General features: G+C 41.9%; 1 protein-coding gene across 4 annotated transcripts; it reads right to left on the bottom strand.

The window, feature by feature from the left end:
• Window positions 1-110,709: 110,709 nt before the first annotated feature.
• On the bottom strand, window positions 110,710-269,434 carry CHCHD3 (coiled-coil-helix-coiled-coil-helix domain containing 3). Of its 4 annotated transcripts, none has more exons than XM_072857182.1 (9): window positions 269,274-269,434; window positions 267,250-267,337; window positions 237,490-237,574; window positions 213,390-213,534; window positions 167,968-168,051; window positions 139,667-139,737; window positions 116,836-116,971; window positions 112,669-112,757; window positions 110,710-111,436 (listed from the first exon to the last, which is right to left on the bottom strand). In XM_072857182.1, coding segments are annotated over exons 1-9 (783 nt in total). In that variant the 5' UTR covers window positions 269,358-269,434; the 3' UTR covers window positions 110,710-111,435. The 4 variants fall into 4 exon arrangements, with proteins under 4 accessions (XP_072713283.1, XP_072713300.1, XP_072713307.1 ...); XM_072857191.1 differs by lacking the exon at window positions 110,710-111,436 and adding an exon at window positions 112,112-112,127; XM_072857199.1 differs by lacking the exon at window positions 112,669-112,757 and having other exon boundaries at window positions 110,710-111,439.
• Between the last annotated feature and the right edge of the window lie 2,196 nt (window positions 269,435-271,630).

The raw sequence follows: 271,630 nt of genomic DNA, 5'->3' as shown, positions 1-271,630 counted from the left end.
GACCACTCATGTAAGGATAATATAGCTGGAAGGAAACTCAAAGATCAGGTGTGAAAGCCAAAAGAGTCGGTGACGCAAGGTCTCCCTTCTGGGTCACCAGTGCAAGTCCAGCCACAGTCGGTGGCAGTTTTTGTTTATTCCTGTGCAAAAGAAGCCCGTGAATCTCAGCCTCTTGACTTTTGGGTCTGGATTTCTGTTTCATAGCATGCAGTATTTAAAAAAACACTGGAAAGCCTTCTAGGCAGCAAAGCCTGGAGTAAGAGCAAGTTACAGAGTCTGAAAATGACCTCTCTCTTTCTAGTGAAATCCCCCCCAAGTAAGGGCAAAGCCACCTACTGGTAGGCAGCATAGTGGAGATGGAGGTTTCAACCCAACCACTGATGCTACTGAGGTCTTCAGGCTCTCCTGCAGCCCTGAGAACTTGTTGTCTTCTACAAACGTTAGCATTTGAGATAGAAACAGCTGGGAACATTATACTTCAGCAAAGACCTGGCTTCCTCCATGGCTCCAGGAGTCACTTTTGAAGAGCGCTTGTCCCCAGCAAGGTTCACATTAGCTGGAGAACTGAGCTGCACGGACTAGAGGCGTCTAAAATGAAATGACCATTGGGTTTCCAAACCAAAGGGTGCCTGTTCAAAGCCTTCAGAGCATCTCTAAGAGCTCACAGAGGGCTTTTTTTTGTAGAGGAAAGGGTTGCAGGACAGATGCCACACTACACTGGCTCCCGTTGCAGGGGATGCAGGGCAGAGACTTGACACCTCTTGCCTGGGTTGCTGCTCAGCATCTTACTGGATGCAGCCAAGCAAGGACAGGACAAACTTAGCAGAGCACGTGCACCAACGAAGAACAAAGAAAACCAGACAGTTCCAGTGGGATGAGTCAAAAAAACCACCCAAAGAAGAATGCCAGTTCCAGAAAATTGCCACGCAGGCTGTCAGTATCACAACACCATCTCATTTTTGCAGTGATTTCTCCATTCCCAAAGGTCATTAAAAGCATTTTGTACCCAGTTTTAAAGATACAGGTATCAAGGTTCATGAGAGAACAGCTGCACCCTGGCCAATGCACTAACCCAAGATGATATTTTCTCATTTTAAAGTACTCATCTGTCATTTTAACTGGAAAAATTTCAGTCTTGAAAGTGTCCTGTTCTGACCAAGCACTGCTCTTAGCTGTCGAAGTACAGGCTCAAGGGCAGGGGACCGCTCACTGCTCTCATCTCCAAGTACCACTTGGGGTTCAGTTTGTATTTCATGGCGGTGAGTGAGGATTCCCACCAATAAATGTGGACTGAGCCTTTTGCCTCTCTGTGCCTCAGTTTCCCAGTCTGCACCAGGGGAATGAGAACACTTTCTCACTCTTTTAAAATACTTCAGAGTCTGAGTGAAAAACATCTGGGGAGCCCTACGTATTTATTTCTGTATTTTTTGTCGCAGGCTCCTTGAGAGCTCAAACCTAAAGGGATATAAAGTGCTTTTCACGCGAAGACAGTCATGCAGGGAAGCACGCTCATCACAGCCTGCAGTAAGTCAGTGGGTTGCCCAGACTCTCTGCACAGACGGGAAGTCTCATTGCCTTGGGCGCCTGGAGCGGTTGGTGTCCATTAACTGAGTCTTGCAAGCAAGAAGGAAGGAGTAAGAAAGAGCCTTCTGAAGCCTTTCATCACACTGGTGGGGACCAGAAAGGGCTTTTTATTCGAGCATCAAGTGGTTTGAGGGCTTTACTATGGGAAGCAGTCATAAACCAAATTGCATCCCTAGCTGGGGAGGGGGATTCATGGGCAGGACATGAGACTTTTGAGTCCCAGCACTGCGGCTGCAAAGGGGTGACTTTGGGTCTCAGTCTCAGCTATGTGGGCCCTCACTTTAAGGGCGTATTGTGAATAATAAATCAAGAAGAGCCAAGTGACTCCTAGGACAGCATGCCATTTTGCTCAAAAAACACCTGTAGGCAATGCCAAGCAGCAAACTTTGGCACCGTTAACTCCAAAACTCAAAAGCCCTACCTCTAACTCCCTCCCCACATAGGATCCCAACGTGGAGCATGAGCCTACCATGCCAGCATCATCCTCAGCTTTTTAGGAAGCTTTTCAGAGTTCCCTTCCGAACAAGAAATTAATTTGTACACAGCGTTAACCCTCAGCACACCTGAGTATCATAAGACCTTGCAAGGCTTTTCAGCCTGGGGCATGTGAGCGCGCAAATCAAACCCCGGCACTCCGGGAAGGAGGTAGGTTTTATTGCAACCGCTCAACATCGAGGAAATTGGGAGACAGAGACAAAGCAATTCAATAAAAGGAAAAAGATGCAACACAAAAGGCGCTCCAGCATCCCTCCTCCCCTCTTCACCCTGCAAAAACAGGGGAGTCAACACAAAACCAGCTCCGGCAACCCACTGCCCCCCAGGATCTGTCTGCCAAAGACTGTTTCTGCCTCCTCGGCGGCAGATCTCAGCTGCTCTCATGCCTGTGCTGAGCCCTTTGCTTTGCCACATCTACAGGCTGTCTAGCACCAGGCTCGCTGCGGGTGCAGAGAAGGGATGCTGGCAGGTGAATGCATGAGGAAAGGCTCAAATGTTTCCTCTCCCCGTGGAGAAGTTCAGCATCTCTCTTAGGATTTGCGATAGCACTCATCCCTCCGCTAACCAGGTGCCGGGTTGCACGCTGAACAGATTTAACACCAGTCTTCAGCGCCTACAAGGCAGTTACGATCATCAAGCAAAAGCTTCCCAACAGCACCGTGATTGATCATCAGCCTGTATTTTAAAACACCCGTCTTGGACATAAACAACACTTAGATCATGCAGCTGTCATTTATTTTGCATCTTACTGATATCGCCGAGCGACGCGCATTTAAGATAGGACAGAAAGGAAAAGCCTTGGACTGGTCTTTTCGGAAAGGAGACACCCCCATGGATGATGGGTCTGGGCAAAGGAGGGAAGAAAATCCCAAGCTTTCATGACGGAGCTGGGGTTGCATGTTTAAACCCAGCTGCACATGAAAAGCGGACACACATCTGTTGCACCGCTTGAAGCCCAGCTCTAGTGAAGGGTCCCACACACAAACAAACAAACACACGCTTCCCGAGGCAATTAAACCACAAACAAAAAGCTGCTCGCATCCCCGAGACCTTAAGACAGTGGTTTAGCCAGGGGGAGGAAGCACCTAATCTCGCACTGGGAGGCACACGCTGTAATTAAAATCACAGAGACGGCGAAGGCAAAGCAACCCCATGCTCCACTGGTCCTACCCGCTCGCAGATTTAACCGGCTTCTATAAACAAGACCCGGGTGAAACAGAGGGCAGATAAGTTAGCACACTTTATGCCTTCCAAAATATTTGTGCAGGGCTGATGCACGCTCAAGATAAGTCCCTAGAAGGCTGCGAGCAGTTGCATCGGCTGTAAAAATCCCCTGACACCGTCATTGTTCCCCCAGAATAAGAGCATCCCCTGGCAGTCCCAGGGGTCCCGGTCCAAACCTCCCCTCTCTGCACCACTCACCCCTGCGACCTGGAAAGCTTCAGATCCCCCTTGCTTTCCCCAAAACCTCGCATCCCAGGCATCGCATCCCAGTGGCGGAGGGAAGCCATGAAAAATCAGGTGCGTTTCCAGCGAGCTCTTTGGCACGGCTGCCCGGCGGCAGGGCTGGAAAGCAAAGCGGAGCAGACGCGGGGTGGAAGTTTTACAGGAGAGGAGCGCGGCCACACGCTTTCCACCTGGTCCCTTCCATGAAGGCGAGTCCTGCAGGTCCTACACCCAAATCCGACACGGCAAATGCTGCATCCCTTCCCAGTACGGGGAGCAGATGGGGCCCCAGGAGGAGGGTTTCCTCTGGGCTGGATATGTAGCAGCCACATGCAGCCACTACAAACCCAAACAGCACTTAGCCCTGCTGGGGCTGAGCAAGTGGGTTTGTTTATCTGGGAGGAACTCATCTGCTGCTGGAGTATTATATTTCCACCAAAACCATGTGCGGCTCGGTGTTTAGATCACTTCTCCCTGTCTACATAATTTAAGGGCATATGTCTGATAAACGAAGAGCATCAATACGCAGGTTTCGGTTGCAGCACACACATGCACGGAGGGAGGGAGGGAGGGTTTATCAGCACTGATTCCGCAGCCGGGATTTGGGCAGTCAAACTCTCCAGCACCTTGTAGGAAGGGGAACGACGGGGGTCCCCCCTTCCCTCCTAGGTGTTCCCCGCCGGGGGTGGCCCCTGTCCCCGTCCACCGGTCACCCGGGAGGCGCTGATCCTCCCCGGGAAAACGGCTCTGCCTCCGGCCCCGTCCAGCTGCAACCTCGTCGGGAGCAGGAAAAGTTTGCAAATGCCTCCAACCCGTCGCCCGGGGAAGGCACCGGGGCACCGAGGGAGGGAAAATACCCCCCGAGGGAAGGAAAATCCGGAGCCGGGGATGGCCGGGGATGATCAGGGACAGGCTGCGACGCTGGAGCCGCTACCTCCGGGGAGAAAAGTTAAGCCTTGTGCATAGGGAAAAAGCCACCGAGGACACGGGGGGTGGGGGGACGGGACACCAGGCACCGCGTCCCCTCCGCGCTGGGGATGGGTGTATGGGGTGGGTGCCGGGGTTCCCCGCTGCAAACCCCCCCCAGCATCCTCCCAAGCCGGCCCGGGAGGGGCGGAGGGGCCGTGCCCGGCCAGCCCCGGCTCAGCCCGCTGCCCGCGGGGGTCCCTGCCAGCCAGCCCCGACCCCCTCCCCACGACCCAGGGGTGGGGAGAAGCGGCGGGGGGGGGCCTCCCAGACCCCCACCCCCCCCAACTCCTGCAGGTGTGGAGGGCAGGTACCGCTGCAGCCCCGCCAGCCCTCCCGGGGCATCCTCCGGGGCATCCTCCCGCCAGCCCCCGCTGCCCGGGCGGGGCGGGGGGCTCCTTACCTGGGAAGGCTCCTCGCTTGCTTTGGGTGGGTTTTGGTATATATATATATATTATTTTTTTTTCTCCTCTCCTTTCCCCCCACTTCAGTCTTCAGAGCAGGCGCCGCATTGACACTGCAGATGGTCTCTGTGTGTGCGTGTGTGTGTGTGTGTGTGTCTCTCTCCAATCCCAAATACTCCACGGAGGCGGAACACGGAGCCCCTCTCTCTGCACTGGGCAAACCGTGTCTGGCTCGCCCAGAGCCCGGGGAGGCGGGGGGGGGGGGGACCCCGCTCCAGTTTTCACTCCCCCCCCAAATCACCCCTTCCCTCCCTCCCCCAGCCCTTCCCCCCCCCGCCTCTAAATCAGCAAGGGGGGGGGGAGACAGGCAGCCGAGCTGGCAGGCGGGGTGCAGGCAGGGGATGCGCTACGGGGCCATGCCCGGCTCCGCGCCCGGCTCCGCGGCCGCCGCGCCGCTGCCTGCCCGCCGGGGAGGGCTCGCACTGCGGCTGTCTCGCCAGCCCTTCCTCCCCAGCCTTCCTCTCCAATGGTGGCTGCGGAGCGGGCTTTGACACCCAGGCTCTTTTGCAAACACAGACACACGCACAGACACACACCCCTCTTCCAAAAAAAGCCGGAGAGGTGTGGAAGTGCGGTGACAACGCGAGCCCAGCACGCCAGGGAGGGATAATAAGAATAATTTTAAAAATAAAAATTATAATAAAAACCCCTTTCTGGTCTTTTTTCTCTGTCTTTCCCTTTTTTTTTTTTTTTCTTTGCAGAGAGAGTGGCCAGTTGCTCCTCCTTTCGCCAGCCCACCCACCTCTGGGAGAGGGGAGAAGGCGGAGGGGAGCAGGTTGTCTCTGGAGAGGGACCCCCCAAGCCGCTTTTCGTCGCCCCAAAGTTTGCAGGGGATGGGGACAGGGACAGGGATGGGGACGGAGCCGCTGCCTCCGAGCGCGCCCGGGGCTGCGAGCGCCGCCGCCGCCGCTCTCCCACGGCTGCAACTCCGGCTGCCTTGATTTCTCCTCCGGGTGCCTTCCCTCGCTCCTACTCACTACTGACACCTAGGATCTCCAGCCTGATTGGGCTAATTGGGAAATGTCGCTGCCCCCCCCCCCCCCAAAAAAAAAAAAAAAGAAAAAAAAAAATACCACCCTCAAGGAATCAAACGCATTTTGCTGGCTCCCTCCATCACCTCCCCAGAAAAACCCGTCGCGGCTCTGGCTGGCATCTGCCTCCCCCTTCCCTCTCCAGCGGGTGCCCCGCCGCTCTCCTCCGGCTAGGACAAAACGAGGAGGGGAGCCGATGAGAGCGGGTGTAGCGAGGCTCAGAGGAAGATCAATCTCTCAGCTTGGGTGAGCAGTAATCCTAGAGAGCGGCTGCAAGCTGCTCTGCTCTCCGGGTCTTCATTTAATTCCTGGCAGCCGCAGGAATAATAGTATTTTTTTTTTAAAAAAAAAAAAAAAGCTATTAGTGCTTACTGCCTGAGTTTTGTGTCCAGCAGGCTGCCGGCCTGGCTGGCCGGGCTGCCCCACGGAGCAGACCCCGCTCTGTAAATTTGTTTCCCCCCCCCATGCAGAGACCTGAACTCCTCTCTGCAGGTAATATCTGGGCTCTCCTCGAGCTGCAAGCAGAGCAGGCAGCAGATGGTGGGAAGGAAAGCGATGCTCTCGGGGTGATAGTGGCACGTAGAAACAGGGCTGCCTGCCCGTAGGGATGGCGGAGCCCTGACGCCACGAGGATGGGCGCCTCGCAGAGGGCTGGGGAAGAGGGGTAGCGAAGGGGCTGCAACTGGGGAGACCTCCTCTGCTTCCAGGGGTGTTGGCCATGCTCACATCAGGGCAGGGAGGGGAAAACCCTTGGGGGTGATCCTGCAGCTCTCCCCTACCCCATGCCAGATGAAGGCATCCAGCAGGGATGCAGGGGGGGGCTGGTAAAGGGGGTCTCACCGCTCGCGGCGAGCAATAGCCATGATCAGAGGCAGGGATTGCCTCTCAGGAGGTACGTTGTACAGCACCAAGCGCAGCAGGACTCCCCCTCCTCCCCACAGCCTCTACCATTCACAGAAAATCAGGCTTAATCCAAGCTTTGTATTTTTAATTATCTTAAATTTATGCCACAAAACACGGGGGCCGGGGGCTGCCTATTTGCATCCTCCAAGATATTTATTTTTAAACAATATAATGTTTTCCTTAAAACAAGTTTTATCTCCCCGGCGCGTGCCTCTGTGCGCGTGTGTGTTTTGCCTGAGCTCTGGTTTACATTTCCTGATGGATGGATGGGGATTCAGAGCCCTTTTTTAAGGTGGTGCATAAAATGTATTTATTATTCTTTATCTCCTGCCTCTTGCAAGGAGTCATTTGTTTTCATTCACAGAAATGAATACTGTGTGAAGCCTGAAGAGTAATAACACAGCAAAATGACAACGGAAGAGCGAGACGGAAATCTGAGAGATACAATGGCAGGTTAGTAACCTCTAAAGATCACTGCTGTTGTGAGCAGTACAGTATTATTTAATGTCCAGTCTGGCTTGCAGCTCCATTTAATAAAACATATGAAAATCTCTGGGAAATTTGGTCTTCCATTTAAAACGGGGCTGTTCTGCTAAAAAGGGATAATCTGGATACGCCGAGATTACTTCCCGCTCTCTGGCGGGCAGGAAGAAATTAATACGAATTCTTTCTGCTTCTTAAGACAATGGCATGAGTCAATATATCCCTGTGCTGTTTGGGTTCATAAAGGAGTGAGTGACAAATGAGACTTTATTTATAGGCCTTTTCATGAACTAGGCAGCGGGGGCGGAAAAGGGTTAGGGCTGGAAAACCCAAATGACCTCCCCTGACTTGTGAATAGCTGCAGTAAAAGGGCCCAAGGACAAGGAGGGCTCAGGCTCACCCTGTTGTCATCAAGCGGATATTTTGCCCCCGGCTGCGGTAACAGCAGAGATCACGGGTCCCTCCGGAGAGGCACTGGGCACCCCCATCACCCTGCTCCCGGGGGAAAACCCACCAGGGCTCGGCACCAAACAGCACCAAAGCCACTCTCAGCATCATCTGGGAAGAGGCAAAATCAAGCTGTCTCCATCCAAATGACCTCCCATGCCTGATTTTCCCCTCGCTGCCCCAAAACACCTGCTTTGGTCCCCATTGCTCAGACAATCCTGATGTTGACAGCACCTCCGCAGCCCTCTGCGGTTCCTTCCCTGCCGGCGAGTGGGACGGTGGTGGAACAGCACACGCATCCTTTCATTTCATGCCTTGTTACCCAAGCTACACACAGAGATCACTTCCAACAGCACCCAAAGAACAGAAAACACCTATTTTTCCAAGGATGTAGGTCTGTACGCTTTAAGACTCCAACAACAAAGCGGGGAAGCCAATTAAAAAAAAAAAAAAAAAAAAAGGGAAGAAAAAAAAGAAATAAGAAGAAAGAAAAAGAAAAAAAAAGAAGAAAAAAAAGAAGGGGGAATCTAAGAAGTTGAGTTGGGTTTTGGGTTTTTTTTTTTATTATTTTTCCCCCGCCATTTTACAAGTTTATTAAACCAACCTGGTATTTAAGTTGCTAAAAGCCGGAGCTGCTTGTTACAGCTCCGGGCTTGTGCCGAGCTCAGGCACCGCTAAAAACCTACATAGCAGCGCCACCTGCAGCGACCGCGCTTGGTGGCAGCTCTGGAAATCCCTAAAACTGGGTGAAATCTTAAAAAGAAAAAAAAAGGAGAAGGCTGCTAGCTTATAAACTTGTTCCTCCAGGTCTCTTTTTTTACCCCTTTCTGCCTTCCAGCCTTTCAGGTGGTGGAGGTTTAAACAACTTGTCCCGCTCTGCTGACACCCAAAAGAAAACTGCCCTCTTCTGGGTACGTCACCATCCCTGCCGCTGACAAAGAATGTCTTTATAACGCTTTTGGAGGGTGGAAAAATTCGTTGCGAGCTGTTTTAAAGCTGGTCCAGGGCTCTGCGTTGTCACTCCTGACACCCCGGGGAGAGATGGGATGAGCTCTGCCCCTAAGGGCAGTTTTCGGTCTGGGTGCTGGCTGCCGGGGTTGTCGAGCTATCAGCTTTTTGACAGTTTTACCAGCTTCAAGAAGGGTCATGTTGATAGAAAATGAGCCAAAAGTGCTACAAAAAAACCTGCAAGAGAAGAAGAAATTTGCAGGGAACAGCAGGATTGTGTCACTTGGTCACCAGCCACTGCCTTCCCCTTTGGTCGGAGCCTCTTTGCAACCAATTTCTAATGATGGGTGGAGAAAAAGCCTTTGAGAGGATCCATCCAAGCCATCCTCCATTTGTGCTTTGTCCAGCACGTCTTTGGGGTCTCGGGGGTTTGCACATTGGTTTATCTGGGAAACCCGGGGTGTCCTGGCATGGAGCGGAGCTGTGCAAGGTGCCCTTTCTCCTCTGCCACTGATTTGCTGCACAACTTCTGGCAACTCCCTTAACTTCCCTGCCAGTCCTTGCAGGTGTACTTTTTTTGGCAAATTTCTTAGTAGGACATTTATTAAATAACATTTGCATGAGTTATCTAACATCACCCCCTTCTCCTAGCCCTTTAGTAGCTACGATGCAGTGTCAACGAGAGGTGAGGCTTGCCTTCACTTTTTTTACCACTTGTTTGGATGTTTTCTGAGGGAAGAAAAATCTCCTTTCACATTGTCCCAGGGAACAAACCCAGCAACTGGCAGGAGCCACAGACCTGCAGCGTCTGACTGTCCCCTCCCTTGGCTTTATCGCCAAGGCTCCTTCCCATCACTATATACTCCAGTCCGTGTTAGCATCTGGATTCAAACACTAGGTCACCAACCCCAGCTGAGTTACAGGAAGCTTTCCAGAGTTATTTAGCCCAAATTTCCCCTCTTTGTTGTAATTTCAATACCTTTGCCTCCCTTCCCATTCCTTCTTCTCCGTGCCCCTGCTCCAATTCATCCCTCCCTGTCTCTACCTCACCAGCAAGGTGCCCGTGCCAGGTAGAGCCTATCCTTCCAAGCAGACCCAGGGATAAGAGAGATGCTCATTCCACATCCCCTTTCCACCTGGAGGGGATTTATGATCTAGTCAGGCCGACAGCATCATCTGCACATCATCCCAACCCATCCGCCCTCTCCCTGTCCAAGCCTCCCCCCACCAAACCAGGAGCCGTCCCTCCACTCACCCCCTCCCCCTTGCAAGTCCCCAATGAACAATTTTTCTCCTTCTCCCTTCAAATATTTGTCGACCATTATCGCTGCCAGTCACACCCAGGCTGTCATTTGTCCAAACAAAACAGAAGGGGGACGGCCGCAGAAGAGGGGCAGATGGACGGAGGCAGGGTGAAACGAGAGCCAGGGGAGCAGTCAGGCCATAATGATAAGGAGAGTATAAAACACAGGCTGGGGCTGTCGAATTAAATGAGGGGACGCCTGAGAGGGGCTACTTCAAACCACAGGAGATGAGCAAAAGGGAATAATATTGGAAGCAGGCAGGTGGAGCGATAAGATACAACCAGAAGAAGTCGGACAAATTCATTGTTTTTTCATTTCGGAGGACAATGCAAGTGGGAAGAGCAATCAATCCCTGCTCGGGAGGGCTGGAGAGCACCGGGGAGAGATAAGGAACAGGGAGGTTTCGGAGGTGGAGGGATGAGATGGAGAAATGGGTAGAGAGGCAGAGGAAAGCCGGCCAGGGACATGCAGGAGGAGCTGGAGACTGGAAGGAGAGAGGAGAAGGCTGGATGCCAACACTGGAGGCACACGGCATTGAAAGGGGCTGCTGGATTCAGCTAAGGAGAAGCAATGCTCAAATCAGAAGAAATCCAAAGGAAAATAGGACAGCCTGAAGAGGGGAAGGGCCTAATCCAGAGATTAGGGCTTTCATTTGGGATTTGAGAGCCTGGGTCAGACTCGCTGCTGTGATGCAGCTCCAGGGTGATGCTCCAGTGGGTACCACAAATGCAGGAGAGAGGATAGGAGCGAGGCTGGACCTTCAGGGATTTTCCCAGGAAGACCCAGAACTGCCCAGCCCTTGCAATTGGTAATAAATCTGGAAAGATGTTTCAGGAAGTTTGCCTCCCTCAGCTAGCGGGAAAAGGAAATGCAAAATATATTTTACAGCCTACCAAACCTCGCAGCTCATTGTGGATGTCAATCGTGGCTACTTCTGAATAGGGGGTATTTATAAAGCCTCTTTCCTACGTAGCTTTGGCATTTTCCTCACTCAGAGAACATCTACCCAGCCACCTACCTCCGGAAAACTTTTAGGTACAAGATCATCTTGCTGCTTGTCAAACGTGGCTGAAATCAGCAGTGGGCACTGGCAGATAGCACTGTGGCAAAAGGTTTGTTTTGTTAGAACGCCAAGCTAAAAGAAAAACTAGAAAAAGAAGCAATCCAAGCCCAACATTTATGATTTTTTTTGTTTCAACTCGTGATTTTTAAACCAATTGCATGGAAATAGGAGGGAGGGAGAAGGGGGAAGGCTAGCCCATATTTTTTAGCATGTGGGGTTGGCAGCACATGTAGAGTTACCCACTTAGTGAACGTGGGAGACAGAGAGGGGGAGAAGCATAAGCTCATCTAGGGATGTTGCGGGAACCCCAGTGAAGAATAGCTATTCTTATATGTCAGCTTCATCACCATGGTATCAGAGAGGAAGAACAGAAGGAGAAATGACAGAAAATGGGAGGGAGTGGAGCAGGGTGACTGAAGAAAGAGAAACAGGAAGGGGAAGCGAAAGCCGTTTCTCCAGTGAACAGTATCACTTGTTAAATAGTCGGTACACGGTCACTCCGGTATCCTGGGTTTACAGACAGAACGATGCTGCTAGGCCCTTTATGCGACACCCCTTAAAATGCTATTCACAAGAGCATGTCCTCTCCATAATGCTGAAGTGGGGCTTATTCAACCAGCTCTTCCTAAAAGCTTCAAAATATATATATATATGCATATATAAAAACAGTACAGCTGCCTTGTCTGCTTTGTTTACTGGTAGGACCTATACAAAATGGCCATTGATTTGCTTTCTTGTTACCCTGCACCAGGTGGATTCATCTGTGATGAAAACGGACTGCACTGGAGGGCAACTTTGAAGAGCTGTGACCCCTTTGCAGTGCTGTAAACTGATGGTGCAGCACCTCAAGAGTGCAAATTATATTTCTTCTTCCTTCTCCTTCCTTCCTTCCTTCCTTCCTTCCTTCCTTCCTTCCTTCCTTCCTTCCTTCCTTTTTCCTTCTAAAACTAAGGTTTTTGACCTCCTTTCACCTCTGAGTGTATAAAAATTTCCAGGAAAATCAGGATAATGATCTGTGAAGACTGAAATTCAGCCTTTGACTATAGCCACTGAGAATGCTTGGAGCCACCACCCACACTCCCATAAGCAAAATCTGGGACAAAAGGTTTCCCCTCTATAGGGGAACACCCTTGTACTTTCCATGTTACACCTAAGGATGTTCCCATCACCAATATTTATTTAGTTTTCAAATCACACTGAGATCTTCATCTCTTTGCTCTCTCTGGCAACGAGCTCTGCAGGCTATAGAGGCTCCATGGAAATCAGCTGGAAGAAAACACCTTTTTAGGTTTGCTCCCTCCCAACGTCCCAGGAAGATTTCCTTCATTCAGGTGCAGCAAAAAGGGGCACGAATGATCTTTCTTCCACCCCTGATTATTTCAGTTATCTTCCACCGCTCTCCCAAACCATCATGTGCTCCTTTCAGGAGTTTGTTCATCCCAGATTCCTTCCATGTTTCTGATCAACACCTAATTCTTTCTTATTTCTGTTTCCACCCAGACAAAGCTCTCTGGATGCAGGAGCTATCTTGCATTGTGAAGTTGCTCAGCGCTTCAGTCAAGGCCTTTGAATAAAATGACCCAACATTATCTCTTTAAACCCGGGTCATTTTGTACAGCTCCTGGCACTGATGTCTCCGTTAGGGCCTTTGAATTAAATAGCTCCACTCCATCTCTTTGAAGCCATTTGACTTCTCACCCAAGCAACTTGGCAGCAGCATCCCTCCCCCCTCCCTCTCCACCTCCTAACACCTTTTGTGCAAATCCCCACCGAAGAAATAAAAGCCGCTGGAGGTGTAAGCCAGCCACGCATGTTGTAACCCTTTATTATCTGGGGAGCCCCACTCAAATGTACAGAGAGATAATGTTAATGGAATGATGCATTTTGCCTGATCTGGAGCTGTCTCTGAAAGATAAATGCTGAGGCAAAGCAGAAACATTTAATCAAAAATAAACCACCTCAACTTGTTGTGTATTTTTTTTTTCCTAAAGAAGCAAACCTTGGTCCTGTCACAGCATATTATTTTGCCAGCATTATCTCTGTTATTTCTAAATAATTCCATTTAGTGCTGGTGATGGGTAGGAGGGCCGAGATACAAAATCAAATTAATTAGAGTGACCCAACAAACTTGTGTTTGCACTGCGAGATTCAACATGGCAGCAAATCTAGCTGAGAACAAATTGCATTCAAATTAATTTAAGGAAAATAATTTGGGGCATATCAGGTTTATTTAGGATCAATTTTAATAAGCTAAAATAAAGTCAAGGCAGTGGGTGATACCATCAGCCAGTCAAAAGCCAACTTTGATAGAGGTTTATACAGCTGAATGACAGTTACTTTCGAAGCCATTATTAGAAAAGCTGTTTTTTGGAGTGGCTCAGACAATTAAAAGAGCACCTCAATTACAGCTGCTGGAAATATTAGTAATGAATAAATTATCCAGTAGGTTTGACCCTCCCTTCCTTCACATCATTCCCAAATAATTAAATTCCTTGCCACATTTTGAGACATTGTATTAAATTCACCTGCAGCAGAGGGTCAGCGAAAGAGGTGAGCCCTGCTTCATCCATTTGACTGGTGCAAAAACCATCACTGCATGCTCTGATAGACCAGGCATGAGGTTTTGGGGGGTTTCCAAAACAGGATTATATTTTGCAAGTGTTTTCCAGGCATGTCCCTGACCCAGTGCTCTCGCACAGGCTAGATGTGCTGCGTGCACATAGCAGGACCAGATCCTGGATGTATAAGTCTTCACGCCCAGAGAGGATGTATGTGTGTTTGGCCATCTCCCACATGCAGCCCAGAACATCAGGAATGGATTCATGGCAGGCTAAATCAGCAGGAGAGGTTCAAGACCATCAGATGGGCCTTAGCTGAAAGAGGCAAAGTCATGAGGAGCCTCAGGTGTGTTCCTCATTGAATACGGACCTACCCTGGATGCTCTGCATCCATGCTCTGCTCCAGCCCAGGTCAGCTGTGCTTGCTGAGACTGGAAGCACTTTGGTACAGGAGCTCACTCCTGCATTAGCGAGGAGCAAAGCGAATTCGATGGGGATGTTCTCTAGGGCAGCAGGTCTGGAGCATGCAGGACTGTTGGCAGCATCACCAGCCCCGCAGCCCTGCCTTCACCCAACACAGGAGTCATAGAAAGGACCAGGATGAAGCCACACAGCTAAAATTACATTTTAATCTGTCTACAGCTTCCCCCATGGACTTGCTGTACCAGGACATCTAAAGAAATACAGTCTCCTCCAGGACACAAGCCCTAATCCTCAGGGGTTGTCCTGCCAGTACATTTTTATTAGCCTGATTTAAGTGTTGCTTCCACTCCCTCCCTATTATGCTTTACCTTGTAGGAGGTCAACGGCTGGTGGCCAATATTGGGAGGTACCTGTCTCTTACCACTTCAGCCAAATGAGCGTGCAATTGCAAATGGTACATGCCAGGCCACAAGACATTATAGAAATTTAAAGGCCTCTCAGTGATTTATGGCTCTTAAATCAAGGGCTTTTAACATTTAATTAAAAAGCTACAGGAGTTGTCTTTATTTCTGAAAAATCTATCTATGGTTGGGGGAATTAGACAACATGAAACTCAATATATTCTGCATGCCCTGGGATCACAGCCCTCTCTAAAGCAGAGGCAGAGAGGGTGGGCAGCAGGAGAAATAAAATACAGTTTTTTCTTATGGCTTTAAGATCCTGCAGTAATTTAAAGTGATAAATTAACATCCATTATTCTCAAGGAGCTTGAGAAACCATGAAAGACTCATCAGAGGATCATGCTAAAGATGCAACAGGCAGCATCTTGCAGAGAAAATGCACTGTGCAGCAGAAAGAAGTGTCCAATCAAGAAGATGGTGACCGAGGCCAAGTCTGCCCTACTCCTCATCCCTCCTGCGGCCCCTTCTGACGCTCCCCTGGCAGGTGGGAGACGGCTCTCCAAATCCCTGCTGCAGCCGGGAAGAGAGAGGGTTTGGGACACCTACAAGATGGTCAACCTTGGCACCCAGCTCAGGCAGCACCCGGCTGCAGATATCCCTTAGTCGACACTCAGGGGCTGTCACGCCTTGGATAAAATGTCTAAATATTCTCCAAAAGGCTAAAAAGGACTTTTTTTTTTTTTTTTTTTTTTTCTGCTGAGCATCCAAGGGGGCTCTGAGGTGAGTATCTTAAATATAAACATCTCTGGTTAAGTGAGATGAATCCTACTCTGTCACTGATGTAGCAGAAGAAAAACGACCCTGTGAGCTTCTTGCTGGGACACCTTGTTCACAGTTCCTGCTCAGTGAACATTTTGTGATTCCTAAAGAGCAGAAAAGCATCGAAGGAGAGATGGAGAGCCATGCCTGCGGCTGGGTGGTCTGTGAACTCAGGTCTCCCATACTCACAGGTTGAAAAAGTACTTCTACCATTGCCAAGACAGCCCAGGAAGAAATTGCATTATTTTTCCTGGCAGTTTTATTATATACCTGAAATAAAACCATCTGCTAGTTTAGTCTCATTCATAAGCCATGTGGTGGAGATGGATCTGGGCATCAGGAGGGCTCAGCTTTGCTCTGGCAAGCTGGTGACCTTGAGATGGGAGCATATCTCTACTTCCACTACTGCTCTTCTTGAGTCTGGTTTTAGTTTGGGAGCTGTTTGCATCAAGGGCTGCCTCTCATTATGTATGTGGGTGCTGCCTGGCATAACAAAGATGTGATCTTGGTTGTGGCCTCTACAGCTCCTCCAGTACAAATAATAATTTCCATTCCATCTATTCTTTTGTTTGCTACTGATCTATATTAAACAGTTGGTGATTACTACATTTATGGGTGATTATTGCACTTATGCTGTGTTAAATCTAAATGTTTGTTTATCTTTATGTGGTCTCTGTGTATATGTTTGCATGGCTTTTAACTTTATGTATTGCAGAGTTCCTTAATTATAAAATCAATAAATTTTTTAAACTTATGACTATTGCATAGATAGAAACCCACACAACGTCCATTTCTGTATGCAACAATGATTCTTATCTTGTGCTTGTGGCAGTACACAAACCTCAGCTACAGGAATCAACAGGCTTTTTTAGTTTGTTTGGTTTGGTTTTTTGTGCTAGTAGCAATTAATTCTTTGTTAGCTTGGCTCATTCTCTATTTCTCATCAAAGCCTTTCTCTTGCAAGCTGTTCTTCTCAGGCGGAATCTTATCCTGCGGGAGGCTTGTTGACTTCGGTGAAAGTCATGATCAGTGAAAGTCACTGTCCAATGGTTCCTGTTGAATCAAGGCTTGGAGAAGTGGGTTCAGTCCCCAGCTCTGCCACAGGTGTCTCTTGAGTCACACCTACACCACAGAGAAGTCCTGAACGGAGTAGCTCTGTTACAGCTGCGCTGGCTCTTCTCCCACAACCTCATGTCTTCTGGCGGCAATGCACTGCCAGTGATAACTTCCAGACCTTGAGCAGCTCCAGGCTCACTACAGTAGGAAACCATTTCCACAGGCATAGGACAAGGTGGTTGGGAATAGTTAGCACAGTTTTACCAAGAGCAAACCATGCCTGACTAATCTGATTGCTTTCTGTAATGGTTTGACTGGTTCTGTGGACAAGGGGAGAGCAAGGCATGTTGTTTTCCTTGCTTTAGTAAAGTCTTTAATGGGCTTCCCTACAGCCTCTCCATAGAGAAACGGGAGATGTGGAACGGCTGGGTGAACTACCTGAAAGTGTCTGAAAAACCGACTGAGCCTTTGGGCTCAATGAGTAAGACTAATTGGTAGCTAGTTACATACAGTGTTCCTCAGGGGTCAATACTGGGTCAATACTTCATTAGTGGCCTGGACAACAGGGCAGAAAGCAGCCTATCAAGTCTGCAGGTGACACCAAATTGGCAGAGCAAATTGAAGGACAAGGTTGTCATTTAGACGGACCTTGACAGGCTGGAGGAATGGGCCTACAGGAACCTCATGAAGTTCAACAAAGACAAATGCAAAATCCTGAACCTGGGACAAACCTTTGTACCATAACATGCTGGGAACTGGCTGGCTAGGGGATCTGCAGAAAAAAGATCTGGCTTCTGATGGACAGCAAGTTGAACTTACATTAGCTGTGTGCCCTTCAGCTGTTGAAGGCTAAGAACATTCTGGGCTGTATTAGCAAAAGCATTGCCAGCTGGTCAAGGAAAGTGGTTATTCCCTCTACTGGGCACTCTCAGAAAACATCTGGAGCGCTGTGCCTGGCTTAGAATCCCCCAGTACAATAGAAATATCAGATAAATGAAGCAAGTCTAGTGGAGGGCTACCAAAATTGCAGAGGGCTGGAGCACATGACATACCAGAAGAGCTGGAGAGCTGCATTTCTTCTGCCATAAGAAGAGAAGGCAAATGACAGATTTAATTGCTGCCTCCCCCTACCCAAAGGGAGGTTGCAGAGAAAACAGAGCCAGTCTCTTTTCATGGATCCAGAGTGAAAGAACAAGAGGCAACGGTCACAAATGCAACAAGGAAATGTCCAGTTGTATGCAAGGAAAAAATTCTTCACAGAGTGACTGAGCATGGGGCAGGTGACCAAAGGTTATTGAACGTTCATCATTGGGATTTTTCAACACTTGACTGGACAAGGTCCTGAGCAACCTGGTCTAAGTTCGGAGTTGTCCCTGCTTTGAACAGGGGTTGGACTAGAAGCCTCCAGAAATCCCTTCCAACCTAAGTTTCTCTGAACCTGCTGGAAGACATGCCAGCTCAGACAGAGCTAGCTGAGGACTTTCTGCACCAGGGCTCACTCTGTGGTGTAGGCACAGCTCCTGTCTCCCCGTGGCATGGTGGACTCCGTCTTCTCCAGCTCATTGACAAAGATGTTAAACAGGATGGATCCCTGGTACTCTGCTGGTCACCAGCCTCCAGGCAGAGTGCAACCTGTTAGCCATTGCCCTTCGAGTCCAGCCATTCAACCAGCCTTTTACCCATCCAGTTATCTAGTAATCCAGCCCGTAATGCCCCTGAGCTTGTCCCTGATCCATCACAAACTTCTCGCATTTCCACTGTTCTTAGTAAGGATTTCCACAGCCTTGCTTTCAAGCAGTGTAACAGCACAGCTGGTTTCTGCTTTGCTGGGGGGAACCAAAGCATCATCCTGCAAGGCCATACCTCAGATTATGCACTCAGAGAAAAGGAGCTTCTCTTTGCTCATGGTCCATGCACGTGAAGAGAGCAAAGATGTTCTGCCTGGGTCACCAAGGATGATTTTTACTCATATGCCATTCTACAATCGTGGTCTTCTGAAGCGACCTGCCAAAAGAGCCTAGACATAGCCTTGTGTCTCACTCTAGTGCAGCAGCAGCAGCAATAGTCAGGGGGAAGCAAGTTTGTGAGCAGATTCTGCAAAAATGTGGCAGGACACAATTCTGAAATGTCCACCAGGTTGTATGACTGCAGGAGGTAAAAAACATTTCTGCATTACCCTGTCCTATGAAGGAATTAGGTTGAGCCAAGCATCAAAACCATCTCTCCATCATTCTGGGGACAAGGCACAATACCCAAAGCACACATTTGCTTGATTTAGGCTCTGCTTTTATTACTGCTTCACCCTGGCTGTGCCTCAGTTTCCCCCATAGGGTCGTAGCACGTTATAATCATCAATATTACTCCCACTACCAAGAGTCTTGAGGCTCCTCCAGACAGTTAAAACCTGTGAATTTATAAATACATCAGGAGATGCCCACTGCCCGGCACTTGTTGCCGCTTGTCGTTGATGAGGAGCCGCAAACCTCCCATGGAGGCAGGAGTTGTAGCCACTCATGTAAACACAAGCTAATCAACAACCAGCATTAAAGAAGTGTAGTCAGGTGATGACCCCAATTTCTTTTATTCCAGGCTATATTTCTCAAGCAGCAGCTCACATCGGCTCTTACGCTTTCTTTCTTTGCCACTTACATCTAATTAGGATCTGTGCTCACAAGGAGCAGAAGCATCTGTAATTAAACTGAACGGCAGCACCAGGAGTGAGCAGTGGGGACGCATTCACATGCATGGCTGAGTGTGGCAATTTTTGGCACGGCTAGAGGCCAGGGGTTCAGTGGGAAATGACCACCAGGTCTCTCACTGTGGACAAAAAGCTGGTGGGAGTCCTAGAAATGCACGTCAGCAGGGACACACACTCCTTTCCAAAATGTTGCCCAAGGGATGGGTCTGGAGGGGAGGTCCCAGAGTTGCTAGCGATGCCATGGCCAGGATTAGCCAAACTGCTAGCCAGTGCCAAGCTCAGCATCTTTAGTTTTGCAATGTTATTCTACCACTATTTTTCAGGGGGAAAGTGAGGAAGGAGGAAAAAGCCATGCTTACACACAAAGTTAGCCCTCCCTAAAAAGACAATATATAGCCCAGCATAAACGTATTCTATATCAGTACAAGTGAATTAACTCCCCAGCAGAAGAGAATCAGTCACTTCAAAATGTTTGGGAATGTGCAAATGTGAAATCAACCTGGACTATTGATTTATTTTTTAAAATCCCATATTTAATCACATGAGTTCCACCCATAGAAAATATCAACACAAACATGTTAAAACTCATGCAGGCTTGCCTGAGATCGGGCAGGTGATTCCCAAAATTGTTTAAAAAAGGGAAAAGAAATCACCTAACTTAGCCAAAATTTATTCGGTATCAGTACACAGCCCTCACTCTACCCAGTGCCAACCTGAAGCTACCATTTTCATGTTAAATCAGGAACAGCAAGGGGTTGTAATTGCTGCACTTGGGTAAGATGAAAACCAGAGAGAAAGAGACCCGGATCCAATTGCAGTTCTAAGGGAAATGTAGGAGCATAATTGATGTCCGAAAGCAGCCTGTGGCTGTAAGTCCCCGCTTGGAGCCGAAGCCAGCAAGTCAGGTGTTGCTGGGTCTCTGTGGCCCCGCGTGGTCAGAAATGTAATATTACAACTCATTGGAAAACCTCAATGGTTGTAATTTTGTTACAGCATTAAAACACACCAGTGGCAGAGGCATCCCAGGGACTGTGTAATTCGAAAAAGACACATTCCAGCAAAGACTTTTTTTTTTTTCTTTGAAAGAAAAAGCTGATCTTAATGGTTTCAATTATTTTTCATCCTGTTGCTGCCCTAGGATGATGTGGAGTTTTAAATATGGGCAGGAAATAATTTCAAAGGGGACATTAAATGCATGTTTATGTGCTAAAATAGATAAATGCAGACCACAAGAAATGGACTGCAAAGCATTGCATGGAGCTAATTCCACCAAGGAAGGGAAGGAGCCCACAAGTTCACTCACACAGTTTATAAGGTCAGTGCAATCCCTCACTGGGAATCATTTGCTTGTAAGTAACTGTTGCCCAACTATTTTTCCGAATCAAATCCACATCTTCCAGGTGGCAACTGATACCAGGCTAAAAGCTTGCCTGCATGTAGCCTGGTTTCCCTCATCCAGAGAGGAAATGTAGCCTCCTGAACATGAATCCAGGACCTCCAATATTCCTGGGTGCTGGAAGAAGTCAGAAGCTACAAGTTTGCTGGGTGATATTGGGAAAGGCTTTTCCATCTCCAGCCTGCCTCCTTCTGCGATAGCTGGAAGGAAATGTTTCACATAACTCAACCCACACTGTTTTAAGAAGTCAATCCAGGAAGATATTTGAGGTTTTGATAGCTTTCCAAAGGCGAGGCAGGGTTTTTTTCTTTTTTTTTTTTTTTTTTTCTAAATCTGGAAGATGTCTCCTGGGACAGGAACATGACTTCCAAGCCGGCTCTTGAACCTGTCACGCTTCATGCACTTTCAGATGACCTCCCTGCAAATTCTGAGGCTGCAGGGCACTTTCCCAAAAGGACCTGTATTACCTGTGACCCACAGGTCTGCCTGAGCGCCTCATACCGCGGAGCAGCAGACTCAGATCCCAGCAATTTAGCCATGCTGAGGAAATTGGGAAATATCTCTACAGACTGCAGGGCTGGTACCACCGCTCGGCCAAGCAGCAAATGCCCCTTATCTCCTGCTGGGGAGCTCCACCGCTCTGATAAGAGGAGACCACCGTCCCAGGAGGGATGCTGCTGACAGACTGTCCAAATTAACAAATTCTTGCTATAAGGTTTCTGCCCTGCGGAGATCTCATGAACAGTAACAGAGCAACTTAGAGGTACAGGGGATCCTGCTCCAGTAAAGTCAAAGCTACACTAGAACTGAAATCCATGGTAATTTCAAACAACAGGCAGCTATTTTGGATACTCATCCCAGTTGTTAATACTCATAATTCCCTTTATAATGCCAGTCAGGATGTTTACTGTACTTAACCAGGAGTGAAAAATGTCGATGGGACATTTAGCAGAGGTTCTCTGTGGTCATCCAGTTGGCTTTAAATACAGCGGTCATTATCCTTATGAGAGCTTCACAGTGATAAATCAGCCACACTGACTGAGTAACCATGCTAGATCCTAGGAGACTGGAAGAGGCACAGAAAAGATAGATGGTTTTGCAGTTAAAACGCTGGTTTATGTCAACTGGAAGAGCAATTCCTGCCACGTCTTCCATTGCAGTCTCTCTGCAGATCAAATTACAGTTTTTGTGCATTTGGATTATGAACTGCTGGAGAGCAGGGAGGGGAGTCGTGTTTGCACACCTCCCAGAAGGATGGATGGCAATTCTGCTTGGCACATGTAAAATTTACTGCAACACGATGAATAATAGCAATGATTTGCTTTCTTCAGCCTTCTGGGGTTAGTAAAACCAAGAAATCTCTGGCAGAACTGGTGTTTTACATACGAAGACTACAGGGGACCGATTTAGCCAGCTTCTGGCTGAGGATGCCGAGTAGACTTGGGAACACATGATAGAGATGAAGCTACAGCCCTTTTAGTCTGTCTGAGAATTGGTGCCTGCAAGAAAACAGGGAACTAAAAAAGCAGAGCCCCTTGGACCTGGAAATGGTCTTTTCCTGTGTTTTAGCCTGTTGTGAACCGAAGTACATGCCTTGTACTACACCAGAATCCCCGTGACAATCAGGTCTTCTGCTCCCTGGGTGAATCTCTCTCAGCTCCCCCTGGGAGGTAAAGATGACCAGGATGGATCACCCTGCTGTCTCGCATCTGATGGAATCTGCACCCAAGGGAAGTCTGTACTTCCCTTTATCTCATGCTCTTTTCCATTCCCTGCATATGCTACTTGCCTGTGCCAAGATAGTGGTGTAGTGAAGCTAATAACTTGCTGATGCATATTCATGTATGCCAGATAATATGTTAATGACACTATGCAAACACATTCAATAAAAAAAAAAAACAAAACATCCCAGATCGCCTTGGTTTGGATTGTGATCTTCCCAGTCTCTGCAAGGAGGAGGTTTTTGTACAGGTTACTGCATGCCATCTCCTATTACATCCACCCACCCCCATAGTTTGTTTCAGACTTTTGGCAGTCATGACCTATTCGTTATTTCAGACAGGCCATGGGTTTCTGCTCTGACTGAACCTTTGTGTCTTGGGGCTGGGTCTCCTAAGGCTGACCACGCTATCCATGATGGCAGTGTACATCTGCAGAGTCCTCCTCGCCAGGAGCAATTCCCACCTGCTTTGAATACTCCCCAAATGGTTTTGCAGATATACTGTCAGGACTGATCCCAGGAAAAAAATGTCTTTTTTAAGCTCCATGGCTGAAGTAAATACAACAGAAAGCAAAGAAATATTGTTTGGGTGGATTTCACCAACACTTATTCTTCTCAGACGCACCAAGAACTGGAAATAACCAAAACCAGCTTGGCGTACGTTGATCACAGCAGACTCTTCCCTTTCATCTCTGAATATCTTTAAGAAAAGGAAAGGCTGACAAAGAAAGGCCATTCTCTCTCCTCACACTCATACATGCCCAGCTAGGTAAGGCTGCTTACCTTGATGTTAGAAAAAGATCCTACGTGGGCATCCATGGACCATGTTAATGGGATTCAAAGCAGAGATTTAAACAAGGCTCTCTTGCCTTTCAGGGCAGGTCTACTGAGAGAGAGAAGATAAGGGAGTGGGGGGTGCAATTCATCCAGCTGAGAGAGATTACGGTGTTGGCCACTGTGAGGAGAGACTGTAATGATCTCGCATTGCTTTGAGTTCGTTGCATTCCCACAAAAGGCTCTGCCCCCATTACACCTCTCAGCGCACTCTATTAGGGGCAGTGGTTCAGAAATGATGTGAGAGAGGAGGGCTATTTTCTGAAGAAGTTATCCAAACAGCGTTTGGCATCTCATACCTACTTACAGAGCAAGCGTGACCTGGCTTAGCCTAAAAAACACAAGCACAGCTGCCATCACCTTGCTACATCCTGGGGAAGAGTCCCCAAGCAGCAATCCCATCATTAGAGTAGGGGGATATCAAAGCCCTCAAAGGGGCTTGGTGCTGCTCACCTGGCCCAGCATCCATCTGCTCCAACCTTGGTCTACTGGCAGCAGTGGGATACGTTCCCATGAGGTGATCGGTTATTGCCTAAGAGTCCACAAAGAGCAGCTCCCAACATTTTGCAGCAGCTCTGATATGGAGACGAACACAGCCATTGCATCCCTCCACCTGCAGCTGCCCCATGACAGGCTGTCAGAGAGCCCTACACAGGTGTTCTCAACCTTTTTTAGTCAAGGACCATGAAAAGATAGTCATAACTCCCTCCTGGAGTTGCTTATGTCATGGTGCTACAAAAGAGTTTGAAAATAAAGGTAACATTCAAGTGTTGCTTTGTTTTTCCCCCTTTTTATTCATTTGTCCTTTTATGGGTTCAGGGTTGTGTGGGTTCATACAAAATGGAAAAGTTTGCAGGCATTTCACGGAGCTTCTTTGGATGACTATAGCAGCATTTAGAGACCATGCTGTACCCATCCATGTCTCCATCCAAAGGGTTTGCCATTTCCCCGCGGTGTTTGCATCTCCATGCCGCTGTTTTCTCCAGGCCTTTCTGCCCAGCAGGAGCAGAAAAAGCCGGAGCAGAATGAAAAAACCCTTGCAGTGTGAAAGGGAGAGAATGATGCCTGGCTGGGTTTCATCCGTCTAACTTTATGTGTCATCAGTTCGGATGCATAAATCTGAGCGAGTTGTCTAGACGCCTTTTATAGTCGATGGAGAGAAAGAAGAACTTCCCGGGTGCAATTCAGCCCAGCTGGGAGAGATGAATTGTGCTCTAGAAGGAACCATCTCTCTTTCCCGACCGTAAAGCAAAGTCATGGCAATAAAGCAGCTCAGACATAACCGCCTACCTCTCTGCAAGCTGCAGTTAGCTGAGAAAAGTCCCACTCAAAATAACCCACAAACAACTGCCAGCTTCCCTAAACAGCTCCCATGGTGTCACAGAATAAAAGCATCCAGGGGAAAACTGTGTCTCGGAAGTGTGCTTCCCACCGACCTCAAACGCCGACCACGGCTGAGTTATCTGCCCTGGGAAAAGACCTGTTCCAAACCCTGGCTTTAATGCAATGTGCCAGAATTTGGGACCAGAATTTGGGGCTGTGGTATGGCAGAGGATCTGCGCTCAGTTGGATTTGGGTTTTGCAGCAGCGGAGAAGCTGGACAGCATAAAAGAAGCTGCAAACCCTCCCAGGGTGGTGTGGGCTGCACCATGCCAGGAGCAGCATCTGATTCCCAGAGATGCAAGGACAGGCCACTGAATTACAAAAGGACTAGAATATTGCTGCAGATCTTCCTGACAAAAGAGGCTCCACCTTTTCCTCCTTCCCAAACATGGGAAAATTTCTGAAAATATTTTCTCTGCCCCATTGGAGGCTCCACCAGCACGTACACACACATACTAGATACACAGTCATTCCCCAGGTTTGCTTTTCAGATATGCCTATTGACATTCCCCCTCCCTCCTTCCCTCCATCTCCTGCTCTTCACTTCCCCCACTCCGTGGAGGCACTGGCGCTACTCGATTCTTTATAACATTCACCATCGCTGGGAGACTCAGGGCTGCTTTGAAAAATAAATAAAAAAAAAAATAAGGGAAAAAAAAAAGAAAAAAAATCAGGGAAAGGGAGCAGAGGAAAAAAGAGAAAGAGAAAGAAAAGAATGCATGTCAGCTCCAACCCTGCCGCCGTGCCGGCATGCACACGGGTTGCCTTTTGCTCGGCGCACATCAATGCCTCTTATCCTCCGAAGTTATTTCCCCTGGAGTGAACCTATCAAAGATTTTCAGCCTCTCTGGAGAGAGCAGTTCCAGATAACACTGGATTCCCTTGTCAATTTTTGCCTACCAGGCTCTGGCAGCATTTTCTACCTGACACTCTGATCTTGACACACACGTACAGAAGAAGCGTGTGCGTGTGTGTGTGTGTGTGTGTTTCTGGAGCTGTTTCCTCCTGCTTTGCAAGCAATGCAGCTGCCTTTAAACTGCAGAGAGGAAGGGAAATCTCGGTAATGCTTGGCATCTGTATAGCACCCTACTCATCTGTGATTCCTGTAGTGTCTTGCCCTCCTTGTAATTACAGTAATTAATATAATTATACTAATAATAATGATTATTATTTAGGGTGTGACAGATCTTTCCTAATACAGCTCCTTCCCTGGAAATCCTGGGCCTATATTTGTAAAAGAAGTCACTGTAGGATTTCCAAATAAATGCTCCCCACCAAAATCCTACTGCTACAACAGCTGGGAATTAAAAAAATATTCATCCCCTCTCCTCTCTTTGCTGTGACAACAGTGCTGGAAGGACCAGCCACTCCAACAGGTTCCTAGCCTGTCTCTGATGGTTCAGATAGGTCTTTCTGGTCACTTGTGTTTTTTTATTTTTGGCTGGAGGGGAGAGATTGGTAAATTCTGATGGTACTGACATCCTACCTGGGTGGTTTGGTCAGCCTTCGTCAGCAAAGGTGCTCAGGCAGTGGCTGGTGAGAGGAGAGACTCCGTGCAACCCCTAAATCAGCATCCCAAGAAGCTGTGTAATTACAAGACTCTACCTAGAGGGCCCAGAGCTCATTAGCCTCAGCAATAAAATAAGCAGTTTATAGGTGCCGTAACTCACACTGGACCGAAGGGTGGGCATGTCACGGCACAGCGAGCTGCAAGGCACAGCTGCTTGCCTGCAGCTTCAGCCCCGACCACGAGTTTTCTAAAGCTCCAGCACAGCTGATGCCTCCTGTGCAAAATTGGGCCCCCAAAACATAGAATCATATGTGCCAGTTGATGACTTCTTTCTATTTTGTGTTCCCCCTCAGGCTCTATGTCCCAGGGTGACACTAGGTGAACTCCAATGTGGATTGTGATCACCAGTTCAGCTCCCACTCTGAGCAGGAGGACAGTGGCAAGAAGTGACTCTGACGTGTCACCCAACTGTCCTCCTCCTCCTGTGGCAATGCTATCCTCAGCACATGCACGGATGGTAGAAATCACTGCTCTGTGGTTAAACATAGCCCTTAATTATTTGCACTGTATGTATGATCTTCCAGCTTTCTGCATATCACCCAGGTCATGCCCTGGAAGTAGCACTGCCCCCAGGGGCAATGTGAGACCCCCTGAAGGTCTTAGTGGTGTGGGAGGAGGATCCCTGAATGAAATTTACAGTTGCTGTTACCAATAATAAGTCATAACATTTCCACATAAGTCCAATAAAGTCCTGTGGAAGAAAGGGAGGCCCAGAGCCACCTCGGCGCCCCTTGGATACTTGAGTGAACCACCCACTCTAGGAACCCACCATCAGCATCATGTCAGGACTCCACCACCTCATGCCCTCAAGCCTTCATACTGGTTTTGCCCCAAGGACATGCCTTCTCCAGCGGTGATTGGAGAAGCAGGAGGAAAGTGAAGGAGAAAGTCAGTGGGGCAGCTGTGCCAGGGAGCAAGAGCATGGATGCTACATCTGTTGAAGCCGCCTGGCCATCCAGACCAGATGCTTGGGCTTGGCTACTTTCAGCCAGTGCTGCTGTTCCAGCTGCAGCGAAAGCATCCCACACACAACCTCACGAATACAAACACTGCCATAACACCTATCACACTCCCGTGGGTGTATGGGTCACGACCAGGCTTGCCTATAGAGGCTGCTGGTGTGCAAACAACAAGGAGACCATGCAGGCAGAAGGGTCACACTGCACGTTGTCCGTATGGGCTCTTCCAGCCATTGAGGGACATATAGACAGCAAGTGATTCCTGAAGACCTGAAGATTCCATGCTGAAACCAAGAGCTCTGTTTGAAACTCAGCAGCACAATATAGCCCCTCAATAGCAAATCCAGCCCCAGAGAGGACAGTTTTAATTGCAAACTTTGCTCAAGGGCTTGCCTGTGTTACTCCAGCCCTGTAAATACAGATTGGAGACCCGGGCTTCTAGGTAGTTCATGCTTTCCCCCTCTGGGAGTTTCAACATTTGTCAGTTCCAGGAAGATCCAATAACATTTTAAAGGCAGGATGTGAAATTGGATTATGTGGGACAGCCTTTGAGCAGAGAAGAGGTAGCTCCCCTTAAAGGCCAACAGCAATCTTTCCTTTTTCCCTGCCTGGGACCTTCACTGAACCTTGAATGGCGAAACACATGGTTATTCCATTTCACCTTGCAGCTGGCTTGCTGTAATTGATTATATTTGTCAGCTTACTTTTTTTTTTTTTAAAATGTCATGAATGGATTCATGCTGCACATACGTGTAAACCAGAGTCACTGCCCTGCAACAATAGTTCCCTGTTATTCTCTGTTTTGTGCTCACAATGGGAGAGATGCATCCAAATAGGACAGAAAAATATTGCTTTATAAACCTGAAGTAGGTGTGCAGCATCTAATCCAGCCATCCATCATCTCTCTACTCTAATCTGCCTGAAGTCAATGGGGACAGAGAGGGAAGAAGCAGGCAACAATAACAGTATCATGGTAACCGTGAGAGCGATGCTGGAGTGGATTGTCTGCTCCGAGAGTGCGGGGAGGGGTGTGCAACCTCACACGCAGCTTCCCCGGGCTGGGTGTCCTGGGTAAGCATTAATCAGACACAAAGGGGCACGTGTTACACAAGAATAACTCTGCTATTGTTATTATTTATTTCAGGTAATGCTCTAGTTCTTTAGTCAGGTCAGAGCCTTGGTCTTTTCCTTCAAAGCCTGAATAGCTGGAGGTGTGCATGGCTGAGTGTATTCTGCAGCCCCATTTTCAGCTCTGGTCAGGGATGGCACTTTGTAGTCAGACAACTCCTGCTGTGTCCTGAGCAGTTTGGGTAGATGGGAGGTCGCCGTGCCACCAGACATGCTGTGGAGCCAAGGGTCCAGCTCAGAGAAGGGAGGTGTGAAGCATCCTTCCCTCCCACCAGCCCCAGGAGACATTCCTCCGGGGCATGACGGCAGCTCTCATCCTGGCAATGCCTAATGCGACAGTGCGAAGGGAAATGTGGACGAGATTAAAAGTAAAAATTATCTCTGACAGTATCAGCTTTGCAAAACCTGCAGTTTCCCCCCAAATATCATTTCAAAGGGAAGCCTGGAATGAACCGGCTCCCTGCTCAGCTCTGAGATGCGTTTCTGGTGTCATCACGAGCTGCAATCACAGCCCACCACTCCTACTGTCTCCTCCTGTCCCGGGATGTGTCCAATGACGGCAGAAGGAACGGTGTTGGGCCAAGGGCTGCAACTCAGACCTCCTGCAAAAGGCATCACCTGATGTGAACTCAAAAAAAAATGAACCATCTGGGGGTTTTCTCCCATGGAAATGGAGGATAAAAGGCACAATTTCATCTCCTCAGAGGGTTGTTGGACTCCTCTAGTTCTCTCTGATGCCCAGGTACCCAGGAAGGAACAAAAGGAGTCTGCAGTAGGAATTAACAGGGAGGAATAGGGTCTTTAGAAATATTTCCAATAAACAAACAAACAAACAAAACAAAACAAAAGAAAACAAACCCAAAAAAACAAACCAGGAGCACTTTGGGGCTGAATCCTTCTCTCTCCTCCCATCTCGGTCACACGATGCAGAGGCTGCAAGAGGCTGCAAAGACAAGAGGAGAGGAAAGATAGCAGAGCAAACACACATGCCCAAGGGCCATGTTGCACTGCTGCTTCTCTCTGTGGCTTTGCAGGAGCTGCAGGGACGTGACAGTAAAATGCAGCAACTGAAGCTCAAGAGCCGCCAGCATTATGATAGGGGCGTGCGAATAGGAGAAGCTGTTAATGCAGGATAGAGGCTTCAGCAGCCTTAATCCATTTGGCAAATCAGTGCCCAACACTGCATAAAACTGTGAATTAAGAAATAAAGACAGTATTTGGCTGAAGTTTGGCAGGGTATGATTTGTGTTTGCTAATGTACAATCTACAATAGCAAAAGAGAGCAATCCTGGGATATTCAAAAGAGACAAATCCTGGGATATCCAAAAGAGACAAATCCTAGTATATTCCTGCCTCTGCATCAATAAGGCATTTTAAGGGGTGCTCAGTCTGCATCTGGATGGCAGAGGTGGCTCCCATACTGCTCTCTCTGCTCTCCTTTCACGACAGCTCTCTCCAGCTAGCACATTTAAGTCTAAGGGTTTGGCTCACCGGCAGATCGTCACACTCAGTGGTTCATGGATGGGACTGAGCCCAAATCCGTTCTCTGTGGTTTGATATCCAGCTCTGCCTCTGCTATTAAACCTAAATAACAAGCAAGTTTAGTGGCTGCAAAAGCTGTCAGGCCATTGCAGCTTTATTTAGTCGCATAGCAGGTGCATTTTAGGAAGTGGTTTTTTGCAGTCTTCCCTCACACATGCATGCCCACAGCCTGCCTGTGAGGTTAACCCATCCCTGCAGGATTAGGATTGTGAAGACTAGTCCTTTCCCCCTCTGCTAGCCAACAGAGCGTCTACTGCGGGGAGTCTTTGTGCTGGAGGCGTGCAGCTCAGAGGTGTCCCCTGGTGCCATTGGAGTCTCTCACAGTGCGTTTGAGAACTGGTCACCAGCCTCAGATGGGATCTGAAGGCACCAGAAGCCCTGGATGGGTGTGTGGGTGGATGGATGGATGGATGGATGGATGGAGATATTACCCAGCGTTCACTGTTGCTGAAACCCCAGAATTACCATGATAATCTCCTATCCAGCAGGGCCCCACTGTTGATGCCTGGGAAAGGGACCTCTATGTTTAGAAGGCATTCAGAATTTTTGTTTTTCTTTCAGGAATTTGTCCTGTATAAATGTCTGCCATGAGAAGGCAGCCGCAGAACAACTCGTCATCTGAAAGATGTCCTTATGTTTGTTTTCAGCTTGCTTTCTGCAAAGTGCTGTCTGCCTGGCAGAGTTGATGCCTCCTTGTTCTTGTATCAGGAGATGGTGAACAAGCTTTCTCTCTTCATTCCTCAGTGGCACTTATGGTTTTATAGACATCTACTGCATCCACTCGCAGCCATCTCTTCTTTAAAGTAGTTATGTCATGTTATCAGGATCTCATTTCTGGCTCTAAGCCACAAACTGGGCAAGATTTGCAAGGAAATAGGAGAAACTATCTTTTCAATGCCCATGCTCCTGGCTTGCTTCAGCCCACCCTTGCCTCTGACAGCAACTTGCTTTGCAGCCCTGTACAAACCACTTGAAGCTGGATTCACCTCTCCTAACTCTGACTGTCTAAATTTGAGGCATTTTGCAAGCCAAACCTACATACCTGCTTTAGGGGAAGATAAATCCTTTTGTAGACTGTCAAGGGACCTCAGCCACCAGCTCTTGCAGAGGCACCTATATCGTAGATGGCTGAATTCCAGCCGTAGGGTTAGGGGTGGTAAACTCAGCCTCGTCCCCACACGCCTCCATTTGCCTGTCTGTACAAACACAGGCAGCTTCCCCACCTCATGGCATTATTTAGAAGCTCAATTAGTTAATGGCTGCAAAGTGCTGGTAAGATGGATAGCACTATAGAAACACTGTTCTCGGGAAGTATTTCCACTATTTTTTTTTAAAAAAAAGAAAGCCACCTGACAAATCTGTGGCTAGAAGGGCCAGGATATCAAAAGAGATGGACAGTGAATAACTGAGAAGGGGATGGGAGTTATAATTCATCTTCCAGTTGGGATTTGTTTCATTTTTAGCTCCACTTCAGCTTGAATGCTCAAGAACAAGGTAGGAGGAAGGAGTTTTGTTACTGACTTACTAATGTCTCTGATGAACAGCAAGAAACCCTCCAGTGCACAACTGAGACCCCCCTCTGTCTTCACATTGCTGCTTCTTCATGTTTTTACTATTTCTAAGTCAAAAAGAAGGCAGGGAAAAAAAACCAGCTGAATAAGACCTTCTCAGAGTATTTTTTAATATCATAAAGAAGTGTAAAGGGGCGTTAACCCTGTTATTCTTCTTTTGTGAGACAAAACAAATCAGGAAGATGTAAACTTCTCTCCAACACATTTTTTGCTGTGCTTTTGGCCCGTGGCCCTTTCCCTTTCTACAAGCCTGGCCGGTGTCACTAACCGGTGCCGAACGTACACTGCACTTAAGGCTTCCGTGAGTTTTTTCTGCAGGCAGCTGTGTGCCGTCATCTCTGCTGTTTGCACAGCTGAATGCCTGTAATACCTGAGTCAGGGCTGAGCGCAGTGCAAATCCCCCCAGCTATCAGGAAATCCAATTTTATGGACACGGCTAGATTTGTGTGATGTGTTGGTGGATTAATTCATGAAGATCATTGCCTTCTCAGTACTGTAATTCAAGCTCTTTTCTTACAGGGGAGAGAGGCAGGCACACGGATATTTTCACATTATGGGGCCAGTCAACAAGTGTCACAGTGGGATGCAGAAGCAGCATGTAAGATTGTGCTTGGCCGAAGGTCAATACGACTATTATAGTGCTGCATGGGATTGGTCAAAGGTTTTAAATGAGCAGTCCAGATAGGTTAATTCTGATTTCACGGATATTGATAGATCAAAAGGCTTCCAGCGACTCCAAAGACTGTATGTATGTATTGTCCATCCTGGGATTTTTTTGCTGGATAGATGTAGACTGGCCTAAATCAATAAATCACACCTGCTTTGTGGGTCAAGATGGAGAGGAAAAGCTTTTATGTGGGAGGCAACAGTCTGCTTACACTGTGATACTGCCCCATGTCCTTCTGCTCTTTGCATTTGAACAGTGCTTTTTCCCTCCGTGCCCTAGGAAGACTGCAGGTTGTTGCTGTGCCTTTCTGGTGTCCCTGGCCAACACCACTCCAAAGCCCTTTATCCCCGAATAGGTAGCACCAGTGCTTCCCCTAGAAGGGCCTTCCCAAAATAGACATAGAATCATAGAATCACAGAACCATTTAGGTTGGAAAAGACCCTTAAGATCATCAAGTCCAACCATTAACCTAACACCGTGAAGTCCACCACCAAACCACGTCCCTAATAGCACTATTCTTGCACTGGTGGAGTCCCTTCCATTAAAACAAAGCCAGAAACCATCACCCTGCTGTGTAGGGCTGTTTAATGGTAGCATCACTCCCAGAGACAGGAAGATAATTGATATTTTCATCCTCCTTTACTTTGATAAGAAAACTGAGGCCCAGCACAGCTGTGATCTGTGGAAAAAGCAGTGTGGGTTTCCCCACACCCAGCATCTCTCCAACCTATGTTTCTCCATCTTCACAAGGGTTGTTCTACTGGTCCTGCAGTAGGAGGACCCACCACAATCAACAATGTCCCCAGCAATGTCATCGTTGCCTTCAGTCTTCATCTGACAGACATGAGACATCTGTTTCGTCCAGCTCCTGAGTATGTGGTGTGTCCTTGTCGTGGTTTAACCCCAGTCGGCAACCAAGCCCCACACAGCTGCTCGCTCACTCCCCCTCGGTGGGATGGAGGAGAGAATCGAAAGGGCAAAAGTGAGAAAACTTGTGGGCTTAGATAAGAATAGTTTAATGACTGAAATAAAATAAACTAGAATAATAACAATAACAATAACAATAACAATAGTAATGAAAATTAAAACACCAAAAGAGAGAGAGGAACAAAACCCAGGAAAAACAAGTGATGCAAACACTCACCACCCACCAACAACGCCCATCCCATCCCCGAGCAGTGGTCGCTGCCCCCCGGCCAACTCCCCCCAGTTTCTATACTGAGCATGATGCCATATGGTATGGAATAGCCCTTTGGCCAGTTTGGGTCAGCTGTCCCAGCTGTGCCCCCTCCCAGCTTCTTGTGCACCTCCTTGCTGGCAGAGCATGGGAAGCTGGAAAGTCCTCGACTTAGTATAAGCACTGCTTAGCAACAACTAAAACATCTCTGTATTATCAACATTGTTTTCAGCTTTCCGAGGCTTGATGGGACCCTGGGAAATGGCAGAAGTGAAAGCCTAAAGAGGGTTTTATCTGATGGAGGCTCATCTTAGAAGATGAAATGAAAAAAAATGTGCATCAGATGATAGGAGGAAGGACCTCATATCACCCTAAAAGACACCTTAAACATCTTACAGACTGAAATACCCACAGGCATGTGGTCTGTTCTTCCTGCTCCCAGTTTATGCCCAGTCTCTCCCCACCCATCTCTTTTTCCTTTTAAAATCTAATTTCTCTAACCTTCTGGAAGCAGTCAGACATGGTTCAAGAGTGACCGTTCACCCCCTCCATTAAAGTCTGTCTCCTCTCCCTTTCTTCATATACCTGTTTATATCGGTTTCAGATGAATGGAGAAGGCCCACTGAAAGTGTTTTCTGGGATACTTTTTCACAAATTGGACCATTAAACCTAATGTATGATATTAGCAAAGTGTGTGGTATTAAACAGAGTAGCACAGTATTTAGCACATAAAATATATTTAGAATATTAGAGATTGGGAACATTTTCTCTTTACAATGCTTAAAATGTGTTGGAAAGTGAGGGAGAAGTGCATTAGCGGAAGGATCAGGTTGTGATTCAACGCTGAAGAGTTAAAGCTCCCTGGACCACTGTAATTTTGACCCCTTCTCCAAATCATTATGATAGGACATAGGGCCTTTCATTACTTGAGAATATAACACTGGGCTTTGGGAGTTTTAACTCGGCATTTTCTGGCTCTTGTCGGTTTAAATCATAATTTAATGTTCCACTAAAATAGTTGTTCTTATTATTTTTTTCCCAATGAATTAACTTGGAGAGGTTTTTGAGAGTGAAAGGGGAAACTATAAATGTGGGGAAACTGGAAAGATTGACTCAATTCTTACAAAAAGAAAACTCAATTCTTACAAAAAGGCTTTTAAGCCTTTTTGGAGGTACTTTAAGGAAAGGTGAACACACCATAAAACTGCTTTGGTCAGGGTGAATGATGTAATGAGATCTTTGTACAAATGAGAATAGGATCTAGCGTGTTCATAAAGACAAGAAAATAAGCTCATTAAAGAAACTTTCTTCATTTTGTTTCATGCAAAAGTACGTTTCAAAATATGTAAAAAACACTGCTTTGTGTTTTTAGTAAAGAGGATTCTTCCACCTTTCTGTCCTTCCTCTGAGCCCACCTCTCCTCAAATCTTTCCTTCCTTTTTCTTTTACTGAGTAATTTCTGTGATGCCCTCTGCTCCCCTCTGGTCCTACATCACGCATTTGCCCCATTTCTCCAGTCCCTAAAGACTAAAGGGGTTCCTCTGAGAAGCCTTAAGGTTTTGATTTAAAGATCTTTGATACAGAAAACCTGTTTCTATGGATTTGTAGAACACTGGACAAATATGCCATTATTATTAGTTTTTATGTCTTGTGTGTAGGGTTGTAGGTAGATACACCATCGAGTTTAAGACACCATTGTGCTAGACATTTCTCATCCATATACTACACATCCACCTTACCAGAGAGAGTGGAGGGGTGCATTGCCCTGCTGTTGGATGGTATTGTGAGCAAGGGATATGCCACAGGTCACTTACCGAGGTTTCTTTGTACACTTGCTTGGACATCGTGACACCTCCTAACTTGTCCAGGAGTAAACTGGTACCAATTTACAAAATCACAGCTATTAAAAGCAGAGACGTAAGATTGCATAGCATCTAATGGATAAAATGGTTATAAAGATGGAAAAAAGGAGTGACAAGCGCTGCTGGTTCAGAGGACACAGGGCCCCCTTCCGTTCTTTGCATCCAGGCCCAGGACAGTGATGCTACACCAAGAAACCTAGTGGAAGGCCAGCTCTTGTATTCCCACGCATGTTGCAATGAAGCTTCTTGCTTGCAATGCAAGTATATCCCAAAATGCACAATGTACTCAGCAGGGAAAACAAATAAGCAGACAGCTGGAGGAGAGAACATGTAGCAGGAGTTGAGAGAAGATTGCATGAATTACCTAGGAGCACATCTGGGTATATGCAATAATCCCACAAGGAGCTGTAATGATAACCTGACACAATGACTGTTATTATCACTATTATAAATATTAATTAAATGTTGAGTATTGACATCAATCCCTTTCCTACCAGCATGACCTCAAAATCTTCTGGAGATCCCAAATCAGAGGCTTATGTTGTTTTCAACAGCCTTTGGACCAGGTCATTTCACCCACAGGAAAAACCTGTTGCGTTTCAGAGCTGTAACAAGAATGCCAGCAAGAAAAAAAGCAGAGAGAGACTTAATAGAGTGATCTGCTGTATGAGGTCTGAAAAAACCAAATACTTCTGCGAAATAAATGGGGACAAATGTTGAGACCGTGGATAGCATTTGCAAAAATGGCAGCCATTGGTCAATGTTCTCTTTCTCATTATTCCTCATTTGTGGAACAAAATCAGACATTATCTCCACGGATGTTTTCAGATGTAAATAGATGACTAGGCATGTTCAGATGATTTTTGCCATCCCTAGTGTTTATGTTTCATATCATTTCATGGGCACACTTCAATCAGACTGCATCAAAACTCGTGGCCAGATCAGGGGTGTTTTGACTGAAATGAAGATTAAACGTTACTCAAGACGATTTACAGCCATCCAAAACTAGATCTAGAAGGAAGCTGAACCATTTGTCTGGCACTTTCAGAGCCTCAGGGGTAGGAAGTTCTGTGCAGATTTATATTTTTTATTTCTATAGTCTTACAACCGCTCACTAATGAGAACAATTTCTCACATCCTCGGTGTATGTAGGACACCAGCGTCGCAGCCCTTCAACCACAGGGCTGGATATGAGCATGTTTACATCTGTGCACATCCAGAGTAACTGATGAAGCAACCAGAGTCTGAATCAGACCCACAGCTTCAGGTCTGCAGAGTCACCTACCATCTGTGTCCTCCTCTTTGTCATCCAGGCTGTTTGCAATAGACTTGTACCACACCAAACACAGCCAAGCTTTGAAAAACTTGAGCTCTCAATTCAAGTTTTCAGGCTATTTGTAGGTTTTTAGAAAATGTTTCTTCTCTATCTGAGTTACAGCAGGTATCAGGACTTTAGGTAAGACATAAAATTTCAACGGGGCTTTGTTACTTGAAGAGGACCGTTAGTTTGGGGTATGATGGGCATCACCACAGCTATGTCCCACTCAGAATTTTCCAAAAATAACCAGTGGCTGGGGGGCTTTGTGCCAGGGGAAGGATTCAGACTGGGTCACCATGTGAGCTGGGTATTTTAGAGACAGCAGAAACACAGTGTGCACTTTCCTTGGTCCATTCATCTTCAGATGAGTTTTGATGTTATTTGCTTCATCAGGTCTAAGCAATTCTTTGGGAAATTCCTTTTTTTCTATGGTGCACAAGCTGATAGCTGGGTGAGGGGGAAAAAACCGTCATGAATTTCCTATGGATTTGGTGTCTCAGGGCAAAAGCGTGAGCTATTTTGGTTGTTGCTGAGTCTGGTGGTGCAGGGAAAAGGCAAGTTGAGGAGTCATGCTGCCAAATGAGAAGCATCTTCTTAATTTTCTGTAACTTTGCAGTCCCTGCACAGTGCCATGGGAAAGCTTTGGGACTTTTACAACCCCTCCACAAGATGGGCTGGAACCATCCTCAGTATATAACTGGGGAAACCACATCCAAAGAGGGTGCCTCGGTGCACTTCACGTCTTCCCGATGACTAACTTTAATTAGATTATTTTTTTAATTTTATTTTATGCTGTTGATTCACATCGCACAGCACTTTGCTGTTCCTGACTCCCTGTCCTCAGCTGATGAGAACCAGGGTTGTGCATCTGTCTTTCGCTGCTGTCGCATAAAGCAAGTCCTCTTTGTTGCATACAGATGAGACTTGGCTCTCGCCTGTGCGGCAGCCAGAAGGAAATCCGCAGGAATCACAGCTCCCCAGGTGTAAAAGTATGAAAAAAAAAAAGAAAAACCAGACTCGCAGTTTGCAGGGAACTGGTGGAAGACACTAGTGCCGCTCTGCCAGCGTTTGTGATTTTATTGCCAGGCCTCACAATGTCTAGTGGTGTCTTGAACCAGTGAAAGGATTGTATGTTAAAAAGCAAACGCTGCACGGTTGTCGCTAAGGAGCAAAGCTAGGACACGTGAGCCCTCAAGGGTGTGAAACCAGAGGGCTGTAGAAGGACCTCAGATGCCACTGCTTTTCAAATCCTGAAGTGTTTTCTTTGTGCACTTAGGATTGGCAACGGTAAGATTAATGGCTGGATTGTACCTATGTTCTCCAAAGTTTCTTGCGATAATGTCTGATCCCTGAAGATTATCCCTACATCTTCTTCAAATTCTTTCTATTTAAACATTTCCTTTACAAAGTCAGCTTTCAACCCTGCATTTGAGAAAAATATTAAGCTGTTTTGTCAGAGAAGAGACACATATCAGAAAGGGGCTCTTTCTGCAGCATGTGCCTCAGACCTCCCCAGCTTCTATTTATGCTTCTTTTGAGCATAAGGATAGTTTGCTTTTATCTTTCCAATGGATTTCTGTTGCTGTGATCATTTCTCCCCTGGGAAAGGTGTCTGTGGCTCTTTCCACCACCACAGAAACACAAAAGACCCCCTTTTCTTTTGTCAAGAAGCCAATGTCGAGAATTTCATGCTCTCTCACTTGGGGGTAGTGACTGACCTGGAAAGAACATCTCAATTGAGTATTAGTTTCCCCAAATGAAATATCACTTACCCTCTTCTTTGCAGTGCCAGTAATACGAATGGTCTCCAACCACTATAATTGCTTCGCGGTAGATTGAAAAAAGAAGGAGCAGCTTTGCTGATTTGTGGTTTAGAAGAATGTACAATATATGTGTCTCCAACTGATATTAAAGATGACAGATTGAAATCTGAACCGCTGAAGATGTGCACTGCAGATGATAAATTGCCCTCCAACTTTGAGAAGAGTTGGATCATGGCTCAAAGTGCAAGGGAAAGGCATACAGTGAAAGCCAGAAGACCAATGCGGAGTGTCCATAATTAGTGTAAGCATCCATCCTACATCTGTAGAGTGCTTTCTATTTCCATATGGATGCAAGTGAATTAGTGTGCTAGGGGCTGAGAGTCCCATTAGATAGCCTGTTTTCCTTTAATGGTTTGATAAAAGGAAGGTGACAAGAAGATAGATAGAGATAATACTCCAGGCTTCTTGCAGTAGAACCATTATCATTAACAGCATTAATTAGCCTATAATACACTGTACAGAAACACCAGATACAACCAGTGTAAAGGGAAGTAACCCGACAATTGTCAGTAACGTGATAGTTTAGCATTAGCATAGACTGATCATTGAATATCTTTATCTTCCTAACCTGGCCTTTCAAAAAGGGAAGAATTCCCAAGGCTGCCTTGCAGGCAGCGTCTCTAGCCAAGTCATTAAAAAGACACATGATTATGGAAGTGGGAGCCACAAGGCTGACAGCAGACTCCAGAACCTTTTGCCATCACGTTAGCCCATGCAGGACTAGTCCAGTTTTACCCTTTGGAGACTATTTGCACTTAAGGGCACATTAAGGTGGACTGAATTGCTTCTAAATCTGACAGCCTTTCCCAGCAGAGACTGGTAGTACCTTTGGAGAGCAACTTGGAGAGTTCTGGTAAAGAGGAGTGCAGAGAATAACCCTGAGTTTGCCCATAGGAGGCAACTTATAGAAAGATATAGATAGAATTGGAGTATAGCCCTAGACTGGGGGCTTTCAGCCTAAAGTCAACCTTACTGTCCTGCAGTCGGGATGTGCAGAGATGACAAACTGCACTAAGGGAGAATGAAGCATTTTACTGTTACCCTTTGCGAGCAGCTAGCCAAAAACCTCAAGGCTCCTACTAAGAAGAGAAATTATCTGTGGAATCAGGGGTTTTTTAAGGTAATCATCTTTCTCTGCAAGGAATGTATCAAGCCACAGAATCACAGAAATACGGTCGAGTCCCTTGGACCAAAGCTGAGTCAGGGACATCTAGATCATGCTCAACAGAAGTTTATCCAAACTATTTGTGAAAACCGCTAATCAAGGAGATTTTACAGCCTCCCTTGTTAAGCTGTTTTAACGTTTTGTTGTGAACAAAACTTCTAGTCTCCCCTAGTATCCAAACTAAATCTTATTTGCTGAAAATTAAGTTCATTTCTTCTTATTTTTCTCCCAGTGGACTAGAAGAATTGCTCTCATCACTTTTTCAAGTATCTTTAGTCTCCTGGAAGACTATTATTCTATCTCCATGTGGCTTCTCTTTTCTTGGCTAAAGAAATACAATTCCTTCAACCTATTTTGCTGATTACAAAAGTAATCAAACTACCGGAGAGTGTTCCCTTGCTCTGAGCACAAACCCTCTCTCAGCGAGGAGCCCTGAGACTTTCTTTCATCAAAGTTTTCTGCATGCTGCTTCTTCAGCCTGTGTGATGCTTTTCCCCACCAGCATAACTGTGCTGAAAGGAATATCGAGTTTTAATCTAACTGCTCTTGGTGTCTCAACAGCCTGAGGCACGTGGGCTGTGGGAACCGTCCTTGGGTTCTGGGTAGGTCCTCAGGGGTCAGGCTGATATCTAAGCTGGTTGATACTGGAGGTTATCACAGGACTCTGAATCAGCCATGGCTTTGAGACAACCTGCACAGCGAGCTCCCAGAAAAAGACTGATTTTAGACTCAGAAACCCCCAGTTTTATTTGAATAAAAACTCTGATTGATTTCTCAGCTAGAGGATGGAAAGAAAGCGGCATGTCCAGGGGATGTTTCATCCCAGGTGCTAACCTTAAACTGGAATGAAACTCTCCTTTTCTGGAGGGAGACCTAAGGTTTGCTCAGCCTGGACACCCAAACTTCAGATGGCCTACATTTGATGAGATGAGTTACATGTCTGTGCTCTATTTTTCTTTTGCTTTCTCACAAACAGTTCCAGTCCAAACAGAAGGGAAAGATTATTTATTTATTTATTTATTTATTTATTTATTTATTTATTTGGTGATAGAGGCAAAGTGATAGAGCCTCCTGATACCTGGGGTTGTAGCACTTCTTTATCTAAAAGTATTTCTTTGGCTCCTTAAGTGGGTGCTTTGACCAAACAAATCCTTCCAAGTCTCTTCTTGAACTTATTCTGCACATGGTTTTGGGCAGACTCCAAGCTCAGCTGCTCTGCCTGTCCATGCAGCCCCCAAACTCCTGGGCACTACACACCCATGACTACAAACAGGTACCTGCTCTTACCTACGACAGTCTGTGTGGGACCATGAGAAACACACTCATGAAGAGCCTCCAAGGAAGATGAGGAACAAGTGAGACCAGGATGTCTTGCAGTTATCAGGTGGACACCCATCAGCTAGGTCTTTGCAGATCTATATTCCAGCTCTTGTGTTTCCATACTGTCCTTCCAAGAGGGAACTGCCTCGGCAATGGCAGGGAAGAGATGTGGTTATCAATACCAGTTTTTCTTGGGAGTACAGTCTCACAGGGACGTGCAGGACTGCGTTCAAGCCTCTTCCTAGAAATGCCTAATTTAAATGCTGTAACTGACCTGGCATCTACACCAGAGCTTTCTGGCCTTGGCTCTACAGACAGCCAGTGTAAAGAGATAGGGCTGATACCTAAGGTAGACACCAGCAGTAAGCAGTTGCTTATGGCCCATAGCTTACCCGGAGGCAGTTTCCTGACAGAAAGATATATTCCCACCTGGCAGTGAAAGCAACCTGGGGTCTATCCCACCTATGCTCAAGGATCAGCCATGGAGGCATTTCTAGCTGACCAAATCCTCCTTGACTACCTTCACAGTCAGGAGACAGGAGTAGGCACTCACAGCATGAAGTTCATCTGCCCAAACACGGATGTCTCCTTTGGGATGAGATGGTTCGTGTCTGAAAGGCTGTCAGTGGTGCATGGAGGGAGCACAGGGGGACGAGCTCAGGGTGGTGGTGAGGTGAGTCTCACTTTGGACCTCACCTCTTGCAATGATGGGGCATTGACACCAGGGGATGGTTTATACCAGCATTTTGCTGGTCATCTAGTAACTGCTTTAGTGAAGTGCAAAAAGAAATGCTGCCCATTCTGCTTGGGCTGGGGCTTGGGAGGAGGGGAGGGGAGGAATGAAATCTTCCTTGGGGGATGAAAAATGTGGAAAATGAAGACAGCAGGGAGACTGACAGCTGGAACCTGCTGGATCTATTGCTGTTGACTGTAAGCTTGGTTAAGGTGTTAGTTATCAGCTATAGTATCATCCCACCCAAAAGTGGAAAGGAAATATCAATACTGAAATGTTCAAGGCACCAAAAAAGCAGAGCAGAGAGAGAATGTGAAATAATGGGACTGCAATGATTGAGACAGACAGACAGACAGTGTTGTTGCTGCAATGACTCTCGGCAGTGTTGGGGATGAAAGTCTACATTTCGTTTTGAGAAAACATAAAAGGAGATGAATTTGCTCATGTCCTGCTTTCAGGTTTTGGTAGGCTGCAAAACAGATTTCCTGGGTTCTCTGAAGGAATTGCTTCGAGGAAATACCCAAGTCAGGAGGGTCATTCTCTTTCGCTTACAAAAGACACCTGGATGTAGTACCTACACCTACAGTTTGGAGCAAAGGGATGGATCCACACCTCTCCATATATATTATAAGGTCTGAAATGGCTTGAGGTCAGTGGTTTCTCAAGAAAAAAAAAAGCATTTGGTTCTTGCTGCTTTGAACTTGCTGTATATTTCCCATTGCTTGAGGTGAAAATCTGCCCTGAAACAGTGTGTACATGCATCAGCGTGTGTATGCATGTGTGAGCAGGGGTCAGATGGGCACGCAGCATTGTTATAAATAAAAGGAAAGCGGCTGTCTTTTTGCATTGTGCTCAGAACCAGGGCTTATTTCCCTAGAGGTCCACATGTCCCATTTTATTTATGATCTCTAATGGCACCATCCCAAATGATGGCTGCTCCACAGATGGGCCTAGCTCCCCGAAGGGGACTGTCCCATGAGTGCAGCTTTTCGGCAGCACCAGCCACCTCTTCCTCACTGTTTGGTGCCCAGCAGATGTGCTACTGTCTGTGGACACCCTAGAGGAGCACCTTGCTTTGGGATGAGGCTCATTTTTTTTTTACTCTCTTGAAGAAATACTGAGCGTGCACAAATCTTGAGGATGCTTTTGAAGCACAAGGCAAAGTTATATTTCATACAAAGCATTTCCTTGCAATGAAAGGTTTCAAGATTACAGCTTTCCAGGGCTTTCCTGTACTCAAGATCAGCATCCTAGATCCATGGATCTCCTCTCCTACCCCTATGGCAGCTCTTTGTTTGTGCATCTTGCTTACAGGGCAATTTCACAAAATCTCTTTTCCTGCTGCAAAGTCAGCTTAGGAAACCTCTGCCTCATTGTCCAGCTCCTTCCTCCCATATCTACAAAGTGGGCCAGGAGAGCTGCTTGTGGGACCACACCGAAAATCATGTCATTGAAACATCTGGGCAAAAGAGAACCTTCTGGAGGTTGTGGGTGATTTTTTGGAGGGGGGGGTTGGGTATGTAAGGGTTATTTTCAACCGAGGTTATTTAGCAGATTTTCAAAATCATCCCTACTCAAAAAATCAAGTTTGTGATGGAGCAATATCTGCCCTTCCCTCCTAAGATGGAGGCAGCTGCTCTCCCTTATTCTTTTACTCCCAGATCAGCCCCTGCAGTCCCAGAGAGGTTATAAAAACTAATGGTGACAGCAAGAAAAAGGGATCTTCCCTGACTACGCAATAGCCCCCTCTAAAACCTGTGAGCAATGCCTGTGGTGTTGCTGATGAGGTCAGGAGGAGCCCTCAGGAGAACATCCCTTCCATCCCCATCCTACTGAGAAAGCACCCACATCCCCCTAAGCACCCAGAGAGAGCCTTGATTTAGGTCTGGCTCATACTACTCTTTTCAGATGAATGGGAGGGAGAAATGGGGAGAAAATCTTGTTTATAGTGGGGGTCAGAAGCAAGGCCAGGAGGAGCACGTATATATGTAAGAGCGTTCATACACATCTGAGGCGTTACCTCGGTTGCCTCCTAAATAACGTCAAGAGGCATCAGGATGACAGAAGGCAGACGCAGCCATGTCCCTCCTTCCTCCTGCAGGCCTAGCTCTGATTTTTTTCTTGCCCAGTTTTCAAGGCTATTTCAGGTCCTAAAGCCAATCCTTCTTGCACCCTCCACCTCTTCTCCCTTCATTTTTCACCGTGCTAGGAGAGAAATATGAAAGCCGGGTTTCCTCCGCAGAGCAGAGGAGACCAGTGATTGCAACTATAGCTCTCAAACTAATGATGTGCAAAGACTCTAGATAATAGTAGTCTCTGTCCATAGGATGGGGATATCCTGTGTTGCCTTAGCTCTGCATAGCTTGTGAAAGAGAGAAAATCTGTTTTAACAGGGGAGTATTTCCTCAGCTGGTATAAACCAGCGTAACTTGATGCCTTTCTAAAGGCCAGGATGGATGACGATAGCCCCAGGATGATTTCCTACAAAGCTTCACAGAATCTGAATGAAATAAGCACAATTCATCGCAAGTCCTTAGCAAAACAAGCACACAGCTTGGTGCTTAAATTTCCCCACCACCACCGCTATTTTTATGTACAGCCAGCCAGTGCCATATTTATTTTCCCAGCATCATCCCCTGCTTGTTTTACAGGAGCAGGACTTGACATACAGGGTGTCGGGCAAATAACTTGCCCAGTGCTTCAAAAAGTCAGCAAGAGAGTCAGGAATCACAGCCTGGCACTGTGCAAATAAACACATCTGTCCTCTGGCTGCATGGAAAACTGCAGGCGTGGGATTTAAGGGGTGGTGGTGAACTGGGGGTAGGGAGAAAGGTGCAAAAAAGGAGCTGAGAACAGTGCCTGTTCAATGAATGTATTTGAGTGGGAGTCAGTTAAAGGCTGGTTTATGGTAACTGCATCACACATTCACATTCATCTTTCTTTAAAACATTTTGAGTTTCCTTTACTCACTACCAAGGCAACTAATTCCTGCAGGAAAACAGGGTGAACTCACACAGAGCAGTTGTAAACAGCAGCGAGCACAGCAACACCACGCCTGTGGATGCACAATGGCCAAGTCCAGAGCAGTTCAGTAGATACGGAGAAAACATCTTGGCATCTAGAAACCTCTCACCACCGATCACCGGGTATGCACAGACCAACCCACTGAATATTCAACGCAGGGTCCACCCGCGCGGTGCACGGTGCGTCAGATACACTGCTCAGATGCTGACGGATGCTCAGACACGCTCAGCTTCAGCGAACAGCGCTGACGATGCTGGCATGCGTTTTCCTTCTCACATCTGACTCCAAACTTCTCCCGCCCTCTCCCCCAGCTCAGCTGCTCTGAACAACTCAGGAAGAAGAGGTGGCCTTGGAGGAGCTGAGAGCAGAGAGAGAACTACGCAAGGCACCTCCGCTCACACCGTTAATGGTTTTGATCTGACTTACGGGCACTGCAGGTGTCAGAGCCTAGACTTGAACCTTAGCATCCCACACTGGGACAGGGGGAAAGGAAAGCCTGTCCTCATATGTCCTGGGAGGAGTCCTGAGCCATGCCTCTGCAGGTAGCCTGCCATGATATGACAAGGAGGGGGGAAGCTTTGGCTGTCACCTCTCCCAGAGGGGCTCACAGACCTCATGGAGAGAAGGGCTGGAGCTCAGCTGGTGGAGCCTTGGCTTAGTTACAGCACCGATGATGACCCTGTGCCCTTTGTGAAAAAGTCTGCTCAGCCCTCAGGCTGGAAAGGTTGGACACCTCTGGCTGATTTATCCAGAGGCACTGACACAGACAAGCAAGGTCCCAGCCTGGGGAAGTTTGTGGAAGATGGATAACACGGCACAGACATTAATGGGCCATAAGGGAAGGCGGCAGAAAATGTGAGGAAGCTACTGGTACCTGACACTTGCCTTTCAAATATAATTGCCCCTTGTCTGGCTGATGGAGGGATTTGAACCTGGTGCTTCCTATGCTGGAAGCACAAACCTCCGGGGTCTGCACAAAAGAGCAAGGACATCACCGCACTGCTGACCCATCCCTTCTGCAAATGGCAAGGTTTGAACCTCGAGTCTCCAGCCAGACATTTACAATTAACAACACGCACACCCGAGAGCATCTCCATATTAACCCATTATTGTTGTCTGCCCTCGGACAAGCCTAAGAGCAACAGAGAGTTTCCCCACACAGCATCTACCTCCTCAATAGCTGAGCAAGTTTAAAGTCACTGGTGGCACAGCCCCTTGTTTGTTGCTGTGCTTCAATCCATAGATGCTAAGGGTGGGTTTCCATCCCACCAGCCACATTCAAATGGGTCACCTGCTGCTCCCTCAAGACAAATAACCACAAGTAAGTGCAACTCATCTTAAAACAGTGATGGTAAACAGATCAGTCAACCTTAACCCTGGAAAAGCTTGTCGTTCTCCATTGACTAGAAAGGGAAAGAAGGCTGATTAGCTCTGATGTAATATCTGTATCATCTCGCCATAAGACCCTAAAAAGTGATGTTGGAATCACGTCTCATGAAAAGGGAGTCCTAAGCCACGACATCTCAGAAAATCCCACTCTAGAAATAATGTAGAATAGAGGTAGCAAGATAATGATATGATGATCAGTAAAGCAGAGAGGTACCAACAGTGCTGAAAGAGAAGCCCACTACCGATTGCAATGTGAAGTCTCCACACAGGTGGAGGAGGAGTGGGAATTCATTACTCTGCTAGGCAGGACAATATAATGCATCCCATCTTATGGCTTTGACCTTTTCTTGACAAAAGAGTTCTTCAGTTATCAAAAGTAACTAGATATTTTTGAGTGCTTCCTTTTCACAGGGCCAATTTCATGTACCTTAAAGGGCATGGAGCTTCAGGAAGCCTAACCCTCTAGATGTCAAATCCCTCTGAAGTGTTTCCTACAGGCCACTTAAATATTAAGTCCTCCAAATTCCCTCAAAATTTTATTTCCAGTCTCTGTACTCTAGTCTACACTTGATTCTTCCATATGTACCATCATCTATAAGGCCTGACCCTTTTCAAGGTTTGTCCACTGTGTTTCAACTGGAGGTTTTGCAACAGGTTAAGGACAAATGTCTCTGATCCCTACACAAAGTGGGCTAGAATTAGCTCCCTAGTTTTCAAAGGGAAAGCAGGAGGAAAGTGCAAAGAATGACTGAGATTGTGTCAAAAGAGTTTGCACAGAGCAAGAATGGTCTTCTGCATCATGGCCTTACAGGTTTAACTGGGCAGCTCTCCTGCCCTTTGTCTGGGCTCCTCCAGCATTTCTCCAAAGTCAACGGTCAGCCATCAGATGATAGAGTTTCCTGGTATGTTGTGACCACTCCTTATTACACTGTGTTCTCTCTACTCCTACCTCTCATGGGGTGCTGAGCATTTTGAGCAAGGCCTACCAGTTGTACACACACCCAGCACCCATCCAGAGTACCAGGGATTTGGTGCCATCCCATATGTGTGCAGGACTGAACCCTTGCTGCTTACCTTGGGAATCTATCCACAAGGAGGATTTGAATGCTCCCATTTTCTGCTGGCACTGTGATTTGTCTTTCCTGAGACACACAATAGTATGTGATTTTGATTTTCAGATGAACAATGACAATGAAGAAGATAAGAAGAAAAAGATTCACTTAATTTTCTCTGTTAATAAGATACATTTTGTACTCCTGCCTCCTTCCTCCTCCTTACTCTGAGCTTTCACTGATTCAAGGATCTGTTACTGGGTACTCATTGGAAACAGCTCATCTCTGTTTACTGTCTCTGCAGGAGATATTATTGCCTCTCACAGCTTATATACATGAAATTTTTTTCTGTTTGTTTGTCTTTTTCCATCTCCAAGCTTCCTTCTTGCCTCCATTTCCTAGATGGGGAGCGCCTGGATATTCAAACTACTTTTGAGACAAACCTTATTGCTTATCCTTAGTGTGCAAGGATATTAAGCATGTGTGCATGACAAGGGGTCATGTTCAGATAGCCTGCTCGAGGTGTCTTGCTTTGGTACCACAATGATGGAGCATCACCAGCCAAGGGCTATTCAGTGACTCACCTCCATTTTAACCCATGGGGTCAAGAGGAGAAAAAGATGCAACCCTGAATTTAACCATCTGCCATTTCAATCACCAGTCTGATTATGAGACCTGACTTGTCTCACAATGACAGTGGTAACTGATTTTAATAAGACCAGGATAGTCTTCTAGCAGAGAGGGAATGGCCAGCTGCCCTGGACACGAGACAGAAGATGTGACAGTGACTTCATACATGACCTTCATTTCCATGGGCACCAATGTGCCTTTGCTGTTTTTCCACATGTGTAAAATGGAAGTATTTCTCGCCCCACTCTGCCAACTATGAAAGAGCAAGATCACAGCAGCCTTTCCTGGGGAAAGGTAGAGCTTTCTAGGTACTGTTGAGACCTCACTGTGTAGAAGTGACTGGTGTGAGAAGGGGGAGGCTCATGCATGTTCATACACCAGCACAAGGGACACAGTGCCAGGAGATCAAATCATTGGCTGCATGGCTTATTTTGAAACAACAGTTAAGCTGTAGCTCTCAGTTATCAGCTTGATCACTGATAATAAAAGAGCATTACACTTTTGTACTCTTTTTTTTTTTTTTTTCCCCCTGTGCTTGCAGCTAGGAAGAGCTCCTCATTTGGCTTTGCAGGTTTCCTAGGGTCAGTTCTAGAGACTGGGTTCATGGCCAAGACCATTAGGATGGGCAGCAGCCTGCTCTCCTCCTCCTCCAGCATTGAGCTGTCACTGTGCCAGAAGCAGCTCACCCTGATTTCCGCAGGGATGATGTGAACGTAGCACCAGATCCAGTCTGAGGGTGGCTGGGTAAGGCTGATGGCGAGCAGCCTCAGCTGCTGGTGTTTGCCACTACCTCAGTGCCCCTACTTTGGGTTAGCCACTGTTATCCCTATCTAAAGAGACTTTCTGTAGTGGTGGATGGAGGGGGTGCAACTGACCCAGCTCATTGCAGGGTGCCAAGGGCAGAGAGCAAAGGGGTCTCATGGCCACGGTAGAGCCAAGGGGACAGAAATGGGAAAGCTCAGCAGAGAAACTGCTTCTAGAAAATGGGCTGTCATTGTCTCTGCTGACCCTTTCCCTCTGCTGAGCCAATATCGCAGTTTTCATTTCCAGGCAGCAAGCTGGAAATGTTTCCTTTCCTGTCTGCGGATGCCAAGGGTGCCTGAGCTGAGACAGAAGCTTTCAGGGCAGCTCATCACGAAATGCACCACAATAAACATTCGCAGGGCCGGAGCAGTGCTTTTCTGAGCACCGTGCATGCTTTCCACCTTCCTCCGCTGCACCGCACAGCAGCCTGTCAGGAGTGGGACAGTCACAGCCTTTGCCTGTCAGACTGTGGAATTTCTCTCTCTCTCTCTCTCCCTGTCTTTGTGCCTTTGGTGCAATGCAGTATTTTCTGCTCTAGCTGCTTTGCTCACTGGAGCCCTGTGAATGCTGGAGAAAACGAGGGGGTTGCTTTGCAAAGCCTCCCTGCATGCAGCTACCATTCCCATCTTCGGTGGGTCCATGCTTAGCCCTGTGATCAAGCAGGAGCATGAAGAAGACCTTTTATGTCCCAGTTCTGCTGCCTGCTCTTAGCAAAGTGAAGGCTGGGAAAGGACCAGCAAAGACGTTCAGTGGGGGAGCCCAGTTTCTAGGGAGTTTGTGCCCAGAGCACCAGCCTGCAACTCAGAAAACATCTCAAGATGTTTCTCCTTGTGTCAGCTGATGTGGAGAGGGATTAGAGAAGACACCGGTAGTGCATAGCTTGTCACAGCTAGGATGGAGAAAAAACAGCTGGGTAAATTCAGATTTTTGCTGGCCAGTGATAAGGAAAGGCCTGTATGCAGTGCCTCATGACTAGCTCCTTTATGGTGGATTGGCCACGTCCACACTGCAGAGCACTGGACCCATGGTTTGTCCATGGCCCTAAGACATAATAATTATGTCTTGGTGGATTTTATTCTCCAAAATGTCTGCAAAGTAAAAGCTATCCCCCAAGAAAATGTTCAGGCTTTGTCTCAAAAGTACAAGGGGATTTGTGCCTTTGGGGATCATGCCAGCTATGAAGCAGTAGGTGAGCTAATAGACATGCACTGTGAAGTGTGGGGACCAGGGTATAGGAGCTACCCAGGGGACTAAGCTGACAGGGTAGATGCACCTCTTTGGCTTTCTAGGCAGAGGCTGCAACCCCAAAATTCTTGGGTAACCTTTGCAAAAAAACCCCATGGATTGCTGTTCCAAACACTTCTGGCAGAAACCCAGCCCTGCTGTGTTTTGTGTATGCATAAGAATTAGGAAAATGCATAAACCGCCTTGTGGTTTCCTGCCTTTATGTAGGAACTTGCCTCCATCCATCTCATTGCAACTGCTCACACTTTCCAGCCAAACCTACAGAGCTTTGTCCCAAAGTAGCAGTACCCTGCTCCTGCTCTGCTCCTCCTCCAAAGGCACAGAAAGCAGCTTTACACCTCATGCAACACTCAGACGTGCTCAGCAATGTGTTTAATGGGTTGTGCAAGGCCCAGAGTAGCAAACAGTGGGTTATCGCCAGCTTTGCATGCTTGGTGGAAGTGTCCTCAATCACCCTTGCTCTGCAGAGCGAAGGAAAGAAGGAAGGAAGGACACAGACAGACAGCACAGAGCTCTCGTTTCGCTCCTCCTTGCTCCTGTCCACTCTAATGAGAAGCAGGCAGAGTTTCTCCTTCCCCAGCAGCCATGGAGCTTGTTTGAAGCAATTTGGAGGCAATTGAATGAAAAAGAATAAATGAGTGGATATTGCAGCTTATGGATGGCTGAGTCAAACCCACAGGCAGTGATTAGAGGCCCACAGTCCCTTTTATGCCTACAGTAAGAAAATGACTTAAATTTGTTCCATTTTAGCTCCAAACAGGAGGCAAAGTTGTAGTGGGCTGGATTGTCAGTTATGTTACCTTTTACTATTCATCTGGAGGAAAAACAAAACAGATCAGATTTTTTATTTTAATTTAAATAAAGTGTCAGTCGATCCAAAGCAAATTTCTCTGGCTTTGATCCTCTCCTTCTAGCTGAGATGCAAAGAAATGAAGGTGGGGAAAACAGAGAATACACAAGTGCAACTTCCCTACTCTCTCCCACCTTCATTTGCCCTACAAATAGTTGTCAACATGGCTGTTTGCCTAGCTGGTTCCTTGTTAGCACTGTCTACGGTGGTTCCTTGTCTTCTTCCTCACCTGTTTGCAACCTCAGCCTGGCTGAACAAATGCAGCGCCAAAGCGTGGATGAGATGAGCATGTCATAAAAAAGCTTATCTGAACTTTAGTCCCATCACTGTTTCTGCTACTGATTTTCTGAGTAACCTTGGGTAAGCCACCAGAAAATTTTCCCCCAAACATATGCCTACTTGCTGCATTGCATTAGCCATGCTAAAATCTGCGGGTAACTGGGCTGGAAAAGGCAGGCCAACACACTTGATGCTTCAGTTGCCTTTCTGCAGCTGGGATAAAAAGACCTCCCAGTCCTGCACCTTTAGGGTTAATACCAAAGTATCTCTCAGGCCTCATCACTGCTGTCTTGTGGTCAACGCAGACAGACCTTCTTCCCACTGAGATCAGGGTGAGGTGCTGGAGAAGGAATGGGGGAAATCTGGACTTTCTTCCAACATGAAGTTGGTTTGCAGCCGAGGTGCACACCAGACAGAAAGATGCATCCCCAGCTTTGAAGAATGTATGGTCTAAATGGCAAAAGGAAGGAAAGGACAGAGATTCACCCAAAATCACCTGAAATATCAATGGTTTGGATGGGCTTGAGATGCCCTCACTTACTACCCAGTAGCTTTGCCTCTACGCTACAAAGAAAAAGCTCATATCTTTGTGTACTTAAACTACCTTCTCTCATCAGTGTTACTCTCAAGATTTTCGTTTGTTTATTTATTAACAAGGAAAAGATAGTCAGATTTAAAATGTACTTGTCAACCTTCATCTCTTACAGTCATGTTTTCCAGTCTCCTGGGACAATGACTACCATGGCATCTGTATCTAAATCCACCACATCAAGTCTCCTCCTTTGTAAACTGATGGAAACTTGACATTCTTCAAGTCTTGCAAAGAAAATACAAACAACAACAACAAAAAAAAACCACCACAAAAAAACAGAAAGCCACACATACTTACTGCATCAGCTGCTGAAGCTATATCAAGCTTTCAATGGACACAAGGAGAAAAAAAAACCCTCCTGGATGATTAATCTCCTTGCAGCTGATGGTAACTCTCATTCTGGTCCTACCTGCTCTATGTGCTGCAGTGTTTGTGCTGTTGTTTTGTCAACTTGACTGTGATGGACTTTTTAGAGCTTGAATTTTGCAAAGGCAAAAATATGATACCAGTTTAGATGAGTAGGACCTTCCATGCTGGCAGTGTCGTCTTTTCCAGAGATAAAGGCAGAGCAGCGTATAAACAGTTCAAGGTGCACTTTGGGGGCTCATTTCACTCACAGCTTCGTTCAGCTCTTATGTATGATCCCAAGCAACCCAATTCTTCTCTGTAACCTCTTCTAGTCTTTACATACTCCAATGCCTTCCAGGTAGGGATATCTCTCACTGGGGTCCCCGGTAGTCCCCATTTCAACTGGCCTTTGATTTCAGCTGGGGCCTCAAATTGTTATTATAATGCAGAGAAGAGCAACAACAATCTCATAGAGCAAAGGCACAAAAGTACTGTATGAGACAGCAGACAGCACCAAGACCAAGAGCAGAACATAAACAGTGGGGGAAAAGTACCTTTTTCCTATTAAAAGACCTGGAAAAGGAAACAACAGTACACCAGACCTCCAAAACTGGTGGATGCTCAAATCACTTGTGCTAAGCCTGGATGGAAGGAGGGGGAAAGGTGATGCCTGGACTATTGGAATAAGCACAGATGGGAGAAAAGGCATTAGGATTTGATGTGGAATGGAGTAAGTCCCTGAAGATATCCAGTTACAGAGACTTTATAATACTTCAGTGGAGTTACTTCATTTCTGCTGTTACACGAGCATGTAGAGCATGACAGAAGCTGAAAAACTATGAGTGGTGAGAGAGTCTTCTGGTTACAACACTCGTCAGCAGCTCAGAAAGTATAGACGTCAATCGTGGCTCCACTCCAGGTTTTTTTGAACCTGATTATTTGCTTACGGCTAGATTTCCCAAAGAACTCAGCTCCTGAGCTAGCTGCAAAACAATTTTATTTGTTTATCTGTTGCTCCTGTAAAACATGTTGAGGTTTTGCTGAAAAAACAGATGCTTGAAAACGGCTTATTTCTCAGTTTTTAAGAAAAACTCATGCTTTCTTTATGTTCCAAATGATTTTTGATTAAAAACGTGCACTTTCAGAGAACCCCCTCCCCTTTTTTCTTTTTTTTTTCTTTTTTTTTCTTTCTTTCTTTTTTGTCTAAATAGCAACAGCAACAGAAATTAAGCAAACAAATCCAAGAACTTCATATGGAAAAAGCTCTAGGGCTCCTGACTAAGCATCCAAGTGAGGAGATCAGATTTCCCAAAGTGCGCAGCCCGCAGGAGCCCCCATTTGTACCAGGAAAACTACAGCCGTCAGAAACTATTCCTGGCTTTATGTAGGGACTCAATCAAAACTCTCTGGAGTCTTTGCGCTTGGTCCTCTCTTTGGGATGTAAGACGCTGTGGTCTGCTTTTGAGTGGCCAGTGTAGGGGTTCCATCACACAGGAATAACTGAATTTCTTTACAAAGCAACCCCAATCCTACACCATGGGCCAGAGAAGATGAATACTGTCACCGTGCTGCTGCAGACACCAGTCCTGCCAACTGCGGAGTGTCGGGAGCCACTTTCCCAACTCCTCCCTCCTCCCAAACAGTTTGGAGCTCAGCCACGGCCCTGGAAGAGGGCCCAGATATTTATGTTCCTGGACCTTGGCTCATGGCAGCCAGTGTTTGGTTTTGAAAACAACTGCTGATTAAACAGAAATCCCCTGCCGAACAAACAAAAAGAATCTTTTCTTCCCCATTTTTGTCCATACAGTTATATGCCTGGGCTGGAACAGGACTGTTTTTCTGGACAAATCTCTCCTCGGCAAATTCCAGCAGTGGATGCACTGGTTTGGCTCACACCTGCATTGATGCTCCCAGGGACTCAGAGCCTGCAGAAGCTGGGAGATAGATAGTCTGAACAGTGAGGGAAAAGGCTTTTCTCAAGTGTTTAAACTAACACTCAGTAAAATTGATGATAGGTAAAAGCCCAAATAATCTTCAGTGTTCTCCCTCAACCCCGCAGAGTCTGATTTCGGTCTGTACACCTTTTCTTGCAACGCAGCCTTCACTGGTGACAACCATTGCAGTCTACAAAAAGCCATCTTACACAGCCCTTCAAAATACTCTCAGTTTCCCCAGGTTGGAGCGGTGATGTGACAACTCTGAAGCACTCCAACAAGTTGCCATCCTGACACTGAAATAGCTGTGATTTGCCCTCCTAGAGACCGCAACCATCCCCAGTGCAATGCTTTGTTATCCTCAACTAGAGCCTGTGCCTTCACACAGGTTTTTCTTTGTATTGCAGGAGACCCTGCTGCTGTCAGCTTTGATGCAGACTTTATAGTGTATGGTGCTGTACATGTCCAAAACATTTATAAAGTAAATAAAGCAGACAATGTTTGGGATCAAAAATAACGTGCCATTTTGAAGATAGGGTATGGCTGGAGGCTGACAGTTCTTGGCCATGAGCTCAATCACTGTCTACTTGTTAGAATGGCCTTCCACATTTGGTGTGTTACATCTCATAACCATGTTCTCACTGTTTCATTCAAAAGCTATCCTCAAGTGGGAACAAACACTAGCAAAAACTCACTTCCCAAATCAACTTTTAGTTGACATTTCCCCCATGTCTCTGGAGTACCCCTTTTGTGCCTGCAGAGCATTGGACTATGTGGACCATGTTCTTCCCACTACGCTCTCTTGTGCTTGACTATGGATTAAATTTGTGCTACCATGTTTCTTAGGTAAACTGTTGACATAAGAGCACATCACACTATCATCTAGGAAGAGACTCACTAGATTTTCCAGAGAGGCTTTGCAAACAAAGCCGAATTTTCAGGACAGTTCAACAGGCTGGGTACTGAGCTGGTCTGAAAATCTGGGAGCGCTCAAGGGTCAGGCACTTCTGAAAATATGAATTCTTTGGAAATCTGGTACCATAACTTAGTCAAAGTGCTACAGGGACCTATGGCATACCCAGCCCTTGTGCTGTCATCTTCTGAGCCCTACCTATGCCTCTGCAGCCTCTTCTTCTGTTACATACCGCATGTTCGTTTTTCAGCAGTGCATTTAGGAATAATTGAAAATTTTTCATCACAAATTATTTCTCAAAGCAATCTTTTTTTTTTTTTCAAACGACACTGTTTTTCCAAGAGTATTTTCAACATCAAAACCAACAGCTCAAACCTGAAATGTTTGGATGGGAGTATTGCTCACTTGCCTTTAGCCCCATTCTCCCACAGTGTGAAATTCGCTGCCTGGAATAAATCTCTAACAATGTACCACCAACTTTTTTTCAGGGAGACCATGATGATAGACTAAGATACAGACTAACAACAAAGTCTAGAAAAAATGGAGAAAATCTCTTTAGGCACCAGAGAGTGGTACACTGGAACCAATGCTTCTTATTTTCCAGCCTTTCTCTCCTCAAACTAATATTTTCACTGAACTCCTCCTGAAAACATCTAAGGAGGTAGAGATAGAAACTTCTTCATCTGGCTATAACTGCAATGGTATTCCATGACCAAAAAAAAAAAAAAAAAGGCTTTCCTACTGTCTTTCACAGTTTCTTTAACGTTAGTTCTCATGAAGGGAACTTGGGATCCAGTCTTTCAATGACAGAAAAGATACTGGATAATTTCAGTGATGCAATTTCTCCTCTTTTTGCTCTTTCATTTCTCTACATCTCTGCTCAAGCAGTTGAAAAGACATCCAATCTGCCTTGCACAAGTGACCATCTGACCTGGACAGCAGTCCCTACCAAGTAACCCATCCAACAGCTGTCGAATGGTAATGTCCTTTAGTTGGCCATTGGTCTAGTTTGGATTGACTTGTGAGCCAGTGACCTGGAGGTGAAAGCCTTTGGTGTTCCCTTACTACTCATTGTCAAGCCAAAGAAACTTGTAGGACATGGTTACAGGAAAAATATTAGTGGATAGCAAAGCACATTCACAGGTATTTTGAGTTCTGAACACCTAGGAGCCACTAAGTCTATTGAGAATAGCTCTGAAGATAATGGGTTTGGATGGAACTAAGTAAAGGAAAATAAGAGCTTTATACTAACGTATTTCTTGGCAGGCACCATGGAGCACTCTCCCCAAAGGCTGGTCACTAGAATTGTTTGAAACTGGGTTGCCCTCAGCAAGTACAGAAAGAATCTTGTACTGGCCATGAGATGATTTAATAGATCTTTCTGTCTCTCATTTCTAGCCCTTAGTCCCTTGGATCATCTGTTTCCTTCAGTGCAATTACCTTACTTTCTGATCTGAGCTGGGCTCACCTCTCTAATCTGCAGAACAACGATGCTCTCATTAGTTTTCATTCGTATCCCTTGATCATGCCTTTCATTATATAGCAGATGCTTACTATGGGTACCAAGAAAGAAGAAAACAAACTAGTAGCTTCATCTGCAGTCTACGGTACATTGATGCTGGTAGACCCATCATAGCTTTCATAGGTCGTGCATGCTGCATTTGGCAGGAGATGGGAAAGCATACCCCTACCCATACCTCTGTGCAGAGCACGTCTGATTCCAGTCTGGTCCCATATAAGACCACAGGGTCAGCTTACGACAACAGAGAGGAAGATGAAAAGCCCCGAACTGGTCTTTCTCATCCACAGCTCCTCATATTATCCCTCATAATAACATAAAATAAACCTGGCTGCAGTAGGTCTGTCCAAAGATCCTCCCTCCAGCCCACTAGCCTGCTTCCAATGATGGACAGCTGCAGATACCTAGAGAGAAAGTATACAGAACTGGGCAATTATAGAATGATCCATTCCCCAACTTATCCATTCAAGACCCATTCTTCTTTCCATCACAGCTGCACCTCTTCAATGGGATGGCAAACATGGTGGGTAGGTAGCTTCGAGGTAGGCATATGTTCAAATATCTTATTCTAACTCCGATTCACATCAGCCTAGAAAATCTGGAGGAGACTGATGGCATTGGCTTAATGAAATTAAATGTCCTTGGAAGAAGTGAAAATTATTCAAATTGAGTGAGTGTCTTGGGAAGTTATTATTATTTAGAAAATAATTTATTTAGAAAATTCAATCATCTATAGACACTGCTTTTGGATTAAGGTAACCCAGAGGAGGTTCAACGGGTGATCTAGAGAAAAGCTGGCCTCAAATGTTTGGGTCCATGCGTCTGATGACTCTGAGTTCATAGGAGAGTCTTTCCTATCCTCACTTACACTTAGATGGAAACAGGAGTGCTTTGCTGCATTTGATTCAAGAACCAGAAAGTTCAAAAGCAGCATTAAAGTCAGATATCAAAGGGGGAAAAAAAGGAAAAAAAAAGCCAAAACCAGTTTGATGGTGAGGTTTAGGGCAAGTCTTGCTATATTCAAAATCCATACACCCAGCCCCAGTGATGTGGCAGTGGAAAAAGCTTGATCTCATGAGTCACCAAGAAATGGGAAATAATTTAGATAGGTCTTGAACCTGTAATTTTCTTTCCCCCAAAACATAGGAAATTTCAGACTTGTTCTCTTGTCTTAAACTGGGATGAAACTAGAAGCCATGCCTATGCACATATCTCAGGGGTGGAGAACAGTCTCCTGCAGTTTTTCCTCTGAAGTTTCTTCCATTTGGGTGAGCCCCAGGGGCCCATGCAGGGTCACCCTCTTCTTGCACTGCCTGCCCAAGTACTTCACCACGTAAATAATCCCAAAAATGGGCACAAGCTACCCCCCACCCACTTTGAGCCTGAGTTTTAGGACAAAGAAAAGCAGCTGCCTCAAAGTACAAGCCCACGATGTCGACCCTAGTCACATGACTACTGAACTGCCACGCCAGCATTTTTTACGGCAGTTTAAAACACTATCAAGGCGGCATCAAACTGCCTTTTACATCCAAACCCAAATGGCTATGGAATGGAGCCCAGAGTGAAATGCTAAATTGGATCCTATCAAATCAGCATCAGATCACACAGGCTAAGCAGTAATGAATGGCTCCTAACGACGGAGTTCATCATTATAAAGTAATGACAAAAGATACATAACCATTGAGGTCTCCAACAGTGCAACCAGCCACCACCCATCACCTACAACCTCTGCTCTGTCTGTTGCCTGCTGATTTTTTCCTGTTAGGGTGAAGCTTTTTTCTGGGGAGTGTTTTTCTCCCTTTAACTGGCAAAGGGTTTCAGGGCTCATTCAGGATAAATTATTCAGTCTAAATGGAGATGCAATAAATCTTAAATGGCAAACAATAGATGATTCTCCCTTTAGACACACGGAGCCTACACAACTAATCTCCTGCTAAGCAATAGTATGTCCCACTACAGCTGCTGATGGCAAAATTTACAAGGGTAACATTTGTTTCCTTATGTGCATCTATATTTAGATTGCCATAGGGCCTCCCCTTCCCACAGCAACACAAGGCAACCCATCATTGCATGTGTGAACTGGTCACCATGGGAGAGAGAGAGACAGAGAAATGGCTCACCAGCTCTCAGTTTGGAAAAGATTCAGTCATGCAAACTTTTAGCTATTTCGCTTGTTAAATAAGGACACTTAAAAGTGGAAGAAAGGATAGAGCAGCTTATGTAAAAGTGAATTAGGATTAGCAGTCCCATGCATTGTTCTGCTGAGATTTAAGCCTCTCACATAGCTGGACTTGCACTTCCTGGCACTTCATGGTCTTGGCATGAAATCCATACTGTTTAAAGTAATTTTACCCACTCTGAACCCAGCAGACCCATCTGGAAGAAAGTGAAGCCTCAGACCCACCTATGGCACTCAAATCTCTGCCCCATCACCCAAGCCAACTCCTCCTTTTTCCTCCACCAGAAGTCAAAGCACAGACTAAGTTTGTAGCATCTGGAGGGTGGTGCTGCTCCTTAAGGAAGAGAACCAGCTCAAAACACAGAAAATCCCCACCACAGATTTAGTGCCAGAAACCAGCTGAAGTAACACTGTGGCTAGCACAAGCTTCGGCCACCAAATGGAAATAGCTGTCAGTGGATCCTCGGCAAGCCACATTTCCCCTGGCTGAGGACTTGGCCTTCTGTGTTTAAATCTTTCATCACATTGCACACCCACTCCTTCCTGCCATCTGCCAGGCGCGCCATGCCCCGGGCCAAGTCTGGTGCCGGCTGCTTCTCCCTGCGCAAGCCTCCCCAGCCCAGATATGCCCAAGTGCTTCTGCACACTCCAACTGCTCTTCTCAACCCAGAAAGGAGCCAAGTTGGGAGCTCTGCTGTCATTTCCCCTACCCCCACATCAGCTGTAGCAGGAGTGAGCAACTGCTTTGGCTTCTCTTTACCTTTCAGGGCCATCTGGACAACCTCAGACCTCGTGCTAAGGGAAATGGAGGAGGGCCAACAGCACCTTCATGATGTCACCCGGGAAACAAGTTATAGCCTGGAAGCAGGAGGTTTATGTACATTCATGAAATACTCAGGGCTTCCTTGCGCTTCTTTATGGGAGTCCTCAGGGAATGGCATGGACTCCTAATGGATGCTGCATTAGCTAATCCAGTGATTCAATTACTTCTAAATACTCTCTGGTGGCCGGGGCTAGTCTTCCTGCTCACTTACTGGAAATAGTTGCTCTTCCGGGGAAGGGGAGAAGAGCTTCCATTATAAGAAGCATCCCCCTCTCTTTTCTTTGCATTGTCTTTCCACGGGTAGTGCTCAGCCTCCAAGGGCACAGATGGAGGCAGACAGACCTGAGATCCAGTACCTCTCTGCCCAGAGGGCCAGACACAAACCCTTTCTGCCTCCACCATCATAAGAGCTGTATGAGGAAGGTAGGTCATACTACCTCAACACAGCGATGCCCCAATGGCCACCAGTGTGTGGGAGCTGGCCCGTATCCATCTAGCACAGGGTGAAGTCAGAGGTGCTCAGTCCTGCTGAAACTCAACTCTGTAGGCTTGTCAGTCTAGGATCAGCATCCGGATGATATCAGGGGTTGCCTCATCCATTAGCTACATGGTCATCCTTCAGGTGGACAGTGCTGTGTTCAGTTTTGGGCCCCTCACTACAAGAGAGACATTGAGGGGCTGGAGCGTGTCCAGAGAAGGGCAACGAAGCTGGGGAAGGGTCTGGAGCACAAGGCTGATGGGGAGCGGCTGAGGGAACTGGGGTTGTTTAGTCTGGAGAAAAGGAGGCTGAGGGGAGACCTCATCGCTCTCTACAACTGCCTGAAAGGAGGGTGTAGAGAGGTGGGGGTCAGTCTCTTCTCCCAAGTAACAAGTGATAGGATGAGAGGAAATGGCCTCAAGTTGTGCCAGGGGAGGTTTAGATTTGATATTGGGAAAAATTTCTTCACTGAAAGGGTTGTCAAGCATCGGAACAGGCTGCCCAGGGAAGTGGTGGAGTCCCCATCCCTGGAGGTATTTAAAAGACATGTAGATGTGGTCTTTAGGGACATGGTTTAGTGGTGGACTTGGCAGTGCTAGGTTAATGGTTGGACTTGATGATCTTAAAGGTCTTTTCCAACCTAAATGATTCTATGATCACTAAAGGGGATGGCAAAACTATGGATACCAGACTGGACAGACTCCTATCCAAGCCATCACTACATATTCTACTGCTGAAATTCATATTGCAGCTTTAATGGGACATTTCTTCATTTCCTACCCTGAGCTCTGCCGCTGTGGATGAATACACTTCAGTGGTGCATTTCAGACAGCCATTGTCTTAGGCATATGCATAGGTGTCACCTGTATGTCATACAGCAAATTCACGCTCTTTTAGCTAGTGCTTTGCTGTATGGACAGAGCTTCATAAGCCTAAGAACAGCATTAGTCTTAGTTCTTGAAAGCACAGGTGAGATGAAAGACAAATTCAGTGTGCTCAGAGGAATGAGAAGCTCGTGCCAGAGAAGAGCAGGTTTGATCCTGTAATGAAGGAGGGCTGTAACCAGCTTCATCTGGTCGATATATACAAAATACTGCTCCCCTCTGGAAAGCAACCAGCCAGACCATGGGAGGGTCTGCTGTTAGTCTCAAGTGGGTTTTACATAATAATACACTTCTTTCTTAGAAACAGACAGAAAAATGAGGAAAGATTTGCACAGAATGGGAGTGCCAGGTACACTTCCTTTTGATTTGTCAGGGATGAGCCATCAAAGAAGATCCGCTTTTGGCTTTACTTTTACATTAGGATTGCTACATTCAGTTTTGACCAGGGAAGTGCTAAAGTATATCCAAAGACATTGTCTGCCCAGCCTTAAAAGGGAAAGATAAAATCTGACAAGCTTCTGTCGAAACCTTCATATGGCCAGAAACCAGAAGACAGACATTCATACAGTGGTTCATAGCCTTAAAGAGCAGAAGAGATCAAATATTTCTATGCATAAAATATATATATACACATATTAAGTATCTTCAAATAAGTAACTCCCTACTGGGGAGAAGAATCAGTGTGTGCAACATGCTGTTGCAGAGCACGGAGTCAAGCGATGTGGAACTGCATTAATTACAATTTCACTTGGTGCTTGTCCCAGGCTTGGGCTCTCAGGGAGGAATTGCTATTTGCAAGTGGTTTAACACCCTGCTGCCACTGCGCCTGAGTTCCCAGCTCAGAGGGGCAGGAGAAGTGCTGTTCACAAGCAGTTCAGCTCACTGCTGCTGTAAAAAAGGGACAGCAGCGAGCATTTGCCCGAGTGACTTTCCCAGGAGCAAAGCATGATCAGGCAATTCAAATCCTGGCTAATCTTCCCATCCAAAGAGCACAGGACTGAAATCTAAGACTCTGCCCTTCAGCACTGGTCCAGTACTTTCAGAAACCTCAAGCTTAGATACTAGACTCAAGTTTCAAGAGAATGAAGGATGTCCTTTGTGTGAGGACAATACCCAGACTCATTTTGGAGGAAAGTTCATGCCAAAGGATGTCTCCGGCAGACTGTTGGGATGGAGCCATCCTGTTTTACAGGACAACACAGTTTAGGTATGTGGATGTGATCTGTGCTGGGCCACTTGGTCTCATGACCAAAGACCTTGGTCTGGTTTACTGAGATATATCCATTGCATGGTCCTGCTAGATCATTTCTTCCTGGACTGGGTGAGATCTCCATGGGCCTTGGGGCCAGTGCTGCCCTGCCAATGTCGCCCACACTGATTTGCTTAAGAGCTGGGTGCAAAAGAGCTGTAAAAGTCCTTGTTTAGTATCAACACAAACATAACTCCTTCACCATTATCTTTAGAGAAGCCCTTAAGCCAAATCCTTCAGTCATAGGTGGGACACAAGTAACCTGGAAAGAGTGGAGGAGAAGGAGGTATAGGGAGAAAGCACTGCATAAATGGCAACACAGGACAGGCAGAAGATATAAATTCAAGGAGAAAGAATCAAACAGATACAGCCTGAAATTCAGATGTAATAATAAATTTTCTTGGCATTGTAGAAGAACTAGTTTAGAGAGAGGAAATTATGAATGAGGAGCGATTGGGATACGGAGTCACCTTGGAAGGTGGAACAAAGTATGAAATAACTTTGTTCCTCTAATCCAGGAGGTGCAGAGGTCCTGCCTTGGTAGGTCTGGAGACAACCACCTGGTTGTGGAGACCACACAGCCACAAGGACAGGCAACCAGGTGACGGACATGCCAGACTGTATTTAAGATGCCTCCCCTGGTGTGCGGGTTTAATTTAGGGCTGTACCATGGTGGTTTAGTTCAAGAGAAGAGTGATTCTGACTTTCTGCTATCCAAGGCTGCCAGACTGTCATCTGCTACTGCCAATGTAGAGAGGTGGGCAGGCTGTCTGAGCAACCCCCTTATTGCATATACTCCAGACACGCAGCCTACCTCCCTCCTTCAACTATGGGGAACCTAGATGTGGTGGTCCCACGCAACACATGATCTGAGCTGCCCAACACTACAGGGAAGCCTGCTGTGTACTGCAGCTGGTACCTAAGTCCTTCTTGGAAAACATAACATGGATATGGCCTTAATTTGAAGAAATTCTAGACAAATAAAATTCACTGTCCCCAATCCACAGCCATAAAGTACTTCTCAACCCTCCAGAACAAACCTCAGGCATTTAGGAAGAGCCATAGCCATAGAGTGTGACAGGAGGACCAAGGGCATTTCCTAGCACTACTTGTGCGCCTCGTTGATGGCAATGATGGAGTTAATATAGCTCCCATCTACATGTTGAGCAGGCAGCTTGCCAGAGGCTTGAAGTCTGGTAAATAAGCAGGCACATCTTGGCTCACTGGGAACAGATTGTTAACTCAGTTCAGCTCAGGGTGAGACGCACCGCCGAGCGGCTGTCATTAGCGGAGAGGATTCAGTGGTCATGACTGCATGTCACTGTCACAGCCGGAGCTGCACGGGACTGGGGACCTGGTAAGAGGAAATGGGTTTGGCTCTCAACCAAGTCTTGCAGTCCTTGCTCCACCAGCACTCCCATTCCCCAGCTCGGTGTAACCTGCTGTTCAGTGGGTGTTTCATGTTCCTCCCCTGGCAACCAGCCTATGAGCACACAAGTCTGCTGCAGCTATAGTTATGTCTCAAGGGCTGAAAGTTCCCCGAATCAGTGCCGAGTCCTTCACTTCATGCCAATCTCAATGCAAGGTCCACCAGGTTTGTTAGTATTGCTGACTTCCTTGAGATCCTGCAGAGCCCTGGTGGCAAATAGGGCAAGGAGACCCCAAGCATCGTCATGCTGGCTGACACACCATGGCAGAGACAACATACTGGATGCTGCAGCTTGAGCTGCAGCAAAACCAGTTTAGCTGAGGTGTTACGGGACACTGGCAGAGAACTGAAATCTCATAAGGGTCTAGGTGGGGGTAAGGTGGGCACATCAACCATCCCCTCTCCAGGCAGCCACCTCACCAAAAAGGCTGTGGCTGCTGGTGGTCATGCAACCGAGCATCTCTGTCCACCCAAGGGGCATCTCCCCAAGACAGGGTCCACAAGGGAACTGGCTTCTCCAGTATCCTTTCTGGGACCAAACCATCAACTGGGCTTCAGCTAGTGGAGCCACATCATCAAATCTCCTTCTAAAATCTCCCAAACCAGAAAATACGGTTATCAGGAAACCTGTGCACCGCAAGGGCAAATTTTGGAACGTGATTCATTTAGGGAGAAAAACAGCAAATCCACAGCTCACCCTGTGCTGTTCCCTTGAGCTGGAGCTCAGACACAGAATTATGGACCTATTATCTGGACTAAAGGAAACATACATCAGAAGTCATCGGTATAGGGCACACAGTGCACATTGGAGCAGTTTCAGCTCAGTCCAGCAGAGGCTGGTGGGGACCCCATCTGCTTCAGCCAGCTTGTCACAACGCCACACTTGCATTTTATTTGTGTGTCCTCAGTGCAATTATGAGGATCTACATGGGAACTTTCTCTCTGTCCCGTTTGCTCTCAGCACGCAGCGAATTCAAAGCTGTGCTTCCAACATCACAGGGCGTTAGAACAGAATTGGTCACAGTGTCACGAAATCAGCTGGAAAGTTTGCAGAGCCACAGCAAGGCAGGCAGGCTCATTTTTCTCAGTTGATAAAAAGCCTGAAGAGCGTTTTTATTAAATCCATTGAGGGAAACCCCAGGATCAGTGGCAGAAGGGGACAAGGGGTTGTTATGGAGAAAAATCCTCTCTTAAACCACATAGAAATCTTAGAGAGAGGCTCAGCGGAGGCACAGTGAATTATGAAAAATTATCAACAACTTCTAAAAATGAAATGACCACAGCATTGTAACAAACCAGCTCTGAAAAATACGCACTAAAACCCCACTAGGAGATGGAATCGGAACTGTGCAATGATACAACTTTATCACAGCCTGTATAGCAATCAGCAAACAAGCCTTCCTGTAGCTCAAACTGCAGAGCTTTTGGGGTAGAAAGGTTGGGAATTTCATCTCTGCCAACCTGTGAGCAGCTGTGGTGCATGGCAGCCAAATAACTGTAGTGAAAGTGTTCTAGGGCAGGATCCGTCTCATATCACACTGGCTACTTGGTTTGGGCTTAAATAATATAACGAGAAACTGCAATGTAGGGACAAGTCCTTTTGCAGGCAGACAGCTGCTGCTTGCCCGCTAAACCCAAACCAGACCCCACCAGATTTATATTCAGCAGCCAGCCACCAAGCAGGTGCTTGTGAAAACCATCTCTGTGATGTAGGGGACAGCTCTGAAGCCCTGTCCTGTACGTTGAATCCTTGCTCTGAACCCACCACAGTCCATATCCCTTGCTTACTGATCCAGCCTTTTTCTGCTCCTTAGTTTCTGTCCCTGACCAGGGATTCACCTGTGCCTGCTGCTTTCCCAGACCCCTTCCCTGATGTGATGCCTGATGCCAACTTCTGCCCCTTCCCTGCTCCTGGATTTTGTTGCATGCTATCTCCAGTTTTGTTACCTTCCATCCAACTCTAACCACACCCCTGCTTGCCCTTTGAGTAGCAACACTCATGATTTGGGGACCTCCGACACTGTCTCCTGTTTGGAGGAGAGCTAGCTTGGCTTCCAATAACCCACATCGTAACAGAGAGAAAAGCTAGGTGTCCTCTTTCCATTGCAGTATTTGCATTTGCAACCTTACATCTACATCAAATGCAGAATTTGATAGCAACCTGGCAAAAGAATGACAGTTTACCATCAAAGAAACTAAATGCGAGTTGGCCAAGGGACTTACCCATAGGGAGTCTCTGTGAAGGAATCCTTCACCACCGTGGAGGATTTCTGTGGCAGATGCTCAGTGGAGTTGATTAGACAGAAATAATCTCTCCCTCTCAGACCATCCCTGGCCCTCCCTCTCAATTCAGGTGGAGAAAGGGTCTGAAGAGAGAAATCTTTCTCCTTTTCAAGTGCTTCCTCCTCCACGCTACAAAGTATTGTTCCCACCCTCATATGGCCTGTGCAAAGTGGGAACACACAGCACATCAACCTTTCCCTGGAAGCAGACTCCCAAGGAACAAGTGATACCATTTTCTGCAAGTGAACTTTAAAGAGGAGGAAGCCTTTGTTTCTTAGATCCTTTTAGGTGCTGATCAATAATGAAGCTTCAAACCTCCACAAATACGCCTTTCCCTGCAGTCAAACCAAGCCCTGAGGCTGCCTTTGCTCTTTCTGATGATGGGCAGCCTTTCTTCTAGCCCTGCTTCACCAGCCCTCCCGGAGGGTCTGCCATCAGAGGAGGACCCAGGGTCTGCACATTCAGTATTCAAGCCAGCAAACAGCTACGACATCTACAGAGCCAATTAGTAAGAAGGGACGGCTGCCACGGGAGCAGTGACCAATCTGACTTCCTGGGGTGGGCGAGCAGAGAGGGTGACATCTTAGTGACACAGGGCAACCCATCTCAATCCCAGCTGCGTGCCCATCTCATTCATAATGCAGCTGGGCCGCTCACTGCTTTTCCCTGTTGCTTTCGATACCGGATGAACAGGAAAATCACTGATCATTAGCAACAACAGACAGAAGGATCCCAAGGGCAAACTTTATATTGTATTCATAAAATCAACTCTCCTCTCAGGCAGTCTGTCTCCCTCTGGCAGGTCTGGTCAACAGAGCATCTTTAAAAATACAGTTTTTATTTCAGAAGTGCCAAAAATCAAGGCCTTCTTATGCTAGACACAACACGATTAAGTAGATCATCTCTGCTCTGTAGAGCTTAAAATTCAAATAGTCAAGACAATGTGTAGTGGGAACAAGAGACATAGGGAGGTGAGCTGACTTTCCAAGATCATATTGGAAATTAGTTTCAGAGCTGAGAATACCACCGTGGCCTCCAGCCAGAGGCAGGATCGCTACAGCACAGTAGGACTGTCCCATTAGTAGTAAGTTTAAATGCTCCAAGTGCTGGAGTGTCTATTATTTTTCTTGGAGACTGTCCTGCACCCTGATCATCAGGAACTGATATCTCTAATATTTAGCCTGAAGTACTATTCTCTCCTAGTCACAATCCGGTTTACTGCACAACACAGTTTTCTCTCCCTCTCTGGTTTTTACACACCTCAAAGATCTTCAGTCTCTTAGGATGTGCTCCTACCTGTCATTGCCTAGCGAAACCACACGTCTGCTCCTTGACCTTCTTGCTGCTCTTTCCTGAATCACTCTGGTTTGTCAAAGTCGTACAGATTAATACCATGCCAGATTACCAATACTGGCACTGCTGTCCTTTGGAAGTAGTTGCACAAGAGAAAATTACTCTTATTTGCAGAGAGTAGTGCTTTCCACCCAGAATAAGTGCTACCACTTTCCCGGTTACTGACCAGCAATGCAGATACCTTGCTCATACATGACAAGACAGCACCAGCACGTCACACATTTAGCTCAAGACTTGGCAAAGTTGGATCGGATTAAAGCAATGCACTGACCTGACAACTTCTTCTCATCAAATACAGTGGGATCGGCAATGTCTCTCTTTGGGAAATGGATGCTCATTCAGTCTGGTTTTATAGGGGTTAAAACAATACCTCTGGCCTCATTTGGGACCCGTAAACAGAAACCATAACACCCGATACCGGTCCAACACCAGGAACAGTTTTGGCCAAAGCTATATGCCATTGCAAGATAAAAGTTCACAGTTGAAATAACCCTCCATGGCTGCAACATCCTGTGATAAGAGGCTTTTGTGCAGCATTGTCCATCTGTATAGACAGAAACTAATGCAGACATGACTGTATTTCTTTTTCCTTTTTATTTTTTTGTATCTGGTCTTGTAGAAAGGTGGTTTGGAATCATGTATGTTCTGCAGAGCTGGAAAATAAAATCTCACAAGGATCTTCATTTGGGCTGGTACCCTGTAATGTTTTTTATTAATGTTCGAGCTTGGGAGATCATTGAATTTGCTGGAGATAATGAAATAAGGGCAGTGATTAAGACTCAGAAGGATGTAACCATTTTGCAGGCTGATCTTAATGGAGAAGGTGAATAGGCACAGGAGTAGCATATGAAATTTAACATGGCTAAGTGTGAAGTGATGCAGGGGGGTAAGAGCAGCCTCTGAGCTAAGTGCATTTTAAATGATGCTGAATTAGTTACACAAAGGAGTAAGATCTAGACTTAACTGACGGAATCAACATTTACTGTCATTGTACAGTGATGTAATATAAAGTCTCAGGGTCAGGCCTCCCCAGGAGGTCAACAGGAGAAGCAGGTGAGGGCAACAGCGGGCTCAGCTAACAACCGTTAAGGTAGTTAGAGGGAGACTCATTTGCTTCAGCTTTTCCTGATGCCAAGCATCATTCTCAGCTGCTACTTAAAGCTGTCAGGCAACTCGGGCTGCTCACACCCTGTTTTCTGATCTTTATTACTTTGCCAAAGTTTAATTGGCCCAGCTGATGCTTCCCAAGCTGGGTGTCTGCTGCAGGCTGGTTAGTTAGTTATTTGTGTTATTATTTGCCAGAGGAGGTGGAAGTAGGGAGGAGGGGAGGAAACGCGGGTTTCAAGAAGAAATGAGTGCAACTCATTCCAAGTCAAAATGCATCGAACAAACCATTAAAAAAGATTCTTACAGCTTTCTAGGGGGAGCAGCGCTGCCTCCTCCCTGCTTTGGAATAGGGATTTGACATGAGAAAAGAGAGACGGAGTCATTCTGATGTCTGGGGAATGGCTTTTCCCACTCCCTGGGGGTCGTGAATTTGTTAAGTTAAAAAACCTCCAGAAACTTCAGCTTTCCAATTACTCAAGAAAGGCTTGTTAGTACATGGTGACTACATCCCCTGAACCATTTGTTTGCACTGACCTTGCTCCTTCCCCTCACCCATCCAGGAAAGCAGCTGTGTAAACCAGGGACACTTGAAGATTTGCTAGCCCACCACAGCGAGAGCAGCTTGGGACTTTCCTTGCAACAGTCCCCTCTTATTTAGGACAAGAACTTGGAGCAAGGAAACTTTTCTCCATGAACTCATTAGGCCCCCTTTTGGCTTCCCAGGCAATGACTGAAGAAAGAGAGAATGGAATAGAACAGAACAGAACAGAATAGACTATTTCAGTTGGAAGGGACCTACAGTGATCATCTAGTCCGACTGCCTGACCACTTCAGGGCTGACCGAAAATTAAAGCATGTTATTAAGGGCATTGTCCAAATGCCTCTTTTAAACACTGCCAGGCATGGGGCATCAACCACCTCTCTAGGAAGCCTGTTCCAGTGTTTGACCACTCTCTCGGTAAAGAAATGCTTCCTAATGCCCAGTCTAAACCCCCCCGGCACAGCTTTGAACCATTCCCACACGTCCTATCACTGGATACCAGAGAGAAATCAGCACCTCCTTCTCTGCTTCCCCTCCTCAGGAAGAGGAGAGCAATGAGGTCGCCCCTCAGCCTCCTTTTCTCCAAACTAGACAACCCCAAAGTCCTTAGCTGCTCCTCATAGGACATTCCTTCCAGCCCTTTCACCAGCAAGAGTAAAGAACAACAAAGGAATGAGATAGAAGACCTTGACACAAGCAGATGTTGAGAGTATCTGGAGTGATGGGACAGACATTTGCTGCAACCTAAACCATGACAAGGCATCGTTTGGGGATTGTACTAGTGGGCTTGGACCAAAAACCTCACCAAGAATCATGCTCACAGCTTGGATGACCACATGTTGGTGCTCCCAGCCCAAGCCCTGGACCCTGTTAGTTTGCCAGAGCAGACGTAGCCTGGTGCTCCCATCTCACGCTTTCTCCACTGTCAGCAGACATAAATGAGACTTTTATACTCCTCGCATGCTCATCAACACAGAGCACACTGTCATCCCATCAGGGTTAGCACAACCAAAGGAGCTCTGCAGGATGAATCTGAGAGGGAGGAATTCATGGAAATGTAGCTCTTCTCCTTAAAAAAAGGAGTAAAGAAAAAAAGAGGAAGTTATTTATAACCCCGAGACAAAAGAACATTGAGTTTTCAAAGCTTTCAAATCAAAGCTAGAAAATGCCAAAATTGCCAGTGTACATACTTTAATTCAACCCCTTTCATATACACTCATTATATTATAATCTTAATTACATGGTTGCATGGGCTTTGTCTCCAGAACTTGGCTCACAGGATATGTGCTTATTGAGTCAGGCACCAGGTTTCTCCCTGTCATTCAGTGGATAACCCCATCCCTTATTTTTCTGCACAGTATATGAGACTTGCTCAAAAGGCAGTATTATAAATTTCAAATTCTTCTCTCTGCTGATCCCCCACACCAGAAGTTTCACTAGTATGAATGAATTTACTTTCAAAACACTCTCCTGAGATGAAGCTGTAGTATGATCCTCACAGTAAATGCTAGGAGCTGAGACACAGAGATAAAAAAAATATATCCATTATGAGTGTTTGATTTGAGCTTGCCGTGACCCATTTTTTCCAAAAGGTTAGCCTTTTTTAGAGCTTTCTTTGTTAGATCTCTAAGGTGCCATTCGTTTTAGTTGCAATTTTAACTATTCAACATTTTTACAAAGTAGACTGCTTGGTTTCAATGAACGGTCAACAAAGAAGATTTTAGTCTAAATTACTTTCAGTGTGTGTGACGAAAGGACTTTTGTGTTAGAGTCAGGGCTGAAATAGGGCTGGCCACAAACCAAAAATTCTCATTTGAATGCGGAGAAATGAATAATCAAGGTTTCATTTTTAAAATATTTTAATGAATCTGAGATCTTCTGCATTGGACAAGGAGGCAAAAAGAAGCAGAGTCATGGTTAGGTTGTATTTCTGGAATAAGCTTAGGCCAAGCTTTAGTACCTGCTCTGAATCAAGCAGAATCAAGCTCTCCTGAAATTGTTCCAAGTTTTAGCAAAAGATAACTAACTGAAATATTCACAAGGTAAGAGGCAGACTAATGGGACAATCACACACCTTTGAACTTCTGGGTTTTCCCATCTTCAAATGAGCGTCCAGATTTAGCTATCTGTCACTTAAAACCCTATCCTAATCATCATAAGCATTCCTGCTCAATCGTGCTTTTCCATCAGGAAAACATTTTGGGACAAAATTTCAAACCAGCTCTACATTTCCCTGCCTAAATCTCGGCATTGGCCTTTCTCCCCTTCAGTATCTCACCCACTTCATGGCTTCCACCTGGTGCCACGGCTGTGCAGTGGACCCCTGCTGCAAACTGCAGCCTTCACATCTCCTCTGCAGCAGAGGAGATGGAACCCATTTAAGAAAATGGGGTCTTTATGACAGTTTTGCTTCCCTTAATAAGTCAAGGAAACTGGAGATTTGGTAAACCCTGAAGTTTTAGGTGAAAATGCAACACAGTCAACAGGAAACAGTACAGAATCACAGAATAACTTGGGCTGGAAGGGACCTCTGGAGGTCTCTGGCCCAGCTCCCCACCTACAGCAAGGCCAACTCAAGTTAGATCTAGCTTTGAATTTAGATGAGGTTGCTGAAGGTCATTTCCTTGAGCTGCGGCTTTAGCAGAGAAGTAATCCAGCGATTTCCCTTGGAAAGGCTCACCAGCCATGGGAAGACACTCATCTCCAGGGGCTCGGCTGCCTCTTCTCAGGAGGTTCCTGACTGTAAGTATGCCTTATTGCAACAGAGCAATAAATTGCCTTGTCCACATCTCGTCTGTAAGGCATGCATGTCTCCATCCATTGCCCTATTTCAAAAATGTCAGAGCTTTATGAACAGTTACCAGACCTGCTTCACTGTGCAGGTGGGATAACTGCAAACTACGTTTCCCGCTGTCTCTCAAAAGAACTTCACAGACCCTGTCTAAAACACAACCGTTTAATTGCATTCACTAGTATGTTCAATACAACGTAATGCCAAAGAAACAAGTACCGAGCGTGTAACCAGCCAGATGTATGAGAAAGGTGATCTGCCAGGCCATGGGAGCATCTCATGAGAGGCAGCCTAAATGATAGCCTCCTGTCCTCTACTGTTGTGCAATTAGAGCCTTTATCCTAATGCATGTACCCACGTGGGCACCGGCAACCAACATCCTGCCCTTTCCCAACTTTCGAGAGCTCGTCTTTGTAGCTTAATGTCCTTTTAATGTAGAATTTTTGATGTAATTATTTATTTACATGACCGTGCAGCCTAGAGGGGCTCGCTTACAAGGGTTGCGTGAGAAGACTGTGATTACTCAGGCTTTGCAGAAGATGATTAAAGCAGCGTGACTAAAGTGTTTAAAGTGATCTGTCCTAAAAAAGGGCAACGCGTAAAGTGCCCTCTTCCTGCACGCTGCAGCTGCTGTCTGTATTCAGAGACAGATTTGTTAACTGCAGTGACAAAAGGAAGTTCTTCTTTCTTATCCTTCTCATCGCCTTGGCATTAATCAAATACAGCATGCACTGGGTTTTACTCCTTCCAGTTGCCCGCTCAAATTGTTGACTCATTTCCAGGCAGCTACACGTTCACCAGCCTCTTGACAGCAGCGAGGTGGGAGATGGGTCCCCAAAGGCATAATCTGAAGACAGTATATTTTACAGAGCTGTCAAGAAGTTCTTCATTTGGGCTGCTGAGCCTTTATTACTAGTGACGTGTTGTAAGACAGAGGACCCAACTTGCGTCTCAGATTTCAGGATGAGTTTGCAAGACTGATAGAACAAAACAAACCAAAACAAAAAGAGCCCTTGTCTTCAGCGTGCAGCTTATCTAAGCTGCTACTTCCCAAGTGAGATAAACATGAACGTGGGCCCTCGCAATCTGATTATCACAGTCATTTCACAGGCTTGATACAATCTTTAATCCATGGGCCACTATGAAATTAAACTGGCTGATCTGTTCAGATAGAGGCAAGGGTTGAATAGCTGGAGGATGAAAAGGAAGAGTGTAAAAGGGGAAGATGAAGGAATTTCTTTTCATCGCTTGGTTTATACAAAGTCAGCCTGAATATTCATTATGGGTGGCAAAGTTTGGAAGAAATGGTGAGAGGAAAAAACCACAGCAACAAGAAATCTTAATTTGGGGAAGAAGAGTCTGATCACAAATATTTTCCCTAAACCTTTCTAATGTTTGTTCACATGCAAACACTGGACAGTACTTGCTTTTAGCATGCAGATGGAATTTGCTATCTGTCTATTCCAAAATGAGAAAGGAAGAAACAGTGGTGGAATTTAAGAGTATTTACTGGGGTTTTAGAGCATTCTCCAGCTGGACAAAGTGGATAAGATGTACCTCTGAATTGCAAAATGACTCCTGAAGAGTAGTAGCTGCCTCCTACTCCCACCTGTAAAGGTCAGGCTCTCCATGAAAACTATGTGGTCCTGCAGGAGAAAAAGCATCAGCACAGCCACTCGCCTTATCCAGGAGAAGGTGCCCAGGAAGGGGAGAAAAGGATGAAGCTGCATCTGAACATGTTCTGTAGGGCTTGAGATTTGCAAATACGACACTCACAGGAGGCATCTCATGAAGGAGCCAGTTTTCCAGAATGCAAGACCCCTCCTTGTAAATAATCCCCTTCCCACCATAGTCCCTAAGGTAAAGCTGCCCCAAACTGTCACATATACCAGATTTACCCCCCAAAATAGTTTTTCCTCAAATGGAGAATGAAATGAAGGAATTCCAATCCATGTAGCCAAAGTTTGTTTTTTCTAGAGATGACGAACTCCACCAGTTTCAGTGGACTTAGTCAGGTTTGCACTGATGTCAGTGAGATGAGAGGTTGGTCTCGGTGACACAGAGCTGGCAGAGTAGTCCTCAGATTGTCCCTAACACCATAGGCATCTGGTTCGCTTCTGGTTCTGTCTAACTTCCCCCTCAGTAGCGCCAGCTCTGCAAAAATAGAAACAGCAGGGGACTGACGGAGAGGTGCGTTGGGCCGGAAAGGCTTTCATGAAGGGAGATTGGTTTTTGTCGTCTTGCTTTTGAAGAGACAGTGCAGCAGTCAGGTATTCAAGCTTGGCTTGTGCCGGCTTTTACAAATGGAGCGATGTGAAGAGTTATAAATGGAGGGAGCTTTTAATCTCTGAGCAAGCTACAAATCGAAGGTGAACCTCATTAACTTGGACACTTTGTGTGTTAAAAATGAGAAGCATTTCACCTAATGAGAAGCTCTTAATAGGTGTTGGTTTTTTGCTAAATTATCATATTAACCAGCAGATAATTAACAAGCATTTTCTTAATGTGGTGCTCTACTGATAAAATCTCATTGTCTATAAATCATCAAGCCACTACAAAAAAAAAAAAGGCTTTTTAATCATGCTGGGCATTATGGGCAAAAAGTACAGGACAATTTTAATTGTTGGGGAACTAGAAGGGAAAGACAAGAATCTCTAATCTGTTGGGGGCATGCATGGGGTGCCTTAAGGTAAATCAAGCACTTAATGGCTGGTTTTTAAAACACTTTAGTGTACTTGCGGGCACTGATATGTCATTATTGAAATGGCTTCCATGGAGGTACAATGTGGCAGAAGTTTAAGAGCAAATGCCAGATCCAAGTGATACTTCAGAGGAGATGGGGGGGTTTCCTCTAAGATAAAAAAAAAAATCCTGGAAAGGGAAGTGAGGCACGATTAAAGCTTAAAGGTACCTCTTGAAAGTAGCATGGGATCTTTAATAACCATGTGCTTTTGGGACCTTTCACCATCAGAAAGATGCCTGTTCCAGCAGCACCATGATGGTGTGTTGGCTTAGTGCAGTCAGAGAGCAGAGAGCTGCTAGTGCAGCCATCACTGGATGGCTTGGACAGCAAAGCTTTGGGAGGTTCCATAGCACCAAGCCCTACCACACAGCCTCTTTCATCTGTGGCCAGCACTGCTCATTATACATCATGCCAGAAGATATTGCAGGCGGCCCTCCAGTAAACCCAGAACCGGCAAGACAGGCTGAAATTAGTGGCATGCTCGTCCCATTTCTACATGAAGGTGCTCCAGCGCTCTGCAGCTCAGTGGTGCATTTCTTTTTGGTTTCTACCAATTTCTACTCCATGTAGCCATCACAATAGTATCTAAGAGTTTTCCATGTTAATTCTAGCCATGTCTCTACACCCCTTGCTCAGAGTGACATAAAACTGTGGCTAAACCAAAAGCTGACCTGCAGTTTCCCAAGTCCCTCCTGTTCCTCCCAGCCCAATCGTCTATTTAGCGGGACAACGTCTACACAAGAGCATGACTCTCACTTCTGGCTACATGAGCCAGAGGTAGCTCTGAGTTCCTGATACCCAACACCCTCCCCTTTGCTGGGACTTTTGATGGGGTACTTGACAAACCCTCCCTCCCAAGCATAACTGACTTGTGACTCATTTCCACCCAAGTGCATCCTCCCAACTCTTCCCTGTCATTTCCACAATTTCCACCATTTCTCACTGGGAAAAATCCTTAGTTCAGTACCTTTCTTACAGACACTCCTGGTGCCAGCCCAGAGCTGATCAATATCTTGCTATTTCTGCAGAACAACCATGGAGTCCCTGGCAGCAATTTCTGAGATGTCCTGGTAGCTTCTCAGTTGTACCCCTTGAAATGCCAAATTAATTTCAGCCTGTTCTCATAGTTTTACTGTTTCACAGCTCTGCCTTTCATATCATCTTTGCCCTCTCTGTCTGCAGGGGAATTTAGGCAAGGGAGGATTTTGCAGGGTGGAGAGGTGGCAGAGGATTTGCTGAGCAGAGTGCAAGGCTCCTCTCGGTGCTCCCTGCCCACATTTCTCCAACGCCTGCAAACTGCACTGGCTCGGAGGGACACGGCAGCAGTTTTCTTCTTGGCGTCCAGCCGCACCAACCGCTTGCTGCTGGGGCTGTGGGCTCTGCACCAGCTGGCCTGGGTCAGAGAAAGTTGTGCATGGATAGGACAGTCAGACCAGCGAGCAAAGAACAAAACTGCGGAAACCAAGCTCAGAAGCAAAGAGAAGAGGAAAAAAGCAAAACAGAGAGAAAATCTTCAAGCCCGAACTGTTCCAGGGGTCTGGGCGTTAGAATATGAATCGTTCATTTCTAGTTGATAATCCATAGCTACCCAGAAGAGCCCAGCTGCCCTCATGAATACTCATGAGGCTGTGGGCATGGAAACAGACCACAGATCTTTTTGCTCTTGTGGAAAGTCACCGACTGCTTGAATGAAAGGAGACTCCCTTCTGATGGTCCACAGTGTCAAAACTATCATGTGTGCATTGCTCAGCAGTCCTCAGCCCATCTGGCAAACATGCATGAACCTGTGCCTCCGAGGACCCCAGAAAATTAGCTTAGATATACCAGCACCGATCATGTGGCCATGTCCTTAAGATATGTAACCCACCCTAACGTGGTCAGAAAGGAGCATGATGAATATCCTGATGTCCCAGCTACCTTCCATCCTTCCACATTTGACACGTGGAGGGGAGAGGCAGAGTGCCAATGCAGCAAAACCCAAAAAACCTCTAATATTTCATTGTGAGCCATATCCTAAGAGGGAACGCTGAAGGACCCCCAGGCAGAGAGGAGCCTGGATGGAGACTGGTGAAGCAGAGCTTGGCTCCTGCAGGCTGGAGATGTGAGAAGCGAGAGTTTGGTTTCACCGCAGGACTTTTGCACAAGGAGGTTGGCAGGGAACGGCTCTTCTCTGGCTTGTCTTGAGCCCCAGCCCTGGTACCACCATGCCCTGGACCAGCTCTGAGTGAGTGCGTGCTACTCTGCCTCGTCCCAGTTCCCATGGAAAAAGGAGGGACAGAGCTGGAGAGACAGCGTGAGGTGAGAATGGATGAGAGTGAAAAATAAGGGGGGAAGAAGGAAAACAGAGTGCTCGGCATGATCACACGTGTTGGGAGGGCATCGGGCCCCAAGCACAGGCCATGCATTTGGAACGTGGAACATGTAACATGCACTTGGCACTTGCTTTTATATCCAGCAACATGAGGACTTATTAGTGGTAACTAAAGACCACCAGGAGCCTTCATCCAGAATTCAAACAGTGGAAACTCTTCCATTAACGCTCCCTCCCTGCCAGCTCCTCTCCTTTTCTTCTTTATTTTACCTCTAGGTTACGGCCAGCATCTCGACTGGAATTACCTCAGGCTGCTGCTGAACCAGCTCTGACCTCCAGTGCAAATGTTTTTGGGGCATGGTGACTGATGGTAGAGTCCTGGCTGATCAGTGTGAGCCATACGCCCTGGCCCGCTTCTCCCTCCAGTCAGCAACGTGATGGGGTGGGGAGGGGGGAGGTTGTTTCGGGCTGTTATAGTAAATTTACTCCATGATTTATGGGAAGGGAAAATCCATTTGGAATTTAAAACCGTTATTAGCTCCTTTCAGTGTGCATGTGTCTGCGTGTATATAAAATATATATATAATATAAACCCTTATAAAAAATAAAACATAATAAAAAGGGGAGGGGGAGGGGTGTTTGCAAGCCTTGCAGGCACAAAGCGCTGGAAATGTGCAGCAAGCTTTATAATTACCATAGCGTTTCCAGTGCATTTGGCCACAAAAGCTCTGCATTGAATTGCTTAGCATCCCTCTCTGTCTCCCTGCGACTCTTCCTTGCATCACAAAGCTCAGAAGCACCATCTGAACTTTCAAAAGGAACATTTTTGTGAATGAGATAATCAGCACCGACTAATCAGCCACGTGCCCCTCTGTGTAATCCATACACCTCCAGCGGAGGGAACAAAGCCATGGCCAGCTAATCCCCTTGGGTCATGCTTTTAAGAGTGTGTCGCATGGGCCCTATGGCAGGAGACGAGGCGGGAAGGATTATGCTGTCAAAAGCAGACGTAGGTCTGTGCTCTTTCATCAACCGGGACCTCGTTATGCATAATTCCAGGTAATGAACTCCAGGAGTGAGGCTGTGCGGCAGAGAGCCACTTGCTACACTGGGGTCCCTGTAGTGATGGTACAGAGGTGACCCTATTGACCAGCAGTGCAGAAACCATGTGGGAAAGCACCCACTGCCCTGAGCCCCAGAGCCCTGTGCTCTGCAGCTGGGACAACGTGGGCGGTACATCTCACCCACGAGACTGCATCTCCTCCGTCACTTGACAAAAGGTCTTCACCACCACTTTGTATGCTGGCTAAGAGGTGAAATCACTTTCCAGCCCAAAAATGGTGCCATGCTGCTACACTGAGACTTGTGGAACCAGGGGGAAAGGAAAGATGGGGCCACTGTGGCTGTAGCCTTGTGCTCAGAGTACGCGAGGGGAGGGAAAAGAGCTGTACAGGGGTCTGGGCTGCTCATGCGTTTCACATACAGAGCCACTGGATCAAACAAACAGCAAAACCCAGGAGCAATCTCGCAGCTCTTGAATCCCCTACTTCCTCATTGCTATGGAAGAAGCGTATACTGTGCGGGGAAAGGTGAGCAGGAGCATGCGTGCGCTTGTGGGTGTGAGTGTGCACGCATGCATGCCTGTGGCTGGCAAAGAGCACGTTTCTGACCCAGTGGCTCACCCCGCATCATCTGCAGGAGTAAATTTGCTGATAAAAACAGGCTCAGAGCTGCCTCGCTGAACCAAACGCTCAGGAACGGTGAACATCCGTCCTTGGGATCCAAACTTGCTCTGCTGTTAACAGACTGCACCTCGATTAAAAAGGCAGAAGGCCTTCTCCCCCTTTCCCCAAAATCCACCCCAGAAAAGAGAAACTGTTCGTGTTACACTGCAGTAAAAGCAACCCAGTCAAATGTCTTTGGAGAACTCTGCTCCCTCCAGAAGGAGGAATCTCTCTCTCGCTGACATGCTCGCATCCATACACGCTTATTCCTGCTCTATGACTCTCCAAAGGGAGCCATCACTCTCTTCAAAATGCTCTCCTGTAGTCAGCGGTGATAGGCAATGTAATAATACCTTTTATTGGGTCAATACATCAGCTGGAAAACAGAAGCTATTCCTTTCTTCAGGTGATGGCCAAAGAGTGACCTATGTGAGTGTGCAGGCCGGTATATTATAGCTGTTAGGCTGGCCTGATAGGCAGTATGGTATATTTACCTCTCTTCGTTTGTCTCTTGGTGCTTTATTGCATTTCCTGTTTTGTGAGCAGCCTTAATAAAACATCTTTCTGAAGGGCTCTCCGCTGCGTAGTAAATATCCTCCCTCATCCGCCAACTTAGATAGGGATCAATCAATCAGAGGAGGCCCCTTGGGATGCCAGGGTGCATCATTCAAGGTTAGGGACCGGACAGGCAAGTGACAGCAGAAGGATTGCAATGTTTCTGCTAGGAATTAACCCCCCCACTGCTTGCCAAAGAAATAAAAAAAAGAGGATGGGAGAGTCCTCCAAAGATGGGAAAGGTTTCATCTCTCATCCTCAGCAGGGTTTCTTTAAACAGCCTGGAGAAAAACAGGCGTTCCTGAAATCAGCCATCTGGATGGCTTGGTATAAAGAGCTGTAACACAGCAGAATGCCTTGGGCTCTCCTGCCGGTAGACATCAAGATCTAACCATGGATTGAGGGGTACCACACATGCAAGGACTTGGGAACCTTCCCGTTGAGAGGTGGGTCAGGACCAGGGTGTAATAATCTCTGTGGGTAAGGCTTGATGGTGGCTTGTTTGCTTTGTGCTGCTCGGGAACCACCTGAAACGTCTTCTAGCTGGCAAGCCAAAGGGTGGCACCAGCTTGGTGGGTGCAGGAGCTGCCTGGTGTGAATCCAGCCTGGCTCTGCTCAGTGCCAGACCAGGTGACAAAGCATCCCCTCCCATGGAAAGAGTTTCGTTAGTGATAAAGCCTTGACAACAAGGTTTTATTGCTGCCTGTGCTTCCCAGCTTTGCAAGCATCTCTCATATTAACTCTTCAATGCCTTCCAGAAAGCAGAGAGGAATCCGAAAGATTAATTTATTGCTCCATTATTAACACATTAAAATGTCAATATTTGCCTTTGGTGGCCCGCAGTGCCAGATGGGAGTGTGGAAGCTCTCATGTAAGGAAGCTGCAACCGTAAGTAATGATGACCTTTTAATTGGTCCCTTATAAGGTCGGAGCTTGGCCACCACATTGGGAGAGTTCACTAAGCAGTTAATCCATTTAGCAGAGTCCGGATCTTTGGAGAGGATGTAAGTGGTGTGGTTGTTGTACAAGCTGCATTTGAGAGTCATTAAAGGGTTGCTTTTTGCAGGAAGAGTCACATTTTAACAGCATTAGCTCCCGGCTGCACCAGGCAAGCCCTTGTGAATTATCCTTCACTGAAGCTGCAGCTATAGATTTCATCTTATAATTTCCTATGTATAATAAACGACAGCTCTCAGACATCCTAGAAGAGGGCTTTTAATGGCAAGCGGCATGCGGGAGCAAACGATACATCCAGACTCGGGCGTGAATTAAACCCGAGCTCTCTGCAGACGGCTCCTCTCCAGCTGGACAGAGGACAAGAGGCTGCGCGCTGGGTAGCGTATTCGCAGGCTGCGTTTCATAATTTGGCTCTTTGCACACTGACCGACAACAGGCACAGTCTGCAAGTGTACATCCAACACATGCTTCCACCCGTAGCTGTTGTGGACGGTGCAGCTGGCTCTTCGGCTCGCTGGTCCATGCTCCTCCATCACTGTGTCTGTGAACAAGCTGAGCTGTTTCTCTGCTGGTGCCAAGCCTGCAAAAGGCTTGTCCTAAGGGGGGACATGTCACCGTTTGGTTACAGAAACCCCTGACCAGACAGTACCTGACAAATTCTGTCCTCTAACATGAAGTTCACAGCCTTGTGCAGGGGGAGATTATGACCGATTCAGAAGGACGTGGGATTAGGTTGGAGAAGGAGATGAGGCTGCAGGAATGAAAGGAAGGCAAGGTCCCTCTTCTCCTGACCTGCATGGTGGGGATGGTTACCAGTGGAGGAATAAGAAGGGTCATTCATTAATACATATATGTTTTAAGGCCTTTCTGTGGTTAAAAGCTAGCTAAGACTATGCAGGCAACAAATGCTACAGGCTGAGGGCATGACTTGGAGCTCCAGGTCATTCTCTGTGTGGTGAGTAAAGGGCTTCAAATGGTGCAGAGGGGCTCAAAAAGCCACACCGCTGCGGGCAGTCCCTCAGCACAGGCCTGTAAATCTGGCATCCAAGGACCCCCACAAAGCCCTTTACAGAGGTAGCACGCCAAGATGGTGAAACACAGTGTGAAGGGCAGCAAGCAGTGCTTCACCAGTGCATGGGTTAACTAAAGAGATGCTAAAGAGAGAGAATCTGAGTTAAACCTCAAAGCCAACGGAGTCGGTTCTGCTTCCTTCCCCTGTCTGCCCTCCCTACCTTTCCCTCTGGTGGATCTGCACCGGGCTGCTGTTCCCTTCATCTTCCAAAAAGTATTATACTAACTATGGGGGACCCTCTAAAACCTTCCCTGGTCAGAAAGACAATGCTACACATCTCCTCAAAGACAAAGACCTCCAGTCACTGAGGAAGGGTGAGGGCAGGTGGTAGTGTTGGAGTTGGTGGCAGCAAGGACAATTAGACCACAGGGTTCCTCCATGAGGCTGCAACATGGCAAAGTCCTGCAAGCCCTCTCCTGAAAATGATGGGAATCATGGTGTAGAGATCTACAGGGATGAAAGCGCAGGTTGTGGAGGTGCATGGCCAGCGAAACGCCCACGTTGCTCAGGCGGTGCAAGGTTACACTGAGAGACGGGGTTGGAAGGGAGAGTTGAGTCGCTCATCACTTCTCCTGGTAAGCATGGCAGTGGGATAAGCTGCCCTATCAATAGAGCTGTAACTCGCCCGATATCCACCCGTTCATCCATCCTATCTCTAAAAGTTTCTTTTCCCCAAAGCAGCTAATCATCGCACTGCCACGACCTCCCGCCCCGGACCTCATCTGTATGGCGAAACCAACTTCTATGCTCAGCGGCAGCCCAGATTAGTGCCTTGTAAATAGAAGCATCTTTGTGCCCAAGCACTGACCTTTGACTCAGCTCCTGATCTCAGCGGATTTAATGTGTCCGGTTATTTGTCTTGCCGCTCGCCATGAGGAAGAATAGGAGAGGGGAGACGGCATGCGACCAGGAGCTGAACGGAGCGGGTCTCTATTCTTGGCTCCATCGCAGACTTCCTCCCCAACCCTCAGCAAAATTACTTACTCTGTCTATTCCCGGGTTGCATGGGGTCATACCCTGCTGTGATGGATATCTACTGGAAGTGCTCATAGCAGTAGAAGGATCAAAGGGTGGAGGATGCAATTTGGCTGGAGCCTGTATTGCTGCGCTTGAGCCTAAAATCCAGTTCTGGACTTTCCAGAATCCCAGATGGCCAGGGACTGGGAGGAAATGAGAGGAACTGTGCAGTTTTACTGCCATACCTTCTTCATCATCACACCACAGCTCTCTGCAGCACAGCCTCCTCCTCCTCCTCCTTGCAGGTTAAATCCAGACCCCACATCTGCACCTTCCTCCTCATCTCTGGGGACATTGGTCTTACTGATGTCCCTCCATCTATTGCTCCTGCACACCTCAGTCCTGCCACCATCTCTGCCCATCTCCTGTCCACCTCCCACCCTCCAGCTAGTCTCCTTTCTTCCTTGCCCTCTTTTCTCTCTTCTCATCTGGGAGTAGGAAGCAAATTTCGTCCATTTCTAAAGAGATACCAAGTCCCACAACCTCTCCAGCTACTGCCCTCTCCAGATCTTGCCTGTTCCAGAGACTTGGATTCCTCCCCTTGTCCCAGCGTCTGCAGGAGCCCTCTCTTACAGAAAGTCAAGGTATTGTTCTACCATTACAGTCAATGTTTCCAGTACTATTAATTGTGTCTCCTGGAACAGGAACAAGTTAAATAATCCATTAAAATGGGGGGAGAAGGGAGGGATTCAATACCTTTAAAAGAAAAAGCTGGCATAATTGTGTGATGGGAAACTCACAGAGTTGACTCACGCTGGAGCAGAGCTGGACGGGAACACTTCTAGTCCCTAGAGCTGTACCAATGCTGAACTCTGCAGTTCATGAATCACAAAATATGATCCCATCCTGGGCTGGATTTGTGACAGTGAGCATCAGGCAATATGCTGGTGTGAAACCTCCACCCAAGAGGTCTGTGTGGACCCTCAAGCAACACACAAATACTATCACCCCAGGTACCAGCTCCAAGCCCACTACCTAAAGAGATTTACTAGTCCTACTCCCTGCAATGTTTCTCACCTTCACAGAGGAGGAGATTGCTTTTTCAGCATATTATTAATGAACAGAGTTCGCAAATTATCTCGTAAATACCTGCAGCCTCATTCAAATGGCAAGAAGGTCAACCTAAACTTCTCCCAGCCAGAGGGGGACACTCCTCTGCCGTCATGGGGGCTTCACAAGTAACTCCTGGGGACTCCACCGCTGTAGCTCTATGCAATGATCAGCTGAGGCCTTTCATGAGAATAGGGACAACAAACCCCCCCCAAATGCATTAGGGTAAGAAAGGGTGAAAACATATATCAGGACAGGATTGCAAAGTACTGTGAGGGAAGGAAAGAAGGATTGAAGAAAAATGTTGGGAATCTCTTCTGGCATCTTTATCAAATTTATACAAAGCAGAGCCACAGTTACTAGGTTTTCTCTCAGCACAACTTAAAGGCCCAAAAGGAACACTGGGAAGCCCACCTCAAACTCAAGCGATACAGATGTCACCATGAACAAGCTAAAACATACTCAGTGCACAGCTGGGAAATAAATTTGAAATTGAGAACTAGGAAGGAAAAAAACCTCTCAAACCAAAAGTAAAAAGAAAACAACCAAAATTTTGGCAGTTCTCAAGCTTCAGACTGCTAAACCCAATCTAGAGGCACAGCCTCCGGGTCCACAGACCACCTTCTCTGATAGTTTGGGTGTTACACTCAAAATCTTATTGTGGGCAAAAATGGATCACACCAAATTCAGGAAAACAATACTGTATTATTAGTGCATGTGTGATGCTCACCATGCCAGCATCCTGCTGGGTCCTACGGTCAAAGGCACCAGTCACCTCCAGCAGAAAGGCAGGGTTGTGACTGTGAGTCGTCACCATCCTAAGGAGGTCCTGCAGGGATGGGAGGGATATTCATCCAAATCTTAATCTTAATTCATCCAAGACTGGAAAGAGGTATTAACTCACATCATGCATGAAAAGAAGGTCACATTTACTACATCCAAGCTTCAGTCAGACAACCACAGGCAACATATGGTTGCCTGTCAGTCTGTCCTAGCACTAGAAAGACACTCTTGGGCATTGCCATTGAGGCAGCAAGACCCTATGGTGCAGTTTACTGTGATTATTGCCTTCCTGCCTTCAAGAGAGCACGGCTTGCCAGTTGCTTCATCATCAGCTCCATATCTACCTTTCTGTTGAGATGATTGCCCACAACCGTATTTCAGACCATTCAGTGGCAGAAAGAACAAGGGAGGACAAAGCTGAGCATACTCCCAGCCTGGGTGCATGCGCTATCCCCCAGGCTGGATGTAGGCAACGGTCTGATTCCACTCTCAAGCCCACAAAGGTCAGTGCCCAAATTATTAGAACTCATTTAAAGGTCCAGATACAAGATTAATTTGACCGACAAAGGACTAATTGGTTTCAGGACTAATTAAGTACATATACTTGGCTTTGCTTAATCAGTGAAATTTCCAATGGCATTAAAATGTCTAAGAATACAAATCCCCAGAGATTTAAAGCAAATAGTTAAAATCAACTTAGATCCAATTATCATATAAATCACTAATGACCTGGGTAAATTGGAAGCTCTTTGGTTCAGCCTCTAGGGAAGAATAAACCTGATAAGAATGAACATGCTACCTGGATGAATGCACAGGCTCAGGGGACTTCATTGCAAATATTCCAATAGGACTTTTTCAGTGACATTGTTACTCATTGCAAAATGCCAATATTTCAAAACAAACAGTTTTCACAGGAAGGTTTTGGTGAAACTTTCAGCAGGAACTTTCATATCTTTGTGTTCAGCATCCAAAGCTATATTCACTCAAGAATAGCCAATTATCCATTGCTGGGCACATTCCTGCTGAATACTTTAAATGGTGGGCAATTAGTTATTTCCGGTCCTGTCTTCCCGCGCTTTGCTTTTCATCTTGCTTATGGTCACAATCTGATATTCCATTTATAAAAAGAAAAAATAAAAATAAATGGAGGCGATTAAAGACTTTGGGTTTGGTCTAATGAAAAAGAACTTGCAAATGTTTCCTATGTGCCCCAAGATACTCAGATCTAGTTTTCTAAATTAATTAATTAAATGAAAATGGTGGTGGGCAAAGAACACCAGGTATCTTCCTTGAGCAACTTCAGTTGTCAGTTGAATTACTGGAGTTTAGATTTCCAAATCTGAGGAAAGAACACAAAGCATTATGGTGACTGAAGCCACTGGATGGATATAAGACATCAGATAGCAAACACAGAGGAAACACCTGTAATAGCAATATTTTTTCACCCATGCTCATTTTTAAGTGCAGGCTACAGGTGGTTCCCAGAAGACCTAATCCCTGCTGTCCACCTAGGCTGTCTTATCCTGACCTGTTTATTTCAGCAGGCCAAACTCCAGCTGCCTTCTCCATTCACGGGAATCCTGGGCCACAACTTGGGGGAAAAAAAAAAAAAAAAAGATTAAATATGATACAGTTTTTATATATCCAGTGATTACAAATCCTAGCATTTACATCTGCCAAATGCAATACACATTAGGGAGTGCTGCCAATAAATGAGCATTCGAAGCCTTCATCTCTTGACTCCAGAGTTTAGCCAGGAAATGCTCACAGTCAGAATCACTCCCATTCCAGATCACTTGCTTTGCTGTGTGATTTCCTAATAACCCACCAAAGAGTTAATCTGAGTGTAATGAGGCATGGATGGGATAAAGAATTAACAGCAAATACCTCACCCACAGTGGAATAAAGCGATTAAAGAAATGCCCTTGGACCTTTGGCCGTGTCTTACAGAACAACAGAAAGAACAACATTAAGGTACATCAGCCACCCCAAAAACCTGCATGAAATTACAGCTGTGGTCCCCCCACCCCAAGTGATGGTTACAAAAGCATCCTCCAGAGACTTGTGTTTGTACATATGTTTTGGCCGTGCCCTTTTATTCCAAGCTCCTGCTCTGGTATTAAAGCATGATCCCAGAGGTCTGCAGTAGGCTGGATTTTGTTGCGTCCATCAAACAGTGGTGAGAGGCACATTAAAGTGGAGGGCCAGCTGGAGTGCTGTGGGTTGCAAGAGGGTTCTGCTGTGTCAGAAAACCCTCCCAAAAGGTATGTCAACTTGACTAGGGGACATGGTTTTTAAAAGAAGGTGCACATTCAAGCCACACAGGGTAATTTCTGGTTGACCAAAGAACCCTTGTGAGACCCAGATGAAAGGCATGAAAGAAATTCATACCCTCCTTCCTGCCTCCCCTCTTCGTCTTTGCCCTTCCTACTACTCCTTTGTGTTATTTTGCTTTGATATGTGCCCAGGAAATCTCTGTGCACTTAAAAAACTTGGGCACTCAGGCAAGTAATAAATATCTTTGTCGTTTCCTGGCGCAGAGCACTTCAGTACTTGAGATGCATACTGGTACCTCTCATTTATTTGTTTGCTTTTAAAGAAAAAAAGGCTTAATAAACAGACAAAGTAGAAAACAAATCCACATTCCTCCTCGCTCATCCTATTCCTCCTCAGGAATCCCAAAAAACTCTAAAATATGGCTAAGCCTCAGCAGCTCATCTTCCTTCCTTTTCTCTCGTATCATTAGGAGGATCATTAGAGGTCAGAGTACAGTCCTTGCGAGGATAAAAGAGCTCACAAAAATTTAAGCCTGTGGCTAAATAAAACTCTGATTGAGCCAATCGCTCAAACCCTCGTTGCTGAAAATGCCCAGCAGCACTGAAGTATTGTAGAAGTAGGGATGCAGCAGATGTCGGGGTGGACTTACAGGTGCATGGGAGAGGAGAAGGACAGGCTGAGCTCCAGGGGAGTGGTGGAAATAAACTCTGGCCTCTGCACTGGTTTTGCTGCTTTTCCCATTCTACCAGGGAAAATTTTAGCATGTCAGGTCCCTGCAAAGCCAAAGGCAGCCTTTTGCGAGGCAAAAGCAAGCCCTGGTCTGAGAAGATCGTGGCCACCATCACGGTGGTGTGAATGCAATTTATAATGCAGTGTATTGACGTGATAATGGGAAATACTGCATCAGTAGTGCTCGCTCACCCATCGCCGAGCAGCACCCACTCGCTCGCAGCCGGCACGGGGGAATAGAGACACCTGCCATCACCTGAAATGTCCTCAGGGCCAGAGGGAGGAACGTTGGCTAAAGTGGGATTGGAAAGATGCAAGCTCAAGGCTTATCATGATCAGATCTCCTTCCAGCTGGCAAGAGGATGAGTTTGCTCCCAGAATAAGAGATTTGCTCTCATCCTGCAGCTATCAGGATCCCGAACAAACTGATGAGGATGGACCCAATCAGGTCCTCACCGAGGGCTCAGTGGACACGCATCAACACCAAGGCAAGTTAGGGAGCTGAGCACCAACCCCTCCATCTCCAGCACGCTCCCAGACAAGGCTGGGGCTGATGGTGCTCCAAAAGGCTAAGAAAAAAATCAACCAGGGCTGCAATGCTTGGCCTGAAAGGACGATTTCCTCCTGGCCCCTGTGATTAGATGAGACCCTGATGCATGAGCACTGATTACCCTGACATTACTCCAGATGAACTACATGCTTTTAACAGTCGTTTTCTACTTTCTTATTCTGTGCCATCACTGTGTTACATTACGAAAGTATTCAATCTCATTTTATATTCAGTTATGGCCATTAGCTCACTGCCCAGTCCTGCATACAGGCACCATGCACTGAGCTTGCCCACCCAGATATTCATCACATTAGGCAGCGTAGGACAATTTAAAGCTGGGCTAAGCCAGTCCGTGTCCACTCAGTTTGGCCCAGAGTCTGAATTTCAAAGACAAATATCTTTATATCTTTGCAACCACCAAGTCAGCTGCATGCAGACCGAAAGGGATATGCAAGTTTTACACTTCAGGGTAGAAAACCACATCCTTCCCCATGTGACATGTCACATTTGGCCTGGAAAATTTGCTTTTCTCTGGGGAATCAAGTATTCATCTGTAGTCGGTTCATGAGATAAAAATAGGTCAGATCTTGTTCCCCCCGCAGGGTTCTGGGATTTTTTTTTCCCTCCTTGTGCTGGAAAAACCCTCCATCTTATCTCAGGAAGCTGAACCTGGGATTTCCCTGCATGTACTGCAGGACGAGCATCCACCTGCACACTTGCCCGTGGCTGATAGCTTCCCCGGGCTTCTTGTCCCCAGAATTGTATCACTTGGGATGGAAAGGCTGGAATTTTTTCTGCTGGCTGCAATCCATCGAGCAAAACCCAAAATATCCAGGGGGATGGCCGCAGCCAGGGCAGCTCAGCACCCACGCACTCGCTGGAGCTTCACCGGAGTCAGTGGGCTGCCGAACCATCCCCGTCTCCTCTGTGGAGCGTAAATGTTGGCAAACAAGGATTTGACTGTTGCTAAGCTACGTGGGGCTGATCAGTGCATCGGCGAACGCAGGGCTGCGCAAGCTAGGGTCCCTAATCCGTGGGGTGAGGCACGGGGGTTGCCTGCGAGCGGGCGAGCCCCAGGACACACTGCCCACAGCACGGTCGAGGTTGCAAACGCTTGCTGCTGCATTGCGGTGCTGGGGCTTAAAAGCCAGCATTAATCTGGGGATGGGCGGCATGAGAAAGCAGGCAAGGATGCTCGAAGATGTGTCTTTTAAGATGAGGAGGGCTTTAAAGAGCTTAGCCCCTTGCTGTAAAAACAAAATCAAATGCTGTTATGTAACTCCCAACCCCTCTAAAGCTTCAAACACATCCCTCGAAATTAAAAAAAAAAAGAAGGAAAGATTTTAATCTGGAAAACCCCTCAACCATCAAAGTATTTCACCTTAAAAAAAAACCCAAAAAACTCAAAAAAAAAAAACCCCTAACAAACAACAAAATTTCAAGCCAAGCAAATAAAACCCACACCCTGAACAGAGAGAATGTGCAATACAGAGAGGTGGGACCCTTCACCTCCCACCCTCACCGGTGTCTACCCAGCGGTCGCGGCTCAGAGCCCACCGACGTCAGGGCAGACCCCCGGGTGCTTTGCCTGCAAGTTTCTTGCAGTGGGGGCTGTTTCTTGAATTTTTCTTTTCCTACCACTGCTACTTAATGAATAACGCTTAATCAATACTCGTAATAAAGCTTCCTAGGTGGTAGGAGGGAAAGAGACAGCTCAAAATTATCATTATTATGGGAGGATTGATTCTCCCTCCAGTAACTTAGCTCCAAGAGCCTTGGACTTCAGCTCACAAATCTGACCTTTTGTTTAGCTTGGGCTGGTTATGGCCTTGCCAGCATGGGCATGTGTCCTCTCAGGTCACATCACCCATCCTGCAGACACCTGCCAGGCTTTAGCAGAGCATGAACCAAGGCAGACAGCCCAAGATGTTGCCAGCTGCAGCCCGAGAAGGTCCCTCCATCACCCCAGTGCCCCATGTAATTTGTTTTCCTGGAAATTGGTGGTGGTAATGTTACATAAAGCCACACCATCTCTTAGTAGGTGCTTTCAAGACCAGGGCTGGGACTGGCTTGTGACCAAGGAAGAGATGTCGTATTAGCCTGACGGGGGAAGGTTTATCTTAGTGCCTCCAAAGAGGGGATTTTTGGGGTATTTCTCACTGGAGATCCTTTTCACGTTACAGGGTTTTACAGAGAGCGTTTTCTGTCTCCAGAACAACACCGCTACATTAGCACAAATCACACAGAGCCTCAGTGCATCACCATGGGGGAAGGAAAACCAGTTTCCCTGGATAACTGGGCTCCTGGCTCTTCTGCCATGGCCACCAACACTGGGAGCAATTAGTGCCTCCGTACAAACCCCTCTCAGCTGAAACCAGGGTGAACAGCACCAGCAAGAGGTCTGCAGGCCTTTGTACACAGATGAGTGATGGTATATAATAGCATTTACTGCGTTTGATGAGGACTGGAGCTGTGTGGTGATGTCCAAGCCATCTCCACACTCCGGCGTGGCTGCAGCAAGCTTTGCTTCTCAATACGGTTTTTCAATACAGCATCACTGGTCTGGGGTGGGGTCAAGTCTCCTGCTCCTGCCAGACTGCACTGGGAGCAGCCGCGGGTGCTACAAGGACTACCCAGGAGAGCTTGTCCTACGGCATTCCCGTACTGGGCACCGCTTCTCATATTACTGATACAGCAAGTTCTGGGGGCTGTTGAGAAATGGGTCAGGGCTGAACATGAAGCCTGTTTTTATGTGCAATGGATGCAGAAGGCAACAATGTCCTCAGCTCACGTAAGGGTAGCACTGGGTATAGATCTCCTAACCTGGGCATGGGGTCTGCAGAGGTTGCGGGACATGTGATGGACACCATGAACCTTCTACCAAAGAAGGGAGAATTGACAACATCTTCAGTTTCTGGAGCAAAAGAGTATTTTTTTAAGTTGAAATACCCACCTAACCCAGAAAGTTTTGGGGACAGAAAATAAACGGCATCCAATGAGCACCAAGTGCTCCAGGTTCTCCCTGTCCAGCTTCCTTGGAAGAGAGAAAAAAAGAAAACCAGTCTCATGGAAGAAAACTGATGCCTTCATCAAAGAGCAGGTATTAAGCAAGGAAGCTGAGGATGGGCTTGTTTGCCCAAACAAATTCCCACCCCAGTAGCTGTTCCTTCCAGGACATTATTAGAGATACCTTTAGCACAAGCACCCATGACTTCCCTGCTTTTGCTCCATGTTTAATGGAGACGGGGACAAACAGGGATCACAAGCTGCAGCAACACAGAGAACTTAAGAGGGAAGAGATAAATCTCTCCATGTTCAGGATGCAAAGGACTCCTCCAAACACAGATGCACTGCGTCATCCACACACCCAAAGGAGCTCACCCACCACCCACCACCCTCCATGGGAGACGAGCACTCCTGGACCCCCAGACAATGAGCTGTGCTCAGCAGTCAGCACAGTAAGCAGAGGTTTTCTTTTAATGTCATGTTTTTGTCCCTGTTTTGTGAGCCCACGGTGAAGTTTTCCCAGCAGCAGCTTTAGACCCACCGCCGTCTGGCAGAAGCCCGGCCACAAGCCCACGAAGGAGCAGCCAAGCCGAAATGAAGACAAAGCACTCGGAGGTTTTGATGGACGACAGGCAGAGCTGCCTTCAGTCTGAGCCTCTCATACAATATACAAACGAAGACACAAATCAATGCAAAGTGTTTGAACTCCAGAAAGAAAGAAAAAATCAACACATCTATCACACTCAGACACGCGTCCATTTGAGTCCAAACGCTGGCAGCACTTTTCATCAATGGCAGCAGCTGGATTAATACAAGCTGGGATGTACACGTAACAGGACACGAGGTCCCTCTCCCTTCCCTAAGAGGCAAGTACTTCCCAGCTGCCTTCAGCTTTGTCACCGGGACACACAAATTCTCCCAACACACCTTAAAAGAAAGAATTTAGCCCCACTTTAAGGAAGGGACACTGAGGGGATAAGTACTACCCCATGGCTGAGCTTTGAGGAGGAAGACTAAGAGTTAGACTATTGAAGCAAACAGCTGAGCATTTGATAGAAAAAAACCATGGAAACGACGCTACCGAAAAGATAAAACAGCCAACGGTTACACCAAAATCTGCCTGACGTGAGCTCTGCTCTCAGCTGCTACGTGGGGTCTTGTCCCAGCACATTCCCTGGGATCCAGTTCTGGCAAAGCTGGTCACACTGCAGAAGGAAATGGGGCGTTTCTGGGACCATGACGAGTCAGGCACCCCCAGCCTCCCAGTACTCCCTTACGGATGGGGATGGAGAGCAGGTACCAAGCCTGCCCACAGACAACCCCATATCCTCGCTTTCTTTCTAGCTCTGATGGGTACGGAAGAGACTCTCAGGGACCTTCTGTCCCTCTCTCTGTGTCACCGCTTTATTAAGGAGGTGGACTGCACTGAAGTGCATGTGTGATTATTAAGGCGACAGTCTTAGGTTTATTAAGCTCTGTTTCACATTGATTCTTTTTTGAGTCATTCTGTTCAGTTATTAGCATCGTTGGGGTTTTTTTGAGCATACAAATTAAGCATTACTTGGATTAGACGGAGGCTGGTTGTTCAGTTTTACGTGATACTGGGCACTTCTGCAGAACTGAGGGAGGTGGTTGTCTTCTCCCCAGCCTAAGTGTCTGAAACATGAGGGTGTTTCATGGCCTGCTAGTTCGTCCAAGCTTAGCCATCCTCTTCTTACTGCAAATTCAGTAATCATCCATCCTAAGAAACAACTGTTGCATCAGTTTATTAAGCTTATAAAGATCATGGCTATCAGACAGCTCTAAGAATTTCAAAGAGCCTAAGTACAAGGAATAAATTTATAAAAAATGGATTTAAGGAGGAGGTACTTAACCCTGCAAAACATCTCCCTGTGCACTGATGCGTGAGTCTTCTAGTGAGACTTTCCCACCTTGCAGAAGACATTTGACCTCTCAAGGATCAGTTGTTTCAGGCTCTCTGCAGACCCTGGTGGGTACTTTTAAATCGCTCATACTTTGTCATTGTTTCAATCTGTCTTTACCTGGAATAATGCAGAAGTACGCATTCAGATTTGGGTGATGCTGGAGAAGAAGGCACCTGGACCAACCTCCAGCTCCCAGTTCAGCTGCTCTGAATCTTGGCCAGATACATTAATGCAGAGAGCCATTGAATTCGGTAAGAAACAGGCTCCCGAACATCCCCAGGGCTCACCAGGGTCACACAAGGAGACCGGGAGGAGCTCGGAGTTAAACTCAGATTTAAAACCACAAATGCATTTCTAATCCTGCATCACTTTCAGGTCATTCCGCAAGCTCATGAAGCACAGAGGGGCTGGAGCAGGAGCCCTCCAAATGCCTGTGAGAACCAGCGAGAGGAAAAAACTTCAAGTTAGCCCCATGGGCACTCCCGTGTTCCCTACAAGGACCAGGAGACACTTTATGGGGAGCACTGGCTCCCTGCTGCCGGCATCTGCAACTTGTACATGTCTGAGCAATTTGAAGGCATTACTCTGTTTGCAGTTGACAGTAGGTATCGCAGCCAGGACCAAGTTATCTCAAGCCCTCCCCATCCTTCTCCTCTACTGCTGAGTGGGGAACCCATCCTTGATTCACCTTCAGCTCCGAGCAACTGCAAGGTCCTGGGCCAGTAGTAATCAAGTGGCATCAAAGACAGTATCAGTCGCTCCTTTTAGCAGGATGGCAGGCGTCAGAGAGAGCATCTGCAAATAGGAGGATGGGCTGTCTCTCACTCACTCGTCTATCTATCCATGCAGGGTGCTCCAAGACCCATCGATTAATACTTAGCATTTCTACAACAGGGTACAGGTTCAAAGTGCTGGGCAAACATTAATCAATTAACCCCCTTGCCAGGTTGTGAGGAAGGGGAGAGTTGTCATCTCCACGGTGCAGGTCGGTAACGGAGGCTAGGGGTGTTCAGGGCACTGGTGGAGAGGAGGAGACAAGCCGGTTTGGGATCAAGGTGACAAGTCGTGAGTCTGTTCCTGATGATGCCTGTTCATGACAAGGGAGCAGTTGCATTCATTTCCCTCCCCCTGCAAGCCGAAGGGATAAATTGCGGCCTTTCCCTAAAAAAGGGGCAAGGACAGAAACAGAGTCTCCATCAGGGGCTGCAGCTCTTCTTCTGGACTTTTTCTCCAAGACTAGAGATCCACGTCCTGATAGGAGGCTGTCCATCTGTGCTAAAACAAGTTCAAGCACTTCCCCTTTATGTCTGATTCATAGCAAGATCTGGGGTGTTATTGAAGGATTTTTTAACTTAGGCTGATGTGAAAACAGGTTTGGAAGATGGACTCGTCAAGGACACTGGCAGGACTGTAAACTCTTGGACACAGGGAGCGTGTTTTGTGCCAGTCCATGTGGTGCTAACCACAAAGGCGTGACCAGAGATGCTTCAATGATCACAAATAATTCCCTTTTAATGGGCAAAATTAAAGTTTGTGCAGTGGCCAAACATCTGTCAGGAAAGGGTGAGGTGGAGTTCATCTGGCCCCAGGTTGGGAAAAGATGTGCCATCCCTTCTGGACCTGTCTGGAAGCACACAGAATCTTCATCCAAAAAGTCCAAAGTCTTTTCTGCGAGAGCTCCTGAAACCTCTCCCTCACCAACCTCCCAGGCCAAGGGGTCTCCATGTCCAGCCTGGACTGACAGCGCTTCTTCCTCCACAGAAAATGCACCCATATCCCAAGCATTACAAATTAATTCCCAACAGCTCTGAATGTAAAGAAAAGACTATTTTGTCAGCTTACCAGACTGTTTGAAATTGCAGGAAGCATTGAAATATGTAAAAAAGTGCTCTGATTCCATGTCATTCTCACACAAACATGCACCCAAAGCAGCGTCTCTCCCCACCATGCTCAGGCTCATCTGCTAATATTCCCTTTCCACCTACACAGAGCCAATTAGGAAGGAGAAGAAAACCAGTGTACACCAACTACCAGGCTCTGCTACCTCAAAAGTCTCCCTGAGGACCCCATGCTGCCCACCCCACCTCAAAAATCGGAGTCCTGATCCCCTGACGCTGTAACCCCAGCCTTCCTTCCCTTGCTCTGCACCTTTATTATAGGAGACCCTCAATATCACGTTATATATATCTTAAAGTCTTAAATCCTTTTCACCCCTCCAGAATACTTAGGAAATTACTAGAATAAATGTTTGCCTTTTTAATAAGAGCACACACGAGGATTCACCGCTGGGGAGAGCCCCACGGCTGTGAACAGATGTGTCCTTAGGTCAATCCAAACCCTATTGTCATTCACCACCACGACCCACCACCACCCTGACAGGAGCAGACATACAAAGCTACATCTATTACAGCAAACTAGACAAGGTCAGGGCACAGGATCAAACTCCAGCACACAATTATGCATACTTTTAAGCTACTGGCGGGCTATCTGTCACAGTCTCAGACCACGACGAGCAGCCTCCCAGACACTGGCCAGACCTTGGAGGTCTACATGGGCCAAAGGACCCTTCCCAGAACACAGACTGGGTTTGGTCACCCTTTTGGAGAACAGGAAAATTTAGGCATGTGGACACAACTATGCCACGCTGTTTCTCAGAACCGGTGAATGACCTCTGTCCCGTGTAACTTATGACAATGACACAGCCAAACAGCCCTGGGCTCTTCTGCAACCTCTCCTTTGAAAATGCCACCTTGCTGTAGAGTTCGCCTTGCACCAGAGCATCACCAAGGGTGGAAGTCATCCAACTGCATTTATAACAAACAGAGAAGGGGGAAGAGAGGGTTGAAGGAGGAATGCTGCCTTCTGCATGGAAAGCAGACACCCAGGCTGTTTACTGTGAGCTCTAGCAGCTGACAAGAGCGTGGCCCCTTGAGTGCCGTCCTACTGCTCTGATCGGAGATCAGCTGGTGGCTGCATAGCTCCTGGCTGAGGGCAAAGCCTTGCTCACCCTCAGGACTGTTTTGGAAGAGCTATAATGAATCTCCCTACCTGTCCCCCTGCACGCCAAACCAACACCTTGCCATCTTCCGTGCCTGATGTGTTTTTACACATCATTTACAGTCTCTTTGCAGCGTTGGGAAGAAAGAGGAGGTGTCTCTTCATGGACTGGAGTAGCAGAGAGCATTGCCGCTGTGATGGCTCGCATGGGATGTGGACGTGCAGGGCCTGGAGAAAGGGAAAAGCACAGTGGGAAGAGCTCAGTGTGACACATGTCTGTGGTTGGCCACCATCCTGCATGTCACCAAACATCCTGCTGGACCGAAGGGGCTGGGTGATACAACACGCAGCCTCGTACCTGCCTCTGACAGTCGCCTCGTTGCATCTTTGTCAACCGCTGAACTCAGAAACACCCTGCGAGCTGCATTTGCCTGTGGGACGTGCACAACACACAAAAGCATGAGAAGGAGCAATGGGGAGAGGAGGGATGGAGAGAAAGCAAGAGGCCCCATGTGCATGCTGCCCACGGCTGTGGGGTGGATGAGACAGTGAACCAAGAGGGTTGTGTCCATAAGAAGGCGTGAGAGCGGTCTGTGGGGGCAAGCTGGCACATGGAAAGGAAAGTAGCAAGCAGGCACGCAGGGGGTTTTCGTGCAATGCTTTCCGGGGAAGCAGGGTACATGGGCCCATGGGACATCTCTGGGGAGGAGAGCTGTCTGGCAGCCCTCACAGTGGGGTGGATGGGGCAGATGTGAGGACAGGGCATGAGTGTGGGGAGGCTGGGGCATGTCCTGGCTCTCGTATCTCCTCCTGGCATCCAAGCTGGCCAGACCGGGGAGAAGAGCCTGCTGAGAGATTTTCAATGTGCTGCCTGTCGCCATGGAAACCCCTTCCCCAGCATCCCAGCTGGCCAGGGGATGTCTCTGCACATTATGGGGTGGCCGTAGGGCCCCAGGAGAGGACCAGCCCCTAGGGAGGGCATGGGGCAGGAGCAGCAGAGAAGGAGTGGCCCTGGCGCTCAGGGCTCTGCAAACAGGACAGGATCAGGCTCTGCACACCTCAGCCATTGGGAGTTACCCATCATGGAGTATCTGCTGACGGAGACAGACAACCAGGAGTCCTGCTGGCTCAGGTCAGCCAGAGCAGGGGCGAAGGCAAGGCAAGCGGTACCGTTAAAATATCCAGACAAAATATCCTGCTTCGCATTGCATCATGCATGTGTGTATCAGCTGTGCTCATGCATCTGCCCATCCTGGTGACCTTCTGAGGACAGCTGGTCTCTTCTGCCCACCCCACGCTTGAGCCAACACTGGCCTGGGCACAGAAAAAAACCAAAACCCAAAGGTTGTTCAGAGGGAGCAGTACAAATCCCCGTCTTCTGTCTCCCAGGAAGGTGGTGAAGGAAGGATGGACCCGCGGTCCAGATCCCATGTTCACAGTCTCCCGTCCGCCACCTCAAGCAGCTGATGGAAGTCCTTGCAGGATCGGGTCTGCAGGGAAAGGAGTCTTGGGGCAACACCATTGGCTCTTGGAGGTGCTGGAGAAATGCTTGGAGGTGGTAAACCCCACCTTAAACACGCATATGGTTTTAGATTGATACTCAGTAGCCCTCAAGGGAAACTGAGCCCACACTCGAGTAGGATTCACATTTTGTAGGTGTTCAGCAGTCTTTTCAACGTTTCAGTTTTTTCGTTTGTTTTGTTCTGCACAGTATTTATTGTGTGTTTGCTGCTGTGTTTTACCAAACTGCAAGAAACATGTAAACAGCAAATGATCAAAGCAATATATCTTTTATATCTAAAAGCAGGCAAGCCAGATGGAGTTAATTAATGAAGATGTTTAGCAAGACCAGAGTTTAGCTCATATGCAAACAGGTTGTTCCCAGAAGCATCAATCTAATCCAATAAACAATTTGTGGGGGTGTAAGAAACGTTGCTTTGTTCCTTCCTTTCCATTACAAAGAGCGGAGCAAAACTTTTGTTGTCGCTATTTAATCCTGGTGAGAGATTTTGAATTAACAGCACCAAAAGGTATTTCTCTGCCTGCACTGGAAACATCCTCATTTGCATGTCTTGATCCCGTTGCTTAAGGCAAAAGAGGAGTCGAGTATCCAAAAGCAAATTCAATGCTCAGCCTCTTTTCTGAGACTGCCAACAAGGGAGCTAATTATGGCCAATAGTAACGACGTGGACATCACTGCATACCAGACTGCATCCCGCCAAGAATCCTGTTCTCTATCAGATGATAATTCAGGATGTTATGTCAGACTTTATTTTTATTTTACAAGATATTACCAGACATAAACCGTTATAATGCCCCAAGTGACAACCCGTTCAATCACTCTGCGCTGTGATCCACCCTATAACTCAGATTTACAGGCCAGCTTTATGCCACAGATTATTGATCAATTATCTGGCTCGGGTTGCAGCAGTCTGTGATGCCAATCCCTGCTCGGCCAGCAAGACAAGAGGAGCCGGCAGCCTCCTCCGTGACAGCATGGATGTATGCAGACCCACACACGGGCATATGCAATTCCTAGGGGCCGCAGCGATGGGGTCCCATCACTGTCAGCATCTACCAGCAGAGAGAAGAGTGAGGTGCCTAAGCTGTCTGGAGAGGAAGGACCAAAGCAGAGCAACGAGATGGCTCCGTTTGCATTTCAATCAGCTGTAGAATGGGACACCGGGAGCAATACAGCAATTCACGTCTTATTAAATGGGTCAAGCTTCTCATTTCTGCATTTGAAACAAAGAGAGGAAGAAAAGGGGTGGTCGCCGTGCCCAGGCATCTCTGCTCTTCTGTGCCTGTCCCAGCAGCTGCGGATTGGAGGTGGTTCTCATGGGGAAGCTGTGGATGTGGTCCCTGGGATGGTTGCAGAGGTGGCTACAGCTCCAATTGCCACACGTGGCAGGAGCAGAAGGGATCAGGACCTCACACCTCCTGTTGGTGAGGAACCCCAGGCCAGCTCTTGTGGCAATACGACCCTTCAGCCTGCATGGCTTTTACCTCCCCTTCTTTCTCTCATTTCTCTCTTTCATGAAATCTTCTTTTTCTCGTTTCTCTTTACCTCCCCTTCTCTCATGTTTCTCTCTCATGAAATCTTCAACATGAAGATTTTTGAAGTCTGCCTGTTGCATGGGGTGGAGAGATGGGATTTGGTTTTAGCCAAGCCTGGCTGAACAAATGCAGGTAGCAGTTTACACAGCAGAGCTTGGAAAGCTCCCTCACGTGAGCATCTCCTCCTGACCTCAGGAGCTACAGAAGGTCCCTTCACCTTGGTGGACAAGCGAGGTAAAGAGCTGGTTACAGTCCCACCCATCCCTTTCTGGCCGCGGTGAGAGGAGCTTCTTTGGAGATGGCAATACAAGGCTGCAAATGCAAAATACACACAAGGCCACCAAATTCTCCCTTTCCTCCACTTTTTCTGCCAAAAAATGAGATGAAGATAAGAGACGCCACTGTGCAGCCACTGACCATTCCCGTTCCATCATCCCCCAGTCGGAAACTCTCCTGCTTTGAGACACATTGAACCTGGCCCTTGTGCAGCTGCTAATGTGGCAGAAGACTCAGAGGACTTCTTTATCCAGGAGAAACCCTCTTATTTGGTGTTTTTCCCTGCAATGGTTATTATAAACCTGTTTGTTTTGAGGGAAGATCGCTCAGTAATGCCAAAGTGCTGTCATCTGTCAGCTGCTGTGGTCACACCAGGCTTTTGAGAGATGGTGGAGACACAGAGACAAATTCAGGAAAAGAAAACATCGGGATAACTTTATTTTATGGTTGTACCACCCCCTCTTATCACCTATAGCTGGGAGCCCTTGAATCAATGCTGCTTCTTCCTCCATCTCCCCCTCCATCCCATCGAACACACACTTTGAAGGAGTTTGAATACTCCTCTTCCAGCCAGCGAGTCATTTATTTCCATGTCTCTCCAGACCCTGAGCTCAGAAAAAACAGGTAAGGATGCACAGAAACAGATTTCAGACTTTCTCTGCATAAAAATAAAGAAATATGCCTTTTCCCTTAGTGAGGACCTGGTTTGTTTTTCCACCACGGGATGGGAAATGGCAAACAAGAAAGAGGTAGAGTTTAAGGAGAGATGGGTACACGTGTGTGCCCGTGCATGTGTGTGCCCTTGCTGAACAGCAGCCGTAACTCCAGGAACAACCCAGCCGTCCTCAACTTTCAGATAACGTGAAGCTTCAGACCCAAAATGGCATGAGATTTGCCCATGCTATCCTCACACTTACTGTGGCTAGGAAAGGTCAAAATTGTTTTAAAACCCACTTATATCCTGTCTGTGCTGCAGAGCAGACATCTCCCCAGCTTCCTCGAGCTGCAGCAAGCTTTCAAACCAAATGGATCAATAATAGCTTTTAAAAATTATCATCAAGAAATGAAAGACTTGGCATTGCACATCCACTTAGATAGCTGTAACTACAGCAAATTAACATGAAACTGAAGTCGGTCGCAAATGAAGGCACGTCTTTGAGACGCTGGAGCCTGAAATGGCCTTTATGATGTAAATTTATATTAAGTACCAGCAATCTTTTGTGTTTCCTTCTTTAGCATTTTACTTTCAGTTGGCTTCTTTCCGGGTCTATTTTAATGGGAGATTTCCTAGACGCGGGGACAAAGCCGCTGTCAGTCACGTTTCTATTTACAATTGCCGAGGATGCTGATGGTCATCTGAAACGACAGACTAGGTCTATTTAACAGAGGTGAGTGGGCTCAGGGTTTGGGTTGGAAATCTCTCTGCTCTGACTTCCTAGGCTGGGGACCATGGTCCCTGTTGGGAGTGTGTGGTATGACCCAGATGGGGTCTGATGGGCTTTTTGGTTCCTAAACAGCCACTTTTTATGGCCTCGACAAAACAACACACCCATCACAAAGACGACATGGGGACAGAGGAAGCACAAGGACTCCAGCCCCAGTTTCCCCAGCCTTGCCCCGTCTCCATTTGCTGTAACCCCCGTGATGAGCTTCGCTTCCCCATACCTCCAGCAGCTCCCTGCAAAGGTCAGGTGGAAGAAACCGCTGGATACAGCCACCGACAAAGGAGAGTTTGAAACAGGCCTAAACACAGTACAGGATTAGCCAGATGTCACATCCAGCCCTTAATTTCTCCTGGATCAAGACGCCCACAGAAGCATGGGGAGCACAGGCACTTTATTTTCCAGCCCACGGCCACCAGCCATGCACCAAAACCCAGTGAAGTTCTCCAGCAGCAAAACACTATCTGCAAGGTCTTTGCCCTTTGCCAAACCTCTTCTCCTCCACCACCCGGCTCTGGCCTGGCTATTATAGCAAACCCCAAATGTACACAAGGGAGAAGACCAGCCCCACTGAGTAATGCAAGAGCTGCAGACCCGTTACCAAATACATACTTTACCTCAGAACAATAAAAGAGCTTTGTTCTAATTTCATTACCAGGAGGAAAAACATCGTGCTGTCCACGCAGAGGGCTATCGACTGGGATGCCTGGATTGTGCTCTTGCTTCTTGTGCTGCTGCTGCGGAAGCACAAATAGCAAGATGCCCATTAATTGCATCAGGAGTTGGTCTGATCCCCATCCACAAAAGTAATGAGGTGTCAAACGCCCATTGAATTCCATGGCACTGAGGTACCCAAAGCATTTCTGAGGGCCTGGCCGTGTGAGGATCTCCGTTCCTGTAAATGGAGATTACCCGTGTTACCTGTGGGCTTTAGAGTCTGGGAGGCTTCTGGGCTGCAGGTGGGAAAAACTCCAGGACGGAAAACGATCTGGAGTTTTATAACCTGCAGCAGGAGCAGCCAAGAGGAAAGAGGTTGATCAAGGACGGTTTAAAGCAGGATGGGCAGATGCTTAATACAAGGGGAAGGGTGGGAGGTGTCCTTTTTCCAGTCACCATCCACCCAAAACTTATCTGAGGCATGATGACACAGGGAATTGCATCCAGACAGCATCCTGCAACTTTCCTTGCTTATCATGGGGTGAATCAGGACTTTTCTGACTGCAAAATACTCAGGGCAAGTGGAAAGCAATTGCAGCCTCCATGGGGACACTGCCAGCCCTGTCCCGTTCCCCAGGGAGTGAACAGCAAAACGCAGCCAGCGCCTCTCTGAAGGACCAGACTGACCTCCACCAGCAGAGCCTCCCCTGGGCTGATAACAGCCTCCAGGCTCCCCGTCCTCCTGCTCTGGGGGCACTCAGCAGGGCTTTCAACATCAAAAACCTCACGGTGACATTTCAGAGTCTTGGACACTCGAGAATGGTGCGGATGGCCACCAATTCCCAGCTACTTTGCCATCAAAGCTGTGGGTATAAACACTTTGTGAAAGGATCTCCAAAGGACTTTTGGTGCGTCTTGATCATTTTCCTCGATGCAAAGCATGGGAAATCCAGCGCTAATGATATCCCAGCTGCTGTGACAGGGGGAGACCATTGACTGCCTTGCTCCCAGAGGACACCAGGATGGGCCAAAGACCCCGGAGTGAGACAGGATCGCACCCACCTCCTTGCTTTCAGTTGCAAGTGAGCCTCTCCTGCCACAGAAAGCATGTCCTTCACCCTCCCACTCTCTCCAGCACATGGCACCCGGCAAAGCAATGAAGGGACAAACACACCATGCTGAAGGGCAGCATGGACAAACACTGCCTAAATATAAGATGAAGGCAGCGTTCGTGTTTTTATTGCAGTGCAAACAGGAGATGCAAACCCTCAAGGAGCAGCAAACTGAGTGCTCAACACATCAGTGTCATCTGCACTGACCTGTTCCCTTCTTGCTAGCATAGTCCATGCAGCAGAGGCCAAGGTGGGAAGCTACGGATCCCTGTGCATCAAGTTTAAATAGATCTTAGAAGATGAAAAGATATAAAATTACCTTCTGTGACAGAGAGTACTGTACTGAGATTGGGTCTATTGTCATCCTCCATCATCTGCAAACAGGACGATGACCCCATTCCTTCAGGAACGATCCAGCACAGGACAACTTACTTTGAAGACTGCCGACGTCCTTTCTGGCCCTCCTAGGATTGTGTTATGGCTTCTTCTGGAATAGCTTTTGCCATAGGGGTGGGATTCACCTAACCTCAGCTCCCTGCCTGAGAGAAGATCGTCCAGGCTCCCTCCAAGGTCAATGGGAAGAGAGAGCACACTCAGAAGCAGTTCATATAAATCCAGTGGGTGGGTGGAAGCACACTCGGGATAAAACACTCTCTTTCATCAACAAGAAAGAGAGAGAGACAAACTCCATTGGACTACAAGTTTGTAGATAGAGGAGTCTTAGATACCCAATATTGCCAAGATGAGCCCCCATCTTGGATAAGGGATCAGACCAGAAGGATTGCAGGTGTCCTCCAGTCTGACCAGCAGAGAAACGAAGGGAGAGGTTTTGCGGGTGGAATCATCTCCCCTTCCCTTCAGTGAAGGGAGAGCTGCCGGGGCTGCCTGCACCAGTGCCAGCTCCTACTTGCATGGGGCTGCAGAGCCCTCGTCCCTGGTCCTGCACACTCATCCTTTCACGTAGCAAAAGCGTGGCGAGTTCTAAGGTGGGAAAACATCATGGTTTATAGTGTGTTTTTTTTAAAGTTATGAAGCAAAACAAAAAAAGTCGAGTTTAGGGACACAGTTCTAGGACGTGACCTCCTCTTCCCGCATCCCTCTTCCCATGCAGGCCCCATTCTCTGCAGCACGTTTGCTGCAGTGGCAAACCCAGCTTTTGCAAATGCCTTTAGGAGCGTCAGAAATGTTTGTACAAACTAAAAGGTCCTGGGGAACCAGGACACAGTGCTGAGAGAGCCCTTGGACAGGGCAGCTGAGACCAGCAGAGCTTGTAATTATGTACGTGGCTAATGAGTCTTGGATCTCCCAAGTGTGTCAGAGTTGTCTCTTAGCAGCAGCCCCAAAGGCAGAGCACAAAAATGGTATTTTCCAGAAGGCTGGGGAACAAGGAACTCTTTCCCCTCAAAAACTGCTCCTCTGATGCTTCCTGCAGTAACATCGAGGCCGGTTTGGTCCTTGTTGCAGAATCACAAACACGCTACAGGGATGGGGGAGATTTTAGCTTGCCGGGGGTCACTGGGGAGCTGGTCCCCACGGCACCACATTCCTACTGCTCTTCCTAGGAGGGGAACATAAAAAAGAATTTTGATTTTGTTCCTTTTCCCTCCACTGAGTCCCTCAGCAAAGAGAAGGGCATGAAATGAAAGCAGGTTAGAGAGAATTTCGCTGGCAATATTTCATGCTGCCCCTAGTCCCTTCATTCCTACTGAGTATTCCCAGCCTGAATATTGAGTAACCCGAGCTTCAAAACACACACGGGGGTGATGGATTGCTGCTGAATGCAGGCTGAAGTTTTAAGCCAACAATTACTTTTCTCTGAAGACTGTTTCCCCACCAGAAACTGGGGAACAAAACACCTTTGAATTGTTTTTATGAACAATGCTGTCGTCTGCACGGTAACTGGAATCTTTAAAGGATGTTGGGTTATGAATAGCTCTCATTACTGGGGGGAAAAAATGCCCAGTGCCACGTTGGTATTTTTTTGTACCTACGCCTACTATATGTGCAGGGGATTAATCACCACTTTTAAGGAGGATCAGAGCTGAAAATATTAACCTCTGAGCACAAACCCAATTTAAAAACGAAGGAGCCCACTTAGAGCCTGTCTTGGAGTTCAGAGCCCTCTCCTTCCCCCTCCTCTCCTGCAGCAAGGAGGAAATGAACCTCCCCAGAGACAGCCGAGATGGACCTCGGCAAAATGAATGTCTCTGTAATCCCGTAAATCAAGTGGTGAGTAACTTCTGTCTGGGGGAAGGGATCACTTAAGAACCGGAGGCAGAGTCAAGGGGCGAAATTCAGAAGAGCACAGAGGGGCTGAGGATACCTCAAGGGGCAGAATATCAGTTTGGCGTTTCTGTCGTTTGTTTTTAAATTGTCGGATGTCAAAGCTTGTCACATTGTACATTGCCCTTCAAAAAAAAAAAAAGGCAAAAAGCTCCCAACCCAACTACATTAAACACATTTAATAAAAGGTTGGCTCTGCTTGATGGACAGGAACTTCCCACAGGCAACTTTTGGGGGACCCCCTTGCCTGCCCTCAGCACCTCATAGTCTTGGGTAGGTGCATCGCATTATTACAGGCTGAGGTCCAAGGAAACAAAGTGAGTAGCACGTGGTCCCACAGGGTATCAGGGACAGCAATGACAACAGATATTTTAATATTTTGATATTTTCAAATCAAGCGGGGGAAAGTGGTTATTTGGGCGCTACTGTTTCATACCCGCCGAGCTCAGGGGCAGAGCTGCTGAGCCATTTCAGCTTTCCAATGAACCACGGGTGTCCCAGGGAGGAGACAGTGACCACACGCCTTGTGCCTCACGGGCAGATCAAACACAATTCCTTAGTTCAGATTGTCCAAAGCAAAACTAAAAAAAAAAAAAAAAGAGAGTAATACACACACACAGAGCCCATTCTTGGTGGATAGATTAAAAATTGCATGCCCACACGTTCTCTCCTCCAATGCCTACAGAGCATTTTCCAGCCTAACATAGCTATTTCCACCAGGCTGCGGAAACAGAGGCATTAAAAAGCTGAATGATACACCCAGCAATACTCAAAATAGAAACCACGTACTCTGATGCCTCAGTGACCCCCATGGAGCACTTGGCATCCTTTGCATGGACCAAAATGGTTCAACTCATGGCCTCCTGGGGAAGCAAGGTGAGCGAGACCACCTTCTGAACCCCTTGCCTTGAGACCCACCATCCCAGCTTGTGCATGGGGTCCCCTCAAACCTGTAGGAACCTCAAACCTAGCGGGACGGCCATAAGGAAGAGGACGTGAAAGACCGCTAGCTCCAAAAGGCTGACCCCAGGTAGCAGGAGGTGCAACATGGCAAAAAGCACTGCCTCTCCGGGGAACCCTGAGTCACCAAGGTTTGATACACACGGGTTTATTATGCTATTTGGTTTCTTGGTAACAGCAGACCAAGCTGCAGCGGCAGCAATCAGCTTCATTCTAAACCCCTAAAAGTGCCACGACGTCAGATTAAAAAGCTTCCATTTAAAGACAAAAAAAAAAAAAAAACAAAACCAAAAGACAAACAACAAGGCGAGACTTGATAGTGATTCATAATGACACTGTTTTACAGGCTCCCTAATGGGTGCACTCTCCATTCAAGGAAAACGCACGGTGCATTGAGTGAATGATTTTGCTAGACTCTGTGCCACAAAGGCAGCGCGCTCGGGTCGATAGGCAGATCCCAGAACGCGCACCGCTTACGGTAACATTAGCAGCAGCCACACATTACCCATTCTTGAGAGCTTGAAGTGGATTCACAACCATCTCTTGTTTTACTGGAGGCTATTTAATATTCTCTTGCTGTTGACACCCTGCCTCTCCCCCGCCTCCTCTTTTCTGCAGCTTTCCCCCAAACCTGCAAGAACAAATAACACAGGCACATGTTTGCTGCAGCACTCCCTCGCCGCTCCTCCGAGACAGCAAATTGGGACCAAACAACAGGAGCTGGGAGATTTCTTTCCTATTTGGTGTTAAAGAAAGAAGGATTTTGCCTACTAAGTCAGTGTGTTACCATATATCTGCTCTGGCCTCAGCTCATACGTCCCATGCTCAGCGTTTCTCCAGCACTTCACATTAGTCCTAATAACAGGACCAGCTTCTAAGGTGTAAAAACACTAAAACATAAGTACTCTGTTCCATTTGCCTTTTCCGTGCTCCTGGAGCTGTATTTGGATCCTGTTCAGAGACTTCTCCCTGCAAAGCTAATTTTTTCAGGTGAAAGCAGAGATTTTCACTTGTTAATTTGATTCCAGGAGCGGGAACCTTGAGCAAAAATAGAGATCACGAGACATTTCCCTACCCATAAGCACTCGCTTGCTCTCAGTCAGACCCCACTTACCTCTGCAAATACCTCCTAAAACATCAGGCTCTGCTATTTAAAGGCAGTTATGGTGGAATATAGATTTCTTGTTTGCTTGTTTTTAAGAAGAGTCAGATTAGAAAACATTTGAGCTGACTTTGACCTTTTCAAAACAGCCCAAGTGTTAATAATATTAAAACTGAGAGGGGAAAAAAGTCCCCACTATCTGACATACGAAACGGGAGAGATCCAGTAAATTCTCATGGGCAGCCTAGCAAAAATGGTTCCTGTCCATTAATGGGTCTTAAGTACCTCATCTCCTTGCCCCTCCTATATTTCTCCCACCAAATCCTTTGCATAACTAAACCCCTACACCACAAACAAACCTCCAAACAACTTTGCAAGGAGAAGATGACCTGGTTTAAGGAACGTGAGAACAATTTCTTGGTATCGGGTTTTATGGAGGAGCGGAGAAGTGGAGTCCAACATTTGCCAAGTCCCTTCTAGCCCTGCTATTTCTATATAAGCAACAGATGAACATGAAGAAGAGCCTGTCCAGCTTGCAGTTTACTTGGGAATTTGATCCGCTTCTTGCAGCTCCAACGCCACCTCCCAAATGAACACTTGCAGTTTGATCCATGCAGTCACCCTCACCTTGGGATAATGGGGACAGCTGCTCTGCCCCCGTCCACCCGCGGGACTTGCAAAGGAAGGAGGGACGGTTTTCCTGTGTAGGGTGGTCAGCAAATAGCTGTGGTTTCATATGACAGCTGATCAGAAAATACTCACCTCCGGTTGCCGACTTGCACCCCAAGAAATGGTAGAAATGCCTCCATTAAACCAGCAAGGCAGCCCACGGGTGAAGGGATGTGGAGGAGTTAATACAAGGAGCGGTGAAACCACCCTCATCTCCCAAGAGCAGCAACGCCACAGGAACACTTTGAAATGGTTACTCAAAAGGTGCCCCCAGCAGTCTTAACAGTACGTAAAATTTTTGTAATAAATACCACATCACTGCTGGGCTATCTGCTGCCTTAGGTCCTCTCCCGCCTATGGCACAAGCACTTCTGGATGTCATTGGAAGGTGGCTCAAAAGTTTTTGGGCACCAGACCACTGACAAGCAGACCTTTTAGGGTTATTTTTCCTCCAAACCATTCCATTCTTAGCAATGTCAGATGCTACTTCCCATACAGGATGGAGAAGGGTTAACCCGGCGGGGGGGCTGCTGCAGCGCTGCAACTCAAGGTGCTCCCTCCAGCACAATGGCTGAGTGTTCTCTTCCCAGCAGTTACTGGCTTGAGAGAGAATCAAACTAATTACCTTCGTAATTACCAAACTAATTACCTCTCTAATTACCGAGCATCTTTGTTCACATGGAGCTGACATTCTTGCAGAGGAGCCCTGGCTCAGCGCCCCATGCTCTCTGGAAACCTGCCTGGCTCTTTCGCAATGACTTGAAGACCCAGGTCCTCTTCACACCACGGTCCGCTTCACATCATATTCAGGCTATCTCCCTCTTCCTCAGGGAGGGGTAGATGCTGATATCAAGCTCCTTGGCTGGTGCAGGCAAGTTTGCATTGCAGTGACTGTTTTGCTGCCAGGCAGACTATGGAAGGGCACAATACCTTTGCTGCACATAGGTTTCTCTGGTGGGAATATCCTTAGCACAGCGCTGTGGGATCACCACCAATATGATGATCAAACTAGAGACGCACTTGCCTCCAGGCCCTACTTGATATTGCTCCCTCCGATAAGAACAGCATCTGAGAGCAAGCAGGAAGGTGACTTGAGATGACAGACGTTCTTCTCTAACATAGAGTTGAAAGCAGCAGGGTGTTCACCCAGCAAAACCCAACATGAACATCACTGTCAACTTATCTCCCCTCCCCAGGCTTACTCCCTCTTTGTTTTCCAGACCTCTACTTGAATCTTGCCTTGGGCTCTCAAGAGCCAGGGTCTGGTAGTCACTTGCTGCTCTCCTGAACTTCAATGTGACAGTGGGTGCTTAGCCCTGAAAACAGCCCCCAGCTCACTAAGGAAGAATCATTGTTCTTACAGCATGAACACAAATGGTTTCATTAATGCTGATCATGACCTGCAGATGATTTGATATGAAGAGATGTTAAGAGCCTGAACACAGAAAGGACTCTCATGGCTGTAAAATGGATGCCCACCTGGTGCATGCCCTCTGTTGCTCTCTTCTTCCAGTCTTGTGTCTTCAGCCAACATCCAAAAGGCAGTATCAGCTCGACACAAACCTTGGCAAATTATGAGCTGACCAGCTTACAAAATTCAATTCAGTAGCTATTTGCCTGCAGGTGAGAAGACACCAAAATCTAAATCCTTATCTGATTTTAAGTGGCAACACTCACCTCTTGATCAAATAGGATTTACTATGGGCAGGTGAGCTGCAATGTGTTAGCAGCTGGCATGGGACAAACGCCTGGTGATTTCTGGGTCCTGCAAATGAGGTTTGGCACACTGGCCAAATGACTTAGCACCCTCCAGTTTTCTCTGTCGCTGCTATTTGGGAAGCAAGGCTGCCTCGCTCTGTCCCGGCAGTACCTACTGTGATGAACGGCTGGTTTTGGTTAGGGATCTCCAGGCGCTCACAGAGTAGAAAGATGCATATAAAGAAAACACTAGAAATAATCGGTTTGCCTTGCCCAAACCCGATCAGCATTCACAGCTGGAGGGAAGATCTTGCAACAGTTTGCAGAGCAGAATATTACCTAGAATTTGTGTTATTCTGGAAAGGAAAACAAACAGCATAGAGAAGGGAAAGGCTCTCCCTCCTATGGCTTCTTCAGCTTGAGAGATGACATGTAACTCCATCAGACAGAGTCCACCTGAAACTCCACTGCCCTCTTTAGATTCTCTCAAAAAGGCCACAGGATCTAAAAGAGAATAAAGCAATGGCCATCTGAGCTGTAAAATTTATCCCAATCCATAGCCATCTCCATTTTAAAGCTAATTCCAAATATCTGCTTAAAACTGTAATGCAGGGATATCCTAACAGGTGAAAAAAAACCCCCAACGCTGCAAGGTTATGTGATCTGTCTCAGACACACACGACTCCTGAGGAAAGGAAGTCTAGATTTTGAAAGAGTCTAACACTGCTAAATTACATGAGAGTAGGATAGCAGTGATTATTTTGACACCATTGAAAGACTTGTGATTTGTTCCACAGACACTGAGCAAAGAACAATGAAAAGCTTTGATTTAGCTGTTACAATACTGCTTCTCCATTTAAAACCCTAGGTAAAATTGCCCTTTGGTTACAGCTGATCAGAGCTTGTGAATGACCAACAAGAACATCTGAAATTATTCTCTACCATGGGCAGAGAGTGTCATGCCTTCATCTACCATCCCTTGAGAATATCATCGCTATCATCCCTTCTGAGATCAGGATCCATTAAGCTAAGTTCAAATTCTCAGTTTGGCAGTGAGCAATCTTAGAGAGATCTGGTTATTTCTGAGAAGGAAGGAGACCTCCCCACAGGTTTTCCATTCTAAAAAAAGAGAAAAATGGGAAACTCCAAAGATCTTGAAATGCAGCTACAAGATAAGTCTTAGCTGGAAGAACATTTTCCAGAACAGACTAGACCCAGCACTTTTTCTCCTTCCCCTCAGTACCATAAACAGTAAGCTGCAGACACACACTCCTCTTGCTTGTGTTTCTTCAGATCCTATGAACCTTGCTTTTTTTATTATTTTTTTTTAAATATCATTAGTCCAGTTTCAAAACGAAAGATGGCAAACGTCTCTATTTTAGGCAGACCTACCGCTTCTTTGAGCAGAAATGTTCAACGTCACCTCTCAACTCTGTTTTCAAAAGAACAGTGTCCTGCTTGATGTCCATACCAGCAAGTGGGGAGAAGGAAGAAGTCGAAGACTGACGAAAGGACTAGGATACAGGTATGCAGAAGGAGTGGTGGTAAAGGGAGAAGAGGTGGCAAACAGAAGCTCACTCCAGAAACATTCAGAACTGCTGCTCTACTTTAAAGGCGCAAGTTGTCCACGACATGGACATTTTAAAGTCTACACCCTGTTTGCCGCAATCAGCATTCCCCAAGCTCAAGCAACACATGCTAGAGATGCCACTACTGATGATACAGAAGATTTTTAAAGAACACAACATCTCAAATGAAGCCCGAAACACAGTTGGAACAAAGCAAGCAAGACTGACTCCCGTTGCTCAAGGCTGTCAGGATGGGAAACCAATAAACATTTGGCAATAACAGAGACCTTCCTTCCCGACATAGCTCTTCTCCTGATTTTACAGAATCATCTGGCCTTAAAAACGTCTGCTTTTCCTCTATGCTGCATTTTGCTGCCAATTCTAAGTCTGGCAAGGATGGATCTGCCAACATCTTGGCTCTCTGTTACAAAAGAGAACATTATAAAGGAGAATTTGTGAGTTAGCTGATTTGTAAACACTACAGCAAGTCACCATGTAAACATGTCGCTATGTCCCTATTATTTCTCTCAAGCAGTTTACCTGGCACCTGACGTTGAACTCCAGGATCTTCCTCTCCTACTGATAGCACAGTTGCTTCACATGTTAAAAAGTCCAGCTTCTTTTTGTAGCATTAAAAAAAAAAATCCTTAATTAAACAGTACTCACAAAGCATCTTGATAATTAGAGTAGGAGAGTCACTGGCAATATTTTGAATATAAATGAGATCCGCAGGTGCACTCGCAGTGGTACAGTAGGATGAAGTTCAAACATAGCCAATTAGAGAAACACAACAGGTAAATAAATAGCAGAAGGCTCTAGACACATTGCCCACACTGTTACTATTACCATTGTGTAAAAACCTTTTCTAAGATTGCTTGATAAGATGAACGCGGCAGTCGTTATCTGAACAAAAACAATTAAACGAAACTGGGTACTTGCATGAAGATGGTTTGCAGTTTTGGGCACCGTATGCCCTTTCATTCACAAGTACTTTCCAAGAAAGGAAACTCTGGTGGTGCATGAATCACAGCACACTATCACGTGGGATCCTTTTAGGTTGCTGTGATGGAAAACAGTTATATGTAAGTACTGTTCCTGAAATCAAGGTTGGTTATGCATAAAAGTCTATGCTTTAAAGCTTCAGCAATAACATCTGCTGGAAAAACATGATTGACACAGCAGAGGGAACACCATCCGCCTCTGAGAAGTGGAGAGAGAGACAGACTGAAACATCAATCTTGTGCATAAAATATATTTATTGTTGGTACAGAGCGAGGCATATTCGTCAGTACTTGATAGGATTGAGGAGCACAACAGAATCCTTTCATGTAAATAAAGGCCATGTTACATCTTAAGTGTTGGATCATTAACATCATTCCAGCAGAAGGCCTGGAGAGAGGCTTCATTAAGTTACATAATTTGTGAAATAAGTTAAAGCACAATTTACGTCATTATACATTGTAAGGGAAACTTTAATACGAGCAACGAATACAGGCTGTACAGTGAGGAGCAGCGGCTGACTGGCTCACAAAGTACCGCCACATCCCAGCACACCAAGTGTTACGTACCCGTGCCTTTGACAGTGAGAAGTTTTTCAGGAGATTCTACAATGAAATAGCAGCATTTGAAGGATATTTCCCCTTTCTAAGGTCAGTGAAAGGTTCTTTTCTTTTCCTTCCTTCAATCACCAATAAGTGGATTTTACTAAGACTGAACAGTATCTTCGGATGTATGATTTCGGATGTAATAAGATACAGGTCTCGGCTTTTCAAATGGTCACACTGATTGAGTCGTGATGGCTGCTGCTCTTGAAATGGCTCTTCCAGTTCTTCTCTTTATTGGTCTGCCCTGTAAATGGGCTGTCATATCATTCTTGGGAAAAAATGCTCTTCTGCTGAAATTAGAGTTGATGGTCTTGTGCTTGATTTGGACAATGCCTTTATCCTCCTCTCCCAAGCATGCTCTGCTAAGAAAGTGGTCAGGGGGGAAGGGAAGGGAGAAGGAGAAACACGTATGTCAATAACTCAAAGTTATTCCAGAAAAGTTTGTCTACAGTACCTTCTTAGGAATTGCAATTTTCTAAATCAAAATATAGAAAGAGAGACGTTGTCAACATAACACATCATCACAGAGACAAGTCACAGAGGCAGAACGAAGCTGTTTGAGGACTCAACAAGCCAGCCATTTGGAGGCGTGAAGAGCTGCAGGAACGATTCCTTTTCATCCATCCTAATGCTATCATGGTTCTAGTCATGCTATGGCTATTAAGGAAATTAAAACGTCTGACCTTACAATAAGATAAATCCCATTCCCAGCAATTACATACTCGAGGAAATATATCCTGAAGTCATACAACACTAAGTATCTCCCCTACCTACCTCCTTCCTGTGTTCTGAGACATCATCAAAATCTCAATAGTCTGAACATGTTGCACTGACCTTGCGCTTCATTAATCACCTCCTGTGCACAGCCAGGCCACCAAGAGCTAAAAGTATAGATCTGTCAAGCAGTCCAAGAGTTATTCCTCCTGCCACACCAGAGAGTTCTGCTATGAAGGTCTTGACTCTTCAGAGAGGTCCTGGCCTCTACCATGAAAACGCAGACTTGCAAGGACAGTATGTAGGGCTCTACTAAGAACTTCCTACTGCCATGATCTAGAAATAGAGGGTTTGCAGAAACGAGCACATGTATGGATACTACTTGTCTAGATCAGTGAGGAGAACAGAAAGTGGGATCTAATAGGACACTGACAGGCAGCAAAAGTATGCTGGAGGCTATCTGTGTTCGCTGGAGGACCACGACGTTGACAAAGGCAATCTATTGTTCTTGCCTACAAAATCCACAAAATGTGGAAGACAGTAGTTATGAGTCTCCTTGTGAGAAATGGTAGGAAGGGATTTGATAATTTTTAGGGCTTATGTCAGGAGCAAGCCCACATGTTAACCTTGAAATCTTACAGGAGACCTACAAACAGCCGATTCAAGTATTTGAGCCAGACAGGGCACATGGTCTTGCAAGTCTGGACTGCACTGTCAGAGTCACAGAAGTTAGGGCTCGGGAAAATTAAAAATAAAGGGAATGAAAAACCTGTTGTCACGTATGTCTTTAACCAAGTTCTCACGGTATTTCTAAAAATAACACAGCGAACCATTCAACTAGATCAAGCAGTGTTTTTGCAAGGATTAAGAGGCGTACCAAGGAGCAAGACTGTGTGCACATGAAAAGATGGTAAAAGTCCTTGTGATCACAAACATTCTCCAGAATCCATGGTAGAGAAGTGCACGCTGTCAAAATAAAAGGAGTTGGTTTTATGCTCCCTAGGTGCTATTACAAACAAAAATAAGGGAAACTTTTATTAGTTAACAAAATCTCCACTCTCAGTTTGACAGCATCCCCATGGAGATTTCTGTAAAACTGATGAAGGCTACTTTACCTGGAAGACTCTTTTTGCAGTGGTATTACAGAAACTTGCTCGAAGCCATCACTGGGCTGAATATTAACTTTACGTAAATTTAACACTGCATAAGTTAACGCAGGAAATTCCCAAAAGATCTGAGAAAAATTGTGTTACTTTTATTTAGTGTCCTAAGGAAAGAAATAGCAGGTATTTGTTCATCACGTGCATATTTCTGCCCACAAAATTTCATCTTCAGACAGTTGGGAGCGTCCCAGGGCTTGCTTTGGTTTTGTCTACATTTTGGGTTTTTTTAATGTTCTTTACTGATTCTTCCTCATTCAACCTCACCCACAAATTTACTTCATTTATTTAATTTTTTTTTCTTCAGTGCTTCTTTATTGTGTTTCAGTTCAGTGTTTCCAGCTACACTAATTTTACATATTTTTCTAGCAGATTGGAAGATGGTATCTAGTAAAAATACTGGAGGATGAGGCTAAAATAATGGTTTTATTCCGACTAGGATGCCTAATTAAGGATCACTCTATCCTACAAATTAAAATAATGGTTACAACAAGGCTGAAGGATAACATTTTGTAGCCAGGCTGTCAGACACCAGCTGCTGTAGGTATCATTCTTTGAAGTACTTTCAAATCTCACCTGCCTGCAGAGACTTGCATCCCTCTGAAATTCAATGGTCTAAGAGGAAACTATTGCACAGACTTCATTAAGCTATAGTCTAGTTGTGTTTCCATATAGGAATTAGGACTCCCTGTAGTCCAAGGGGGAAAAAAAAGGAAACAAAGGGAAAAAAGAAAAAAAAAAAAGAAACAAAAGGATGTTTCAACAGCCACCTTGTCCATATCAGTGGACGGCAGACTAGGATAAGTGATAAAAATGCCACTGGATGGTCTGTATTGTGCAGCGACCAGTCTGGCTGGAGTTATTTCAGTAGTGGGAGCACAAATACATGCCACAGACAAACCTAATATCTTCCCCTTAATGGCTCCATTAAGTAGGTTTTTCTCTCCGTTACTATTATAATCAAATGCAAACATTAATAACAGAGTTTAATTTATCTCACTAGCTTCTCATGACTTTGGAAAAAGATTTGAAGTGAAGATACAACGTGTCAAACTCCTCTGAATTAACAGCTCTCTGGGTCTTTCTAACAAGGGGAGAAAAGGACAGATAGAGACATGAGATTACAGACAGGATGAGAAATAAGGAGCATACAGAAGAGAGGGTGAGATAATTATAAGCAAGATAGGAAAGAAAGAGGAGTCAATAAATTCAATTTATGAAAAGCACAGAGTGCGCTCAGCCTCAGCACAAGTGCCCAGACTCACCGCCAGGAAATCGGATTAGTTAACTTATTTGGTTTTCAATATCTTGGTCTATTCCCTCTAGCAAATTTTCTTCTTTGTTTGTTTCTTGTAGCCAGTGTCAGTTAACTTTTTCATTTCTGAATCTGCTATTTATCCCACTCCTCTGTCTTCCAACCAAGCACACGCAGTAGGTAATTTTGCAGTATTTTATAACAGCGTTTACCAATTATTTCTAAGTAACTGTTTGTCTGGACCTCTGGGCAATCACCGAGTAAAAATAATTACAATTACAGCTGCAACACATGGAGGATGAGCTATAGAGGACTGATGTTCATTATGAAAAACTATTGTTTCTGCTTGCAAATATTTCCATCATAAAAGGCTTCTTTTCCTCTGTTGTCATAAGAGAGAAACCTCTCTGAATTCTCATCCTGAAGCATGTGTGAAAGAGAATAAGAAGCATTTAGGAAACACTTTTAACTACTTGACAGGTTTGGTTGAAGATCTTCAACAAAAAAGGTGTTTAAAAGGGTTCAAAAACCTAATGCTCATATTTATGCAATTTTCTTTCACTGCACTTTCTGAACATGAATTAATTCATCCTCATCATAGTCTTCTGAAGAAATCCCTATCAGATACAAACTTCAGTTATAGCTTAAACATGTATAACTAATTAATCTAAATTTTCCTGTTACTTTTAAAAATAATATAGAATTATAAATACAGTAAATTAGTCTTCCACATGATGCAAGCCATGGTGAAAATCTAGTCCACTACATAACAGCCTAATATTATTCACTGGCCTTTTTTCTAAAATGTCTCATAAACACCCATGGTCCAGTAACTTCAGACCGGATTTTGGAATACAAAAATCAAACTAAGAGAAAACTTAGAAAAAATAAATATACACACCAATTATTGTTTGTCATAGTAGGAATTAATAAAAAAAAAAAAATCACCATTCAATTTAAAGGAAAAAAAATCCAGTTCAAAAGGTCACGGAGAATTGTAAAGCTTAGGGAAGAATGGGATGAGCAGAATTTGCTGGCTGGAGCCATAGCAGCTCCTGGAAGGCACCTGGACAAAGCTGGTTGCACTGCTCACGCCTGGGTGTCTGAGTATGGCTCAACCATCCTTCCGAAATTAATAAAGTGTCAGTAGCTTTATGAAAGAAAGCCTCAGGCTAGGAGATCAGGAACATTTTTCATGAGCAGGGAGATCTGGTAGGTTGTAGAGTTTTTAAGGAGATGAAGGAGCCCAGGAGCTTGGTGCGTTAACAAGTGGGCAGGAGAAACACCAAAGGATATACTGAAGGAGGTGATTTTGAAAAGGCCAGGGTGATCTTATTGACTTTTATACTTTGTCACATGGATCCTCTTTAAAGTTTTCACTGATGATAACAATGTTTAATATCACAAAGTGCTTTTAGAGCTGCCCAGCCAGCCACACAAATTGTCCTCATCCTGCACTGTTCAGAGAACAACCACGCTACAGTTGTCAGCTGAGTTTGTCTTCCAGCACTGCCAATCCAGCCAGGCTGCCTGTGCAAAAAGGAGCGTACTAACTATATAAATGAAGACTTAACAACAGCACCGCACCAATGTATTAAGTGCTGTGGACTGAGGAACAGCTTTAGCATTGCCACACAACTGTTGGCTCCTACCATGTTTTACATAGCACTAGACCACGAGCAGTGTTAACTCCAGCAAGATCTTCAGTAATACCAGAGCAAGGCTGCACCAGTGTAACAGCAAAAAGGTCACGGTGAATGATTATAGTCTAAGTCTTACTACTCTTCCACACAGGCAGAATTAACTCGAGTGAAAATTATTATCATTATCAAACACTAGACGTGCTTGCTGGGTCTCTGCTAACACATTAGAGCACGTGTTTTCACATGTTCAAATATTAACTCATAGATTATAGCAGAAATAAAAATCAACAGACTTATTTAAGCACTTTTAACATATACTACATTTATGGCCTATAAGCACATTTGCAACTGGCTTCTTTAAGAACACAGTCGAGGTCAACATATGCATCTCTATATTTGGAAGATGTAAGCTGTTGAAAAAGAATCATGTTTAGAAATTTTAGCTTCTTTTAACTGAAAGATGTATCGATTACTATCATTTTCCCTTATGCTGCACTAATAAAGCATTAAAGTTTATAATCTACAGTAACAACCCATACCCTAGCAAACTGGATGAGAGGAGGTCAAGACCAGGTAAACGGTAGTTAGTATTAGACTCTCAGAGTACATAACATAAAAGAAATCCAGACTTCCAACTGGTGAGCAATCTAGTTTGAGACATCTATTCATTTCTTATTGAAAGTGGTCATATTTATGACAAATAGTACCACGTAGTTTAATCCCCTTGTTTTACAACTAAAACTGCAGATACCAGGAAACATCTGCCAAACAGCAATAGCTACTACACTAAACAAGAGCTTCCCAAGGGAAGAGATGGAAACCCTAGCATTTAAATAAATTGAAAGTGGACTCCACAGAGCTTGTGAGAACATATATACTGGGAACAGTACTGCTTTAGCATGTAAGAAGGATTAATTGGATAATCTGACAGCCTTCCTCTCTTCTTCATTTCATCATTAATCCAGTGGCAGTATTCCTACACCTACCTGTTTGGTCTGATTGACACAACGCAGGTACTGGCTAGCCAGGGCAGAGCAGCTGAGGGTCTCCTGAGCATGTTGCCGATAACATTGTAAAATTTTATCCTGCAGATCAGTGCAGATTGGATGAGACTCATATCGCCTGGGGAAAGAGAAAAGAATATTTTGGTTTCCTTCTCGAAAAGATTTCAAGAAAGATGCAACTCTTTTTTTCATTTATTTTTTTAAAGAAGTACACTAAATAATAGAAGTGAAGGAAAACACCTTAAAGTTATAAACAAAGGCTGTTTCTAGAGCTATTTGGGCTATAAAGTGGGTAACATCAGAAACAAACATCAAGGTGAGCTGCAGAAGTTTGGCTATTAGGATCACAAGTGTCCTCCTGATCTAGTACTCAGGTTCCAGCTGGCAGAGAAAATTAATACCCAACTTCCTATGAGCACACATCTTTAACTGATGATCCCAGCAATGATGAAGCACATCTGATCTCACCTACATTAGAAAAACAGTCACAGCACCACAGGAAAGCTTCATTGCTGTACAGCCCTATGACCACATCACCGTGCTACTTATTAAATATTGCTCCTGCATAAAAGTGAAATCACCCATTGGGCTGACCTCGAAAATATAAAAACCCTGCTACCATCAGCAAATTACTCAACCTACTTTTGCTGATCTGATGATAGCCTCTATTTTTGGCGCATCCTCCTTCCCATCACCTCAATTCTAATCCTGACACCAGATGTGCAAGTTATTTAGGAATTTTGTCTATTTTCTTTACTGTATGGATTTATTACTCTTGACATCTTTTAGGCTGATGCAATATACTTTTTGCCTTCAATGGAAGCCAAAGGAACAGAAGCTTCTTTAGTCCGTCCTGTAAAATCCAACCCCTTTTGGACAAAAATCTTGTAATTTGCATTAATCTATAAAATGTTATCCACACTGATAATGCCACAGAATTAAAATGGGAATACAATACTTTCCTATTTCAAAAGCAAGAGGGTTGGCGAAGTGTTTCAGAGACAAAATGTCCATTGAAATTTTAAGCTAACTGGACATTTACTTTATAAATACTTTTTAAGGTACTCAATTCTATAAGAGACACAGTAAAATCACAGTTAAACTCCTTTCACACCAAAGATAAAATATTTCAATGGTAGAAAAAAACACATGAAAATTTAGAAAAACATTTAGAGTTCATATGCCTTGAAAACAACCATTTGCTTTACGCGTGCGAACTGTATACTTAATGCACCTTCCCATTTACCCTACCAGGAAGGGCTGACAGGTGCTGCTCTAGCATCCATCCCAGCCCACGTTATTTTTAGTTCAATAAGGTCGTAAAAAAGATGAGACTCATCAGCCACAGTATCCTCAGATGAATATTCTGTTCCTTCTTATTTTGCTGATTGGCCAGGGCAGATCTCTATTTTACTACAGTAAGAAAATGAAACGCGAAGCACAATGCTGTTCCTTAGGGGAAGTGACTTCTTGGCAATCACTCAAGATGTAGTACCAAAAAAAGGAATGTTAAGTCGCCTTGATTTTACAGTATATACCTCTATAAAACATCCCTCTTACTCTTTTCATTCATTACCGTACATCTGTGAAATGCCTAAAACAGAATTTAAATGCAGTCCCAGGTGCTTACGCACTTTATGATCTGAAAGTTCAAACATCTGTAGACTCCTACGGATGAGGATTTTCCCTTAATCCCCCCTCTGCTGATATCAGCAAGCACTTCAAAAGCGTGTCAGGCATCAACATGTATGACCATAAACTGCTGTACGCCGACTGATTATGGCAAGCTCTGTATCGGTATGGAGTACGAGAGGAAGCACCACGTACGCTCTCTGTAGACGTAAGATTCACAGAGGTGATGATTTAGGCCCAGCTAAACCAGAGCTCGTTTTAAATGCCTGAAACCCTGGTCTGGATTGATAAACCAATACAATGAGTTAACAAAAAATACACACAGTAAACCTATCTGTGCCTTTATTCACAAGTGATTTTAAAGTGACTTCTTATATTAGGGTGAAGAGTGAAGGAAATGGGCTGCTGTACACTTGCTGCATAAATTCTGTAAATGTATTTAAAGCCATTTCAACGGGGGTACTCTAACCCACATCAAGGAGCTTTTTTGATTGCTTTTTTCCCTGAGCCATGCCATTAGTAACCATTCCAAGTCCACGTATTATCCCTTATTTGAATGCTTCAATGGACTCTTCATGTTGCCAACCATATTGGAGCCCTGTAAGACACGTCGTCTCCTGCCCCACAGTCACTTGTTTTCATACTATGACTTTTCACTGGTGATTTTTCAAAACACTGCCTGTCCTTCTAGGCACTGCAGACCCAATGCAGGTCAATGCGAACAGGGCCACTTCCTTCAAGTCAACGAAGTCCATTTTCTTGCATTAATCTGTGGAAGGAGAGCACCGTCTCCGTATTGATCTGCTGTGCTTGTTACGTTACCCTAATGCACTATTTGCACTTTTGGGAAAACGCTAAATGAGATTACTGTCTAACATTAGATGGCCATAAACCACGTGCTGCAGGATCTCCCGTTCAGGAAAGAAGGTTGCAATGCGCATTATGGTAACCCCACCAAAGGGTTTGCAATTGATTTCTGTTTGGTGATGGATGACAGGGCTCTCAGCTGGATGGTCAGAAACAGTCAACAGCAAGGAAACTCCTCAAAAGGGAAATGAAATATCTCCCTAAAAGAGAATTTCTCTAATGTTCCTATAAATAAGGGTAATTTTACAGAAGCATTTAAGGGTCTGTGGGGCTTGACTGAAGAAAAAGCTTGTTAAGAAAAGGTAGATAGTGCAAAATCAGTAATTATGGGGAATCTGTAGTAAAAATGTGGAAGCTTTAAATACCTGAATGGATAAAGCAACCCAGTCTGGTCCCAGAGCTGAGCCTGCTTCGAGCAGGAGGTCTCTTCCCTGAACTATCCCATGTCCTGAGAGAGAGATCTGTATTTTGGGACACATGGCAGGGAAAGTGTCCCATTATTTTATTTTATTTTTTTTAATCACTTGGGAATTTCACAACTAAACTGAAGGAAAAATACACGAGATAGTAGTGAGCCAGGACTGGCAGGGAACCCTGACAGATCTCCATCTCCATTCAGTGCAACTCAATAACTACAGAATCAACACACATGAAATCTAAAATGCCTTTCTTTGCAAAAGTCAATATGAGCAGCAGTCTGATCTGCACTGTGTGCCACATGGCACGCTAGCAACGACGTGTTTTTATTAAGTTTACAATTACTTGATCTGCTTTCGCTTTTCCAGCTGCTCCTCAAGCACCTCACATGCTAGCAGAATATTTCTGTGAGCTGGAATAAACCTCCGAGGGAGCCGCGCACCCACCTTTTCCATCAAGCTGATGCACCGCAATCTCATAAAGGTAATAGGATGAAGACACAAAAGAAAATGAGAGAGTGTTTTCAAAAGAAATATTCTATGCTAAAGCATGAAGAGAAAATTTAATGAAGGTAACTTTGTACTCATCTAGCCTCTCTCAAAGAGCATAGCTTATTGTACTCCTGGGGGCTCCGAGAAAGGAGCCCCTTCATGGCATTCAAACAAAATGTCTACTAAAGAGGAAATTTGAAATCACCATGGTAAGCTTTACAAGTTTTGTGATAAAACTGACATTCTGACTGAAGGAATCTGAATCGCTGATGAGTTTCCAACTGTGCAGGTATCTGGCATAATCCCACCAGATGAGGACTTCAGGCAATTGTCATAAAATATGGGGAAAAAAATAGCAACAAAAAACCAGCATGCAATACAAAAAAATAGTGCCATTAGATGGCCAGAAGTATCCAGGGCTTAATTTTATTCCTCATTAAAATGCTGACACCTATCAAAAGCATCTGTTTTTATTTGTGTAACCCTTGGCATCTAAGGCTACTTCTGTACTACTAAATAAAACAGACCAGCAATGATCCTCTGGGTCCAAGGCCAAGCAGCACGATACAGCACAACCTGCATCTCTTAAGTGTAAAATCTTGCCTTCCCCTCCAAACAAGCAGCTCAGCACATCCACATCCAAACCGCAAACTGGGGACAGTCCCCAGCATGTGCTGTTCCCCCGGTCGTGCCCGGTTTTGTCCAAGGACGTGTTAGCTCCAAAACAAAACCCTATAAATGAATGTGCTACCAATTAGACCCAAGGCACCAGCACAGGAAAGCGCTGAAGACGATGTCCTGACCTGTTTTATTTACTCCTACTGATGTAGGAGAGGAGCCACGCTGTGACCAGACCCCAGCTGCGCTAGGTAGCATGCAAAGAAAAAAAAAGGAGGATGTTTCTTTTCTCAACGTGCTTATAAGACACACAAAGATAAAAAACAACAAATTGATGGCGAAACAAGAAAACTGAGGCAATCTGTACCCTCACGATAGGCAGCCTGCTAAGTATACTGACAGCCTAATTGTTTTCAACTGCTTTATGAGCAACCGAGAGGATTTTTAGAGGGATTTGTGGCAAGTTAATCAATTAACGTTGTCTATGTCTAGCAGGAATTCCTTCTGAGAAACAGTGAAACTTGGTGCTTGTTTGAAAAGTGGATGAGTGAGGGATGGAAGGTGGTGTCATGAGTGGTTCAGAGAGAAAGTAAATAGGGAATTGGAACCAGCAGGGAAGCAGAAATGGGACACGCGGAGCTTCAAAAGCGAAGACGTGTGACTTGCCTGGGATAGCATTGATGGGGAAGCCAGTGGCAGGATGAAAGGAGATATGTGAATATGGGGTGGGAAATTATCTGCAGCACTGCTTTCCACAGACATCATCAGGGCAAGATTTCACTTCTCACAGCCAGGGGGCAAACAAAAATAAGGAGAAAAAAAAAAGTTGCAGTAACTGGTAGCCTGCGTTGTGATGGATTTAGCTGAGCAGATGGACAAGAAAGGCCATGTTTGAGATATTTTGCATAAAGAGTCAGCAAGAGCGAAACGTAAGCCTAGCTGAGAAGACCCAGACAGAAGGTCAGCTCAAAGATGAAGTGTAAGCGACAAGTCTGAAACAGCAGCAAGACAGCGGTATTTTCCATCATGACACAAAAAGGTGGTGGTGAGGGGGTTATTCTTTTTTTAAGATTCTCTCATCCAAAAAGAGCCACTTCCAACAGCATCTCTGCTGAGTGAATTTGCAGGACTTGTTTACGGTACAGAAAAGAGTTGCAAAACAGATAACGGGAAAAAAGACAAAAGGGCATATGGTAATGAAGGTCCTTACTGCTGCACCATTATTTTTAGGTTTTAAATTAATTTACTCTTTATATTAAATTATTTTTAAAAATTGTCTTCGCACATTAAGTAGGTGATAACTTGAAAGTGCATTATGAAACATGTAAAGCACAAACCAAATGGTTATGTTCTTCTAAAAATCATTTGGAAGTAATACCACAGATCTGATTTCTGAATATCTACAACTGATGTTATGAAGCAGTCCATAATCAAACTGTGCCCACACAGAGCCCTCAAAATTACCGTGTGGGAAGTGCTGCCAGCAAAAGATCAAGTACTGTAGAGTTGATTCTTGCTTTTATTTACACTTGAGTACATAGTGTGACTTTTCCAAAAGGTGTAAAAGAAAGAATTTGCCTAACGAATCTATGATGAAATGGTGGAAGAGAACCACAGTCGTTTCCGTTCTACAATCAAGAAAGCTAAATGCGTGTAGTAATACTAAATAAATGACTTATGCAGAAGTCAGAATACAACTTACTTCGCCTGCTGATGTATGTATCTTTTGTGCCACCAGTGATCAGCTCTAGTGTTAATATTGCCCGCGTTATTTTTAGACTCTCGCCTAAAATCCCGGCGCTGACAAAACCACAGGCAAATGTTTGTCATCCTCTCATTTATTTCATCTCTCACCCAGCCTTCTTAAGAGCAAATAAAAATCTATTTCAAACATGCTGACCTTTGAAATTTAGGGACGGAGATGAGAAGAGGAGGAAAGCCACATTCCAGCATATTCACACACACACACACGCTGCTCGAAGACAGACATTTAATTATGCCTAGAGAGTGCTAAGTCAAGTTCAATATGTTCACAAAAACCTGGTTTAACAACGAAGACTGGCAGATAGTACTATTGACCTTTTTAGATGCTTTTTTTTTTTTACCTAGTGAATGTTTCCCACCTGGTGTGTTGGTAGGGTATCCGTTCAGCTTTTAGCATAAGCAAAGTTGATACCATTCCTTGTATTGCAACAACTTATTTATTGCATACAGGGAGGAAAGAGCATCTCTAAGATTAACAGAGAGAATTTACGATCTCAAATCTGGCAAAGCACATAAATATGAGCAGAACTTCAAGAAGTGAGTAATTCCATATTTGCATGTGCAAAGTTATGCACATTCTTAAACCCCTTCTTGGGCTGGGACTTACAACAGGAAGACATTAGGATGAGGATCAGAAAAGATTTTCCTGGTTGTGAATCCTAATTAGACTGGTGAACTAGTTGCCAAGGTAAGTCTTCAGACTCTTGGGACATTACATTAGGACTAGATCTCTTCAGTCTGGAGAAAGACATTGCAAATGAACATGAGATGGATCTGTGAAATCATCAATGGCATATAGAAGAGGCAGCCAGTGAGGTTTTCTAGCAGTAGATTTACAATGAAAAAATAATTCAAGCCTTTTCCAAACAACACATAATGAAAAGCTGGTACTCACTGCTAGAGGATACTGGCGTTATCACAAGCACATTTGGGTTCAAAAGATAATTCTACAGTAACGTAAGAGAAGTCCATTAAGAGATTATAAGCGAAAATACAACATTTGGCTCAGGAAAGCCCCACTCCACTACATGTTTGAAGGTAAAATGATGTCACTGCATACTTCCCCTATTTTTACAGAGTTCCCTAAACACCCACTCCTAGCCGTTGCCCAACAAGCTAGCGGGACCTCTGATCTGACCTGCTGTGGCTGCTTATACTCCAAAAAGCTTGATGAGCAAGTCACCAAATAAATACAAGACTCCCATCAACCCCAACAGACAAAATTAGGTTGAAAACTTTTATTTAAATTTATATTAATTTACTTTTATTATCTCAAACCACTGTTCATTTATAAAATTCCCCTTCCTGAAAAAAAGAAAAAAAACCCCTTAAACTACAACGTACACCAACATATTATTATACAAATGTACCTCACACACAGCTGGTCCTTGCAGCTGCAAAGGGAACCACATATTGGAATTACCCAAATTTAGGATGCGCTTTTTGTTTTTAGCTTAAGGAACAGTTTTTAGTGAATACCAGGATACTAAAATAAACAATCACGTGGCTGATAACGATACAAATTTTAGACTTCTAACAGGGGCACGCATGCCTTTACAGTGTAGAAAAGATAGCGTAGTAACTACAGTCTTTAATCAGAAGAAACTCTGGAAGGAGCAGTTTTATCTACATGGAATATATTATATGCATGTAATGTACCTATATGCTCTCTCTCTATATATGTGTGCATATAAATATATATACACACACACACACATATATATATATAAAACTTCTTGGTCTTGCACTGCTCAAAACCAGTTCCTAAGTTTGGCAAGTTAAGCGACAAAGAACAATCATCTCAGATATACTTAAGTCTGACCAACCCCTTGGCAGAACAAAACCCAAACTAATCCCCCCACAAGAATCAAATCTGCTCGGTCTGAATTGAGCAAAAAACCCCAATTTCATGCATACGTGATCAGCACATCAACGCTTGCATTTCAAGCCTCGTAATGTAAATTCAGATCGCAAATTATTTTTAGAGTTTGCACGTGGCATCACTTGAGCTCTGTCTCACTACTCTGCCCAAAAAATTATTTAATGAACACTGGCAAGATTCCACTCGCTCAGCTGTTGATGAGAAGACAAGTCAAAGATCTCCATGGCAAACACCACCAAATGGTGCCTTTTCTTAGTATTAGGACTTTTGGGGGGCTTTTTGGCACTATGGGGGTTTAGGCTGCGGCAAGCAGCAAGGGAATTACTGCTCTCTTCAGGTCTAGCTAGAGCTTATGATAAGGTAGATCTAGTCTTTGGGAACTTTAATTGATGCTTCGGCTGACATTTCTCATAGAAGTGGCTGGTGCCACTGGTTTGCAACATTGCTGTTGCACGACTACTTGGCTATATCAACTAGCATTACATACTATGTAAAAATACAACATAATATTTCTAATTTTTAAAGGAAAAATTAATTTTGCAAGAGTCTGAAACCTGCTTCTATACGAAGGTGGCAAAAAATATATAATTTTATCCACTTCAATGGGTATTTTATTCCTTTTAATTTTATTCTTGTCCCTACGTTAAATTTTCCACAGTAATGTTACATCACTGTGTGAGTAAAGCACACACACATACAAAAAAGAATATAGACAGACCTAAACAAAGATCAAAAACCCAAATGAGCGGCATAAACCCAATACACGACAGCATACCATGTTGGAGATTTATTACTGCCACTTATTTCCCAAGAGCTATACAACTCACTTTAGGCTTTGTAAACTCATGAGTAACATGATCATCCCAAAACAGTGGTAATAAAATCTTCACAGCACCTTACATGACTACACTAAAAAACCAGCTTTCCCTTTAGTTAGGTGCTATATAACGTGTTCTAATAAGGAGACGCATTTCTCATCTATAGCAAAGGTCAACTACTGCACTCAATGCGAAGCACCACGAGACACTAACTCGTGGCATATTATTATCCAAATATTACTCTCTAGAGCAATATACGTTTACCTATTTTCTTCAGCCGTAAGAGGCCCCAAAGCCTGTTACTGACCACAAAAATAAGAGATATTATAAGTAGTGTACAGAAAAAGTAATCAACAGTTAAACGCTTCAAGCATCACTGCTCCCGTGGGTGACGATTACTTGAGGGAACTGAAGGTTGCAATCTTAAGAGATAGTAGAATAAATGCCAATTTTTCATTTGGGCATGAAGTTATTTAACAAAAAAGGCTTGGATTCACTCTGATAAGTTACAAAGGCTACGTACACTTCCCCAGGTCCTTTTCATAAAATATAATCAGCTGGGCTGCAACAACAATAACATATTAGCAAACACACACAAAGAGTAATAATCATCCCGCGAACATGCTGATAATAAGGGGGTACTGGACCTTGCTATAATATATCTTAGTTTTAATGCACTTGTACAATGTGCTAGAGAAATATTAAAATATAATGCCCTCACCATCCCTTTTAGCATCCTAGCAGGGAAAATGCACCTCTCACCATGAACAAATCATGAACCGAACTTACAGAGATGAGTTGTAAAGCAAAGCATTCAGGGTTTTTTCATTATTTTCATTATCTTTTTCATTATTTTTTCATTATTTTTCACTTCATTATTTTTCACTGCCTACTGGTGGACATTTCCCTGAGACTGTTATAAGACATGATGGTACCTGGAAAGCAGTTTAACACCAGAAGGTAGAGCGTATTGCAGGGAAACATCATTGCCAACTCACGAAGATCTTCCAAAGGTTTCTCCTTACACATTTGCTGTGTGCTGGTGGCATTAATTAGACGCTGGATTATTTAATGGAACTCCAGTCGGATTCAAGAAAGTGATTCTGATGCTTGGTGTTTTATAACCTTATCACCTATGGTTTTTAAGTTGCCTTTTTTTTTTTTGCCAAGGTCTTCAGATAGTTTGGTAGTGGAATGCTTTTTAGTTAAAGTAGGTCAAATTTGACAAACTTTAGATCAACCACTAAAATTTTTCCTAGTTAGGTCATGCCCCCTGATTTCAACTGGTTCTCACTAAAGTTTTACTGCTAATTGCTGCTAACTGAAGAATTCAACTCGCTCCTGCTGCGGCACCTCTCGTTACAAAGGATGGTACTAGGCTAAGAGAAAGAAAATAATTCTTGCCATCCACAGATGAAAACTGGTGATCTTTGCCATCATGCTGGGATTTTTGGTTTTGTTTTTAAGGGGTCTAAATATAACACAGTCTGAAATAACCCTTTCAGGAGAACAGTAATAATTTAGGGCAAAATACCTCAGTGATGGAAATTGTAACAGAAACAGCAATTTTTTCTAAAGACCTTTCCTCCTCCTCCTAGTATCACTTCTGCAAGTAGGTAAAAACTGAATGACCTCTTTCATTTCATGGCACAAACAAAAATGGTCTCCTTTGGGGGTACTGCCTCTATAAAACAGCAGGATTTTATCATGCTCAGCCCACTTCATGGGAAAGGTGAGTCCATTTTAAAGCTAACATGGTAGCAAGGGCAAGCACCCTACCAAAGGTACAGGGAGCTGAGAGAGACAATAATGAACATAATTATAGTTAGTTATTGTTTGGTCTACTTACGGCCCTATTTTATAATGCTACTGCCAGCAGAGCTATTTTATGCGATGTCTTTTTCATGCAGCAACCTTTTCATAAATCAAAGCAAAAGCAATACTAGGCAGTTTCTCCTGCAGCCTGTTTGGCAATAAAAGTTAACACTGAACCCTGCCTGTTATCAATCTTCATAAATGTGTCCATGATATAGCAAGCTTGTTCCATATTACACTGAGTCTGTTACTAATGCATGCATAGGAGCAACCCAGTGGCTTAATGGACCTCCTAAATGGCTTGAAACTGGGACCTGTGTTAAGTGGCAAGGAAAGTTTTAAAGAAATAACTGCTTTTCTCATTTCTTTCAGTGTACAATAAAATGATTACACTTTACAGTGGGTCTAGCTTGAGAAATGTATATTGTACTACAATAGGAATTTTCACACACAAAATAGAGACCCCAGGAAAATGCATATCATGTTCAAGAAACTATAGTAAGAAGTGCAAATTATCAGTATTTCCGTAGTCCCTTTTAGCAGAGATCTATGTGACTAAGGATTTTTATATTCAAGCACTGAACTCAAAATCTGATGGAATTAACCAACTTATTACCGTAATACACACATCGTCTTAAGGAGAAGAAGGGGGAATGCCTGCTCTGTATTAATTTGGATATTGCCTGAAAACAATTAGTTTACAATGCATATCCAGAACAAGACGGTGATGGTGGAGTTTGACCTTCACACATCTGTACTGCAAGGATCCAAAAAGCGGCAATGACTTTATCTGCCTAAACATGAGGTTTACCAGGTACTGAGGAACTGGAAGACAACTTCTGCCCCATGCAGTGTCATGCTACACAACCAGAGAGGAGTAACAAGTCTCCAGGTTTAAAATAAAGAGAACTTGGGATAGAGCCATTACATAGATTAGCTTTATCCTTACTCAATTCTCTTCAGAAGCCACCAAAACCTCTTTTGTAGACTGTCCAGAAGAATATCTGCAATTTCTCTACCTAAAGGAGCCAAAATATTTAGTAGAGAAGAGCTGGTGAACTGGATTCATTTGGCACTGAATTTATCTATAAAGAACTTGTTTTTTAAATCTACATTGACCACGTTGACTGCATCTTTTTATTGAGAGGGTTATAACAATTTTTTGGCTAAAGTATTGTGTCTAGTCAAGGCAAAGGGAGAAGAATATATGTGATGGAAGAACAGGGACTGCATTTCATCAGCCCGTGCAAGAGCAAGACTTCACTAACAGTAGAGCAGTGTAGACAGAGGTAGTCTATTACACACGGATCTATAAAGCCTGTCTCGCAAAACCTTTCGATCCTGATCTTCTCGTGCTTCCAGTAATGCATACGGCACAATGCAGCATTTGCTATGGAATATTATCCGTCTTAACACACCCTTGACAGGGGAGTCCATCTCTATAAAGTTTATAGCCACAGACGTGGCACTCGAGTGGTCTCCTTAAAGATACACATATTAGTTTTATCTATTTTGTTCACTTTCTTTCCCCAGCTTTAAATGTTTCAGGACTATATTTTGATTTTATATTGCAGGCAGATGAATGGAAAGGCAGAGAACAGTGAGAGAGAGTGCATCGTTATGATTTTTTTTTTCTTAAACATTGGCAAGTTTTCCAATTTCAGTTATAGATCCTCTATAGAAGCACACAGCACTTGAATTGAAAAAAAAAACCAAACCAAAACACTAACCCTTAACTGTTCCATAAACAGTAATGGGCAAAAATTTCTCCTACTGAACAGCTTTGCCTCTTATGTTCTTTTAGGGTTAGAAGGCGGTGTGCTTTTCATGATTCTAAGTGTGCAGCATGGAACGTAAATACCAGGTTACATCCATACAAGACAAAATGTTTTAAAATGCCAAAGCAAACCAAAAATATTTAGGAAATCCTCTCTTCAAAAACAGCAGGAAAACAGTTTTCATTTGCTTAAGAATGAAGCTCATGTTCAAGAAAATCTGAAATCGCATTTATCAGCTACTGTAAAAGCCTTTAAAAAATTGGTTAGGACATTTCATGACCAATATATGCATTTTCTCCCACAGATGTCAGGGCTCGTGGTTTAAAAATGCAGTGATAATGACTGAAAGAATGAAAAAGCACGTTCAGAAAATAATTTAGCATTTTGCATTGGGGATTACTGAGAATAACAGGGCAAAATTTAAAGAAAATGCAGGCAGAACATCAGGAAGAAAATTCCTGTAAAGGACATGCATTAAATAACAGCATAGTATTTCAAGGGAAATAAATAAAACTTGAATTTTCTCCTAGGGAGCTAGACTATCTTGTTGGACCCGAGTCCTTCCAACTAACGTGGCTAACCCTTAGCTCCATGGCTAACATAGCACAGTAACGCACTATTAAATGTCTAAAGGCAATGAGCACATTACCTATGAGCCATCAGATGGAGAGCCCTGTTACAATTAGGATTGTGCAGCCTACGGATCAGAGCTTTGGACTCCTACAACAAGGCAGGTGGAATACTCTGTGCAAAGTGTGCGTACAGTCGCACCAGTTGGTCCGTGAGTAGCTGCAGAGCTACCTTCTGATCAACTAAGTGACTTACACTGTTGTGTTTAGAGATGCCCACTGGGAAAGCTTGCTGGAAATCTCAAGCTACAAAGGGAAAGAAATTTTTTTCCAGACTTGTATCTCCTGGGAAAGAATTTCAAAATGGACATATTCACAAAAGGCAACTAGTGTCTAAAATTCAGTTATCAAAATATCAAATTTTCTCTGATCAAGGGAGAATAATTGATAAATTATGTAAGTTTGGGGGTAGAAAGAAGTAGTAATGCTCATGAGAGCAGGATTCATGCCACTCCCTTGTTCAAAGCTATATGAAAGTGTACATTCTGGTGCTCTGGTCAACTCCTAGAGAATGGAACTGCTTAAGAAACAAAATCATATTTTTAAAAAACAAAATTATCTTATGCTGGAAGTGCTACTGACAGGATCAACAAAGCAAGCCAAAATATCACTGCTTGTTTCTAGTTAAGATGGAAAACAAAAGTTTGGGGACCCTTATAACCTCTTACCTGCAAATGAGACCCAAACCAACCAGGTCACTGAAAAAGTATATACTGTATTAGGAAGAACAGCCTATAAAGTTTGTGTAAAAAATGGCAGTCATTGACCACTTAATTCTAGACTCAGATTCAGCACATATTACCCTGCTGACCTCAGTTAAGTCCCCTAACCTTAAGGGATAACTGCATGCACTTATGTCCCATCTATACAGGTCCTTTCATTATTTTTATTACAGTAACACATAGATGGACTAATTAAAGCTAAATTTACATTAGGCAGACAACTTGTTAGAATTTCTAATACATAAAAAAGCATAAAGGTTGGAAAAGACCTCTAAGATCATCTAGTCCAACCATCAACCCAACACCTCCATGCCTACTAAACCATGTCCCAAAGTGCTACGTCTATACGTTTTTTGAACTCATGACGTCATGCTCAGCATATAAAGCTGGGGAAAGAAGAAGGAAGGGGGGAACATTCAGAGTGATGGCGTTTGTCTTCCCAAGTCACCGTTATGCGTGATGGAGCCCTGCTGTCCTGGAGATGGCTGAACACCTCCCTGCCCGTGGGAAGGAGTGAAGGAATTCCTTGCTTTGCTTTGCTTGCGTGCACGGCTTTTGCTTTCCCTATTAAACTGTCTTTATCTCAACCCACGAGTTTTCTCACTTTTACTCTTCCAATTCTCTCCCCCATCCCACCGGGGGGGAAGTGAGTGAGCAGCTGGGTGGGGCTGAGTTGCCAGCTGGGGTTAAAACACAACACCTAGGCAGACCTATAAAGGCTTCTCCAGGATCCAAAATCCATGTAGCATACGTGTTGCCAACTGCCTGCTGCACAATTTTGCTCTATTCAACAAAAAATTAAGAGTTAATCAAGTGCAACCTGGCACAATTTTATTTGTTTGAGCCTGACAGCAAAGAAATGAACTTCCTCCTTTATCAAAACAGAGGAGCAACACCCGCGACATGATAATCCCCCACCACCTCCCAGGTACCACCCTCCCAGATGCCAACAACTGCAGCAGGCCCTTATCCAGATGTTGCCAGCTGCAGCTCTGCACTCTGCATTGCCAATATCTGCAATGTGCTGAGACGCAAACATGTGAGGACCAGCATTAAATAAATGCAATCTGGTCCCGACACCAGCAGCATTTCTGCTGTTCTGATGTTTTGAGAAAAAGGGCTTCATTTAAAAAACGTAAATGAAACAGCAACAGGTTGCTGGGTGAGTGTTGGAAGATAGGGAGCTGCTTGTCGAACACTCCAGGCTCGATGGACACATTGTGCTGAAACCCTGACTGCTAACGAAGGTCCAAATCTGATTGAGATTCATCGCAATTTAGACTGTCCAGGAAACTAAAAAGCAATATTGGAAGAGAAAATGCAATTGAAAGTGCAACTCTGCTCAGAGAAGGAGCTATTAGAGCATACCTGTTCACTGCATGCCTGACGTCTTACCTATTTCCCATAGTACCAAAAAAAAAAAAAAAAAATTTTATACTGTTTAGCCTTTTTCTACCAGTTTACCTTTTAGCTACAGATTCAGGTAGGTGCAATACACCTGCCAGATGCCACAAGTTTCAACTCCAGTAATAATTTTTACTACCAGCAATTAAAGAGTTTGCTTTTGAACTGATCTCATGTGAACTCGGAGGCAACAAGACAGCTTAACTACTTTATAAGATATCTTAATACTATTTTTACAAACCTTATTTTCTGAGTATGACAGCACTTTACAACAAAGTATATGATTTGATATTATTTCCCAAAATGTTTAATGTGTACTTTGGCTTTACAACTGTGATTTCACTTAGATGGAGTCTAAGCAGAATGACTGCGGTCTATTTTTTTCCCCGATTTAGCCCAACACTATTGGAAGGGAGGGAAAAAAAAAGGGAAGAACTGGTTAATTATGAGTAGCAGCAAATGAGCTGTAATGGAGGTGTTATGAATGTAAATCAGTGGCGCCTGATGCAGCAACAGCAGCATCTGTGCATGCAGCTTGCAAAGTAATGAGATCGTGCTGATGTACTGGCATCCTGCTTTGATCACTTCATCTTGTTCAAGAGCTCTGATGGGAAAACAAAGGTTGGTGGCACTGACCTCCCTTCCTGCAGCTTGCACACGCACAAGTATTAGCAACTGATCAAGGACTGCTGTCTTTCCACCCCATGATTTCGGAACGGATGGTTACATAGTTGGGGGCCTTAACTAAACAGATAGCACGAGCTCCTGCAATATGAAGTGTCATGTTCTAACATGTAGAGGTAATGGGCAATTCATTCTTCACCCTGTAACCAGAAACAGGTGTATATTTCTTCAAAACACCATACCATCAACTCTGCACGACATGCTCCCTTCCAGAAAGAGAGGCTTGCTGCTGTGCGCTCCGAAGTGGGGGCTGTGCGATTTGTAGGCTTTGATCCTACAGATGGCTTGGACTCATAAAAAACATCCTTAGAAAAGGTATTTGTAAATCTCAGCAACAGAAGATTACAAAATACAGAACAAATTAATAATAAAAAGAAGAGATTGTGGGTTTTAACCTTCCTTGGTTTAATACTGTAATTGGGAAATCATTTACTTGTGTTTATACAAAACCCCAACAAAGGATGCTTAACGTATTAAAACAAGAGGCTTTAGTCCTTGAAAGGGAGCACGAAGCCAGATGTACCACTGCAGAGCGTTACATGCCAACTACACCGCAAAGAGTCAGTCCTCGCTGGTCGTGAGCGGCTCCCGAAACTCCAGCCAGCAGCAAGAACTGTCCTTAATGAGAGCATCCATCAATTTTCAGGGGACTTGGTTGATTACCAGCGCACAAAACTAGGGAACACGCCAATTTAACTGTTGGCCACTGATGCATGAAGGAGGAGTTTCACTCACTTGCTTTCATAAGGAAGTCTATAAAATTACTTAACGTGTCTATGTAAGCAAATATAGAAAACCTGTGGTGTGCTGGAACATGAGCACGTGCTTTCCCCTTCGAACATACCAACCAGACTCAGCTGGAGAGGAAAGGGACTTTCAGATAAAGAGGCACGTTTGCCCACATGGTTATCCTACTACAACAATATCCTACAATAACTATCCTACTAAAACAATCCTACCTTCCAGAAAATCTTTTGTTATTTTAAGTACTAATTCCTGTCAAATAAAAAAATTCCTAGTCATGACTTTGTGCTTTACTAAAATTAATTTTAAGATTGCTTTCTCCATTCCAGACCATAAAGCCTCTAACTGTGTGAAAAATTGGTGATAGCCTGAGGAGGCCTCTAATGAATGTACCCACAATTTCTAGAAAGGAAACAAAAGGCATAAAAGGATTATGGCAAACATGGAAAGAATTGGCTTGGCCCTCGTAATTAACATGCTATCTAAATTCTGAATAACGGATTTTAAAAGTTAATAAAACTCTCAAAAAACACATTCAGTGCTTCAAGCCTAGCTCCTGACCAAATAAGCACATTTAAAGTTCACATTACAGCTCAAATATTTCAATGAAAGCACACATCCCCATGCAAACAGACTCACGATTCTGGGCTTAACAGAAAAACACACAGATATTATGCCAGAATCCCCTGCTCCCACTTCGTTCGGAATGAATCTGCATCTAGCTAAAAAGTGCACAATTAATATTTCATCCAGCTCTGTTGAGTACTCTCATTCCTAATGGACTGTATTGATCAAAGGAAGAAAGTTAAACATCTACGTTGCTGTAGGGAAAACTAAAGTTGTCATTTATGAAGTGATCATCATTTCATAGGTAAATGTATTGAATGAAGGGGGTTCAGAATTTTTACATTCTAAAGCTGCTCAAAGGATATCCTCTTATAAATATTTATAGGTTGAAGAGCAACTAAGACAGGGGTAACTACCGACCACCAAAGTCCCTTCATCAAGCCAAGCTGCTGAAGCAATAGGCAACTCTATCCGAAAGGCAGAAATACATAACTCCCGGTTCCTCGCTCCGAGTCAAAGGCATGCATAAGGCATGCATGGTGTAAAGGGTTTCGCCAGCCGAGGGAACGCTGCATCGAAGCAAAATCACATACACAAAGTAGTAGCGGAAAGTCAAACACGTTGCTTGAATGAGCTGTGCCACGGCAGTCCTCAGGTAAGTCTATCAGGACCAAGTACTGGCTGAAAGGAGCGAGCAAAGAAAACAGATTCTGTTTTATTCCTTTTGTATTCAAAAGGAACAGGATTTTGGATGTACAAGATAAACAAGAGAGACCAAAAAGATCTGTAGTCTCTTTATCAATTTCTCTTCCTACCTGAAGCAGCTCTATGCGTTCTGAATCCAGACTGGTTTAAACCTAAGAGGGGTGACAATATCACATCCACTCTGCAAAACACCATTTACACTTTGCTCGTTAAGTGTAATGCCGTTAGATATCAGACATCAGCACTGGTTAAACCAACGTATGCAACTCTCACTGCTGTGCCACCCTCTGCACGGTGTCAGCACAACTGTTTGCGCACCTACACACCAAAGCAGCCTTGGGGAACAAAAAGGGGATGGGGTGGAAGAGTAGCAAGAAAGAGAAATAAGACTATTCGAATACATCTGCTGCTAGGAAAAGCTCCATTAAGCTGAGTTGGTGGTATTTAACGGTATGCACTCCTTCTAGCATAATTTACAAACATACCAGTCCTATGCTCATCTGCGGGATGTCGTGGATAACTCGGGACCATCGTCCCCAGCCATAACATGTGAAAAAAGAATTCAAGAATACTACCAGCAACAGTATCATCAGGGCAATTAATACTGAAATGACTGCTTCATGACAAAGCACTACATATACATGCTGTATTTGTAAGAGAAAAGATTAATTCAGGATGTTTCGATATAGAGCCCATCGTCTTTGGCTGAGCAAAGGGAACTGAACTAGAAGGCGGCAAGCCTGCAGGCTCTGTCCAAGGATTTCTAAATAGCTTTCCATTTTCTGTTACTGGCAAAATACTATGTAGTATTTCACAAATAATTTATAGTCTGCACTTTTAACTTTAGTTTTTAAAAGCAACTAATGCTAATTAAGGTAGCACAAGGAACTGCTAGAAAACTGCAAGTTTCTCACCAGTGGATCTGCACAAGCAGAAACAAAGCAGAAACTACTTGCCTGTGTATCTCCAACGTGGATTTCTGTGTTCCAGTAGTATGTGAGTACAACATGATAGTTACTGAAGATATTTGCATGAAGGAACTATCACTATTCCTAATTTACAGATAGCGCAGAAGAGTCCCTTAAAAGTCATCATATGTGCCCAACATCAGAAGGGTAACGAGAACAGTGAAATAAATCCACATTTCCCTGATCTCAGTCCAATGTTGTCATTAAAAAGCTTATTTTCTCTCGATACTGCATTTTTTTCTATGTCCAGAAAATTGGCATCGCTGCTTTGTGAGACAATTATATTCAAAGATCGAAGTGTCACTGTCATTCATTTAACGTGGCTTCATTACAAGCTTTCTCAGCTTCACTTCCCAGTTCAAAAAAATATTAGCTAAAACACAACTTAAAGGAAGTACTCTTCATGTTTCTATGTATTTACGGATAACCAAACATAACTGTGCTTTAAATTTTATTTTCAGTAAACATTAATAAACCAAGCTTCATGATACAGAAGTCATCAATTAAAGGAAGACACGATATTGATGTTTTGTCATTTATTCCCATTCACTCTATCCTGAATCAAACCCCCTGCTGAACATATTTTCAAGGTTGTAATAGCCTGTTGCCTGGCTATCACCAAGCCCTAACTTCCATCAGCAATCAGAGCAATGGAAATGATTGAGGATCACGCGAAACGTATCGATTTGGTTTGTAAAACTGTTTTTAAAACAGCTCAAATGTGTGAAGATTGTACTGTGTGAAGCAGCCCGAGCAAACCCCAAACCTTTCTGTGTTTAATCAAACGAGCTCCTCCAGTTCCCAAGAGGCATTCCTCCTGATGGCAAGGTTCATGATCAAAAGTCTCGTAGTAACGGAATAAAGCCATCAAAATCTGTCGTTCAGAATAAACACCCAAACTTCCAGATGACGCAAAGAATCCTCCATGATTAAAACTGTTAGCGCAGGGCAATTTCATCCAGGAGTCTATCAACAGACAAACACGTATAAACTCTGCGCCACGATGCAGAAGACTCAGAATTTGGCTTCGTTGCAGACACCAGAGTTTAGAAGTGACATGGATGTGACACACTGAGATACCGGGGAAAACCTCACCCCTGCTTTGCTTCACACAAACACCACCTGGGCAGTAGAAAGCAAAAAGGACAGCCGATCCCCAAAGAGGACCTGGATTTTCTATCAGTCTGGCCGGCTGGGACTATGTTTTTTGCCAAGAAACCAGCAACAAGATGAAACTCCATGGTGTCTACGAGAGAGCGGTGGAGCAGGAGAGGAATGGCAAAGTATTTTGGAAAAAGCACTAGTACACAGCTATGGATTCTATTATCTACCACAAGGAATCAAAACCCACAGAAGAGAAAGTAAAAACATTTATTTTAGGCCGCATTTGCCCTATCCACTTACTCTATTCCTAAATGAATAATCAAGATGTTACTTGGCTCTAGACATCACGGGGGAATAAAATGTCACCACCGCAGCTGCCAAATTTCCCGCTACCAGCCCTTCAAATTAAGGAAAAAAACCACAATACAAACATACAATTTGATTAGTTAAAGTTCAAATCTTTGCCCAAAGCTCGGCTCTTCCTGTAATACCGCATTCTTTTCTTCTTCTGTAAACTTCTCATTATAACAGAGACATCTTCATAATATAATAATTCTGGTTATAATGTAACTGCGGGTAACATAACTCCTACATTAGAAAAGGCAGCATGCCCTAGTAATGTTGTTTTAATGTAATTTGTGTACTGCAGGAACTGACTGAACCTGGTCATTTAGGATTTGATCAATGTGAATTAGTGTCTTAAAGAGATGAACCATTTGATAATTCAGAATTTGATCAATGTGAATCAGGACCTCACGGAGATAAAACATTTATCATGAACATTTGGAATATCAGTCTAATCCAGGCAGCACTGGAGAAAGTAATAAGCAGGCATCAATAAGGACTGCAGACAAAGTACAGAAGACCTGCCAGTTCTCTGATACAAGTCTATACGGGATATTTGTTTTTTCCCCTTTAATGGGGTGAATTATCCCTGAAGACTGATGAAGCCACAGCTGATCTAATTTCAGGGACTAAATAGAGGAAGGAAAAGGAAAATCCAGGAATTATTTAAGTAATTATCCACTTCTCTTTGCTCTTGAACGAGATGTAGCTCAAAAAGTTGAAGAAATGCAAGTTAGCTCAATAAAACTTAGTAACTAATTCTAGACATGTTTAAAATAAAGTGAGACTATTTCGTAATAATACCACAATTAGATCTATTAATCTCGCACTTAGAACCTGAAATCACACTGTCGTGCAGCACATCGGTTTATGCACTAATAAAATTTAGCAGTTCAACCTTATTTAATTCTTCTTTTACAGCCAATTAAACAAGCTCTTTAAACACCGTTGCTTGAAACCCTGTCCTCAATCCTTACATGCAATTAAACTGAACATGAGAAGTGCCTGGTGACACCAAAAGAGCATCATCTTTAGGTTTCACTAAATCATTCATAATTTATCCATCAAGCTACATACAAAAGGCAGTGATAAAATAACATCTACTGAATTTAAACCTTCAATAAAAAGACATGGCACTTAAAAGGATTTTATATAAGGAAAACTTTTATATTATAAAGTAATATTGCTATTTCATGCACTTTATCAAATCTACTGCAATTTATGCATATACTTCAGATATCTTTCTTTTCATGTTTTCTTTTTGGTTTTTTAAGGCAATGGACCAAAACCAGATCCACTATTCAAAAAGCTCCAAGTAATTTTTCAGAAAATTTGGCTTGAAGTGCAAAGGAAGGACAGCAATCTCAGTAATGGCATTACAGTGAAGACTAGTCAAACAGGTGATTTCTATTTATACCTTTAGTCTCTAGAAAATTCAGAAAACACCAATCAAGTGTTAGGAATCTCTGATTCCCTCTCCAAATCCCTTTTCATTAAATACTCTTTGGTTTATGCAGATAGACTGATAAGTCCTTCAAAATGGCTTTCTTAAAATTCTTAGATATTGCCTGATGCTAAAGACTGGTCCCTGCTATATCTACCAGCTCCGTCTGTGCAAAAAGGAACCCCAAAACATTTGATTTACTTAGGAAATTATTTATATATTATTTATATATTAGGGGGAAAAAACCCACACCCGAAATCATTTCCCACCTCTGACCGCACTAAGCACCTAGAGCTATCAACAACTACTTCAAATCACAATAAAAGCTTGTTTGGGAATAATGAAAGTCAGATTAGGCAATAATTAGATTTCAAAACCTGAAAATACCCCACTGTAACAAAGGAAGGGGAAATACCCCCTTGATGGGAATCTTATCACAGATGGAAAATAAATGACAATGAGTAACAACATACCGGGCTTCCCATTCATAATGGAAAACCGTCCAAGTTATGTTTAAATCAGACCTTGAGTCAATGGTCATTCTGTCTCTCTTGTTTAAGGGACAAATGAATTCAGTCCTCAATATACTCTGCACCATTAACCAGCACAAAGACTTTACATATACACTAGAGAATGTTTAACAATTCATGATATTAAGAGACAAAATGATTTTTATCTTACAGTTAAGAACTTTATTTATATCATTACCAGCAGCTCAAAAAGGCCTTTTCTCTTCTTGCTCATCAAAAACCAAAACAAAACCCAAAACAAAAGAAAATCCCTCCACAAACCTAAAAATTGTCACAGAATAATTCATTTTATACAGCATTTCTTGGTTACCGCTGAGACTAAAAGGTTGTAAAAAGTTCTCTCTGTATCCTTACTAAAATGATAAATGGAACCTTCTGCCTAATGGATGAACCAGCAGAAAGGGAAGAGTCCAAGGCTAAGGGTCAGAGTCACTTTGATCCATCAATTACTATATCTTCATTTAACCATCCTCAGGACTAATAAAAATTATTTAATTTGACCTTCACTGTTAAGGGCAAAGTGAAGTTGCTAATTTAAATCCTTTCACATCATGCAAGCACAGGATGAATACTATTGTAATGCAAAGTTGGAACTACATTTTTGGTTCTCCACTAGAGAAAAAATGTTAAGGAATATATTTTTAGAATATTTCATGCATCTTATCAAATATAAATTAATTAGTACATTACTAACTGCACATCCAATTTCTATGCAGCTTATGGTTACCATGCACTGGCTTCCAAATTCTTCAAAATTTTCCCATTTCAATAACCAGCACAGACTGATAGGATCTATGATGGGGGAAGGGGAATTATTGTGAATTTTAATGTGGATAAGAACTCATCTAGCTGCCAGGCTCAAAAACACTGGTAGAAAAGACTTACTTGAACCGAGCTGACACTTCATCGGCAGCTTTTTGGTATTGCTCCGTGGTAACTTTGTAGAACTGGGCACTCTGGAAAGTTGGGGGAAAAAAAAAACAGATTTCATATAGTATCATTTATATGCATGCAAATATCTACTAAATAATGCTAATTTAGATATTTTATCCACCTAAGTTGCTCCAACAAAACCCCAAACCTAACCCTCAAATCAAATATTCTACAAAGTTTCAGAGATGACTTTTTCTTTTGGTGTTTTTTTAAATAAGTCTGTCCTCTTGGTTCTGGGAGGTTACGCAAAAGAGATGGGAGATGCTCTCAGGGAGGAAACTGTAAAGACACATGGGGTAAGAATCACATATTTAGCACTAGGTGCTGCTGGAGCCTTTGAAGCTTCTCCATTAGAAAAAAAAAAAGAAGAAAAAAAAATCAAAATATTGAATCCTTACTTCTTTGCATGTCCCTGTTTGTGTTACTTACACACCTAAGCCCTTCTAAGTTTGCAGGTGATACTCGAGTCAAACTTCAAATTTGCACAATAAATTAACTATGGCTTGACTTTCTCTTTTGCTCTTTTGTCTTGATAATGCCTCTTGCAGTGAGTTATTTTAATATTCCAAACTTCCAGGTCACTTCAATCAGTTGCTAATTTTAATTTTTAAAATCAGGCAGCTTCAGAACATATTTTCATCTCCCCTGAACCCAGGAACGCCTTTCACTCTGTTCCACCAAATCATTAATTTCCAAAATGCAAGCAAGACAAGATTGAATCATCAAGCAATAAAACTTTTCTACACTTAAAAATGGTAAAGTTTCTCAGTGGGATGTAGGATATTCAAAGACAAATCACTATAATGTTGTGATGCTTCATGTCTAGATAATATATACTTGGCATTTGTAAAGAGGTTTTTATAGCCTTGGCACAGTTGGACTGAAGATGTAATAACTAAGGCACCTGGCTTCACAGTTGGAGGAATAAAGAAAAGTTAAAGCAGTTCAAAAGTTCTCTAAATCCATTTTTCTCTGAATGGTGGGGCAAACAGGTTGTGGAGATGTAGAAAGGTTTTGTTGGCACTTGCAAGAACTCTTCCATAGCTTTGCAGCTCTTGAGTCATCTGGCATCCCAGGGAGTCACATTAACATGGCAACAAAACTCTTACAATCACACACTGCACGATTACATAAAAAACATTTTGAATCCATATTTTAACAATCTAACTATTACTACCATGGTTTAAAATTATTCATGCCACAACACGATTTCGCATCTTTAAAACATGTAACATACATGGATGGCACAATGCAGTCCATAGAAAGCATCATTCCAATTTTATTTTGGGTAAAGTAAGCAGTTTTATTTATTTAAGACATCGATGTATGAAAAAGCAATATACCTAAAATATTGTTAGGGGAAAAAAAAATTTTAAAACCCTGTAACTGGTGAGATCACTCTTTTGTAAAAGTCAAAGATGACATAGTCTCCTTGATCATTGGGTTAGTAAACATACCCTGAGCAACATTTATCTGTGCCAAATTATGTTGAGGAATGGAGGTAAGAGAGCCACTACAGCAAAAACGCTTGACGGAAACTCCGAAAGAGGCAGCGCTATCTACAAAAATAAAAGGAAAAAAACATTTTTCCTTTCCATTTGATGGTCTCATATTCCAAGGTTCTTCCTTGTGAATTATAATCTTGAAATGTACAGAAATCACTGAAGAAGAATACCAACTCTGGGCACGGGTAGAATCGTATTGCAAGTCTAATGTTTTACCACAAATTATAACAAATTGTGTAACATCCACTGCAGTCAAAGGTCATGCACAGATCACAAAGAGCACGGTGGTCTACTGCACTCTTGCTTCTGAGATTCAGACCTAATAATTCATTTGTACTGGAACCAAGGTTTCCATGCATGTGACTTGGGGTCATTTATTTTTTCATAAATCATTGTTGGTCAGTAAGAAAATGAAAATGAAATCCTCCTCACACCAGTGACCCCCTTGCATTTAGCAATCTCAGCTGCCCAATGACAGTCACATCCAGGTTCCTTGGACGTAGATGAAATCAATAGGTATGCGATTAGACAGCAGACTGACTATGGTGCGAGTGTGGACAGGTCACCATTTCAGATGATGAATAGCTCTCTATCATCCTACAGTCCCCTACGATGCTAACATTTACTATAATCTTATTTGGGCTGCGATTTATCTTTCTTTTGCCTGATCAATAAAGATGAACACAACAGTTGTAAGGATCGATTGCAATTTTTTATCATTTTCAAGCATGAAGGAGCATTTCTGACACAAAAACAATATTCTGAGTGTACTCGTTCTACTTTTTAATTGCAGTTCAAGTGATCAGCTGAGCTGTTATATATGCCAAGAGGTTTTAATCCTACAGTAGACTCAAGCTATCAAGAAATCATTTGGTATCTTAGATAAAGTGTGCTGTGTTTCTTGGATCAGATCTTCCTTTGAAATTCACTCAGGTTCTCTTTTAGAGATATACTCTCTATAATCCAGAGATGAAGTTTCATTTTAGAAGTCCTCCCTAATCCTCAAGATAAGAGTGCAGTGGTCATTTCTCTAAATACAGAAAAAAATGGTGCTGTAACATAGCTCTGTCAACATAAATACTTTCCTCAGTCTCCAGATAAATACATATATGTATTTACATTGTCTATATAATCTTCATATTCATGTACTGTTCAAGTCAAAGTGGAGGAAAAAAGCTACGATCCAATTCTCAGGTTAGCAGCAGTGGCAGACCATCAGAGAGTAGCTCTGGATCAGGCCTGTGGATCTTCACGAGTTCCAGCAGATACTCCAAATGGAGCTGTTTTCTCCCCAAAGTGTGCAGGGGTGGGGAGGACAGAGGGAAGGGAGCAGGGATGCAATGCCACCTACCATTCTGCATCAAGCACCGTGTGCACAACATACAAAGCTCAGCTATTTTTATTACATCCCAGATACATACACTCTCTATATATTCTTGGACTCTTTTAACTAAATAAGCCACTAAAACGGTAGCAAATACTACAACCAAGTTCCTTTGTATCTTTGATTTGGGTCCCTCAGGCACATGCATTATAAAAGAGTCTTCACTTAGAGTTACACAGCATCCTCCCCTCTTTAAAGTATTCTCTGTTGCTGTATAACAAAAAGATGGTTTTCTGCAGACCTTTATGGTCTCCTTTGTTGCAAGAAGTATGAAAGTGTAGGAAGCGTGTTACGAAAGACGCTAGGAACTTCCAAGAGGGAACAGAAGTGTCAGGGTTACGGCAATTAATCATCATCCCAGATTATGTAGAAGACGCTATTTCTGTATCTGTTATGGGGTTCTTGCACAATGTGGGCATGTTGCTTGACTTCAATATCAAAATACAGCAGCAAATTTGGTTCTTGATGACTAAACCTTAGCTTCTTCAAAGTCAAGTATCTAGTCTAAACTGATCACTGAGGTGTGCTCCAGAATCACAGAGGTTGCTGGCTGGCAGATCCCACCCACCTCACAGAGTATTCAGGATGACATGAATTTACTCTCTTGCTGCCGACTCAATGGGGGCCTGAATAACTAACTCAAAATAGGCAATTAACTTTAAAGCTACTAAAGTTGGGGGAAATTAACCCACTTGTGTGTATGCTTCTCATTTTCCGTCTCCTTGACTGAAGAAACACTGCCCACCTTTACAATAAAAACTGATGTACTGGACCAGACCAAATACTCATCCAGCGCAGGACTCTGGCACGGATTAACAGCGCACGTGGAGGATAAAGAGCAGAACAGGCACATGGTGATGCTGGGTGACCCTCCAGAGCATACAATGACTGAAATCTAGTCCTAGGGGTATGCCCCAAACTGCACCATGACTGGCAGCAGGGGTGAACCCAGCATGCCAGATCTGAACAGCCATAATCAATAAGTGAGAGTCCTATTTCCAAAACATGAAACACCAGAAAAAGCTAAGGATTCCAAGACATCATGCCTTACCTAACCTCTTACTGAGCGCAAAAGGTACTTGTGATCATTAGTCACTATGCTTTTTCCATGCATAAAGAACTTTAGCCTTAATTATTTTCCACAGGAATTAGGGAATTTATTCTCATTTCTTTAATATTATGGGAATAGTAACACAGAAAGGCCTATTAGAAACTGGTAATTTTTCAAAGTTTCAATGCTGCGAAATAAATAATGGATGCTGTGCACACTAAGTAGGGTCATATGGGGGAACCCCAGCAATTACAGGAGCAGGTATGGCAATACATTAGAGGTCCATGTCATCTGAAGAAGCCCACTGCTTTCTATGCTGACACTTTCCAACTTGCAAGTATTTGATTTTAGCACTTGGTTATTCTTTCAGTGGAGAAAGCTTAAAAAAATTAATTGGTGAAGAGCAGGCTGGGGAAAGAGAAAAGAGAAATCCACCAAATGGTAGAAATGCCATGCTGTAAAATCATGACACCAAGCTTGCATCACCTGGAAAATTATGATGTTTGAGATCTTCAATACAGTCCTGTTCTACCCAAACTAATAAAGCAGTAGGTAGGATTGACTTCTGCTGGGCAAGCTCTCTTACAGATTCGGATACTCCCAATAGCTATCAACCTCTCTGCTCTGTTCCCTCAATCCAGACAGCATATTCTTCCATCAGCCTACTCTTCACTGTATTTCCTACCCCGCATCTCCAACAGAGGAGACTCTCGTGTTAACCGACTTCTGCCTTCTCACAGCCTCTTTAACTTTTTGTACCCAGTCCCGTTCTTTCAGGCTCTGCCTCTGATGTCCTCAGCTGAAGTCTCCCATCCCTCTCAGTCTCACGATGTTGGCACAGTACATTGTACTTGGGCTGTTCTTCTGGCCATCTGGGTTTTGCCCTGGCCAACATGTATTTTGACAGTCCAAGAGTGACAGTTCTCAAGGAGCGAGTAATCCTCAACCTTTGCTAGCACTTGGGCAGCAGGATCAAGCAGATAAATACACTGTAGGAAATACTATTTTTCTCTACTTACCCACCTGAATCTGTATGGCAGAAGATTTTGGTAAGATAAGCAAAATATGAGCCAGAGGAGGGAGACCACTGTTTTAATAAATGTGTAAATTGATATTTTTATAGGAATATCAACTATCCTGCTGAAGTGGGACGAGCTCAGGCACACTTTCCCAGGAATGGCAAAATCCAGATCCCAGAAAACATCCAAACTCTGCCCAATTTTAGCTTCCCTAAAGAAAATTCTTAAAATGCAGTCCCAAAACTACCTTTTTTTTTTTTTTTTTTAAATATTGTAACCTTCTGTTAGTTACCATACAGGCAGTAAGCCATTCAGAGGAGTTTTGTTGAAAAAAAAACAAACAACCAACCAACTTGCAAAAACTCCTAGTGCTTAGTCAAGCAACTAATTTCACATATGACTTTAATCTAATTGACCTGAATAGGGCCACCACATGTTAAGTTACTTACTGAAGTGTTTATGGCCCAAAGGTAACACATAGAGCACAACCAAATTGAGTGACAAGTAGTATTTTCTATGCCTTTCACTTAGTACCCTTCTTTGAAAAGAAAGATCAGGATTTGTCATTCTTGGGGAAGAAGTGCTTTTTTAAGAGCTACCTTCAAAAAAGGGAACAGAGAGAAGCGTAGGCTGGCATTGTGGAAGAGAAGCTAAAGAAAAGAGGACATGAATTTTAATTTTAAATCCTTCCAATTTCCCCTGATAAATACACAGAGCCACAGCAAGTATAAATAATGCTATAATTCAGGTAGAGAAAAATGAGATCTGACCATGGGCAAAAGTATTTTCATCATGTTTGCCCCTGAAATAATCTTCCCCAAACAAAAGTAGGTGCAGAAGCTTCTTAAAGAACATATTGTGGAGGAATAGGAGAAGAATTATTTTGCTAGACAGATCTCATTTCAAAGGTCTGTGTAAGAAAATAAATTCCTACAGAACCTCAGAAGGTCAGCTGTTTTGTCTGCATGTGGGACCTCAAAGCAGAAGTGCGTGTTTTAGTCTCTGCTGAAAAATCTTCAGATTTTCAGCCAGATAAAGTTCTGAAGGATCTTGTGTCATCCAAGCTGATAAAAGGTTATCAAAAGAAGCAGGAGAACTTGAGAGCCCTCATTTAATTTCACTAAAGATACATCACCTATATGCACTATTTCATTACAAATGTGCTGAAACTGTTTTTACTGCAGACATTCCATGACTTCTTTTTGGCATTGAAATTTCTCTTTTAAGCCCCTTGGCTCTTAAAGCCCTGAACAGATTCAATATGAGAGTAACATTCATGCAACCTATTTAAGGTTTTTTTTTTTAATTTAATAGTTATGTAGTTAACAGTTTATTTGACAAAGAAAAAGACGTGTGACTTCCATACAAAAGAGACAAATCTGGCCTTTGCTTCAAGTTAGTGCTGTGAAAGACAAAAATGAGCACAGCTTGACTTCAGAGCAGCTCAGCACCTGCTCCACCCACCAAAGGAACGAAGAGCTTGGGCTGTTTGGCACCTTTGAGAATCAGGGGAGAATTTTTAATTTAAAGACTTCTTTTTCCTTGTCATCCTCCCCCACGGAAGGACTCAAAGCATCAGCAGGCAAAGATTATCATGTTCCCTGAATGGCAAATTGGAAAGTTTTCTTTGCCTCTTTTTAATCCATTTCTGCTGAAGTTAAGTTTTCTTTTATCCCTTAATTGAACTTCTGGCCATTTCATCTCAGTATCTTTTACGAACCCATTTGTGGATAATATGAAGCATTTTGTTTTATTCGTTCTGTTGACACGCATCTATACAGCCTTAAAAGAGAAGATTTCCAAAGTCAGAAGGAAGGAATAGCTCTTATGCCTATAAAGTTGCTTCACAGATTTGAATCCAGCCTCAAGACTGCCCCAGTCCCCTTTCTGTTCTGGTGCTGCAAAGGAGGGACAAGCAGCCAGGCACGGCCACCGCTGTCCAAAGGGACCTATTACAGCAGTTGTGCAAAGGAAACCCACGCAGGAGTGTCTTTGGGGTACCGGAGGGGACCATGAAAGGTGTATGATCACTAGATCACGCCCCACGGTTATGCAAACTATGAAGTAGACCATGTGGATTATAAAGAAAAAGGCAAGATTAACTGTTAGAAGAAATAGCCTTAAAACACCCAGTCATGCTTGATCTGTGAAGCTGCCACTAAAAGCAATGACTGAGCAAGAAGAGGAGGAATTGAGGAAGGGGAAATAACAAAAAGAGAGTGAGACTACCTACTGTAGTGTGCATACATCCCAGTTCCAAATTACATTAAATTACAGCTTTATAAATATATGATCATTTTTATGGCATCTTTATTTGAATTAAAAACCTTTATTTGTCTCTGAATTGATTTTAATAAGCTATGGAAAACCAAGCGTATAACATCATACAGATTCCCAAGTAATACTGCATCTTTATTTTACCTCAAATGCTATTGAAATGATATATATGAAGTAATTTCTTCTTAAATGTCATCAGATCAGGCCTTTGCTCAATTTTTTAGGTAAGTTATTTTTTATACCAGTTATGACTTCTCTCATCTGGTCCAGCTGCACTATTCAGCCAATTGTTGCATTTTTCAACTCCAGAGATGAAGTGAAGGATGTTCAACTCCACACGCAGGGAACCTATGTACAGCTTATGGCTTCTGCTCCTGTTGGGGTTTTTACATCCTTTTACGAGCTCCTTTTTGAATGAGGGGACTGATTGCCTTTGGTATTGTTTTGCCTTTATCAGAACCCACTGGATGGACCAGAAAGTTCTCTGTACCCGTCATAGGGCTGAAAATAATAAGACATTCAGCTTTTATGAAAATCTACTCAAATGGAGCGTCTTTCCATAAAAGAATGGTTGCTGCCCGAAGCAAACCAGTTTTCCAATTCTGAAGTGCAGCATAAAGGTAACCTCCAGAGAAGCACCCAAGAGATCCCTTGACGAGAGACTTTGACCACATAACAAGGATGTTCAGGACAACTCAGAAATAGTCACAGACTAAAGATGCATGGACAGATCAGGGGATGTGCTTTCATAGCAGAGAACTTCTTATGTGCAAGAAGTGGGAAAAGTAGCTGCAAGGCAGGGAGAGAGGAGACAAACTGAAAGAGAAGCCCCAGAATTCAAAAAAAGCTAAGGTAACCATCTGGGATCCTGGACTAAGGCTAGAAAGGGCATCCGGATGGTAAGGAAGTTAAGGCTAAGACCGATTTTCAGGATTTTGGTGGAGTTTGCCTAGAGCTACATATTTCCTGTGTTGTCTCAAATTCAAGTGCAACTCCTTCTCTTCTGCCCTTTAGTCCCAAGACTTTGTAAAGCTTCATCTCCCCCTTAGGTCCTGGAAGAAATTGGCTCTGGACCAGAGTGCCCCTCTGATAGAATAGATGTCTGAACTATTAGGGACTGAAGGGAGGACTTTGGACACCCATGCCACCACATACCTGTTTCTACAGAGGGATAAAAAAAGCAAACGGGTATCCAAAACGGTGCTGAAGATGCCAGAGAAAGAGACAGTCCGACAACCCACTCAAACAAAGAAAACAAAGGAGAAACACATGCTGTATCTTGGCAAATGTTCTGCAAGAAGACAATTCACTTCCCAACATCATTTGTTTGATTTCAGGACATGTGTTTGTTGAAGAGTATACATTCAGTGTGCAGCAAGTGGGGCACAGTACTTGTCTCAGTTATCAGCAGAAAATGGGGAAAATAGCATATTCTTTGACCTTTTCTTTTGAATTTCCAATTCTGTTTTTCAGGCACCACTAACTAATACCTTTAACTGCAACTATTAATGTTTCTAAAGTTTCTCCCAAGATATGCTTCACTTCACTTTTCTGCCCTAGTAGAACATTGATCTCTAATTTGTTAACACTCAGAGCTGCCAAAGAAAATGAAAACCTTTGTGAAAAGGACAAATCTATTCAAAGTTCTTACAGCTATTCAGCCAAGCATCTAATCTGCATGTAATTGTAATACAGTCTTTAATACAAATGTTCTCCATCTTACAGATGCACGTGTAAATGCACAACTATATTTACGTCTCCCGCTGATGACAAGATGCCTCATCTAAATGATTCCTATTTACAACTTTCCTGCTCAGTCTCACCCCTTTCACTGTTAGACATTATAAATTACATTCTCCCTAAGCACCCTAAGGTACCAAGGTACCTAAGGTATTATTTCTCCACGTCCTAAAGCAGACTTTCCCCCCCAAAATGGCATACGAATATATCAAGTTGCCAAGTGTCATCTTTGAGGCGTATAGGAATGGGTATTGCTGCTGCCAGGGGTGATGCCCAAGAAATGTAAGTTGAAGAACACCTTCTCCCAGTGGCACTGGGTACAGACTGCAGCACCAGGAACAGCACATTCATAAACGAATTAAAATTCCCCTTGTTGGTTGTCTTTATGGAATTAATTCTTAAATACAGATCCAATGGGCCACTTTTGCATAGCAAAAGCCACACCATAGGGAACTGCATCAGCTCACAAGCAAACTAGGATCAGCATGAGCCTTGAATGGCTGTCTGTGGGTTACAAGGATACTCCAAAATTTTATTTCAATGCACACAGCTGTACATTATGTATATATCATTAAAAAAAATACCTATTTCTGCTACAGCAGCACAAAGTCAACTTAGCTTAAGTCTTCTATTACATTCATACATAGTTGCAGCTCGTCTGCTGCACGGATAACTTTTACAAAGTCCAGTGGTGGTAGAGACTCAAGGAAAGAAAATTTGAGCTTATCCATGAAACTGTTGCTGCAAACTTGTAACAGAGACAGCTCTGAGTTCAAGGGAGCTCTCCTATGGACTGCAGCAGCCATAATTTTAAGATCATGCTGCTCATCCTCTGCAGTCAGAGGAATGATCTGGGAAAATCACTCTAAACACGACCTGTTTCAAACTCAGTCAGCTTTCAGCGGCAGACAGATATCCCATTAAAGCGCTCAAAAGAATAAGAGAAAATTGCTTCTGCGAATTATGGGTGAAAATTCGGCTGGACTATATCAGGCTCTACTTGGAGGCCAGCTACCCGTAGCGTTCCTCAGGGGTCTATACCTCAGCCATCCCTGTTCAACGTCTTTATTAATGACCCAGAGATGGAGTGCATGCTCACCAAGTTTGCAGGTGACACCAGAGTGGGGGAACATGCCCCTGTGAGGAGAGGCCAAGGGAACATCACTTGTTTAGCCGGGAGGAGAGGAAGATCTGAAGGGCCCTAACAGCAGCTTTAAAAGCCCCAAGAGAAGGTTATCAAGACGGAGACAGGCTCTTTAATGATGTGCAGTGGGAGAACAAGCGACAATGGTTGTAAATCAAGACAACAGAGGTTCCAAACAGATATAAGGAAAAATATTTCCCTCCAAGGATAATTAAGCAGGAGGACAGGGATCCAAAGAGACTGTGGTATCTCCAGCCTTGGAGGCTGTCAAAGATCTGACTGGATAAAGTACTGAATAACCTCGTCTGTCCTCAGCGTTGATCCTGCTTTGAGCAGGAGGTTGGACCTCCCAAGACCCTTTCCAATCCAAATAATTCTATGAGTATGTATGCTTACACTCAGTGATATATCTGATATTGGAATGAAAATCTATTTTGGCTTGTAGATGTGCGATCTGCTCTGCAGCTGTATGTGAAATTCATCTTGTGGCAGAAGCCCAACATAGAGAATCACAGATTAGCTATATCTTCTTTCAAATAAATGGAAAGTAGCTGGGTTTAGCTTTGTTTATTAGATCTACCACTATCACTGCTCAGTGAGATTGGTTGCCTAAGGGCATAATGAGTGCAAGATTACCATTTTTTGAAAAGCACAGTGCTGCCACAAATAACATTTATGTGCCAACCCTCAAGAGATCAAGAATAAAGTTCTGGAAAGAAATTCTAAAATATTCCATCTCTCTCAAGCCAACAGCCCCAGCAACAGTGTCATCTCACCGACTTGCTCCTGTCCCTAAATCACAGCTTTAAGTACTTTTGTCTTAACTGAAAACTTAGTTTTTCTGAACTGATATTGGGTTGTGGTGACTTTCTCAGGTAACTGCCTCAGCACAGCCAACGCCGATACTACCCTGAGACTCAAGAACAAGTTTGATCGATACTACCAAAGCCCTCATATCATGGAATTATGAGCTGCAGTATCCAAGTAGGATGAGCTTATTATTCAGGACCACTTTAATATTTGCATTTGGTGAGACCAACAAACTTTTTTGGATATTGCTGGCACAAATGTTTGAAGTGTTGGTATCTGACTGTTCCCAACTCTGTCGGGTGAAAAGATTTTGATGATGTCAGGATCAGCAAGTCAGTAAAGAGGAGGTGAATACAGAGAGACCATCCTTTCACTGTGCAAAGTTCGTGATCCATGTCAAACTACCTACAAGATATCAAGGCAGAGAGTCTTTCAATCGCAAAATACCAACTGACTGACAGCTGATGCTGTACAAGAGCTAAGCAAAACTGTAAAAAACTACGTATCGATAGTAGTATTTGGTGATTATGAAGTGACTGAAGTACTTCAAGGATGGTCTTTTGCAGCTGCTTTGAACACCATGTGTGAGCGGTGAGGAAATATCAGGACTGGTATAACAAGAATGCTAGCGATATAAAAAAATTGCTTGGCGAAAAATGTTGTATGTATTTGTTTGGATGACTGCTAAGTACCTGAATCCAAGAAAACTACAGTTTACACTCAGTCTAGATTGAGAACTATGCTCATATTTAGTGAAGCAAGAAACAAAACGAGCTCCAAGCATGTTTAAATCAAACTAATGTGAGAATTTTTCAATGCTCTTACAACAGTGTATCCCAGCAGACACATTCTGTTCGGAAACAGCCTTCTGAAAGAAATGCAGCCAAAACTAAGGCAGGTGGCCTTCTCACTCAAAAACCTGCTAAATAAAAAATCCAGGACCTATGGAAAAGAAACCGATTAAGTGTCTCAGCATGCCACAGTGTAATCATTAGCACCAAATACATTGCTTTGGAAGTTAAAAACGTGTTTCTATTGCTGTCAAGTACTAAGGCAACATGCCACAAAATTCCTACAGCTGGATGATATGCTAGGCCAAATAATTCAAATGCAGACCTCTAAAAACATTCATGATTTACAACTATGTTTTGTGACCTCTAAAGATGATTCCCACTATTTACTGGGCTTCTTTTTCCTGCATTCTTTCCAGGTTCTGTTTATTCCTACTATCCATTTCAATTCTCCCTCCCACAGTGCTCAGTGCATCTTTCAAGCCGGAGCCATTAATGTGCCTTTCAACCTTCCTGCAGGTATTTTGTGTATGTTCTGTCCTACGTATGTATATTCTCTCACTGGTGTCTTTATTTTTCCTTTCCATTTTAAGTGATCACTTGTGTTATACACCTGTATTTCTCCAGACATCCACAGCCTTTCACAGACACCTCTTCCTCATTAGTCTGAACAGATCTTTAGTTGTTTCTTGGAATGCAGCCTGCATTATATATAGCCCCCCACACCACGTCCGTATATTCTGGCAAATGTTAGGAACTCAGAATTCGCCTGTGTAGGTCATTGCTGTTATTATGAAGCAGGTCTGGTAATCCCTCTACCTGTGCTGGCAATGGTCCACAGCATTTGTCTCTTAGGATGGGACTCATCACACCTAACCTCAGCTACCTATAGACAAATGCTTAAACTATGCCTCCTCAATAATCAACAGCCAAAGAGATGGGATGGTTTGATCGACTTTCAGCGGCATCTATCTCTCACCAGCAACTACTGACTGAACCCAGATATTTAATGCAGACTAGATGTTTCCACTTTAAGCTAAGTTGGAGAAAATGCATCAGTGCCATAGAATCTCACCAAGGAGGATGGACAAAGACACCGTAATGCAGACCGACTTCTCTGCGGCAAATACTCTGTTATGCACTTGCTCCTATGCCAGTATAACAGCAAATAATACGTAACAACTGAGGGAAGAGTTACACATAATAGTTCTTTTCAAAATACCAGAAAGCCAACCACAATCATTTATAATTCTCCTTCATTCCTTACAGCAACAAGTCTAGCTAGATAAATTACACCTCTGTATTGATTAACACAGTTGCCTGATAAATATATGGAAGCATTTGCAAGTTTTGATTTTTGCAGTTTATTCTACATAACACGTTATATCTACATAATGTATGGGAGCATTCAGAATGCACTTCATATAGTCAATATTTTTTCTCCTCTTTTTCCCTCCAGAGTACCAAAGCTACTCAACAAAAGCCCCCATATCTTTGATTTGGTCAGCTATCTTAAATCCACTGTGGGAAAAACATACATTTGGTTATTATGAGATCTGGAAATACCTTGTAGGATCTACATCATTGTAAGCCTACTGAATACTAAAGTAGCTCTTTGCAATACTGCATGTATTACTGCAATTATTTATTCATTCTCCAGATGTAACAAGTGGTAAGGTAAATTCTCTGAACCAGCAAGCTTCATTTTATAGTGCCAACTCATAGAATACTTTAGGAGGCACCTTCAGAGGTCACCTATTCCAAGTGCATGGTTCAAATCAGGTCCAACCAGACCAAGTTGCTCAGGACCTTGTCCAGCTGAGTCTTGAATACCTCCAAGGATGATTCCTCATTGGTATTAAATCTGTGTCCTATGGATCATGCCACCAGGAATTGTATTTATGGTACCTGCACACTGAAGCTTTCTGTTTACTCCATCTCCACTTTCATACTATTTCTTAAAGCCTGAACAGGAAGAGAAGTAAAATACTGCCAGTAAACTCACAACTACATGAAAATAGGTTCTTGTGTCTGAAAACTTGTTTTATTTACATCAACTAGCCAAATAAAAAGACATCATGTGTCCTCTCAAATATTGTCAATAAATCCTTGTTCTGCTAACCACTCGTGAAACTCCCACTTCAAAAATACTCCACACATAGTATGGTACAAACACACGTAGCATTTCACACTTGGTTTTCCAATATAAAAGCACAGTAAGTCTTGTAAGGATTTTTCAGGTTTTTTATGAAGTTCTTTCAATTTTACAAGTATCTGAAATCATCTCTTGTCAGTTCATGGCAATAATTCAAAGAAAAAAATTCATTGAAGTTTTCTGAATTTAAAAGGGTCATTTTCTGCTTTTGAAAAAGCATTTTGAAAAAAAACTTCTTCGTATTTTCTAACAAAAGGAAGTCCAACCTCCACTGTTATCCAATAATTCATCTTACCTACACACAGCAATATTTTGTTTTGCTCAGTTGAAAGCCTACTGAAATACTACTGCCTGCTCAGCTGCAAGAGATTCTCAAGTCTTCAGCATTCTGCACATTATTTTAAACATATAATTAAAGATAGTTTCAAAAAATTAAGTGACAGTAGCAGCAGTAAATTCTTAAGGAAGGAAGGAACATCATGAAAGCTGTTTGAAATGTGTAATGAATACAGTACGGTCTGTATTCATTTCAAGGGGTGTGTTACACTGGCAATGCATTATTTGGTAATTTGTTTTTTTGTTTGGTCGATTTGGTATTTTGTTAAGTCAAAAAAATAGTGTACCTATTCACTGGTATTAAAGGGGACAAGACAGCAAAGATATCATAGAATCACAGAATACCTCAAGTTGGAAGGGACCCATAATGATCCTCAAGTACAACTCCCTGCTCCTCGCAGGACTAAACTGAACTAAAACTAAACCATATGACTAAGAGCATCGTCCCGGTGCTCCTTGAACTCTGACAGGCTTGGGGCCGTGACCCCTTCCCTGGGGAGTCTGTTCCAGTGACCAACCACTCTCTCAGTGAAGAACCTTTTCCTAATGTCCAATCTGAACTTCCTCTGATGCAGCTTCACTCCATTTCCTCGTGTCCTATTGCTGGTCACCAGAGAGAGGAGATCAGTCAGCACCTTCCTCTCCACTGTCCCCCTTGAGGAAGTTGTAACTGTGATGAGGTCACCTGTCAGCCTTCTCTTCTCCAAGCTCAACAAACCAAGTGACCTCAGCCGCTCCTCTTAAGTCTTGCCCTCGAGGCCTTTCACCATCTTGGTCACCTTCCTCTGGACACACTCTCATAGTCTGATGTTCTTCTTATATTGAGGTGCACAGTACTCGAGGTGGGGCCGGACCAGTGCGGTGTAGAGTGGCACAATCACCTCCCTCGACCAGCTAGCTATGCTCTGCTTGATGCACCCCAGGACACGGTTGGCCCTTTGGGCTGCCAGGGCACGCTGTTGACTCAAATTCAACTTGCCATCAACCCAAATGCCCAGATCTGTTTCTGCAGGGCTGCTCTCCAGCCTCTCATCCCCCAGTCTGTATGTATAACCAGGATTACCCTGTCCCAGGTGGAGAATCCGGCACTTGCTCTCGTTAAATTTCATATGGTTGGTGATTGCCCAGCCTGTCCAGATCTCTCTGGAAGGCCTCTCTACCCTTGAGGAAGTCCACAGCTCCTCCTAGTTTAGTATCATCGGCAAACTTACTTAATGTACATTCAGCTCCCGCGTCCAGAACGGTTCAACGGTTTTTCTTATAAACACACCAAATTGAACAGCTTCAACTACAGGAAACTATATCAAGGTGTCTTGCGTAAGGATAGACAGAGCTCCTGACACACAGGATAGGAATGGCACCCCCTGAAAAAGGGGCTCCCAGAGTCCTAATTTAAGACTGTGGCTCTTCTCTTATTCCAAACCACCTTTTCTTTTCTCTTTATGCTTTACTGAACAATACTTAGCTTCTAAAAAAGATCATTTTGGCATATTGCATTCACATCCAACGTTACCTGCTGAATACAAAGCTTGCACAACTGAAACCCAGTGGGAGGTGGGGATAAAGAAAAAAATGAAAATCTCTGTATTACTATTGTAATCACAAAAGCCATGCATACATCCAGCACCTAACTCGACTGCAAATCCCACAAAGTAGGGTTTGCTGAAAAATAATGCATGAGATATCACTCACTACAATCTAGAACAGTCTTTAATACATACTTTTGTAACTTGCATTATGCTGTTTCAATGCACTGAACAGCAATACTCATGCAACACCATAACCACCTGATATGAAAAAGAACAATTTGCTATCTTAAAAATGAAATCTGTTAAAAAATGCAACTATGATGCACGCTTTAAAAGCCTGCTAGACAAGTTAAGCAAGAAATGAATACACAATAACTTAAAACCATGCCTTCAAATTTCTAGACATTTTGCTGAATAAAATGGTTAACACAAAAGATTGCATATTTTAATTTGCTTACTTCTCTAGACAATAAATTGTTCGATATCGCCTTCTATAGAGTTTATCAGAGAATTCACTCTCAATATGATATTTTGATCATTACGTTGTTCTTCCCTTGCTTGGAGAAACTGAGGCAATGAAAAAATGGTGAATTTTCCAAGGTACAAAACAGAAGTAGGGTTATCAAACAGATTTTCTGTTCAAACATTTACTCGTTACTCAAAGGCAAAATTGCCATTTATTAAAAAAATAGAGGCACTTTCTATAACATGGGTCAAAATGCAAGTATTTATACCTGTAGAAAGCAGTAATTATAGTTGATATCATGTTAACCACTGCCAAGCACTACCATGCTTCTACTTTCGAAAAGTGTAGGCTAGTGAGGATTAACTGAAATCAGTAGCAAGCTTGGCACAAACAGACAGTTGAGCTGGCATGCAGCAACAATTATCTGCAATGCTTTTAAAAATACATATGGTATCAAACACACACACAAAAAATATTCTGTATTATTGTCGCAGTCTATTGGGAACAAGGAATAGCTTCTTTGGGCTTTATGATTGATAAATATTATAACTAAACAAGCAATAAATTTTGTTGCAGGAAAAAAATCCTTCTTAACTGGATTACAGTGGTACCAGATATGGAAACACTGAAATGTTATTAAGGTAAGACATTTTAAAAAATTATAATTCTTCTCTGAGAATTAGACATATGTTTGAACTCCTCTGCTATGGTTCATTTGAATTTGCTTCCTAATTACTGCAGCTATGTTTTTGTGTTTTAGTGTGCATAAATACATATTCCTACATGATTATGGCCCACAGTAATGCAAACGGTTAAACTCTCTGACATGGGGAAAAAATAAAGATTTCTAAAGTGGCAGGAGAGTATCTACTCATTTCAAACACATGATTATCTTTCCATATTTCAAAAGGAAAGGCCTTTTGAGGCATAGAAATATGCATGTGAATAGAAACATATTGAAAAGTCTCAGCTTTCAGGTATAATGCTTTTCAGTTAGAAAGGCATAAGATGGGGGAACTTTCAATTCTCTCTGACACGCTTAAAGAGAGCTGAACACGCCACCAGCCTGGCATTAGCATTTCTGTCCCCTCTCCCAGCTACCGATGGTTCGCTACGACTTTTGCTAAGCTGTGTCGCTATCCCAATTAAAAACTACAAGAGCAACAACGAGCCCCTCCGCAGCTGAACCGGACCTATTTCATACCAAGTGGGTTATCAGACACAGAACCCATAAACAGCCTGAAAAACAGTTAAAACAGAATGTAAGAAGAGAGGAGAAACCTTCACCTTGGAAATATTAGTGTAAAAATGACACATTATTTTTCCAGGAAGGATCTCTCAAATACAGAAAGGCAATGTCAGCTGCTCCCTCCCTTTTGAAGGAATGGGGAGTCGGGGATTTTAAAGGAATCTGGGTAATGCCCAAGACAAATTGGTTTTGCTCTCTTCAAAGCAAAAACTCGACTGCGAAGAAGTTGTCACTACACTTGTCACCAAGTCCATTATTCTGATTTTCTCCCCTCCTATTTTCCCCAGTTTTCTTCCTTCAACCCTCCTGGTCATCTTCAATTTGAGTTCCTTCTGCCACCTTTAAAGCTAGTATTTTAGTTTCTCGGGAGTTTCATGGGTAATGCAATACAGAAAAAACTTTATTTAACCTTTCACTCCTGCAGCGAAGCCTGGCCAAAGCTGGGATCCATACCACAATTAAAGTTATACAAAATCTGGCAGTGGGCTTCAAACGTGGTCACATCCTAAGATGTTGGTTCAACCCTTACTGCGGCCGGACTCTCCCTGATGTGAAGAATATCAACACTAGACACAACCGCTCCTGGGCAGGACTTGATCTCCTGCACGTGAAGAGCGCAATAAAATGAGATGAGAAAGACACTATGCCTGTATCAGGACACAGTACAGAGCACCGATTTCCTCAAGCGTGGTGTGAGCCGTGTCCTTTACGCAAAGCCTTCCCAAAAAACAGCATTCTCTGCGCTTACCCTATAGAAACAGAAACGAGGATTAAATCGGCTGTCCCTTTTCCCTATATGCACACATACCCAAATGGCGAACGTCAAAACCTGACATGAAAAAGGCTGTGTCTGCATCGCAGCTTATTGTTCGGCAAACCTAAAACAGCCTCGCAAAACCCATCGGCTGCCAGATGTACCCGCCTGTCTCCAGCGCTGCGTTTCAGCAGCTCCTCTGGGCTGAGCAGAGCCCTCTCTCCCACCGAAGGCCAAGTTATTAAGAAATTGTTTGTCGACTTAGATTGGATTGATCATTTATTTCCCAAATTCCTTTTCCCATCATTTACTCATTATACGCCTCCTCCTGATGTAACAGGGCATTTATTAGCTTCTGCATTTATTGTGCTGGCAAATAGAAACATTCTGCAGCATTTCCTGGGGATTCTCTCATTTATCTATCGGTTACGGGACTGAAGTATTTTTAGGGGCAGAAAAAATTAAAATATCACTCAGACTGACAGCAGTGAAAATGAAGCCGGTATGTGCTTGGGAAGGCTATTTCAGCCTTTAGGTTTACAAGACTATTTACCAAAAAAGCGTGGCAACATTCCACATAAACATTATTGCTTTATAATGAGAAAAATTACTAACTACTGCTTAGGCAGAAAAGGGACTGTTTTAAAGAGAAAGGGCGCTCAGAGAATGTTTTAATGCACATAATGTCATTGATACTTGTTTAAATGGAAAGTATACTTAAATTAGGTACTTTGTGGTTTTAAATGCAATTGCACAAAGGATAGAGAACAGAAGACAAGTGAAAACAGGGACTGGTCTGTATTCCACTTTTTTACATCCAATGCTCAGCTGGCTCAAAAGTAAAATTACTGGGCAATTCAAAAAAAGTATGAATATATTAAAGAGATAAATACATTTAAGGGAAAATATTTCTATCAGATTCCCAGGAAACTGAAAGAGACTAAAGGATTATTCCTGTGGAATTATTCCAAATATCATATAACCAGTAAAATCTCTAGAAGGTATCCTAAAAATTCAGTATTTTACTTGTCAGGTGGTTCAATCTAGAGTTGCAGTGTATTCTAAATGCGTTGTCTCGACAAAGAAACCCAAGCAAACTATCTCACTGAGTGTTGTTTTAATATAGTGTTAACTTAGTACAGTATTTGTTCCCAAACTTCAACTTCTGTAAAGGAAAGAGGGTGGGAGGAGGGAACAGACCTGGGTGAAATGAAAGCTGCTTATTCATTAACTACCCATATGTTAAAACATTTTGCCATATCCTATGAAAAGCGATAAACACTGCCTTTTAACATTCAAATGACAAATTTATTCAGTTTGTTCCATTTTGCCTATTAACAAAATATTCTCTCTTATGATACTTTTCTTTGCTCCTCAAGAAGGGGAAGGGGAAAAGCTCAGCTGAAACTGTAAACGAAAACAGATGCGGACACAATCACTAAGGGTGACTTAAGCAATGCCGACATGTTTACGTTTAACTGTATGCATCCACTAATTTGTATTCATCAAAGTGAGCGGTGCTGGATGAACAACCTGCTTAGCCTCATTAGGATCCGGCACGTGCTTTTGCGGGACAGCCGTCCCACGGGAGAGAAGCGCTTGCTCCCACGCCACACACGCAGTCAGGTCCCGCTCGCTGTGATTTCCAGTCCTTCCATCAGACAAGGCAAGCAATGGCAGAGGAAAAGCGTTATCCAGCTCTCCTGCCAACATGATTTCGGACATGGGAATAAAGAGGAGGGAGAGCGAAGGAGCTGCCCAACATGCTGCTTTTCGACTGCTTTGCTTTTCAGTATTGCCTCATAGGTTCCCACTCCCATCACAGTTTATCCTCATCTGTATTTTTTTATTCATAGGAAGAACATGTATATGTGTTCAGACTTCACAAGAACCAAGATTCAAGTGACTTTAACACAAACTGAAACACTCTCGGAGAAGTATAATGATTAGTGATGACCAGTTATCGTGGGACCGTAAATAAATTCCTATTCTTAAAGTACAGCAGGAGGTCAGTAAATGCTGAGATCCAGAGCAGTGATAATTGTATAACTGAGGACAAGTTAAGAAAACAAAATACAATTCAAGCAGTGAGGACTTAAAAGCTGCGGGAACAGAAATGGGTTTTTGAAAGAAGTCATCTTTACAAAGCTACATGATAGCTGGATAAACACAAAGCACTATATAAATAGCCAATTCCTGAAAAACATTATTTCCCTGTTTCTTGGGTCAGTAAATCCCCTATTAACTACCAAAATCTCTAGGAGTTTGAATCTTAGAGGTTTTGAGCATCCTCATTTCCAATCAAAATCTGAGCGTACCTCTGCACAGCGCAGATAGCGCAACCACGCCTCAAAAAAATGCCTTCCCCCATACCAGAGGAAACATCAGTGCCGGAATTCTGTAGGAAACAACACCGGGGCATGCTATTAGCAAAGAAGGGGACTTCAGGATGAGTTTAAAACAGCATTTTAGGCCAAAAAGCATAATGAAATACAGCAGGAAGAGTGGAGGGAAAATATCAGAGTCAGTTCTGGTCAGTGATGCAAGAAAAATGTAGTAAACCAGAAGCTACGCAGGAAAACAAAGTTGTAAGAATGATGATGCGTTAGAGAGAGATACTAATGGAGATAAAATAAAGGGGAAGAAAAACCCATAACTGCATTACAAAAAGCACAGCATATTTGAAAAGTCTTGAAAAATCACATAAACACGTCCCTGCTGCAGGACTAAGTTATTAGTTTGCATCCAGTATACCATTATACCTAGGTCTTCTGCAAATTCTTGCAAAACAAAGACATGGAATTATGCACCTTTTGCCCAAAACTAAAACTACCAAAAATCAAAAACCATCCCAAGCCATGGTTTTGCACATACTGGATAAATAAAAAAAGGATTGCAAACAACCTATATGAAACTAGTGGTTACATGTTAAAAGTTATCAAGCGTCTTACTGCACAGGGGAAAAAAGCCTGGAATATTAGTTATCGCACTTTTTTTGGTCTCCATTTATATAAAGACACACATACAGAATGGAAAAATAATCTATAAACAAACATTTAGAGAACCATCAATACCTACTATTCAGCACGGAACAACTCCTTATTTTGTTGTTAAGCGGCATTTCAGCCTTGCTATTGATTGGATATGTGATAGTGAAAGATGAGACTGAAACAGGTATTTTTAATGGGAAAATGTCTCAGAAAAAAACCACCATGCCTATTTGGTGGGCTTAGGGAAAAAAATATATGGGTGAGGTGTGTATTTAATAACAAACAGCTACTTAGCAACTTATAAGTGGTAAATAAAAGATAATGAGCAGGAAAAAATATAAAATCAAGGCTTAAAAACAATTGTTCGGAATAACTACTGTGGCTCAGCAAGAGATGGAGGTAGAGCATTAATGCAGCACTCCAGTCTGAAGGCTACAGCTCAGTCTGTCTTTGTCAATCAGGTTGAGGTTTCAGATATTGTAATTGGTAGCAAGTTTCCTAATCTCAACCTGCCAGGCAAGAAGCATTCAACAAAAGCTCTATCCCCAAAATATAATGAAATTTGAAGAGAGAAATTTCTAATATTGGCAACGTGAAGCAAGATCACAGGTTGGGTTGACAGCTTTATTATGCTAAACTGACAAAAACATTACGCTCCGGTCAGAACTAAAAAGGGTGGTTTTCATGAGCAGTATGGAAATACAAAGCACTGGGAAACTCTGATGAACTCCTACTTTTATCTCATTGGTGCAGCATATGAGCTCAGACATAGAAAAGTCTCCTGGCCCAAGTACAAAATGAGAAATTAATATATCTTGATTTTATCCTCAGGTCTCCTGCTGCACCGATTTGGGGAAAACTGCAAGAACCCACTGTCACAGCTGAATATCCATGAAGGAAAAAAAAAAGAAGACACCAATAACTTCACAGAGATAATACAATTCATTAATAACTACATGATATGATATACAGTAGTATTCTTTACATGGAAGCCATAATATATTTTATTGCTTCTGTCTGAAAAATGTTTGGAAATAGGGTTATGTATTGATATACAGGGGGGTTTTTTATATTTATATATTGGGGGGGGGGGAGGGGGGGGAGTGAGAGAAATAGATAGCCAGACAGATAGATAGAAAGAAGAGAAAACCACTGAGAGCATCTCATAAAAATGGATGGGAAATAAGAATGATGGAATTCTCGTCTTCAAGCCATGGATATTTAGAGACTGATGCTATAATGACTGGTTAAAATGCAAATTTATTGTTAAGTGATACAACATAGGCATACCCACTTAGAATTTAAAGAGAAGGAAGGTCTGCAAACTGCCTTTCAGCAAGTCTTCTGAAATACAGCAGTTTGGTTAGGTCAAAGACAACACAGGTATTACTGAAAGCATCAGTTTAAATAGCAGAAGAAAGACCAAGCATTTTCAGCTGTACCACATTTACCAAATTCACCTCTCCAGACAGAGGACTATGAATCATCACCATAGAGGCAAACTACAGAAACTCTGAAAGTTGGGGAAGTTATCAGAGATTCCTTTACAGACCACATTCCCAAAAAAAGATGTTGGCAGTAGCATACATTAAAGCTGCTACCGAAAGGTTACTTTACTCATCTATGGAACGAAAGATGCAAAATATAAAGCAAATGTAGAACACGGTGATTATTCCTGTCGCTATACGTTATGTTTAGAACAGAAATCTATTTGACTGGTGTTTTGTAATGCAATGGACAATTTGGAAAAACCTACCGGTATTACGTGTGTCCAACAAAGAAAGCACACATTGCACTTAATCAACAAGTACAACTTCGCAAGTCTGTCAGCTCTGTGCTAGAGCTAATTCCATTTCTTCATGGGAACAACGACAAAAGGTTTGCTGAGCTTTCCCAGCGTCTCCCCTAAGCGCTCAGTACATAGTATCATCAGCCAAAACCATATCCTACTTTGCTGGATCCAGCCTGAAGTCTTAAAACCCTGTACTTACACCACTGCTATTTGATTTTGAAAGACATGAAAGAATGCAGTACAAATGTGTGGAGAGTAAACATGTTTGCTCTAGCGAATACGAACTTCTGAACACAGGAGGTGAGAGCAGAATCATCCTCTGGTTATGAAATTCTTGCTGATACAGTCATGCAAGATCGAAGAAAGTAAACAGACTGATAACTTAAAACAAATAGAAACAAAAATGTTTAAACTGCTAAAATACATTGCAGGGAATAAAAATGTTTGTAGTTATTATACTGCTTTATAATAGTCCCCCTCTGTTATCTACATCTTGCAAACTACAGTTTACAAAAAACATAGCAAACAGATTCTGATTATTTAGTTGTTGAGATTTGAAAAGGTAAACAAGCATCTGAACAAATGTGGAACTCGCATTGTTTGCATCCTAGCACTTATGCTCATTATAAACACCTACAAAAAGCCAATACTTGGCTGTGAAGCTGAACTGTGTATCATCTCCTTTTCTGAGCACTGGGGCTATCACTGCAAAGCACGTTGGTCCATTCTAAGCCTTGAATAGAAAAAAGGAAGAGATCATTAAATTATAATTTCCCCACACAATTGGTATAAGCATTTCCTACCAACAGGATTAGTTTGAACGCAAGATCCCAGAATAAAGCTGCTCAGCAGTGAGGATGGCAGTTTAGTGTCTAGTAAATTTGATTTCTCTGAAAATCCTGACACATCATAATAGCGAAATCCTATTTACTGTAGCAAGCTGGATGGATAATACTATTTAACACCTGGTATAGTATGTGCCATCAGCTCACAGCTTTGTGCTCTGTGTGCTCATCTTACCTTAAGGTTAATGCTCCTTGACAGCCTACATGGTAAGTAGAATCCCCAAATTAAGTGCCGAACCTACAATTTGCAAATCCTTCCTCAAAATTTAAGTCATGAAAAAAATGGATGCAGATAAGAGGATCACATTTCCAGAACTTATGTCTATATTCTCAGGCTCTGATCTGGCAGTAAGCCCTGTATGGTGCAGGAGTCTCCCTGCTCAAAGGCCACTAAAGTCAGCAAGGACGTGCACAGAAATTATAAAATCAGCAAGGAAGAACTATCAGGGCAGTAACTTGTTGACTGCTAAATCTATAGCGTACCTAACATAAGGCTGAAACCTCCAAACGCTAACAGAATAATTTTATTACCTTACGCTGTATGCATATTCACATGCGTACTACTCAATACTTACTAAAAGGATTTCTAGGAAAGTCACAAGCATAGAAACTTAGCTCGAGTGAGAAATATCCTGATTAATATGGGGATACCTCTCTTGCTCATTCACACTGATAAACTAAGTAGTTGTGTCATACAGCAGTGTATTAAAATTAATTTCCTTCTGCTCCTATGACTAGGGGCATGATTCTCGTAATGATGCATAGTAGCATTATGAAGCAGCGTAACATGAAAATAGTTGGATTTGCTGAAGAAAATTTGAACTAGGGAGAGTTGCATCATTCTTGAAGCAAGAGAAGCGCACAGAGATACACCTCATCGTGAATGTCTGCATGACGCCAAAACTACAGGCAGAAGACGGAGCGAAAATATTCTAAGGCAAAAGCAACTGGGTGAAGGAACGACAGGGTGTCAGCTGCCATGTAGATAAAATGAATGCAACTGTTGATGTTGACTGGAACCTACACATCACAGCGACATTAGAGATGCAAAGATGGTTATGAAGTCTATAGCCACTGGAGCCTGGAACTGACATTGAAACCAGCGGCACAATGGAAGGATGATGGACGTGGAGGAGCTGAGCGGAACAATGATGAAGACAACAGGACAGAAGCGTGTGACTCTGTGTGTGTGGATACCCACACGAGGCAACGTTAGAGAAAGAGGCCATAAGATTGTTCTTCCAGGTAGCAAGCCGCTCAATCTGCCCGAGATGTTAGTTTGCCTTTTTCTTGCTCTGCTATTTTAAAAGAAAAATCAAATGGTTTAAAATACCACTAACACCACCTTATTATCGTAAATAATTAAGACAACGTAGGGTACACATATGTCAATGATTTGAATACTGCTATCTCTGGGGTTTTTTGCTGTAGTCAAGAAGCACCATTAGCCTGCTTCTGCACCAGAAGCAGACGATGAGAAACACTGACAAATTTTTCTCAAAGCTTAATGTGCAAACTCTTAAATAACAGCTTTACATCCTAGTCAGATATACAGCATGAGAAGGTTATTCTTTAACTCCTTTGTTAAACTATCTCATTTTGCTTTGCTGCTGTGGAGCATGTAATAACTCATAGCCTCTGTGCTATCTTTGACCTAGAAACACTGGCAGCTGTTAGGGGAATCGCTGCATTTTTGGAAAGTATCAAAAGGTTTTTAGCACATAAACCAAATTTATGAATAGATATTGCCCTGGAGAATAGAATTGTTTATGTTTTAGTATCACAGCTGTCACTGGTGCACAGTTATTTTGTCCTGTATTAATCCCCTGAAAAGGTTGAGCATCTTCACTCAGTCACTGAAATATTTTATAATTGACAGACTTCATCTGGCACTGAATATGTATAATAATTTTCTCCATAAGGAGCACACTGTGCTGACACTAATCTGTTCTGTTGTCGTCTCCCTTTATTATCAATGTCTGCATTGTTTTTTCAGCAGCATTGAAGAACACAAATACGAAGCTTCTAATTGAAAAAGCTAAGTAATCAAAAAGCCAATTAATCATACAGATGAGCTCTGACACTCGGTGATGCAACAGACAGAAATACCACATATGCATAACTGAAGTATTTTTAAAGTGTGCTTATTTGATGTAAGAATGATCTGAGAATGTAATTAGCATTCTTTGTCACAGGTGACAGACTCATCTTGCACATTTCTTCATACTGACATTACTTCTCTGAGCTCCACTTGCTCTGCTCCCGCCTTACCTCCCATTCTGATCTCTTCTCTGCTGAACAGCCCATACTCTGACTTTGTGTACCTTTCACTGAAATCAGGACAAGTTTAGGAACAAATAAGCAGCCCATTATTGTGCTCTGTAATTTCCAGAACCTTAGGCCTTGCCAGACCTTCCTTTTTTCTTAAACCTCTATTTCCATTCCAATGCTCAAAAATCACCCATTCTGAAACTCACAAATGACCTTAATAACGGCTGCAGGCACCAGCCTCAGTGAAGCTGGGATTGCAGAAGACATGACCTCTCTGCTTTTGCAGGTTTTCATTCTGTAATCTCCACATGTCTGAAGAAGTTCAAAGCCAGATTCGGAGCACAGAGTTCACCTCCTTTCAGAGCTCGAACAACTCTTTTTTTGTGTAGAAGAGATATGTACACGTACGTTGAAAACAAACCGGATGACAACCTGGCAAAGCAAAGCTTTCTTAAGTCAGAATGAAAAGACAAGCCTTAATATCACCAGAGCTCCACTCTGAAGACAGAGCAAACATCGTCCATGGCATAAGACAGTCAGTTCAGAACTGCCTGCTGTAGTCCTGGAGACTTCCAAGTCCAAGAAGAGAAAGCAAGAGATGGCAGACTTCACCTATTTCACATCACTTTGGGGATGACACTTCAGTAGAACTCAAATACAGTTATTTAAAGTTCATTATCTCACTTGCACACAACAATGATATATTCACATGCATGTTAACATGTGATTCCAAATTGGAAGTCCTCACTTAACAAGCACAAGCGAAGGCACTGTATTGGCAACCTACTGTAACGTTAACAATAACTAAGAATAAAATCTTATTTGCTGCATAGCACCTGAAAAAGGTAAAAGAAAAGGTTTCAAACAAAGAATTGTGGTTTATCACACATCCTTTGCCATGAATTACTCCAGGACTACTTGCATTGATAACTAAGAGCAGAGGTACAACCACCCCATAAGAAGCCAGTTTGGATGAGATACTGCAGATGCTTTTTCCTCTAACACCAGCCAGTTATTTGAGAATAAGGAAGTATTCTGTGGGGGGTTTTTTGTGAAGGATCTTAATTTTTAACTGTTTAAATAATGCATTTTAGAATCATTAAACTAATTTACCCTCATCCTTTCAAACTATTTTTCATTGCCAAGAACACGGACTTCATTAGTGTAATCTTCAAAAAGGTAGGACAAAACACTGAGACAGTATCTGATATGCCCTCTATTTAAAATATTCATTAAGACCAATTATACACACTGATAATTCATGCAACACGCTCTTCTTCCTAATCTATAAAAACAAGGGGTTTTCTCCTATCCTGCTAAGCTGCATAAATGAATATATATCTTGTTAATATCGTTTTCAGAACTAACTAAAAAAATTCAAATTAATCAACAACAGGTAGGCTCAGGAAGAAGGCAGAGGGGTAAAGGAGGCAAATGTATTCAGGCTGAAGGTTACAACCAACCTGGGATCTAGAAAATGATGACAGCACTGATTATTTGAAATTAACATCCTATAAAATAATACCCGATAAAAAATAAGAACGTTAACAGCAGTATGTTAAAACATTGGAAGCATGTCACACAGCTTACCAAACTGTTCTGTACAGTTTAGTTTCAAGTCTACAGTGAAAAAAAGACACAGAACTGCTTTTTAAATATGGCATAAACAACTTGCCATTAACATTAAACCCTCCACGTACTGGTGGCTTTTGGAGGAATCACTAACTCCACCCAAGGAAAGCAACCGTGGACGGCAGCGAAAGCAGAAATTCAGTACGTATCTGCACACATGCAATTTTAAGACTGCTTGGTGACACCCATTCCCTTACACTGGCTCTTCATCAGTGCTGGTATAAAAGTAACCTTGTTCAGATTATTTCTCTGTATGTAATTACTGTGACAGATGAAATCTTGCAAATGTGAGAACTTAGTTAGTAAAGAAAACAATATTCTCAACATTAAAGCCTCCATCTTGCCAATATTAAACCAGAAACAGTAGCAGTTAATACCAAAAAAAACCCTCTGGCCACAGTTTTAATCTTTATCTCCTTAGAAGAGTCATCTTGTTTAACACTAAAACATAACCAGAAAGTCAATAGCAGAAACAAACAGAGAACTCTTCATTAAAAGAGAAAGAAGGCTTACCCTTTCTTCCAGTCGAGCCAGCTGCTCTTTGTAGTAGGCATCATGCTTCTTCAGTTCTCTGTCTTTCTCTTCCAGCTGCTTGGCCTAAAAAAAGAAATAGAAAGATAAAACTGGATCAAGAAAGAGCATCACTTGCAAAGCAAAACATCTACTATAAATTGTACCAGTAAGGAATATACAGCGATTGAGAACTGCAGTCTATTAGTTTTTGCCAAACAGTACATTAATAAGATGATGATTGCCGCATTGAAACTGTAAAGAGATTGTCTATTGTACTGGGTTTTTTCCTTCCCTCCTCAACAGCTGTGCCATAGTTTGTCCAAATGTATTTGGAAATGTCAGGAAGATGGAACCATGCATATCCTGCTGAGCTTAATCTTTTTTGTTTGTTTGTTTTTAAATTAACTTTGCAGATCACTTCTGAACTTAGGGAAACTTGCTCAAGCTACCGAACAAAATACACGCAGAGCCTGAATATTAACTGTTACTAGGCGGACATTTTGACATGAGAAAAGCTGAAAAACTGAACTTGTGTCCATGCATTTGTAGGCAGTGGTGGTAAAAAGAATTCTTTTGAAGTAGCTGTTTTTTTCTCTAAAACCCCAGTTCAGGAATGTATTTAGCATGTGCTTAATTCTAAACGCATGGAAGTTTGGAAGGAACCAAATGCTTACATATTTGCTAAAGCAGATCTAAAAAGCACATCTAAAACTCTGCTGTTCTCTTTAATTAGTAGTTATTCCTCTGGAAACTCCTCGATCAGCTGAAGTATCCAACTAAGTAAGCTGAAATCCTTTACTGTAGGATCACTCCCCGTGTCCAGTAACTTAAAATAATACTGAAGAATTCTGAACATCTATCTTTTGAATACTAATTTGACTTGAGTATTCATTTAAGAGACACTGCTTCCAGCACTACTGAGCAAGTTGACATTTTTTTGGCTTTTCATCTGTAGCACGTTCTAATATGTAGTATTAAGGGGACTCATTAAGAATTCTAAAATACATTAAAAGAGCACACAAGCCCACAGAATACATACAAAGCTACAAGTCCTCCAGAGGATATACTAGACAAGTGATTTTTAACAAGCTATGGAGGATTTAATGCCTAAATTATCAGCGCAGATTCATTCCAGGCTCATAATGTTTTAATAATAAAATAGCTTCAGTGACTACTAATTAACTATCAGTGGTCATTACCACAAGTGCCTTCTCAACCTTAGTCATTTACCTCTAACACGTTGTTTTCACCCAGGTACTGATACTACAAAGCCACATGCAAAAAGTTCCTGGTTTAGCAGCATCATGTAAAATGGTAAACTCCTGTACTCTTTACTACTGAAAATGATTTCTGCAGGTCATGCTCATAGAAGCATGTCAGAAAACTTACTTACATCATACATTGTGCTATACTTCTTCTATAGATACAGGACTTAATTCTCCTTGTCAAGATTTGCACTTTTTTTTGCAGACAGACGAAGAAAAAAAATAACAACTTTGGATTTTTGGTTGTTCCTTACTTAACTACTTACCTTTTTTTCTATATCCTGAAGCATGTAAAAAAATCAAAAAGTCAAATTAAATTTATTATATAATGGTGAATAGAAAGAATGCAGAAAAATGCATTCCTGTCAGGCATATCTGTAATTTAGACCAATGCAGAAAACTACTTGGAAGTTGTTGGGTTTTTTTTTTTTTAATGAAACTTCACCAATGTTTCCCTGCTCTACCAAAAGCACACAGTCAAATTTTAATTCTACTTGGAATAAGAAAATTTTGCCTTCTGCCAACCACCTCATCTTCAGTATAGTGCTGTGGAGCACATGCTACAGCCCTGTCCACCGCCATTTAAATCAGCCTTTATTCACTACAGAAAACTAATTACAGGGTTTTCCAAAGCTGATTACACTAAAGATTCTACAGTCTAACTACCATGCTTTGTATTGATCACGGTTTTGCTTTTTCTAGATAATCCCTGTATCACCTCTCAAACCTGCCTCTTGTCTGTGGTTATAGAAACAGCTAAAAATTCATTGCAGGTTGTGCCTCCCCAAACCATCCTCTCCCAAATATCTAATACAATACTTCAATGCATTATCATAGTTACCCATACAGAAATATTTTATGTATAACCATCTCGCAATCCCTGAAATATTTGCGAACTCAAGAACATTCCTTTTGTTCAAGTGCAGTTAAATAGGCCAGTGACAAAGAAAACCTAAAATTAATGTTCCATAATGCTCATGAGAACTCGGTTAAATTTTAGTTCTTGGAATTCAATAGTGTTTCACACGATTCTATCAATGACCTGAAACCAAGCAGCAAATCTGACTTTGGAAAGCCAGTAAGATATAATAAAACCCATGCAAGAGCATCATGACTTCATTCACTTGCTCCATTACTGACGATTCAACAAGGGCAGAAATTTTCAGGGTGTAAAAACACAACAGGTCAAGGGCACACTAACAACACAGGAGATGAAACCCATCCTCTCCTCCAGGTCCAGCTGCGCTTAAATTCTTTTCATCTGTGTCTTGCTTGCTGATCAAATACCATTCAAAAGAGAGAGATGGATTTGTTTAACGGTATCTAGTCACCAAATTTCTATACATGAAAGACAATATGAGCAGGGGAATGCAAATAACATTTGTTCCACGGATAGCCATCTGAATGCAAGTTTTTGTCCTGGAAAGTTTGTTTTGCCCCTGGAAAGCTTGTTAGTTTTCTGGGTTGATTTTTGGGTTTGGGTCCCAGCCCCCCAAGATAACTAGTGATCAAACCAGCTGGATTTTACTGCACTAAAGATATGGGGGCAAAGAAGCAACTTACAGTCACGCTGCTTATTGCCCTGATCCTATCAAAGCTTTTGTATCACTGATAAAGTAGAAATATTAATTATAAGAGTACTAAATAATACATTTATCCAAAGGTTTCATTCCCTATATTGTGAAAGTACGTGGAAGATTGGGTAGGCCAGTAAGAAACGCAGAAAAAAATAAAAGTTTCTTCCATATAGCTACCACCCCCCTGGCATTTATACACTAATACAAACACAGCAAAGTTTAAAAAAAAAAAAAATTTATACAGGAGACAATATAAATATGCCAAAAGAAGAGAATTCACTACAGAAATAAAAACCTGTAAGGTAATATTATATTTATGGGGCCGCAGCAACATGATCCCAGTGAATATCAATTAGCCGTTACAAAATAATTAACAGTAGCCATGTATTCAATTAGCTGAATGCTGCACTTTAGTTGTAAATGAGATATTGGAACAGGTTCATTGCTTCTTCACAAAGTAACTCTAATAAACAAAGCATTTGCTTGGGTGTTATTTAGAAAACAGCTTCAGAAGGTCATCTTTGAGAGGCAGCCCATCTTCCCAAGACTACCCAAAATTAAAATCCAAAAATAGAGCACTAATATTAAATACAGGTTCTTCAGAATCGCTAGGAAGTTGGACCAAGATTTAAAGGCCAACCTGGGTTTCCTTTTCAAAAGTAGGGCCTGGATTTAGCACAGAACCAGTACAAGTTTCCATCACCGGAGAAATGGATGTCTACAAAAAATTCCCGTGCATTGCCTCGTATACAGCTGCAGGGATACTTGCAGAGCAGTCCCGTGATGAAGCCAAACCCTCCTCATGCTGGATACAACAGATACGCGTTAATTTTGTCCTTTCTAGGGTAGAACAGAGCAAATAAGCAGCCGACTGAAAACCTATGGTTACTAATTCCTTAAAAAAAACAAATAAAGGAATCCAGTTAGCTGGATACAGCAAGGTTCGAGGTGCACGCAGTCTATAATTGCTATTCTTTAAGGAGGTGCAGGGGATATACTGTTATCAGGTAGTTTAGGAGAAGTTTGTGGGTAGATTTCAAAAACAGCTCTTGAAGCACTCGGCAGTCCGAGGTTTACAGTTGCCCCTTGGTGCAGACTCCGAGCTCCAAATTCATTAACATCCACTGAGTTTACAGAAGAACGCCCCTGAGGTGGCTTCAGTTTGCATTTTTCTGGCAGAGAAGAATAATCCGTTTCAAAATAAGAGTCCAGTTTTATACTAAATTTATAAAGCATCGTCAGTCATCTGAAAGTGCTCTGCCTAGGTCTTGCCAAGCTGCTTCATGGTCAGTTCCTCATCAGCCCATCAAGAACGTCAGAGGACGGGGTAAGTGGACAACCAAGGGACCAGGTCTCCCAAGCCACATTCAAGGCTGCGAGCGAGAGGAGGCATCGGGTCCGGGGGCTGAAAGAGCACCCTGTCACAATGGGCTCACAAGACTAAGGGGATTTGCCCGATGAAATGCTAACGACAGCAATGAGGGCTTGTCTCATGGGAAAGGTCACATGAAATATCTACAGGCCTTCAGGCAGGCCCATGTGCTTTGAAGAAAAGGTTAACAGATTAATAAGCAAAAGAAAGTGGCAGCAGAGGGCTGGCCTTCAGCAGCTCCAGAAGCACGACCATCTCGCAGGAAAACTCCTGGCAGGTCCGGATGAATGTGATGCGCCAGTACTGCAAGAGCGCAGATCTCAGAAAATGATCTGTCACCATTACGTTGCTGGAGAACTTCTGTTTGCTTTACAACTTGAGGTTTGCTGGATGAGCCTGTCTGTAGGTTAAAGCAGGGTGTGAATTCACGAGCTCATTTCCACTAACGTCACTCAGGTACAGACTATGACTGTGGAACAGTTATTCAGCTTTTGACGTCCACGATATTGCTCTGCCCAGAAACCCTTTTGCAGTGGACTACACTCATCCATCACATATGGCCCCGTGCATTCACATTTGCATGTTGATAAAATCTAAGGTGAAAAAGGTTTGTAACTCATATACATTATTACAGTCAGCAAAACTACAATCTTCGTTCACTGCATATAGTGTCCCAATAAAAATGATTCTCGATTTCCACATTTAATATACGTTGGATTACAACAGTTTTCAATTTTAACCTTCTATTTCAACATATATACACACATCATTCTGAATGGGCAATAGAAGTGACTTATGGATATTCTTAGGAACATATGCTTCTCCCTTCCCCGCCAAAATAATTTCTTTTTGAAGCTATCACTATTCACAAAATCATTCCTCACCACAAAAAATGATCCAGACACATCACTTAGAAAAAACTATGTTAATTTCCACTTGTAAAGGTAGAGAATAGTTATGAATTAGAAACAGCAGCAAAAATAATGCATCATAAAACATATTCTTTGACAGCTGTAATTAAAACAAGCTTTGGTAATTACCAGTAAATGTGCTACAGTACATTTTCTAAAAATAATGAAGTCCTAAAAAAATGAGTAGTGCAGATAAAAAAGATCACGTTGAGAGAAGGCTAATGGACAAAATTAAAAAATTGAATTTACGAACAAGTTCGGATCTAGTGTATACAGAACATGTGACATTAAGCTTCATTTACTAAATCTAGTTATAGACCAAAGGAGAAAAAAAACCCAAATGTACGCTGTGTCAAACAAAAGAGTTACGGATTCTAGTTTCTAATGTAAGCCACAGGAATATGCAGCTGAAATCCAGAGGCACATTGCTATCCATCAAGACAGAAGTTTGTTGATGTTCTTGTCCCAACAAGAAGAGCTTCTATTACCATGTTAGAAGTAAAAAGTTGAACAAGGAAAATGCAGGACACCTGCTGAATGAGGTGGATGATTTAGGGAAAGTCAACATATATAGCTGAGGTACTCAAAGGGACCTCAGGAGGTCATGTAGTTCCTGCTCAAAACAGGGTCAACTAAGAGGCCAGACCTGGTACCTCAAGGCTGTATCCAGCTGGGTTTTGAAAACTTCCAAGCAAGGACACTGAACAACCTCTACCATGCCTTCTTCATCAGCAAGGTCTCCCAGACTCTGCATGTAGAGACAGAGTTCAAGGAGGAGAAATAGTAACAGCAGTAGATAAGTACTGGGTCACCAATCACTTGAGAGGACTCTGGGTTCCTTCCAGCCTGAATTCTTTCACCTGAAGCTGGTGAAGGGTCTAGAGCACAAGTCTGATGAGGAGCAGCTGAGGGAACTGGGGTTGTTTAGCCTGGAGAAAAGGAGACCTTGTTGCTCTCTACAACTACCTGAAAGGAGGTTGTAGCAAGGTGGGTGTCAGTCTCTTCTCCCAAGTAACAAGCTATAGGACAAGAGGAAACAGCCTCGAGTTGCACCAGGGGAGGTTTAGATTGGATATTAGGAAAAATGTCTTCACCAAAAGGGTTGTCAAGCACTGGAACAGGCTGCCCAGGGAAGTGGTGGAGTCACCATCCCTGGAGGTATTTAAAAGATGTGTAGATGTGGTGCTTAGGGACATGGTGTAGCGGTGGACTTGGCAGTGCTGGGTTAAGGGTTGGACTCAATGATCTTAAAGGTTTCTTCCAACCTAAACGATTCTATGATTCTATGTTATGATCCTATCCACAAAACAAAGGACAGAATGATCACACAGTTGTACCAAGCTGCTACGAAATGAGCAATATGAGTACTAAAGAAAAGCTGCACTCATCACCAAACTCTGCTTCTCACCGGGTGAACCATCTGGTTTGTTCAGTTTGAAATCAACAAATTTCGAAGATTTTATTTTCTTGATAATAAAAATTAAAATACATTCATGACTATTATATTCATTAGCAATATGCAGAAAAGCCTCATATTTCCATCCAATCATACCTCAAAGAAAAAAACGAGATGCTAAACAAATCTGTATTACATACATGCATGTCAACGGGAATAAAAGAAAGGCATGAGTTATTTCTGAAACTGTATACATGCTTTTCATTTAACTAACACAGTCCAAAAAGATCAAACATTTTAAAGACTATCTGTACTGCTGCCAGGTATTTGTAGCAATTCAAATAATGTCTATAACCATTTCTGACAGCTTCTGATGTTTCAGTCATATGTCAAATATGTACAGTTTTCCACTGATCTTAAAGAAGCATAGACTGCTCTGTATGAGCCAAAGTGGATTTCTCTTTATAAAAATGGAGCAAGAGAACTATTATCCTGTAAAATTCAGGAAAAACAACTGCCAGTAAACAGATTTAGCACTAGGTTCTACTTCCATCTTTGTTGCTATACCGCTATTGTAATAAGTCATAAATATTTGTGTCCTTTTTTATTGTGTTCAGAATTGATCTAATGATAGCTTCACAAAAGTACTTTGAAATTCCTGGATGAAATGAACAACAGAAAGATAAAGAAGAGGTATTAGTAAGCACTGTGAGCCAATATTTGATGTACTTTAAAACAATACGTCATGTAAAACAAAGAAAAACCTAAGGAACCACCACCCTTCAGAAGGTGTTCTCACTCCAATTCACCACTGAAGTCAAAAACAAGTCAGTAAGAAGAAACTTGCACCTCAGTTGCCTAATACCTAAATATTCAGACTACAGAAAATTTGGAAATCATCTAAGCTTTCCATCTAGGAATCTTTATTCTTGCTTCAGGAATCCAGCATCATTTGTCAACACTTTGATATTATATTATTATATTTTTAAAAGCCACAACTTGTTTCTTTTGCCTTGTAAACTGAAGATTCAGTAGATGGAAGATAAACAGTGAAATAATTCTTATAGATGCTGCACTAATATCAGCAATGAAAACTCAACATCTCATTGAAGCCTACTTCAAAATCAGTCTCATCTGAAATCCCAGACAAAACTTACTGTATCCTCTGTTTATTAGAGGTCTAGCAGCATCAGGGACCACATGTTCTCCAATGGTATTTTCCATCTGCAAATATCCCACTTCTTGTATCAAATGATCAAAGCTATACATGAATTGATATAATTTCCTTCCGACAGAAGTTGCATCATTGGAACTGGCTGCTCAATCTGTTATCCTGGTAACCAATTTCCACTAGAGGCAAAAAATGATGATGCCCAAGTAGGTAAATCCACTTTTGAATACAAAATAAGAGTACATTTCTTTTTTCTCAGCTATTCAAGTTATTGATTTCTGCTTAAGACACAAAATTGAATCACTTGTAACTACATCAGGTGTTTCTCAATTTGAAAGATACAATATAAGCAGTACCTTCATTTTTGGATGTTCAAGAAGGCACTACTTAAAAATATCTTTAAGACAATAGATTATCTGGGGTTTTTTGGAAATTAGATCTTGTTAAATTGAACTCTTCTCTTTAGTAATAAACAAACCATCAAAACTCATTGACTCTGCCTCAAATAATGCAGCCATACTGTTTCCCATTATTCCAAAACAGAGATGTTACTAATCAGCTTGACAATAAAAGAACTGCAAATAGTAGATAATTTAAGACAGAAGTTGTAACTCAGACACAAGCTGATCTTTTAAATAGGGCATATGACTTAACAGTCAAATATTTAGGTATTTTACCTCAGCATTGCCAAGGGAGTATCATTTTGGTCAGTTTTGGGAACGCCACAGCTTTCACAAAAGACCTTCTCCCATCAAGATACACAAAAAATTCACATGGTAAAGAAAATATTTATAGCTAATTGGTATATCAAGGCTGTACAAAATTTATCCCAATGAATAAGTCATTGCTTTTTAGCTCTGTTTCACTCTTTGCAGCACTTCGAAAACTCAATTCAAACAAATAATAGGACAGTTACAGAGTTCTTTTCATCGTATCTCTAAAGTATTTAACTAAGTCTGAAAATCTTATGTATTAAGAAAAGTTACTATACCTGTTTAAATTATCAAATACAAACTGAGATCCAGCAAAGCTAGAAAGCAAAGCCTTGGGAAAGTGGAGGGAAATAGCAGGAAGCACGTGTGGGGATACAGCAAGATCTAATGCTCTTTGTATTTTAATTAGTAAATTACAATGCTGGTCTTTCAAAATTTTCTTTAAAGTTTTAGCAACTTATTCTGAAATAAACCCACAAGACAATTACTGCCTTGAGTAGAGCACCTCTGAAAGGAGCCGGGATTGATTTATGTATTGATTATTGTTGAGCATCTTCCTTTTGTATAATCCTATAACACGTGTCATTGAATTTCTGTGTCCAACTTCCATTCATTGCACTTTTATTTCTCTTCTCATTTGATTGCAGAGTCTCTAGGGCAGAGCCTGGAACTCGCTACACATCTGTGCAGTGTTTAACATAATTATACTTCAAGCTCTGCTGGCGTTTGTATTATTCTAAAAGAAATAAATAATATTCTAAGCACAGAAACTATATAAAATTGATGGAAAAAGCAGACTTAATACAAGACCATCGTGGAGACAAACATTTGATTTTTGTAAAGACCATGCTGGAAAAACAAATGAAAATAATTTAAAAGATTTTTTTAAAAGCCCTGCCCAGTTCAGATGGTATATGTCTGAGTGTGCTAGTAATTTGGGACTGAGCAACTAAAAAAAACCCAAACTTATAAATGTCAATTACTAATTGGAGGCAGGAAATATATTTAAGAGAGGGTCTGATGCTAACATTTCTATTCCTTATTCTGACTTCCTTGTCATGTGAATTTGTTGACAGAACATTTAGAGTGATTAACATAGCAGGGCAGAGACTGGCTGTTACAAAAAACACGATTCTACATTATACTATAAAATTTTCTCGCAATAGGAAAGAATAAAACAGTTGACTAATGGGATATTCAAAAATAATTCAACAATATCTTACACAGAGAAAAATGAAAAGCAAATAATCATAAAATCCAACAAAATGCTCAAAGGTTTAATAAAAACTACTACATAGAAATGGCCAAAAAGATCAAACCAGAGAAGATTATGTGGTCAACGTCCCATGTTTCAGTTTACAATTTTGATTACTTCAGTCATCTAGAAAATGGGATACATTGAGACAATTGCAACTGGAGATCATCTTAATTCATGGAGACCATACAGAACCTCACAAGAAGCTATTTAAGGCACAAGGATCAGGCAGCTCAAAGACAGGCAGGATCCAGTGAGGACAAATGGAAAATGATATGACTTGGAAGCAAAAGCCTGCGCCAGCCACGTGAAGCATTTTTATTCTGATTGTAAACCCCCAGAGAAAGATTTTCTATTCCTGCAGGCAAGCCAATAAAAACTTGTCCCATGAGTAACAATAGCCAAATAAAAACAGAAAGAGATTCTGAAAGAGATTTCTTCATCTGAAAGAGATGAAGAAAAGGGGAAAGAGAAGACAGCACTACACCGAGATCGCATCATTTGACGTAACTCCCAGATCTTCCCAGAGCTCTGGCCACTACAGCCAAAAGCTTCAGAGAAGCAAGCTGGAGATACATAAAGACCAAAACCATCAGAAGTGCTTTGTGTATGTAGAAGGGTACATGATAGAGGTATACAAAATAATTAAATGTTCAGAGAAGGTGAGTCAGGCTCTCTTATTTACTCCTGTCTCATAATACAAGACCGAGGAGATACTCAGTGAACAGTGAAATTGAAAAGCAACAAATTTGAAACCAATTAAATGCATAATTAACCTGCAGAACTCATTGCCACAGGTTATCAGTGAAGCCAATCGCTTAGCAAAATCCAAAAAAGTGTAGATGTTTGTATTAACTCTGAAAACATCCGCAGTTATACCTATAAGGTAGCTGAGACACTGGATTCCTTTGAGGACTGTAAACCTCATCATTCTGACAACAATTAAAAAAATATTGAAGTCAGTCACGCATCAATTATAAGAGATGAGGAGGAAACTCCCTGTCCTTTTTGTACCACCTGTATGTTACAAAGTGCCTCCAGAGAACTACTCCATTTCTTGTGGCATATGCCAAAAAACATTGAGTCAAAAATTTCAGCCACTTTCAGTCAGCTGCTGTGATGCTGTATTTACATAACCAAGAAAGAAAAAAAAGCCCTAAATAAGCCTTGCCAACTTTTTTCTTTCACAATCAGGATGACAATTTATATAGGGATTACCCAGATCCATACAGAAAGCTTCAAGAAGTCTTCGTGCAGAACTGCCTCTCATTTGTGTGTTGGTAACAGCTAAACAGTGTAAGGAACCGATGTTAAACGAAACTCAAGGTATAAAACAAAACAAAACATCTAATCAGCAGGGGAAAAAAAATAGATAACAAGTAAATTTAAATACTGCTGAGAGAGAAACCAGAATGCTAAACTGGTTCAAATGACTTGAGCAGAAAGAAAGACTGCAGAGTTTCTCTGCTCAACGAACTTCCTACCATTAGCCTTATTGTTCTTAAGACAGAGAAATCCATGCAGCAAAAAGCACAATTTTCCAGCCTTGAAGAAGAGAAAAAAGTGCTGAGAAGCACACTGAAGACAAGGACAGTGAATCCATGCTCTGAATTTACCAAAGCAAACCAATACTGATGGCTCCTCTAGCCTCTCCCTTCCCATTTCTGTTTCTCCCTTTTCTTCTCTTCACCTTCCCAAATAAAACACAAAAACGGCAAAATTGTCACAGCTATAACTTACACTCTGCCTTGACACTTCAGCTGCTTAAATAACTGTCAAGGGGGAGTATAAATTGGGACTGTAATTTCAGTCTAAATAATAAGAAGTCAATCACTTGAAAATCAAATATTACCACTCTGAGGGCTGGGTAGAAATGGATGAGAATGTCCCACCATCCTCCACCACTAGAGAAACTATTAATTACCCTGTTGGTTTTTTGTATTTTTTTATTGTTGTATCACAAATAGAGCAGCTCAACCTTAGACGTCGATTCGGATTCAGCTGTGTCCAGCGCTGCACAAATGCAATATGGACAACTGGAAGAGAACACCTGCGAGATTTAAGGTAATATATATTCAGGAGATAAGGTGGTAAGAAAAAGACCACAGACAACAATTAACATCCAGTAAGCATTCTCTGAAGCATTTGGGGAATTTTTCCATTCTTAGAGAGTGTGAGTGGTAGAAGGCACAGCAACAAAGAAGCTAAACTTGTGCTATCTGTTATTATAACTTCCAGAGATGTAAATGTTATCAGTCATCAGGATTATCCTGCTATTCACTACTTTTTGTTTGTTTATAATTTTAAGCAGAAGAGAATTTGGGCTCTAACGCAAACAGCTTCTGGCTCAAGGGCATCCCCTGTGAGCGGAGCCCAACATAGTGCCCTGACTGTGTGTCAAGCAACGTGACTCTAAAATGGAGTAAGCACAGTCCTGGGGTACGGGAGCACGAGTTGTGCCCTCAGTTCAACTGCTTGTGCAACCTCAGAAAAGATTTCTTTTCTTTTCCTTTTTCAGGGTGTCAGTGAAGTTTGCAAGGAGTCTGAGGGCTGTCTCTACAGTGCTCGGAGAATCTACAATCCAGACATTTTATAAAGCAATACTATTATTTTAACATGACCATTTTATGTTGTGGGTGAGAAAGTCTGCAAGTGAAAGCAAGCACTTAAAAGTGCTTTATAGAAAAGTGGTTTCATCCCAGTCAATAGAATGCTTCAGGAAAATATAAGCTGCCAAGTACTTTTATAATAATGGCAAAAAAACGCCTCTTCCATTTTAGGAGTTGCTAAAACATGTCAATTTTACGCAATCTTTTGTGTACTGCCCAACATTTAGAGTGCTAGAAAGCAAAGCTCTTCTCTGAATTTGTGAAGTGTTGTTTTTTTTTTTACTGCATGCTTAAACCTTATTTGTCATGCAATACAGACTGTTCTAGCGCACAGTGAGAATTAGCGCTTAATTTTCTAAACGTGGAGAGACATACCAACTACTTGCAGAAGTAATGTCACTGATATTTGCATGAAACTGAGAATAGCAAAGAATTGTTAAAATGAGATTAATTCAGAAATGGTAGAAGAGTAACAACTTTTCTCTGTCCTTAAAGAGGATGAAAAAAAAAATAATCTGCAGAACAAAACATGACCGATCATAAATAGGCAAAAAGACCTAATAAAATGTTTATTCATCCCTCATAATACAGAGTACACGACACCCTATTGAGGTTTCAGGTTATTAAACAAGATATGGCTCTGCAATGAAACGAGAAGAAAACCTGGACTAGGGACTGAAGGACTTCCCCTTGTCTTTCAAGTGCCTTGCTCTGGTGTCAGATAAATACAGAAGTTACGGTGACACGGTTGAGGCAGACTGGCTGGAAGATTGACCGACAATGTCAGGAAAGGGATTAATTCATTTTATCCACTTTTTCCCCCTCCTTGCACTGTCCTGTGAATTGTAAAGCCAGCCAGATTTCAGAGACAAACAACAGAAAAGAAATATATAATTGACTTTCTATGTGCTCTTCTTGGAGTATTTCTTTTAATTCTTCTTCATTCATAAGTGCAAGCATCTAAAGCCACTCTAAAGAGAATCTCCTTTTTTATAATTTTGGGTCCAGAGGAGTAACACATACAATATAGGTGAAGAGATTTTAAAAGGAAATTTAAAAAGAAGAAAAACATTATTGCACCGCAGAAAACAAGAAATAATATATATAAGTTTTATATATATATATATGTATAATTACATTTAATTATCTTGCTACTATCTGCAAGATATCACATCTATCTGCAAGGTAACACAGCTATTCAAGCTGACCTGGTATTCTACCTTTGTTTAATACCGATACACATGCCCAGGGATGGAGAGGCTAAAGAACTCAATTTCCAATAGAAATCACATTTTTCTTATAACAGCCCTCCTTGTGTAGCAATCTCTGACCACTCAAAATTACATAAAAATTATTCCTATGTGAGAAAATACTCACAGGCATCTTCTGGTACGTTTATCACCATGTAGTCTGATCCTGCTAAATTTCAATGACTAAAGGAGATGAGGTTCAGTTAGTTATCGAGGGAGACAGCACAAAGTCCATGCTGACCACTGGTATGGTTTCAACTAAGTCGGTACTAAGTCAGTACTGAATCAGTATCTCAACAAAGAGCTAAGGAAATGCAAGACTGTTTTCAATTGAAAATAGGGACATAATACCGGTGTCCTAACCACCTATCAATAAAATGTCTAAAGTCCTCCTGTAAAAATTGGGTTCCTCCATTCCCCCAACCAAATGTCAGCTTTGTTAACTGTCATCTACCTTTCCAAATTCAATAGGCTTTCTCCAGCAATGACTATTTTTCACTTCTTTCTTTATGCTATTGAGCACTATTAAACATCTGCCACATTCAACTTTCACAGCCTCAATTTATAGGTGGAGGAAGCAATATATTTACATGCAGAAGGTAAAGTGTATTCGGGCACTGAAATACTGACAAGGTAACTGTGGTAGAAGCACAAGTGTTATTACCGTTGGCGACGTACAGTCCGAGCCCAGCTCAGACACACTCCAAAGGAGAGATGGAGGCATCAATCTACATTATGCAGATTATCACCACAGATGCATAAATTCAGCTCCTATAAACTAAAATTAAAGAGAGTCTTGTTTGCTTTTATGAAACCTTAACCTGTAACGCATAGCGAGGAGTATTTTTTTTTTAAAGATGGGAAAATAGCCTCATATCTCCTCTTACTTAACTGGAGTCAATTTAAAAAAAAGCCAAAGCAGTTTTCCCTGAAATTTAAGCTGTAAAGGTTTCTTACAGTAGAAAAAAAAACCAAAAAACACTTTAAGACAAACCTGCAGGTTTTTTTTTCAATTCTGTAACAAAAAGACCCAAACACACATGGTCCAGGGACCATGTAAACAGAGCTGCTCTAAAAAACCCCCAAACTGGAGATAAAATAAAGAGAGCAATTACCAGATTGGAACCCGCCTATTCAAACCAGACAGGGAACCTCTGGATTCCCTACATACTTTGGGTTTTTTTACTTAAGCTGCAGATCTGTGCTAGCATCAGGTAGTTCTGCTGCTAGTCTTGTCTTTTTGTGGTCACCATTCCTCCTTCTCCTCTGCACTGACTCCCAAACAGCTCAGCATGCTGTGGGCACCAGGATGGGAATGGGACCAGCACCTCATTAGCCTAACCTGCCACAGAATCACAGCATCAGAGCAGTAATTATCCACACCCCTGAGCATCAGCTCGTTAGAGGAAGAACAGGCTGGATGCCATCTTTCCAATACCCTCATAAAAAAAGTGGTTTCTCCTGAACCGCAGCTTTGGTCCTGAATACAGGACTCAGGAAAAAAAACCCCAAAAATCCTCAAAAGTGCCTGCTCACTCCAAATTCTGGAGTTTCCTATGCAAACACAACTCACCCTTTAGGACTCCTACTGCTACCAAAGCCTATCTTACTCTAGGAACTAGAGAAGTATTCCAGACAACATATTTGTGTTCCAAAATGAATATTCTAGTAGCAAACAAGTACATTTTCAGGGAATGTTGGAAGTATTTAACGTTCAGAATGCCCAAATTAAAGTCGAGCTAATAGTATAGCTGTGGCTAAGCAACATAAGAAATGCAGGCAGGGATTTGGACTTCTTAATTACATGAAAAGCTACAGCTAGAAAGCAAATACACCTGCTTCAGGCACACAGGCATTTTTGCCCCACCCCAAGTATAACTTCACACATATTTTTGTGTGTGTATATATATGTATTTATATATTTTTATGTAGGCATACATACATTCCTTCTCCTTCATACTTTGATCTCAAAAATTACAATATACAGTGAAGACCTTAGATGTTCATTCTCAAAAAGTAAAGTATTAAGAGAAAAGGAAAAGGTTTCTAGAAAATCCTATGTGAAGATTTTTAATTGACACTTTCTTAAAGAGCAGTTTTCCTGAAGCCTAAAACTTCTTCCATTTTCATCCATGTATAAGGCTTCCAAATGATACCAGGATTGTGCCTGAATCGAAATACAGAATGAGCACCAGTAGGAAGGGAATGGTGTACACATATAACAGGGGATAAAATTTTCAAAAGGATCAGCATTTTTGTGAAAACACTGAATTAAAAATCTACCAGTGAATTTAGTGGGACCAAGAGTAAGACCTTAGATACTTCTGCAGGGGTTTTTTGTTTGTTTTTAATACAACAGGGAGTATCAAAGACACTGAATATTTGCCTAATCTTCTCTTTCTTCAGCTCCCAAAAAAATTTCCAAGCATGAACACAAGCATTGCCAAACTGCTAAAAAGTGGCAACAGTATCTATTTTAAAAGCATGTTTTGCACAACAACAAAAAAACCCCCCACCAAAATCAGAAGAGAGATAGACAAAGATCTACCCTAGTAGTTAAAGCCTCAAAAGGATAATGCACATAGAAATAGTACAAACAGATGAGGGAGCGTGAGCACAGGTACACTCGGGGTCTTTTGAGCTACATAAGAGCAAGAGCTTTTATCATCATATTCCCTGCATATAAGTTAGCTTTTCTGTCTAATATTTATGGGAGGAATAATTCTGACAAATACTTTATTCCCCTGTCTGCTCATAGACATTTACAGGTTCACAAGCAAAAAGCCATTCATCTGAGGCTGAGCAGCAGAGATGGCTTGGGTAAAACTGCAGTCACAGCTAATCTCCTGCTCCGGGCTACCTGAACCTCCCCAGATGTTATTCTCAGATCAAGACTGTGATAAATTATGAAGACACAGAAAAGCAAGAAATATGGAATTATTTATTAAGGGCAAAATGGGAAAAAACAGAAGGTTCCTGCAGCAAAATGTGGAGGGCTGATATAATCCTCCCCCTGAAGGCTACAAAAGATCTAAAAGTTTCATGATACGGCTGGGAATGTGGATGAGGAGGTAGAAGGCAGATTCCTGCAAAAGCAAGTCAGAGGAAGAACTGAGGCCAGTGTCCAACTACTGCTGGCCATCACCGCTGGGGAACTGAAACTCGTGCTAGAGGCGAGGAAGATTATTTTTTCTGTATTTCCACAGGCATGAAAACCAAGCCCTGCCTTACCAGTAGACTGAGTATCGTGCAAGAAAGAGCGCAAAGCTGGGCAGCTCTACAGGATGGTTGCACCTGGGACACTGTTGCAAGAGGCTTCTCCAAAACTGACTTAGCTTGGCTAAATACTCCTCTCTGAACATAGGCAGGCCGAGTGGAAAGAAGCAGGATGTCATTTTGTAAAATTAAACAAATTGTGAATGGTAATGCAGCTTGCCAACTGGACAAGGTGGGGAGGTGGGCCAGAAGGAGACCTCTTCCACTTTTTCACCAGCAACTAACCCCCTCAAGGACTGCGTGCAGGAGATAAGAAAAACTTTTCTGTCTACACAACCTCTACAAATGAGATTTATGATATGCTATCAGTGAAAACTACCCAAAAGGAACAAATCAAGCAGAGATGATGATAGTGCCAGTAGAAAAGTTTCAGCTGAGGATGGCTGGCAGCACTAGATGAGGCTGGACACTGTCAAAGGACATTGGTAACAAAATACCAAACTATGGTTTGAGAAGCTGATTTATCAAAGCACACTTCTGAATTGCAACTGGAGGGGGGCCTCTTGGGATTTTTCTTGTTTTCTGGTGGATTTTTTCTTTTTTGTAAGGTATTGATAGATTTTCTTAAATTAAGATGCACCCCCAGCATGAAGAAGTGAAAGATACAATCATGTTGCTATTTTCCTCATGATGTCTGAAGTAAAATTATTTCTAATATTTTCAGAGCTAGAAAAAAAGATATGAAATGTTCAGAAATTCATAATTACTCTTGTAAGCAATTCAAAGATTGCCTTGGTATTTAAAAAAACCCTCTGGATAAAAAGGAGTAAAAACATCTAAGAGACTAAGTTAAATGGAATAGGTTAATAATTTGTATTATCTTATCACTAAGGCTTATACAGTCGTAAAACCATAATGGCAAGGAAATTTAGATTTGAAAGACAAATTATGTCTACAACCTTACCCACTGTTCTAAATATTAAATTTTTAAAAAATTAATGATCTGCTTATTAACAATATTATATCAGAAACACAGTGGAGAGTGAGGCTATCTCCCCATTTCTTTTTAAACTATTCCCACTACTAGTACTCATGGCTTAATGCAAACACCCTTTGCAACAACATATTATGGCAGTGAATCAATAAAACTCATTATCATAAAACCTGACTCCACTCTGCCCTACTATTTTCTCCCCCAAACACTAGTCTATTTATAAACCCACAGGAAAAAAAATCATCTACATGCCACCGTTGCCTACATTTGGAAACAGGAGACCTCAAATATTGGTTCAGGCCTGTGGCGTAAGGGATAAAGTTGTGAAGGTATCCTCCTTTCTGAAATCATTCATCAGTGGGGGACCCAAAACTCCTTAAAACGCTTCATGAAGAAAGAAAATTATGTCAAAGAATTGAGCTACAAACACTCCTTATTTAATAGTTTCGAGTGATTCTTGTTAGCATAGCTTTTTTTTAATGCTTTAAACAAACTACAAATTTATAATTTTTTTTTAGAACTATGGAGCATGTTTTTATTTATGAATAATTTTTTTTTAAAAAAAAAAAAAGGCAAAGCACTCAGCATGCAGCAAAAACCAAGCACCAAGTGTCACATGCCTTGAGAGAGATCTAAGACAGGAACAAATTAACTTAATCCTATTACTTTAAGGTCCAGGACTGAAAAGAGCTGCTGAACACTTGTGGTGAACCCGTGTCACTTTGATCTTCATTGTAACAGAAAAAACAAAATGACATGCTCAAATGAAAATCATTCATAATAGATGAAAGCAGGGCTGAGCACTCCATGGATTAAATGTGTTTAGGAGAGTCAGAGGGTGAAAAATAAATAAAAATTACAATTTTCTCCAGCCCTCTTCCCCCATCTCAGATCCTTTCCTCAAATGCAAGCTCTGCTTCCCAAAATTACTTTTAATCACTACATATATGAAAACCACAGCAAAAAGAAGAATGCCCATTAAAATATTGGTTGTACCTAATATGTCATTCTGTAGCTGACTCAAACACAACTGCGATTAAACAAATAAATCAAACTAAAAAGAGAAGCATGAACTTTTATGTCGTAAAATTAAAAATTGGAAGGACAAGAGTTTCATTTTCCCACCCATTAGTACAGCAGGGTGAACTTAAATTCATTTCTCCATATTTCAGTCTCTATTTCTAGAAAGACAAAATGACGTGTGACTATTTTAATAGTGTGTTTGACAGGCTGCTACAAAAGGATGCTATGAATGCAAAGCAACGCTCACTCTTATATAGAACCGAGGTAATGTGACATACATTAAAATTAAAATATGTTGATAATTTGACCTCAGGGTACCTTGCAGAGTTTGTATTTTCAGAACCCATTTTTACTCAATTGTCTGTGCTCCAAGTAGTATCTTAGTGACGATTATGTTAAGATCTCCATTATAAGCCAATGAAAATATAGTAATTCAAAATACAGTATTTTTTTTTCCTAGAACTAAGCTTTTGACTGTTTTAATCTTCTTAGAAGTACTGCTAAAAATAAATTTTGAAAAAATAAAGCAACCTGCTCTAGCTGAGCCTGTTTTTAGCAGGGGGGCTGGACTAGATCACCTTCAGAGGTCCCATCCAACCTCAGCTATTCTGTGACTCTATGGAAATATTTTTTGTTTTCTTTCTGAATATCTATTAACTGCTAAAAGTTGGCAGTCCTACCACTCACATTTTATTCATTTCTGGCAGGTTGGAAGTTGTCAGGACTGCACTGTATATACTGCTCTGTTAACTATTTACCCTTTGGAAATACCAGCACAGCTTTGGGTGCCGTGACTGTTAGCTGCCAAACTACCCATTTCTGCAGGAGAGCAATTTATCAGCTGCTTCTCTAACAGGAGAGAGTTTTAAAACTCATATGTGCTACGGTCAAACTTCAGATAATAATTTCATTCTTAATATTTGCACATATAAAGACCCCTATAAATGATGTTGCAAAATCTTTGCAGAATTCTCAATTCTTCTGTTTGCTCCGGTAACATTTAGGAGGAGGCTGCACGCATCAAGCCACGCTAAACACCCTAAAACCTTAAGTTCATGGCTCATTTATTGAGAAACAAAGTAATTGGCAATTTGGGGTTATCTGCTTCAGTAGCCATCCCTGGAAAAGTATCCCTCTTCAAAAATCATTCACTCTGAGCAGTCAAGAAGCTGAGGCACTGAAATCACCATCTGTTTCTCCACCCACACCAAAATGCAATGTAAGCATTCGGGGCGAGTCCTGCAAGGATTACAGAACAACTCAAAAATCACCAGTGCAACCCAAGCACTAGGAGAAATAACCTGTACCCAGGGCTGGTAAAAATTAGTACCTTCAAGAGGAGCTGAAGATTTTTTGGCTTTTGTAAGTCTATCAAGTTTTGATTTTAAATCTTTATGGAAGCTTACATCTTTGTCTGGAACTCACCACTATTGCCCAGTTCTGGAACACCTTTATTCTGTAGCAGAAAATGTCACAAATGAGCTCATACTTGCAAGCTGAAGTTAACAAATCAGTTCAATTAAAACAGTCTCAGTCAACAAACCATATCTGACCACAGAGCACTAGGATCTGGTCCATAATTATCAGGTTGGTGGGTTCCTAATATATGTTCTTCCTTTAGCTCTGCTATCAAAATTCACCTTCATACACCAAGAGGTCAAAACAACCAAAGGGAGACAAAATACATATTATTTGAGGCCTAGCGATGGTATAGAGTTTACTTATACCGTAACATAGCTTTTCTTCATCTCTAACAGTAGAAAATTCTCATGTGTACGTTGCAGGCCGGAGACAGTAATTTGGTTGTTGCCCCATGAAACGACATTTCACAAGGGTTAGCGTCGTACGGGCTTTTTAATTACCTTTTGTGGGCATAATTCTGCTATCCATTAAAGACCACATCATTTCTAAAAAGGAGAAGCATCTCTGTCATCTGTTCAACCTTATGTTAACGCAACTCGCTGATGGCCTGATGGAGGTACTGGGAGAAGTTCAGGGCACGACCTGCATGAGGGAACTAACAAGCGGCTTTAGCAATACAATTTAGTGAAGAGTTTTTACTGCCCATGCCAATGATGCCTACATTTGGAAGGGCAAGACTAGCTTTCCCTACAGCAGAAGCTTTCCCCTTGCTTAAGAAATCCTCCGAGCAATTTTGATTCCTCTCCAAATGAAAAGAAGCATTGATGAAATCTTCCTAGCTTTCAACTACATTTGCCATTCTGGCTATGAAAGTATTGTGGACCTGGTTTAAAACAGTCTGTGAGAAGTCCAATACATCTAGAACATGGTAATTTATCTCTTTTTATTCCAAAATACAGAAGTTGGTGTTAGATGATTATCTACCACATGGACAACTGTTATACGGATTACACCCAAATGATAACAGAAGGTCATGTAAACGGAAATTAAATACAGGAGGCATGATTATGGAAGGAAGGCTCAGTTTGCTGAAGCTTAGTCTCCAAATTTACTCACTATCTCAGCTATCATGTGCACTCACCAGTTTAAGGTCACAGTCTAGTTTCCTCAAAGAAATTTTTATTATTAAGTGCAGCCCTTAATATTAATGTTGCTGAGCTAATAAACAAGATGTGAAAACAGCTCATAAAAACAAAGCTATCTTTTAAAATTAAATTGCCATTACATGTAATACTGAAAAATTTCAAAAAATGATAGAAGTTCTGTGTACAAAACATCATTCCCAACCACTGAGTCAACAAGCCCGAAAAAAGTCAGTTCCAGGTAATTCTGCTAAATTCTGCAAAGAACTGTATGAGAAGCATTGTGAGAAAGAAAACCTCCAGACTCACAAAATAAACGTGCACACATGTAGAGTTCCTCATGGGCGCATTAAAAAATAAAACAAAAATAAAATACCTGTGCTGAGGAAACAAGCGATTCTACACAGCTAGCAGTGCAGAACTGAAATCGCTAAACTGAGTGTCATGCATGTGCCTTAATTCTCCATAGTGCTAAACAAAATTACTTTTTATGGTTAAAAAATACTCATTTCTTTTGAAGTACGAGACATTATTAGTCTAAGTCACTTTCACTCTGTTTTTATTACACCCAACTTGAATTTCCAAAGGGAAAAAAAATATTTTGGACAATAAAGAATAGCTAAAATACCTCTATTTGTAAATATTTATTATAGATAAATATAGGGGGGTTGTATTTTGCATATTATCACACCCTCCAGCTTTAAAATAATTTCACCCTCTAAGCAGAAAAAGAAATAAAAACCAACTACCAGCAGGAAAAAGACAAAACATTCCTTATTTGCTTTCTGAAATATTCTTCTCCCAAAGTAAAGCCTGTCAGTTTATATCTCCTCAATCCCTGCTCATTGCCATTACTGACAAAATGTATTAATGCTGAATTCTGAAAATTAAAGCCATAAGGTTGCTGCACTGCAGGGAATTGCCACATGGGGGATTCCAAACTGATGGGAATTACATAGAAAGTCAGGGGAAAAAAGGCCTTGAGACCATGACACGGAAAAGGTAGAAAACGCAGTCTTTGCTTTTTAAAATGACAGGTCAAACTATATGTATTTACACAGATGTCCTATATATTTCTTACTAACCTTCTGCTCTAGAAAACTCTACTGGTTTTTTTCCCCCCTCTGAAGCTAGACCTATATTTGTATATTGCTTTTAGCAATATAAAAAGATAAAAATCAATAATTTTATCTATTTTCAGTATTTGAATCTTTTCTATCTTGCAGAGATGTCAACTGGAAAAAAAATATCTACATGTAAATACACCCCCACACACAAATGTATGCATGCACATATTTCAAATCCGTATCTCATACTTTGTATTTTCAGCATTATTCCAAGAACTCTCATTTATTGCTAGTTTACCTAGCAGTAAGTCTGAGGTCTAAACTAAATTACGTTTGAGAAATCTCATTCTTTAAGGAAATGAAATTTTGTTTCACTAACTACAGCCAGGGGCTGTGGGGGTGGGAAGGAGAAACAGGTTTTTTCCATTACTGCCATTAGTACCCATAATTTGGGTACTAATTTGTACTTTTTGTCCTCCCAATTCCTTCAACTTCCATTACAACTTTAGAAGTGCTCAGCATGCAGGTGTCAGCTTCCACAAAGGGAAGAAAAAAAAAAAAAAAAGGACCATCTAGTAAATGAAAAGGCAATGTTCAAAAACATTTGTTGTACAAGGTGAGTGATAGAAGACATTGATAAAACCACTACTTTTTTCTTTACATATCAATGGCCATTTATTTTACTGTATTACCAATTTGGAAGTGGGTCTTTCTGAAGGCCACTATTTGATAAAAAAATGCAGTCCTCTAAGTGTTATTTTGAACAGGATTTTAGATCCTCAGCATAATACAATAAGTTATCTGTAGTAACAACCTAGCACTTGGGTATGCAGCGTAAAAACTGCCTCCTGTTTTTAGAAACTGGTTCCATCCAGCGCAACGTAATTCACCCAGTAGAGAGAAATCTGTGTTTTCCCCCAGTCAGTGTAGTTGGGTATTGCATCAATGATGACAAAGCGAGAAGCTCAAATATAGATACTCATACACTAAGGCACGTCACGTTAAACCACATTCATACGTTTCAAAACAAGACTCCTACAGAGCGAGTAGGTGTTGTGAGAAAAGCAGCCCATTTCCTGCTACGCATGGAGTCACGACAACCACCAGCTGAAGGTTTGAAGAGCATAAAAATCTTTGAGCTGCAGAAAAAAATAGGATTAGAAATAATTTCCAAGAAAATTGTTTCAGTAGAAATACACAGTGCCTTCAGTTTTCTTTTAAATAGACCTTTCCTCGTTAGGTGGAGGTTTCCAAGAAAAATAGCTTTGGCATCAACCAACTGCATTTCTCCTGTAGCATTTGCTGCTCACCAAGAAAGAGAAAGAAACCTCCTGCTGCCATACCTGGACCGTCCCCATCAAGTGCTACAGCAGCATGTGGGGAGGAGAACGGAGAGGAAGCAGATAAAAGGTGACATCACAGATAAAAGAAGTGTGAGGTCACTTCTATTACAGCAGCCTGATTGGCCAGCAGGCATCATGAGGTCATCAAGCATATCACAAAGTCCAAGATTTCTTAAGGCAGGACTGACGGGTCCTAGCAAGGCTGGGAGATGGGCAGGGGCTGACACTTCTGGTCTTCTGCCAAAGAATCTGGCATCCCCAGGATGGACAAAAGAGGGAAAAGCCACTGACACATAAGAACAAAGAAGGACTACAGAAAAAGAACCAAATCAGTCTATTCAAGAACCTAATATTATTGCTGTCGACAACAAAAATGTTTGTATAAGGCTACTAAAGACAATCCTTTTTTTATTATTATTATTTATTCATTCCATGGACTAAAAAAACCCGTGCATCTTTGTGGGCTTCTGCACCATATTACCCATTTGCATGTCAGCCCTGAACAACCCTACCTTTTTTGAACACTTCAAGCCAGAGCAGAGCATTTTTGAGGGGACTTCACTCTTCAGTTCCTCTGACACAACCTCAGCCCACTGTCAGAAGCAGCCCCAGTTTCCATGTCATCCTCTGTCACATGTTGCTGCTGCTGCTCCTACAAACTCACAGTTAAGAATTTTGTGGCTACACAACGACTGTGCTCAGCATAGTACTTCTACACAAAGCTGGTCCTAAATAAGTATCAACTGCTAAACCAGATCAGACATAATACAAAAATATGGCTACGCAGCCCAGCATTATGTTACAAAGCAATAGGCTTGCAATTACCACTTCTACATATAGCTAAGTCCCTGACTAGAAGTCATAAAAGCTCCACACAAAATTGCAGACCATAATGGATGTTAATTCAATGTCTTCTATTCTGAAAGCAATACTTGCCTTGCCTGTCTAAACTCATGCTGCTGATGCATTTTAGGCTGAGCTTATACTGGTCTTCCTCTTGCTGTTCTGTCTAGCGTTAAGCCATCTTGGTACACTGAATTTAACAATACTAGTACTGTATTTTTCTCATTTAACAGCAAAACTTCACATAGTAGATCTTGACACCATAAATTGCTACTGTGTTCTACCACAGAAAAAAAAAATATTTCTGTGAATAGTGTGAGATAATATACTTAATTATATATTTAATTTGTAAAAGCCCTTTGAGAGCCCCCAAGATAGAATTCATTCTATGGAAGCTCTCTTTATTAATAAAAGTACTTATACCAATTACTTTGAACTTCTATAGACAGTGCCTTATTTCAAACTATTTTAATCAATCCTCACAAAATCTCTTGGCAACAGCATACAGGAAGAATGCAGAGGCAAGGGAGTCGTGGCGTTTCAGTCAAGCTACCAATTCTTTATGTTTATTATTCATCCTTACCATGCTTTTTAATTAATCAAACAAAATAAAACCAATGTGGTTTGCCAGCCTCCAAGTTCTCCTTTATTAAAAAAGTGATTACATCCAGTAATCTGGAGTTAATATTAGAAAGGCTTATAGAATTTTCCAGCCTGTACTACTCACAAAGTAACTAATCATTCAAAGAGATTTAAATTAATTTGGGTCAAATGAGACTCAGCATCATCTTCCAGGTGCAGCTGCTCCCACTGAAAAGGTTACTGATCCCACTGACGTGCTTACAGAGTTGTTCATGTGAATCTAACGGCGAGGGAATCAGTTTAGCTCACACCATTCATTTAAACTATTTCAGCAAATAGATGTGGCCCAAAGCAAATTAGGGAAGCGTTCGCATGAATTCCTGCTAGGCCAGTTGGTGAGGGACACTCACCTCTAGCAAGGGGAAACGCTGAGGAGCTGCTGAAGCCTGTAACTTTCTCCACCAATATATTGGATCTAGAAGAAGATACTCGCCAAAGAGACCACAGTCTGCCCAGGCAGTAAATGACAGGGATGAGACGTCGATTGACTTTCCATTTCAGCTTCAGCCCTGTGATGTTCTGGCTGCCAAGTGAAATTATGTGCACTGGTATATGATTTATATTCGACGGGATTATTAACATATTTGACACAAGAAATTACAGATGTCCTAAAAGCATGAAGTCATTTCTTCAAGAGAAGATTAATTATTACATATCATAAAAAATAAAATAGCTTTATTTTACAAGCACTAATTTTATCATCTACTGAGATATAGTGAATCTGGCCACAGAAGCATGGGTTACTAAGAATTCTGTGTTACATCTTTGGACCAAAATACATGCTTGAAGATAATGCACACTACCAGTTTCTTTCAAATTGACAGTTTACGTTAGGCTAAACACAGTTTGGTGGCCATCATCAAGAAAATTGGAATTTCTCAGTTCTGGTATTACTTGTTTGGGAGCTTTGTGATTTAGTGAAATCACTAGCAATTGTTTAGCAGGTAATTAAACCACAAAGCCGAGAGACCTGTGATTTTCAGTCTTTTGAAAGCAATAATCATCAGAATTCCCAGCACCATTTAAATGATTCCCGTCTAGGATCACCGGCATCATTTGTGTTATCATTCATTCCCTTTATATGGCTGTATTAGTGTCTTTATCCAAATTACGCACTACTGTCTGCGATTTTACTGAATATTCACTATAAATGTCCATCTCTCAGCAGATCTGGATCCATTTCTTAATCATGGTATGAGTGTAAAATTTTAGCATTTCTGTTTATTCATTCTGAGCAAGGCTTCCATTAGCATACAAAAAATATTTGAAGTCAAATAAAACTTGAAAGACTGGACGATTGTTTTCTTCACATTTTTTAAACCAAAGACTGCATTATATAAATTTCACGATTCCCCTAAGTGCCTTTAAAATTACAAGCAATTTAGACCATGATTCACTTTCATGCAGACTCTGACTGCGTGCAATTTTTTTCCCCCATCTCAATTATATCTTAATATTATGGGGGCTGAAATGCATTAAATAAATCATATTTCATAGTAAAGCAATAATACTTACATGCATTTTAGAAGAAATTGTCCTGCATTATAAATGTATTTATAATGTCATTACCTTCTTTTCCACATTGACTGAAATATTAGGCAGCAGCGACTGCTCCAAGCTACGGATGGAAGCTTTTAGCAAACCTTATGTTTATTCTGCTGCTGGTAATTAGCTGTTTTAGTTAATATAATACAACATTTACAAACAGCAATTTATCCAATATATAAACTCGCTCCTGTAATTAGTGAAACATTGTTATTGATTAAGATTTAATATGGCGGTTGCTGTTTCTGCAATGTACTACATAAAGGGAACGATCACTAATTTGTCAGAGGACAGTTCCTAGTCAAAGTAATCTCCTGGCAGAGTACCATGAATTTAATTCTCTATAAACTATTTTTTGCAATATTTTATCCAATCTGCAAAGTTTAAAATATTTTAAAGGAGCAGGTAATAACAAAGAAATTTGAGAGATAATTACACACCCATTCTCTCTCAAAGAGACCAAAACTACTTGATTATTCTTTTACTGCAAAACAAGTTTAAGGTGATACTTATATTACTAAGACCCACTAATCCTATTCAAAAATATTTTTAAGAACAAACAGAAAAAAAAAAATCTATGCCAACATACTAAATTCAACAGTAAATACACTAAAATGGTATTACACAGAAGTATCAATTGTTCTACCAGTATCAGTGAAGTATCAGGCATTGTATTTTGCGTAGGAGTACAAACAAGAAAAATCAATTGTCAGAAAAAAGATTCTTTCTGAAAATATTTCAGTTCATCACAGAAAAACAAAGAAAAAGTTTACGGTATTTCAGTTATAAGTTTAAAGATGGACTCACGCTATCAAAACTTGAACCTGAACTGTAATTTCTACTAACAGCACTCTGGAGTCATGCTTCAATCCAGCAGTGCTCCTGAAAGTGAAATACAAGTCCTAGACTCTTCTACTGAACCACTCATCTGACTAGACTGTTACTTCTTAGGAATATCAGATTTTATACTTCCATTATCAAAAGCAAATGAGGCAACTCTAAGTGAAGTACCAGTTCAGCTACTTAGATTTTCAGAACACATAGCACATTTCAGTAAAACACACAAGTAAGGTGCTCAGAAGCACCAAACACTATACAAAGTAAATGTAAATGTCTGAATATAGAGCTAGTTACCTATAATTCTGAAAATCTGACTCAAGCCCATCTTTAAAATTCCATATTTTAAAAATTCTGTAGTCCAAAAGATTATTTTATTTATATCCAAGCAATTTCAATTTTGACAATGCTGTGTTTGTTTTTTAAAAAATTAATGAAAAAGTAAGAAAATTTTTGCTGACAAAGCAAAGGACATATTTAAAAACACGAAAGACTCATTAGTCTAAAATCTTCTCTAAGCTTGACTGAGAAAATGTTTGTATTATCTAAAAATTTAGTATAAACTGGAAAAATTACAAATATTCCAGTCTGGGAATACAGACATCCTCATAATATTACATGAGGTGCTTACACACTTTTGGTAATGACAGAAACAACCAATATAAACTTATTACAGTAATTAAAATTAACAAATTAAAATGAACAAAATTACATATATTTTCGATCCATTCTTAGATATCTGTATAACACAGTAAGACTCAAGGACTCACTTTTAAATGTATTCTTATAATTTAACCTAGTTACATACATATAAGGACCAGGGCAATACTGGAGGAACAGGGTTTCTGTTACAGAGAAAGTCAGGAAAACTATTATATTCATTAAAATGCTCCTAAAATGACTAGTTTATCATCTTTGCTACAGAACAGAGCAAGCTGAGCATACATTATTTATGATGTGTAACAGTTTAATGGAGTATAAAATAGCTTTTTTTCTTCTCACGAGTAGTACAAGTTCTGATTTTTTTTGTTGTCAGCTCCACACTCAGCAATGTACTCTACCCATTTACAATTATGACAGATGCAACAATTTTAAAAATTGTTCTATATAAACTCTAACTTAAAGGAATTACTTATGCCACCTATTTATTATTTTCTTAAAGTGCTATCATAGCATCCTGCAGAGAACTGTTGACTGAAATTCACAAGACTGTTGTCGCTTCCTCCAGAAATTTAGGAAAATCCTTGTATCAAACCTGCATACGGCCTGACACTGTATCATCAAAGTCACCGTTGTGGGAAGATGCACTAAGATCAACTTTCATCTTCCCCTGTGGCCACAATCACTCACTCCATAATCTTGCAGAACATGCTCCAATCTCGGGAACACGTGAATGAGTAGAAATCTGTGACTACCCATGGGACCAAAAGGATTTTAACACCAAATAGTTAAAACCTTAAAAAGCCAGAACTACAGAATGTACTATACATCACAAAGGAAAAGGGAAGACAGTATAAAACCACTAACTCCCACCAATTCTTTGCAAATTATTATGAACAATAAATATGTTCTGATCTTGAATCACAGAATGGTTTGGGTTGGAAGGGACCTTTGAAGATCACCTAGTCCAGCCCCCCTGCCATGGGCAAGGACATCTTCAACCAGATCAGGTTGCTCAAAGCCACCTCTAAGCTGACCTTGAACACGTCCAGTGATGGGGCATCCACAGCTCCTCTGGGCAACCTGTTCCACTGACTCACCGCCCTCATCATATAAAATTTCTTCCTTCCGTACATATAAATCTATCATCTTTCAATTTAAAACCATGGCTCCTTGTCCTGTCACTACAGGCCTTTGTGAAAAGTCTTCCTCTGTCTTTCTTATAAGCCCCCTTTATATATTGAAAGGCCGCAATATGGTCTCCCCAGAGTCTTCTCTTTGGTCTGAACAACCCCAACCCTTTGTATGTTTGCATGAGGCAAAGTTTTCTAAGAAAAAAATTAAGCACAAGGAAGACCTCTCATAACAAAACACGCATCATGGGATTACTTTTCATTATGACTCATTTTCTAAGGTATTATCAGCATATTTTGTGTGACATGGGTGTGGGTACCATTATAATTTTTTTTGTTTTGGGTGCAAATCACCTTAATTGAATAAGATGTCTACACAATAAGACAACCACATTTCTGCTAGAGCCCCTCAAGCCCAGACAGTCCTATACAGAGAAATGGACACTTCTACAAGATAATCCACTTCATCATAAAGTTGACATGTGAAACAGGTCAGAACCACATCCTAAAAGCACCTATTTCTCTTCAATTATAAAGAGATCCTAGGGTGAAAAGTTCTGGCACAGCTGAAAAGACCCGTAACTGGCTGAAAATGTAGGCAGAGAAAACGTACCTCTGCTTGCAAATGCCTGTGCAGCTATACTTTGGATAAAAGCTTATAGCAAGACCACTACACAGAAGAACATTTAAATACTAAGCTTTTAGGGCAGCATACACTGGAGATTCCCCTATTCAGATTTGTTCATCCTCTGCATAATTAACCATCACACACTTGAAAGTAAACCTGAACTGACAGTAAAACTTATTTTGTGAATAATTGTGAATGAACCCCTGTATTTTTCCTCCAATTTATTGATCAGACTTGCACTGAAAACTAGCTGGAAAAGAAGTAGTTGTCTCCTTACTGTTCCACCATCTGTACAAAGCCTTGTGTCATCCTCTCCACAGAATAAAATTACTTTCCATTCATTTTCCACTCCACAGAGCCTCAAGCTACAGAGTGTCAGAAGCAAGAAAAAGAAAAGAGTTAAAGATGCTACGTGCTTCATCTCCAACTTTTCTGAGGGCCTAAGCCAAATTCATTTCATCCACATTGGAGGGGGGGGGGGGGGGAGAGAGAGAGAACCCTCTACTAACAATAAGTAAAATTTCTTTTTGTTCTGCTGAGAAGTCTGAGCATTCACAGTTTCCAAGGAATCCGATACCTGCCAGGAAAGCAGTGCCCACCAATTTTGGGGCGCCTCCTCCTTCTACCTCCAATAAAGTCAAATTAAACTTAGCCATTTCCATAAGCCTCTGTGGGGAAAAAAAAAAAAAAAAAAAAGAAAAAAACCCCCCACAAAAAACACCACAGAACAGATTTGATAAATTTCTGTCAGAGCCTGGCAATAGTGTTCTGCATTAATTTCGTCTGCCATATGCAAGCTGCATTGCTGAGAGCTCCCACGGGCCAATTCATACAGCCCAGCGACCTCCACGGCTTTGCTGAACACGCATCCTCCCAGGACTGCAGAGATTACAGGGGATTCCTTCTGCTATTATTTCTTCCACCAGCTCCAAGACACTGTAGCATCAGGCAACAGAAGCTAAGAGGACAACTAGCTCCCAGGCATCATAGAAAAGCAGCAGTAGTTTGTCCTGAAGATATGAACAGAAGGACTTGGTGGTTCTTTTGCAGGGAGAGAAAAAAGGGAGAGAGAAGGAGTTGAAAGTAGGAGAAGAAGAAAAAGAAAAGAAAAGAAGGGCATAAATGAAGAATGGGGTGACTAAGGGCAGGAGGGAGCTACAGGGGTTGGCAGAAGTGGAAAGAAGATTTGAGAAAGAACCAGGGGATTGGGAAAAGTTTAGACAGGAGCAGATCTCTAAAAAAACAATTTAAGAACAGAATTTGGGAACGAAATACCCACATCTAAAAAAATAATTAAACCCCAAATATGATCCTGTACAAAATACGGATTGACTCAGAATTCCCAACTGTCAAGACTACCGTTTGTTTTCAGGACAACTTGTAAAGCTTACAGACGGCATGACAAGATGAACGTCCTGGGTTTCTCCAGTCGTTCACATGGAATAATAGTTATATCACCCTCCCCACATCTAAAATCTTACATGAACTTAAACATCTTTCCTTTTATGGGACTTCGGAAAGATGAAGAGGAGAAGGAAGAAGATTTGTTTCTTAAAATAGAGAACATTACAGTCAAGTAAGCTACAGCAACACAATAGTAACAAAGCAAAATCATGATCTCAGAAGTTATGTTATCTGATATTTCTTATCTGTTGAACCTCAGGTCCGAACTCTGTGTTTATGGAATCTTTAAATCTAACATATTTATCACCTTTACACTTTCTCGGGCACCAGACTGTCAGCACTCTCTGAACAGATAATTATACACAGCTTTTTCCATTATATTCCATGTCTAACGAATGCTACAGGCCTCTAAAACGAAACATACCAACCCAAATGAAATACTGAATAAAAAAAAAATAATTTCTAGTGCTTTCAGATAAGTTAATGCTTCATATCACATCCCTATAAAGAGAGTTTAGAGTACAGAAATCAAGACCAACACAATCAAATGAGTTCACCAGATCTGGGTACCCAACTAAAAATCACTAGAGCCTAATTTTTCACGATACCTATGTAATTCCCCCACCCCCACCCCTCCAGAAGTAACACTAACGATGTCTAGGAGATTTTGCAATTTTAATACTCCTAACAGACTGACAGATTTACTTGTTGGGGCAGCCAGAAGTGCTGTCGCGCACGCAAAAATATACCGTACGCTAGTTCTGTAAAATTCAAGTAGTCAAAAGTTATCAGACGGCTGAGCACACTGCAACTAGCAAATTTTCAAACTGGGCAATAATGACAAGACAGAAATCCATATCTACTCTAACAACTATTAAGCCACTGTTCATATAGGGCAGTGAAGTTTTTCTCAGAATCTGCTTTGTCCAGTAAAACATTAATAGAAATGTTCATCAGCATTAGTACATTATCAAGCTGTATCGCCACAGATTTCGGTCTTATCAGGATACTTCATGCTCATCTTCCAGTAGAACGTCTCTTACTCCTCAAGGCTACGTGGATCTGCTCCCCTAATATACCAGGACTGACCATCAAAAAAAAAAAAAATTCAACAAAATAAGGATGTCAAACATTTGACAGATTTTGAAAGATCCTTCAAGGGTTGTGACCTCACTCTCACTTTAGGCCAAACGCACACCCCTGCCATAGTAACTCACAGCAATTATGTGGTCACCCTCTTTTCTTGCTACAGACTACTTAACTGCATTTATACTTGATGGATCTCGACCACCAGTTTTCTATTGGTCTACTGCAGGAAGATAAAAAGTTACTCTTCTAGAAAGGACACCTTAATTTTTCCATGAGCCTCCAAACCAAACAGGAATATGGCAATAAAATCGGCAGCGCTGGAAAATAATGCAGGCTAGCAAGAAAATATGTTTAAAATAAATGAAGGCTTGCCTTAAAACCCCCTTCTTTTCCTTAAGGTCAAATCTGTTCACCTAAAAATTTAAAATGAATTTTTAAGACATACTAAGCTGCAAGAGAAAACGATAGGCACTATTTTTCTGCTGTACAATAGCTCGCTTGCAGGTAGCATGTTCAAAGAATGATTTTCTCAAGTTCAGTATCATCTTCCAACATCGTTACTTTCAAAAGAAACAACTATGATTTTTTTCCCCATGCTTCAAACAGGCAGATAAAAGCGAGAAAGAAAATTAAAATATTACATGAGTTACTACAATGTAAAACAAAGATCCAACTAACCTATTTATCTGAGTACTTCTTAGAAGGTCTCTCATTACTAAGGCAGAAACAACACCCACTCATTATCCTTCCTTCCAACATCCCTCTTGCCTACCTTCAGAATCATTAAAAGAAAATCCGATAGATATTCTACAGCAGTATTTTTTTCTCTAGCACCAATATAGCAGGTACATAAAGCCATCACTGTGAGTCTGCTGTCATGACTTGAATATTTGGTAGCACCTACTACATGCTAGAAATTACTCTGCTATCACTGTTGCATATAGTAATTCTCTTCCCTCTGAGAAGATTTCAGAGCAGTCTTTCTGTGCCCTAAATGCAAGAACCACCCAACAAAATGGTGCAGCAGGCTCTTTGTTGGGTTATTCACAGGCTTAAAGACAGACACGTGGTCACAAATGGACTTTGAAAGTCAACCTGTATTTACCTCCAAAATTACTTTAATAATTTTCAATTCACTCTTACACCCTTCATGCGCACACACTCCAACATCACACTCGGCCAAAAACATTCACCTACACCTAGAACTCCTTTTTCAATGTCATGGCTTTTTTCCTTCATGTATGCTAAATGCCCTAGTAGAAATTATTTTCAAAAGCAACCGCTAAAGGTATGCTAATGACTATAAATTGTGACAGTTGCTGCGGAAACAAGCCTGTTGGCTCAGGCACAGCACCATTAACTATCTATCATAAAGTATTCTGGACTTGCTCATTTATTACTGCTGCATAGCCCAAAGGGGGAAAAGAGGGAACAGCAAGAGTTTCTTTCTCCGATGCAAAATCATAAGCCACTTACTTATCCTAATGTCACGATCCCCACTGTTTATCTGCATGATAATTAGGAAAATGAGAAGTAATGAATTTTTATTTCTTTATTTATTTACAAACGTGATTTGAATTCGACCATCTATGAAAAAGACAATGCAGTATCTTACCATGCTAAGAGACTGGTGGATCTTCCAAGCTCACAACTGAATTAGAAGTATCAGCCATATTAACCAAGAAGTAATGTGACAAGCATATATTACCATCTTCTTTTGCCATGGCTTCCCAAAAATGAACATTGACAAAATTCTCCCATATCCTTCCTATTAAAGTTTTTAAACAGCAGACTTGACAGCTGAAACCAGTTTCTGCTTTCAAAACTCATTATTAAAAAAAAAAAAAAAAAAGATTTTGTAGGCTACATGTTGAAATTAGCATATTTTGAAGGGGAAGGTACCTCCTGAAAAAATGGCTTGGCTTCAGTTCTCTACATTACTTGTATAAATCAAAGTTTGATTTTTTTATTAGCCACCCATATATCAGATTCCACAAATACACAACCTCAGAGAAAGAGAGAGATGAACACACACACATACAATTGTACATACAAAGGCTATCATAACTACATTTCTTGGAAGGAGACTGAATTTCCAGCTACAAATTCCACTTCACTTCGCAGGACAGAGGTGACAAACTGTGCTGTTGGGAACAGTGAAATTAAACAGCCCTCAGTCTTCAGAGGATTGTACTATCAAGGGATTGTACAATCAAGAGAATAATTTTTACTACCAAAATAAAATGGTATATTAACATTTTATTAACCTTTACACTTTAAATTCTTCCCTCCTTAAAAAAAAAAAAAAAAAAGAAGCAGACTGTTTTTTCCTCCATGCATGCTGGCATGCCTACCACAGAATATAACATAGAAGTAATACATGATATGACCAAAAAATTTCTTAACATCCATATAAAAAAAAACCAAACTCACAGACTTAACCATGGCATATGATTTTCTTTCCTCACCCTCTCTCTGAAATACCCTTTTTAATTAGATTTGTATACACCTGCTTCAGATACATTGGCACCTATTGCTATAACGCTTCAGCATCTCAACATATTCCAGACATCTAGTGGGACCCTGATACAAAAAGACACGGAAACTTAAAATTACATAAAAAACTCAGTTGTTTTTTTTTTTAATTTGTCACCTGTCTCCCTTTTTCCCAAAATACCATTCCCTATCAGTATGCCTTTTCTAGAATTCAGATTATCATCAACTCTACCAGTGTAAGTATTAGTCTACTTCAAGTACCCTAAACCATCCAGCATATTTCGTGACACTGTGTAAGTGAATCTATGGCAATGATTATGAGAACACTAACAGTAATTGGGTAAGATGGCACTTTTTGATCACGTTTCATTCTAATTTGTGATATGCAAATTCTCAAGAACTTTGGTGAAGGTTAAATCACTCTTCCTGAAGACAACTGTTACACTATCCATTACCTGTTGTAGGCTCTTTGCTATCCAAATGGGGTAACTAAAACAGAGAACTGAGAGACAAGGAGAGGCAACAGAACTTTTCAATCTTATAAACAGCATTTGAACTTGGCAGGGGGTGAGGCGGGGGGAAGGCATGCAACAGTATTTCACAGTCATCATTTAGTTCTCCTATGGAGACGCTAAGTTTCACTACTTCAATAACTCATAGCAGAAACACAAGTCATCCAATTTTATACTAATAAATAAAGCATATGTCAAAGTGCACAAAAAGCAGAAAAAGTATTAAAAAACAAAACCAATAAAACTGTCTCATGCACCACTTACATTTGTGTTTTGGTTAAAGCAGAATATGATATCATTGCTGCAAATGCTGATAATATAGATGGTCCTGCCACTCCCTTTGGCCTTACCAACATTAAAGTCAAAGTGCTTTTTTGTTTGTTTGAAGATATTTAACAGAGCTTTCCTAAAGTATATTTTCTCTCTCTCCCTCATACAAACACAGCACCAGGCTTAAGCTTTCAGAAATCCATAAGGAAAAATACTTTGTTAATATTGCCCTGGTGGTACTAAGGCTGGAAGGTCACTTCCACGCCTTACAGCACTCAAGGTAGAGTAAAGTGGTACAGGCTCCATTCCCTACTTAAGGGTGCTACAAAACAAGCACTCAATGAAAATGAAAAAGCTTTTGTCCTTATAGTCAAGAAGATAATTTTCTAAATGGGAAAGAGATGTAAAACCAGGTGGCAATGGGGCTCCTGAATGCAGAAGAGCTTCAAGTAGCAGATCAAAGATTAAAATGGACATCCACCACTAAACTTCGAGTTCCCCAAGAACACCAGGAGAGTCATCTCCTCCTAAATTAGGCAATGTACATGTAATTATTTACCTACCAGTGTCTCACCCGTAATTACCCTCAAGTTTAAAACCCCATGTTGGGCATAGTTGTGAATATAAAAGTTGGTGGGCCATACTCTATTCATCTGCTTAGTTACAAGGAAATTCAAGATTTCTTCCTCTCTGCCCCCTCCCATTCCCAAGAAATACTGTCACCACAAAACTGCTGGGAAAACCGAGAGACAACATGTCTGCCAGAGGAAAGAAATCTTCCATTATTCCAGGATTTCTGAGAAGTAGGAAGCACATATCCCACTCACTCCTAAACAGGTTCTGTCAACAAACTCTGTATCCGGATTCTCAACTGCTCTCAATAAAAGGGAGGTATACAAAAATAAAAGGCATGTCTACAAAATAAAAGTATCAAATTAAGCCATAAGGAACATGATATGTACCACTTTGTCATCTTACTGCTACTCACAACAAATCGTCTTTTTTTTTTTCCAGCTTGATACTTCAAAAGGAAGGGCCCTTGTCTCAAAACTTGCTTGCAACAGAATAGGCAGAGTCCTGATTATAGCAACTACTACAACAGTACACAGAGTGAATATCATAAAATGGCAACATCAAGCCCACTAATCAATACAGTGACTTTTTAATAGTGACTTTTTTATATATATACATGGCTAGATCCTTTCCAAACTGTCCTCTTTCCATGGCTTGGTCCCCTTCTTTCAGCTGGTGTTCCTAAACAAAATACCCACTTTACACAGTGAAGAGTCCTCAGATAAGTTACAGATATCACAAAACAAGGATTTTCATTACTTAATTATTCAGGTGGTCATTAGGAAAACAAATTGCTCTTAATTTCCATCCCCTCTGTCCCTCAAACAACCTTTCTTCTCGTAAGTCTTCTAATTCAACCCAAAGGAAGGAAGATAAGTAGAGTACTCTAAAGGACAGACAAGGGGAATGTTCGCCTAGCCAAAATTAACCCAACCTAAGAGTAAACAAATATTATATGAAAGTCAGAATGAGAGTCTCAAGACCCAGAAACTTGTTTTGTTGAAATGGAGGAGACTGTCTGTATTATGTTTCAAGACTTCTGTCGAATAAACATGTTTTAATTCATTGCATGTATTTGTACCATGTCATGTACAAGGACAAGTCTTGACAACTCTTTGATTTGGCTTTTGTTGTGTCATACAACTGGCAGGGTGTACATGCTCCAAAGGCCCAGAAGTAATCAAAAGGAGTCTGGATAGGAATATTTATATATAAGCATTGTGCTCAAAGCTTCAAGAGAACGTTATTTCAAACATTCTTTTCATGATATCTTGAGGGCAGAAATGGGACTTCTCTCTGGAAGAAGGGAAGGTATATGTAAAAAGGATTAATATGCTTACTTTTTGCCCATGCATGACAAGGAATGATGATATTCATTTGAAAAGATAGCATGGCAATTTTGTTAGCCAGTCAATAAAAAGGGAGTAGCAAGAACAAATTGGTTAATGAATGAGGGAGGAGAGAGGAGAGTATTATGCAGTGAATCTATAAAAATGAACTCAATTTGAATTCAACCAAAAGAACAAATTGATGGAGCAGCAGGCTTTGTAAAGCACTAGATCTTCATCTGGATGCTGAGATAACACAGTGATTAATTTCGCTTCTGTCAAATATCTTGGGGTTTGCTATATAAGAATTAAAAAATAGCAATGCTGTTTGACTAACAAAACACATTCCTCTCACCATTCAAAAAAGAAATATTTAAAGAGAATAAATTCTCACTGTATGTACCTTACTTGCCTTCAAAATCTTCTATTTTTACTGTGTTTTTCCTATCTGTCAAACTTTGACATAGAGAAAAAAACCAATTAACAATTACATATAAAAATAAAAAATATATATATACATCTATAACACATTGCCAAGTGAAAAACTGAAGGAAGGAGAAAACTCTTTGTATTGTTCCATTGAGACAAATATTTTAAATGTCAGAATGGACGTTGTAAAGGGACAGAAGAGAGATACAGGTAAGCAACTTCTTTTTCTAGTTCACAGGCACTTAGTGACAGTTTCAGAGATGAAATAAAACATTTGCTTAACAGTTCACATGACAGATCGTACTGGGATTACAACCTACAGCACCAAGTGTACTATCACCCACAGGCTATTTTAAATTATTTTTACTGTTTAACTATATCAAGGGAGGAAAAAATTGTTCACTCTTATTAATAAAGTAATTTTAGACATGCAAGTGGGTCTTTACCATTTCTTCAAGGCACATATATTTGTCCAGATAAGAAAACCATTCATGGTTCGCAAATATTTGGTAGGAAGTCCCATTTTTTACATTGCTGGAAAAAAACGTTATTAATCTCTATTTGCATAGCACCAGCTTCTTTTTCACACAGTAGAGTTTCACATCATCTATTTAACATCCCAGAAAAGACAGAAAGCCAGATTCCTATCCCAAACACCTTGCTGCTGCAGTAAAAATGCCAGAAAGAGAGGGAGAGAGAATCAGTGAGAGAAGAAATGTGTGCCAGGAGAGACATAAGCCATCTCCATGATATTATGTTTATTCAAACGAAGATGAGCATGTACACTGCAATGGAGTTTACTTGTTTCAAAACATAAACGACTTCTTCATTGTATCCCACTTCCTTCTCTAAAAAAGCAACCGAACCCCTCTCCCTCAAAACAAAACAAGACAGATCACATCCTCAATATTCAAAGATAACTGCTTCCTCCATTCTTGTCTTTTACCCTGTCTTCTGCAACAGGAAAAAACAAATCCAAACAAATTACTTTTGCCCGTATCACAAGAGTACTAATGCAAAAAGACTATTTGCTGCAACAAAACTGCTGTTTCTGAATAGCAGTAACAACAGTGCATGCCAAAAAAGAATCATGTACATAAATCTGAATGAAATCTTATGAGTAAATCTCAAAAAATATCTGCTTTCAAGGACATTAAGAGACATTTCTACTTTCTAAATTATAAAACCGAAGAACAAGAGACAAAACCACTGTCACTAGATTTAATTTTGTACCATGTGGTTTCCAAACCTTAAGTCTATTTTTCAAATATGAGCCTTTAATATTTTTATTATCATAAATTGTAAATTATAGTCACCAATCATACTGTACTTTTCAGAAACAGCATGGCCCTCCCTACAGTAAGCAATCATGTTTTGCCTCAGGCTATGTAGTTTACCTCAAATTATTTCAGAATAATCTAAAAAGATTCATTTTTCTATTAAAATGATGAATGAGCTAAATGAGGTATGTAATAAATACTGCAGGTTTGTAAACAGACTTCTTTTCTCTTGAGAACTAATGCCTTAACTCATTTAGTAATTCTTCACCCTGGTATTTTCTAGTGAAGTCATCCTTAAAATATGGTTAGCCCAGGACTGTTTGGAAAGAGCAGGAAGGGTCAGAATATAATCTGCTTATGGAAAATAGGGGACCTCCTCTTGACAAAGCTAATGAATTGAGGACAGGAAAAATAAATGCAACACTAAAGCGAAGGTCATCGTATAGCACGTGTACATAGTGACTCGGACCAGCCACCCAAGGATGATAGGGAAGACATCTAAACAGTTGAGACACAGAAGAGTGAAACACTCTATTTTAACAATATGTATGCAATTATGACAATAGGTCAAATTCACTCCTAACATAACTCAACACGCTTCAGCTCTAATATATCGAGGAACGTATTTTGTCTATTGATTTCAGAACTCAGAAAAGTAAAAGAAGAATGATACTTCTCAAATATGATTTTGATAGGAAAAAAGATCCAATAATCTGATTACCACATTCAGCTCAGGTGCAAAAAGTGCTTTTTAATATAAGGATGCTTCTACCAAATTGATTTTTTGAACACAGAATTTATTAATAGACCTTCTTGTGTAGAAAATAATTTACAAAACAAAAAAAATACCTCAGCAAGAACAATTTCATTCTCTAACAGGTACTTCAATGAAAGCCTGGAACAATACGTGGGGATATATATATAACTGTGTTAGTATGGATACAGATTTCTAATGATAGCAATAATCAAATTTTAATGTTATGGTTACAGCAAATGAACAGAACAATATTTCTGTGCCTCTTCAAAGGAAAACGAGACTTTAATGTCATTGGCAGCTCAATAAAACCATTTTCTAACATATAGGGTCTCAATGACAGCTCGTTTCAGTCCAGACAGTGAAGCAAATATGTTAACAGTAAACTCTGGGTCATTACAAGGAGATGGAAATACAACAGGTCCTCTGCACTTTGGGTAACTATTGATTTTTTTACTCCACATTCTCTACGTCTCACCCTGACTCACATAATGACTCAAGTGATGGAACGTCAATAAGCTATTTATGGCAAAGCTACCACATTTAAAGCCACTCAACAAGACTATGCCCAACTCAACTATCCACAATTTTCAGACGTGCAGCAAAGATCTCCAGTAATAAATACTGCAAAGGAGGACAGGTCTGTTGTCTATGTGAGTAAAACATAATACAAGTATTCTTGGAGCGGTCAGAAGTATAGGGTCTTCGACCGCACCGGTCTTTGCTAAAGAGGACTACACTAGTACTGAAATTCTTTCTGGCTAGACTGAAATAAAAGACTTAATTTATTCTGAAGTCCTCCTTCAAGACGGATGGGCAGAAAAAAATATCATATACATGCTAAGGGTATGGAAGAAAAATAGTTTTTATCAGCTGCACTGCTACAGGCAGTTCTCAAGTATGACTTCAAGCACACAGTGCACTTTGTCCTTTGGTGAAAACACTCAGAGACGCTTTGCAAATACCATGTCTCAAAATGGACGGCAAGTAAAGCTAAAGCTACAAAAACACTCTCTTTGGTGGCAAGGCCAGTTCAAGAAGTTTTCATTTTCTTTCCCCAACAACTTGCCCTCCATACACAGTTCGCAATTTCCTCAATTCAGCTATTTTTGTAGTCAAGCTATAATTGTGGGCACGTCTGCATTTGAAAAAGGCCTCCAGGATGGATTTGTAATGCATTTGTTTCAGTCCACAACATCTGCACTGACACAAAAAAAAGGAGGTGAACTGCAGTGCAGGGATGGAAATGCGTAGAAGTAGCAGTAAAGAAATTCTTCATCAGCAAAGCATCCCTTACACCTAACACTGATGCACATCTGACCCTTCAAAATAAGCTAGTTCATGTCACTTGCCAGACAGGAAAAAAAAATAAAAAAAAATAAAAAAAAAGGGTGGATTAACTTCACCCAAGTCAGCTCGTTTCAGCACCAAACATCAGCCGCACTGCAATGGAGACAGCAGGATCACACAGCCAGAGACGGGTGAGAAGCCAGAGGAGATGCAAGACTTCACCAGCTCTTCAGCACACTGAGTCTCTCACTGGCATCGCTTTTTAAAGACTAGCCCCAAATGCTGCGGGATAAGGAAAGTTAGGCTATGTCTGAAATACTCCTCAAAGTCAATGACATCTGAAGGCATTACTAAAGCAATCAACAGCAGCTGGATTTATTTCTGCTGAATTAAGCATCAACAGTTGAACAAATCCTCACACTGACTCCACGAGGGATTTCGAGGGCTTCGGTCAGGGTCTGGAAATTCCACTCTAAATTGTAATTCCTACCTTGGTTGGTACAAACATCAGAATTACTCGTTTGTAAACCTCTGGCTCGCCCCCAAAATTGTTTTTGAAGCAGCTGACATCCCATCAGCCACTTTCCAGTCCACTTCTACTGAGGGAGCTTTCCCTAACAGCTTACACGGCACATAAGTAGTTCAGCTATCATTAGCTCATCTATCATCTCTAAGTTTCTTTCAGAGCTTTTATGAATACCATCCAGGCTTGAAGAGCTGTTATTGGCAAAACTGTCCATTTTCCCTTAACATTTTCTACAGAAACTTCACATCTCAGTCCTTGTTTGAGGAGATCTCTGCAAAGTTTTGTCATGAAAACTTTCAGAAGTTCCTCCACTCTGAAGAGACATGAAAAAAAATTAATTCAGGGTGTTTTGCTGCTATGGCCTCATCTCTTCTGCATGCTGCTCGTACTCCCTGATCTTCTCCTGGGTCTACAGTCTTTGGCAGGATCCCTGTTCCACGGTGGGTGGGTGTGCGTGGGCGTACACACACGTGCGTGTGTGTGTGTGTGAGCTTTTATACCTTTTGTTAATTGTTCTTTTAAATCCTTTTCGTCATACTTTACAGGTTTTGGAGGGTTGGTTTTTTAACTTTTAGCCTAACAAGTGTCACAATCCTACTCATTCTGCTCACTTAAGAATTATTTCAGATTTTTTTTAAGGATGCCCTCCTCCTTTGCCTGACCTTGCTGTCCAAGCTCTGCAGACTTCTTTTAGGTTTCTTTTTTTGAGAAGTGGAATACTTTTGCTTAAAGAGACAAATGACAATGTTCTGTAGTTCTTGTCACCTGCAAACCTTTTACTCTTTTAGCTGTTCATTTTAGCTTCATTTTATCAAGTTTTTTTGTTTGTATGACGAGTTAATGCTAACTTTTGAGTTGTTAAAAGTTTCTTCTCTCTGCAGCTAAGCAGCAGCTGGTGTTAAAATTGTTCAAGAATGGCAAATATTACTTCAATCTAACAATTTTATGTCTATTTATTACAACTGAATTAGCAGCCTTTATAAAGAAAAAATAAAATTCTTCCTTTCTAACCATAATTTCTTTTCCTGTGCACTATTTAAACAATTTAGCAGCAGCAAAGGAATTAATTTTGTAGATAATGCAGCTGACATTTCAGAAACACTCTTCTTTTCTCCAAAAAGAATCTGACAAGCCAGATCAAGTCCGGGCTACGTAAGATACAAATCTACCGTAGCAGTTTACTGGAACATGGAATTACTCATTCTACCTGACAAATGGTACACACAGATACATCCCCCTCGTGTTACAGATTTTACAAATTCAGCTTGGATACATGAAACAAATAAACAGCTAGCATAAGCAGTGAAGCCAGGGGAATAAAAACTGACCAGTTACAGGAAAATAAAGGAGGTAACTTATAGAAGGATTTGCAAGGAAGGTGAGAATTACTCAATGTTTTAGTATTTAGACTCATTTTAAGGAAACAAACACACAAAGCCTACTTGCTACTTTGCAATCTTACAGTACACTTCAGAGAATGAACAAACTGTAGTGGAAATGACAAAATTGCAGTAGTAATAGCAAATGTGCGTAGCAATTTACACCAGAGAACCTCAAGATATTTTAAAATTTCACAGATCGAAACAGTAAGACAATCAAAAATGAGATGACTACGCCAGGATACATAAGTCACTAGCAGAGTTCAGATACCTTGCTTCTCTTCTGATGTGCAATATCTATGCCCTGACATGCCTATGCTTCCACAAAAGCAGGTTTTTCGTAATCAGCTCTAAAATGCCAGGCAGCGATGCCGTCACCACGGAAAGGCAGCAAGTCATGCCGTCCTCCACGTGAGGGGACATCCTGTAGGATTTGAACGCGTTTCCTTCATTTCATTAGCACCGTTTGTCTGTTCTTCCAACTCAACATGCAGCGACGCCACACACCTTGAAACACCACTCCCCAGCCTGATAAGGTTCAAAATTAGTTAACAGCAATTCCCGATTGCTTCACGTAGGCAGTGGTAACTTAAATATTCTAGAGTAAGTAAAAATTAACAATAAAATTGACCTAATGGCTAAATAAACCAGTTTGATATCCATAATAAGAAATCTCTCAAGCGTTTGGCTGATGAGAAAAGTATCATGCGCTTCTCAAAAGCACCGTGCTAACTACGGTATTAAGTGAAAGATGCAAACCCCCTGGTAACTATGCAAATAATATTCCCCATTATAAATCTTCAGCTCCTCATTAGGCTGAGGCCACAAAACCCTTGTCTCTCCTGCACAATATTAAGAATCCAAGGGTTTACAGCATAAGACTAACGCTGTACCTTGGTCATAATTCCTCTCCATTTTCCTTTGTTCCCATATTTTAAAATGACAAAATATTAAACATTTGTTTACCATACTGTAATTATTCTTCAACAATAACATTACCATAGAGGTGAAAAAGCATTGGGAAACTTCTGCCTAAGGTACTAACACTCAGGTGTACTTAGATGAAATTTGTCTGTTTTTAAATTGTGATTTGGAAAAATTACATGGGCAAAAGATTTTTACTTACACAGCATAGATAAAGCTACTGCTTATTGAATTGATTGGTTTACTACATTACCAACCAATAAACCTTCGAAAGCTTTGATTTTATTTCAGATACAGAGGGCCAAACAAATATTTATATAGATGCTGACATACGTAATCCCGTTTATTTTAATAGGAATGCTCACATAAGTATTTTAAACCTTTTTTCTTGAAAATATCAATTTGTTTACTATTTATACTCAAATAATTAAAAAAAAAAAAGACATATTCATACCTCAGAGAATAATAATTACAAAGAAGAGTCAATACATACTCAATATAGCAAGCAACTGCTAAATATAAGAAGTTATAAATCTGCCAGACATTTGAAATGGACCGAAATATATAGTGTCAGTTTTTAGAGGAAAACAGCCAGCCATATTTTACAGCTTCCTTGTCAGGAAGTTTTTATACACCAGCTGTAATGAAACATGATTCTTTGATACAGAATTTTTCACTAAGCTGGTTCCAAGGTTTGAGATAATCATCAAGAGTTAAGACTTTTTGTTGTTGTTTTCTACCACATATGAGACTTCAAAACCGATACTTTTTTAATTCTTACTGTTAGCTAGATTCCTACCCAGAAATATTATGGACTACCTTTAAATATGAAGTAACTAATTTCTAGGGAAGTTCTCCTGTATTCTGTAACTTCTTAACATAGAATAACCAAATTTAGTAAATAGCCCTAGACTATCATAATATTCTTCCACCCTCCAAAAAAGGTATTTAATATTATCCACACATACAGGAAGACATACTGTATTTGCAACCTGCAGAAAGGTTAGGCTCTTTCCAATCAGCTATTCTTAAGACAGGGATATTTGACAAAAAAAGAAATAAAATAAAACAACATAATATTAACTAGTAATAAAGGTGGGAGGGAACACACACACTAAGAGATCTGCTCTCCTCTTCTACCAATAGTTTGAAACAAGTCTGAAGACATGGTTGTCTGAAAAATCTGAGACTTCTATAAATGTGTCTGAACTTACAAAACGCTGTGCCTTCTGACGCTCCTCTTCTGTCGCAGCTCTCTCTCGAAGAATGGCTCGAGTCAAATGTTCATTTGGAGAAATCCTTTCTCGTTCCAGAAGTTTGCCAAACTCATCACGTACGTACATTTGTTCTTGTTTCAATCTACAGAAGGTGGAGGGAAATTTAGATTGAATGTATATTTTCCAAATGTAGTTTAAAAGGACATAGGCACAGTCACTTTAAAAGCAGCCACTGGAATGAATTATGATCGGCTTAAAGCCACCTGAACATGAATATTCGCTAAAAATTCCAGAAGTCTATTTCAAATTAAACTGTCAATATCAGAATACACAAATTTAACAAGTCTTAGTAACACTATTAAATCACACAAAATACAATTTGTTCAAGAGCTTTATGAAAATATATCTTTAAGTAATAAGAATATGCACAAAGCTCTGTTGGTTGGCTGGTTTTGTTCTGTTTTTAAGGAAGACTTTTCCCAGGAAAATCCCTCTCTCCACCAGCCAGTGGGCACCCCACTTACAGCTAAAAGCTCTGTTCTTTTCTGCAATGGGATAATGCTTTCCTATCTGTGGACATACCATAAACCCAAATACTGCATCTATTTACCAAGCTGCAAAAAGACCGAACAACCATAATGAACCTTTCCCAGTGATTTGAGAGGATGAGATGAAAATAGCTATTGAACTTGTTGCAACACAGTTAATAAAAGGCAACTCCAGTCCCAGAAAATTCTCAACATTTATATGTCAGAAACCATAAACATCTTTGAAATCTTCACTATAGTACTTGATACAAGCACACCATATCTAATTTTCATGAAAATACATAGATATAAATTGTTTAGCTAAAAAAACGTAACTGTTGCATGTATGTTGTGACACTGAACACAGAGTCAGCATTAGGGAACTCAGAATAGTAATGGCAGTATCAAACACTGGTTTTCAAATAGATTTTTGAAAGAGTGATGGAGAAGAAGCTTAAGTATTCTCAGTGCATTTATACGTTGTCAAGGGACCTTCAGAGAACAAATCATAATGAGTAGGGTCACTTTGTAAAAGGTACTAGCATTGCAGTACATTAGATTCTTCCCTAGGGAAAATATTTAAGTGAGGTGGGAAGGAAAAAAGACAATTACAAGATGTATTACTTCTGTGCTCAGACACAACCCTCTGAAACACAGCAACCAACTGGGAATCTTTATAAAAAGTTTATTAAGCAGCATCTTCAATTACTCTAGCAAAAAAGTCAGATTATGCAGACATGGACCAAATTCCATTAAGTGATTTCCCAAGGTCCCCCAAATTATTCCAGCAGCATTGATATAACAAATCTTTTACACAATCAATGGTACAGTCAAAACACACTGGTTGTCTCTTCGATTGGAGAAATCATGTTTTGTCTAAAAAGAAAAAAGTGTCAAAATAGAAGTCTCAGCAGCTTTTTCTTGCGAGAGACAGCAGAGAAAGCATTTAGCATTTCCAGAGACTGAAGTAAGCTCCTTCCTCATCCTTTCTGAATTTTACTTCCCACAAGTGGTTTTTCCCTAAAAATGTCTCTTCTTTATGCAGACTGTACCTAGTAGAGTAATTAAAATATATGAAATCAGATAATATCTGAAAAAGGCTGCCAGAGGTTTCCACATTACAAACTCTCCAAAATAAAAAAATAATTTAAAAAACCACACTTAAATATTTACATCTAATTCTTAGCAAATTATTCCCGTATTTGACATGAGCTCAGTTCGTCTTCTCAAGTCTTCTTCTTCTTGCTCCCGGAATTACAAACTTTCCCAAGGTCTCCTCTCAACCTCTCTTGCAAAAAGAAGAAAGTCAGTTTTCCTAACACTTAAAAATAATGGGCTCCTAAAGTCAAGATAAACCCTTTGATGGCTTAACCTGACTGCTGTTACATTCAGCTTCCCTGCTAAGTACACTACAGAGGGACGGGATGTTCTTTTCTACTTTTGCCAAAACTCCACGTGTCCTTTGCTCCAAACTTGCTACAAGACGATGACCCACAATCTCGTCTACATTGGCGAGTCATCTGACTCCCCACCCTACAGCGAGCCATTAAAAAGCTTTTCATCAGCAGCTCTGACATCCCACAGAATTAGCAGACAATAAAACAGCGGTGGGTACGGCCACACCAGTGACAGAAGGGATGGCTATATAATGCTGGTTTCCCACAAGCAGAGAACTCAGAGCAAGACTTGCTATTTCAACCTTGACCACCCCATTTAAAATTAGTCCAGGTATCTCAATTCTACCTTCTAGCCATTCTAGTTTTGACTGTCTTCTTGGCCATGAACAGCTGTATCCTACCACAGCAAGAGAGGAAAGGATGGGGATAGGACACACAAAATTGGCACCTATAAAATCCCTGCCGAAGTTGCACAACCCTACACCCAGTCCTACAAGTTACACGGTGTACTTGGAAACCAGTGATAAAAATCCCATATAAAGGATTCTGTGCCATCCTTTGTTGCATCTCACGGTCATTGCCAAACTGATCCCCCAAGGAACTTCCATCACAATGGAGTAAGTGATAGGAGGGCAGGGAAAGTCCCTCACTTCCAACTGCCACCTTTGGTAATAATGCATTGTATGTTTTTAACAAATTACTATCCCCCCACCTCCTCTTTCCCCACTCCATGTGTAAAATGATATTACCTAACACTTAAGTGATGTGTTCTTTCCCAATATATGAAGATGAAAAACAATATTTAATAGTAGCTTGCTCATTGATACCAATACAAATAATGATGTGAAATCTTTCCTTTTTTGATGTATTTTATCTATGTTGTTCACAACAGTTCATCCAAATTCAGTTTTCTTAGTTACAGACCGCCCTTCTTCCTTAAAGTCGGATTTCTTGATGTCTTCAAAAATGCACTTATGGTAAGTCAGTATAAATATCCAAACACCAAACTTAAGCATTTACCGGGTCATCAGGTAGTTAACAGTTTTGCAGCTAAGCAGTAATGCCTTGCATAAATTGATCAACTTCATCCAAAACAACAACCAAAAAAACCAAACCCCAAACCTTACTGCTGTCCCTATTCCACCTGCAAGGCTGTGGCAGAAGTTCATCTTCTGGAGATTTAAGAATGTTCTTGTAATCTCCAAACTCAATTTATACTTGCCCTATTTAAACACATTCACTTTGGGGACAAAGATCATTTTAAGATAACAGCCTCATCCGCTTTTCCATCTTCTGTTTTTCATGCAAACAAAATCCCCGCTTTCAGCCTTTTATAAGAAATGTTGTTTCCCTGATGAACCCATCAGCTCTTCCCTGCAGCTGTTGCAGAACTACATGCTCCATTTCCAGAGGATTTCACTTTGGTGATTAACTAATACTTCCCAGTTTTTTTATTCCCTGCTATTTCTAGATAGAAGATTTACAGTGCCAAAACATTTGTTAGTTTGTTAGCAGAAGGACCTAGCACTTTCATGCCACTCATCAGTTAGGAGGAGTCAGTCATTTATTTCCTCACATAAGACACCTTAACCTTTCTTTTGAAATAGTATCACTAAATTTTGTACCACATGCATCTTTCGGAAATAAAAATATGAACATTAGTTCCAAGACTGCTTTCCAAGAAATCCCATTACCAACTACCTTCCGGAGTAATACTCTCCATTTACCATTTGCAACAAATCTCCACCTTCTCCAGTTTAACCAGTAATTTTCTAAAGATGCCAAGTATTTTAGTAGCCACTGACAAGATTAGGCCTACTGTGTTTCTGTTGTTTTAAAGTAGCTATGTTCTTATGTTGGGGGAATGAAATTATTTAATTCTCTGCTGCTATTTCCCTTTAGTAAAGGTGTATTTTGACTCTTATTTTCCATTCCCTTCTATGGCAGTAACAGAGCTTCTCTTCAAGATTTGTTACATCTTTGCCACTAATTTTACTTCCATAGCTTCTGAGCTATCTGGATTGCCTTCTACTCCCCCAAAAACACCCATCTTTGGTAAGTGAAAAAAAAAAAAAACCAAAAAATCATCTATTTAGTTTAAAACATACCAGAGTAAAGAAAATGAAAACTTCCACTTGACTTTTAGCAATTCTCATTGTGACTTCTTGGCTTCCTTTGGCTCCATGACTTTTGGCATAAAGGTTTCTTTGCATATCCATCTGTCTTGCAGACCTTTTGATCAACTGCAATCCTTTTTGAAGACAGCTCTTCCACCACACTATTTGGAGCTCTTTCCTACATGAATTTTCTTCTTGTCTGGCTCTGAAATACTAGAGAGTTTTCACAGCTTTGTCTTTTCAATTCTTGGATTTTGTCTTTGAATTTCCAACTCTCCTCTACATGAAGAGTTTATCAGCTCTTCATTTCAACTGGCTTAACTAGATGCCTCCCATCATCAAGACCTACTTGCTGGTGTCACAAAGCAATCCTGCAATTCATGTGCTCATCTCCAGAAGCAAAAGATTCCTCCTTCACTAGAGGCTACCTGCAAGCCACCATAGTTCCCTGTCTCACTGTGTCTAATAAGCTCAAGGGCTTGGCAACGCCTGTGTATCCAGCTTTGCCGATGTCTTTAGGAGTACTTTTATTAAACTCCTAGACCAGGTCACCTCAGTTAAAGAAAGTTGTACAGCAAACCTCTTACTGATTTTTGTTTTCTTCCTTGTGTGGCATTCTACCAGAAAAGAAATTTATACTATTTCATGATCAGATTTTAGACAATTTAGGCCAAAAAGGTACTTGTTTTATGTTCTTCAAAAACATCCAACTGCCTTGCTTATGCAGCACCTTAAAGCAAAAATTTAAAGTCTTTCCTATCTATTCTAATCCTCATTCATGTGATCAGGAATTTATCTCATCGTACCTACCGAATAAAATGTAATGAGTTAAATGTCTGAAGCGCCCACTAGACTTCTTCATTTAGGGCAACTTTTGTTCACAAAAAAGTCCTAAATACCCATCTCAACTGATTTAAATTCACCAGAGTTTTAACAAAAGAAGTAGGATTTTGAAGTAATTTTCATTTATTTGAGTTACATAATTGGGTGGCTTGTAGGAGCTTAACGAAACAAACACAAGGCAGATACGTACTGATCTCAAACATTTGCTTGCATCAACTTACAGTAGTTTTCTTCCTTGACATTACAAATTCATTTTCCTGGCATTCAGCATGTACCACTGCTGAATAAAGGCAAACATCAGCTAAATCTACAGTAATAAATTATATCATTATCAAGCCAAAAGTAAAAATATAAATAGAGATGCACATCTGCAATTTATAAGGAGTTAAATAGCACAACTTGTCAGTACAGTCCACTACTCCAACAATTCTACATAAATCGACCACTTAAAATGACATTTTTAATTACAGCAAATATAAAGGCTCAATATAATGGTTCTCACGTTTAAGCACAAAGCCCTGATTAACAGACAAGAGACATTATGCGTTACACTGATCATTTATACAGAAAGAAAGAAAGTGCTTTAAAAAAAGGTGCTGAAACAGCAGAGAAGGCTGTTGGCTATACATTTTTCTACACAGTTGATAGTTTGAATAAAATACCTCTAAATAATTATGAAATACTGTTTCAAGAAGTGTACAGCTATTTAGTTACAGTAGCTGATTTAATGAAATAAAATATGCAATGCTATTGCTTTTCCATAGCACTATTTGAAAATACACATAAAGCATTAACAAGAACCTCTACGTACTAAAGTTTGGATTAACACTTCACAGTATTTCATGCTCTCAGCTGTTTTATTGCATACAATCATATACAGAAAGCAACAACTCCTGCCTTTCTACAGCACTGTCTTTTAGGACTTTAATGCTCTGAGTTAACACTATGAAGAAAATTTATTCTTGCATGACACTTGTACTTTTTGCAATTTAGTAAACAAACACCTAACGATTAAGCCACTTATCTTTTTATTACCCCTAAAGCTTCTGGCACTCTTTAATTCTACATCGTAACTTCTTTCACCCATCTTTTAAATGCTTGATGACTGTCTCTTACTTTATTAAGTAGAAAGCGCAGTCCACTGCTCTCAGAATCAGGCAATTCTTTAGGCGTGAAGGGACCTCACGTGATCATCTGGTTCAAACTCCCTGCTCAAACAGGGTCACCTACAGCAGGTTGCCCAGGACCATGTCCAGTCGGGTTTTGAATATCTCCACAGATGGAGACGTCACAACCTCTTAGGGCAACCTGATCCAGTGTCTGACCACCTTCACAGTGTTTCCTTGTGTTCAGGTGGAATTTCACGTATTTCAGTTTGTGTCCGTTGCTTCTTGTCCTACTCCCCAGATCTCCTTGCTTGCCCTTCTTGTAGATGGGAATGACATTTGCTTTCTTACCATCTTTGAGAACCTCTTCTGATCTCCATGACCTTTCAAAGACAATCAAGAGTGGCCTCGCAATGACATGAGCCAGCTCCCTCAGCACTCATGGTTGCAACTCATCCATCCACAGGAAACTTCGCTATGCCCAGCTTAAGTGTTCCTAACTTGATCCTCCTTCACTATGGGTTAAGTCATCTGTGCTCCAGACCAACCCTCTGGTCTCAGGGTCCTGGGATTCCTGAAAGCTGGCCTTAGCAGTAAAGACAGAGGAAGAGAAGGCAAAAGCAGCCTTAGAGTATCTCCACCTTCTCTATTTCCTTTGTCAGCAGGGTCCCTGCTCCATTTAGCAGTGGGTCCACACTTACCCCAGTCCTCCTTTTGCTGTTGATTTTAACACTGTATTCTGGTATTCATATCTAAATAGACAGACATCTTCACCTACCTGTAGATCTATCTGCTGGTAGGCAACTAAAAGTAATTAAGTATTTACATTAAGTAAAAAGCAATAGCAAAAATAACAAACACCACCTTTAATTTTGCTATTCATGTGAACACAAAAGTTTACAGACTGAAGACAGGAAAATATGTGCATACCTTCCTGGAATTTTTCTTTGAACAATCAAGTACACACAAAGTTCGGTTTTTAGCTTGTTCAGTGGTATTTCAACCTGTTTTTATCTTGGAAGCAAGAGGACATCCTTGCAGTCAATGACCGACATAATTAACCTACTGGACTTGTAACTTCTTGTATCTATGATACTTCAAAACAACATCCTCATATCAGCTCCCATCCTTGTCCTGGAAATCTGTTTTCAGTACAACCCAAACTTATGAATATCAAAATCAAGCAACATATCAGTGAATACCTAGAAAACTTCCTGTGTTTTTTTTGTGCTAAGATGCAAAGATTCATTTGTTACATAAGTTTTAATAAAAGCATGCTTTCCAAGTAGAAAACTGGGTCATCTCCTGAATATGGATATTACAAATATAGACAATATTTGGGAATTAAAACATGGGGAAAAAAAAACTTTTGTTGGAAGAAAAGAAGTTGTACTGGCTAAAACTGGACACACTTTTGTACTGATAGCCTTCACAGCACCGCAAATATCCTGCTTGTCTCAAAACAGAGAATAAAAATGATCTGTCTGAGGCTCTTATTGCCTTTAAAGACTGGACTTAAGAGCTTAGCTAGAGGAGAAAAAAATTATTGCATTTCCTTTGTAATGAATGCTGGGACATTCGTAAGTTATGAAGCTTACCTATTTGAATGAAAAACTTGAATCAAGATCCCTCTGGAGAAAATTCCTACATTCGAGTAACTCCCATCTCACTGGAGACAGTAGCCCCTTGGATTCACTCAGAGCAGAACGCCATCGCATGCATTAAAGTTACTGAACACAAGAAGCAGACCTAAACAGATGAAGTTTGGATTTTCCTCAAAAAAAAAAACCCAAAACAGAAGTATGATTGAACATTGCTGTCACTGAGGGGAAAAAAAAAACCTGGAGGAAACTGCAAGAGGCTAGGTATATCCTGATACACCAACCAGCAAAGATTTATGTATCTCAGAACAAATAGAGGCATAATAAGAATTTGGATATTTTTAGTTATCATATTTAGGTTCTACTGTAAGACAAATTTTGGACTGTTTTATTCCTGAAGTCACTTTCATCAAAATAACGTTTGCAGTACACTCCACCTAAATCAGATTCTGTTAAAACTGAACACAAAACCTTCCACATGATTCTCAAGGAGCAATCTCGCACCAGTGGACGGATGAAAAGAATTCTAAAAGATGCTCTCGTATATATAAAGTCAACTTGTTCTTAGATCTAGATTTTCTGAGGGGTGGGCAGGAGGGGCAGAGGCAAAATCAAACTAAGTTATACATGTGATCAAAACTTCTGTCCCAACCATCTCCTGAAGTAGATCTTCAGACCAAAGCCAAAGGGGAAATATCCGATTTCAGCAGAATAACCTTTTTGCTTGTGCATTCCTCTTTTATTTGTATCTTTTTTTCTATAAAAGCAGTATATAAAAAGTGTATATAAAAAAAGTGAATGTGAGATTCTAGGTGTCATTTGTTATTATACAGCTTTTGAACTAGCTATGAACACACTACATGCAAGATTAAGTACAAGAGAACCTACGTGTGAATACACCAAACATTTCAGAGCATTATCTAAGACAGCCTGACATGCTTACCCCACATCTCTGGCCAGAAAACCTCTTTCTCTGCAGCTATGGAAGAGCCAAAATTAACTCAGTTATGGCATTTCCCAAAGCTAGTGTTACTGATTTAGCCCAGATTTAAACGAAAACCAGCTGGAATCTCATGACAGTGCCACTCTACCATACATTGTCACCAATGAAACAGGCTACAGGTGAGAGCACCCAGCTAGCACACAACAGTCTCATCAACTATGGCTGACCATCACAAGCACCACGGAAAAAAAATAAAATAATAATCTCAGTTGCTTAGTTCATCTTGGCCATTTACTGCAGTTGACAGTAGACGAAAAGTAAATTTGCCTAAATTAATGCATATTAAAGAATAAATTGAATACATCTGTATTTAAAAATTGTCTATTTAAGTTGTTCTTTAGGTTTTCATAATTTTACATTTTCTGTACATATCAGTTTAAAGTAACTATTTCTATTCAAATGAAACTATTAAATAATAACAACAACAAAAATAATACAAAACAATAATAACAAGAAAAATAATTCCTCAATTACTCAATGACTTAAAATGAATAACTGACAACTGTCATGTAGGGTCCAACAAAATAAGAGAAGTCAAAATATGCAGCTAGCTCCTCTCTCCAATTACTGTGCAGCAGAATTAGAAATTTAAGAAACAAACAAGAAATCATCTCTGATGGGACAAGTGGTCTGTTTTCTGTATCTCTTAAGAAACACAAAAAATACATTCCAAAAAAAGGCATGATAAAATTTTGCTGCGCTCTGAAAAAGATGTCAGTCCTTTTCAGATCCATTTTTAAAATTAGTTCAAGAGAAGAAAATTGTTAATTTTACCACGTGAATTTATGACATGGTAGTGTAATCTTGCACAGCACGAAACACGTTGGCCACACTAACAAGATGAATAATTTAATTCTCAATCCAGAAGAATTCACTCTATTGTTTACTTCAAAATATCCATTTCTGTCATTCTTGAAAAACACCTGCAGATATTAATCATTAAGGCAAAAGCACCTTTTAATTCACAAACAGCAACACACTGAGGCAGGTTAAAAAAATATTAGGTTTGTGCTTCAATAGCCGCTACACATTTTATTTTAAATTAATCCAGAATCCATAGGAAATCTAGAATTGGTCAACAATACTATATTAAAAGCAAATATAGCAATATATCATTTTCAGCCCTTATTACGGATATTGAAAATTTATTATGCTATCAAAGATGAAACATTTTCTTTTCGTTACTTTTCAGGGAAATGATTACTTGCCAATTGTAATATCTTTATTACAGTCTCCAAGCTACACAATCTGATGGATCTGTGGTGATCCAAGATAAACACATTCAAGTCCAAAGCATGAACTGTGTCATTTTTCATTACCTCCAACCAACCAAAATTGAACTATTTCCTCTTTCAAAGTCCACTATCAGGAAAATCATCCTGTCCTGTTCTCTATAAAATGTAGAAAAAATTCTGAAGAGGTATTAGTCTTTAAAGTTGGAAATGATCCTTAAATATGAACTCCATGTAAGAAGACATAAAACTAAAACATTTCAGTATCAAAAAAAAAAACCTGTATGCTTTCTTACAAGGGGGGGGAGGGGTTATTAATGTTAATTTTATCCGGCTTCCTTCATCTTTCATCTCTGAACACTTCCATTTCTATATGATACCCCCTCAACCCAAAAAGCTTACACTGACTAAAAATAGGAGTACAATGTGTTTACAGTGGAAACTGTTCATCAGGTTTTTTGCTTAGTTTGACACAAGCAAGTTTGTTAATGCATTCTGACAGACTTGCATAACATCCGAAAATGTTTTGAACAATGCAGTTTAGGCCATGATGTAATATTAATGAATGAATAATGTTTCTGAGTACTGAGTTTCAATATTTAATGAGAGCATGCTGAATGTGCCGTAGAAAGCTGTGGCTGAAAATCATTGTAGCTGACAAGGGATTTGAAAAGATGCGAGAGACATCGGGAAAACAACTTTAACCTGAACTGAGGTCTGAGAAGTGTGACATGGATATTTCTCCTACTCCATTTCTAGTAACCGATTATTCACCTGACTGCAAAGTCAGATAAATTCGCTAAAGTTCATCTGCCTCTGCAAAACATAGTTAAGGACTGAGATACACAAACAAGTTATCTGAAAGGCAATGTCTTTTTCTTTACAGAAGTCTCAGAATGACAACACAAAAAAAGTTCTACTAAATTGAAGTGATTTCCCAGCACTATTTACACATTAAAAACATTATTCTCTACTCACATAAGACTTTGCATACTACAGGTGAAGGGGGCTATTCCTAACACTAGTAGCAACCACTTCCTTTAAACATCTGTCCTAAAATTTCATTCCTAAATCTTATACTTCAGATTGATACTTTCTGTTAACATTTGCATATTCCCCTGCACGGTGAAGCCATGGTGTAAAAAGGACACATTTTGCCTTCAACTTTTTTGCACTCGTATTGCCCACATGTCCCGAATAGGCAAAATATAATTTTTTTTCTCTAATTTATTTTGCTCTTTTGGCAAAATTTTATGTAAATCGTATTTTAAATGATGCATTGCTCTGGGTGAGGGCTGGAAGGAGAACCCAAAACATTACTAAAAACATCTATGGGAATGCAGAGAACTCCTCTAAATTTAAGATTGGAATATAACTTTCCTGAGCTTATGTTCTACCCAAATGTTTTTTGAGACATCTACATACTGAACAAATTTCCCATTAAGTAGAAGAGAATTAGGACTGGTAAAATAGAAAAGAAGCAAGGCAAACCAAAAAAAGCTAAAGCTTTAAAAATGTGGGAATATAAAGTTAAAAAAAGGAACATGCAGGTTACCAAACCCAGATCTGCAACCATTTCATGAGTGCTTAGCCCAAAACCATTCAAACATGACTACATGGATCCAAACTGGTATCCACTTTATAGACCACAACACGCACAACCAAAATTCTTTGACAAATTCACTACAAATGATCAAGAGCTCTCATGATTATGGTGCACGTAGGAAGAGAGATCAAAGGTACCAATAACGCTTCCAAACCCTGTCCCGTCAAACAATTCTGAGTAACGCAACTTGTCCTATACATCAGCAGACTGCAAAATAAAGCCCTCCAAATCTAACCTGATGTACCCCAGACCTAGTGACTGGCTTTCCCCTTTGCTACACAGGCAAAGTGCAACCAGGCACTTGCCAGTACCACTGAAATCATCCCAGCTGATCTACCACAGCTATGACATGGAAGCGAGGCAACTTCCAACAGCTCAGAGTGAAGTTAAAATAACACAAATGAGAAGGAGGAAGAGGAAAAGAGAGAGGCCAAGTTACACACTCAGGATATGAGTGGGGAAGGGCTTTTCATCCTCTGATGAGAGCTAGCAGCACCTCCAGAACTTGCAGATTAATATAATGAAAGCTAATATGAACAATATCTGTTTCATCTGGGGTCTTTTTGGCCTATCTACCTCAAACTGCATACAGTAATCTGAGTGAGATTTTCCTACGGTCTGGTACTATATTACTGCTACTTTCCTATGCTTGCACTTCGTATTATTAAATTTAACAAGAACTCCACTACTTTATTGCATGTCCACTCCTTCCTCATGGTGACCTGTCGCTCCTTAGTGCCGGTCATACACGTATATAAATCAGTGCATCAGTCATTAGAAATATTACTGTAAACAGAAAAGCAATAGTGATTCCAAAATTGATCCCTAAGCAGCAAGTAAATTTTTCCCATCATGTTAACTCCTCCCTCCAATATGTCCCATTACACACTTGTCTTTAGTCAGTCTCAAATTGTCTTACAATTCTTACATTAGTTTCGGAGATGTCCAGTAGCAGTAACAAGGAGGGCAAGGTATCAAGTGCTTTGCTTTACTCTTTCTGTAGGCTGAGGGCTGCTATCCAATCCAAGAAAACACTGAACTTAATACAAATTATCTTGGTTAAGATTACGTTCCACCTCGCCCCACTTAACCATTTCTTTCAATTACCCCCTCTTTCTCTCAATTACTCCCTACTTCAAATGCTATACTTCTCAAATCACCCATAACAATGAGTCCAAGTAATAACATTCAGTTGAACATATTCATTCGTTTCCTTTTTCCAGCTGCCTTCCAGCCTCAGCATAACATCTGTCAATTGAAAAATCTTTGCTAATGGCCATGTTATTTTATGTGCCAGTCCTTGATCAAAAGATCAAAGACACTAATTTCAAAACTCGTAATTATATACAGCTCTTCAATTTAACAACAATACTTCCACAGACAGCTTGTTAATACATATTGCAATATGGACACTGACTCTTGTCAGTCTGATGGCTGCTCACACCTTATAGAAGATGGTTGAATTGACTTTCTTTATTAAGATACTTAGGTTGTGGAGGGTTTTTTTTGGGGGGTGTTGGGTGTTGAGAGGAGGGAGGGTGAGTAGGAGGGAGAGAAGGTTGTTTAAGGGGATTTTGTAATTGTACTTCATAAAGCCACTGTTTCTAAAATATGTGCATATAGATCAGTACTATATAAAGACAGAATAGATGAACAAATTTCTACCTTTACGCCAGAGGCATGCAGAGAACCTAAGTCAGAATAGTAAAACTGTTTTACATAATTTGTATATGTATTTAGCTAAGACTTCTCCCGATATTCACATAACTCCACTTGAAATTACTTTTCAACTTAATATTGCTCCTCTTGGGATCTGCAAAGGCAGTCATGAAATTACGACAACATTAATTATGCGTTAAAATGAAGTGACAGTTAAAAATTTTATTATTATTATTATTATTTTTAAGCATTTCTCTGCTATGTCTACTCATTTGCTACTTTTCAAAATGAAAGAGCTCAGTGGTTTGAAAGCAAAGGTTTGTTTAAAATTGCCAGGGGGGAATAGTTTCCCTCCTCCCTACTTGAATCTAAAACTATGAAGCAGTATTATTTTTGTTGATGTTCTCTCCAAATAAACTCACTGGCTGCAAGTCATTTTCCCATCTCTCCTAGAAATAAACTTATCAAGATGAAGCTTGGTATACAAGTTGTCAGTTGAGATGCCAAGTTTTAAAATCGAAGTGAAAAATAATCCCTTGAAAATTGGGGTTTATAAAGGTAGGAGTGAATTATAGTGCTGCTTTCTCTAATCTCCATTTCCTGTCTCCAAGATTCATCTCCATATACACTGAGAACAAGACAAAATGGTATTAATGGAGAGTCAGACCAATAACAGAAAACTTGGAGAGTAACTCTACCATTGCCAAATACTGTTTTTTTTCTTCCCAGAAAACAATAAGGAAAGTAAAACAGGCTTCTAAGATAGCTTGAAATTTCCAAACCCTCAACCTCATAAACAGCATAGCTGCAAACGTTTTTATGTTTCCTTGGCATTTTGCAGGTAAGATCGGGCGCTATACTTTTATGGTCTTTAAAAAACAAAAGGTACAGCGCAACCCCATTCAGAAGGTGACTTATGCTTCCATAATAGAATTATCTTTTCAACAGGTGGCTGTCCAAAGTGGCATCAGTTACAACAGCTCACCTGATCACAGTACTTGTTTTATAGGTAAATCTGTGCTCAAACCTGAAATGTCTTCACGCTTAACCTTGGCTTCTTCCCTTGCCTGCAAAGGGACAGTCTTGACCCAGCCTGACCCTCCTCGTTCCCTCTTTTCCTGTGACAGAGCAGTATTATCGCATAATCCTCCAGCCCTCAGTAATATTATAGCTATCGAAGAATAAATTCACTTCTAAATCTTTTGCTGGGCATGAGATCAGACGAGGGAAACTTCTGCTGTGAGAGAGGAAAAAAAAAAAAGTTTGAGATGGCATGACTAGGAAGGAGGAATAGGACAAACTCAACCTGTGGAAGTGATGCCAAAACTTGACACTTTCTCCATGCGTGTTCCCCAACCCTGCGGCTGAAGTGGCCTTTTAGACACTCAAAGGAAACTCGTTTTACTTTTTTTATTTTTATAAAATCAGTTATACACGGCAAACTTGAATGTTTTGTTTTGGTAAATGAATAGACCTCACCACTGCCCCGCATTACCCGATTTTACACTCCAGAAAAGTCTACTCTGCAATTACTATTTTAAGTCCCCTCTCTACCAACTATACATCTTCAGATACAGAAGGAGAGTCATGCACACGTACATGGCACATTCAGAGACGGGAGGCCCTTATCAGATGTCACATTAGCCTTTCGTTCCAGTTTATATGCAATTTATGACTCAACTTCCAAAGTCCTGTTTATCACCACAAAATATCCAAGTTTTTCTCTCTCAAACTGATAGCCAGGTTTTTTTTCCTGATACACTGAACGTCATACTAGAAAAAGGTTAAGCTTCCCAGCATTTGTAGAAGAGAAGTCATACTGTATAAAGGTGTATGAACAAAGATAGAAGAATTATCTGTAGGCTACATAAATGTGGCAATACTGACAACAGAGCTTTACTTCAAAAGTAAAGCTTTTCACACCAGAGTATCTAACTTTTTCCCCTCCCCAGGAATGACAACAGTAACAAAGAAACATCCCTCTCAAAGCAGTTTCTCTCTCTTATAAACAGCGCCTGAATCTCTCTCTGCAAGACTTACTTCATAGAAACCTTTTCAGAGAAAGGACGACCAGAGGCGGCAAGCTTTGGTGCAAGTCTGTTGCACCAATTCTTGCATTCCTAAATGTGATTATCAATTGGGTAATATCTTTAGCTGTTTTTTAAAAACAGTATTGTCACTCATGCCAGAAGATATTAAACTCTTATTCTTGACCTATCAGAAGTCAAAATAATTATAATCACTTTTACTGCTTCATGGAAGTATTTCCAGCTTTCTATTCTACTGTCAGCAGTAGAGAAGATATAGTTTTCCTGACTGTTTTCACACTTAATCTAAACACTATCAAGAGGTCCCTGTGGCAGAGGACCAGATTACAACTATTTTTTTTTAAAAAAGTAACTCCTTGTCCCCCATGAGAAGAATATTGCAAGAAAAAGCCAGTCTCCCATATTAACATAGCTAATTACCTGGAAAAATATAATCATTTAGGAAGAAAATAAATCTACTTCAAAAAAGTTTTCACCACATTTAGTGTACTACCCATATGAACTGAAGATACATTAATATGCTCTTCATAAACTTACCTCAGTAAAATATAGAATGAATATTGCAAATAAATCATTTTATTTTTTCTTTATGTTCTCCAGACCTATGCCAGTAAACTAGAATAAACATGTTATTAAAACAGAAATCAATAGGAAGCTTTGAAATATACAGTAGCACAAAAAGGTCAAGCCCCAGTATTGATTTTAATATAACATTTCTGATGTGTAGTTTCCCAAAGGGTTCTTCTCTAATATTGTTCTTCATTCTTCTTTCACTTTACATTTTCGCTGCAGAATTTGTTGTTCTCTTCCACAAAAGCTGCCTACTCCAAGTTTACTGAGAGCTTGTCACATATTCAATGTACTGCTGAGACATGACAAACATGACAAAACAAGGTCGGGGGAAAGCACTCAGACACATCAGAGTATCAATTAAACCCTAAAGTGAATTGCAGTTATATAGGGACCCTCCCCCAAGCACAACAACAACAAAAAAATATAAAGCAGCTAATGGCTGCAGCCTAATAACCTACCACTGAGAGCCACCTTCTTCATGCACCAGCATGTACATATTTTTAAAAGCTGATTTAGAGTTTAGAAAGATTTTCTTTAAACAGATGAGGATGTTCAGAAATACAGAGGTTGCAATAAGTTATCCAGCTAATGACAGATAAAATGCCACACCATATGGAGCCCAGCTAGCCAAGTAGAACTGACTCCAGCAATTCATTACCAGGGAATGTTTGAAAATCTATCATCTGTGTTACTCAAGAAAAGCATTTTTCATGTAGCTTTCAAGACAAAAGTTACCAAAGTCGTTATAGGAGACTAGACAATCAAAACATAGCGAAACTTAAGAGTTATCAAAAGCCATCATAGAAATGCAGAATGGTTTAGATCGGAAGGGACCTTTAAAGACCATCTAGTCCAATCCTTCTGCCATGGGCCAGGACATCTTACACCAGATCAGGTTGCTCAAAGCCACCTCCAACCTGACCTTGAAACTTCCAGGGATGGGGCATCCACAGCTCCTCTGGGCAACCTGTTCCAGTGCCTCACCACCCTCATCCTAAAATATTTCTTCCTTATGTCCAATCTAAACCTTCCCTCTCTCAGTTTTAAAACTGTTGCCCCTTGTCCTGTTTCTACAGGCCCTGGTAAAAAGTCTCTGCCTTTCTTATAAGCCCCCTTTATATACTGAAAGGCTGCAATAAGGTCTCCCCAGAGCCTTCTCTTCTCCAGGCTGAACAATCCCAACTCTCTCAACCTTTCTTCATAGGAGAGGTGTTCCAGCCCTCCGACCATTTCCGTGGCCCTCCTCTGGACTCGCTCCAACAGGTCCATGTCTTTCTTGTTCTGCTAGTTGGCTTTTTGGTGACCATACCAGAAAATAAGCAGAAGCCAATACAGGGAAGGGATAACGGGGATCCCAACAGGCAACCACTAGAAGGCCGAGAAAGCTGGACGAGGACTGAACAAGACTACAAAAAAAAAAAATGCAGGCTTGTACCTATAGTACAAGGTAGTTAGGAGACACTGAAACACTCTTGAGGCTGCAGGCAACAGTTCTTTTCTGGATCTGCTGATTAAAGTCAGTAAGCTCCAGATGTCCACCATTTCCCATCCACAGTTACCCCCTATTCAATTCCTTTCACATGGGATCCCAGGAATGTGCCCCATTCAGCTTCAGATGAAGTCACCTGGAAAAGTTCGTGTTCCACAAATCAGGTTAATCCATGTCCCTGATCTTAATTTAAACAGAAGTAACCTTCCAGGGTTGCGACTGTCTAAACAGACACTTTAAAAAAGATTTAAGATACACTCTGTAACTTCTACATACATCAGATCCTTTTTAATAAGGTTTTGAGCAACAGTTGCACAGTCCTCAGCCCTAATCTTGATAATTTTCTACCTTTGTCATGCTTTAAACAACTTTAAAGCAGACCTAGCAACAGAGTTACTGAAGGGCCACCAAACCAAACAAAGGGCTACTTTTAAGCCTTTTCCAGCTCAAAATTCCTACTTACAGTAGTACTTTTTCTCTGAGAAACAAATGTTGGAATCACAGGACATACGATATAGGAGAATCCAAGTACAACTAAGCATAGGGAAAACAATCATCTGTGTCTCTTGGGACAGTCACACATCAGCAAACTGTACAGGGACATATATTTGGCATATTAACAAGATTACACGCATGCATATATTGAAGACTTGAACAAAATAAACTTTCTGCAATATTGAAGGGACTGTCATGCACCGCATTTTGCAATAACACCTCATTCTACATATAATTTATATTTGCCATGTGCCAAATCATATAGAGAAGTGGAAGCTAGGAAATGCTTGCCAAGCCAAGAAAGTAAGAAAGACTGCAATTTTCCTGATTTTCAAGGGGGGGGAGGGGAAAGTAAGTAATCATGCGTGAGTGTTCAATTTCTATGGGAAATCACATCCTTCATTTGCCTCTTAAGTATTGTTTTGTATATATTTTAGTAGAGGCATCCAGCAGTCTGATAAGGTTGACAGTAGCTAAAATTTTATCATTATGTTGATGATGTAAGTTGTTGTTCACTTTTGCTTTTTGAAAATATCTTTCCTTCTGTGTATGCCTTTCATAATGCAAACTCTTTATAAACAAAAAGATTTATCGAGCACCATCAGTACAGTATCATGGACTCTAACAAATGAATAGTTTTATATTCAAGAACAAAGGTAGTGTATGTAGTAGACAAACTTGCGTTCAGTTTAGACATTAAAGATGGGAGGAGAAGGAAAATCACCTAATTCCCCCATGCCTGTTCTCCAGAGCCATTAACATTAAAAGTTTTTACTCATTGACTTCTTGGGAAATTAGGAAAAATAGTTAAGTATTTGCTGAGCTTGTCCAGAATAAGCAGAGAAAAGGCAAAAGTCAAGTTATTACCACATATTTAGAATCAAACACCCAGGTTAAAAGGGACTGTACAACAGTTCCAGTACCATGTTCTGGCAGTAAGAGGCAAACTAGATCAAGCCAGACAGACGTTGAGACACAAGAGTTAAAACTGGAAAAATCTCATAACTGATAAAGTTTATTTCTTGGCAATAAACCCCTTTAGCCTAATACCACTTCTCTTTATTCCAAATGTGCATTTTGTGATCCCTAGTGCTAGTTTACTACCATCGTACTGTCCCAGAACATGTCTACTGGCCCACCGAGTTGTGTAGATTTCTCTGCAGAACTCGATGGAGCAGATGCATCTTGCTCACCAGAAGCAGCTTCTCATCGCTGAAGTTCAAGAGCCATGGCACCCACCCGGTACGGCACGGGCCACCTCTGTGCTATCAGAAGAAATGCTTCCAATTACTTCAATAGGAACAGCTATTTCAGACTCTCTCATCACCAACATCAACAAAATGATTAAAATAAAAGAGTTCAACAGCTGTGACAAGACACAGTGTAATGATCTACATTTGTCAGACTACACCTCAGGAGGAAATCCAAACAGCTAAAGGATTCAGAAGTTTCATTGTCACCTCATGTCATGGCAAATAACTAGTTTCACAAACTCTGCATCTCTTTCTATTATGACAGTGGAAATGAAGTTAAGAACTTTGTGAAAAAAGAAACTACGTCAACAATTATCATTTATTACTTGTCACTACTGTCAAACTCAAGATCTTGTGCCTATTCTCTCATTTTTAAGTCTTTTCTTACAGAGTTGTGTAACAGCAGTTTTGGCACGAATTTCAGAGGGGGCAAAAGCCTGCTTCTTTAGTAGGTCTGAAGGGACCACACATACCAAAGGCAGTAACAAAAATCACACCCAGAAAGCCTTTTAAGGATGCCCGAAGTAGTGATATGTGTGTGGTTTGTTGAACCATTAAGGTACTAACTTACACTTCATTTTCAGTAAATACAAAACCTTATAATGAGTGGAGTCTCTCAGTAACACTGTAAGAATAGGGAATATTTCTGGAGGTACTGACATGAAATGGAAAACAGACTATAGAAATACCAAAGCTCTATTTTCTCTAGGGGGAAAAGGCACATTACTCTTTCCTCTTGCTTCTGTTCAGAACATAAAGAAGCTCTCTAGTATTACCAACTACAACAATAACAGTATTATTGTTATAATACTGACAGTGTTGCAACCTCTACGTTACTTTGAGTATTATCATAAGATTGTAGCTCTGACACACTAACTGGTCTCATCTACTAATGCAGCCACTGCAAATTCTGTTGTAATCAAGTAATAATCAATTTAACTTTTCTAAATGAAAGTACTTTTAAAATGAAACAGCCCAAATGTTGAAAAACCAAAGTGAGAAACGATAGTTGGGCTGAGTAAAAGAACGAATAAACTAGAATCAACTTCGGCTCTTCAGTGGGGTTTGTGGTCAATATGACATTATGAATCGCAAGATGGTGTTAACACATTTCTCTTTTCCATAACTGATCGGAGAGCATAAGAATACCTACACCAGTCAGGCTAAAGGTCCGACATACCCATAGAACCCATCTCCAACTCTAGCCAGCAGATACAGGAGAAAATATAAGACACAGGGCAAGCAGACATCATTTCTTCATGTACAACTCAGCTCATTTCTGAGTTGAAAAAAAAAAGACTTCTACACACAGCAACTGCATTCGTCCAGTCTATCCGAATAAGTAGGTATATTCCCAGTGGACAATCAGCCCAAAGACAGCTTTATTAAAGCACTTCCAAGAATGTTTGTCCATTAGTTGGACAGCAAAAACAGTGAGATGAGGCAGTGTTCTGGCCCAGGACAGTCAAACATGGGGGAATTCAGGTAATGCTTAAATTTCCATCAATAGACTAGAAGACACACACATTCTCATGACAGTAGCTATTACCTTCACATCAACTTACAATGTTTCCACAACCTCCATACAGACTTTCACATTCTGGGGGAAGAAAATCCTGTAAAGGTTCATCATTATTTGTGGGGTAATTTAAGTTCCCAAGGAGCCTCCTGGTTTTCATCCTGTTCTCATATAGCCAAAAGTTTAGGCAAGCTTCACATTCTCAGCAGAGAAGCATATAGGTTTATAACTATATTCAATCACAAAGAAAAAAAAAAAAAAAGAAAATACATGAAGAAGCATACAGAAATAATATGAAAGATGAGTGGGCATACCATTTCGGACACATGTTCTAAAGCTGGGTCTAAATCACTACTTTATGTATAACTATTCAAAGTTCTTTTAAACAAGAGCTGTGTAATTCATGTATTGTGAGGGCACTGATGGCATGAAAATACAATTTGAAGAGTCAGCCTTTAGCTCTAATCCCAGAAATAAGCACAGATCTTAACTTTATATAGTAAGAGTAGTCCATACTGCATGTATGTGTGAATAAATAAATTATACAGCGAGTTAGAATTAAAGTTTCCTTCCTTCGCAGTCTGAAATGAATAAAATGTATTTCGCAGTAAGGTTGAAACGTGGTCATACACTGCACACAGAAACAGTACCGAAATTAGCTATTAGACAGCTGGAATCAGACACAACAAGCAGTTGCAAGTTTCAGATAGTTATATGTTTACATGTTGCTTTACTTAAAGATTAGGAAAAACAGTATTTTCGAGAAAGGAATGAGAATGTACACATGCAAAATACACCATCTATGATAAAAAAATCCCACAAAATGAATGCAGAAATAAAAGAACTTTGTGTCACATACCATCAGCATGTGTCTTAAAAGACAGTCAACAAAGAAAAGTAGTGGGTTATCAAATTAAATGGTTAATAGATTAGAAGTGCAAGGTCAAGTAGTTTTTTTAATACTAGGATACCAGTTAAATTCACTAATGATGGGCTCATGCCCCTACCATACCTCTGCTCTCATACCTACCATACCTTGCAAATCTTATGTTCATGGGGTCAGGCCTCATTATACTCATTTCCCCATCAAAGAGCCTGACATTGGCACTGAGAGAGCCGGTGATCACAGCTCAGCATGTTGCTGTTCAGAGACATGAGATGCCATCACACCCTAGTCCAGCCGGCCTTGGACAGCACCAGTGCATTTGTATACTGCGTCCATCCACAAAAGTCACGAAACCTGCATCACACTGTATTTCTTCTTGTGCAACTATTGACATATGAATACTATAAACTGTTCTCTGTTAACAGTTTCCTTCCATTATATGTTTTAAGCACAGTATAGCTGGGAGCTCAGGTTTTGCTCTGTTTTCCAACACTGCATCAATGTGTTTGTATGTTTATTACAAATAACTGCAGCTGAGCATAATCTTTTCCTTTTCATGTTTGTATTACCTAGAACACTCTGCACTGGACAGACAGGCAAGACATAAAATACTTTATCTGAACAACATGTATCTAACTCTTAAGTACGTACTTGAAAATCGAAGTCCAGTAATGATGAAAAATTATACCGACGCTAAGAGCATGAGTGCCCAGAAGACTGGCACAGGAGGTTGTACAGAAGGCAGCATTTTTTTCGCCTGAAAGTATGGATCCTGACTTGAAAAAGAACATTGCACAAACATTTCTCATGCCCCTGCGTTGTGGCGAGATTGCTTTCTCAACCAGAATAAAACAGGAGGGGTAGGTCTGCTGAACCTGAACAACGTAAATCTGTTCTTAAATCCATCAACAGCGCAGCATTCACTTCATTCTCAGAAGAATATGATCCGGAGAAGAACAGCTCCACATTTGCTACAGCACTTCTTGAATGTTTTTAAAACACAAACCTCAAGCAGAATTCAGCCCATAAAGACCTCAAGTAATAGTTAAGTAAACATCTGCATCTTTTACAAGTTGTTTTATCCAACATGAAAAGAGCTTCTACAATCTGGTTAAAATATATTTTTGCACTGTGTGGAAAGCATAATAAGAAATCCTTGCTTATTGCTTAAAAGAAAAATCCAAACTAGAAAAGGGTTAAAGCTGCTAACAAGAATTGATATTTGGCATTTTATTCTTTTTTTTTTTTTAACTTATTTTTATAGTTTACCTTTCAAAAGGACAGATTCTTCAACCTAATTTTAAGACAGCAAAAAGATTTTACAGGATCCTTTTAATATGTAACATCTTCCTCACTAATCCTTAGCCAAATAAAGGGAAGACTGCCAGCATTATTCCCTACAAAATATAAAATCAGGTATACGACAAGCCCATCTGCTCCCTACCTTTCACAGATCAATGCACAACCCATGAAAACTGAATTATGGAATACTTAATGAAAATTACTGAAAAGTGTCAAACGACAAAATACTGAAGTTACAAAACAAATATTTCCACACTGTAATCACGTTTAGCTGAACTCTTGAGCAGTCAACGTTAAGCTCAAATGTAACGCAAGTTTCCCTATCAAAGCCCAGTTCAACAGAGGAGATCTTTCACTGTAACGTATTGATTTCCTTTATTGCTGATTCAAAAAAAAGACTGATTTTTTTTTTTCCTGGGACATTTATATACTCCTATCTAATTATATACTCCATCAACCTAACTCAAATAATAATATAATGATGTGTAGGAAACAACTGATATATATGCAGATGGTTTAAGTAGTACTAATTACATTCTAATTTTTTTAATTCATCATAATGAGCCTTTCTTCCCATTCTCAGAATGGAGGACAATGTATAGGTTAATATTTATATTCAGTGTCATATTATCTACTTAAGAAAGTCACTGAAAGCACGTACAAATTAACACACAATTCCAACAAGTTCACCATACAGCCAAACTCAATTTCAAATTCAAACAGGAATTTTTTTAATTGCTAATAATCCCACAGTACCATACTAAACATTGCAGAGTATATTTTAAAAATGCTGCATCCAACGTCTGCCGGTGCATTCTGTATGACTCTACCCAGTCTTTCACAGTAACTACAGTCTCTGAAAAAACATGCATAAGAAAGTAATGTTTCAATATAGAGAAAGGATATCAAAAGGGTTTTCTACTAGTAAACTGTTTTAATACAGTACTTTGTATCTTCAAAGCACTATGCTGTACTAACTATTGAAGCAGTTCTAAACATAATGCTCCTCACAGAAATACCTAATAACAAGAATTACCATTTCTGCTGCTGTTAAAATTTACTTTTTGATCTAACAGAAGGGTTTTAAGTAACCCACCTCTGCATTGCTCTCAAGCTATACCTCTCTCTACACTGCAAAGTGAGTATTTGGACTCAGGAGAAATCAATGAAGATTGAGCTTAAAAGACTGCAAAAAAGAGTCAGGCTTATGAGGTCAAAAGGGATTTAGATCAACATTTTCTATCAGCTCTTACAAGGAAATTGCAGTTAATTCGTTGTTTTAGCATGTATTTAATATCAAAACTTGCTATATCACCCAAAGGTCTTACCTACCATTTTGTCTTGGGGCACAAAATTCAACTGTTTATAGTAAGTAGATAAATAACAGTAATAAAAGCATTAAGTACATGTTTGTTTTAAATATTGTTATTAACAAACCAACCTTCTCTTTTGAGCTTCAGAATCTCTCCTGGCTCGTTCTAATGCCAGTTCTTCAGCTATTCGTTTCTTTAGTTCTTCATCATTAACTGCAATTAAAAGAAAATTAAATGAAATGTTAACAGAACACAACATATTCCTAATTACAGAAACAGCTGCATAATACAGTGCTCTATTTTATTTATTTTCTTTTGTCTATAAAGCAATTGAGTGCTTTCTTATGGTTTAACCACCTTTCAAATTTTAGCATACAACACTAGAGAGCCTTTAAAAATTACTCTTATTAAGCAACTTCTCAATTAGTAGAATCTTTTGAAAATTAAAAAACATACAGTGTATGTTAATTTAAGTACATTTTTCTGAAGAAATATACCTTTATAAAATAAAATCAGGGGGTGGGGAAATGGGACTGAAACCTGAAGAGTAAAGTCATAAAATGTTGCTTTTAATTCATATGCAACCAAGGGAAATGCCTTCCTGCGTAATGAATCAAGTATTTTCAGCTGCATATTTTACCCAACAAAGCATTTACAACATCCTAGATATCCATAATTCTAGTTTCTGTTGTTATAAAAAGATTTTGCCTCAAATTCTCCCAATTCCATTTCAACAAGCAGACGTGGAAATAATATTATCTTCATTTAGATTACGTCAGATGAATTAGTTGAAAGTCTGGTTAAGAACTGAAAAAGCTGGGAAGCAACTTCAAGTCTATGAATAAACTTTTCCACACAAAAGGTAAAAAAGTATGAGAGTCATTAATCCTACAAGCTTGAAAGACATCTATAAGACTACCAAAATCTATTCAATAAGGTTTTGAAACACAGAACAGGTCCATTCCCAAGTCTTTGATATTCAAGGGCTCAGTCATGCAAGCTGCTACACTGATGCCATTCAATATCAACTATCTCCGCATCTATAGACAACTGCATCCTTCTGAAAAATCTGACCCAAGGAGATCAGAAATTGTTTCTTGTTACTTCCTTTGACAGAAGTTGTAGCAATAAAACAGGTTTCAAAGAGAATTCCAGAAGAAATCGTACTGAAAAGGTTGTTTCAGCCTAAAAAAAAAAAAAACCACCACACACAAAAAAAACCCCAAACACCCAAAAAAACCACACACACCACCAAAAAAGCAGCCACAACAAAAAAACCAACCCAACTTTGGAGATGGTTTTGTTTTATCTCTATCCAAATACAACTTGACAGACACATAGCAGGAATTAAAGAAAAAAAAAAAAATTAAAATACCCAGTCATCTATTAAGAAAGAACACCATTTTCCATTTGGGAAAATGTAGCTTGGTAACCAAATGTTATACCAACTTCAGTAGAACCGCTCTTAACTTTGCATAAAATATTGATTTGTAGTAATCAAGAAGAGTGAGCTTTCCTATAGGTGGAAAAGAAAACAACTATAAAGTACAGCTGTAGAAAGAGATTAAAAATCAAGTAATTATTTCCAGGTTTATTCTGATATAAATCCTAATTAAGACCTCTTTGTCTGGAATAAAGGTATACCTACAGTAGCCGAGCTGTTACAGGCATACAGATAATTCCCTTATTTATATGAAACACCTGGCTCAAATTCCACCCTATGGAACCACAGAGCTAAAAGACATGTAATCTCACTCCAAAATGCCTATCGCTTGAGCATAATATAGATGTTAAATTCAAGAAGGTGATACAACCCCCTCATCTACCCTCAGAAGCAGTAACAAAAGCACTTGCTTCGGTAGCTAAAAACTGGAGAACTACATTTTCAGGCAATATAAGACATGAAGCAATTGCGAGACAACAAGCAGTCTCCTTCGAGGTGGCATTTGTCTTAAGTATTTATGCATACAGACAGCATTCAACAACTGTTAGTGGTCAGAAACTCGTGGAGATACTGAGGCAGAGGGGGAAGAGCCATCAGCCTCTTTTTTCATAGCAAGCTGACAGTTACAGTATTTGCCCAGAAAGTGGAACATCTGGAATTTAGATCCTCTGAAGATGGACCTGTTTGAGTCCACACATCACATATACTCCAGTAAAATGCCGTAAACACCAAGCTACCATCTAATTTGAGCAGGTACACCCTCTTTTCTTTTTTCCCCCACAAATAGAGCTAAAGAAAAAGTGCCTTAGAGGGTACCTAGTGACTACAAGACAAAAACTGAGACAGCCTCCAATTCTAGTACCCCCTTTGTGGAACCAGTTATTTGTTTTGCATTAGGCAGCAATCAGATTTAAAACAAACAGACACACATAAAAAAGCCAGTGACAAATAGCCATGTATCTTGGTGACCTCATCTCCAGGAGTTGGCTTTATCTGCAAATATTACCCAACATCATTAGCCCACATTCCCATTACAGTTAACAGAGTCCAGTGTGCAATTCTTCTCATCCTAAAGTAAACTTTTAAAATAGTGAATTTTACAAATGAATGAAGCAGCTTCATCAACTATATGGGAGTCTTGGCCAACTAATTCAGTTATAAGCATCTTAAGTAAAGTAGAATGAATCGATATCCATCCTGCCAGATGCAGCAAATGCTTAGATGACAGAAACAGAGTTGCGTTGGGGAAAAGTGGGGGGACACGTGTGAATGGCAAGTGAGACCCCAGCCTAAAAATATGTTAATATATGTGAAAATTCAGAGGTAAATACGAATCTTGTAACAGATTACTATCACAAACCCTGGATGAAAAAGCAAAACCCTGTTTTAGTGGGACTATCTCTACTGACTATTGACACTGCTCCACTATTTTTTCCTGAGGCTATGCAAAGATACTCTCCTTTTGAGAAGATACTGAGCTTTTATAGCACACCTGTACATTTCCAAACAAAGATCAGCTAGTCACAGTGAACTGTATCACCAGAAGAGAAAAAAAAAAAGTTTAGCAAAATATCAGGCAATCACAAGGATCCTGTTTCTGTACTGCAGCACACATTAATCTCTCCCACACCTCAGTAAGCATCACAAGCCAAAATGAGAGCAGTTAAGGTTCTGCATTTGTACACTTAGAAATGATTAAGCTGTCATAAAAGCAAAGAATTTATTTCACATCACAGCTACCTTATTCACAGAACAATCTGAAAACCCATCATCAAGTGTTTCTTACTGCAGTTCTGCTCAACCCAGATACCTCAATATTTCATGTCCTTCTAATACTGGACCTGAGAACACACAAAACGTTGCATAAGTATATTGTCACCAGCATCTACATCATGAAGTTTATTGTTCTGGTGTGCAAAAACAAGTACAAGAACTCTAACAGACCATAGAATGGTTTTTTAAGTTGTAATGAGAAAAGATTCAGGCACCGGCCAATAAAGACATTTGACCTTAACAATCAATTAGGTTACCCATCGATCAGCCAAATACTAATAGGGAATAAAAGTGGAGCTATAGATCATTCAATAGAATTACTGTAAGATATAAGTGGGTAGCTACCAAATGGGAATTTTATGATGTTTCAGTAAAAAAATTGCAGTTCTACAAGTAGGAGGGATTTGTTCTAGGGGAAGAAGCATTTTTTAAAAGTTAGTTTATTAGAAATCTGAGTATCAGAAAAAAAAAAAAATGGAACTGTTTCTAGATAAAAACAGTAACATTTCTCTCTGATGGCAATCTCTGCTCAGACTACAGGGCATTAAAAACGGACAGCTGGGCATTAAATTACCGGAGAATATTAGAACCTGGTGGGTGCAAGACTGCTAAATTAAGCACGATCCGGAGACGGTAAGTATACAGCAGTTGCCAAAAATTATGTAGCCATTCCCACCACCACCCCCTTTAGTATTTTAAGTTCTTCAGGATACTGGAATCAGTGTCAACTTCATAGTAAGTGCATCCCAGAGCAGACAAATTTGGAAGATTTTCAGGCAAGTACATTTAGGAAGGTCATACTTGCATTGCAGTGCCTTCTTATGCTCCTACTACAAGAGCGTAAAATGAATGCAGCTCCACCATTTCCCAAGTCTGAATGTGCTAATGCACAGCTCGCATCGCAAGACAATTTAGATAGATGGTCAGTAATGGGAACTATACTCAAAAAGCCATAGTGCTCCAGCCAGAAATAACTCTTCTCTGTCCTCTTAGCATGCGAAGGTGGATGCTGATAGGTGTCTGATAAGCAGTATTCTCTTCAGGATAATGGAAATGGAGTACCACCGGCTGCATTGCCAATGGGCTCATTACCATGCTCAGATCTAGCAGCAGGTTGCACAATGCTTAAAAGTATGACCAGACTGTTCCACGTAACAACACCACAGACACAGAATACCAGTATATGATTAATTAAAAAAAAAAAAAAAAAACACAAAGCTCTTGCCTGCATCTTGGCAGACCAAGCAGTGACTGTCAACGGACAAGGACATTTTGCCATTTTGATGGCCTCCAGGATGCAGTAACCTGACGTTTCTTATTTGTCCACCTACTCTTTTGGAAAAGTTTGAAAGACATGGTCATTTATGCCTAATATTACAGCGCAAATGCATGACGTATTTCCTCCCCTTCATGCACAGATTCTAGCTTTTAAAAAAGTATGTCTAAACTAACCAATTATTGTTACTTAAACCATTTTCACATACCGCAAGCACAAGATGATATACTTATTTGGTTCAGTTAACTTTCCCTTCCCATACACACACACAAAAAAGGTAAATTCAGCTTCTTTCACACTTAAAACAAAGCTTTAAAGAGCATGAAAAAAAGGACAAGACAAAGATTAGATCTGAAGAAGCTATAAATTACGTCCACTACATATCTATTGGCCAAAATCTGTGACCATGCCCACCTAATAGAAGAGAGGCAACTTCCAGAATAAAAGTTACAGCACATTTACTCAAGTTTTCTACCAAATCATTCTAGTTGGCTTTATGCCTTCAGACAGATGTGCGGAGTGAAAGGGTGTGAGAGTACCTCTCACCAGGACCAGGTTTTATTTTGAAAAGAACGCAGAGCAGGCTGGCAGTTACGGAAGCGTAAGAGCATTCTCCCCGTGGCCGTGTTTCAACACTTTTCCATTCAGTCTCTTCCAGACAAGGAAGACAGTCTGAGATTCCTATCCATCCAACACGCTTTTGCAAACCTGAAGGAGGCTTATTCTGCCACCTTTTTAAGAGGCCACAAAACCTATGAAAATGGTTTTAGGAGCCACTTGTAGCGATACGATACTGTAGCGATACCTGTAGTCCAGGTATAGACTAACCTGATTGCTGTTAAAAGAACAATAAACAATTAAACAAAAGAGTGAAGCCATTTGCTTAACCCTTATAATTGATTCTCCACTTGTGCTTCAAAATCAAATGAACAAGAAAGCATACACCTGATATGTTTCCCAGGGTCCAAAACACTTTGAATAATTACAGGGACAATTGATGAGGACAGAGGAGCTGAGGGTACTGAAGAGCTTACACACTTACCAACAGTTACTGAGGTTTCAGATATATAATATGCACTTCATCTTGGAACTTCAAAAGCCATCCACTAGCAATATCGGAGCAAAGCCAAGAGCTTCACATGAGGACAATTCTTGAGAAGCAATCAACAATTTTATCCCCTAGGTCTACTGTAAGTTGGTGCATAAGGGTATGTGCAACTCAGCTACTCTTATAGTTTCTTTCTCCAACTCCTCTGCCCTTGCTAGTCACAAGATCTAAATCCATACCTTTTTCCTCTCAGTCTAAAGCAACTGCTTCATAGAAAAAACATTCAGCATGATATTAAAATTACAGCAAGAAGGCAGCACCCAAAGCTGCAAACAACATACATTAGGTAAAGCAGACACCTGCAGCCTCAAAAAGGTTAGCCTAAGAAATCAGGAATACAATATGGACAAATTAATCTAATAGCCTCTAGCCTGCAGAGCTACAAATCTGCCCATTAGTCTTGCATTTTCAAAAAAATCACTAATGGGAACAGCATTTATTACCAGGCACCTTAACTAAACCCTCTTGAAAGGGCAGGTGCATTAAGTTACTAATGAAGAGACACTTAGGTTTGATACAATCAAACATCTTTTAGAAGATACTTAGCTAAATAATATTCAGAGAATGAATTTAGCCAAAAAAGGAAAATAAAACAGTTCTATTTTTCCTTTTCGTTCAGCTTTGCTAATAGAAAAAAAGTGTCCAGTGAACAGGGTGTCCTTCAGACAGCAACTTCTCAAAGGCCAGAACACAATCATACAGATGTCCTCCAGGCCATTTCACCATCTTCCTTAAAGAGATAAAATTTTGCTTTTACAAAAAAATACCACCAAGACTGGAAACAGTACAGCCCCTCTAGGCAATATGTTTCAATGTCTGACTGACCTGATGGCAAAAAAGCTTCTCCTTACAGGTCAAAAGCACTCTTGTTTCAATGTATGCCTCTTGTTTCTCGTCTTCAAGCCATGCACCACCATGAAGAGCCTGGTTCTGTCTTCTCAATAACGTGTTAGGCTTGGAAGTACCCTTCCAGCAAAGAAGTCCAGGTCCCTCAGCCTCTCCTCTCGAGTTTCAGACCACCACTCCTTCACACAAGGAGCTCTGCAACACGTGTGGGGCTACACTGGCTACTTCTGCCTTCAAATAAACAAGTCACAAGGAAGGACAAGCCATGCCATTTAAATTAAGTACATGGCTTAGGTGCAATCCAGAGGACTAACGCAGTGAAATTAGTGTCTGAATGCACCAACAAAACAGCAAACAAGAAGCTACACATGCAATTCGGTTCATCTTTTACATTAGCACTCAGTACAGGCTGTTAGGAAAGTGTAGTTATAAAATGAGTGGTAAATTACTGTCACAAATTAGAAACAGGCTAAGACAGAGGACAGAAAGCACTAGCAATGGGAAAGCTAAGCAGAGACTTTAAACTCTGCACGTGAATAGTCTAAAATCATTTTAATCAAGACTTTGTAAGACTGGAAAACTTTAAAAAGGAGAAAATAAGGCCAAGCAAGCTGAGCAGCACAATAGTATACAAATTCAGTTTTGAAAAATGAATAGTCACGCACACTGGAAAGGCATAATGTGATTTTATTTTACATCTTGCTTGGTTTTTAAATCAACCATAATCACATGTAAGTCCCGAGTATCACACAAAGAAAATTTGTTTCATGGCCAGCGGGGCATGAGAGGGAAGAAGGTAGAAGGGGGAGAGAAGGTCCAACATAAGTATAGAATATATAAAGAATGAGAGAGAAAGAATATGAAAGATAGATATAAGGTGATGCACCTCCACACTTCCTCAAGCACAGTGTTTTATCAGTCTTTCCACGTAACACTTAAGCCAAGGACAAGCTTTGCTGAGATCTATTTCAGTTCCACCAACGTTTATGGGCTTAACGCAATAATCACTTTGAAAAGTTCTCCAAACTATTTTGTCCAATAGCTTATGTTAACATTTTCTTTCTTTTAAGGCAAAGGGGAAATATCAGAAAATTATAGTCTTCGAAACAAAGCATAGAAAAAGTGAGAGGTTTTGGGTTGGGTTTTTTTTTTTGCATCAGAAGCACTAACAGACTGGTTTCTCACAGATCCGTATTGCGTGTTTCTCTGCCCCCTCACCTTAAGTCAAGCTGACCTCTCTTGTCCCTACGACATTGTCTTCCTCAAGCACTTCTCCAGTCTCCAAGCTTCAGCTCTCTCTCCTGCCTCCCAGCCTGGCAATACACAGCACAGGCTGTAGTTGCTTTTGCAGAACATGTGCCAACCTGCCAGCCATGGCACATGTGTGGAGTGGTAAACCTTCAGCAAAACAGCCCAGGCAACTGAAGACTTTCTCTCCATAAAGGCATGTGTCGTATTGTCTCTTTTCTACCTAGCCCTTGATTATCAAAACCGATAGAAATATCAGGGTCTTGAGTCTTTCAGCCCTCCTTAGTTAGATTAGGCTGAAATCAATTAATACATTCAGAAGTTAATCAGAAGACAACTGATGAACATATGGCGCTACCACACAACTCTTTTCCTTTGGGAAAGCACATAGAAATAATGGAAAGAAAACCCGAAATGGCTCAACACAGAAAAGAGACATGGTATAGAATATAATAATGTAAAATAGGCAGCTCTTGGCTTCTATTCATTCTTCCATCGCACATTGCTAAAAAGGCTCGCAACAAAGCTGATAGGGCAGCACTGAAAAGATTTTTATTTTTGTAATTTTTTTTGTAATATTTGAAACGCACAGCAGACAATATATCGTCAAGTCTTTTTGCTGAAGCCAAAAGCAAGTAAAATCAAGACAGGAGGAAGACTAAAGAACACCAACACGCTACATAATACACACAGTGGAGTCGGAGAACACTGCTTCAAGGTATGTACCAACCATTGCCAGAAACAGGAAGACTTCTTTTTTTTGCTGGAAAAACTATTTCACAATCACTTACTGCAGAATTTCTTTCATTCACCTCTGTAGCATCTGGTATTGACCACAGAGCGTCAGGGCATTCAAACCATCCATCTGATCCAACAAGGCAGTTCTCATGTCCCTGTGCGCATTAAGTATGAACATTAACCGGGTCACTTGGGACAACGTACCTTAGGGCTGTCTTCAAACCCATCACCTCTCTCAGTAGCTGGCAGGGCAACTGCAGCTTTGTAGACATTAAAGTTAACGAAGATGTCACAAGGAAAATTCCTAACTGCATACTAATAATCATAAATATTGAATCAGAAAGCATACGTCGGCAACCTGGTACCTTCACAGCGTCAAGCTATGGGCTTGTAAACACATTATGAGTCTTCCACAATTAAAATACTTTTCCCACTCACATTCCAATTTAAGATGCATAATATGCAAATATTATAATAGGCAAATACCCTCAATTTATTCTTTCTACTTAATAAACACTCCAGTTCAGTCCATACCTAAATTCCATACACCACACACACAAAAAAAAAATCAGTATCAACAGTAGCCATTTAAGTTGATCAGCAGAGAAAAGGCAAAATATCAAATCCATTACTCTTAATTTATAAAGAGTAGCAAACTATAGAAATGACAGGCACTCAAGTAGCACACAATAATTTCTACTTAGACCAGAAAAAAAAAAAGTATATATTTTATTTCTTATTCAATTAAACAACAAGAAAATATCGTTACCTTTCCTGACATTCTCAAAATTGTCTCCAGCGGCTAACCATGGAAACAAAATTTGTCTCACCCCTGGAACAGGTTACCTGAGGTCCAGGTTAAAGTGCACTAGTAAATCAATGCGAGATAGTCCATCTACGCCTACCCATGCTGGGTACTCTCTGTGCGTACATAGAAGCGTCAGCTCATCCGAGCTGTCAATCAGGTAACTCTTATGAGCATAAAATTTGCTGGTAGAATTACGTACTTTAGTTTGCTTTGGATATCAGTAACACTGTCAAGGAACTCTTATTCTGGACTTCTGAAAACATAAGTTTTCAAGAAAGCCATATAAATATTCATTGCACACTAAAGAAAATAGTAAGACTTCTAGTTTTGAAATCAAACTGTATGATTTCAATGTTGATTAAAGCCATAGCAAATATATTTAGTGTGCTTAAATGGGGTGATAAGTCAATGATTAAATATACTCTTCCTTCTTTAACTATTATTTTTGAAAGAGCCTGGATTTGCTGTTAACAGAATACAAGAGGAAACAAGGAACTGTTGTAACTGTTAGTACATCAGTATTCCCAGCATACAACGTTTTTTTAAAAAATTAACAGTTTTCAAACACTGTTGCACCTGGTCTTTAACCCTATAATAGTCCAAATTAGCCTTACACTCAATGGAAAAAAAATAATGAACCATCCCTTCATTCCACCAGCACTAAAGAAAACACTCCAGAAATAAGTTATTTGCTTTAAAGACCAAAGTATCTCTTTCTCTCCCTACAACAAAGGAATCTCTTACAGACCCTCAGGAAGTTTACTGGTACATGTGCAAATGAACTATCAGAAACAAGTATCTATGTATGCCAGAACAGTCGCTTTCATGAGTGACCTTATTACACATTTCTCAAACTTCTTCATTAAGAGCCATGGATCAGGGCATGGCCAGCATTTAAACTGTTGTTTGTTTGGGTGGGTTTTTTTAATTTATTTATTATTTTTAAAGAATAGCATTCTTAAGAATAAATTCTATTTTCAGACTCATACAAATTTAACTACCAACACATACAGCAACTCTTCCATTTAAGTTCAGAATTACAGGCACTTCCTACAATCATGGATTTAGTACAAACATACAGTGCGCCTCCAAGGACAGAAATTTGTATTAACTGTTAAATATTGGTAATGTGCAGCAATATGTAAACAAGCTCATAGGATAATTAAATACAAAAACAATGCAATTAAGTGTGCATAATTTAACAATATTTAATATTTTAGTTTCCAAAGGCACTCTTGCATATATTACATTACCTATTTTACAATGTAAATGTGGATATCAATCAATTTATACTAATTTAAATCAGAAACAAGATGGTACATGATCTAGAAATAGCAAAGCAAACTTAGTTCATATTATATTTGGAACATCCTCTTTTCAGTATCCCATTACTGTTGTAACTTTAGCAGTAAATCCCAACAACAAACTTATGAGGGGGGCTAGAAAAAACAGGGGAGAGCAGGATTACAAGGTTTTCCCCTGCAATTCTTTGAATTGGGTTCTATCTGCCTGCGCATAACAGCTATATTTACCAAGAATAACTCATTTCTGATATTTGCACCTAAACGAGAAAAGCAGAGAATTTTCATTACTCCCTAGCATGTCCAAGGTTACATTCTAATAAGCTAACAGAAAAATCAAGTAAACAGAAATGGATATATACAACCCACAGAAAGACAGAAAATTAAAAAATACAAAATCCCGAGGCTAAACTTAGAATGAGTTCTTTTCATCAATACACAAAGTAGAAATGGAGCATAGGAGAATAAAGCGGTAGGAATCAAGAAGCAAGGACATGAGCAAAGCTCTGTGCAGGACAAGGCCATCCTGCTGCACCAAAGAGCCTGCATAGCCATCCCTTCCCGTCACTGACAGCTTAACGATAAATGTGTGAGCTCTTCCACTACAAAATCCTTATGCAATATTCCGTTTGGGTTTTCATACCGCCCAGAAAACATATCAACCTCTCCCCAGTTCATGCTAAGCTCAGACTGTCAGCCCTGAATGCAGGCAGGGAGAGATGTCCTGGAGTCATGACAATCATGGTGGCAGAATAGACAGAGGTTCTCACCACAAATTTAAAATTGTATATTTGTGTGATTCTTCCGTCAGACTTCATGAATATTCAAAAAAAAATGGTACAGGAATTTCAATGCGGTATAGTGAATCCTCAAAAAATCTGTCAAGAATTTTCTTCCAGAAACTTAGAATTCATTACAAAAAAAAATACGCACGCTTGACACAGAAGAAACATCCTGTCTTAGAGGACTTAAGTTATATCTAACATGTGACAGATACAGGGAAGCACTGCAAGCGAAGAAACATGAAATGTGGGCAATATGTCTTGAAACATGTGACAGCTAATAAAATAAGCCATTTACCAGCAATAAGTGGATTGAGTTAACGAAGCCAGTTAACATAAAAATGTACCTAATTTTTATTTTCTCTAGGAACTCCTCCTGTGCCAGCTACACGACTACATGAAGTTTCATTGTAACTTGTAAAATTGTTCTCAATGCCCTTAACAAGGCTGTGAATCATTTCAATCAAACCTTCTTAATAACCCATCCTTCTCACCCACCTCCATAATATAAGTATATATATTTATGAAATAACTTTTTTCAGCAGCTATTTAGCCATAAGTAATCTTCTGTCCAGTTCATTTTAAATAATTTAAAAAAAATAATTAAACAATAGTATCACATACCTTCACAAGACTATCACTGGCAGAATAGCCTCAGATTCAATACAACAGTTGAGGGACTCGCTATTTCAGCTGTCTGTGCTAGTAATTCCTACTATGCATACATTGTAAGGCTTTTCTTGCTGAATACAATGGATAAAAGCATCAGGATTCCGTAATTCAACATTTTAAAAAATAATCATATTGTAAGCAATGATGGGAAGGACTTTATGATTCTGCTTTCAACAGGATTAAGCATGAAGTGTTCTTTCAGAACAACTTAAATTGTTCAGGTCCTGATCTTTATGGTTCATAAGTTTATTGTAAAGCTATTTTATCTGACAGTATGGGGAAATTTACTGGTATCCCTTTTATTTTCTTGGTCAAAATAATTTCTAAATTATTTCACCACATGTATTTCAATAAACGTCTTCTACCACTACAGAGAACAGTGCAATAATCATGTATTTCTACACATATTAGCTAGGTAAAAGGGTTTATAAACTAAAACATCTCTGTAGTTGGCAATTAGTGGTGACTTCTAAATGTAAAAGAATTACTAATTGCTATTGCACAGGCCAGCACTCCCAAACGGGACGCTCCATACTGTCAAGGCTAGATAAATAGCAAATTTTGATGTTCAGTTCATCTACTACCACGATCTTTAAAGAGGATTCTCCAGCTGTGACTGCACACTATCAGTGGCATTGAAAAGTCCATTTTACCCAATTACAACTCTGGATTGCAGTCGTTTTGGACAGGAATAAGAAGATTCACAAAGCTGCTCATTGCTCTGAACCAGAAAGCCCTCTGTTGAGGGTATTTTCACATACCTTTCCATCGGTGAGAATACAGGCTCAGAGTAGTTAGCTCTAGGCATTGAATTTTATTGTCAAATGCCCGTGTGCCAACTGTTTGCAGGGTAGGGGACCCTGCTTTTACATAAATGTGGTTCAAAGCATAGGGAACAGGCCTTCCTACCCAAAGAAGGTAAGTGAGGACTTCTAATGAGTGACTAAATGCGATGAGTTAACATGAATAGGTAATGAGATAAAGAATAATGTTATTTTCTGATATTGTGCATTCCATACAGACAGTGCAAATGACTGTACACACTTATAAGGAATAACCTTCCCCCTTTTTTCTTTTTTACAAATAAATGGTGGCAAAATATAAATTTCTGTTCACCTAACTTTTCAGCCTAAACTGAAATTTTGTGTTCCATTCACACTCACGTATCGCTAACTTTAAATGATCTTATGCCCTATGATACAGCCTGTCCTTTCATAGCAAACCAATCTGAACAATCAATCAGGAGAAAGAGGGGCAAGGCAAATAAACATAAAGAAAGATAACGAAAGCTGGAGGATACAGCTTCGTGATGATGACGCTTCATCAGTCTTCTGAAATTCAACCCCTTCACTACCACTTACACTATTTCCAAAGCCAGCTGCATACTCACAGCTCCAAATGCCAAAGGAAATTCTCTCTCTGCTTCGTGAAATTAAAAACCAACAATATTTTCCTTCCCGTGAGCAACTAAATTAATGATAACCTGGCTTCTTGTAGTTTTAGTTTCTGTTCCTCTTATATACACAATAACCCTACCTTCTCTCTCATGTCACAACTATTTGAGCAAAGAAGGTGAATTTTATGGCTGGCCCAGAGTTATGCACCGGCGACTGCCCACCAGCACACTTCTATTGACCGATCAGTAGCACAACATATTATAGGAGAGTTTTGCCTACCTGTCCTGTAGCAGGGTGTAATTGCAGGTCTCCCAGCCTCCCGAAGGGTCACGCAGTAGGTAATGCTGTAAAACTGTGGTTCCAAACGACCATCCTGTACTAATATCATCACACATCAAAACCTGCATCCACCACTAATTTGCAACTACTCTTACTTAAAGCTATCACAAGAGGCGTCAAATTTAAAAAGTTATCTTTGAATTTTACTAAAGAGTAGAGCAACTCTTTGTTTGTCCTATCCCACTGCTGTTGTCAAAGAATGGTGACTTTCTGCACCCAGATCCTTCCCTTCAGCTGCTGAATTTCAAACACATGTTGACAGCCAAGAATCAGAAAGCATGCCAGGAACAGCAGCACAATCACTAGCTCCAAGGCCTTCCAAAACCTAGTCTGGCCTATTTGCAGGCATTGTCCCAAAGCATCTCCCCCCTTCATATTGACCCAAGCTCTCCCAAATCCCCCAGGCTCATTGATGCATAGGCTTTTCTGCAGTCTTGTAACTCCCCAGGATTCCCCACCTCTGCCTTTCTACGGCTGGACTCAATGATCTTAAGGGTCTTTTCCAACCTAAGTGATTCTATGATTCTGTATGCATCAGGTATGGCTGTAGAAGCTCTTGCTGCAAGTCTCCACACATCGTTATCTCCTCCAAGCTCAACCCTATCATCAAACCATCTTTCCTTTCTCACCAGCAATTCTCCAAATTTTTTTCCAGACAGGGTTACGCACAGGCAGACGCACCAAGAGGTACCATTCCCTTCCTGGCCAAGGAGACCAGCCCTTCTGAAGGGAAGGCACTGGTGAAGAAATCCAGTAAGAAGGAGGATGGAAAGATGAATACAGAACTTTCAGAGCACTGGTAAGGTGGAAGGATATGGGATTCAGAGAAGCAAATCTACAATTAAACTAGGAAAAGACAATAATGATGGAAAAAGAATATGGACAATAATGATGGAAAAGGTATGGGTGCTTGCTGGAAAGAGACACCTTTGTAACCATTCTGCAGCAGATCCACATCCAGTAAGGAGCTTCCCCCATCTGTCCTGAACACATCCTTTTGTGGAAATTTCTAGGAGTGCAACAAAAGTCTTAATGTTCAAATAAAGTAAGCTGCAACATGCATTGCAGGATACATGAGTAGTTATTTTCACTTTGCAAATCAATTCAACAGTACGAAGATAATCTACAATATATAACGCTGGTCAATGGTCGTATCGGGAAACACTGCAATGGTACCATTGTCACCAATCCATTTGCAAATTTTCAGAAAACATGTAAATAAATAAATTATCCTTGAGATATCCATCTCCCTGACTACTTTGGATAAAACTGGTTACTAACTTTTAATGTGATTCTGGGAGAGGGAAGATAAAAACAAGTTATATAAGAGGCCATAATACAATGATACTGTGCAAAAAGCAAGCAGTAAGTGTCTCTGTACAGGCAAAGGTTAATGAAAGAAAGGGAAAAAAAAGTGTTTCACCCAAAGATAACACTCATCAATACATCTGCTGATCCCATTAACCAGATTTCTCAGTGGTTGGAGTTGCATGGAAAGATAAATCAAGATGCCAAATTTCTACATTGCACATTTAAAGCAATCTAACAACTTAGCACTAAATTTTAAAGGGAGTAAAAATTTTCCAGCAGAAGCTCACTATTCAGCAAAAACGTGTAACCATCTCCAAATCAAGTCATGATTTTATTTATCGATGACACGGGCACTGAAACTGTGCACAAAGTCTGAAAGCAATCACTTCACCTAAAATTAGGTACAAAGAAGCCTGCAGTGATAAATAAATGGATCTTTAACAGCTGTTGAGGTTCGCTCAAATCTAATCTCCTGTTCATTCATTCAAGTTATAACAACAGGCTGATCCATGGATGTTTTGTATCAGTGCAGAGAAAACAGTAATTCCAGAATTTGTTTATTCAGCTCAGATGCAAACTATGGCACATTCACTCTCATCACTGCTGACTCGAGAAGGATACAAGGAAAAGTTTAAATCCAACTCAAAAGTATAAGAACCTTTACACAACATTTGTAACGAGGTCCCATAAATGAGAATCCCTGACTAAGAAAGGGGAAGCACAGGAGAATCTGTAAGTACTTTCTTATGTCTTGAGGGTAACAGTTCCAGTTTCCTACATCCCATACAGCAGCGTGTTTATTCTAGAGAATAATCTGAAAGTCAAGTTTTAGTAACAAAGTGACAGAACACTTATTTCATGTAATATTAATGGTAGGACACAAGAAGTCAGATCAGAAATAGTCAGTGTACACATTTCAAATATATGCACCACAAAAGCATCAAGGGCACTTGCACAGGAGCAAGGATTTGTTTCTGTCGAGGAAAGCGGAGGTGACTTACAAAGCACTGTAACGTGTCTTCTTTCAACTTCAGCAAAAACAGTTTTATATTTAATTGCCCACAGACAGCTACAGTATTGTCAACTTTGAAACGTGGTAACTGAAGTATTTTCAGCCCAATATTTAGCACTGTATTACTGCTTGTAATAACTGAAACTGATAGTAAACAATATGAAACTATGCTGTTTATGACTATTTTCATTATTGAGAAGTTCCATAAAAATAAAGGACAAATGCTGAAATGTTTAAAATTCTCACAACAAGAATAATCTAACACTTATATTTTTAATAAGGGGTCATGAGATCTGCTAACAAAAACAATGTTTTCAAATGACTGGTCTCTGAACTGATGTAATACTTACACCATAAGTATTGGTGTAAGTGATGTTACTGATGTAACACTTACTACCAGCTACCACTGATAGCTTTTTAGTGTCATATTTGTTAGCAGTAAGAAAAACAAGATACTACACAAGGATGTAGTGAGTAGCAGTATTGCCAAAAACAAGCAGATCCACTTCCATTCCAGGAATAAACTGCCTTGAGTAGTCACCAAGTAGCACGTTAACCCAGCACGAACGAGCAAATGCAAGAGCTAGTAGCATCTCAAATACTAGAAAGTGAATTCAGGAATTTAATAAAAGGTGCAGGGAAAAAGAAAGAGGCTGTTCTAGCGGGCAAGAGGTCAGATACAAAGATCCTAAGGAGAAAGAGTAATCTGACGGTCAGCAAAGATGCTGCCAGTTAATTCAGAAATATATAAGGTTCACTTTTTCTTCCGAGTAAAACATTCTCTCCTCTCCTCCACACATGACAGAGCAGATTGAAAGGATCCAGTGTGTTCAGAAATCTCTTCAACAGACAGACTGGCACAGAAACAGAAGATTGGTCCTCACTCAAAACTTAGTTGACAAACTGATGTGATATCCGGTGCTGCTTCTCCAAAAATTAGTTTCCTTAGGTTTCTGATTAGCATTGAAGTCACTCTTCTATATAATCACTGCCTTTATTAATTCTTTCTACCAATTTCTGCAGATACTACTTTTTCTACTTAAATTTCAGAATACTCAGTGCCATCCCCCCCATTGAGAAATGTCACTTAGTAACATTAGGGATAATCGAGTCCTTTCTCCTACGATAAGCTGCCTCCTTCTCACCAAAAAAAGAAAGAGAAGAAAAAAACCAAAAGAAGAAAAAAACCAATGTCAAGCATCTTGGATGAACCACTCATCTCAAATCTTTCTGTACAAAGCTCCACAGATCAAGGACAAATAGACACCTTGCACAGGATGGGATGAACCACCATATCTCACCCCTAGCCTAAACGACTAGCTTAGATTAGATGCTTATTTCTCAGATGATTAACATGAGGTGAAATCAAACACAGTTAATGAAGCTAAAAATGAGAATCAGATAAATTGGCTTCATGAAGCATTGTCAGAGGCACACAACAAACCTTGCAATCAAAGGGAAGGAAGAATGCCCTTCCTCTAGTTTTTTAATTTAGATTTCAAAAAACAGGTAGTAATATCTAAAAAATGCAATTTTCAGTCTGGTGTTCCCCAAAATTTTAGTAATATATCTCAACATGAGATCATTGAAAATCAAGGAGTTCAGTACACATGCAAACCAGTCTTGGAAAAAAAATTGTAGCAGTAGCTGAAACTGCATACTTTTCCCCTGAGGCAGAAGAAAAAAAGTCTCTAAGTGGTTACCTCCTGTTTAACTAAAAAACAACTAGTACAAAGCTTTCAAGAAGCAGCACAATACAATATACTTAACCTGCCTGATCTGACAAGTGATGAAGAGTTTTAGTAACACTTCGCTGCAGCCTGAAGATGAAAGAATAAAACAAAGCTTTTCTTTTCATCTTAATGTGATAAACCATACATTTAAAGTATTCTTTAATATCACACTGAAGATTCTCTAACTGGTAAATAAATTTTGATGGAAAGAAAAGTAGCATTCACTTTTAAAACCACAAGGTTTTATTACTTGCAGGTCTCCTTGTCCTGTACAACAATCTCTTACCAGTTCATTGGAGACTTGGTTTAGAAATATTTTGATACGTTCTCTCCTTATAGCAGTTCCTCACTTTTTATTTTATTGAAAGTTGTAGTCAGTGGAGAGATAATTTGGATAACAATATATTTTACTATAAAACCAGAGAGGATGCTATACAGCCGAATGACAATTTTCTTGCATAGTGTTATCAAGACTAATACTGGTGAAAGCAAACAGTTCTAATTTAGTCATTGGTTTTATTTCATTAAAATTACCAATATTTATTTTATTCTTTAAGATAGCAAAATCATTCAAACTGCTCCAAATCACTTCTATTCTAACAACCCTTTAAATTACATACCCTTTTATCTTAGCCAGCTATCTGGTCTTTTTGACCTATAATCCCAGGAAGGTCTCTGAAGGACAAAGAAGAAATGGCTGGGTTTTATTCTGCTGCCCAGACACAGCACGGGCTAGAGAAGTCAAAGGCTGAAATTTCAGGGGAAATACTAAATAGTTCAATGCCTACTACTGTCAATCTTCACATTTAAGTCTCAATACGAACCGAGAACTTGAGCACATGTGAACTGTGATTTCTGCAAGAACATACACAGGAGATTTCTAAGAAGGACCGCAACAAATGTGTCCCAAACAGGCATCTTGCTCTGTCAAATCCTGATTTCTAATAGATAACGTAACTGAAATTAATTTAAAAAAAAAGGGGGGGAGACAAAAAAACATGTTGCCAGATAGATTTTTATTTAACTCTCACATTTAAAAAAAAAAAAAAACCCACACTGTCTTTCCACGAGTCTGCCTCATAAACATTTGATAAATTCTGGCTGCATTTTTGAAAAGTTCAGCCTACAGCTAAGCTCTGTCTATGCTCAAAGGTCTAAAACTTTGCCAGGATTGAACTACAAAACAATTCAGTACTCGGAACTAGTAAAAGGCAATGGCACCAATTCCATGCATAAATGCATAACCGTTTAGTCCTTAAAACTCATTATTACATGCTGGTTTGCAAAGGGCTCCATGAACTGTGCACAATCTCTTTTCCCCAGGTTAATTTTTTTCTCTGTGTTTTTAGAGACAGCTTCCCTGGCTCTCTTAATTAAGCTTACTGCAGCACTATAAATTAACACAAGAATCACATGCCAGCCACCAACAGTTGTTTTTCAACATGATTTTCTGCTAACTACTGGAAGATTATGTTTTAGCATGCACGAATCTTGTGCTTCCACATCAAAAAGCAGGTGGTTCTAACTTTTAACTCACAAACCATTTCTAAGCAAATACTTTGGATATGCTTGTTATACCAGCTACAACAAAAATTGCTTTATATGTGTACCGCACAACTACTCCAAAAGATTTTTAGAGCAAACGTCTGCACTCAGTAAACCCTAATAGAGCACATGCAGGCTTAAGCAGAATAGCATGAAATTTAATTTCAACAAATCCACTAGAGACCAAAAAGCACACAGTACGCGGTACATAAGAATTACCTGTTTCTAAGAATAGATAGAAACAAAAATGACACTTCTAAACTAACACCTATTGAAAGATAAATTCTGCCTATCTGCAAAAAGCCACACACACAGAAAACCATTTGTAAAAGAAAAAAAAATACAAAAGAAGCTGACTATCATCGGAGTGAATTGACCTCGGCCTGAGACCTAGTTACTTACGCATATGAGTAGGACAGGACCTGACACATTCAGTGCTCTTTCTTTAAATTGCATTTGGAATATCAAAAGGTCTCTATCAGTTGTAAAATGAGAACCCCTAAATAAATCAAATGTCCCCCTAATATTTGACAATATTCATGGGATATGGCTTCCTCCCTGACCCGGGGGCGGGGAACAATAAACTACAACCACAAAACACAACTCAATCCCACAAGCTCTCAAAACCCTAATTCCTCCATTTGCAGAACCCTTGCAAGCCTCAGGATTCGTTTCTTTAGTTCCCTTTACAACACTGAATAACAACAAATAAGGCAATAGCGGGAGCAGGAGGAGAGAAGGGGAGGGGAATCATTTACTGCAATTCTAGCCTTAAATGCCTCCCACACACGGACCACTTTTTTATACGAAGTTGAACATGATCATTTCATTACAATGAAAGAAAGAAACAGAGGGAGAGAAGAAGGGAGAGACAGAGAGACGTCTTCTACATTTGGCCTGTCTTCCAACTGCACAATCAAACTTAAACCACATTTCTATCATGTCAAACTCCAGGTTAACATTAACACAAATGTCATTTCTTGGAACATATTTAAGTATCTGTATTTCATGCAGTCCACTACTATACTAAGATATAAATAAGGTATTTCAGAGGGATGGTTGGGTTGGCTTTTTTTAATTGTTATTACTAATTTACCTGTAAAAAGTTCTTTTTTGTTTAGGAAAAAAAACATTAATCCTTCCTTGAACAGCATAAAAAATTATTTCCGTATTAGAGGAAAAAAAAATAATTCTAGTCTACAAAAGCTTGCAGATTGTTTCACTTTGCAACACTTTCCTTCCGAAGATCCAGTCCAGACCACGTGAGCCATGCCTGCGCCGTCCAACTCCATTACTTGCGCAATCAGGCTTAGTCCCTTCCACCACCACCGGTACTTGAACAACCAGTAGTGAAGTTGCTCAAGCAGCTGATTCAGGAAATAAAAACTTAAGTTTGACACAATCTGCAAAGCTGTTCCAAAAGGTGGTCGTCACCAAAAAGGAAAAGTGACGCTATTGCTCCTGTGTGTGCTCCTGCTTCCCTTCTCTGAACACACAAAGTTCAGCTGAGGGAGCTAAGCTGGTACAAAACTCTTCTTGTAGGGTGCTTCTGGATGGTTTAGATCACTGGACACCAAGTTATTATAGGAACAGACATGATCAGATGTGAGAATATTAGATGAGGTTAGTTGTAACATCAGACTACAGCTTTAAAACATGACATTTGCATAAGAACTTCCAACACCTTTTACCATCCATTCTTGTTCTACCTTTGGACATTTGTTTAAAACATCTGTTGTTCCGCAGGATGTATCAGCACTCGAAACGCAACTGAAGTCGGCAGCCCAAAGGCGCAGTCTTGATGACAGCTCAAAAGTGATATTTCAGTGAAGAATCAAAACACTACTTTTGAATTAGCATTACACTGAATTACATTAGCAACAAAAGGAGGGCTGAGGAGAATCTCCATCCTTTATTGGATGCAGGGGGGAAACACAGTGACAAAGGATGAGGAAAGGGCTGAGGTACTTAATGCCTTCTTTGCCTCAGTCTTTAATAGTAAGACCAGTTGTTCTCAGGGTACCCAACCCCTGAGCTGGAAGACAGGGACAGGGAACAGAATGAAGCCCCCAAAATCCAAGGAGAAATGGTTAGTGACCTGCTACACCGCTTAGACACACACACAGGTCTATGGGGCTGGATGGGATCCACCCAAGGGTACTGAGGGAGCTGGTGGAAGTGCTCACCAAGACACTTTGAATCCTTTACCAGCAGTCCTGGCTAACTGGGGAGGTCCCAGCTGACTGGAGGTTAGCAAATGTGATGCCCACCTACAGGAAGGGCTGGAAGGAGCATCCGGGGAACTACAGGCCTGTCAGTCTGACCTCGGTGCCAGGGAAGGTTATGGAGCAGATCATCTTGAGTGCCATCACACGGCACGTCCAGGACAACCAGGTGATCAGGCCCAGTCAGCATGGGTTTATGAAAGGCAGGTCCTGCTTGACTAACCTGATCTCCTTCTATGACAAGGTGACCCACCTAGTGGATGAGGGAAAGGCTGTGGATGTTGTCTACCTAGACTTTAGTAAAGCCTTTGAGACTTTAGTAAAGCCTTTGAGACCATTTCCTACAGCATTCTCCTGGAGAAACTGGCTGCTCATGGCTTGGATGGGTGTACTCTTTGCTGGGTAAAAAACTGGCTGGATGGCCGGGCCCAAAGGGTTGTGGTGAATGGAGTTAAATCCAGCTGGCGGCTGGTCACAAGCGGTGTTCCCCAGGGCTCAGTATTGGGGCCAGTTCTGTTTAATGTCTTTATGAATGATCTGGACGAAGGGATCGAGTGCACCCTCAGTAAGTTTGCAGACAACACCAAATTGGGCAGGAGTGTTGATCTGCTGGAGGGTAGGAAGGCTCTGCAGAGGGATCTGGACAGGCTGGATTGATGGGCTGAGGACAATTGTATGAGGTTCAACAAGGCTCAGTGCAAGGTCCTGCACTTGGGCCACAACAACCCCATGCAACGCTGCAGGCTTGGGGAAGAGTGGCTGGAAAGCTGCCTGGCAGAAAAGGACCTGGGCATGTTGGTTGACAGCTGGCTGAATATGAGCCAGCAGTGTGCCCAGGTGGCCAAGAAGGCCAACAGCATCCTGGCTTGTATCAGGAATAGTGGAACCAGCAGGACGAGGGAAGTGATCATCCCCCTGTACTGGTGAGGCCACACCTCGAATCCTGTGTTCAGTTTTGGGCCCCTCACTCCAAGAAAGACATTGAGGGGCTGGAGCGTGTCCAGAGAAGGGCAACGAAGCTGGGGAAGGGTCTGGAGCACAAGGCTGATGGGGAGCAGCTGAGGGAACTGGGGTTGTTCAGCCTGGAGAAAAGGAGGCTGAGGGGAAACCTTATCGCTCTCTACAACTGCCTGAAAGGAGGTTGTAGAGAGACGGGTGTCGGTCTCTTCTCCCAGGTAACAAGCTATAGGACAAGAGGAAACAGCCTCGAGTTGTGCCAGGGGAGGTCTAGATTGGATATTGGGAAAAATTTATTCACCAAAAGGGTGGTCAAGCACTGGAACAGGCTGCCCAGGGAAGTGGTGGAGTCACCATCCCTGGAGGTATTTAAAAGCCCTGTAGATGTGGTGCTTAGGGACATGGTGTAGTGGTGGACTTGTCAGTGTTAGGTTAACATTTGGACTCACTGATCTTAAAGGTCTTTTCCAACCTAAACAATTCTGTAATTCTATCAGTTGGACAAACACTGGGAATACAGTACAACAGAATATGACAGGCACATCAAGGTTTTTGCATTCCCACCTTAAAAAAATTCTGCTCATAAGTGAGACGAACGTTCACAAGGTTCTAGATGTTCCTCTTATACAATTATGTACCTTTTCCATATTCAACAATCCAAGTCTTTTAAACAATTAAATTAGGGCTTTTAGCCAATTCTCTAGTATTTTCATCATGTCTACCCAACCCGCCATTAATTATGCACTATCTTTTTGATGAGGCTAATACTGTCCTTTAAGGACAGAGTGAACTAAGCCCTCCCACTGCCCTGAACTCCAAATTACTATGAACTAAAACAAAAACAAATGTACAAGTTGCATTATTTGCTAGTTTTTCCTTTTAATTTCAGTATCATTTTACAAGGACATACCCAGCCACCTGAAAGCATTCACAGAACACCCTGCATGTCACTCAGAGTGAGAACTTTAATTTATGCGATACTTGCTTCATCTCCCATGCATAATTCTATCTTCTCTATACCCCTGCAATCCAATGACATAATGTCAGACTCAACTAGAGATTTGCTGTTACAGTGACAGCATTAAAAGTTTGGCATCTTTAGCAGTCTAGTGAGTTACAAGACGTTTCACCTTTTGATAATAAAATACTTCCATCAATAGTGAACCTTTAACCCAAAGAATATCAATATACATCACTGAAAATAAAGTTCTCCAAGAAACTTGGTGACAACTAAGTGGCAATACAGCAAGCCACAGGAGAGCAGGAGTGAGCACTGCAGCATCACATATGAAAGAATACCCAATGCGTGATCTCAATTTGAGCAAGCATCAAAAAACATATACCCTGAGCAGACTATTGCCTGGGTGTCAGAAGCAATGACATCCTGATGAAGCTGTCCTTCTTCTACATGTCAATGTATTACACCATATATCTACTTCCTTTATCAAGGGCAGTAGGATGAACCTTACTCAACAAAACTGCCAAATATTCTTTGGAATATATTCCTGCCATAACAGCTACATTAGAGGCTTCCAAGATTTTTCAGACCAAAAGCCTATCACAAGTCATCAGTATTTCTCACAAATATCTCTGCATCCCTTTGAAAAACATATTTTTTTTTTAATTCCCCCCCCCCCAGAGGTCAGAGGGAAATCAAACCAAAACCACAAGTACACTATTAAAAAACACCCCAATATTATTCTATAAGATGCCAATTGTGGCCTTCCAGGCTACCAGTGGTCCACAGACCAGCTCAGTTTGTTGACTGGAGTTTCCTACTTTATTTATTTCACAGAGGTTTTCAGTACCAGTTACTCTTTAGAAGGAGGTTTTAAAGTTATGTAAAGCTGTACCTAGAAGAGGGCAAAATAAACACTACCAAATGGAGAGATCAAGCCCTCATGGTTGCTGCTACAGGAAGAAAGGTCACTAATCCATGTCAGTGGCTGACAGGAACTGCCTGAGATTTTCAGGTGTCTCACAGCAAACTAAACAGCAGGGAATCAGCCCAGGCATCGCTAAGTCTCTGTTGGTTTCCTCTTCTAAAAATAAGAGGAATTCTACAAAATAAAATCACAGAAACATCAGTTTACTTCATCTTTCAGCTTATGCAAAGAAAAAGTGTTGTTGCAACAAAAAAGTAGATGAAAACAATTAATACATTAAAGGGCACAGAACTAACAGGACTTATTTGCAGAGGATTCTTGATTAACAGGCATAAGTTTAGCCAAACTCTGTAAACTTCCACACACTCATAAAAAGTGAAAATACGAAACAATTCAAAGTTACAAACAATAAAACAGAGCCTCCCACAACATTTATCATGAGGTATCCCAGTTTTACTTTTTTTCATGTAGCATCTGACTATCCATAATTACTGGTACCATCAGTACATGCTGTAATTCTTCAAATAAAAATCTTCCTAAAAGCCAGACAAGGAACGAGGGCAACGACTACGGTGTAAGAGTTCAGCCACATTCTCTTGGGCTGCACGTGGCAAGAGACCATCCTAGGTAGTAACAATGGTCCCTTCTCATGATATAAGGACTAAAAATGCTCTGTTGCACTTGGCAAACTTATTTTTAGACCCTACCGTTAAATCACAGCATCACACAATCATTCAGGTTGGAAGGGGCTTCAGGAAGTCATTTTGTCAAACTCTACTCAAAGCAGGGTCAGCCTTGAGATTCGACCAGATTGCTCAGGGGTTTAGCCACTCACATCTTGAAAACCTTCAAGGATGGAGGCTGCACACCCTCGCTGGGAAACCTCTCCCGATGCCTGACTGGTCTCATCATGACCAAGTTTTTCCTTATTGCCACTCAACCTCTCCCGCTTCAATGTCCACTGTCTCTTGCTGTCATACAATGCATCACCATGAAAAGCCTGTTGCCAGCTTCTCAATAAGCCCCACAGGTATGGGAAGGCTGATATTAGGCCTCCTCAAAGCCTTCTCTGCTCGACCTTGAACAAGCCAAGTTTCCTCAGCGTCTCCTCACAGGGAAGGCACTCCAGTCCCTGACCTTTGCTGAACTTGTTCCAGCTGATCAATGGCTTCTACCGGGGGGCCCAAAACTGGATGCAGTATTCAGGATGTGATCTGTAAAGTGCTGAATAGAAGAGGATAATCACTTCCCTCTATCTACTAGACAGGCTCCTGTTCATACAACCCAGGATGCTCTTAGCTTTCTTTGCCACCTGGGCACAAAGCTGGCTCACACACACCATGCTGCCTGCCAGGATGCTCAGCTCCTTTTCAGCAGTTACTCCTCAGACAGGCAGGCCCCAGCCTGCACTGTCGCAAGACATTGCTCCTTCCTCAGTGCAGGACTTGGCATTTGTCCTTGTTGAATTTCTTGAGGTTTCTGTTGGCTCATTCCTCCAGCCAGTCTAGGTCCCTCTGGAGAGTAACCCTGCTCTTGAGCATATTGACCGTGTCCCTCCAATTTGGGGTGATCGGCATTGAGGAGCGTATACTCCATCTTCTCCTCCAGGACATTGATAAAGCTGTTAAACAGGACAAACTCCTGCAGAACCCCACGTGATACCAGCCTCCAAGTGGAGTATGACCCATTAACCACAATCCTCTGACCCTGACCATCCAACCATTTTTTTGTTTTTGTTTTTTTTTTTAACCTAATTTGTTGTCCAGTCATCCACACTGCAACGCTTTAACTTGGATATAAGAATATTGGGAGAGACAGTGTTGAACACCTTGCTGAAGTTTAGGTAAGTGACACCTACTGCCCTTCCCTCATCCACAAATCCACTCATTTTGTAGTCTGCCTCTGCTTCCACCTCCTGCTGACCTCATTTTTACACTGAAGCTCTATCATGAGCTCCCTGTTTAACCAGACCAGCCTCCTGATATATCAATTAACTTTTCAGAGTACTGGAATGGACCGTTCTTGCATTAGGAAGAGGTTGTCCTTAAGGACCTCACAGCTTTCCTGAGCTTATCCCTCAGAGCTGCCTCTCATGGGATCCCACCAACTAGCTCTCTTCATAAGCTGAAGTTTGCTCTCCTAAAGTTCAGTTAAATCCTGGTTGCATCTCCAACTAGGACCTAATTCTTCAAATACTTATCCCTGTACATCTCAACAATACTTCCTTATATGTTTCCGATTGAGCCAAGATAGCCTGGGCCACTGAAACTCCACCAAAAGACATGGACACCAGCACAACAGAGTACACAATTAAAAGGCATCATTCCACACAAGTGAACAAGGCTAAGAAATACACTTTTCTCCACTGGAAACATGCCACGTCTAACCCAATTTCTGAGGAGGCATCAGCGGTGCTCACTTTATTACACACCTACACAATACATAGTACTTTAAGACACAGGTCCTTTATCAATTTGTTTTCATGAGGACAGTATAGTAACAATAACAGATAATACAGTTAAAAATATAAAAAAAAAGAGAAAAATCCTCTGTAACCTCAGCATAATCTGTTTCTGCAAAGGGAAAAAAATGGCTGTGAGATGCAGAGACTCTCAATAACTTAAGCATTTGTTCTTTTTTTTTCATAACAGACTATTAGCTTTTCAGATATCCACTAAGCTAAAATGAATTAAACCATTCCCTTTGTCTGTTATGACTAAGGCTTTAGGTATAACACACACTCAGAAAAAAAAAAAGTACTTGTCTGACCAAATTACTTTTCATCAATATTGCTTTAGGAATTACAGACATACTTTAAAGATTTTACACTTGTTAAATATTTTAGTGCATTTAATATTACTCAGAAGTCAAAAAACGATCCAAGCAAGCTAGGATGCTTTAAGACATAGTATTTAGATGTCAGATTTCATTGTAAGTGTATGTAATTTCATTTTCGGACCCCAAACTGAAGTCAATAAATTCATCACATATTGGCAAGCAACAAGATACACATTCTTTCACGTAGTCTAATCCATTATTCCTCCACCAAAAGCTATCAAAGACTTGACTTAAAGCAAGGGCTGTTTTTAATAGCTCTTATGTTTCTCCCTCTAGACATCTTTTTTGTTTTTGTAGAAAAGTGTTATTTGCGTAGAAGATATAAATGCAGGCTAACAAACTGTCAAGTTCAAAAGTTGCCCAGCTGGTAATCCAAAAGCCAGGGCCAGCCTCCAAACACCACCATCCTTGGAAAACTCTCTTCAGAAGCAGTGAGTGATCCACTGTCAGAAAAACAAGTCACTATCACCACATTCATAAACAGGAGAGGAGGAGCTGCCTGGAGAGAGGTGTCTCATTAATGGTGCGAGAGGCTTCACCAAGCTCCAGCACTGCTGCATCACAGAAGGAAGATCTCCAGATTTGGGATCCAGCCCCCACAGCCATCAAGAGAGTAGTTCAATATTAAGTGACCAGAGCACTAGCTTTGAAGCAAGTGCCCTTCCTGTAATGACCCCTTATCAGAAAGGCAGACTCTGACAACTTAGATGTAGCTACAAAATAAATAAATAGGTTGACTGTTTTTACAGCATCAAAGAAATTCAATAGTTTGTAATTCTTCATCAAAAGACATTCAGTGAAAGAGGAATGGATGGTATGGTAACATGTACTTAACTATAATGTAATCCTCCTAAATACATATCATTTTAGCAACTGAGGTGTAACACTGATTATACTTGCCTGGGGAAATACAAGTACTTCACCTAAATCAGTAGTTCTTAAAGCAAAAGTACACATAAGGTTTCTCAACCTTGCAAAGGGTCAAGTGATTCATTAAGCCTTTCAATAAATACATACAATTTTTTTAAAAAGCACTATTTCCAACTCAAAGAGAAACAAAACAAAAGGATCAGATATGTACATACTGTGGATTAGCAAAGACTTATGAGATATTACAGGCTTCATCTCTAGTCACCACATCCCAAGTCACAGATGCTTATTCACAAGACTACTTCCATAACCCCGGTTTAAGGATGAAAAAGCAACAAGCACCACCACAAAAGTAGGTAGGATGTGCAAGTATTATTTTACATAAATCCTATACCTAGAATAATTTCTTCACCACAGTAAATACATCTACATAATGAGAAGGCTACTATTTAAAAAGAAAAAAATATGGACAATCTGGCAGTCCACGCATGAAATGACAGCTGTACTCCATACAAACCTTACTTAAGGAAGCACTACGTTCTAAGCAATTTCGTTGAGCAAACTACATCTCACAAGCCAGGTGACAGTTTAAGTAATTTTTAGCACTGATATTTTCCTTGCCTCCACTATGCCACAGTCTTCCTATTCATAAAGTGGAAAAACAAACCTCTAAAACAGCATCATTTGGGAGCCCCAATATTTGTAAAACATCCCGTGTTGGATTTGCCCGACATGGTCAGGTGCTTACATCTGACCTCTTCACCCCGGTATTCCTAGAGGGCAATTCATCTCATCCGCAAGTAGAATTCTCAAATAAACCAGATGAATTGTCCCCAAAAACATCTTTTTCTTTCTACTGCCTACAGAGGGAGCCCAGCTGGATATAGACACATACACCATAGACACCTTCAATTCAGCAGCCTGAAACCAACTTTCTACGCTTCAGCTGAAAGATGCTACATTCTGTTCATTCAAGTCTCGCTGCAAGGCCCGCTACTGCCACAGGACTTGTTTTTAATCAGTGTGTTGAGTTTTGGTGGGATTTTTTTGTAATTATCAAGGCAAAATGCCCTTAGGGAATACTGATGTCATTAATATTTCTGGAGCACTGATAAGAAGCCTTACTTGAACCTTACAGGTTTCACATAGTCGCAAACATAAATCTCATGCTCCAGTCTCTGCCGTTCATTTTCACTCCTTCAGTAGCTACGTTGTGTTCACTGTGCTGAAATATTTTAAATTAGAGTACAGGCTGCCTGGCACAAAGCCTGTTTGATGCATTTGAACAGGCCTCAATAATAAAATATAAAATGTTAAGAAAGCCATCATTTTGAGCCATCGATCTGTATAAACTGTATGCAACTTATTTCCACTATTCCATGATAGGAAAATAGCATATTATTCTTCTCATGTTTGCTTAAGTATATTTCAACAGAAGCTCACTATACTAAAATTTAGTGTTCATTAAGTATGCAAGAATATTCACTTCAGAACTCAATGCATATTTGGAACAGATATTTGCTTCTTCTGTTTTTGTTTTTTTTTTTTTTAAAAGTAAACAGTTGCATTTTACATTTTAATGTCAGTCAGAAGGAAATAAAGACTAATATAACTCCTCTAAAAGCCTACAAACGACTTCCTTCTTCAAAAGGAGATAAGCAAAAAAGTTAATGTCAAAAAAATCATCTCTACGAAATGGCAATGAATTCATTACAATGCTCTGAAAGGCACATTTGATTTTCTTCCTCTCATTAAGAAAACCAGAAAGTGTGGGCCTACCTGCACCAGATGCTGATCGGTGCTGAGACTGCGGTCTTCCACTGGGTGAAGAAGGTTCCTTCATACGATCAATGACACTGTCAGACAGCTGAAAAATACAACCCCCAACACCAACAGAGTCAGACTGCATCTCCTCCTTTATCCCCATTATCCCTCTCTTTCTGCCAAAAATGCAGTAAAGCTTAAAAAAAGAGCACAGAGCCCCAAAATAAGATATGACAGCTGCTAAAATTTTATCAGTAAAGCAAAATAAACTTTGTATTTCCCGTTTTTTGTGGGGTGAGCACTCATCTCTGAGTGCCATCAATCAGGCTGAGCAAGATAATTTTGGCTTTTACAGAACACAAGAAACGGATATGACAAAATACAGGATACAGGGAAAGATAAAGGAAACAACACCCTTTGACACGTTGCTTGTAATTAATCAACCTTCTTGCCTTTCTCAGTTATTTGGATGACAGTCAAATACCATACTGTGCAGGTGCAGGGCACTTCACCCAGGAGGAACTTCATCCTGATAAAGGCCTAAAAGTACTTGTGCAACACAAGTGGTCAGAGCACGTATAGTCAACCACTAAGTTCGTTCTAACGTTGACACGTGCACACACAAAAATACTGTCTCAAATTACGCAGAATCAAACTGAGAATAAGAATAATGCCCAGTTTCAGATCTACTGTAGTCCACAGAAAAAATTAACAGACATTAAAGTCATAACATGAAAGCTTTTGTTTTCCAACTTATAACTTTCTATTGGTTTCCTCAAACATCAACTCTATCACAATATAGACTGAAATTAATTGACTGAAAATTAATTTTAATTAGCAAATTCGTTACTAAGCCTACAGCGGGACATCTCTCACTGGCAGAAATTTGTGTTACAAAGATTTTGCTAAAATCTGTAATCTAATATGGAAGTGTAAAATTTCTTCAGTGTAAGATTTCTTAACCCAATCCTTAAAACTCTCAACTTAACTTCACATAGTTAGCTTTACGTATGTAAACAGTTATGTATATCCCACTTTTGGATGCTCTACTGACTAACATTTATTTAGCAAAGCTACATCTTTCCAGTACCCATGATATAACTCAGTTTTTGTTGACAGTATTTCAAGATCCAGGATACTTTAGAGAAATTCCAATATCCCTTCCCAATATTTAAGTATGGGTCAGAGCGGATGAACTCTGCTGTGAACACTTACATTACTGTCACCTATTTGCCCAAGAGCATTAACTGACCAGAACTGAAAAATATTAGTATGCTGAATTAGGCAGCAGTTACTCTCATGATTCATTCTGCAACACTCCTCCCTAGGAGCAGCAATGAAAGATAATTTATTATCCTTCCCGGTATGAACTACAGTGTCTTCCATTGAAAAATTTCTAAGCCGCAAGACTTCTCAAACTGTCTTGTGTCACAAGCTATCTTCTGGTAGATTACAGGCAATGGCATGTCATAAATAGGGAAAGAAGGGGAATGCTTCTGCAGGTACAGAGGAAGTCGGATATACCACATGTAAGAGAACGGAATATGGGAAAAGGAGGAGCTCTCACATGTAGAGGTCAGGGAAAGACAAAACAAGCTCTTCTAGTTACACATCTTTGCTACAACTGTTCTGCTGCCCGTCTTTGGAAACCAGGCTGGGGGCAAGGCTCCCCGATGACAGCTTCCTATTCACGGCGTGCTTCTTGCCACGGCAGACGCCTCCAGACCGCACCTGAGCACCACGGCTCTCGCCGGTCCCCCTAAAAGACCCAACTGAAAAAGCTAGCCGGGGGTGGGAAAGGGATGGAGGTCACTGCGGGAGAAGGGATGGAAACGGAGGAGAGCAACCGCGAGGCGTGAGGGGACGGAGCTGCAGGGGCAGGGGCAGGTGCCTGCGGCGTAGAGGCAGAAAAAGACGAGAGAGGGACCGGGGCGGGCCGAGCTCGGGGCAGCCCGGGGCGAGCCAGGCCCCGAGAGTCCCTGCGGGTCCCGGCGAGAACCCCAGGCCCGGGGGAAGCCCCGGGGGAGCCCCGCTCTCACCCGCACGCCCTTCACCACCGTGATGTTCTCATTCTCATCCGCCTCGAAGGTGACGCGCCGGGTGCTGCTCCCGCCGCCGCCCATCTTCGCCCGGCGCCACCAGGCCGCGGCCAGGGACAGCCCCAAGGAGACTCGCTGTCCCCGCTGCCAGCCCACCCCGCAACAACATCGCCTTTCATTGGCCCGCCGCTCGCCCCACCCCGCCCCTCGTCCGTAGAAACCTACTTCCTATTGGCTGCGGGGCCGTAGCCATGGAAACCGCGCACCTCCGCTGGAGAGCGGCGAGGTAACCGGAAAGGGTGCGGAAACTTTTTCGGTTTAAACTTCACGGGGCCGCAGACTACAAGTCCCAGGAAGCTTAGCGCCAGGAGGCGGGGGGGCAGGAGCGCTGCGCAAGCGCACCGCCCGCTGGGTAGTGTAGTTCTCTCCATCCCCGGGCTGTGCTTTGGCTGCGGGGCCGCACTGAGCGCGGGAAGTGTCGTCCCTCATGGCCCGTTGCGCTCTCCCGGGACACAGCTCCGCTCTGAGGGGACTTTGGGGATCCCCCCCCAGCTCTCCTTGTCCCCATGGGACTGAGGGGGGGGTGTGCTCCTGCCCTCCCTCAGCGAGGCCACGCTAATGGCGCGGTGGGGGGTGAGTGCCTCAGGCTTCTGCTGGAGCTCTGGGCCTGAGCTGATGCCTCATCCCCTTTTCCACATCACAACGGCATAAAATTACCATTAGCATAGCCCCTTTGGGCATGTAATTTTCTTTCCAAGAGATGAATAACGTTAATAACGCATAATACGCTTTCTTTTCGGCCTACTATAATAAACTGCATCTGGATGTGGCTGTTCTGCGAGTAAAATCCCCCCTGTAGATCCCACGGCCTATCTTGATGGCCAGAATTGCAGAGGTGCGTGCTGGGAAGACGTCTGAAAGGAGAAAAAGGGTGTTCTTTAGTGTATAATGTCAGAAAAAGTATTGCATTCTGGATGCCAATGGTGTCAGACACATCTTTGAATTTCTCTAGCCTAAGTATGAGGGAAGAAGTACCTTTATACTTCTTAGAGTATAAAGAGTATAGAGTATAAAGTATAGAGTATAAAGTATAAAGAGTATAAAGAGTATAGAGCTGGAATATATGAATAAACATTATTTTGTCTCTCCTGCCATCTGGCCTTTTCGCTTGTTTTACCCAATGAAGCCCCAGTCTTCTGCTGGGACTTCTTGACACTGGTGCCATACAAATAATAATAATAACCGTGATATTTGGGAAAATTTATCTTTTCTTTTTCCCCCTTCCAAGTCCTTCATCTGCTTGGCTCAAGGAAGGATAGCCTATTTGTACCGAAGTGACACCGAAGCCTTCCACTCCCCTCCAAGAAATTTGTCCCAAAGTGTTTACACAATGATCACAACGGATTATTGCAGCTTGTGTCAACTGACGCATTTCATTTCTCTGAATCGATGCAAACATCATGTTGGTTGCATCAACAGAACTGCTCACATGTCCTTGATATATTTTCAAGCAATTTTTATTTGGATGTAAAGTGTCTGTCAGCCAACATTTCAGCAGTATCTGCCTTCCTTGGGGCTTAAGATATTGCTGAAGCGTTGGCTGATAGCCACTTTACTACCAAATAAAAATTGCTTGAAAATATATCAAGGACATATGAGCTGTTCTCTTGAGGTATGTGACGTGATGTTTATGCCTGTTTTTATAGATGTTAAACCAGTTTCTATGAGGGGGCACTATGAAGAATTCAACATCCTGGTAACTATGTTTTTAAGGGAATAAATGGACTGTGCATCTATCTGTCGATACTGTGTGAGCACCAACAAACTGAAGGTATTGAATTTTCTTTTTTTCCACACTGGGAATGTTTTTAGGGAGTCAAATTGTATTTATGCAGTTAGTGACGTAACTGTTGTGGAAATGCCCATCTCCAAATCAGAAGCAGCTCTTCTAATATATTTTTCCTCTGTTGGGAGAGTTCTGAGAAAATACTCTTGTCTTGCTGAACAGAAAGATTTATATTTAGGAATGAAGGTTTTAACAACAGCTATTTTCTACCAAGGTTTTTTATGATTGTTTTGTATGACTTGAAATTACAGAACACTGTAACATATGCATAGATTTAGGAGGGGGGAAAAGAACAAATGGGCAGAATTACATCTCAAAAGTGCTTTGGGTCATTTTGATGTGCCTGTAAGGTTCACTCACTGTAGAAAGAGCAGGACTGAGGTACCCCAGAATTTATGGCTCCCCTATAATAGGTGGAAATGAAAGACTGTTCGCTGCAGGCCAGGGCTATCTATATGTCAGAAGCTTTTCTCTGTGGACTGTCAAACCTATTTGAGAGCTCTTTCAAGGA

Source organism: Ciconia boyciana, chromosome 1 (genome assembly GCF_034638445.1).
Source record: "Ciconia boyciana chromosome 1, ASM3463844v1, whole genome shotgun sequence".
Taxonomy (NCBI): Eukaryota; Metazoa; Chordata; class Aves; order Ciconiiformes; family Ciconiidae; genus Ciconia; species Ciconia boyciana.
This window is presented reverse-complemented; position numbering and strand designations above follow the sequence as displayed.

Coding starts and splice junctions, on each gene's coding strand:
- CHCHD3 (XM_072857182.1), bottom strand. CDS start 269,357: ATGGGCGGCGGCGGGAGCAGCACCCGGCGCGTCACCTTCGAGGCGGAT. Junction 267,338..269,273: donor CGGTGGTGAAGGGCGTGCGG/GTGAGAGCGGGG, acceptor TGTATTTTTCAG/CTGTCTGACAGTGTCATTGA. Junction 237,575..267,249: donor CCGATCAGCATCTGGTGCAG/GTAGGCCCACAC, acceptor TTTTAATTGCAG/TTAATGATGAAGAACTAAAG.